This window comes from Anas platyrhynchos, chromosome 25 (assembly GCF_047663525.1).
Source record: "Anas platyrhynchos isolate ZD024472 breed Pekin duck chromosome 25, IASCAAS_PekinDuck_T2T, whole genome shotgun sequence".
NCBI lineage: Eukaryota > Metazoa > Chordata > Aves > Anseriformes > Anatidae > Anas > Anas platyrhynchos.
In genome coordinates, this window is record NC_092611.1 from 1517678 (window position 1) to 1795570 (window position 277893).

Consider the following 277893-nt stretch of genomic DNA (forward strand, 5'->3'; position numbering starts at 1 on the left):
TTCCTTTGGTGACACTTTTGGATGGTCTAAAGGGACTCGCAACGCGTTTTCTGGGGCCCGGTTTTTCAGTCGTCTTCGATGCCGGCTAGGGTTATGTATAGGGATGCTCGGAAACAGCGAACCCGGAGGGTCCAGTTGCATGTGGGGCTGCGTAAAGGCTCCCCTGGGGAGTTCTCTGGAACCCAAAGTCTTCCTTTGGGGGCACTTTTGGATGGGTGAAAAGGGCTCGTAACGCATTTCCTGGGGCCTGATTTTTCAGTCGTCATCGATGCCGGTAGGGCTATGTTTAGGGATGTTCGGAAACAGCGAACCCGGAGGGTCCAGTTGCATGTGGGGCTGCGTAAAGGCTCCCCTGGGGAGTTCACTTGTACCCAAAGTCTTCCTTTGGGGGCACGTTTGGATGGGCGAAATGGGCTCGGAACGCTTTTCCTGGGGCCTGATTTTTCAGTCCTCTTCGATGCCTCCTAGGCCTATGTTTAAGGATGCTCGGAAAAAGCGAACCCGGAGGGTCCAGTTGCATGTGGGGCTGCGTAAAGGCTAACCTGGGGAGTTCTCTTGTACCCAAAGTCTTCCTTTGGGGGCACTTTTGGTTGGGCAAAAATGGCTCGTAACGCATTTCCTGGGGCCTGATTTTTCAGTCATCTTCGATGCCGGCAAGGGCTATGTTTAGAGATGCTCGGAAACAGCGAACCCGGAGGGTCCAGTTGCATGTGGGGCTGCGTAAAGGCTCCCCTGGGGAGTTCACTTGTACCCAAATCATTCCTTTGGTGACACTTTTGGATGGTCCAAAGGGGCTTGCAACGTGTTTCCTGGGGCCTGATTTTTCAGTCGTCTTCGATGCCGGCTAGGGCTACGTTTAGGGATGCTCGAAAACAGCGAACCCGGAGGGTCCAGTTGCATGTGGGGCTGCGTAAAGGCTCCCCTGGGGAGTTCTCTTGTACCCAAAGTCTTCCTTTGGTGACACTTATGGAAGGGCGAAAAGGGGCTCACAACTCATTTCCTGGGGCCGGATTTTTCACTCGTCTATGATGACTGCTAGGGCTACTTTTAGGGTTGCTCGGAAACAGCGAACCCGGAGGGTCCAGTTGCATGTGGGGCTGCGTAAAGGCTCCCCTGGGGAGTTCACTTGTACCCAAAGCCTTCCTTTGGTGACACTTTGGGATGGGCAATGTGGCTTGCAACGCGTTTTCTGGGTTCCGTGTTTTCAGTCTTCTCCCATGCCGCCTAGGGATATATTTAGGGTTGCTCGGAAACAGCGAACCCGAAGGGTCCAGTTGCATGTGGGGCTGCGTAAAGGCTCCCCTGGGGAGTTCACTTGTACCCAAAGCCTTCCTTTGGGAGCACTTTTGGATGGGCGAAAAGGGCTCGCAACGCATTTCCTGGGGCCTGATTTTTCAGTCGTCTTCGATGCCGGCTAGGGCTATGTTTAGGGATGCTCGGAAACAGCGAACCCGGAGGGTCCAGTTGCATGTGGGGCTGCATAAAGGCTCCCCTGTGGAGTTCTCTTGTACCCAAAGTCTTCCTATGGGGGCACTTTTGAATGGGCGAAAAGGTTTCGGAACGCATTTCCTGGGGCCTGATTTTTCAGTCGTCTTCGATGCCGGCAAGGGCTATGTTAGGAATGCTCGGAAACAGCGAACCCGAAGGGGCCAGTTGCATGTGGGGCTGAGTAAAGGCTCCCCTGGGGAGTTCACTTGTACCCAAAGTCTTCCTTTGGTGACACTTTGGGATGGTCCAAATGGGCTGGAAACGCATTTCCTGGGGCCGGATTTTTCACTTCTCTACGATGACTGCTAGGGCTACGTTTAGGGTTGCTCGGAAACAGCGAACCCGGAGGGTCCAGTTGCATGTGGGGCTGCGTAAAGGCTCCCCTGGGGAGTTCTCTTGTACCCAAAGCCTTCCTTTGGTGACACTTTGGGATGGTCCAAAGGGGCTTGAAACGCGTTTTCTAGGGCCCGTGTTTTCAGTCTTCACCCATGCCGGCTAGTGATATATTTCGGTTTGCTCTGAAAAATCGAACCCGGAGGGTCCATTTGCATGTGGGTCTGCGTAAAGGCTCCCCTGGGGAGTTCTCTTGTACCCAAAGCCTTCCTTTGGGGGCACTTTTGGATGGGCGAAAAGGGCTCGTAACGCATTTCCTGGGGCCTGATTTTTCAGTCGTCTTCGATGCCGGCTAGTGTTATATTTAGGGATGCTCGGAAACAGCGAACCCAGAGGGTCCAGTTGCATGTGGGGCTGCGTAAAGGCTCCCCTGGGGAGTTCACTTGTACCCAAAGCCTTCCTTTGGTGACACTTTTGGATGGTCCAAAGGGGCTGGCAATGCATTTCCTGGGGCCTGATTTTTCAATCGTCTTTGATGCCGGCAAGTGCTATGTTTAGGGATGCTCGAAAACAGCGAACCCCGAGGGTCTAGTTGCATGTGGGGCTGCGTAAAGGCTCCCCTCGGAACTTCAGATGTACCCAAGGCCTTCCTTTGGTGACACTTTTGGATGGTCCAAAGGGGCTGGCAATGCATTTCCTGGGGCCTGATTTTTCAGTCGTCTTCGTTGCCGGCTAGGGCTACGTTTAGGGTTGCTCGGGAACAGCGAACCCAGAGGGTCCAGTTGCATGTGGGGCTGCGTAAAGGCTCCCATGGGGAGTTCTCTTGTACCCAAAGTCTTCCTTTGCAGGCACTTTTGGATGGGCGAAAAGGGCTCGGAACGCATTTCCTGGGGCCTGATTTTTCACTCGTCCTCGATGTCGGCTAGGGCTATGTTTAGGGATGCTCGGAAACAGCGAACCCGGAGGGTCCAGTTGCCTGTGGATCTGCGTAATGGCTCCCCTGGGGAGTTCACTTGTACCCAAAGCCTTCCTTTGGTGACACATTTGGATGTTCCAAAGGGGCTTGCAACGCGTTTTCTGGGACCCGGGTTTTCAGTCTTCTCCCATGCCGGCTAGTGATATATTTAGGGTTGCTCGGAAACATGGAACCCGGAGGGTCCAGTTGCATGTGGGGCTGCGTAAAGGCTCCCCTGGGGAGTTCTATTGTACCCAAAGTCTTCCTTTGGGGGCACTTTTGGATGGGCGAAAAGGGCTCGGAACTCATTTCCTGGGGCCTGATTTTTCACTCGTCTTCGAAGCCGGCAAGGGCTATGTTTAGGGATGCTCGGATACAGCAAACCCGGAGGGTCCAGTTGCATGTGGGGCTGCGTAAAGGCTCCCCTGGGGAGTTCACTTGTACCCAAAGCCTTCCTTTGGGGGCACTTTTGGATGGTCCAAAGGGGCTTGCAACGCGTTTTCTGGGACCCGGGTTTTCAGTCTTCTCCCATTCCGGCTAGGGATATATTTAGGTTTGCTCTGAAAAATCGAACCCGGAGGGTCCAGTTGCATGTGGGGCTGCGTAAAGGCTCCCCTGGGGTGTTCACTTGTACCCAAAGCCTTCCTTTGGGGGCACTTTTGGATGGTCCAAAGGGGATCGCAACGCATTTCCTGGGGCCGTATTTTTCACACGTCTACGATGACTGCTAGGGATACTTTTAGGGTTGCTCGGAAACAGCGAACCCAGAGGGTCCAGTTGCATGTGGGGCTGCGTAAAGGCTCCCCTGGGGAGTTCTCTTGTACCCAAAGCCTTCCTTTGCAGGCACTTTTGGATGGGCGAAAAGGGCTCGCAACGCATTTCCTGGGGCCTGATTTTTCAGTCGTCTTCGATGCCGGCTCGGGTTATGTTTAGGGTTGCTCGGAAACAGCGAACCCGGAGGGTCCAGTTGCATGTGGGGCTGCGTAAAGGCTCCCCTGGGGAGTTCAATTGTACCCAAAGCCTTCCTTTGGGGGCACTTTTGGATGGTCCAAAGGGGCTCGTAACGCATTTCCTGGGGCCTGATTTTTCAGTCGTCTTTGATGCCTGCTAGGGATATGTTTAGGGATGCTCGGAAACAGCGAACCCGGATGGTCCAGTTGCATGTGGGGCTGCGTAAAGGCTCCCCTGGGGAGTTCACTTGTACCCAAAGCCTTCTTTTGGTGACACTTTTGGATGGTCCAAAGGGGCTTGCAACGATTTTTCTGGGGACCGTGTTTTCAGTCCTCTCCCATGCCGGCTAGGGATATATTTAGGGTTGCTCTGAAAAATCGAAACCGGAGGGTCCAGTTGCATGTGGGGCTGCGTAAAGGCTCCCCTGGGGAGTTCACTTGTATCCAAAGCCTTCCTTTGGGGGCACATTTGGATGGTCCAAAGGGGCTCGCAACGCATTTCCTGGGGCCTGATTTTTAGTCGTCTCCGATGACGGCTAGGGCTATGTTTAGGGATGCTCAGGAACAGCGAACCCGGAGGGTCCAGTTGCATGTGGGGCTGCGTAAAGGCTCCCCTGGGGAGTTCTCTTGTACCCAAAGCCTTCCTTTGGGGGCACTTTTGGATGGGCGAAAAGGGCTCGGAACGCATTTCCTGGGGCTGATTTTTCAGTCGTCATCGATGCCGGTACGGCTATGTTTAGGGATGCTCGTAAACAGCGAACCCGGAGGGTGCAGTTGCATGTGGGGCTGAGTAAAGGCTCCCCTGGGGAGTTCACTTGTACCCAAAGCCTTCCTTTGCTGTCACTTTTGGATTGGCGAAAAGGGCTCGCAACGCATTTCCTGGGGCCTGATTTTTCACTCATCTCCGATGACTGCTAGGGCTACGTTTAGGTTTGCTAAGGAACAGAGAACCAGAAGGTTCCAGTTGCATGTGGGGCTGCGTAAAGGCTCCCCTGGGGAGTTCTCTTGTACCCAAAGCCTTCCTTTGGGGGCACTTTTGGATGGGCGAAAAGGGCTTGCAACGCGTTTCCTGGGGCGTGATTTTTCAGTCGTCTTCAATGCCGGTAAGGGCTATGTTTAGGGATGCTCGGAAACAGCGAACCTGGAAGGTCCAGTTGCATGTGGGGCTGCGTAAAGGCTCCCCTGGGGAGTGCACTTGTACCCAAAGCCTTCCTTTGGTTACGCTTTTGGATGGTCCAAAGGGGCTTGCAACGCGTTTTCTGGTTCCTGATTTTTCAGTCGTCTTCGATGCCGGCTAGGGCTATGTTTAGGGATGCTCGAAAACAGCGAACCCGGAGGGTCCAGTTGCATGTGGGGCTGCGTAAAGGCTCCCCTGGGGAGTTCACTTGTACCCAAAGCCTTCCTTTGGTGACACTTTTGGATGGTCCAAAGGGGCTCGCAACGCATTTCCTGGGGCCAGATTTTTAACTCGTCTACCATGACTGCTTGGCTACGTTTAGGGTTGCTCGGAAACAGCGAACCCAGAGGGTCCAGTTGCATGTGGGGCTGCGTAAAGGCTCCCCTGGGGATTTCTCTTGTACCCAAAGCCTTCCTTTGGGGGCACTTTTGGATGGGCGAAAAGGGGCTCGGAACGCATTTCCTGGGGCCTGATTTTTCAGTCGTCTTTGATGACGGCTAGGGCTATGTTTAGGGATGCTCGGAAACAGCGAACCCGGAGGGTCCAGTTGCATGTGGGGCTGTGAAAAGGCTCCCCTGGGGAGTTCACTTGTACCCAAAGCCTTCTTTTGAGGACACTTTTGGATGGGCCAAAAGGGCTCGGAACGCATTTCCTGGGTACCTGATTTTTCAGTCGTCTTCGATGCCGGCTAGGGCTATGTTTAGGGATGCTCGGAAACAGCGAACCCGGAGGGTCCAGTTGCATGTGGGGCTGCGTAAAGGCTCCCCTGGGGAGTTCAATTGTACCCAAAGCCTTCCTTTGGTGACACATTTGGATGTTCCAAAGGGGCTTGCAACGCGTTTTCTGGGCCCCGTGTTTTCAGTCTTCTCCCATGCCGGCTAGGGATATATTTAGGGTTGCTCGGAAACAGTGAACCCGAAGGGTCCAGTTGCATGTGGGGCTGCGTAAAGGCTCCCCTGGGGAGTTCTCTTGTACCCAAAGTCTTCCTTTGGGGGCACTTTTGGATGGGCGAATGGGCTTGAAACGCGTTTCCTGGGGCCTGATTTTTCAGTCGTCTTCGATGCCGGCTAGGGTTATGTTTAGGGATGCTCGGAAACAGCGAACCCGGAGGGTCCAGTTGCATGTGGGGCTGCGTAAAGGCTCCCTTGGGAACTTCAGATGTACCCAAGGCCTTCCTTTGGTGACACTTTTGGATGTTCCAAAGGGGCTTGCAACGCGTTTTTTGGGACCCGGGTTTTCAGTCTTCTCCCATGCCGGCTAGTGATATATTTAGGGTTGCTCGGAAACAGCGAACCCGGAGGGTCCAGTTGCATGTGGGGCTGCGTAAAGGCTCCCCTGGGGAGTTCTCTTGTACCCAAAGCCTTCCTTTGCAGGCACTTTTGGATGGGCGAAAAGGGCTCGCAACGCATTTCCTGGGGCCTGATTTTTCAGTCGTCATCGATGCCGGCTAGGGATATGTTTAGGGATGCTCGGAAACAGCGAACCTGGATGGTCCAGTTGTATGTGGGGCTGCGTAAAGGCTGCCCTGGGGAGTTCACTTGTACCCAAAGCCTTCCTTTGGTGACACTTTTGGATGGTCCAAAGGGGCTTGCAATGATTTCTCTGGGGACCGGGTTTTCAGTCCTCTCCCATGCCGGCTAGGGATATATTTAGGGTTGCTCTGAAAAATCGAAACCGGAGGGTCCAGTTGCATGTGGGGCTGCGTAAAGGCTCCCCTGGGGAGTTCACTTGTATCCAAAGCCTTCCTTTGGGGGCACTTTTGGATGGACCAAAGGGGCTTGGAACGCATTTCCTGTGGCCTGATTTTAAGTCGTCTCCGATGACGGCTAGGGCTATGTTTAGGGATGCTCAGGAACAGCGAACCCGGAGGGTCCAGTTGCATGTGGGGCTGCGTAAAGGCTCCCCTGGGGAGTTCTCTTGTACCCAAAGCCTTCCTTTGGGGGCACTTTTGGATGGGCGAAAAGGGCTCGGAACGCATTTCCTGGGGCTGATTTTTCACTCGTCATCGATGCCGGTACGGCTATGTTTAGGGATGCTCGTAAACAGCGAACCCGGAGGGTCCAGTTGCATGTGGGGCTGCGTAAAGGCTCCCCTGGGGAGTTCACTTGTACCCAAAGCCTTCCTTTGGGGGCACTTTTGTATGGGCGAAAAGGGCTCGCAACGCATTTCCTGGGGCCTGATTTTTCACTCATCTCCGATGACGGCTATGGCTATGTTTAGGGATGCTAAGGAACAGCGAACCCAGAGGGTCCAGTTGCATGTGGGGCTGCGTAAAGGCTCCCCTGGGGAGTTCTCTTGTACCCAAAGCCTTCCTCTGTGGGCACTTTTGGATGGGCGAAAAGGGCTTGCAACGCGTTTCCTGGGGCGTGATTTTTCAGTCGTCTTCAATGCCGGCAAGGGCTATGTTTAGGGATGCTCGGAAACAGCGAACCCGGAGGGTCCAGTTGCATGTGGGGCTGCGTAAATGCTCCCCTGGGGAGTTCACTTGTACCCAAAGCCTTCCTTTGGTTACGCTTTTGGATGGTCCAAAGGGGCTTGCAACGCGTTTCCTGGGGCCTGATTTTTCAGTCGTCTTCGATGCCGGCTAGGGCTATGTTTAGGGATGCTCGAAAACAGCGAACCCGGAGGGTCCAGTTGCATGTGGGGCTGCGAAAAGGCTCCCGTGGAAACTTCAGATGTACCCAAGGCCTTCCTTTGGTGACACTTTTGGATGGTCCAAAGGGGCTCGCAACGCATTTCCTGGGGCCGGATTTTTCACTCGTCTACGATGACTGCTTGGCTACGTTTAGGGTTGCTCGGAAACAGCGAACCCAGAGGGTCCAGTTGCATGTGGGGCTGCGTAAAGGCTCCCCTGGGGAGTTCTCTTGTACCCAAAGCCTTCCTTTGGGGGCACTTTTGGATGTTCCAAAGGGGCTTGCAACGCGTTTTCTGGGACCCGGGTTTTCAGTCTTCTCCCATGCCGGCTAGTGATATATATAGTGTTGCTCGGAAACAGTGAACCCGAAGGGTCCAGTTGCATGTGGGGCTGCGTAAAGGCTCCCCTGGGGAGTTCTCTTGTACCCAAAGTCTTCCTTTGGGGGCAATTTAGGATGGGCGAAAGGGCTTGAAACGCGTTTCCTGGGGCCTGATTTTTCAGTCGTCTTTGATGCCGGCAAGGGCTATGTTTAGGGATGCTCGGAAACAGCGAACCCGGAGGGTCCAGTTGCATGTGGGGCTGCGTAAAGGCTCTCCTGGGGAGTTCACTTGTACCCAAAGCCTTCCTTTGGTGACACTTTTGGATGGTCCAAAGGGGCTTGCAACGCGTTTCCTGGGGCCTGATTTTTCAGTCGTCTTCGATGCCGGCTAGGGCTATGTTTAGGGATGCTCGGAAACAGCGAACCCGGAGGGTCCAGTTGCATGTGGGGCTGCGTAAAGGCTCCCCTGGGAACTTCAGATGTACCCAAGGCCTTCCTTTGGTGACACTTTTGGATGGTCCAAAGGGGCTCGCAACGCATTTTCTGGGGCCGGATTTTTCACTCGTCTACGATGACTGCTTGGATACGTTTAGGGTTGCTCGGAAACAGCGAACCCGGAGGGTCCAGTTGCATGTGGGGCTGCGTAAAGGCTCCCCTGGGGAGTTCTCTTGTACCCAAAGTCTTCCTTTGAGGGCACTTTTGGATGGGCCAACTGGGCTCGGAACGCATTTCCTGGGGCCTGATTTTTCAGTCGTCTTCGATGCCGGCTAGGGCTATGTTTAGGGATGCTCGGAAACAGCGAACCCGGAGGGTCCAGTTGCATGTGGGGCTGCGTAAAGGCTCCCCTGGGGAGTTCTCTTGTACCCAAAGCCTTCCTTTGGGGGCACTTTTGGATGTTCCAAAGGGGCTTGCAACGCGTTTTCTGGGACCCGGGTTTTCAGTCTTCTCCCATGCCGGCTAGTGATATATATAGTGTTGCTCGGAAACAGTGAACCCGAAGGGTCCAGTTGCATGTGGGGCTGCGTAAAGGCTCCCCTGGGGAGTTCTCTTGTACCCAAAGTCTTCCTTTGGGGGCAATTTAGGATGGGCGAAAGGGCTTGAAACGCGTTTCCTGGGGCCTGATTTTTCAGTCGTCTTTGATGCCGGCAAGGGCTATGTTTAGGGATGCTCGGAAACAGCGAACCCGGAGGGTCCAGTTGCATGTGGGGCTGCGTAAAGGCTCTCCTGGGGAGTTCACTTGTACCCAAAGCCTTCCTTTGGTGACACTTTTGGATGGTCCAAAGGGGCTTGCAACGCGTTTCCTGGGGCCTGATTTTTCAGTCGTCTTCGATGCCGGCTAGGGCTATGTTTAGGGATGCTCCAAATCAGCGAACCCGGAGGGTCCAGTTGCATGTGGGGCTGCGTAAAGGCTCCCCTGGGAACTTCAGATGTACCCAAGGCCTTCCTTTGGGGACACTTTTGGATGGGCGAATGGGGCTCGGAATGTGTTTTCTGGGGCCCGAGTTTTCAGTCGTCTCCAATGCCGGCTAGGGATATATTTAGGCTTGCGTAGAAAGAGTGAACGCGGAGGGTCCAGTTGCATGTGGGGCTTCGTAAAGGCTCCCCTGGGGAGTTCACTTGTACCCAAAGCCTTCCTTTGGTGACACTTTTGGATGGTCCAAAGGGGCTTGCAATGCGTTTTCTGAGGCCCGCTTTTACAGCCTTCTCCCATTGCGCCGAGTGCTATATTTAGTCTTGTTGTGAAAGAGTGAACCTGGAGGGTCCAGTTGCATGTGGGGCTGCGTAAAGGCTCCCATGGGGAGTTCACTTGTACCCAAAGCCTTCCTTTGGGGGCACTTCTGGATGGGCGAAAAGGGCTCGTAACGCATTTCCTGGGGCCTGATTTTTCAGTCTTCTCCCTTTGCGGCTAGGGCTATATTAAGGCTTGCTGTGAAAGAGCGAATAAGGAGGGTCCAGTTGCATGTGGGGCTGCAAAAAGGCTCGCCTGGTATGTTTAGATGTACCCATAGCCTTCCTTTGGGGGCAATTTTGAATGGGTGAAATGGGCTCGGAATGCGCTTTCTGAGGCCTGAGTTTTCACTCGTCTCCAATACCGGGTAGGGCTATATATAGTGTTGCTCAGAAACAGCGAACCCGGAGGGTCCAGTTGCCTGTGGATCTGCGTAAAGGCTCCACTGGGGAGTTCACTTGTACCCAAAGCCTTCCTTTGGTGACACATTTGGATGTTCCAAAGGGGCTTGCAACGCGTTTTTTGGGACCCGGGTTTTCAGTCTTCTCCCATGCCGGCTAGTGATATATTTAGGGTTGCTCGGAAACAGGGAACCCGGAGGGTCCAGTTGCATGTGGGGCTGCGTAAAGGCTCCCCTGGGGAGTTCTCTTGTACCCAAAGCCTTCCTTTGGGAGCACTTTTGGATGGGCGAAAACGGCTCGTAACGCATTTCCTGGGGCCTGATTTTTCAGTCGTCATCGATGCCTGCTAGGGCTATATTTAGGGATGCTCGGAAACAGCGAACCCGGAGGGTCCAGTTGCATGTGGGGCTGCGTAAAGGCTCCCCTGGGGAGTTCACTTGTACCCAAAGCCTTCCTTTGGGGGCACTTTTGGATGGGCGAAAAGGGCTCGCAACGCATTTCCTAGGGCCAGATTTTTCAGTCGTCTTCGATGCCGGCAAGGGATATGTTTAGGGATGCTCGAAAACAGCGAACCCGGATGGTCCAGTTGCATGTGGGGCTGCGTAAAGGCTCCCCTGGGGAGTTCTATTGTACCCAAAGTCTTCCTTTCAGGGCACTTTTGGATGGGCGAAAAGGGCTCGCAACCCATTTCCTGGGGCCTGATTTTTCACTCGTCTTCGATGCCGGCAAGGGCTATGTTTAGGGATGCTCGGATATAGCAAACCCGGAGGGTCCAGTTGCATGTGGGGCTGCGTAAAGGCTCCCCTGGGGAGTTCACTTGTACCCAAAGCCTTCCTTTGGTGACACTTTTGGATGGTCCAAAGGGGCTTGCAACGCGTTTTCTGGGACCCGGGTTTTCAGTCTTCTCCCATTCCGGCTAGGGATATATTTAGGTTTGCTCTGAAAAATCGAACCCGGAGGGTCCAGTTGCATGTGGGGCTGCGTAAAGGCTCCCCTGGGGAGTTCTATTGTACCCAAAGTCTTCCTTTCAGGGCACTTTTGGATGGGCGAAAAGGGCTTGCAACCCATTTGCTGGGGCCTGATTTTTCACTCGTCTTCGATGCCGGCAAGGGCTATGTTTAGGGATGCTCGGATATAGCAAACCCGGAGGGTCCAGTTGCATGTGGGGCTGCGTAAAGGCTCCCCTGGGGAGTTCACTTGTACCCAAAGCCTTCCTTTGGTGACACTTTTGGATGGTCCAAAGGGGCTTGCAACGCGTTTTCTGGGACCCGGGTTTTCAGTCTTCTCCCATTCCGGCTAGGGATATATTTAGGTTTGCTCTGAAAAATCGAACCCGGAGGGTCCAGTTGCATGTGGGGCTGCGTAAAGGCTCCCCTGGGGAGTTCACTTGTACCCAAAGCCTTCCTTTGGTGACACTTTTGGATGGTCCAAAGGGGATCGCAACGCATTTCCTGGGGCCGTATTTTTCACTCGTCTACCATGACTGCTAGGGATACTTTTAGGGTTGCTCGGAAACAGCGAACCCGGAGGGTCCAGTTGCATGTGGGGCTGCGTAAAGGCTCCCCTGGGGAGTTCTCTTGTACCCAAAGCCTTCCTTTGGGGGCACTTTTGGATGGGCGAAAAGGGCTCGCAACGCATTTCCTAGGGCTGATTTTTCAGTCATCTTCGATGCCGGCTAGGGCTACGTTTACGGATGCTCGGAAACAGCGAACCCGGAGGGTCCAGTTGCATGTGGGGCTGCGTAAAGGCTCCCCTGGGGAGTTCACTTGTACCCAAAGCCTTCCTTTGGTGACACTTTTGGATGGTCCAAATGTTCTTGCAACGCATTTCCTGGGGCCTGATTTTTCACTCATCTCCGATGACGGCTAGGGCTATGTTTAGGGATGCTAAGGAACAGAGAACCAGGAGGGTCCAGTTGCATGTGGGGCTGCGTAAAGGCTCCCCTGGGGAGTTCTCTTGTACCGAAAGCCTTCCTCTGTGGGCACTTTTGGATGGGCGAAAAGGGCTTGCAACGCGTTTCCTGGGGCGTGATTTTTCAGTCGTCTTCAATGCCGGCAAGGGCTATGTTTAGGGATGCTCGGAAACAGCGAACCCGGAGGGTCCAGTTGCATGTGGGGCTGCGTAAATGCTTCCCTGGGGAGTTCACTTGTACCTAAAGCCTTCCTTTGGTTACGCTTTTGGATGGTCCAAAGGGGCTTGGAACGCGTTTCCTGGGGCCTGATTTTTCAGTCGTCTTCGATGCCGGCTAGGGCTATGTTTAGGGATGCTCGAAAACAGCGAACCCGGAGGGTCCAGTTGCATGTGGGGCTGCGAAAAGGCTCCCGTGGAAACTTCAGATGTACCCAAGGCCTTCCTTTGGTGACACTTTTGGATGGTCCAAAGGGGCTCGCAACGCATTTCCTGGGGCCGGATTTTTCACTCGTCTACGATGACTGCTTGGCTACGTTTAGGGTTGCTCGGAAACAGCGAACCCAGAGGGTCTAGTTGCATGTGGGGCTGCGAAAAGGCTCCCCTGGGGAGTTCTCTTGTACCCAAAGTCTTCCTTTGAGGGCACGTTTGGATGGGCCAACTGGGCTCGGAACGCATTTCCTGGGGCCTGATTTTTCAGTCGTCTTCGATGCCGGCTAGGGCTATGTTTAGGGATGCTCGGAAACAGCGAACCCGGAGGGTCCAGTTGCATATGGGGCTGCGTAAAGGCTCCCCTGGGGAGTTCTCTTGTACCCAAAGCCTTCCTTTGGGGGCACTTTTGGATGTTCCAAAGGGGCTTGCAACGCGTTTTCTGGGACCCGGGTTTTCAGTCTTCTCCCATGCCGGCTAGTGATATATATAGTGTTGCTCGGAAACAGTGAACCCGAAGGGTCCAGTTGCATGTGGGGCTACGAAAAGGCTCCCCTGGGGAGTTCACTTGTACCGAAAGCCTTCCTCTGGGGGCACTTTTGTATGGGCGAAAGGGGCTCGGAAAGCGTTTTCTGGAGCACGAGTTTTCAGTTCTCTGCAATGCCAACTAGTGATATATATAATGTTGCTTGGAAGCAGCGAACCCGCAGGGTCCAGTTGCATGTGGGGCTGCATAAAGGCTCCCCTGGGGAGTTCACTTCTACTCAAAGTCTTCCTCTGGAGGCACTTTTGGATGGGCGAAAGGGGCTCGGAAAGCGTTTTCTGGGGCCCGAGTTTTCAGTCTTCTGCCATGCTGGCTAGTGTTATATTTAGGGTTGCTCTTAAACAGCGAACCCGGAGGGTCCAGTTGCATGTGGGGCTGCGTAAAGGCTCAACTGGGGAGTTCACTTGTACCCAAAGACTTCCTTTGGGGACACTTCTGGATGGGCGAATGGGGCTCGGAATGTGTTTTCTGGGGCCCGAGTTTTCAGTCGTCTCCAATGCCGGCTAGGGATATATTTAGGCTTGCGTAGAAAGAGTGAACGCGGAGGGTCCAGTTGCATGTGGGGCAGCAAAAACGCTCCACTGGGGAGTTCACTTGTACCCAAATCCTTCCTTTGGGGGTACTTTTCGATGGTCCAAGGGGAATTGCAATGCGTTTTCTGAGGCCCGCTTTTACAGCCTTCTCCCATTGCGCCGAGTGCTATATTTAGTCTTGTTGTGAAAGAGTGAACCTGGAGGGTCCAGTTGCATGTGGGGCTGCATAAAGGCTCCCCTGGGGAGTTCAGTTGTACCGAAAGCCTTCCTTTGGGGGCACTTTTGGATTGTCGAAAAAGACTCGCAATGCGTTTTCTGAGGCCCGCTTTTTCAGTCTTCTCCCTTTGCGGCTAGGGCTATATTGAGGCTTGCTGTGAAAGAGCGAATAAGGAGGGTCCAGTTGCATGTGGGGCTGCAAAAAGGCTCGCCTGGTATGTTTAGATGTACCCATAGCCTTCCTTTGGGGGCAATTTTGAATGGGTGAAATGGGCTCGGAATGCGCTTTCTGAGGCCTGAGTTTTCACTCGTCTCCAATACCGGGTAGGGCTATATATAGTGTTGCTCAGAAACAGAGAACCCGGAGGGTCCAGTTGCATGTGGGGCTGCATAAAGGCTCCCCTGGGGAGTTCACTTGTACCCAAAGGCTTCCTTTGGTGGCACTATTGGGTGGGCGAATGGGGCTTGTAACGCGTTTTTTGGGGCCCGAGTTTTTAGTCGTCTGCCATGCAGTCCAGGGTTATATTTAGGGTTGCTGTGAAAGAGCGAATACGGAGCATCCAGTTGCATGTGGGGCTGCAAAAAGGCTCCCCTGGGGAGTTCACTTCTACTCAAAGCCTTCCTCTGGGGGCACTTTTGGATGGGCGAAAGGGGCTCGGAAAGCGTTTTCTGGGGCCCGAGTTTTCAGTCTTCTGCCATGCTGGCTAGTGTTATATTTAGGGTTGCTCTTAAACAGCGAACCCGGAGGGTCCAGTTGCATGTGGGGCTGCGTAAAGGCTCCCCTGGGGAGTTCACTTGTACCCAAAGCCTTCCTTTGGGGACACTTCTGGATGGGCGAATGGGGCTTGTAACTCGTTTTCTGGGGCCTGAGTTTTCAGTCGTCTCCCATGCCGGGTAGGGCTATACTTAGTGTTGCTCAGAAACAGAGATCCCGGAGGGTCCAGTTGCATGTGGGGCTGCGTAAAGGCTCCCCTGGGGAGTTCACTTGTACCCAAAGCCTTCCTTTGGGGTCACTTTTGGATGGTCCAAGGGGAATCGCATTGCGTTTTTTGAGGCCCGCTTTTTCAGTCTTTTCCCATTGAGCCGAGGGCTATATTTAGGCTTGCAGTGAAAGAGTGAACCCGGAGGGTCCAGTTGCATGTGGGGCTGCATAAAGGCTCCCCTGGGGAGTTCACTTGTACCCAAAGCCTTCCTTTGGGGGCACTTTTGGATGGGCGAATGGGGCTTGTAAAGCGTTTTCTGGGACCCGAGTTTTCAATCATCTGCTAGGCGGGCCAGGGCTATATTTAGTCTTGCTGTGAAAGAGCGAATACGGAGGATCCAGTTGTATGTGGGGCTGCGTAAAGGCTCCCCTGGGGAGTTCACTTGTACCGAAAGCCTTCCTCTGGGGGCACTTTTGGATGGGCGAAAGGGGCTCGGAATGCGTTTTCTGGAGCACGAATTTTCAGTTCTCTCCAATGCCAACTAGTGCTATATATAGTGTTGCTCGGAAGCACTGAACCCGCAGGGTCCAGTTGCATGTGGGGCTGCGTAAAGGCTCCCCTGGGGAGTTCACTTGTAACTAAACCTTCCTTTGGGGGCACTTTTGGATGGTCCAAGGGGAATCGCAATGCGTTTTCTGAGGCCCGCTTTTTCAGTCTTCTCCCATTGTGCCGAGTGCTATATTTAGGCTTGCGGTGAAAGAGTGAACCCGGAGGGTCCAGTTTCATGTGGGGCTGCATAAAGGCTCCCCTGGGGAGTTCAGATGTACCGAAAGCCTTCCTTTGGGTACACTTTTGGATGGTCGAAAAAGGCTCGCAATGTGTTTTCTGGGGCCCACTTTTTCAGTCTTCTCCCTTTGCGGCTAGGGCTATATTTAGGCTTGCGTAGAAAGACTGAACGCGGAGTGTCCAGTAGAATGTGGGGCTGCAAAAAGGCTCCCCTGGGGAGTTCACTTGTACCCAAAGCCTTCCTTTGGGGGCACTTTTCGATGGTCCAAGGGGAATCCCAATGCGTTTTCTGAGGCCCGCTTTTTCAGCCTTCTCCCATTGCACCGAGGGCTATAATTAGGCTTGCGGTGAAAGAGTGAACCCGGAGGGTCCAGTTGCATGTAGGCCTGCGTAAAGGCTCCCCTGGGGAGTTCACTTGTACTCAAAGCCTTCCTCTGGGGGCACTTTTGGATGGGCGAAAGGGGCTCGGAATGTGTTTTCTGGGGCCCGAGTTTTCAGTCGTCTCCAATGCCGGCTAGGGATATATTTAGGCTTGCGTAGAAAGAGTGAACGCGGAGGGTCCAGTTGCATGTGGGGCAGCAAAAACGCTCCACTGGGGAGTTCACTTGTACCCAAATCCTTCCTTTGGGGGCACTTTTCTATGGTCCAAGGGGAATTGCAATGCGTTTTCTGAGGCCCGCTTTTACAGCCTTCTCCCTTTGCGCCGAGGGATATATTTAGGCTTGTTGTGAAAGAGTGAACCTGGAGGGTCCAGTTGCATGTGGGGCTGCATAAAGGCTCCCCTGGGGAGTTCAGTTGTACCGAAAGCCTTCCTTTGGGGGCACTTTTGGATTGTCGAAAAAGACTCGCAGTGCGTTTTCTGAGGCCCGCTTTTTCAGTCTTCTCCATTTGCGGCTAGGGCTATATTAAGGCTTGCTGTGAAAGAGCGAACTCGGAGGGTCCAGTTGCATGTGGGGCTGCAAAAAGGCTCGCCTGGTATGTTTAGATGTACCCATAGCCTTCCTTTGGGGGCACTTTTGAATGGGTGAAATGGGCTCTGAATGCGCTTTCTGAGGCCTGAGTTTTCACTCGTCTCCCATACCGGGTAGGGCTATATATAGTGTTGCTCAGAAACAGAGAACCCTGAGGGTCCAGTTGCATGTGGGGCTGCATAAAGGCTCCCCTGAGGAGTTCACTTCTACTCAAAGCCTTCCTCTGGTGGCACTTTTGGATGGGCGAATGGTCTTGTAAAGCGTTTTCTGGGGCCCGATTTTTCCGTCTGCCATGCTGGCTAGTGTTATATTTAGGGTTGCTGTGAAATAGCGAATACGGAGCGTCCAGTTGCATGTGGGGCTGCATAAATGCTCCCCTGGAGAGTTCACTTGTACTCAAAGCCTTCCTTTGGGGACAATTTTCGATGGGCGAATGGGGTTTGTAACGCGTTTTCTGGGGCCCGAGTATTCAGTCGTCTCCCATGCCGCCTAGGGCTATGTTTAGTGTTTCTCGGAAAGAGCGTACCAGGAGGGTCCAGTTGCACGTGGGGCTGTGTAAAGGCTCCCCTGGGGAGTTCAGTTGTATCCAAAGCCTTCCTTTGGGGGAACTTTTGGATGGGCGAAAGGGGAATCGCAATGCGTTTTCTGAGGCCCGCTTTTTCAGCCTTCTCCCATTGCACCGAGGGCTATATTTAGGCTTGCGGTGAAAAAACGAATACAAAGGGTCCAGTTGCATGTGGGGCTGCATAAAGGCTCCCCTGGGGAGTTCACTTGTACCCAAAGCCTTCCTTTGGGGTCACTTTTGAATGGTCCAAGGGGAATCGCAATGCGGTTTTTGAGGCCCGCTTTTTCAGTCTTCTCCCATTGAGCCGAGGGCTATATTTAGGTTTGCGGTGAAAGAGTGAACCCGGTGGGTCCAGTTGCATGTGGGGCTGCATAAAGGCTCCCCTGGGGAGTTCAGTTGTACCCAAAGCCTTCCTTTGGGGGCACTTTTGGATGGGCGAATGGGGCTTGTAAAGCGTTTTCTGGGACCCGAGTTTTCAATCATCTGCTAGGCTGGCCAGGGCTATATTTAGTCTTGGGGTGAAAGAGTGAAACCGGAGGGTCCAGTTGCATGTGGGGCTGCATAAAGGCTCCCCTGGGGAGTTCAGTTGTACCCAAAGCCTTCCTTTGGGGGCACTTCTGGATGGGTGAATGGGGCTTGAAACGCATTTTCTGGAGCCCGAGTTTTCAGTCTTCTGCCATGGTAGCTAGGGTTATATTTAGGGTTGCTCGTAAACAGTGAACAAGGAGGGTCCAGTTGCATGTGGGGCTGCGTAAAGGCTCCCCTAGGGCGTTCACTTGTACCCAAAGCCTTCCTTTGGGGACACTTTTGGATGGTCCAAGGGGAATCCCAATGCGTTTTCTGAGGCCCGCTTTTTCAGTCTTCTCCCATTGTGCCGAGGGCTATATTTAGGCTTGCGGTGAAAGAGTGAACCCGGAGGGTCCAGTTTCATGTGGGGCTGCATAAAGGCTCCCCTGAGGAGTTCAGATGTACCCAAAGCCTTCCTTTGGGTACACTTTTGGATGGTCGAAAGAGGCTCGCAATGCGTTTTCTGGGGCCCACTTTTTCAGTCTTCTCCCTTTGCGGCTAGGGCTATATTTAGGCTTGCGTAGAAAGACTGAACGCGGAGTGTCCAGTAGAATGTGGGGCTGCAAAAAGGCTCCCCTAGGGCGTTCACTTGTACCCAAAGCCTTCCTTTGGGGGCACTTTTGGATGGTCCAAGGGGAATCCCAATGCGTTTTCTGAGGCCCGCTTTTTCAGCCTTCTCCCATTGCACCGAGGGCTATATTTAGGCTTGCGGTGAAAGAGCGAATAAGGAGGGTCCACTTGCATGTGGGGCTGCATAAAGGCTCCCCTGGGGAGTTCAGTTGTACCCAAAGCCTTCCTTTGGGGGCACTTCTGGATGGGTGAATGGGGCTTGAAACGCTTTTTCTGGAGCCCGATTTTTCAGTCATCTCCGATGCCGGCTAGGGATATATTTAGGCTTGCTGTGAAAGAGCGAATTAGGAGGGTGCAATTGCATGTGGGGCTGCAATAAGGCTGCCCTGGTATGTTTAGATGTACCCATAGCGTTCCTTTGGGGGCACTTTTGAATGGGTGAACTGGGCTCGGAATGCGCTTTCTGGGGCCTGAGTTTTCAGTCGTCTACTAGGCGGGCCAGGGTTATATTTAGGGTTGCTCGGAAAGAGCGAACCCTGAGGGTCCAGTTGCATGTGGGGCTGTGTAAAGGCTCCCCTGGGGAGTTCACTTGTACCCAAAGCCTTCCGTTGGGGTCACTTTTGGATGGTCCAAGGGGAATCGCAATGCGTTTTCTGAGGCCCGCTTTTTCAGTGTTCTCCCATTGCGACGAGGGCTATATTTAGGCTTGCGGTCAAAGAGCGTACCAGGAGGGTCCAGTTGCATGTGGGGCTGCATAACGGCTCCCCTGGGGAGTTCAGTTGTACCCAAAGCCTTCCTTTCGGGGCACTTTTGGATTGTCGAAAGAGACTCGCAATGCGTTTTCTAAGTCCCGCTTTTTCAGTCTTCTCCCTTTGCGGCTAGGGCTCTTTTTAGGCTTGCGGTGAAAGAGTGAACGCGGAGGGTCCAGTTGCATGTGGGGCTGCAAAAAGGCTCCCCTGAGGAGTTCAGTTGTACCCAAATCCTTCCATTGGGGGCACTTTTGGATTGCCGAATGGGGCTTGTAACGCGTTTTCTGGGGCCTGAGTTTTCAGTCGTCTCCCATGCCAGGTAGGGCTATACTTAGTGTTGCTCAGAAACAGAGAACCCGGAGGGTCCAGTTGCATGTGGGGCTGCGTAAAGGCTCCCCTGGGGAGTTCACATGTACCCAAAGCATTCCTTTGGGGGAACTTTTGGATGGTCTAAGGGGAATCGCAATGCATTTTCTGTGGCCAGATTTTTCAGTCTTCTCCCATTGCGCCGAGAGCTATAATTAGGCTTGCGGTTAAAGAGTGAACCCGGAGGGTCCAGTTGCATGTGGGGCTGCGTAAAGGCTCCCCTGGGGAGTTCACATGTACCCAAAGCCTTCCTTTGGGGGAACATTTGGATGGGCGAAAGGGGAATCGCAATGCGTTTTCTTACGCCCGCTTTTTTAGTCTTCTCCCATTACGCCGAGGGCTATATTTAGGCTTGCGGTCAAAGAGTGAACCCGGAGGGTCCAGGTTCATGTGGGGCTACAAAAACTCTCCCCTGGGGAGTTCACTTGTACCCAAAGCCTTTCTCTGGGGGCATTTTTTTATGGTCCAAGGGGAATCCAAATGCGTTTTCTGAGGCCCGCTTTTTCAGCCTTCTCCCATTGCGCCGAAGGATATATATAGGCTGGCGGTGAAAGAGTGAACCTGGAGGGTCCAGTTGCATGTGGGGCTGCATAAAGGCTCCCCTGGGGAGTTCACTTGTACTCAAAGTCTTCCTCTGGGGGCACTTTTGAATGGGCGAAAGGGGCTCGGATAGCGTTTTCTGGGGCCCGAGTTTTCAGTCTTCTGCCATGTTGGCTAGTGTTATATTTAGGGTTGCTCTTAAACAGCGAACCCTGAGGGTCCAGTTGCATGTGGGGCTGCGCAAAGGCTCCCCTGGGGGGGAGTTCACTTGTACCCAAAGCCTTCCTTTGGGGACACTTTTGGATGGGCGAATGGGGCTTGTAACACGTTTTCTGGGGCCTGAGTTTTCAGTCGTCTCCCATGCCGGGTAGGGCTATACTTAGTGTTGCTCAGAAACAGAGATCCCGGAGGGTCCAGTTGCATGTGGGGCTGCGTAAAGGCTCCCCTGGGGAGTTCACTTGTACCCAAAGCCTTCCGTTGGGGTCACTTTTGGATGGTCCAAGGGGAATCGCATTGCGTTTTTTGAGGCCCGCTTTTTCAGTCTTCTCCCATTGCGCCGAGGGCTATATTTAGGCTTGCAGTGAAAGAGTGAACCCGGAGGGTCCAGTTGCATGTGGGGCTGCATAAAGGCTCCCCTGGGGAGTTCACTTGTACCCAAAGCCTTCCTTTGTGGGCACTTTTGGATGGGCGAATGGGGCTTGTAAACCGTTTTCTGGGACCCGAGTTTTCAATCATCTGCTAGGCGGACCAGGGATATATTTAGGGTTGCTGTGAAAGAGCGAATACGGAGGATCCAGTTGTATGTGGGGCTGCGTAAAGGCTCCCCTGGGGAGTTCACTTGTACCGAAAGCCTTCCTCTGGGGGCACTTTTGGATGGGCGAATGGGGCTCGGAATGCGTTTTCTGGAGCACGAGTTTTCAGTTCTCTCCAATGCCAACTAGTGCTATATATAGTGTTGCTCGGAAGCACTGAACCCGCAGGGTCCAGTTCAATGTGGGGCTGCATAAAGGCTCCCCTGGGGAGTTCACTTGTAACTAAACCTTCCTTTGGGGGCACTTTTGGATGGTCCAAGGGGAATCGCAATGCGTTTTCTGAGGCCCGCTTTTTCAGTCTTCTCCCATTGTGCCGAGTGCTATATTTAGGCTTGCGGTGAAAGAGTGAACCCGGAGGGTCCAGTTTCATGTGGGGCTGCATAAAGGCTCCCCTGAGGAGTTCAGATGTACCCAAAGCCTTCCTCTGGGTACACTTTTGGATGGTCGAAAGAGGCTCGCAATGCGTTTTCTGGGGCCCACTTTTTCAGTCTTCTCCCTTTGCGGCTAGGGCTATATTTAGGCTTGCGTAGAAAGACTGAACGCGGAGTGTCCAGTAGAATGTGGGGCTGCGTAAAGGCTCCCCTGGGGCGTTCACTTGTACCCAAAGCCTTCCTTTGGGGGCACTTCTGGATGGGTGAATGGGGCTTGAAACGCTTTTTCTGGAGCCCGATTTTTCAGTCATCTCCGATGCCGGCTAGGGATATATTTAGGCTTGCTGTGAAAGAGCGAATAAGGAGGGTGCAATTGCATGTGGGGCTGCAAAAAGGCTGCCCTGGTATGTTTAGATGTACCCATAGCCTTCCTTTGGGGGCACTTTTGAATGGGTGAACTGGGCTCGGAATGCGCTTTCTGGGGCCTGAGTTTTCAGTCGTCTACTAGGCGGGCCAGGGATATATTTAGGGTTGCTCGGAAAGAGCGAACCCTGAGGGTCCAGTTGCACGTGGGGCTGTGTAAAGGCTCCCCTGGGGAGTTCAGTTGTATCCAAAGCCTTCCTTTGGGGGAACTTTTGGATGGGCGAAAGGGGAATCGCAATGCGTTTTCTGAGGCCCGCTTTTTCACTGTTCTCCCATTGCGCCGAGGGCTATATTTAGGCTTGCTGTGAAAGAGTGAACCCGGAGGGTCCAGTTGCATGTGGGGCTGCATAAAGGCTCCCCTGGGGAGTTCACTTGTACCCAAAGCCTTCCTTTGGGGGCACTTTTGGATGGTCCAAGGGGAATCGCAATGCGTTTTCTGAGGCCCGCTTTTTCACACTTCTCTCATTGCACCGAGGGCTATATTTAGCCTTGCGGTGAAAAAACGAATACAAAGGGTCCAGTTGCATGTGGGGCTGCATAAAGGCTCCCCTGGGGAGTTCACTTGTACCCAAAGCCTTCCTTTGGGGTCACTTTTGAATGGTCCAAGGGGAATCGCAATGCGGTTTTTGAGGCCTGCTTTTTCAGTCTTCTCCCATTACGCCGAGGCCTATATTTAGGCTTGCGGTCAAAGAGTGAACACGGAGGGTCCAGTTTCATGTGGGGCTACGAAAAGGCTCCCCTGGGGAGTTCACTTGTACGGAAAGCCTTCCTCTGGGGGCACTTTTGTATGGGCGAAAGGGGCTCGGAAAGAGTTTTCTGGAGCACGAGTTTTCAGTTCTCTGCAATGCCAACTAGTGATATATATAATGTTGCTCGGAAGCAGCGAACCCGCAGGGTCCAGTTGCATGTGGGGCTGCATAAAGGCTCCCCTGGGGAGTTCACTTGTAACTAAACCTTCCTTTGGGGGCACTTTTGGATGGTCCAAGTGGGCTTGAAACGCTTTTTGTGTGGCCCGAGTTTTCAGTCTTCTGCCATGGTGGCTAGGGGTATATTTAGGGTTGCTCGTAAACAGTGAACAAGGAGGGTCCAGTTGCATGTGGGGCTGCATAAAGACTCCCCTGGGGAGTTCACTTGTACCCAAAGCCTTCCTTTGGGGGCACTTCTGGATGGGCGAAAGGGGCTTGAAACGCTTTTTCTGTGGCCCGAGTTTTCAGTCTTCTGCCATGCTGGCAAGGGTTATATTTAGGGTTGCTGTAAAGAGAGAACCCGGTGGGTCCAGTTGCATGTGGGGCTGCATAAAGGCTCCCCTGGGGAGTTCAGTTGTACCCAAAGCCTTCCTTTGGGGGCACTTTTGGATGGGCGAATGGGGCTTGTAAAGCGTTTTCTGGGACCCGAGTTTTCAATCATCTGCTAGGCGGGCCAGGGCTATATTTAGTCTTGCTGTGAAAGAGCGAATACGGAGGATCCAGTTGTATGTGGGGCTGCGTAAAGGCTCCCCTGGGGAGTTCACTTGTACCCAAAGCCTTCCTTTGGGGGAACTTTTGAATGGGCGAAAGGGGAATCGCAATGCGTTTTCTGACGCCTGCTTTTTCAGTCTTCTCCCATTACGCCGAGGCCTATATTTAGGCTTGCGGTCAAAGAGTGAACCCGGAGGGTCCAGTTTCATGTGGGGCTACGAAAAGGCTCCCCTGGGGAGTTCACTTGTACCGAAAGCCTTCCTCTGGGGGCACTTTTGTATGGGCGAAAGGGGCTCGGAAAGCGTTTTCTGGAGCACGAGTTTTCAGTTCTCTGCAATGCCAACTAGTGATATATATAATGTTGCTCGGAAGCAGCGAACCCGCAGGGTCCAGTTGCATGTGGGGCTGCATAAAGGCTCCCCTGGGGAGTTCACTTGTAACTAAACCTTCCTTTGGGGGCACTTTTGGATGGTCCAAGTGGGCTTGAAACTCTTTTTGTGTGGCCCGAGTTTTCAGTCTTCTGCCATGGTGGCTAGGGGTATATTTAGGGTTGCTCGTAAACAGTGAACAAGGAGGGTCCAGTTGCATGTGGGGCTGCATAAAGACTCCCCTGGGGAGTTCACTTGTACCCAAAGCCTTCCTTTGGGGGCACTTCTGGATGGGCGAAAGGGGCTTGAAACGCTTTTTCTGTGGCCCGAGTTTTCAGTCTTCTGCCATGCTGGCAAGGGTTATATTTAGGGTTGCTGTAAAGAGAGAACCCGGTGGGTCCAGTTGCATGTGGGGCTGCATAAAGGCTCCCCTGGGGAGTTCAGTTGTACCCAAAGCCTTCCTTTGGGGGCACTTTTGGATGGGCGAATGGGGCTTGTAAAGCGTTTTCTGGGACCCGAGTTTTCAATCATCTGCTAGGCGGGCCAGGGCTATATTTAGTCTTGCTGTGAAAGAGCGAATACGGAGGATCCAGTTGTATGTGGGGCTGCGTAAAGGCTCCCCTGGGGAGTTCACTTGTACCCAAAGCCTTCCTTTGGGGGAACTTTTGAATGGGCGAAAGGGGAATCGCAATGCGTTTTCTGACGCCTGCTTTTTCAGTCTTCTCCCATTACGCCGAGGCCTATATTTAGGCTTGCGGTCAAAGAGTGAACCCGGAGGGTCCAGTTTCATGTGGGGCTACGAAAAGGCTCCCCTGGGGAGTTCACTTGTACCGAAAGCCTTCCTCTGGGGGCACTTTTGTATGGGCGAAAGGGGCTCGGAAAGCGTTTTCTGGAGCACGAGTTTTCAGTTCTCTGCAATGCCAACTAGTGATATGTATAATGTTGCTCGGAAGCAGCGAACCCGCAGGGTCCAGTTGCATGTGGGGCTGCATAAAGGCTCCCCTGGGGAGTTCACTTGTAACTAAACCTTCCTTTGGGGGCACTTTTGGATGGTCCAAGTGGGCTTGAAACTCTTTTTGTGTGGCCCGAGTTTTCAGTCTTCTGCCATGGTGGCTAGGGGTATATTTAGGGTTGCTCGTAAACAGTGAACAAGGAGGGTCCAGTTGCATGTGGGGCTGCATAAAGACTCCCCTGGGGAGTTCACTTGTACCCAAAGCCTTCCTTTGGGGGCACTTCTGGATGGGCGAAAGGGGCTTGAAACGCTTTTTCTGTGGCCCGAGTTTTCAGTCTTCTGCCATGCTGGCAAGGGTTATATTTAGGGTTGCTGTAAAGAGAGAACACGGAGGGTCCAGTTGCATGTGGGGCTGCGTAAAGGCTCCCCTGGTTAGTTCAGATGTACCCAAAGCCTTCCTTTGGGGGCACTTTTGGATGGGCGAATGGGGCTCGTAACACATTTTCTGTGGCCCGAGCTTTCAGTCGACTGCCAGGCGTGCTAGGGCTATATTTAGGCTTGCGGTGAAAGAGTGAACCCGGAGGGTCCAGTTGCATGTGGGGCCGCATAAGGGCTCCCCTGGGGAGTTCAGTTGTACCCAAAGCCTTCCTTTGGGGGCACTTCTGGATGGGTGAATGGGGCTTGAAACGCATTTTCTGGAGCCCGAGTTTTCAGTCTTCTGCCATGGTGGCTAGGGTTATATTTGGGTTGCTCGTAAACAGTGAACAAGGAGGGTCCAGTTGCATGTGGGGCTGCGTAAAGGCTCCCCTGGGGAGTTCAGTTGTACCCAAAGCCTTCCTCTGGGGGCACTTCTGGATGGTCCAAGGGGAATCGCAATGCGTTTTCTGAGGCCCGCTTTTTCAGTCTTCTCCCATTGCGCCGAGGGGTATATTTAGGCTTGCGGTGAAAGAGTGAACCCGGAGGGTCCAGTTGCATGTGGGGCTGCATAAAGGCTCCCCTGGGGAGTTCACTTGTACCCAAAGCCTTCCTTTGGGGGCACTTCTGGATGGGTGAATGGGGCTTGAAACGCATTTTCTGGAGCCCGAGTTTTCAGTCTTCTTCCATGGTGCCTAGGGGTATATTTAGGGTTGCTCGTAAACAGTGAACAAGGAGGGTCCAGTTGCATGTGGGGCTGCATAAAGGCTCCCCTGGGGAGTTCAGATGTACCCAAAGCCTTCCTTTGGGGGCACTTTTGGATGGGCGAATGGGGCTCGTAACACATTTTCTGTGGCCCGAGCTTTCAGTCGACTGCCAGGCGTGCTAGGGCTATATTTAGGCTTGCGGTGAAAGAGTGAAACCGGAGGGTCCAGTTGCATGTGGGGCTGCATAAAGGCTCCCCTGGGGAGTTCAGTTGTACCCAAAGCCTTCCTTTGGGGGCACTTCTGGATGGGTGAATGGGGCTTGAAACGCATTTTCTGGAGCCCGAGTTTTCAGTCTTCTGCCATGGTGGCTAGGGCTATATTTAGGGTTGCTGTGAAAGAGTGAACCCGGAGGGTCCAGTTGCATGTGGGGCTGCATAAAGGCTCCCCTGGGGAGTTCAGTTGTACCCAAAGCCTTCCTCTGGGGGCGCTTGTGGATGGGCGAATTAGGCTTTTAACGCATTTCCTGGTTCCCGAGTTTTCAGTCGACTGCCATGCGGGCCAGGGCTATATTTAGGGTTGCTGTGAAAGAGCGAATACGGAGGGTCCAGTTGCATGTGGGGCTGCGTTAAGGCTCCCCTGGGGAGTTGAGCTGTACCCAAAGCCTTCCTCTGGGGGCACTTTTGGATGGGCGAATTAGGCTTTTAACGCATTTCCTGGTTCCCGAGTTTTCAGTCGTCTGCCATGCGGGCCAGGGCTATATTTAGGGTTGCTGTGAAAGAGTGAATATAAAGGGTCCAGTTGCATGTGGGGCTGCGTTAAGGCTCCCCTGGGGAGTCCAGTTGTACCCAAAGCCTTCCTCTGGGGGCACTTTTGGATGGTCCAAGGGGAATCGCAATGCGTTTTTGAGGCCCGCTTTTTCAGTCTTCTCCCATTGCGCCGAGGGCTATATTTAGGCTTGCGGTGAAAGAGTGAACCCGGAGGGTCCAGTTGCATGTGGGGCTGCATAAAGGCTCTACTGGGGAGTTCAGTTGTACCCAAAGCCTTCCTTTGGGGGCACTTCTGGATGGGTGAATGGGGCTTGAAACGCATTTTCTGGAGCCCGAGTTTTCAGTCTTCTGCCATGGTGGCTAGGGGTATATTTAGGGTTACTCGTAAACAGTGAACAAGGAGGGTCCAGTTGCATGTGGGGCTGCATAAAGGCTCCCCTGGGGAGTTCACTTGTACCCAAAGCCTTCCTTTGGGGGCACTTCAGGATGGGCGAAAGGGGCTTGAAACGCTTTTTCTGTGGCCCGAGTTTTCGGTTTTCTGCCATGCTGGCTACTGTTATATATAGGGTTGCTTGTAATCAGCGAACACGGGGGGTCCAGTTGCATATGGGCCTGCATAAAGGCTCCCCTGGGGAGTTCAGTTGTACCCAAAGCCTTCATTTGGGGTCACTTTTGGATAAGCGAATTAGGCTCGTAACAAATTTTCTGTGGCCCGAGCTTTCAGTTGACTGCCAGGCGTGCTAGGGCTATATTTAGGCTTGCGGTGAAAGAGTGAACCCGGAGGGTCCAGTTGCATGTGGGGCTGCGTTAAGGCTCCCCTGGGGAGTTCACTTGTACCCAAAGCCTTCCTCTGGGGGCACTTTTGGATGGTCGAATGGGGCTTGTAGCACGTTTTCTGGGGCCCGATTTTTCAGTCGTCTGCCATGCGGGCCAGGGTTATATTTAGGGTTGCTGTGAAAGAGCGAATACGGAGGGTCCAGTTGCATGTGGGGCTGCATAAAGGCTCCCCTGGGGAGTTCACTTGTACCCAAAGCCTGCCTTTGGGGGCACCTCTGGATGGGCGAAAGGGGCTTGAAACGCTTTTTCTGTGGCCCGAGTTTTCAGTCTTCTGCCATGCTGGCTAGGGATATATTTAGGGTTGCTGTAAAGAGCGAACACGGAGGGTCCAGTTGCATGTGGGGCTGCGTAAAGGCTCCCCTGGGGAGTTCAGATGTACCCAAAGCCTTCCTTTGGGGGCACTTCTGGATGGGTAAATGGGGCTTGAAACGCATTTTCTGGAGCCCGAGTTTTCAGTCTTCTGCCATGGTGGCTAGGGGTATATTTAGGGTTGCTGTGAAAGAGCGAATACGGAGGGTCCAGTTGCATGTGGGGCTGCATAAAGGCTCCCTTGGGGAGATCAGTTGTACCCAAAACCTTCCTCTGGGGGCACTTTTGGATGGGCGAATTAGGCTTTTAACGCATTTTCTGGGGCCCGAGTTTTCAGTCGACTGCCAGGCGGGCCAGGGCTATATTTAGGGTTGCTGTGAAAGAGTGAACCCAAAGGGTCCAGTTGCATGTGGGGCTGCATAAAGGCTCCCCTGGGGAGTTCACTTGTACCCAAAGCCTTCCTCTGGGGGCACTTTTGGATGGGCGAATTAGGCTTTTAACGCATTTTCTGTGGCCCGTGTTTTCAGTCGACTGCCAGGCAGGCCAGGGCTATATTTAGGGTTGCTGTTAAAGAGTGAACCCGGAGCGTCCAGTTGCATGTGGGGCTGCATAAAGGCTCCCCTGGGGAGTTCAGTTGTACCCAAAGCCTTCCTTTGGGGGCACTTCTGGATGGGTGAATGGGGCTTGAAACGCATTTTCTGTGGCCCGAGTTTTCAGTTTTCTTCCATGATGGCTAGGGTTATATTTAGGGTTGCTTGTAAACAGCGAACACGGGGGGTCCAGTTGCATGTGGGGCTGCATAAAGTCTCCCCTGGGGAGTTCAGTTGTACCCAAAGCCTTCCTTTGAAGGCACTTTTGGATGGTCCAATGGGGCTTGTAGCACGTTTTCTGGGGCCCGAATTTTCAGTCGTCTGCCCTGCGGGCCAGGGTTATATTTAGGGTTGCTGTGAAAGAGCGAATACGGAGGGTCCAGTTGCATATGGGGCTGCATAAAGGCTCCCTTGGGGAGATCAGTTGTACCCAAAACCTTCCTCTGGGGGCACTTTTGGATGGGCGAATTAGGCTTTTAACGCATTTTCTGGGGCCCGAGTTTTCAGTCGACTGCCAGGCGGGCCAGGGCTATATTTAGGGTTGCTGTGAAAGAGTGAACCCAAAGGGTCCAGTTGCATGTGGGGCTGCATAAAGGCTCCCCTGGGGAGTTCACTTGTACCCAAAGCCTTCCTCTGGGGGCACTTTTGGATGGGCGAATTAGGCTTTTAACGCATTTTCTGTGGCCCGTGTTTTCAGTCGACTGCCAGGCAGGCCAGGGCTATATTTAGGGTTGCTGTTAAAGAGTGAACCCGGAGCGTCCAGTTGCATGTGGGGCTGCATAAAGGCTCCCCTGGGGAGTTCAGTTGTACCCAAAGCCTTCCTTTGGGGGCACTTCTGGATGGGTGAATGGGGCTTGAAACGCTTTTTCTGTGGCCCGAGTTTTCAGTTTTCTTCCATGATGGCTAGGGTTATATTTAGGGTTGCTTGTAAACAGCGAACACGGGGGGTCCAGTTGCATGTGGGGCTGCATAAAGTCTCCCCTGGGGAGTTCAGTTGTACCCAAAGCCTTCCTTTGAAGGCACTTTTGGATGGTCCAATGGGGCTTGTAGCACGTTTTCTGGGGCCCGAATTTTCAGTCGTCTGCCCTGCGGGCCAGGGTTATATTTAGGGTTGCTGTGAAAGAGCGAATACGGAGGGTCCAGTTGCATGTGGGGCTGCATAAAGGCTCCCCTGGGGAGTTCACTTGTACCCAAAGCCTTCCTTTGGGGGCACTTCTGGATGGGCGAAAGGGGCTTGAAACGCTTTTTCTGTGGCCCGAGTTTTCAGTCTTCTGCCATGCTGGCTAGGGTTATATTTAGGGTTGCTGTGAAAGAGCGAATACGGAGGGTCCAGTTGCATGTGGGGCTGCGTAAAGGCTCCTCTGGGGAGTTCAGATGTACCCAAAGCTTTCCTTTGGGGGCACTTTTGGATGGGCGAATGGGGCTCGTAACACATTTTCTGTGGCCCGAGCTTTCCGTCGACTGCCAGGCGTGCTAGGGCTATATTTAGGCTTGCGGTGAAAGAGTGAACCCGGAGGGTCCAGTTGCATGTGGGGCTGCATAAAGGCTCCCCTGGGGAGTTCACTTGTACCCAAAGCCTTCCTTTGGGGGCACTTCTGGATGGGTGAATGGGGCTTGAAACGCATTTTCTGGAGCCCGAGTTTTCAGTCTTCTGCCATGGTGGCTAGGGGTATATTTAGGGTTGCTCGTAAACAGTGAACAAGGAGGGTCCAGCTGCATGTGGTGCTGCATAAAGGCTCCCCTGGGGACTTCAGTTGTACCCAAAGCCTTCCTTTGGGGGCACTTTTGGATGGGCGAATTAGGCTCTTAACAGTTTTTCTGTGGCCCGAGTTTTCAGTTTTCTGCCATGCTGGCTTGTTATATATTTAGGGTTGCTTGTAATCAGCAAACACGGGGGGTCCAGTTGCGTATGGGCCTGCATAAAGGCTCCCCTGGGTAGTTCAGATGTACCCAAAGCCTTCCTTTGGGGGCACTTTTGGATGGGCGAATGGGGCTCGTAACACATTTTCTGTGGCCCGAGCTTTCAGTCGACTGCCAGGCGTGCTAGGGCTATATTTAGGCTTGCGGTGAAAGAGTGAACCCGGAGGGTCCAGTTGCATGTGGGGCTGCATAAAGGCTCCCCTGGGGAGTTCAGTTGTACCCAAAGCCTTCCTCTGGGGGCACTTTTGGATGGGCGAATTATTCTTTTAACGCATTTTCTGGGGCCCGTGTTTTCAGTCGACTGCCAGGCGGGCCAGGGCTATATTTAGGGTTGCTGTGAAAGAGCGAATACGGAGGGTCCAGTTGCATGTGGGGCTGCATAAAGGCTCCCCTGGGGAGTTCAGTTGTACCCAAAGCCTTCCTCTGGGGGCACTTTTGGATGGGCGAATTAGGCTTTTAACGCATTTTCTGGGGCCTGTGTTTTCAGTCGACTGCCAGGCGGGCCAGGGCTATATTTAGGGTTGCTGTGAAAGAGTGAACCCGGAGCGTCCAGTTGCATGTGGGGCTGCATAAAGGCTCCCCTGGGGAGTTCAGTTGTACCCAAAGCCTTCCTTTGGGGGCACTTCTGGATGGGTGAATGGGGCTTGAAACGCTTTTTCTGTGGCCCGAGTTTTCAGTTTTCTTCCATGCTGGCTAGGGTTATATTTAGGGTTGCTTGTAAACAGCGAACGCGGGGGGTCCAGTTGCGTATGGGCCTGCATAAAGGCTCCACTGGGGAGTTCAGTTGTACCCAAAGCCTTCCTTTGAAGGCACTTTTCGATGGTCCAATGGGGCTTGTAGCACGTTTTCTGGGGCCCGAATTTTCAGTCGTCTGCCCTGCGGGCCAGGGTTATATTTAGGGTTGCTGTGAAAGAGCGAATACGGAGGGTCCAGTTGCATGTGGGGCTGCATAAAGGCTCCCCTGGGGAGTTCACTTGTTGTCGCGTTAAAGGGGTGTAGCTGATTAACCGTCACGGGCCCGTTTGGATTCAGAGTACTGAACCAGTCGGACATTCACCAAAACTGGGGGTCCGTTCGGACAATCACCAAAAACGTAATAACCGCCTGGGGGTCCACTCAGACATTCACCAAAAACGTATTAACCACCTGGGGGTCCGTTCAGACATTCACCAACAATGCATTAACCGTCTGGGGGTCTGGTTAGATTCAGAACACTGAATTATCACGGATAATCACCCTCACCCAAGTCGCATTAATGAAAGCTATCACAATGCAATCAAGTATGGTTTATTACAGCAACAGATAATCAGGTTCTTTTGGATTGCCGGCGATAGTGACTATCTGCAAAAGCAAGCTAGTATGCATGAAATACACGGGTGTTATAGGTGTTACAGATGTGACAGGTGTTATAGGTGTTACAGATGTTATAGGTGTTATAGGTGTTACAGATGTTACAGGTGTTATAGGTGTTATGGGTGCACAGCCTAGAAATAAACGCGTTGAAAGGATCAAAGACTCTATATAGAGATTTATAAGCAAATATTCAGATCTCACCCAAAGGCGTCCCAATGGGGGGGGAAGAGAGGCTCAGCCCGTCGACTGATCCCAGGAGTCAGGAGGTCCTAAGGATGCTATATGTCCTCGGGATGGTATCTCCCCTGACGATGGTATCTTCCCTAACATCCCCTCTCTCTTGGGCCAATTTATATTATTTTCTATCTTTTAGGTGGAGCTTGAGTGGCTCTAGTCAAGCATATGGACTGTGCACTTAGTCACATGGTCTGAACTTGGGTAGACCTGTGCGGTGTCAAGAGTTGGACTTGATGATCCTTAAGGGTCCCTTCCAACTCAGGATATTCTATGATTCTATGATATCTTAGTTATGATTGGTGTAAAGTTTTCCCGTCTCCGTTTAAAGTAATAGGCTCCGAGAAATTCAGAGCGCATGCTCAGTGAGGGGTGGTCGCACCTTGGAGGCGGGTAGCTTTTGGGATGGAGGTGTGTTTTGGTATTATAATGATATTATAATGAGCAAAAAGAACACTAGGGTACAGCATTTGTCAAAACGTGACAGGTCTTTGGCTTAGGGTGGCAAAAAGTGCTGCTTTGTGCACAAGAACAATCGAGGTCCCACCTGATCACAGAGCCTAGCCGTGGTGTCTCCACTCCACTCCACGCTCCGTGGTGTTCCTTAGAGCTAGCACACCAAGTTTCCCCAGCGCGATAGCATCTAAGGTTGGGAGCCTAGGGAACGCTCAGATAATGCAGTTATGCCCTACCCTGAAAGCCTCTTCAATGCTGTACCTTTTCCTTAAAAACGTGAATGTTAGTTTTATTTTCCTAGTTACTTCAGGCATTTACACCACACTTGTACCCAAAGCCTTCCTTTGGGGGCACTTCTGGATGGGCGATAGGGGCTTGAAACGCGTTTTCTGTGGCCCGAGTTTTCAGTCTTCTGCCATGCTGGCTAGGGTTATATTTAGGGTTGCTGTGAAAGAGCGAATACGAAGGGTCCAGTTGCATGTGGGGCTGCGTAAAGGCTCCCCTGGGGAGTTCAGATGTACCCAAAGCTTTCCTTTGGGGGCACTTTTGGATGGGCGAATGGGGCTCGTAACACATTTTCTGTGGCCCGAGCTTTCAGTCGACTGCCAGGCGTGCTAGGGCTATATTTAGGCTTGCGGTGAAAGAGTGAACCCGGAGGGTCCAGTTGCATGTGGGGCTGCATAAAGGCTCCCCTGGGGAGTTCACTTGTACCCAAAGCCTTCCTTTGGGGGCACTTCTGGATGGGTGAATGGGGCTTGAAACGCATTTTCTGGAGCCCGAGTTTTCAGTCTTCTGCCATGGTGGCTAGGGGTATATTTAGGGTTGCTCGTAAACACTGAACAAGGAGGGTCCAGTTGCATGTGATGCTGCATAAAGGCTCCCCTGGGGAGTTCAGTTGTACCCAAAGCCTTCCTCTGGGGGCACATTTGGATGGGCGAATTAGGCTTTTAACGCGTTTTCTGGGGCCCGAGTTTTCAGTAGACTGCCAGGCGGGCCAGGGCTATATTTAGGGTTGCTGTGAAAGAGCGAATACGGAGGGTCCAGTTGCATGTGGAGCTGCGTTAAGGCTCCCCTGGGGAGTTCAGTTGTACCCAAAGCCTTCCTCTGGGGGAACTTCTGGATGGGTGAATGGGGCTTGAAACGCATTTTCTGGAGCCCGATTTTTCAGTCTTCTGCCGTGGTGGCTAGGGGTATATTTAGGGTTGCTCGTAAACAGTGAACAAGGAGAATCCAATTGCATGTGGGGCTGCATAAAGGCTCCCCTGGGGAGTTCAGTTGTACCCAAAGCCTTCCTTTGGGGGCACTTTTGGATGGTCCAAGGGGAATCGCAATGCGTTTTCTTAGGCCCGCTTTTTCAATCTTCTCCCATTGCGCCGAGGGCTATATTTAGGCTTGCGGTGAAAGAGTGAACCCGGAGGGTCCAGTTGCATGTGGGGCTGCATAAAGGCTCCCCTGGGGAGTTCAGTTGTACCCAAAGCCTTCCTCTGGGGGCACTTTTGGATGGGCGAATTAGGCTTTTAACGCATTTTCTGGGGCCCGTGTTTTCAGTCGACTGCCAGGCGGGCCAGGGTAATATTTAGGGTTGCTGTGAAAGAGTGAACCCGGAGCGTCCAGTTGCATGTGGGGCTGCATAAAGGCTCCCCTGGGGAGTTCACTTGTACCCAAAGCCTTCCTTTGGGGGCACTTCTGGATGGGTGAATGGGGCTTGAAACGCTTTTTCTGTGGCCCAAGTTTTTAGTTTTCTGCCATGCTGGCTAGGGTTGTATTTAGGGTTGCTTGTAAACAGCGAACACGGGGGGTCCAGTTGCGTATGGGCCTGCATAAAGGCTCCACTGGGGAGTTCAGATGTACCCAAAGCCTTCCTTTGGGGGCACTTTTGGATGGGCGAATGGGGCTCGTAACACATTTTCTGTGGCCCGAGCTTTCAGTCGACTGCCAGGCGTGCTAGGGCTATATTTAGGCTTGCGGTGAAAGAGTGAACCCGGAGGGTCCAGTTGCATGTGGGGCTGCATAAAGGCTCCCCTGGGGAGTTCAGTTGTACCCAAAGCCTTCCTTTGGGGGCACTTCTGGATGGGCGAATGGGGCTCGTAACACATTTTCTGTGGCCCGAGCTTTCAGTCGACTGCCAGGCGTGCTAGGGCTATATTTAGGGTTCCTGTGAAAGAGTGAACCCGGAGGGTCCAGTTGCATGTGGGGCTGCATAAAGGCTCCCCTGGGGAGTTCACTTGTACCCAAAGCCTTCCTTTGGGGGCACTTCTGGATGGGTAAATGGGGCTTGTAACGCATTTTCTGGAGCCAGAGTTTTCAGTCTTCTGCCATGGTGGCTAGGGGTATATTTAGGGTTGCTCGTAAACAGTGAACCCGGAGGGTCCAGTTGCATGTGGGGCTGCATAAAGGCTCCCCTGGGGAGTTCAGTTGTACCCAAAGCCTTCCTCTGGGGGCACTTCTGGATGGGTGAATGGGGCTTGAAACGCATTTTCTGGAGCCCGAGTTTTCAGTCTTCTGCCATGGTGGCTAGGGGTATATTTAGGGTTGCTCGTAAACAGTGAACAAGGAGTATCCAATTGCATGTGGGGCTGCATAAAGGCTCCCCTGGGGAGTTCAGATGTACCCAAAGCTTTCCTTTGGGGGCACTTTTCGATGGGCGAATGGGGCTCGTAACAGATTTTCTGTTGCCCGAGCTTTCAGTCGACTGCCAGGCGTGCTAGGGCTATATTTAGGCTTGCGGTGAAAGAGTGAACCCGGAGGGTCCAGTTGCATGTGGGGCTGCATAAAGGCTCCCCTGGGGAGTTCAGTTGTACCCAAAGCCTTCCTTTGGGGGCACTTTTGGATGGTCCAAGGGGAATCGCAATGCGTTTTCTTAGGCCCGCTTTTTCAATCTTCTCCCATTGCGCCGAGGGCTATATTTAGGCTTGCGGTGAAAGAGTGAACCCGGAGGGTCCAGTTGCATGTGGGGCTGCATAAAGGCTCCCCTGGGGAGTTCAGTTGTACCCAAAGCCTTCCTCTGGGGGCACTTTTGGATGGGCGAATTAGGCTTTTAACGCATTTTCTGGGGCCCGTGTTTTCAGTCGACTGCCAGGCGGGCCAGGGTAATATTTAGGGTTGCTGTGAAAGAGTGAACCCGGAGCGTCCAGTTGCATGTGGGGCTGCATAAAGGCTCCCCTGGGGAGTTCACTTGTACCCAAAGCCTTCCTTTGGGGGCACTTCTGGATGGGCGAAAGGGGCTTGAAACGCTTTTTCTGTGGCCCGAGTTTTCAGTCTTCTGCCATGCTGGCTAGGGTTATATTTAGGGTTGCTGTGAAAGAGCGAACACGGAGGGTCCAGTTGCATGTGGGGCTGCGTAAAGGCTCCCCTGGGGAGTTCAGATGTACCCAAAGCTTTCCTTTGGGGGCACTTTTGGATGTGCGAATGGGGCTCGTAACACATTTTCTGTTGCCCGAGCTTTCAGTCGACTACCAGGCGTGCTAGGGCTATATTTAGGCTTGCGGTGAAAGAGTGAACCCGGAGGGTCCAGTTGCATGTGGGGCTGCATAAAGGCTCCCCTGGGGAGTTCACTTGTACCCAAAGCCTTCCTTTGGGGGCACTTTTGGATGGTCCAAGGGGAATTGCAATGCGTTTTCTTAGGCCCGCTTTTTCAATCTTCTCCCATTGCGCCGAGGGCTATATTTAGGCTTGCGGTGAAAGAGTGAACCCGGAGGGTCCAGTTGCATGTGGGGCTGCATAAAGGCTCCCCTGGGGAGTTCAGTTGTACCCAAAGCCTTCCTTTGGGGGCACTTCTGGATGGGTAAATGGGGCTTGAAACGCATTTTCTGGAGCCCGAGTTTTCAGTCTTCTGCCATGGTGGCTAGGGGTATATTTAGGGTTGCTGTGAAAGAGCGAATACAGAGGGTCCAGTTGCATGTGGGGCTGCATAAAGGCTCCCCTGGGGAGTTCACTTGTACGCAAAGCCTTCCTTTGGGGGCACTTCTGGATGGGCGAAAAGGGCTTGAAACGCTTTTTCTGTGGCCCGAGTTTTCAGTCTTCTGCCATGCTGGCTAGTGTTATATTTACGGTTGCTGTAAAGAGCGAACACGGAGGGTCCAGTTGCATGTGGAGCTGCGTAAAGGCTCCCCTGGGAAGTTCAGATGTACCCAAAGCCTTCCTTTGGGGGCACTTTTGGATGGGCGAATGGGGCTCGTAACACATTTTCTGTGGCCCGAGCTTTCAGTCGACTGCCAGGCGTGCTAGGGCTATATTTAGGGTTGCGGTGAAAGAGTGAACCCGGAGGGTCCAGTTGCATGTGGGGCTGCATAAAGGCTCCCCTGGGGAGTTCACTTGTACCCAAAGCCTTCCTTTGGGGGCACTTCTGGATGGGTAAATGGGGCTTGTAACGCATTTTCTGGAGCCAGAGTTTTCAGTCTTCTGCCATGGTGGCTAGGGGTCTATTTAGGGTTCCTGTGAAAGAGTGAACCCGGAGGGTCCAGTTGCATGTGGGGCTGCATAAAGGCTCCCCTGGGGAGTTCAGTTGTACCCAAAGCCTTCCTCTGGGGGCACTTCTGGATGGGTGAATGGGGCTTGAAACGCATTTTCTGGAGCCCGAGTTTTCAGTCTTCTGCCATGGTGGCTAGGGGTATATTTAGAGTTGCTCGTAAACAGTGAACAAGGAGTATCCAATTGCATGTGGGGCTGCATAAAGGCTCCCCTGGGGAGTTCAGATGTACCCAAAGCTTTCCTTTGGGGGCACTTTTCGATGGGCGAATGGGGCTCGTAACAGATTTTCTGTTGCCCGAGCTTTCAGTCGACTGCCAGGCGTGCTAGGGCTATATTTAGGCTTGCGGTGAAAGAGTGAACCCGGAGGGTCCAGTTGCATGTGGGGCTGCATAAAGGCTCCCCTGGGGAGTTCAGTTGTACCCAAAGCCTTCCTTTGGGGGCACTTTTGGATGGTCCAAGGGGAATCGCAATGCGTTTTCTTAGGCCCGCTTTTTCAATCTTCTCCCATTGCGCCGAGGGCTATATTTAGGCTTGCGGTGAAAGAGTGAACCCGGAGGGTCCAGTTGCATGTGGGGCTGCATAAAGGCTCCCCTGGGGAGTTCAGTTGTACCCAAAGCCTTCCTCTGGGGGCACTTTTGGATGGGCGAATTAGGCTTTTAACGCATTTTCTGGGGCCCGTGTTTTCAGTCGACTGCCAGGCGGGCCAGGGCTATATTTAGGGTTGCTGTGAAAGAGTGAACCCGGAGCGTCCAGTTGCATGTGGGGCTGCATAAAGGCTCCCCTGCGGAGTTCAGTTGTACCCAAAGCCTTCCTTTGGGGGCACTTCTGGATGGGTGAATGGGGCTTGAAACGCTTTTTCTGTAGCCCGAGTTTTCAGTTTTCTGCCATGCTGGCTAGGGTTGTATTTAGGGTTGCTTGTAAACAGCGAACACGGGGGGTCCAGTTGCGTATGGGCCTGCATAAAGGCTCCCCTGGGGAGTTTAGTTCTACCCAAAGCCTTCCTTTGAAGGCACTTTTGGATGGTCCAATGGGGCTTGTAGCACGTTTTCTGGGGCCCGAATTTTCAGTCGTCTGCCATGCGGGCCAGGGTTATATTTAGGGTTGCTGTGAAAGAGCGAATACGGAGGGTCCAGTTGCATGTGGGGCTGCATAAAGGCTCCCCTGGGGAGTTCACTTGTACCCAAAGCCTTCCTTTGGGGGCACTTCTGGATGGGCGAAAGGGGCTTGAAACGCTTTTTCTGTGGCCCGAGTTTTCAGTCTTCTGCCATGCTGGCTAGGGTTATATTTAGGGTTGCTGTGAAAGAGCGAACACGGAGGGTCCAGTTGCATGTGGGGCTGCGTAAAGGCTCCCCTGGGGAGTTCAGATGTACCCAAAGCTTTCCTTTGGGGGCACTTTTGGATGGGAGAATGGGTCTCGTAACACATTTTCTGTGGCCCGAGCTTTCAGTCGACTGCCAGGCGTGCTAGGGATATATTTAGGCTTGCGGTGAAAGAGTGAACCCGGAGGGTCCAGTTGCATGTGGGGCTGCATAAAGGCTCCCCTGGGGAGTTCACTTGTACCCAAAGCCTTCCTTTGGGGGCACTTCTGGATGGGCGATAGGGGCTTGAAACGCATTTTCTGGAGCCCGAGTTTTCAGTCTTCTGCCATGGTGGCTAGGGGTATATTTAGGGTTGCTGTGAAAGAGCGAATACGGAGGGTCCAGTTGTATGTGGGGCTGCATAAAGGCTCCCCTGGGGAGTTCACTTGTACGCAAAGCCTTCCTTTGGGGGCACTTCTGGATGGGCGAAAGGGGCTTGAAACGCTTTTTCTGTGGCCCGAGTTTTCAGTCTTCTGCCATGCTGGCTAGGGTTATATTTAGGGTTGCTCGTAAACAGTGAACAAGGAGTATCCAATTGCATGTGGGGCTGCATAAAGGCTCCCCTGGGGAGTTCAGATGTACTCAAAGCTTTCCTTTGGGGGCACTTTTGGATGGGCGAATGGGGCTCGTAACACATTTTCTGTTGCCCGAGCTTTCAGTCGACTGCCAGGCGTGCTAGGGCTATATTTAGGCTTGCGGTGAAAGAGTGAACCCGGAGGGTCCAGTTGCATGTGGGGCTGCATAAAGGCTCCCCTGGGGAGTTCAGTTGTACCCAAAGCCTTCCTTTGGGGGCACTTATGGATGGTCCAAGGGGAATCGCAATGCGTTTTCTTAGGCCCGCTTTTTCAATCTTCTCCCATTGCGCCGAGGGTTATATTTAGGCTTGCGGTGAAAGAGTGAACCCGGAGGGTCCAGTTGCATGTGGGGCTGCATAAAGGCTCCCCTGGGGAGTTCAGTTGTACCCAAAGCCTTCCTCTGGGGGCACTTTTGGATGGGCGAATTAGGCTTTTAACGCATGTTCTGGGGCCCGTGTTTTCAGTCGACTGCCAGGCGGGCCAGGGCTATATTTAGGGTTGCTGTGAAAGAGTGAACCCGGAGCGTCCAGTTGCATGTGGGGCTGCATAAAGGCTCCCCTGCGGAGTTCAGTTGTACCCAAAGCCTTCCTTTGGGGGCACTTCTGGATGGGTGAATGGGGCTTGAAACGCTTTTTCTGTGGCCCGAGTTTTCAGTTTTCTGCCATGCTGGCTAGGGTTATATTTAGGGTTGCTTGTAAACAGCGAACACGGGGGGTCCAGTTGCGTATGGGCCTGCATAAAGGCTCCCCTGGGGAGTTCAGTTGTACCCAAAGCCTTCCTTTGAAGTCACTTTTGGATGGTCCAATGGGGCTTGTAGCACGTTTTCTGGGGCCCGAATTTTCAGTCGTCTGCCATGCGGGCCAGGGTTATATTTAGGGTTGCTGTGAAAGAGCGAATACGGAGGGTCCAGTTGCATGTGGGGCTGCATAAAGGCTCCCCTGGGGAGTTCACTTGTACCCAAAGCCTTCCTTTGGGGGCACTTCTGGATGGGCGAAAGGGGCTTGAAACGCTTTTTCTGTGGCCCGAGTTTTCAGTCTTCTGCCATGCTGGCTAGGGTTATATTTAGGGTTGCTGTGAAAGAGCGAACACGGAGGGTCCAGTTGCATGTGGGGCTGCGTAAAGGCTCCCCTGGGGAGTTCAGATGTACCCAAAGCTTTCCTTTCGGGGCACTTTTGGATGGGCGAATGGGGCTCGTAACACATTTTCTGTGGCCCGAGCTTTCAGTCGACTGCCAGGCGTGCTAGGGCTATATTTAGGCTTGCGGTGAAAGAGTGAACCCGGAGGGTCCAGTTGCATGTGGGGCTGCATAAAGGCTCCCCTGGGGAGTTCAGTTGTACCCAAAGCCTTCCTTTGGGGGCACTTTTGGATGGTCCAAGGGGAATCGCAATGCGTTTTCTTAGGCCCGCTTTTTCAATCTTCTCCCATTGCGCCGAGGGCTATATTTAGGCTTGCGGTGAAAGAGTGAACCCGGAGGGTCCAGTTGCATGTGGGGCTGCATAAAGGCTCCCCTGGGGAGTTCACTTGTACCCAAAGCCTTCCTTTGGGGGCACTTCTGGATGGGCGAAAGGGGCTTGAAACGCTTTTTCTGGAGCCCGAGTTTTCAGTCTTCTGCCATGCTGGTTAGGGTTATATTTAGGGTTGCTGTAAAGAGCGAACACGGAGGGTCCAGTTGCATGTGGGGCTGCGTAAAGGCTCCCCTGGGGAGTTCACTTGTACCCAAAGCCTTCCTTTGGGGGCACTTTTGGATGGGCGAATGGGGCTCGTAACACATTTTCTGTGGCCCGAGCTTTCAGTCGACTGCCAGGCGTGCTAGGGCTATATTTAGGCTTGCGGTGAAAGAGTGAACCCGGAGGGTCCAGTTGCATGTGGGGCTGCATAAAGGCTCCCCTGGGGAGTTCACTTGTACCCAAAGCCTTCCTTTGGGGGCACTTCTGGATGGGTGAATGGGGCTTGTAACGCATTTTATGGAGCCCGAGTTTTCAGTCTTCTGCCATGGTGGCTAGGGGTATATTTAGGGTTGCTGTGAAAGAGCGAATACGGAGGGTCCAGTTGTATGTGGGGCTGCATAAAGGCTCCCCTGGGGAGTTCACTTGTACGCAAAGCCTTCCTTTGGGGGCACTTCTGGATGGGCGAAAGGGGCTTGAAACGCTTTTTCTGTGGCCCGAGTTTTCAGTCTTCTGCCATGCTGGCTAGGGTTATATTTAGGGTTGCTGTAAAGAGCGAACACGGAGGGTCCAGTTACATGTGGGGCTGCGTAAAGGCTCCCCTGGGGAGTTCACTTGTACCCAAAGCCTTCCTCTGGGGGCACTTCTGGATGGGTGAATGGGGCTTGAAACGCATTTTCTGGAGCCCGAGTTTTCAGTCTTCTGCCATGGTGGATAGGGGTATATTTAGGGTTGCTCGTAAACAGTGAACAAGGAGTATCCAATTGCATGTGGGGCTGCATAAAGGCTCCCCTGGGGAGTTCAGATGTACTCAAAGCTTTCCTTTGGGGGCACTTTTGGATGGGCGAATGGGGCTCGTAACACATTTTCTGTTGCCCGAGCTTTCAGTCGACTGCCAGGCGTGCTAGGGCTATATTTAGGCTTGCGGTGAAAGAGTGAACCCGGAGGGTCCAGTTGCATGTGGGGCTGCATAAAGGCTCCCCTGGGGAGTTCAGTTGTACCCAAAGCCTTCCTTTGGGGGCACTTATGGATGGTCCAAGGGGAATCGCAATGCGTTTTCTTAGGCCCGCTTTTTCAATCTTCTCCCATTGTGCCGAGGGCTATATTTAGGCTTGCGGTGAAAGAGTGAACCCGGAGGGTCCAGTTGCATGTGGGGCTGCATAAAGGCTCCCCTGGGGAGTTCAGTTGTACCCAAAGCCTTCCTCTGGGGGCACTTTTGGATTGGCGAATTAGGCTTTTAACGCATGTTCTGGGGCCCGTGTTTTCAGTCGACTGCCAGGCGGGCCAGGGCTATATTTAGGGTTGCTGTGAAAGAGTGAACCCGGAGCGTCCAGTTGCATGTGGGGCTGCATAAAGGCTCCCCTGCGGAGTTCAGTTGTACCCAAAGCCTTCCTTTGGGGGCACTTCTGGATGGGTGAATGGGGCTTGAAACGCTTTTTCTGTGGCCCGAGTTTTCAGTTTTCTGCCATGCTGGCTAGGGTTATATTTAGGGTTGCTTGTAAACAGCGAACACGGGGGGTCCAGTTGCGTATGGGCCTGCATAAAGGCTCCCCTGGGGAGTTCAGTTGTACCCAAAGCCTTCCTTTGAAGTCACTTTTGGATGGTCCAATGGGGCTTGTAGCACGTTTTCTGGGGCCCGAATTTTCAGTCGTCTGCCATGCGGGCCAGGGTTATATTTAGGGTTGCTGTGAAAGAGCGAATACGAAGGGTCCAGTTGCATGTGGGGCTGCATAAAGGCTCCCCTGGGGAGTTCACTTGTACCCAAAGCCTTCCTTTGGGGGCACTTCTGGATGGGCGAAAGGGGCTTGAAACGCTTTTTCTGTGGCCCGAGTTTTCAGTCTTCTGCCATGCTGGCTAGGGTTATATTTAGGGTTGCTGTGAAAGAGCGAACACGGAGGGTCCAGTTGCATGTGGGACTGCGTAAAGGCTCCCCTGGGGAGTTCAGATGTACCCAAAGCTTTCCTTTCGGGGCACTTTTGGATGGGCGAATGGGGCTCGTAACACATTTTCTGTGGCCCGAGCTTTCAGTCGACTGCCAGGCGTGCTAGGGCTATATTTAGGCTTGCGGTGAAAGAGTGAACCCGGAGGGTCCAGTTGCATGTGGGGCTGCATAAAGGCTCCCCTGGGGAGTCCAGTTGTACCCAAAGCCTTCCTTTGGGGGCACTTTTGGATGGTCCAAGGGGAATCGCAATGCGTTTTCTTAGGCCCGCTTTTTCAATCTTCTCCCATTGCGCCGAGGGCTATATTTAGGCTTGCGGTGAAAGAGTGAACCCGGAGGGTCCAGTTGCATGTGGGGCTGCATAAAGGCTCCCCTGGGGAGTTCACTTGTACCCAAAGCCTTCCTTTGGGGGCACTTCTGGATGGGTAAATGGGGCTTGAAACGCGTTTTCTGGAGCCCGAATTTTCAGTCTTCTGCCATGGTGGCTAGGGGTATATTTAGGGTTGCTGTGAAAGAGCGAATACGGAGGGTCCAGTTGCATGTGGGGCTGCATAAAGGCTCCCCTGGGGAGTTCACTTGTACGCAAGCCTTCCTTTGGGGGCACTTCTGGATGGGCGAAAGGGGCTTGAAACGCTTTTTCTGGAGCCCGAGTTTTCAGTCTTCTGCCATGCTGGCTAGGGTTATATTTAGGGTTGCTGTAAAGAGCGAACACGGAGGGTCCAGTTGCATGTGGGGCTGCGTAAAGGCTCCCCTGGGGAGTTCACTTGTACCCAAAGCCTTCCTTTGGGGGCAGTTTTGGATGGGCGAATGGGGCTCGTAACACATTTTCTGTGGCCCGAGCTTTCAGTCGACTGCCAGGCGTGCTAGGGCTATATTTAGGCTTGCGGTGAAAGAGTGAACCCGGAGGGTCCAGTTGCATGTGGGGCTGCATAAAGGCTCCCCTGGGGAGTTCACTTGTACCCAAAGCCTTCCTTTGGGGGCACTTCTGGATGGGTGAATGGGGCTTGTAACTCATTTTATGGAGCCCGAGTTTTCAGTCTTCTTCCAAGGTGGCTAGGGGTATATTTAGGGTTGCTCGTAAACAGTGAACAAGGAGGGTCCAGTTGCATGTGGGGCTGCATAAAGGCTCCCCTGGGGAGTTCACTTGTACCCAAAGCCTTCCTCTGGGGGCACTTTTGGATGGGCGAATTAGGCTTTTAACAGTTTTTCTTAGGCCCGAGTTTTCAGCCGACTGCCAGGCGGGCCAGGGCTATATTTAGGGTTGCTGTGAAAGAGTGAACCCGGAGCGTCCAGTTGCATGTGGGGCTGCATAAAGGCTCCCCTGCGGAGTTCAGTTGTACCCAAAGCCTTCCTTTGGGGGCACTTCTGGATGGGTGAATGGGGCTTGAAACGCTTTTTCTGTGGCCCGAGTTTTCAGTTTTCTGCCATGCTGGCTAGGGTTATATTTAGGGTTGCTTGTAAACAGCGAACACGGGGGGTCCAGTTGCGTATGGGCCTGCATAAAGGCTCCCCTGGGGAGTTCAGTTGTACCCAAAGCCTTCCTTTGAAGTCACTTTTGGATGGTCCAATTGGGCTTGTAGCACGTTTTCTGGGGCCCGAATTTTCAGTCGTCTGCCATGCGGGCCAGGGTTATATTTAGGGTTGCTGTGAAAGAGCGAATACGGAGGGTCCAGTTGCATGTGGGGCTGCATAAAGGCTCCCCTGGGGAGTTCACTTGTACCCAAAGCCTTCCTTTGGGGGCACTTCTGGATGGGCGAAAGGGGCTTGAAACGCTTTTTCTGTGGCCCGAGTTTTCAGTCTTCTGCCATGCTGGCTAGGGTTATATTTAGGGTTGCTGTGAAAGAGCGAACACGGAGGGTCCAGTTGCATGTGGGGCTGCGTAAAGGCTCCCCTGGGGAGTTCAGATGTACCCAAAGCTTTCCTTTCGGGGCACTTTTGGATGGGCGAATGGGGCTCGTAACACATTTTCTGTGGCCCGAGCTTTCAGTCGACTGCCAGGCGTGCTAGGGTTATATTTAGGCTTGCGGTGAAAGAGTGAACCCGGAGGGTCCAGTTGCATGTGGGGCTGCATAAAGGCTCCCCTGGGGAGTTCAGTTGTACCCAAAGCCTTCCTTTGGGGGCACTTTTGGATGGTCCAAGGGGAATCGCAATGCGTTTTCTTAGGCCCGCTTTTTCAATATTCTCCCATTGCGCCGAGGGATATATTTAGGCTTGCGGTGAAAGAGTGAACCCGGAGGGTCCAGTTGCATGTGGGGCTGCATAAAGGCTCCCCTGGGGAGTTCACTTGTACCCAAAGCCTTCCTTTGGGGGCACTTCTGGATGGGTGAATGGGGCTTGTAACGCATTTTATGGAGCCCGAGTTTTCAGTCTTCTGCCATGGTGGCTAGGGGTATATTTAGGGTTGCTCGTAAACAGTGAACAAGGAGGGTCCAGTTGCATGTGGGGCTGCATAAAGGCTCCCCTGGGGAGTTCACTTGTACCCAAAGCCTTCCTCTGGGGGCACTTTTGGATGGGCGAATTAGGCTTTTAACAGTTTTTCTTAGGCCCGAGTTTTCAGCCGACTGCCAGGCGGGCCAGGGCTATATTTAGGGTTGCTGTGAAAGAGAGAATACGGAGGGTCCAGTTGCATGTGGGGCTGCATAAAGGCTCCCCTGGGGAGTTCTGTTGTACTGAAAGCCTTCCTTTGGGGGCACTTCTGGATGGGTGAATGGGGCTTGAATGTCATTTTCTGGAGCCCGAGTTTTCAGTCTTCTGCCATGGTGGCTAGGGGTATATTTAGGGTTGCTCGTAAACAGTGAACAAGGAGGGTACAGTTGCATGTGGGGCTGCATAAAGGCTCCCCTGGGGAGTTCAGTTGTACCCAAAGCCTTCCTCTGGGGGCACTTTTGGATGGGCGAATTAGGCTTTTAACAGTTTTTCTGGGGCCCAAGTTTTCAGTTGACTGCCAGGAGGGCCAGGGCTATATTTAGGCTTGCTGTGAAAGAGTGAACCCGAAGGGTCCAGTTGCATGTGGGGCTGCATAAAGGCTCCCCTGGGGAGTTCACTTGTACCCAAAGCCTTCCTTTGGAGGCACTTTTGAATGGGCGAATGGGGCTCGGAACACATTTTCTATGGCCTGAGCTCTCAGTCGATTGCCAGGCGTGCTAGGGCTATATTTAGGCTTGCGGTGAAAGAGTGAACCCGGAGGGTCCAGTTGCATGTGGGGCTGCATAAAGGCTCCCCTGGGAAGTTCAGTTGTACCCAAAGCCTTCCTCTGGGGGCACCTTTGGATGGGCGATTAGGCTTTTAATGCATTTTCTGGGGCCCGAGTTTTCAGTCGACTGCCAGGCGGGCCACGGCTATATATAGGGTTGCTGTGAAAGAGCGAATACGGAGGGTCCAGTTGCATGTGGGGCTGCGTTAAGGCTCCCCTGGGGAGTCCAGTTGTACCCAAAGCCTTCCTTTGGGGGCACTTTTGGATGGTCCAAGGGGAATCGCAATGCGTTTTCTGGGGCCCGCTTTTTCAGTCTTCTCCCATTGCGCCGAGGGATATATTTAGGGTTGCTGTGAAAGAGTGAACCCGGAAGGTCCAGTTGCATGTGAGGCTGCATAAAGGCTCCCCTGGGGAGTTCAGTTGTACTCAAAACCTTCCTTTGGGGGCACTTCTGGATGGGTGAATGGGGCTTGAAACGCATTTTCTGGAGCCGGAGTTTTCAGTCTTCTGCCATGGTGGCTAGGGGTATATTTAGAGTTGCTCGTAAACAGTGAACAAGGAGGGTCCAGTTGCATGTGGGGCTGCATAAAGGCTCCCCTGGGGAGTTCAGTTGTACCCAAAGCCTTCCTTTGAAGTCACTTTTGGATGGTCCAATGGGGCTTGTAGCACGTTTTCTGGGGCCCGAATTTTCAGTCGTCTGCCATGCGGGCCAGGGTTATATTTAGGGTTGCTGTGAAAGAGCGAATACGGAGGGTCCAGTTGCATGTGGGGCTGCATAAAGGCTCCCCTGGGGAGTTCAGTTGTACCCAAAGCCTTCCTTTGGGGGCACTTCTGGATGGGCGAAAGGGGCTTGAAACGCTTTTTCTGTGGCCCGAGTTTTCAGTCTTCTGCCATGCTGGCTAGGGTTATATTTAGGGTTGCTGTGAAAGAGCGAACACGGAGGGTCCAGTTGCATGTGGGGCTGCGTAAAGGCTCCCCTGGGGAGTTCAGATGTACCCAAAGCTTTCCTTTCGGGGCACTTTTGGATGGGCGAATGGGTCTCGTAACACATTTTCTGTGGCCCGAGCTTTCAGTCGACTGCCAGGCGGGCCAGGGCTATATTTAGGGTTGCTGTGAAAGAGCGAATACGGAGGGTCCAGTTGCATGTGGGGCTGCATAAAGGCTCCCCTGGGGAGTTCACTTGTACCCAAAGCCTTCCTCTGGGGGCACTTTTGGATGGGCGAATTAGGCTTTTAACGCATTTTCTGGGGCCCGAGTTTTCAGTCGACTGCCAGGCGGGCCAGGGCTATATTTAGGGTTGCTGTGAAAGAGTGAACCCGGAGGGTCCAGTTGCATGTGGGGCTGCATAAAGGCTCCCCTGGGGAGTTCACTTGTACCCAAAGCCTTCCTTTGGGGGCACTTCTGGATGGGTGAATGGGGCTTGAAACGCTTTTTCTGTGGCCCGAGTTTTCAGTCTTCTGCCATGCTGGTTAGGGATATATATAGGGTTGCTGTGAAAGAGTGAACCCGGAGGATCCAGTTGCATGTGGGGCTGCATAAAGGCTCCCCTGGGGAGTTCACTTGTACACAAAGCCTTCCTTTGGGGGCACTTCTGGATGGGTGAATGGGGCTTGAAACGCTTTTTCTGTGGCCCGAGTTTTCAGTTTTCTGCCATGCTGGCTAGGGTTATATTTAGGGTTGCTTGTAAACAGCGAACACGGGGGGTCCAGTTGCGTATGGGCCTGCATAAAGGCTCCCCTGGGGAGTTCACTTGTACCCAAAGCCTTCCTTTGGGGGCACTTCTGGATGGTCGAATGGGGCTTGTAGCACGTTTTCTGGGGCCCGATTTTTCAGTCGTCTGCCATGCGGGCCAGGGTTATATTTAGGGTTGCTTTGAAAGAGCGAATACGGAGGGTCCAGTTGCATGTGGGGCTGCATAAAGGCTCCCCTGGGGAGTTCAGTTGTACCCAAAGCCTTCCTTTGGGGGCACTTCTGGATGGGCGAAAAGGGCTTGAAACGCTTTTTCTCTGGCCCGAGTTTTCAGTCTTCTGCCATGCTGGTTAGGGTTATATTTAGGGTTGCTGTAAAGAGCGAACACGGAGGGTCCAGTTGCATGTGGGGCTGCGTAAAGGCTCCCCTGGGGAGGTCAGATGTACCCAAAACCTTCCTTTGGAGGCACTTTTGGGTGGTCGAATGGGGCTCGTAACACATTTTCTGTGGCCCGAGCTTTCAGTCGACTGCCAGGAGTGCTAGCGATATATTTAGGCTTGCGGTGAAAGAGTGAACCCGAAGGGTCCAGTTGTATGTGGGGCTGCATAAAGGCTCCCCTGGGGAGTTCAGTTGTACCCAAAGCCTTCCTTTGGGGGCACTTCTGGATGGGTGAATGGGGCTTGAAACGGTTTTTCTGTGGCCCGAGTTTTCAGTTTTCTGCCATGCTGGCTAGTGTTATATTTAGGGTTGCTTGTAAACAGCGAACACGGGGGGTCCAGTTGCGTATGGGCCTGCATAAAGGCTCCCCTGGGGAGTTCACTTGTGCCCAAAGCCTTCCTTTGGGGGCACTTTTGGATGGTCCAATGGGGCTTGTAGCACGTTTTCTGGGGCCCGATTTTTCAGTCGTCTGATATGAGGGCCAGGGTTATATTTAGGGTTGCTTTGAAAGAGTGAATACGGAGGGTCCAGTTGCATGTGGGGCTGGATAAAGGCTCCCCTGGGGAGTTCACTTGTACCCAAAGCCTTCCTTTGGAGGCACTATTGGATGGCCGAATGGGGCTCGTAACACATTTTCTGTGGCTCGGTCTTTCAGTCGACTGCCAGGCGTGCTAGGGCTATATTTAGGCTTGCGGTGAAAGAGTGAACCCGGAGGGTCCAGTTGCATGTGGGGCTGCATAAAGGCTCCCCTGGGGAGTTCACTTGTACACAAAGCCTTCCTTTGGGGGCACTTCTGGATGGGTGAATGGGGCTTGAAACGCTTTTTCTGTGGCCCGAGTTTTCAGTTTTCTGCCATGGTGGCTAGGGGTATATTTAGGGTTGCTTGTAAACAGCGAACACGGGGGGTCCAGTTGCGTATGGGCCTGCATAAAGGCTCCCCTGGGGAGTTCACTTGTACCCAAAGCCTTCCTTTGGGGGCACTTTTGGATAGTCCAATGGGGCTTGTAGCACGTTTTCTGGGGCCCGATTTTTCAGTCGTCTGCCATTCGGGCCAGGGTTATATTTAGGGTTGCTTTGAAAGAGTGAATACGGAGGGTCCAGTTGCATGTGGGGCTGGATAAAGGCTCCCCTGGGGAGTTCACTTGTACCCAAAGCCTTCCTTTGGGGGCACTTCTGGATGGGCGAATGGGGCTCGTAACACATTTTCTGTGGCCCGAGCTTTCAGTCGACTGCCAGGCGTGCTAGGGCTATATTTAGGCTTGCGGTGAAAGAGTGAACCCGGAGGGTCCAGTTGCATGTGGGGCTGCATAAAGGCTCCCCTGGGGAGTTCAGTTGTACCCAAAGCCTTCCTTTGGGGGCACTTTTGGATAGTCCAATGGGGCTTGTAGCACGTTTTCTGGGGCCCGATTTTTCAGTCGTCTGCCATTCGGGCCAGGGTTATATTTAGGGTTGCTTTGAAAGAGCGAACACGGAGGGTCCAGTTGCATGTGGGGCTGCGTAAAGGCTCCCCTGGGGAGTTCACTTGTACCCAAAGCCTTCCTTTGGAGGCACTTTTGGGTGGGCGAATGGGGCTCGTAACACATTTTCTGTGGCCCGAGCTTTCAGTCGACTGCCAGGCGTGCTAGGGCTATATTTAGGCTTGCGGTGAAAGAGTGAACCCGGAGGGTCCAGTTGCATGTGGGGCTGCATAAAGGCTCCCCTGGGGAGTTCAGATGTACCCAAAGCCTTCCTTTGGGGGAACTTCTGGATGGGTGAATGGGGCTTGAAACGCATTTTCTGGAGCCCGAGTTTTCAGCCTTCTGCCATGGTGGCTAAGGGGTATATTTAGGGTTGCTAGTAAACAGTGAACAAGGAGGGTCCAGTTGCATGTGGGGCTGCGTAAAGGCTCCCCTGGGGAGTTCACTTATACCCAAAGCCTTCCTCTGGGGGCACTTTTGGAGGGGCGACTTAGGCTTTTATTCCATTTTCTGTGGCCTGAGTTTTCAGTCGACTGCCAGGCGGGCCATGGGTATATTTAGGGTTGCTCGTAAACAGTGAACAAGGAGGGTCCAGTTGCATGTGGGGCTGCGTAAAGGCTCCCCTGGGAAGTTCAGTTGTACCCAAAGCCTTCCTCTGGGGGCACTTTTGGAGGGGCGAATTAGGCTTTAATTGCATTTTCTGTGGCCTGAGTTTTCAGTCGACTGCCAGGCGGGCCATGGGTATATTTAGGGTTGCTCGTAAACAGTGAACAAGGAGGGTCCAGTTGCATGTGGGGCTGCGTTAAGGCTCCCCTGGGGAGTCCAGTTGTACCCAAAGCCTTCCTTTGGGAGCACTTTTGGATGGTCCAAGGGGAATCGCAATGTGTTTTCTGATGCCCGCTTTTTCAGTCTTCTCCCATTGCGCCGAGGGCTATATTTAGGCTTGCGGTGAAAGAGTGAATCCGAAGGGTCCAGTTGCATGTGGGGCTGCATAAAGGCTCCCCTGGAGAGTTCACTTGTACCCAAAGCCTTCCTTTGGGGGCACTTCTGGATGGGTGAATGGGGCTTGAAACGCATTTTCTGTAGCCCGAGTTTTCAGTCTTCTGCCATGCTGGCTAGGGGTATATTTAGGGTTGCTCGTAAACAGTGAACAAGGAGGGTCCAGTTGCATGTGGGGCTGCGTAAAGGCTCCCCTGGGGAGTTCAGATGTACCCAAAGCCTTCCTTTGGGGGCACTTTTGGATGGGCGAATGGGGCTCGTAACACATTTTGTGTGGTCCGAGCTTTCAGTCGACTGCCAGGCGTGCTAGGACTATATTTAGGCTTGCTGTGAAAGAGTGAACCCGGAGGGTCCAGTTGCATGTGGGGCTGCATAAAGGCTCCCCTGGGGAGTTCACTTGTACCCAAAGCCTTCCTTTGGGGGCACTTCTGGATGGGTGAATGGGGCTTGAAACACATTTTCTGGAGCCCGAGTTTTCAGTCGTCTGCCATGCTGGCTAGGGTTATATTTAGGGTTGCTGTAAAGAGCGAACACGGAGGGTCCAGTTGCATGTGGGGCTGCGTAAAGGCTCCCCTGGGGAGTTCACTTGTACACAAAGCCTTCCTTTGGAGGCACTTTTGGGTGGGCGAATGGGGCTCGTAACACATTTTCTGTGGCCCGAGCTTTCAGTCGACTGCCAGGCGTGCTAGGGCTATATTTAGGCTTGCGGTGAAAGAGTGAACCCGGAGGGTCCAGTTGCATGTGGGGCTGCATAAAGGCTCCCCTGGGGAGTTCAGATGTACCCAAAGCCTTCCTTTGGGGGAACTTCTGGATGGGTGAATGGGGCTTGAAACGCATTTTCTGGAGCCCGAGTTTTCAGTCTTCTGCCATGGTGGCTAGAGGTATATTTAGGGTTGCTAGTAAACAGTGAACAAGGAGGGTCCAGTTGCATGTGGGGCTGCGTAAAGGCTCCCCTGGGGAGTTCACTTGTACCCAAAGCCTTCCTCTGGGGGCACTTTTGGAGGGGCGAATTAGGCTTTTATTCCATTTTCTGTGGCCTGAGTTTTCAGTCGACTGCAAGGCGGGACATGGGTATATTTAGGGTTGCTCGTAAACAGTGAACAAGGAGGGTCCAGTTGCATGTGGGGTTGCGTAAAGGCTCCCCTGGGGAGTTCACTTGTACCCATAGCCTTCCTCTGGGGGCACTTTTGGAGGGGCTAATTAGGCTTTTATTGCATTTTCTGTGGCCTGAGTTTTCAGTCGACTGCCAGGCGGGCCATGGGTATATTTAGGGTTGCTCGTAAACAGTGAACAAGGAGGGTCCAGTTGCATGTGGGGCTGCGTAAAGGCTCCCCTGGGGAGTTCAGATGTACCCAAAGCCTTCCTCTGGGCGCACTTTTGGATGTGCGAAAATGGCTCGTAACACATTTTCTGTGGCCCGAGTTTTCAGTCGACTGCCAGGGTGGCCAGGGATATATTCAGGGTTGCTGTGAAAGAGCGAATACGGAGGGTCCAGTTGCATGTGGGGCTGCGTTAAGGCTCCCCTGGGGAGTCCAGTTGTACCCAAAGCCTTCCTTTGGGGGCACTTCTGGATGGGCGAAAGGGGCTTGAAACGCTTTTTCTGTGGCCCGAGTTTTCAGTCTTCTGCCATGCTGGCTAGGGTTATATTTAGGGTTGCTGTAAAGAGCGAACACGGAGGGTCCGGTTGCATGTAGGGCTGCATAAAGGCTCCCCTGGGGAGTTCAAATGTACCCAAAGCGTTCCTTTGGGGGCACTTTTGGATGGGCAAATGGGGCTCGTAACACATTTTCTGTGGCCCGAGCTTTCAGTCGACTGCCAGGCGTGCTAGGGCTATATTTAGGCTTGCGGTGAAAGAGTGAACCCGGAGGGTCCAGTTGCATGTGGGGCTGCATAAAGGCTCCCCTGGGGAGTTCACTTGTACCCAAAGCCTTCCTCTGGGGGCACTTCTGGATGGCGAAAGGGGCTTGAAACGCATTTTCTGGAGCCCGAGTTTTCAGTCTTCTGCCATGCTGGCTAGGGTTATATTTAGGGTTGCTGTAAAGAGCGAACACGGAGGGTCCAGTTGCATGTAGGGCTGCATAAAGGCTCCCCTGGTGAGTTCACTTGTACCCAAACCTTCCTTTGGGGGCACTTCTGGATGGGCGAAAGGGGCTTGAAACTCTTTTTCTGTGGCCCGAGTTTTCAGTCTTCCTCCATGCTGGCTAGGGCTATATTTACGCTTGCGGTGAAAGAGTGAACCCGGAGGGTCCAGTTGCATGTGGGGCTGCATAAAGGTTCCCTGGGGAGTTCAGATGTACCCAAAGCCTTCCTTTGGGGGCACTTCTGGATGGGCGAAAGGGGCTTGAAACGCTTTTTCTGTGGCCCGAGTTTTCAGTCTTCTGCCATGCTGGCTAGGGTTATATTTAGGGTTGCTGTAAAGAGCGAACACGGAGGGTCCGGTTGCATGTAGGGCTGCATAAAGGCTCCCCTGGGGAGTTCAGATGTACCCAAAGCCTCCCTTTGGGGGCACTTTTGGATGTGCGAATGGGTCTCGTAACACATTTTCTGTGGCCCGAGCTTTCAGTCGACTGCCAGGCGTGCTAGAGCTATATTTAGGCTTGCGGTGAAAGAGTGAACCCGGAGGGTCCAGTTGCATGTGGGGCTGCATAAAGGCTCCCCTGGGAAGTTCACTTGTACCCAAAGCCTTCCTTTGGGGGCACTTCTGGATGGGCGAAAGGGGCTTGAAACGCTTTTTCTGTGGCCCGAGTTTTCAGTCTTCTGCCATGCTGGCTAGGGTTATATTTAGGGTTGCTGTAAAGAGCGAACACGGAGGGTCCGGTTGCATGTAGGGCTGCATAAAGGCTCCCCTGGGGAGTTCAGATGTACCCAAAGCATTCCTTTGGGGGCACTTTTGGATGGGCAAATGGGGCTCGTAACACATTTTCTGTGGCCCGAGCTTTCAGTCGACTGCCAGGCGTGCTAGGGCTATATTTAGGCTTGCGGTGAAAGAGCGAACCCGGAGGGTCCAGTTGCATGTGGGGCTGCATAAAGGCTCCCCTGGGGAGTTCACTTGTACCCAAAGCCTTCCTCTGGGGGCACTTCTGGATGGCGAAAGGGGCTTGAAACGCTTTTTCTGTAGCCCGAGTTTTCAGTCTTCTGCCATGCTGGCTAGGGTTATATTTAGGGTTGCTGTAAAGAGCGAACACGGAGGGTCCAGTTGCATGTAGGTTTGAATAAAGGCTCCCCTGGGGAGTTCAGATGTACCCAAAGCCTCCCTTTGGGGGCACTTTTGGATGTGCGAATGGGGCTCGTAACACATTTTCTGTGGCCCGAGCTTTCAGTTGACTGCCAGGGGTGATAGGGCTATATTTAGGCTTGCGGTGAAAGAGTGAACCCGGAGGGTCCAGTTGCATGTGGGGCTGCATAAAGGCTCCCCTGGGGAGTTCAGTTGTACCCAAAGCCTTCCTTTGGGGGCACTTTTGGATGGTCGAATGGGGCTTGTAGCACGTTTTCTGTAGCCCGAGTTTTCAGTCTTCTGCCATGCTGGCTAGGGTTATATTTAGGGTTGCTGTAAAGAGCGAACACGGAGGGTCCAGTTGCATGTAGGGCTGCGTAAAGGCTCCCCTGGGGAGTTCAGATGTACCCAAAGCCTTCCTTTGGGGGCACTTTGGATGTGCGAAAATGGCTCGTAACACATTTTCTGTGGCCCGAGCTTTCAGTCGACTGCCAGGCGTGCTAGGGCTATATTTACGCTTGCGGTGAAAGAGTGAACCCGGAGGGTCCAGTTGCATGTGGGGCTGCATAAAGGTTCCCTGGGGAGTTCAGATGTACCCAAAGCCTTCCTTTGGGGGCACTTCTGGATGGGCGAAAGGGGCTTGAAACGCTTTTTCTGTGGCCCGAGTTTTCAGTCTTCTGCCATGCTGGCTAGGGTTATATTTAGGGTTGCTGTAAAGAGCGAACACGGAGGGTCCGGTTGCATGTAGGGCTGCATAAAGGCTCCCCTGGGGAGTTCAGATGTACCCAAAGCCTCCCTTTGGGGGCACTTTTGGATGTGCGAATGGGTCTCGTAACACATTTTCTGTGGCCCGAGCTTTCAGTCGACTGCCAGGCGTGCTAGAGCTATATTTAGGCTTGCGGTGAAAGAGTGAACCCGGAGGGTCCAGTTGCATGTGGGGCTGCATAAAGGCTCCCCTGGGGAGTTCACTTGTACCCAAAGCCTTCCTTTGGGGGCACTTCTGGATGGGCGAAAGGGGCTTGAAACGCTTTTTCTGTGGCCCGAGTTTTCAGTCTTCTGCCATGCTGGCTAGGGTTATATTTAGGGTTGCTGTAAAGAGCGAACACGGAGGGTCCGGTTGCATGTAGGGCTGCATAAAGGCTCCCCTGGGGAGTTCAGATGTACCCAAAGCATTCCTTTGGGGGCACTTTTGGATGGGCAAATGGGGCTCGTAACACATTTTCTGTGGCCCGAGCTTTCAGTCGACTGCCAGGCGTGCTAGGGCTATATTTAGGCTTGCGGTGAAAGAGCGAACCCGGAGGGTCCAGTTGCATGTGGGGCTGCATAAAGGCTCCCCTGGGGAGTTCACTTGTACCCAAAGCCTTCCTCTGGGGGCACTTCTGGATGGCGAAAGGGGCTTGAAACGCTTTTTCTGTAGCCCGAGTTTTCAGTCTTCTGCCATGCTGGCTAGGGTTATATTTAGGGTTGCTGTAAAGAGCGAACACGGAGGGTCCAGTTGCATGTAGGTTTGAATAAAGGCTCCCCTGGGGAGTTCAGATGTACCCAAAGCCTCCCTTTGGGGGCACTTTTGGATGTGCGAATGGGGCTCGTAACACATTTTCTGTGGCCCGAGCTTTCAGTTGACTGCCAGGGGTGATAGGGCTATATTTAGGCTTGCGGTGAAAGAGTGAACCCGGAGGGTCCAGTTGCATGTGGGGCTGCATAAAGGCTCCCCTGGGGAGTTCAGTTGTACCCAAAGCCTTCCTTTGGGGGCACTTTTGGATGGTCGAATGGGGCTTGTAGCACGTTTTCTGTGGCCCGAGTTTTCAGTCTTCTGCCATGCTGGCTAGGGTTATATTTAGGGTTGCTGTAAAGAGCGAACACGGAGGGTCCAGTTGCATGTAGGGCTGCATAAAGGCTCCCGTGGGGAGTTCAGATGTACCCAAAGCCTCCCTTTGGTGGCACTTTTGGATGTGTGAATGGGGCTCGTAACACATTTTCTGTGGCCCGTGCTTTCAGTCGACTGCCAGGCGTGCTAGGGCTATATTTAGGCTTGCGGTGAAAGAGTGAACCCGGAGGGTCCAGTTGCATGTGGGGCTGCATAAAGGCTCCCCTAGGGAGTTCAGATGTACCCAAAGCCTTCCTTTGGGGGCACTTCTGTATGAGCGAAAGGGGCTTGAAACGCTTTTTCTGTGGCCCGAGTTTTCAGTCTTCTGCCATGCTGGCTGGGATTATATTTAGGGTTGTTGTAAAGAGCGAAGACGGAGGGTCCAGTTGCATGTGGTGCTGCGTAAAGGGTCCCCTGGGGAGTTCAGATGTACCCAAAGCCTTCCTCTGGGGGCACTTTTGGATGGGCGAATTAGGCTTTTAATGCATTTTCTGGGGCCCGAATTTTCAGTCGACTGCCAGGCGAGCCAGGGCTATATTTAGGGTTGCTGTGAAAGAGCGAATACGGAGGGTCCAGTTGCATGTGGGGCTGCGTTAAGGGTCCCCTGGGGAGTCCAGTTGTACCCAAAGATTTCCTTTGGGGGCACTTTTGGATGGTCCAAGTGGAATCGCAATGCGTTTTCTGAGGCCCGCTTTTTCAGTCTTCTCTCATTGCGCCGAGGGCTATATTTAGGGTTGCTGTGAAAGAGCGAATACGGAGGGTCCAGTTGCATGTGGGGCTGCGTTAAGGCTCCCCTGGGGAGTTCAGTTGTACCCAAAGCCTTCCTCTGGGGGCATGTTTGGATGGGCGAATTAGGCTTTTAATGCATTTTCTGGGGTCCGAGTTTTCAGACGTCTGCCATGCGGGCCAGGGATATATTTAGGGTTGCTGTGAAAGAGCGAATACGGAGGGTCCAGTTGCATGTGGGGCTGCATAAAGGCTCCCCTGGGGAGTTCACTTGTACCCAAAGTCTTCCTTTGGGGGCAATTCTGGATGGGCGAAAGGGGCTTGAAACGCTTTTTCTGTGGCCCGAGTTTTCAGTCTTCTGCCATGCTGGCTAGGGTTATATTTAGGGTTGCTGTAAAGAGCGAACACGGAGGGTCCAGTTGCATGTGGGGCTGCGTAAAGGCTCCCCTGGGGAGTTCAGATGTACCCAAAGCCTTCCTTTGGGGGCACTTCTGGATGGGCGAATGGGGCTCGTAACACATTTTCTGTGGCCCGAGCTTTCAGTCGACTGCCAGGCGTGCTAGGGCTATATTTAGGCTTGCTGTGAAAGAGTGAACCCGGAGGGTCCAGTTGCATGTGGGGCTGCATAAAGGCTCCCCTGGGGAGTTCACTTGTACCCAAAGCCTTCCTTTGGGGGCACTTCTGGATGGGTGAATGGGGCTTGAAACGCTTTTTCTGTGGCCCGAGTTTTCAGTCTTCTGCCATGCTGGCTAGGGTTATATTTAGGGTTGCTGTAAAGAGCGAACACGGAGGGTCCAGTTGCATGTAGGTTTGAATAAAGGCTCCCCTGGGGAGTTCAGATGTACCCAAAGCCTCCCTTTGGGGGCACTTTTGGATGTGCGAATGGGGCTCGTAACACATTTTCTGTGGCCCGAGCTTTCAGTTGACTGCCAGGGGTGATAGGGCTATATTTAGGCTTGCGGTGAAAGAGTGAACCCGGAGGGTCCAGTTGCATGTGGGGCTGCATAAAGGCTCCCCTGGGGAGTTCAGTTGTACCCAAAGCCTTCCTTTGGGGGCACTTTTGGATGGTCGAATGGGGCTTGTAGCACGTTTTCTGTGGCCCGAGTTTTCAGTCTTCTGCCATGCTGGCTAGGGTTATATTTAGGGTTGCTGTAAAGAGCGAACACGGAGGGTCCAGTTGCATGTAGGGCTGCATAAAGGCTCCCGTGGGGAGTTCAGATGTACCCAAAGCCTCCCTTTGGTGGCACTTTTGGATGTGTGAATGGGGCTCGTAACACATTTTCTGTGGCCCGTGCTTTCAGTCGACTGCCAGGCGTGCTAGGGCTATATTTAGGCTTGCGGTGAAAGAGTGAACCCGGAGGGTCCAGTTGCATGTGGGGCTGCATAAAGGCTCCCCTAGGGAGTTCAGATGTACCCAAAGCCTTCCTTTGGGGGCACTTCTGTATGAGCGAAAGGGGCTTGAAACGCTTTTTCTGTGGCCCGAGTTTTCAGTCTTCTGCCATGCTGGCTGGGATTATATTTAGGGTTGTTGTAAAGAGCGAAGACGGAGGGTCCAGTTGCATGTGGTGCTGCGTAAAGGGTCCCCTGGGGAGTTCAGATGTACCCAAAGCCTTCCTCTGGGGGCACTTTTGGATGGGCGAATTAGGCTTTTAATGCATTTTCTGGGGCCCGAATTTTCAGTCGACTGCCAGGCGAGCCAGGGCTATATTTAGGGTTGCTGTGAAAGAGCGAATACGGAGGGTCCAGTTGCATGTGGGGCTGCGTTAAGGGTCCCCTGGGGAGTCCAGTTGTACCCAAAGATTTCCTTTGGGGGCACTTTTGGATGGTCCAAGTGGAATCGCAATGCGTTTTCTGAGGCCCGCTTTTTCAGTCTTCTCTCATTGCGCCGAGGGCTATATTTAGGGTTGCTGTGAAAGAGCGAATACGGAGGGTCCAGTTGCATGTGGGGCTGCGTTAAGGCTCCCCTGGGGAGTTCAGTTGTACCCAAAGCCTTCCTCTGGGGGCATGTTTGGATGGGCGAATTAGGCTTTTAATGCATTTTCTGGGGTCCGAGTTTTCAGACGTCTGCCATGCGGGCCAGGGATATATTTAGGGTTGCTGTGAAAGAGCGAATACGGAGGGTCCAGTTGCATGTGGGGCTGCATAAAGGCTCCCCTGGGGAGTTCACTTGTACCCAAAGTCTTCCTTTGGGGGCAATTCTGGATTAGCGAAAGGGGCTTGAAACGCTTTTTCTGTGGCCCGAGTTTTCAGTCTTCTGCCATGCTGGCTAGGGTTATATTTAGGGTTGCTGTAAAGAGCGAACACGGAGGGTCCAGTTGCATGTGGGGCTGCGTAAAGGCTCCCCTGGGGAGTTCAGATGTACCCAAAGCCTTCCTTTGGGGGCACTTCTGGATGGGCGAATGGGGCTCGTAACACATTTTCTGTGGCCCGAGCTTTCAGTCGACTGCCAGGCGTGCTAGGGCTATATTTAGGCTTGCTGTGAAAGAGTGAACCCGGAGGGTCCAGTTGCATGTGGGGCTGCATAAAGGCTCCCCTGGGGAGTTCACTTGTACCCAAAGCCTTCCTTTGGGGGCACTTCTGGATGGGTGAATGGGGCTTGAAACGCTTTTTCTGTGGCCCGAGTTTTCAGTCTTCTGCCATGCTGACTAGGGTTATATTTAGGGTTGCTGTAAAGAGCGAACACGGAGGGTCCAGTTGCATGTAGGGCTGCGTAAAGGCTCCCCTGGGGAGTTCAGATGTACCCAAAGCCTCCCTTTGGGGGCACATTTGGATGGGCGAATGGGGCTCGTAACACATTTTGTGTGGCCCGAGCTTTCAGTCGACTGCCAGGCGTGCTAGGGCTATACTTAGGCTTGCGGTGAAAGAGTGAACCTGGAGGGTACAGTTGAATGTGGGGCTGCATAAAGGCTCCCCTGGGGAGTTCAGATGTACCCAAAGCCTTCCTTTGGGGGCACTTCTGGATGGGCGAAAGGGGCTTGAAACGCTTTTTCTGTGGCCCGAGTTTTCAGTCTTCTGCCATGCTGGCTAGGGTTATATTTAGGGTTGCTGTAAAGAGCGAACACGGAGGGTCCGGTTGCATGTTGGGCTGCATAAAGGCTCCCCTGGGGAGTTCAGATGTACCCAAAGCATTCCTTTGGGGGCACTTTTGGATGGGCGAATGGGGCTCGTAACACATTTTCTGTGGCCCGAGCTTTCAGTCGACTGCCAGGCGTGCTAGGGCTATATTTAGGCTTGCGGTGAAAGAGTGAACCCGGAGGGTCCAGTTGCATGTGGGGCTGCGTAAAGGCTCCCCTGGGGAGTTCACTTGTACCCAAAGCCTTCCTCTGGGGGCACTTCTGGATGGCGAAAGGGGCTTGAAACGCTTTTTCTGTGGCCCGAGTTTTCAGTCTTCTGCCATGCTGGCTAGGGTTATATTTAGGGTTGCTGTAAAGAGCGAACACGGAGGGTCCAGTTGCATGTGGTGCTGCGTAAAGGGTCCCCTGGGGAGTTCAGATGTACCCAAAGCCTTCCTTTGGGGGCACTTTTGGATGGGCGAATGGGGCTCGTAACACATTTTCTGTGGCCCGAGCTTTCAGTCGACTGCCAGGCGTGCTAGGGCTATATTTACGCTTGCGGTGAGAGAGTAAACCCGGAGGGTCCTGTTGCATGTGGGGCTGCATAAAGGCTCCCCTGGGGAGTTCACTTGTACCCAAAGCCTTCCTTTGGGGGCACTTTTGGATGGTCCAATGGGGCTTGTAGCACGTTTTCTGTGGCCCGAGTTTTCAGTCTTCTGCCATGCTGGCTAGGGTTATATTTAGGGTTGCTGTAAAGAGCGAACACGGAGGGTCCAGTTGCATGTAGGGCTGCATAAAGGCTCCCCTGGGGAGTTCAGATGTACCCAAAGCCTCCCTTTGGGGGCACTTTTGGATGTGTGAATGGGGCTCGTAACACATTTTCTGTGGCCCGAGCTTTCAGTCGACTGCCAGGGGTGATAGGGCTATATTTAGGCTTGCCGTGAAAGAGTGAACCTGGAGGGTACAGTTGAATGTGGGGCTGCATAAAGGCTCCCCTGGGGAGTTCAGATGTACCCAAAGCCTTCCTTTGGGGGCACTTCTGGATGGGCGAAAGGGGCTTGAAACGCTTTTTCTGTGGCCCGAGTTTTCAGTCTTCTGCCATGCTGGCTAGGGTTATATTTAGGGTTGCTGTAAAGAGCGAACACGGAGGGTCCGGTTGCATGTTGGGCTGCATAAAGGCTCCCCTGGGGAGTTCAGATGTACCCAAAGCATTCCTTTGGGGGCACTTTTGGATGGGCGAATGGGGCTCGTAACACATTTTGTGTGGCCCGAGCTTTCAGTCGACTGCCAGGCGTGCTAGGGCTATATTTAGGCTTGCGGTGAAAGAGTGAACCCGGAGGGTCCAGTTGCATGTGGGGCTGCGTAAAGGCTCCCCTGGGGAGTTCACTTGTACCCAAAGCCTTCCTCTGGGGGCACTTCTGGATGGCGAAAGGGGCTTGAAACGCTTTTTCTGTGGCCCGAGTTTTCAGTCTTCTGCCATGCTGGCTAGGGTTATATTTAGGGTTGCTGTAAAGAGCGAACACGGAGGGTCCAGTTGCATGTGGGGCTGCGTAAAGGCTCCCCTGGGGAGTTCAGATGTACCCAAAGCCTTCCTTTGGGGGCACTTTTGGATGGGCGAATGGGGCTCGTAACACATTTTCTGTGGCCCGAGCTTTCAGTCGACTGCCAGGCGTGCTAGGGCTATATTTACGCTTGCGGTGAGAGAGTAAACCCGGAGGGTCCTGTTGCATGTGGGGCTGCATAAAGGCTCCCCTGGGGAGTTCACTTGTACCCAAAGCCTTCCTTTGGGGGCACTTTTGGATGGTCCAATGGGGCTTGTAGCACGTTTTCTGTGGCCCGAGTTTTCAGTCTTCTGCCATGCTGGCTAGGGTTATATTTAGGGTTGCTGTAAAGAGCGAACACGGAGGGTCCAGTTGCATGTAGGGCTGCATAAAGGCTCCCCTGGGGAGTTCAGATGTACCCAAAGCCTCCCTTTGGGGGCACTTTTGGATGTGTGAATAGGGCTCGTAACACATTTTCTGTGGCCCGAGCTTTCAGTCGACTGCCAGGCGTGCTAGGGCTATATTTAGGCTTGCGGTGAAAGAGTGAACCCGGAGGGTCCAGTTGCATGTGGGGCTGCATAAAGGCTCCCCTGGGGAGTTCAGATGTACCCAAAGCCTTCCTTTGGGGGCACTTCTGGATGAGCGAAAGGGGCTTGAAACGCTTTTTCTGTGGCCCGAGTTTTCAGTCTTCTGCCATGCTGGCTGGGATTATATTTAGGGTTGTTTTAAAGAGCGAACACGGAGGGTCCAGTTGCATGTGGTGCTGCGTAAAGGCTCCCCTGGGGAGTTCAGATGTACCCAAAGCCTTCCTCTGGGGGCACTTTTGGATGGGCGAATTAGGCTTTTAATGCATTTTCTGGGGCCCGAATTTTCAGTCGACTGCCAGGCGGGCCAGGGCTATATTTAGGGTTGCTGTGAAAGAGCGAATACGGAGGGTCCAGTTGCATGTGGGGCTGCGTTAAGGCTCCCCTGGGGAGTCCAGTTGTACCCAAAGATTTCCTTTGGGGGCACTTTTGGATGGTCCAAGTGGAATCGCAATGCGTTTTCTGAGGCCCGTTTTTTCAGTCTTCTCTCATTGCGCCGAGGGCTATATTTAGGGTTGCTGTGAAAGAGCGAATACGGAGGGTCCAGTTGCATGTGGGGCTGCGTTAAGGCTCCCCTGGGGAGTTCAGTTGTACCCAAAGCCTTCCTCTGGGGGCACTTTTGGATGGGCGAATTAGGCTTTTAATGCATTTTCTGGGGTCCGAGTTTTCAGACGTCTGCCATGCGGGCCAGGGATATATTTAGGGTTGCTGTGAAAGAGCGAATACGGAGGGTCCAGTTGCATTTGGGGCTGTATAAAGGCTCCCCTGGGGAGTTCACTTGTACCCAAAGCCTTCCTCTGGGGGCAATTCTGGATTAGCGAAAGGGGCTTGAAACGCTTTTTCTGTGGCCCGAGTTTTCAGTCTTCTGCCATGCAGTCTAGGGTTATATTTAGGGTTGCTGTAAAGAGCGAACAGAGAGGGTCCAGTTGCATGTGGGGCTGCGTAAAGGCTCCCCTGGGGAGTTCAGTTGTACCCAAAGCCTTCCTTTGGGGGCACTTCTGGAATGGCGAAAGGGGATTGAAACGCTTTTTCTGTGGCCCCAGATTTCAGTCTTCTGCCATGCTGGCTAGGGTTATATTTAGGGTTGCTGTAAAGAGCGAACACGGAGGGTCCGGTTGCATGTAGGGCTGCATAAAGGCTCCCCTGGGGAGTTCAGATGTACCCAAAGCATTCCTTTGGGGGCACTTTTGGATGGGCGAATGGGGCTCGTAACACATTTTCTGTGGCCCGAGCTTTCAGTCGACTGCCAGGCGTGCTAGGGCTATATTTACGCTTGCGGTGAGAGAGTAAACCCGGAGGGTCCTGTTGCATGTGGGGCTGCATAAAGGCTCCCCTGGGGAGTTCACTTGTACCCAAAGCCTTCCTTTGGGGGCACTTCTGGATGGGCGAATGGGGCTTGAAACGCTTTTTCTGTGGCCCGAGTTTTCAGTCTTCTGCCATGCTGGCTAGGGTTATATTTAGGGTTGCTGTAAAGAGCGAACACGGAGGGTCCAGTTGCATGTAGGGCTGCATAAAGGCTCCCCTGGGGAGTTCAGATGTACCCAAAGCCTCCCTTTGGGGGCACTTTTGGATGTGTGAATGGGGCTCGTAACACATTTTCTGTGGCCCGAGCTTTCAGTTGACTGCCAGGCGTGCTAGGGCTATATTTAGGCTTGCGGTGAAAGAGTGAACCCGGAGGGTCCAGTTGCATGTGGGGCTGCATAAAGGCTCCCCTGGGGAGTTCAGATGTACTCAAAGCCTTCCTTTGGGGGCACTTCTGGATGGGCGAAAGGGGCTTGAAACGCTTTTTCTGTGGCCCGAGTTTTCAGTCTTCTGCCATGCTGGCTAGGGCTATATTTGGGGTTGCTGTGAAAGAGCGAACACGGAGGGTCCAGTTGCATGTAGGTCTGAATAAAGGCTCCCCTGGGGAGTTCAGATGTACCCAAAGCCTCCCTTTGGGGGCACTTTTGGATGTGCGAATGGGGCTCGTAACACATTTTCTGTGGCCCGAGCTTTCAGTCGACTGCCAGGGGTGATAGGGCTATATTTAGGCTTGCGGTGAAAGAGTGAACCCGGAGGGTCCAGTTGCATGTGGGGCTGCATAAAGGCTCCCCTGGGGAGTCCAGTTGTACCCAAAGCCTTCCTTTGGGGGCACTTCTGGATGGGCGAATGGGGCTTGAAACGCTTTTTCTGTGGCCCGAGTTTTCAGTCTTCTGCCATGCTGGCTAGGGTTATATTTAGTGTTGCTGTAAAGAGCGAACACGGAGGGTCCAGTTGCATGTAGGGCTGCATAAAGGCTCCCCTGGGGAGTTCAGATGTACCCAAAGCCTCCCTTTGGGGGCACTTTTGGATGTGTGATTGGGGCTCGTAACACATTTTCTGTGGCCCGAGCTTTCAGTCGACTGCCAGGCGTGCTAGGGCTATATTTAGGCTTGCGGTGAAAGAGTGAACCCGGAGGGTCCAGTTGCATGTGGGGCTGCATAAAGGCTCCCCTGGGGAGTTCAGATGTACCCAAAGCCTTCCTTTGGGGGCACTTCTGGATGAGCGAAAGGGGCTTGAAACGCTTTTTCTGTAGCCCAAGTTTTCAGTCTTCTGCCATGCTGGCTGGGATTATATTTAGGGTTGCTGTAAAGAGCGAACACGGAGGGTCCAGTTGCATGTGGTGCTGCGTAAAGGCTCCCCTGGGGAGTTCAGATGTACCCAAAGCCTTCCTCTGGGGGCACATTTGGATGGACGAATTAGGCTTTTAATGCATTTTCTGGGGCCCGAATTTTCAGTCGACTGCCAGGCGGGCCAGGGCTATATTTAGGGTTGCTGTAAAGAGCGAACACGGAGGGTCCGGTTGCATGTAGGGCTGCATAAAGGCTCCCCTGGGGAGTTCAGATGTACCCAAAGCCTTCCTTTGGGGGCACTTTTGGATGGGCGAATGGGGCTCGTAACACATTTTCTGTGGCCCGAGCTTTCATTCGACTGCCAGGCGTGCTAGAGATATATTTAGGGTTGCTGTGAAAGAGTAAACCCGGAGGGTCCAGTTGCATGTGGGGCTGCGTTAAGGCTCCCCTGGGGAGTCCAGTTGTACCCAAAGCCTTCCTTTGGGGGCACTTTGGGATGGTCCAAGGGGAGTCGCAATGCGTTTTCTGAGGCCTGCTTTTTCAGTCTTCTCCCATTGCGCCGAGGGGTATATTTAGGCTTGCGGTGAAAGAGTGATCCCGGAGGGTCCAGTTGGATGTGGGGCTGCATAAAGTCTCCCCTGGGGAGTTCACTTTTACCCAAAGCCTTCCTTTGGGGGCACTTCTGGATGGGTGAATGGGGCTTGAAACGCATTTTCTGGAGCCCGAGTTTTCAGTCTTCTGCCATGTTGGCTAGGGGTATATTTAGGGTTGCTCGTAAAGAGTGAACAAGTAGGGTCCAGTTGCATGTGGGGCTGCGTAAAGGCTCCCCTGGGGAGTTCAGTTGTACCCAAAGCCTTCCTCTGGGGGCACTTTTGGATGGGCGAATTAGGCTTTTAACGCATTTTCTGGGTCCCGAGTTTTCAGTCGACTACCAGGCGGGCCAGGGCTATATTTAGGGTTGCTGTGAAAGAGCGAATACGGAGGGTCCAGTTGCATGTGGGGCTGCGTTAAGGCTCCCCTGGGGAGTTCAGATGTACCCAAAGCCTTCCTTTGGGGGCACTTTGGGATGGGCGAATGGGGCTCGTATCACATTTTCTGTGGCCCGAGCTTTCAGTCGACTGCCAGGCGTGCTAGGGCTATATTTAGGCTTGCGGTGAAAGAGTGAACCCGGAGGGTCCAGTTGCATGTGGGGCTGCATAAAGGCTCCCCTGGGGAGTCCAGTTGTACCCAAAGCCTTCCTTTGGGGGCACTTTGGGATGGTCCAAGGGGAGTCGCAATGCGTTTTCTGAGGCCTGCTTTTTCAGTCTTCTCCCATTGCGCCGAGGGGTATATTTAGGCTTGCGGTGAAAGAGTGATCCCGGAGGGTCCAGTTGGATGTGGGGCTGCATAAAGTCTCCCCTGGGGAGTTCACTTTTACCCAAAGCCTTCCTTTGGGGGCACTTCTGGATGGGTGAATGGGGCTTGAAACGCATTTTCTGGAGCCCGAGTTTTCAGTCTTCTGCCATGTTGGCTAGGGGTATATTTAGGGTTGCTCGTAAAGAGTGAACAAGTAGGGTCCAGTTGCATGTGGGGCTGCGTAAAGGCTCCCCTGGGGAGTTCAGTTGTACCCAAAGCCTTCCTCTGGGGGCACTTTTGGATGGGCGAATTAGGCTTTTAACGCATTTTCTGGGGCCCGAGTTTTCAGTCGACTGCCAGGCGGGCCAGGGCTATATTTAGGGTTGCTGTGAAAGAGCGAATACGGAGGGTCCAGTTGCATGTGGGGCTGCGTTAAGGCTCCCCTGGGGAGTTCAGTTGTACCCAAAGCCTTCCTTCCGGGGCACTTTTGGATGGTCCAAGGGGAATCACAATGCGTTTTCTGAGGCCCGCTTTTTCAGTCTTCTCCCATTGCGCTGAGGGCAATATTTAGGCTTGCGGTGAAAGAGTGAACCCGGAGGGTCCAGTTGCATGTGGGGCTGCATAAAGGCTCCCCTGGGGAGTTCACTTGTACCCAAAGCCTTCCTTTGGGGGCACTTCTGGATGGGTGAATGGGGCTTGAAACGCATTTTCTGGAGCCCGAGTTTTCAGTCTTCTGCCATGGTGGCTAGGGGTATATTTAGGGTTGCTCGTATACAGTGAACAAGGAGGGTCCAGTTGCATGTGGGGCTGCGTAAAGGCTCCCCTGGGGAGTTCAGTTGTACCCAAAGCCTTCCTCTGGGGGCACTTTTGGATGGGCTAATTAGGCTTTTAATGCATTTTCTGGGGCCCGAGTTTTCAGTCGACTGCCATGCGGGCCAGGGCTATATTTAGGGTTGCTGTGAAAGAGCAAACACGGAGGGTCAAGTTGCATGTGGGGCTGCATAAAGGCTCCCCTGGGGAGTTCAGATGTACCCAAAGCCTTCCTTTGGGGGCACTTTGGGATGGGCGAATGGGGCTCGTATCATATTTTCTGTGGCCCGAGCTTTCAGTCGACTGCCAGGCGTGCTAGGGCTATATTTAGGCTTGCGGTGAAAGAGTGAACCCGGAGGGTCCAGTTGCATGTGGGGCTGCATAAAGGCTCCCCTGGGGAGTTCACTTGTACCCAAAGCCTTCCTTTGGGGGCACTTCTGGATGGGTGAATGGGGCTTGAAACGCATTTTCTGGAGCCCGAGTTTTCAGTCTTCTGCCATGGTGGTTAGGGGTATATTTAGGGTTGCTCGTAAACAGTGAACAAGGAAGGTCCAGTTGCATGTGGGGCTGCGTAAAGGCTCCCCTGGGGAGTTCAGTTGTACCCAAAGCCTTCCTTTGGGGGCACTTCTGGATGGGCGAATTAGGCTTTTAATGCATTTTCTGGGGCCCGAGTTTTCAGTCGACTGCCAGACGGGCCAGGGCTATATTTAGGGTTGCTGTGAAAGAGCGAATACGGAGGGTCCAGTTGCATGTGGGGCTGCATAAAGGCTCCCCTGGGGAGGTCAGTTGTACCCAAAGCCTTCCTTTGGGGGCACTTCTGGATGGGTGAATGGGGCTTGAAACGCATTTTCTGGAGCCCGAGTTTTCAGTCTTCTGCCATGGTGGCTAGGGGTATATTTAGGGTTGCTCGTAAACAGTGAACAAGGAGGGTCCAGTTGCATGTGGGGCTGCGTAAAGGCTCCCCTGGGGAGTCCAGTTGTACCCAAAGACTTCCTTTGGGGGCACTTTTGGATGGTCCAAGGGGAATCGCAGTGCGTTTCCTGAGGCCCGCTTTTTCAGTCTTCTCCCATTGCGCCGAGGGATATATTTAGGCTTGCGGTGAAAGAGTGAACCCGGAGGGTCCAGTTGCATGTGGGGCTGCATAAAGGCTCCCCTGGGGAGTTCACTTGTACCCAAAGCCTTCCTTTGGGGGCACTTCTGGATGGGTGAATGGGGCTTGAAACGCTTTTTCTGTGGCCCGAGTTTTCAGTTTTCTGCCATGCTGGCTAGTGTTATATTTAGGGTTGCTTGTAAACAGTGAACACGGAGGGTCCAGTTGCGTATAGGCCTGCATAAAGGCTCCCCTGGGGAGTTCAGTTGTACCCAAAGCCTTCCTTTGGGGGCACATTTGGATGGGTGAATGCGGCTTGTAGCAAGTTTTCTGGGGCCCGATTTTTCAGTCGTCTGCCATGCGGGCCAGGGATATATTTAGGGTTGCTCTGAAAGATCGAATACGGAGGGTCCAGTTGCATGTGGTGCTGCGTAAAGGCTCCCCTGGGGAGTTCAGATGTACCCAAAGCCTTCCTCTGGGGGCACTTTTGGATGGGCGAATTCGGATTTTAATGCATTTTCTGGGGCCCGAATTTTCAGTCGACTGCCAGGCGGGCCAGGGCTATATTTAGGGTTGCTGTGAAAGAGCGAATACGGAGGGTCCAGTTGCATGTGGGGCTGCGTTAAGGGTCCCCTGGGGAGTCCAGTTGTACCCAAAGATTTCCTTTGGGGGCACTTTTGGATGGTCCAAGTGGAATCGCAATGCATTTTCTGTGGCCCGATTTTTCAGTCTTCTCCCATTGCGCCGAGGGATATATTTAGGCTTGCGGTGAAAGAGTGAACCCGGAGGGTCCAGTTGCATGTGGGGCTGCATAAAGGCTCCCCTGGGGAGTTCACTTGTACCCAAAGCCTTCCTTTGGGGGCACTCCTGGATGGGTGAATGGGGCTTGAAACGCTTTTTCTGTGGCCCGAGTTTTCAGTATTCTGCCATGCTGGCTAGTGTTATATTAAGGGTTGCTCGGAAACAGCGAACCCGGAGGGTCCAGTTGCATGTGGGGCTGCGTAAAGGCTCCCCTGGGGAGTTCACTTGTACCCAAACCCTTCCTCTGGGGGCACTTTTAAATAGGCGAAAGGGGCTTGTAATGCGTTTTCTGGGGCCCGAGCTTTCAGTCGACTGCCAGGCGTGCTAGGGATATATTTAGGCTTGCGGTGAAAGAGGGAACCCGGAGGGTCCAGTTGCATGTGGGGCTGCATAAAGGCTCCCCTGGGGAGTTCACTTGTACCCAAAGCCTTCCTTTGGGGGCACTTCTGGATGGGCGAATTAGTCTTTTAACAGATTTTCTGGGGCCCGAGTTTTCAGTCGACTGCCAGGCGGGCCAGGGCTATATTTAGGGTTGCTGTGAAAGAGCGAATACGGAGGGTCCAGTTGCATGTGGTGCTGCGTTAAGGCTCCCCTGGGGAGTTCACTTGTACCCAAAGCCTTCCTCGGGGGGCACTTTTGAATGGGCGAATTAGGCTTTTAACGCATTTTCTGGGGCCCGACTTTTCAGTCGACTGCCATGCGGGCTAGGGCTATATTTAGGGTTGCTGTGAAAGAGTGAACCCGGAGGGTCCAGTTGCATGTGGGGCTGCATAAAGGCTCCCCTGGGGAGTTCAGTTGTACCCAAAGCCTTCCTTTGAGGGCACTTCTGGATGGGTGAATGGGGCTTGAAACGCTTTTTCTGTGGCCCGAGTTTTCAGTTTTCTGCACAGCTGGCTAGTGTTATATTTAGGGTTGTTGTAAAGAGCGAACACGGAGGGTCCAGTTGCATGTGGTGCTGCGTAAAGGCTCCCCTGGGGAGTTCAGATGTACCCAAAGCCTTCCTCTGGGTGCACTTTTGAATGGGCGAAAGGGGCTTGAAACGCTTTTTCTGTGGCCCGAGTTTTCAGTCTTCTGCCATGCTGGCTAGTGTTATATTTAGGGTTGCTGTAAAGAACCAACACGGACGGTCCAGTTGCATGTGGGGCTGCATAAAGGCTCCCCTGGGGAGTTGAGATGTACCCAAAGCCTTCCTTCGGGGGCACTTTTGGATGTGCGAATGGGGCTCGTAACACATTTTCTGTGGCCCGAGCTTTCAGTCGACTACCAGGCGGGCCAGGGCTATATTTAGGGTTGCTGTGAAAGAGTGAACCCGGAGGGTCCAGTTGCATGCGGGGCTTCGTTAAGGTCCCCTGGGGAGTCCAGTTGTACCCAAAGATTTCCTTTGGGGGCACTTTGGGATGGTCCAAGGGGAATCGCAATGCGTTTTCTGGGGCCCGCTTTTTCAGTCTTCTCCCATTGCGCCGAGGGCTATATTTAGGTTTGCGGAAAAAGAGTGAACCCGGAGGGTCCAGTTGCATGTGGGGCTGCATAAAGGCTCCCCTGGGGAGTTCACTTGTACCCAAAGTCTTCCTTTGGGGGCACTTCTGGATGGGCGAAAGGGGCTTGAAACGCTTTTTCTGTGGCCCGAGTTTTCAGTCTTCTGCCATGCTGGCTAGGGTTATATTTAGGGTTGCTGTAAAGAGCCAACACGGACGGTCCAGTTGCATGTGGGGCTGCATAAAGGCTCCCCTGGGGAGTTCAGATGTACCCAAAGCCTTCCTTTGGGGGCACTTTTAGATGTGCGAATGGGGCTCGTAACACATTTTCTGTGGCCCGAGCTTTCAGTCGACTGCCAGGCGGGCCAGGGCTATATTTAGGGTTGCTGTGAAAGAGTGAACCCGGAGGGTCCAGTTGCATGCGGGGCTTCGTTAAGGTCCCCTGGGGAGTCCAGTTGTACCCAAAGATTTCCTTTGGGGGCACTTTGGGATGGTCCAAGGGGAATCGCAATGCGTTTTCTGGGGCCCGCTTTTTCAGTATTCTCCCATTGCGCCGAGGGCTATATTTAGGTTTGCGGAGAAAGAGTGAACCCGGAGGGTCCAGTTGCATGTGGGGCTGCATAAAGGCTCCCCTGGGGAGTTCACTTGTACCCAAAGCCTTCCTTTGGGGGCACTTTTGGATGGTCGAATGGGGCTTGTAGCACGTTTTCTGGGGCCCGATTTTTCAGTCGTCTGCCATGCGGGCCAGGGTTATATTTAGGGTTGCTTTGAAAGAGCGAATACGTAGGGTCCAGTTGCATGTGGGGCTGCATAAAGGCTCCCCTGGGGAGTTCAGTTGTACCCAAAGCCTTCCTTTGGGGGCACTTCTGGATGGGCGAAAGGGGCTTGAAACTCTTTTTCTGTGGCCCGAGTTTTCAGTCTTCTGCCATGCTGGTTAGGGTTATATTTAGGGTTGCTGTAAAGAGCGAACACGGAGGGTCCAGTTGCATGTGGGGCTGCGTAAAGGCTCCCCTGGGGAGTTCACTTGTACCCAAAGCCTTCCTTTGGAGGCACTTTTGGGTGGGCAAATGGGGCTCGCAACACATTTTCTGTGGCCCGAGCTTTCAGTCGACTGCCAGGCGTGCTAGGGCTATATTTAGGCTTGCGGTGAAAGAGTGAACCCGGAGGGTCCAGTTGCATGTGGGGCTGCGTAAAGGCTCCCCTGGGGAGTTCACTTGTACCCAAAGCCTTCCTTTGGGGGCACTTCTTGGTGTGTGAATGCGGCTTGAAATTCTTTTTCTGTGGCCCGAGTTTTCAGTTTTCTGCCATGCTGGCTAGTGTTATATATAGGGTTGCTTGTAAACAGCGAACACGGGGGGTCCAGTTGCGTATGGGGCTGCATAAAGGCTCCCCTGGGGAGTTCAGATGTACCCAAAGCCTTCCTTTGGGGACACTTTTGGATGGTCGAATGGGGCTTGTAGCACGTTTTCTGGGGCCCGATTTTTCAGTCGTCTGCCATGCGGGCCAGGGTTATATTTAGGGTTGCTGTGAAAGACCGAATACGGAGGGTCCAGTTGCATGTGGGGCTGCGTAAAGGCTCCCCTGGGGAGTTCACTTGTACCCAAAGCCTTCCTTTGGGGGCACTTCTGGATGGGCGAAAGGGGCTTGAAACGCTTTTTCTATGGCTCGAGTTTTCAGTATTCTGCCATGGTGGCTAGGGTTATATTTAGGGTTGCTGTAAAGAGCGAATACGGAGGGTCCAGTTGCATGTGGGGCTGCGTAAAGGCTCCCCTGGGGAGTTCAGTTGTACCCAAAGCCTTCCTCTGGGGGCACTTTTGGATGGGCGAATTAGGCTTTTAATGCATTTTCTGGGGCCCGAGTTTTCAGTCGACTGCCAGACGGGCCAGGGCTATATTTAGGGTTGCTGTGAAAGAGCGAATACGGAGGGTCCAGTTGCATGTGGGGCTGCGTTAGGGCTCCCCTGGGGAGTCCAGTTGTACGCAAAGCCTTCCTTTGGGAGCACTTTTGGATGGTCTAAGGGGAATCGCAATGCGTTTTCTGAGGCCAGCTTTTTCAGTCTTCTCCCATTGCGCCGAGGGCTATATTTAGGCTTGCGGTAAAACAGTGAACCCGGAGGGTCCAGTTGCATGTGGGGCTGCATAAAGGCTCCCCTGGGGAGTTCAGTTGTACCCAAAGCCTTCCTTTGGGGGCACTTTTGGATGGTCAAATGGGGCTTGTAGCACGTTTTCTGGGGCCCGATTTTTCAGTCGTCTGCCATGCGGGCAAGGGTTATATTTAGGGTTGCTTTGAAAGAGCGAACACGGAGGGTCCAGTTGCATGTGGGGCTGCGTAAAGGCTCCCCTGGGGAGGTCAGATGTACCCAAAGCCTTCCTTTGGGGGCACTTTTGGATGGACGAATTAGGATTTTAACAGTTTTTCTGGGGCCCGAGTTTTCAGTCGACTGCCAGGCGGGCCAGGAATAAATTTAGGGTTGCTGTGAAAGAGCGAATACGGAGGGTCCAGTTGCATGTGGGGCTGCATAAAGGCTCCCCTGGGGAGTTCAGTTGTACCCAAAGCCTTCCTTTGGGGGCACTTTTGGATTGTCGAATGGGGCTTGTAGCACGTTTTCTGGGGCCCGAGTTTTCAGTCGACTGCCAGGCGGGCCAGGGCTATATTTAGGGTTGCTGTGAAAGAGTGAACCCGGAGGGTCCAGTTGCATGTGGGGCTGCATAAAGGCTCCACTGGGGAGTTCAGTTGTACCCAAAACCTTCCTTTGGGGGCACTTTTGGATGGTCGAATGGGGCTTGTGACATGTTTTCTGGGGCCCGAGTTTTCAGTCGTCTGCCATGCTGGCTAGGGTTATATTTAGGGTTGCTGTAAAGAGCGAACACGGAGGGTCCAGTTGCATGTGGGGCTGCGTAAAGGCTCCCCTGGGGAGTTCACTTGTACCCAAAGCCTTCCTCTGGGGGCACTTTTGGAGGGGCGAATTAGGCTTTTATTCCATTTTCTGTGGCCTGAGTTTTCAGTCGACTGCCAGGCGGGCCATGGGTATATTTAGGGTTCTTCGTAAACAGTGAACAAGGAGGGTCCAGTTGCATGTGGGGCTGCGTAAAGGCTCCCCTGGGGAGTTCAGTTGTACCCAAAGCCTTCCTCTGGGGGCACTTTTGGAGGGGCGAATTAGGCTTTTATTGCATTTTCTGTGGCCTGAGTTTTCAGTCGACTGCCAGGCGGGCCATGGGTATATTTAGGGTTGCTCGTAAACAGTGAACAAGGAGAGTCCAGTTGCATGTGGGGCTGCGTTAAGGCTCCCCTGGGGAGTCGAGTTGTACCCAAAGACTTCCTTTGGGAGCACTTTTGGATGGTCCAAGGGGAATCGCAATGCGTTTTCTGAGGCCCGATTTTTCAGTCTTCTCCCATTGCGCCGAGGGCTATATTTAGGCTTGCGGTGAAAGAGTGAACCCGGAGGGTCCAGTTGCATGTGGGGCTGCATAAAGGCTCCCCTGGGGAGTTCACTTGTACCCAAAGCCTTCCTTTGGGGGCACTTCTGGATGGGTGAATGGGGCTTGAAACGCATTTTCTGGAGCCCGAGTATTCAGTCTTCTGCCATGGTGGCTAGGGGTATATTTAGGGTTGCTCGTAAACAGTGAACAAGGAGGGTCCAGTTGCATGTGGGGCTGCGTAAAGGCTCCCCTGGGGAGTTCAGTTGTACGCAAAGCCTTCCTTTGGGGGCACTTTTGGATGGTCGAATGGGGCTTGTAGCACGTTTTCTGGGGCCCGATTTTTCAGTCGTCTGCCATGCGGGCCAGGGTTATATTTAGGGTTGCTTTGAAAGAGCGAACACGGAGGGTCCAGTTGCATGTGGGGCTGCGTAAAGGCTCCCCTGGGGAGGTCAGATGTACCCAAAGCCTTCCTCTGGGGGCACTTTTCGATGGACGAATTAGGCTTTTAACAGTTTTTCTGGGGCCCGAGTTTTCAGTCGACTGCCAGGCGGGCCAGGAATAAATTTAGGGTTGCTGTGAAAGAGCGAATACGGAGGGTCCAGTTGCATGTGGGGCTGCATAAAGGCTCCCCTGGGGAGTTCAGTTGTACGCAAAGCCTTCCTTTGGGGGCACTTTTGGATTGTCGAATGGGGCTTGTAGCACGTTTTCTGGGGCCCGAGTTTTCAGTCGACTGCCAGGCGGGCCAGGGTTATATTTAGGGTTGCTGTGAAAGAGTGAACCCGGAGGGTCCAGTTGCATGTGGGGCTGCATAAAGGCTCCACTGGGGAGTTCAGTTGTACCCAAAGCCTTCCTCTGGGGGCACTTTTGGAGGGGCGAATTAGGCTGTTTTCCATTTTCTGTGGCCTGAGTTTTCAGTCGACTGCCAGGAGGGCCATGGGTATATTTAGGGTTCTTCGTAAACAGTGAACAAGGAGGGTCCAGTTGCATGTGGGGCTGCGTAAAGTCTCCCCTGGGGAGTTCACTTGTACCCAAAGCCTTCCTCTGGGGGCAATTCTGGATTAGGGAAACGGGCTTGAAAAGCTTTTTCTGTGGCCCGAGTTTTCAGTCTTCTGCCATGCTGGCTAGGGTTATATTTAGGGTTGCTGTAAAGAGCGAACACGGAGGGTCCAGTTGCATGTAGGGCTGCATAAAGGCTCCCCTGGGGAGTTCACTTGTACCCAAAGCCTTCCTTTGGGGGTACTTCTGGATGGGCGAAAGGGGCTTGAAACGCTTTTTCTGTGGCCCGAGTTTTCAGTCTTCCTCCATGCTGGCTAGGGTTATATTTAGGGTTGCTGTAAAGAGCGAACACGGAGGGTCCAGTTACATGTAGGGCTGCATAAAGGCTCCCCTGGGGAGTTCAGATGTACCCAAAGCCTTCCTTTGGGGGCACTTTTAGATGGGCGAATGGGGCTCGTAACACATTTTCTGTGGCCCTAGCTTTCTGTCGACTACCAGGCGTGCTAGGGCTATAATTAGGCTTGCGGTGAAAGAGCGAATACGGAGGGTCCAGTTGCATGTGGGGCTGCATAAAGGCTCCCCTGGGGAGTTCACTTGTACCCAAAGCCTTCCTCTGGGCGCACTTCTGGATGGCGAAAGGGGCTTGAAACGCTTTTTCTGTAGCCCGAGTTTTCAGTCTTCCGCCATGCTGGCTAGGGTTATACTTAGGGTTGCTGTAAAGAGCGAACACGGAGGGTCCAGTTGCATGTGGTGCTGCGTAAAGGCTCGCCTGGGGAGTTCAGATGTACCCAAAGCCTTCCTTTGGGGGCACTTTTGGATGGGCGAATGGGGCTCGTAACACATTTTCTGTGGCCCGAGCTTTCAGTCGACTGCCAGGCGTGCTAAGGCTATATTTAGGCTTGCTGTGAAAGAGTGAACCCGGAGGGTCCAGTTGCATGTGGGGCTGCATAAAGGCTCCCCTGGGGAGTTCACTTGTACCCAAAGCCTTCCTTTGGGGGCACTTCTGGATGGGCGAAAGGGGCTTGAAACGCATTTTCTGTAGCCCGAGTTTTCAGTCTTCTGCCATGCTGGCTAGGGTTATATTTAGGGTTGCTGTAAAGAGCGAACACGGAGGGTCCAGTTGCATGTAGGTTTGAATAAAGGCTCCCCTGGGGAGTTCAGATGTACCCAAAGCCTCCCTTTGGGGGCACTTTTGGATGTGCGAATGGGGCTCGTAACACATTTTCTGTGGCCCGAGCTTTCAGTCGACTGCCAGGGGTGATAGGGCTATATTTAGGCTTGCGGTGAAAGAGTGAACCCGGAGGGTCCAGTTGCATGTGGGGCTGCATAAAGGCTCCCCTGGGGAGTTCACTTGTACCCAAAGCCTTCCTTTGGGGGCACTTTTGGATGGTCGAATGGGGCTTGTAGCACGTTTTCTGTGGCCCGAGTTTTCAGTCTTCTGCCATGCTGGCTAGGGTTATATTTAGGGTTGCTGTAAAGAGCGAACACGGAGGGTCCAGTTGCATGTAGGGCTGCATAAAGGCTCCCCTGGGGAGTTCAGATGTACCCAAAGCCTCCCTTTGGGGGCACTTTTGGATGTGTGAATGGGGCTCGTAACACATTTTCTGTGGCCCGAGCTTTCAGTCGACTGCCAGGCGTGCTAGGGCTATATTTAGGCTTGCGGTGAAAGAGTGAACAAGGAGGGTCCAGTTGCATGTGGGGCTGCATAAAGGCTCCCCTGGGGAGTTCACTTGTACCCAAAGCCTTCCTTTGGGGGCACTTTTGGATGGGCGAAAGGGGCTTGAAACGCTTTTTCTGTGGCCCGAGTTTTCAGTCTTCTGCCATGCTGGCTGGGATTATATTTAGGGTTGTTGTAAAGAGCGAAGACGGAGGGTCCAGTTGCATGTGGTGCTGCGTAAAGGGTCCCCTGGGGAGTTCAGATGTACCCAAAGCCTTCCTCTGGGGGCACTTTTGGATGGGCGAATTAGGCTTTTAATGCATTTTCTGGGGCCCGAATTTTCAGTCGACTGCCAGGCGAGCCAGGGCTATATTTAGGGTTGCTGTGAAAGAGCGAATACGGAGGGTCCAGTTGCATGTGGGGCTGCGTTAAGGCTCCCCTGGGGAGTCCAGTTGTACCCAAAGATTTCCTTTGGGGGCACTTTTGGATGGTCCAAGTGGAATCGCAATGCGTTTTCTGAGGCCCGCTTTTTCAGTCTTCTCTCATTGCGCCGAGGGCTATATTTAGGGTTGCTGTGAAAGAGCGAATACGGAGGGTCCAGTTGCATGTGGGGCTGCGTTAAGGCTCCCCTGGGGAGTTCACTTGTACCCAAAGCCTTCCTCTGGGGGCATGTTTGGATGGGCGAATTAGGCTTTTAATGCATTTTCTGGGGTCCGAGTTTTCAGACGTCTGCCATGCGGGCCAGGGATATATTTAGGGTTGCTGTGAAAGAGCGAATACGGAGGGTCCAGTTGCATGTGGGGCTGCGTAAAGGCTCCCCTGGGGAGTTCAGATGTACCCAAAGCCTTCCTTTGGGGGCACTTCTGGATGGGCGAATGGGGCTCGTAACACATTTTCTGTGGCCCGAGCTTTCAGTCGACTGCCAGGCGTGCTAGGGCTATATTTAGGCTTGCTGTGAAAGAGTGAACCCGGAGGGTCCAGTTGCATGTGGGGCTGCATAAAGGCTCCCCTGGGGAGTTCACTTGTACCCAAAGCCTTCCTTTGGGGGCACTTCTGGATGGGCGAAAGGGGCTTGAAACGCTTTTTCTGTGGCCCGAGTTTTCAGTCTTCTGCCATGCTGGCTAGGGTTATATTTAGGGTTGCTGTAAAGAGCGAACACGGAGGGTCCGGTTGCATGTAGGGCTGCATAAAGGCTCCCCTGGGGAGTTCAGATGTACCCAAAGCATTCCTTTGGGGGCACTTTTGGATGGGCGAATGGGGCTCGTAACACATTTTCTGTGGCCCGAGCTTTCAGTCGACTGCCAGGCGTGCTAGGGCTATATTTAGGCTTGCGGTGAAAGAGCGAACCCGGAGGGTCCAGTTGCATGTGGGGCTGCATAAAGGCTCCCCTGGGGAGTTCACTTGTACCCAAAGCCTTCCTCTGGGGGCACTTCTGGATGGCGAAAGGGGCTTGAAACGCTTTTTCTGTAGCCCGAGTTTTCAGTCTTCTGCCATGCTGGCTAGGGTTATATTTAGGGTTGCTGTAAAGAGCGAACACGGAGGGTCCAGTTGCATGTAGGTTTGAATAAAGGCTCCCCTGGGGAGTTCAGATGTACCCAAAGCCTCCCTTTGGGGGCACTTTTGGATGTGCGAATGGGGCTCGTAACACATTTTCTGTGGCCCGAGCTTTCAGTCGACTGCCAGGGGTGATAGGGCTATATTTAGGCTTGCGGTGAAAGAGTGAACCCGGAGGGTCCAGTTGCATGTGGGGCTGCATAAAGGCTCCCCTGGGGAGTTCACTTGTACCCAAAGCCTTCCTTTGGGGGCACTTTTGGATGGTCGAATGGGGCTTGTAGCACGTTTTCTGTGGCCCGAGTTTTCAGTTTTCTGCCATGCTGGCTAGGGTTATATTTAGGGTTGCTGTAAAGAGCGAACACGGAGGGTCCAGTTGCATGTAGGGCTGCATAAAGGCTCCCCTGGGGAGTTCAGATGTACCCAAAGCCTCCCTTTGGGGGCACTTTTGGATGTGTGAATGGGGCTCGTAACACATTTTCTGTGGCCCGAATTTTCAGTCGACTGCCAGGCGAGCCAGGGTTATATTTAGGGTTGCTGTGAAAGAGCGAATACGGAGGGTCCAGTTGCATGTGGGGCTGCGTTAAGGGTCCCCTGGGGAGTCCAGTTGTACCCAAAGATTTCCTTTGGGGGCACTTTTGGATGGTCCAAGTGGAATCGCAATGCGTTTTCTGAGGCCCGCTTTTTCAGTCTTCTCTCATTGCGCCGAGGGCTATATTTAGGGTTGCTGTGAAAGAGCGAATACGGAGGGTCCAGTTGCATGTGGGGCTGCGTTAAGGCTCCCCTGGGGAGTTCAGTTGTACCCAAAGCCTTCCTCTGGGGGCATGTTTGGATGGGCGAATTAGGCTTTTAATGCATTTTCTGGGGTCCGAGTTTTCAGACGTCTGCCATGCGGGCCAGGGATATATTTAGGGTTGCTGTGAAAGAGCGAATACGGAGGGTCCAGTTGCATGTGGGGCTGCGTAAAGGCTCCCCTGGGGAGTTCAGATGTACCCAAAGCCTTCCTTTGGGGGCACTTCTGGATGGGCGAATGGGGCTCGTAACACATTTTCTGTGGCCCGAGCTTTCAGTCGACTGCCAGGCGTGCTAGGGCTATATTTAGGCTTGCTGTGAAAGAGTGAACCCGGAGGGTCCAGTTGCATGTGGGGCTGCATAAAGGCTCCCCTGGGGAGTTCACTTGTACCCAAAGCCTTCCTTTGGGGGCACTTCTGGATGGGTGAATGGGGCTTGAAACGCTTTTTCTGTGGCCCGAGTTTTCAGTCTTCTGCCATGCTGGCTAGGGTTATATTTAGGGTTGCTGTAAAGAGCGAACACGGAGGGTCCAGTTGCATGTAGGGCTGCGTAAAGGCTTCCCTGGGGAGTTCAGATGTACCCAAAGCCTCCCTTTGGGGGCACATTTGGATGTGCGAAAATGGCTCGTAACACATTTTCTGTGGCCCGAGCTTTCAGTCGACTGCCAGGCGTGCTAGGGCTATACTTAGGCTTGCGGTGAAAGAGTGAACCTGGAGGGTACAGTTGAATGTGGGGCTGCATAAAGGCTCCCCTGGGGAGTTCAGATGTACCCAAAGCCTTCCTTTGGGGGCACTTCTGGATGGGCGAAAGGGGCTTGAAACGCTTTTTCTGTGGCCCGAGTTTTCAGTCTTCTGCCATGCTGGCTAGGGTTATATTTAGGGTTGCTGTAAAGAGCGAACACGGAGGGTCCGGTTGCATGTTGGGCTGCATAAAGGCTCCCCTGGGGAGTTCAGATGTACCCAAAGCATTCCTTTGGGGGCACTTTTGGATGGGCGAATGGGGCTCGTAACACATTTTCTGTGGCCCGAGCTTTCAGTCGACTGCCAGGCGTGCTAGGGCTATATTTAGGCTTGCGGTGAAAGAGTGAACCCGGAGGGTCCAGTTGCATGTGGGGCTGCATAAAGGCTCCCCTGGGGAGTTCACTTGTACCCAAAGCCTTCCTTTGGGGGCACTTCTGGATGAGCGAAAGGGGCTTGAAACGCTTTTTCTGTGGCCCGAGTTTTCAGTCTTCTGCCATGCTGGCTGGGATTATATTTAGGGTTGCTGTAAAGAGCGAACACGGAGGGTCCAGTTGCATGTGGGGCTGCGTAAAGGCTCCCCTGGGGAGTTCAGATGTACCCAAAGCCTTCCTCTGGGGGCACATTTGGATGGGCGAATTAGGCTTTTAATGCATTTTCTGGGGCCCGAATTTTCAGTCGACTGCCAGGCGGGCCAGGGCTATATTTAGGGTTGCTGTGAAAGAGCGAATACGGAGGGTCCAGTTGCATGTGGGGCTGCGTTAAGGGTCCCCTGGGGAGTCCAGTTGTACCCAAAGATTTCCTTTGGGGGCACTTTTGGATGGTCCAAGTGGAATCGCAATGCGTTTTCTGAGGCCCGTTTTTTCAGACTTCTCTCATTGCGCCGAGGGCTATATTTAGGGTTGCTGTGAAAGAGCGAATACGGAGGGTCCAGTTGCATGTGGGGCTGCGTTAAGGCTCCCCTGGGGAGTTCAGTTGTACCCAAAGCCTTCCTCTGGGGGCACTTTTGGATGGGCGAATTAGGCTTTTAATGCATTTTCTGGGGCCCGAATTTTCAGTCGACTGCCAGGCGGGCCAGGGCTATATTTAGGGTTGCTGTGAAAGAGCGAATACGGAGGGTCCAGTTGCATGTGGGGCTGCGTTAAGGGTACCCTGGGGAGTCCAGTTGTACCCAAAGATTTCCTTTGGGGGCACTTTTGGATGGTCCAAGTAGAATCGCAATGCGTTTTCTGAGGCCCGCTTTTTCAGTCTTCTCTCATTGCGCCGAGGGCTATATTTAGGGTTGCTGTGAAAGAGCGAATACGGAGGGTCCAGTTGCATGTGGGGCTGCGTTAAGGCTCCCCTGGGGAGTTCAGTTGTACCCAAAGCCTTCCTCTGGGGGCACTTTTGGATGGGCGAATTAGGCTTTTAATGCATTTTCTGGGGTCCGAGTTTTCAGACGTCTGCCATGCGGGCCAGGGATATATTTAGGGTTGCTGTGAAAGAGCGAATACGGAGGGTCCAGTTGCATGTGGGGCTGCATAAAGGCTCCCCTGGGGAGTTCACTTGTACCCAAAGCCTTCCTCTGGGCGCACTTCTGGATGGCGAAAAGGGCTTGAAACGCATTTTCTGGAGCCCGAGTTTTCAGTCTTCTGCCATGCTGGCTAGGGTTATATTTAGGGTTGCTGTAAAGAGCGAACACGGAGGGTCCAGTTGCATGTGGGGCTGCGTAAAGGCTCCCCTGGGGAGTTCAGATGTACCCAAAGCCTTCCTTTGGGGGCACTTTTGGATGGGCGAATGGGGCTCGTAACACATTTTCTGTGGCCCGAGCTTTCAGTCGACTGCCAGGTGTGCTAGAGCTATATTTATGGTTGCTGTGAAAGAGTAAACCCGGAGGGTCCAGTTGCATGTGGGGCTGCATAAAGGCTCCCCTGGGGAGTTCACTTGTACCCAAAGCCTTCCTTTGGGGGCACTTCTGGATGGGTGAATGGGGCTTGAAACGCTTTTTCTGTGGCCCGAGTTTTCAGTCTTCTGCCATGCTGGCTAGGGTTATATTTAGGGTTGCTGTAAAGAGCGAACACGGAGGGTCCAGTTGCATGTAGGGCTGCATAAAGGCTCCCCTGGGGAGTTCAGATGTACCCAAAGCCTCCCTTTGGGGGCACTTTTGGATGTGCGAAAATGGCTCGTAACACATTTTCTGTGGCCCGAGCTTTCAGTCGACTGCCAGGCGTGCTAGGGCTATATTTAGGATTGCGGTGAAAGAGTGAACCCGGAGGGTCCAGTTGCATGTGGGGCTGCATAAAGGCTCCCCTGGGGAGTTCAGATGTACCCAAAGCCTTCCTTTGGGGGCACTTCTGGATGGGCGAAAGGGGCTTGAAACGCTTTTTCTGTGGCCCGAGTTTTCAGTCTTCTGCCATGCTGGCTAGGGTTATATTTAGGGTTGCTGTAAAGAGCGAACACGGAGGGTCCGGTTGCATGTAGGGCTGCATAAAGGCTCCCCTGGGGAGTTCAGATGTACCCAAAGCATTCCTTTGGGGGCACTTTTGGATGGGCGAATGGGGCTCGTAACACATTTTCTGTGGCCCGAGCTTACAGTCGACTGCCAGGCGTGCTAGGGCTATATTTAGGCTTGCGGTGAAAGAGTGAACCCGGAGGGTCCAGTTGCATGTGGGGCTGCATAAAGGCTCCCCTGGGGAGTTCACTTGTACTCAAAGCCTTCCTCTGGGGGCACTTCTGGATGGGGAAAGGGGCTTGAAACGCTTTTTCTGTAGCCCGAGTTTTCAGTCTTCTGCCATGCTGGCTAGGGTTATATTTAGGGTTGTTGTAAAGAGCGAACACGGAGGGTCCAGTTGCATGTGGTGCTGCGTAAAGGCTCGCCTGGGGAGTTCAGATGTACCCAAAGCCTTCCTCTGGGGGCACTTCTGGATGGGAGAATTAGACTTTTAATGCATTTTCTGGGGCCCGAATTTTCAGTCTACTGCCAGGCGGGCCAGGGCTATATTTAGGCTTGCGGTGAAAGAGTGAACCCGGAGGGTCCAGTTGCATGTGGGGCTGCGTTAAGGCTCCCCTGGGGAGTCCAGTTGTACCCAAAGCCTTCCTTTGGGGGCACTTTGGGATGGTCCAAGGGGAGTCGCAATGCGTTTTCTGAGGCCTGCTTTTTCAGTCTTCTCCCATTGCGCCGAGGGGTATATTTAGGCTTGCGGTGAAAGAGTGATCCCGGAGGGTCCAGTTGGATGTGGGGCTGCATAAAGTCTCCCCTGGGGAGTTCACTTTTACCCAAAGCCTTCCTTTGGGGGCACTTCTGGATGGGTGAATGGGGCTTGAAACGCATTTTCTGGAGCCCGAGTTTTCAGTCTTCTGCCATGTTGGCTAGGGGTATATTTAGGGTTGCTCGTAAAGAGTGAACAAGGAGGGTCCAGTTGCATGTTGGGCTGCATAAAGGCTCCCCTGGGGAGTTCAGTTGTACCCAAAGCCTTCCTCTGGGGGCACTTTTGGATGGGCGAATTAGGCTTTTAACGCATTTTCTGGGGCCCGAGTTTTCAGTCGACTGCCAGGCGGGCCAGGGCTATATTTAGGGTTGCTGTGAAAGAGCGAATATGGAGGGTCCAGTTGCATGTGGGGCTGCGTTAAGGCTCCCCTGGGGAGTTCAGTTGTACCCAAAGCCTTCCTTCCGGGGCACTTTTGGATGGTCCAAGGGGAATCACAATGCGTTTTCTGAGGCCCGCTTTTTCAGTCTTCTCCCATTGCGCCGAGGGCAATATTTAGGCTTGCGGTGAAAGAGTGAACCCGGAGGGTCCAGTTGCATGTGGGGCTGCATAAAGGCTCCCCTGGGGAGTTCACTTGTACCCAAAGCCTTCCTTTGGGGGCACTTCTGGATGGGTGAATGGGGCTTGAAACGCATTTTCTGGAGCCCGAGTTTTCAGTCTTCTGCCATGGTGGCTAGGGGTATATTTAGGGTTGCTCGTATACAGTGAACAAGGAGGGTCCAGTTGCATGTGGGGCTGCGTTAAGGGTACCCTGGGGAGTCCAGTTGTACCCAAAGATTTCCTTTGGGGGCACTTTTGGATGGTCCAAGTGGAATCGCAATGCGTTTTCTGAGGCCCGCTTTTTCAGTCTTCTCTCATTGCGCCGAGGGCTATATTTAGGGTTGCTGTGAAAGAGCGAATACGGAGGGTCCAGTTGCATGTGGGACTGCGTTAAGGCTCCCCTGGGGAGTTCAGTTGTACCCAAAGCCTTCCTCTGGGGGCACTTTTGGATGGGCGAATGGGGCTCGTAACACATTTTCTGTGGCCCGAGCTTTCAGTCGACTGCCAGGCGTGCTAGAGCTATATTTAGGGTTGCTGTGAAAGAGTGAACCCGGAGGGTCCAGTTGCATGTGGGGCTGCATAAAGGCTCCCCTGGGGAGTTCACTTGTACCCAAAGCCTTCCTTTGGGGGCACTTCTGGATGGGTGAATGGGGCTTGAAACGCTTTTTCTGTGGCCCGAGTTTTCAGTCTTCTGCCATGCTGGCTAGGGTTATATTTAGGGTTGCTGTAAAGAGCGAACACGGAGGGTCCGGTTGCATGTAGGGCTGCATAAAGGCTCCCCTGGGGAGGTCAGATGTACCCAAAGCATTCCTTTGGGGGCACTTTTGGATGGGCGAATGGGGCTCGTAACACATTTTCTGTGGCCCGAGCTTACAGTCGACTGCCAGGCGTGCTAGGGCTATATTTAGGCTTGCGGTGAAAGAGCGAACCCGGAGGGTCCAGTTGCATGTGGGGCTGCGTAAAGGCTCCCCTGGGGAGTTCAGTTGTACCCAAAGCCTTCCTCTGGGGGCACTTTTGGATGGGCTAATTAGGCTTTTAATGCATTTTCAGGGGCCCGAGTTTTCAGTCGACTGCCAGGCGGGCCAGGGCTATATTTAGGGTTGCTGTGAAAGAGCGAACACGGAGGGTCCAGTTGCATGTGGGGCTGCATAAAGGCTCCCCTGGGGAGTTCAGATGTACCCAAAGCCTTCCTTTGGGGGCACTTTGGGATGGTCCAAGGGGAATCGCGGTGCGTTTCCTGAGGCCCGCTTTTTCAGTCTTCTCCCATTGCGCCGAGGGATATATTTAGGCTTGCGGTGAAAGAGTGAACCCGGAGGGTCCAGTTGCATGTGGGGCTGCATAAAGGCTCCCCTGGGGAGTTCACTTGTACCCAAAGCCTTCCTTTGGGGGCACTTCTGGATGGGTGAATGGGGCTTGAAACGCTTTTTCTGTGGCCCGAGTTTTCAGTTTTCTGCCATGCTGGCTAGTGTTATATTTAGGGTTGCTTGTAAACAGTGAACACGGAGGGTCCAGTTGCGTATGGGCCTGCATAAAGGCTCCCCTGGGGAGTTCACTTGTACCCAAAGCCTTCCTTTGGGGGCACATTTGGATGGGTGAATGGGGCTTGTAGCAAGTTTTCTGGGGCCCGATTTTTCAGTCGTCTGCCATGCGAGCCAGAGATATATTTAGGGTTGCTCTGAAAGATCGAATACGGAGGGTCCAGTTGCATGTGGTGCTGCGTAAAGGCTCCCCTGGGGAGTTCAGATGTACCCAAAGCCTTCCTCTGGGGGCACTTTTGGATGGGCGAATTCGGATTTTAATGCATTTTCTGGGGCCCGAATTTTCAGTCGACTGCCAGGCGGGCCAGGGCTATATTTAGGGTTGCTGTGAAAGAGTGAACCCGGAGGGTCCAGTTGCATGTGGGGCTGCGTTAAGGGTCCCCTGGGGAGTCCAGTTGTACCCAAAGATTTCCTTTGGGGGCACTTTTGGATGGTCCAAGTGGAATCGCAATGCATTTTCTGGGGCCCGATTTTTCAGTCTTCTCCCATTGCGCCGAGGGCAATATTTAGGCTTGCGGTGAAAGAGTGAACCCGGAGGGTCCAGTTGCATGTGGGGCTGCATAAAGGCTCCCCTGGGGAGTTCACTTGTACCCAAAGCCTTCCTTTGGGGGCACTTCTGGATGGGTGAATGCGGCTTGAAACGCTTTTTCTGTGGCCCGAGTTTTCAGTCGACTGCCAGGCGTGCCAGGGCTATATTGAGGGTTGCTGTGAAAGAGCGAATACGGAGGGTCCAGTTGCATGTGGTGCTGCGTTAAGGATCCCCTGGGGAGTTCAGTTGTACCCAAAGCCTTCCTCGGGGGGCACTTTTGAATGGGCGAATTAGGCTTTTAACGCATTTTCTGGGGCCCGAGTTTTCAGTCGACTGCCATGCGGGCTAGGGCTATATTTAGGGTTGCGGTGAAAGAGTGAACCCGGAGGGTCCAGTTGCATGTGGGGCTGCATAAAGGCTCCCCTGGGGAGTTCAGTTGTACCCAAAGCCTTCCTTTGAGGGCACTTCTGGATGGGTGAATGGGGCTTGAAACGCTTTTTCTGTGGCCCGAGTTTTCAGTTTTCTGCACAGCTGGCTAGTGTTATATTTAGGGTTGTTGTAAAGAGCGAACACGGAGGGTCCAGTTGCATGTGGTGCTGCATAAAGGCTCCCCTGGGGAGTTCAGTTGTACCCAAAGCCTTCCTCTGGGGGCACTTTTGGATGGGCGAATTAGGATTTAATGCATTTTCTGGGGCCCGAGTTTTCAGTCGACTGCCAGGGTGGCCAGGGATATATTCAGGGTTGCTGTGAAAGAGCGAATACGGAGGGTCCAGTTGCATGTGGGGCTGCGTTAAGGCTCCCCTGGGGAGTCCAGTTGTACCCAAAGCCTTCCTTTGGGGGCACTTCTGGATGGGCGAAAGGGGCTTGAAACGCTTTTTCTGTGGCCCGAGTTTTCAGTCTTCTGCCATGCTGGCTAGGGTTATATTTAGGGTTGCTGTAAAGAGCGAACACAGAGGGTCCAGTTGCATGTGGGGCTGCGTAAAGGCTCCCCTGGGGAGTTCAGTTGTACCCAAAGCCTTCCTCTGGGGGCACTTTTGGAGGGGCGAATTAGGCTTTTAATGCATTTTCAGGGGCCCGAGTTTTCAGTCGACTGCCAGGCGGGCCAGGGCTATATTTAGGGTTGCTGTGAAAGAGCGAATACGGAGGGTCCAGTTGCATGTGGGGCTGCGTTAAGGCTCCCCTGGGGAGTCCAGTTGTACCCAAAGCCTTCCTTTGGGGGCACTTTCGGATGGTCCAAGGGGAATCGCAATGCGTTTTCTGAGGCCCACTTTTTCAGTCTTCTCCCATTGCGCCGAGGGCTATATTTAGGCTTGCGGTGAAAGAGCGAATACGTAGGGTCCAGATGTATGTGGGGCTGCATAAAGGCTCCCCTGGGGAGTTCACTTGTACACAAAGCCTTCCTTTGGGGGCACTTTTGGATGGTCGAATGGGGCTTGTAGCACGTTTTCTGGGTCCCGAGTTTATAGTCGTCTGCCATGCGGGCCAGGGCTATATTTAGGGTTGCTGTGAAAGAGCGAATACGGAGGGTCCAGTTGCATGTGGGGCTGCATAAAGGCTTCCCTGGGGAGTTCACTTGTACCCAAAGCCTTCCTTTGGGGGCACTTCTGGATGGGCGAAAGGGGCTTGAAACGCTTTTTCTGTCGCCCGAGTTTTCAGTCTTCTGCCATGCTGGCTAGGGTTATATTTAGGGTTCCTGTAAAGAGCGAATACGGAGGGTCCAGTTGCATGTAGGGCTACATAAAGGCTCCCCTGGGGAGTTCACTTGTACCCAAAGTCTTCCTTTGGGGGCACTTCTGGATGGGCGAAAGGGGCTTGAAACGCTTTTTCTGTGGCCCGAGTTTTCAGTCTTCTGCCATGCTGGCTAGTGTTGTATTTAGGGTTGCTGTAAAGAACCAACACGGACGGTCCAGTTGCATGTGGGGCTGCATAAAGGCTCCCCTGGGGAGTTGAGATGTACCCAAAGCCTTCCTTCGGGGGCACTTTTGGATGTGCGAATGGGGCTCGTAACACATTTTCTGTGGCCCGAGCTTTCAGTCGACTACCAGGCGGGCCAGGGCTATATTTAGGGTTGCTGTGAAAGAGTGAACCCGGAGGGTCCAGTTGCATGCGGGGCTTCGTTAAGGTCCCCTGGGGAGTCCAGTTGTACCCAAAGCCTTCCTTTGGGGGCACTTTGGGATGGTCCAAGGGGAATCGCAATGCGTTTTCTGGGGCCCGCTTTTTCAGTCTTCTCCCATTGCGCCGAGGGCTATATTTAGGTTTGCGGAGAAAGAGTGAACCCGGAGGGTCCAGTTGCATGTGGGGCTGCATAAAGGCTCCCCTGGGGAGTTCACTTGTACCCAAAGTCTTCCTTTGGGAGCACTTCTTGATGGGCGAAAGGGGCTTGAAACGCTTTTTCTGTGGCCCGAGTTTTCAGTGTTCTGCCATGCTGGCTAGGGTTATATTTAGGGTTGCTTGTAAACAGCGAACACGGGGGGTCCAGTTCCCCATGGGCCTGCATAAAGGCTCCCCTGGGGAGTTCACTTGTACCCAAAGCCTTCCTTTGGGGGCACATTTGGATAGTCAAATGGGGCTTGTAGCACGTTTTCTGGGGCCCGATTTTTCAGTCGTCTTCCATGCGGGACAGGGTTATATTTAGGGTTGCTGTAAAGAGCGAACACAGAGGGTCTAGTTGCATGTGGGGCTGCGTAAAGGCTCCCCTGGGGAGTTCAGATGTACCCAAAGCCTTCCTTTGGGGGCACTTTTGGATGGGCGAATGGGGCTCGTAACACATTTTCTGTGGCCTGAGCTTTCAGTCGACTGCCAGGCGTGCTAGGGCTATATTTAGGCTTGCGGTGAAAGAGTGAACCCGGAGGGTCCAGTTGCATGTGGGGCTGCATAAAGGCTCCCTTGGGGAGTTCACTTGTACCCAAAGCCTTCCTTTGGGGGCACTTCTGGATGGGTGAATGGGGCTTGAAACGCATTTTCTGGAGCCCGAGTTTTCAGTCTTCTGCCATGGTGGCTAGGGATATATTTAGGGTTGCTCGTAAACAGTGAACAAGGAGGGTCCAGTTGCATGTGGGGCTGCATAAAGGCTCCCCTGGGGAGTTCAGTTGTACCCAAAGCCTTCCTCGGGGGGCACTTTTGGATGGGCGAATTAGGCTTTTAACAGTTTTTCTGGGGCCCGAGTTTTCAGTCGACTGCCAGGCGGGCCAGGGATATATTTAGGGTTGGTGTGAAAGAGTGAACCCGGAGGGTCCAGTTGCATGTGGGGCTGCATAAAGGCTCCCCTGGGGAGTTCACTTGTACCCAAAGCCTTCCTTTGGGGGCACTTCTGGATGGGCGAAAGGGGTTTGAAACGCTTTTTGTGTGGCCCGAGTTTTCAGTCTTCTGCCATGCTGGCTAGGGATATATTTAGGGTTGTTGTGAAAGAGTGAACCCGGAGGGTCCAGTTGCATGTGGGGCTGCATAAAGGCTCCCCTGGGGAGTTCAGTTGTACCCAAAGCCTACCTCGGGGGGCACTTTTGGATGGGCGAATTAGGCTTTTAATGCATTTTAAGGGGCCCGAGTTTTCAGTCGACTGCCAGGCGGGCCAGGGCTATATTTAGGGTTGCTGTGAAAGAGCGAATACGGAGGGTCCAGTTGTATGTGGGGCTGCATAAAGGCTCCCCTGGGGAGTTCAGTTGTACCCAAAGCCTTCCTTTGGGGGCACTTATGGATGGGTGAATGGGGCTTGAAACGCATTTTCTGGAGCCCGAATTTTCAGTCTTCTGCCATGGTGGCTAGGGGTATATTTAGGGTTGCTCGTAAACAGTGAACAAGGAGGGTCCAGCTGCATGTGGGGCTGCATAAAGGCTCCCCTGGGGAGTTCACTTGTACCCAAAGCCTTCCTTTGGGGGCACTTCTGGATGGGTGAATGGGGCTTGAAATGCATTTTCTGTGGCCCGAGTTTTCAGTCTTCTGCCATGCTGGCTAGTATTATATTTAGGGCTGCTGTAAAGAGCCAACACGGGGGGTCCAGTTGCATGTGGGGCTGCATAAAGGCTCCCCTGGAGAGTTCAGTTGTACCCAAAGCCTTCCTCTGGGGGCACTTTTGGATGGGCGAATTAGGCTTTTAACAGTTTTTCTGGGGCCCGAGTTTTCAGTCGACTGCCAGGCGGGCCAGGGATATATTTAGGGTTGGTGTGAAAGAGCGAATACGGAGGGTCCAGTTGCATGTGGGGCTGCATAAAGGCTCCCCTGGGGAGTTCACTTATACCCAAAGCCTTCCTTTGGGGGCACTTCTGGATGGGCGAAAGGGGTTTGAAACGCTTTTTCTGTGGCCCGAGTTTTCAGTCTTCTGCCATGCTGGCTAGGGTTATATTTAGGGTTGCTGTAAAGAGCGAACACGGAGGGTCCAGTTGCATGTGGGGCTGCATAAAGTCTCCCCTGGGGAGTTCACTTGTACCCAAAGTCTTCCTTTGGGGGCACTTCTGGATGGGCGAAAGGGGCTTGAAACGCTTTTTCTGTGGCCCGAGTTTTCAGTCTTCTGCCATGCTGGCTAGGGTTATATTTAGGGTTGCTGTAAAGAGCCAACACGGAGGGTCCAGTTGCATGTGGGGCTGCATAAAGGCTCCCCTGGGGAGTTCAGATGTACCCAAAGCCTTCCTTTGGGGGCACTTTTGGATGGGCGAATGGGGCTCGTAACACATTTTCTGTGGCCCGAGCTTTCAGTCGACTGCCAGGCGGGCCAGGGCTATATTTAGGGTTGCGGTGAAAGAGTGAACCCGGAGGGTCCAGTTGCATGTGGGGCTGCATAAAGGCTCCCCTGGGGAGTTCAGTTGTACCCAAAGCCTTCCTTTGGGGGCACTTCTGGATGGGTGAATGGGGCTTGAAACGCATTTTCTGGAGCCAGAGTTTTCAGTCTTCTGCCATGGTGGCTAGGGGTATATTTAGGGTTGCTTGTAAACAGTGAACAAGGAGAGTCCAGTTGCATGTGGGGCTGCGTAAAGGCTCCCCTGGGGAGTTCAGTTGTACCCAAAGCCTTCCTCTGGGGGCAGTTTTGGATGGGCGAATTAGGCTTTTAACAGTTTTTCTGTGGCCCGAGTTTCAGTCGACTGCCATGCGGGCCAGGGCTATATTTAGGGTTGCTTGTAAACAGCGAACACGGGGGGTCCAGTTGCGTATGGGCCTGCATAAAGGCTCCCCTGGGGAGTTCACTTGTACCCAAAGCCTTTCTTTTGGGGGCACTTCTGGATGGGCGAAAGGGGCTTGAAACGCTTTTTCTGTGGCCCGAGTTTTCAGTCTTCTCCCATGGTGGCTAGGTTTTTATTTAGGGTTGCTGTAAAGAGCGAACACAGAGGGTCCAGTTGCATGTGGGGCTGCGTAAAGGCTCCCCTGGGGAGTTCAGATGTACCCAAAGCCTTCTTCTGGGGGCACTTTTGGATGGGCGAATTAGGCTTTTATTGCATTTTCAGGGGCCCGAGTTTTCAGTCGACTGTCATGTGGGCCAGGGTTATATTTAGTGTTGCTGTGAAAGAGCGAATACGGAGGGTCCAGTTGCATGTGGGGCTGCGTTAAGGCTCGCCTGGGGAGTCCAGTTGTACCCAAAGCCTTCCTTTGGGGGCACTTTGGGATGGTCCAAGGGGAATCGCAATGCGTTTTCTGAGGCCCACATTTTCAGTCTTCTCCCATTGCGCCGAGGGCTATATTTAGGCTTGCGGTGAAAGAGCGAATACGGAGGGTCCAGTTGTATGTGGGGCTGCATAAAGGCTCCCCTGGGGAGTTTACTTGTACCCAAAGCCTTCCTTTGGGGGCACTTTTGGATGGGCGAATGGGGCTCGTAACACATTTTCTGTGGCCCGAGCTTTCAGTCGACTGCCAGGCGTGCTAGGGCTATATTTAGGCTTGCGGTGAAAGAGCGAACACGGAGGGTCCAGTTGCATGTAGGGCTGCATAAAGGCTCCCCTGGGGAGTTCACTTGTACCCAAACCTTCCTTTGGGGGCAATTCTGGATGGGCGAAAGGGGCTTGAAACTCTTTTTCTGTGGCCCGAGTTTTCAGTCTTCCTCCATGCTGGCTAGGGTTATATTTAGGGTTGCTGTAAAGAGCGAACACGGAGGGTCCAGTTGCATGTAGGGCTGCATAAAGGCTCCCCTGGGGAGTTCAGATGTACCCAAAGCCTTCCTTTGGGGGCACTTTAGGATGGGCGAATGGGGCTCGTAACACATTTTCTGTAGCCCTAGCTTTCAGTCGACTACCAGGCGTGCTAGTGCTATATTTAGGCTTGCGGTGAAAGAGCGAATACGGAGGGTCCAGTTGCATGTGGGGCTGCATAAAGGCTCCCCTGGGGAGTTCACTTGTACCCAAAGCCTTCCTCTGGGTGCACTTCTGGATGGCGAAAGAGGCTTGAAACGCTTTTTCTGTGGCCCGAGTTTTCAGTCTTCTGCCATGCTGGCTAGGGTTATATTTAGGGTTGCTGTAAAGAGCGAACACGGAGGGTCCAGTTGCATGTAGGGCTGCATAAAGGCTCCCCTGGGGAGTTCAGATTTACCCAAAGCCTTCCTTTGGGGGCACTTTGGATGTGCGAAAATGGCTCGTAACACATTTTCTGTGGCCCGAGCTTTCAGTCGACTGCCAGGCGTGCTAGGGCTATATTTAGGCTTGCGGTGAAAGAGTGAACCCGGAGGGTCCAGTTGCATGTGGGGCTGCATAAAGGCTCCCCTGGGGAGTTCAGATGTACACAAAGCCTTCCTTTGGGGGCACTTCTGGATGGGCGAAAGGGGCTTGAAACGCTTTTTCTGTGGCCCTAGTTTTCAGTCTTCTGCCATGCTGGCTAGGGTTATATTTAGGGTTGCTGTAAAGAGCGAACACGGAGGGTCCGGTTGCATGTAGGGCTGCATAAAGGCTCCCCTGGGGAGTTCAGATGTACCCAAAGCCTCCCTTTGGGGGCACTTTTGGATGTGCGAATGGGTCTCGTAACACATTTTCTGTGGCCCGAGCTTTCAGTCGACTGCCAGGCGTGCTAGGGCTATATTTAGGCTTGCGGTGAAAGAGTGAACCCGGAGGGTCCAGTTGCATGTGGGGCTGCATAAAGGCTCCCCTGGGGAGTTCACTTGTACCCAAAGCCTTCCTTTGGGGGCACTTCTGGATGGGCGAAAGGGGCTTGAAACGCTTTTTCTGTGGCCCGAGTTTTCAGTCTTCTGCCATGCTGGCTAGGGTTATATTTAGGGTTGCTGTAAAGAGCGAACACGGAGGGTCCGGTTGCATGTAGGGCTGCATAAAGGCTCCCCTGGGGAGTTCAGATGTACCCAAAGCATTCCTTTGGGGGCACTTTTGGATGGGCGAATGGGGCTCGTAACACATTTTCTGTGGCCCGAGCTTTCAGTCGACTGCCAGGCGTGCTAGGGCTATATTTAGGCTTGCGGTGAAAGAGCGAACCCGGAGGGTCCAGTTGCATGTGGGGCTGCATAAAGGCTCCCCTGGGGAGTTCACTTGTACCCAAAGCCTTCCTCTGGGGGCACTTCTGGATGGCGAAAGGGGCTTGAAACGCTTTTTCTGTAGCCCGAGTTTTCAGTCTTCTGCCATGCTGGCTAGGGTTATATTTAGGGTTGCTGTAAAGAGCGAACACGGAGGGTCCAGTTCCATGTAGGTTTGAATAAAGGCTCCCCTGGGGAGTTCAGATGTACCCAAAGCCTCCCTTTGGGGGCACTTTTGGATGTGCGAATGGGTCTCGTAACACATTTTCTGTGGCCCGAGCTTTCAGTCGACTGCCAGGGGTGATAGGGCTATATTTAGGCTTGCGGTGAAAGAGTGAACCCGGAGGGTCCAGTTGCATGTGGGGCTGCATAAAGGCTCCCCTGGGGAGTTCAGTTGTACCCAAAGCCTTCCTTTGGGGGCACTTTTGGATGGTCGAATGGGGCTTGTAGCACGTTTTCTGTGGCCCGAGTTTTCAGTCTTCTGCCATGCTGGCTAGGGTTATATTTAGGGTTGCTGTAAAGAGCGAACACGGAGGGTCCAGTTGCATGTAGGGCTGCATAAAGGCTCCCCTGGGGAGTTCAGATGTACCCAAAGCCTCCCTTTGGGGGCACTTTTGGATGTGTGAATGGGGCTCGTAACACATTTTCTGTGGCCCGAGCTTTCAGTCGACTGCCAGGCGTGCTAGGGCTGTATTTAGGGTTGCGGTGAAAGAGTGAACCCGGAGGGTCCAGTTGCATGTGGGGCTGCATAAAGGCTCCCCTGGGGAGTTCAGATGTACCCAAAGCCTTCCTCTGGGTGCACTTCTGGATGGCGAAAGAGGCTTGAAACGCTTTTTCTGTGGCCCGAGTTTTCAGTGTTCTGCCATGCTGGCTAGGGTTATATTTAGGGTTGCTGTAAAGAGCGAACACGGAGGGTCCAGTTGCATGTAGGGCTGCATAAAGGCTCCCCTGGGGAGTTCAGATTTACCCAAAGCCTTCCTTTGGGGGCACTTTGGATGTGCGAAAATGGCTCGTAACACATTTTCTGTGGCCCGAGCTTTCAGTCGACTGCCAGGCGTGCTAGGGCTATATTTAGGCTTGCGGTGAAAGAGTGAACCCGGAGGGTCCAGTTGCATGTGGGGCTGCATAAAGGCTCCCCTGGGGAGTTCAGATGTACACAAAGCCTTCCTTTGGGGGCACTTCTGGATGGGCGAAAGGGGCTTGAAACGCTTTTTCTGTGGCCCGAGTTTTCAGTCTTCTGCCATGCTGGCTAGGGTTATATTTAGGGTTGCTGTAAAGAGCGAACACGGAGGGTCCGGTTGCATGTAGGGCTGCATAAAGGCTCCCCTGGGGAGTTCAGATGTACCCAAAGCCTCCCTTTGGGGGCACTTTTGGATGTGCGAATGGGTCTCGTAACACATTTTCTGTGGCCCGAGCTTTCAGTCGACTGCCAGGCGTGCTAGGGCTATATTTAGGCTTGCGGTGAAAGAGTGAACCCGGAGGGTCCAGTTGCATGTGGGGCTGCATAAAGGCTCCCCTGGGGAGTTCAGTTGTACCCAAAGCCTTCCTTTGGGGGCACTTCTGGATGGGCGAAAGGGGCTTGAAACGCTTTTTCTGTGGCCCGAGTTTTCAGTCTTCTGCCATGCTGGCTAGGGTTATATTTAGGGTTGCTGTAAAGAGCGAACACGGAGGGTCCAGTTGCATGTAGGGCTGCATAAAGGCTCCCCTGGGGAGTTCAGATGTACCCAAAGCATTCCTTTGGGGGCACTTTTGGATGGGCGAATGGGGCTCGTAACACATTTTCTGTGGCCCGAGCTTTCAGTCGACTGCCAGGCGTGCTAGGGCTATATTTAGGCTTGCGGTGAAAGAGCGAACCCGGAGGGTCCAGTTGCATGTGGGGCTGCATAAAGGCTCCCCTGGGGAGTTCACTTGTACCCAAAGCCTTCCTCTGGGGGCACTTCTGGATGGCGAAAGGGGCTTGAAACGCTTTTTCTGTAGCCCGAGTTTTCAGTCTTCTGCCATGCTGGCTAGGGTTATATTTAGGGTTGCTGTAAAGAGCGAACACGGAGGGTCCAGTTGCATGTAGGTTAGAATAAAGGCTCCCCTGGGGAGTTCAGATGTACCCAAAGCCTCCCTTTGGGGGCACTTTTGGATGTGCGAATGGGGCTCGTAACACATTTTCTGTGGCCCGAGCTTTCAGTCGACTGCCAGGGGTGATAGGGCTATATTTAGGCTTGCGGTGAAAGAGTGAACCCGGAGGGTCCAGTTGCATGTGGGGCTGCATAAAGGCTCCCCTGGGGAGTTCACTTGTACCCAAAGCCTTCCTTTGGGGGCACTTTTGGATGGTCGAATGGGGCTTGTAGCACGTTTTCTGTGGCCCGAGTTTTCAGTCTTCTGCCATGCTGGCTAGGGTTATATTTAGGGTTGCTGTAAAGAGCGAACACGGAGGGTCCAGTTGCATGTAGGGCTGCATAAAGGCTCCCCTGGGGAGTTCAGATGTACCCAAAGCCTCCCTTTGGTGGCACTTTTGGATGTGTGAATGGAGCTCGTAACACATTTTCTGTGGCCCGAGCTTTCAGTCGACTGCCAGGCGTGCTAGGGCTATATTTAGGCTTGTGGTGAAAGAGTGAACCCGGAGGGTCCAGTTGCATGTGGGGCTGCATAAAGGCTCCCCTAGGGAGTTCAGATGTACCCAAAGCCTTCCTTTGGGGGCACTTCTGGATGAGCGAAAGGGGCTTGAAACACTTTTTCTGTGGCCCGAGTTTTCAGTCTTCTGCCATGCTGGCTGGGATTATATTTAGGGTTGTTGTAAAGAGCGAAGACGGAGGGTCCAGTTGCATGTGGTGCTGCGTAAAGGGTCCCCTGGGGAGTTCAGATGTACCCAAAGCCTTCCTCTGGGGGCACTTTTGGATGGGCGAATTAGGCTTTTAATGCATTTTCTGGGGCCCGAATTTTCAGTCGACTGCCAGGCGAGCCAGGGCTATATTTAGGGTTGCTGTGAAAGAGCGAATACGGAGGGTCCAGTTGCATGTGGGGCTGCGTTAAGGGTCCCCTGGGGAGTCCAGTTGTACCCAAAGATTTCCTTTGGGGGCACTTTTGGATGGTCCAAGTGGAATCGCAATGCGTTTTCTGAGGCCCGCTTTTTCAGTCTTCTCTCATTGCGCCGAGGGCTATATTTAGGGTTGCTGTGAAAGAGCGAATACGGAGGGTCCAGTTGCATGTGGGGCTGCGTTAAGGCTCCCCTGGGGAGTTCAGTTGTACCCAAAGCCTTCCTCTGGGGGCATGTTTGGATGGGCGAATTAGGCTTTTAATGCATTTTCTGGGGTCCGAGTTTTCAGACGTCTGCCATGCGGGCCAGGGATATATTTAGGGTTGCTGTGAAAGAGCGAATACGGAGGGTCCAGTTGCATGTGGGGCTGCATAAAGGCTCCCCTGGGGAGTTCAATTGTACCCAAATTCTTCCTTTGGGGGCAATTCTGGATTAGCGAAAGGGGCTTGAAACGCTTTTTCTGTGGCCCGAGTTTTCAGTCTTCTGCCATGCTGGCTAGGGTTATATTTAGGGTTGCTGTAAAGAGCGAACACGGAGGGTCCAGTTGCATGTGGGGCTGCGTAAAGGCTCCCCTGGGGTGTTCAGATGTACCCAAAGCCTTCCTTTGGGGGCACTTCTGGATGGGCGAATGGGGCTCGTAACACATTTTCTGTGGCCCGAGCTTTCAGTCGACTGCCAGGCGTGCTAGGGCTATATTTAGGCTTGCTGTGAAAGAGTGAACCCGGAGGGTCCAGTTGCATGTGGGGCTGCATAAAGGCTCCCCTGGGGAGTTCACTTGTACCCAAAGCCTTCCTTTGGGGGCACTTCTGGATGGGTGAATGGGGCTTGAAACGCTTTTTCTGTGGCCCGAGTTTTCAGTCTTCTGCCATGCTGGCTAGGGTTATATTTAGGGTTGCTGTAAAGAGCGAACACGGAGGGTCCAGTTGCATGTAGGGCTGCGTAAAGGCTTCCCTGGGGAGTTCAGATGTACCCAAAGCCTCCCTTTGGGGGCACATTTGGATGTGCGAAAATGGCTCGTAACACATTTTCTGTGGCCCGAGCTTTCAGTTGACTGCCAGGCGTGCTAGGGCTATACTTAGGCTTGCGGTGAAAGAGTGAACCTGGAGGGTACAGTTGAATGTGGGGCTGCATAAAGGCTCCCCTGGGGAGTTCAGATGTACCCAAAGCCTTCCTTTGGGGGCACTTCTGGATGGGCGAAAGGGGCTTGAAACGCTTTTTCTGTGGCCCGAGTTTTCAGTCTTCTGCCATGCTGGCTAGGGTTATATTTAGGGTTGCTGTAAAGAGCGAACACGGAGGGTCCGGTTGCATGTTGGGCTGCATAAAGGCTCCCCTGGGGAGTTCAGATGTACCCAAAGCATTCCTTTGGGGGCACTTTTGGATGGGCGAATGGGGCTCGTAACACATTTTCTGTGGCCCGAGCTTTCAGTCGACTGCCAGGCGTGCTAGGGCTATATTTAGGCTGGCGGTGAAAGAGTGAACCCGGAGGGTCCAGTTGCATGTGGGGCTGCATAAAGGCTCCCCTGGGGAGTTCACTTGTACCCAAAGCCTTCCTCTGGGGGCACTTCTGGATGGGCGAAAGGGGCTTGAAATGCTTTTTCTCTAGCCCGAGTTTTCAGTCTTCTGCCATGCTGGCTAGGGTTATATTTAGGGTTGCTGTAAAGAGCGAACACGGAGGGTCCAGTTGCATGTGGGGCTGCGTAAAGGGTCCCCTGGGGAGTTCAGATGTACCCAAAGCCTTCCTTTGGGGGCACTTTTGGATGGGCGAATGGGGCTCGTAACACATTTTCTGTGGCCCGAGCTTTCAGTCGACTGCCAGGCGTGCTAGAGCTATATTTACGGTTGCGGTGAGAGAGTAAACCCGGAGGGTCCTGTTGCATGTGGGGCTGCATAAAGGCTCCCCTGGGGAGTTCACTTGTACCCAAAGCCTTCCTTTGGGGGCAATTCTGGATTAGCGAAAGGGGCTTGAAACGATTTTTCTGTGGCCCGAGTTTTCAGTCTTCTGCCATGCTGGCTAGGGTTATATTTAGGGTTGCTGTAAAGAGCGAACACGGACGGTCCAGTTGCATGTAGGGCTGCATAAAGGCTCCCCTGGGGAGTTCAGATGTACCCAAAGCCTCCCTTTGGGGGCACTTTTGGATGTGTGAATGGGGCTCGTAACACATTTTCTGTGGCCCGAGCTTTCAGTCGACTGCCAGGCGTGCTAGGCCTATATTTAGGCTTGCGGTGAAAGAGTGAACCCGGAGGGTCCAGTTGCATGTGGGGCTGCATAAACGCTCCCCTGGGGAGTTCAGATGTACTCAAAGCCTTCCTTTGGGGGCACTTCTGGATGGGCGAAAGGGGCTTGAAACGCTTTTTCTGTGGCCCGAGTTTTCAGTCTTCTGCCATGCTGGCTAGGGCTATATTTGGGGTTGCTGTGAAAGAGCGAACACGGAGGGTCCAGTTGCATGTAGGTCTGAATAAAGGCTCCCCTGGGGAGTTCAGATGTACCCAAAGCCTCCCTTTGGGGGCACTTTTGGATGTGCGAATGGGGCTCGTAACACATTTTCTGTGGCCCGAGCTTTCAGTCGACTGCCAGGCGTGCTAGGGCTATATTTAGGCTTGCGGTGAAAGAGTGAACCCGGAGGGTCCAGTTCCATGTGGGGCTGCATAAAGGCTCCCCTGGGGAGGTAACTTGTACCCAAAGCCTTCCTTTGGGGGCACTTCTGGATGGGCGAATGGGGCTTGAAACGCTTTTTCTGTGGCCCGAGTTTTCAGTCTTCTGCCATGCTGGCTAGGGTTATATTTAGGGTTGCTGTAAAGAGCGAACACGGAGGGTCCAGTTGCATGTAGGGCTGCATAAAGGCTCCCCTGGGGAGTTCAGATGTACCCAAAGCCTCCCTTTGGGGGCACTTTTGGATGTGTGATTGGGGCTCGTAACACATTTTCTGTGGCCCGAGCTTTCAGTGGACTGCCAGGCGTGCTAGGGCTATATTTAGACTTGCGGTGAAAGAGTGAACCCGGAGGGTCCAGTTGCATGTGGGGCTGCATAAAGGCTCCCCTGGGGAGTTCAGATGTACCCAAAGCCTTCCTTTGGGGGCACTTCTGGATGAGCGAAAGGGGCTTGAAACGCTTTTTCTGTGGCCCGAGTTTTCAGTCTTCTGCCATGCTGGCTGGGATTATATTTAGGGTTGCTGTAAAGAGCGAACACGGAGGGTCCAGTTGCATGTGGTGCTGCGTAAAGGCTCCCCTGGGGAGTTCAGATGTACCCAAAGCCTTCCTCTGGGGGCACTTTTGGATGGGCGAATTAGGCTTTTAATGCATTTTCTGGGGCCCGAATTTTCAGTCGACTGCCAGGCGGGCCAGGGCTATATTTAGGGTTGCTGTGAAAGAGCGAATACGGAGGGTCCAGTTGCATGTGGGGCTGCGTTAAGGGTCCCCTGGGGAGTCCAGTTGTACCCAAAGATTTCCTTTGGGGGCACTTTTGGATGGTCCAAGTGGAATCGCAATGCGTTTTCTGAGGCCCGCTTTTTCAGTCTTCTCTCATTGCGCCGAGGGCTATATTTAGGGTTGCTGTGAAAGAGCGAATACGGAGGGTCCAGTTGCATGTGGGGCTGCGTTAAGGCTCTCCTGGGAAGTTCAGTTGTACCCAAAGCCTTCCTCTGGGGGCACTTATGGATGGGCGAATTAGGCTTTTAATGCATTTTCTGGGGTCCGAGTTTTCAGACGTCTGCCATGCGGGCCAGGGATATATTTAGGGTTGCAGTGAAAGAGCGAATACGGAGGGTCCAGTTGCATGTGGGGCTGCATAAAGGCTCCCCTGGGGAGTTCACTTGTACCCAAAGCCTTCCTTTGGGGGCAATTCTGGATTAGCGAAAGGGGCTTGAAACGCTTTTTCTGTGGCCCGAGTTTTCAGTCTTCTGCCATGCAGGCTAGGGTTATATTTAGGGTTGCTGTAAAGAGCGAACACGGAGGGTCCAGTTGCATGTGGGGCTGCGTAAAGGGTCCCCTGGGGAGTTCACTTGTACCCAAAGCCTTCCTTTGGGGGCACTTCTGGAATGGCGAAAGGGGATTGAAACGCTTTTTCTGTGGCCCCAGTTTTCAGTCTTCCTCCATGCTGGCTAGGGTTATATTTAGGGTTGCTGTAAAGAGCGAACTCGGAGGGTCCGGTTGCATGTAGGGCTGCATAAAGGCTCCCCTGGGGAGTTCACTTGTACCCAAAGCATTCCTTTAGGGGCACTTTTGGATGGGCGAATGGGGCTCGTAACACATTTTCTGTGGCCCGAGCTTTCAGTCGACTGCCAGGCGTGCTAGGGCTATGTTTACGCTTGCGGTGAGAGAGTAAACCCGGAGGGTCCTGTTGCATGTGGGGCTGCATAAAGGCTCCCCTGGGGAGTTCACTTGTACCCAAAGCCTTCCTTTGGGGGCACTTCTGGATGGGTGAATGGGGCTTGAAACGCATTTTCTGGAGCCCGAGTTTTCAGTCTTCTGCCATGTTGGCTAGGGGTATATTTAGGGTTGCTCGTAAACAGTGAACAAGGAGGGTCCAGTTGCATGTGGGGCTGCGTAAAGGCTCCCCTGGGGAGTTCAGTTGTACCCAAAGCCTTCCTCTGGGGGCACTTTTGGATGGGCGAATTAGGCTTTTAACGCATTTTCTGGGGCCCGAGTTTTCAGTCGACTGCCAGGCGGGCCAGGGCTATATTTAGGGTTGCTGTGAAAGAGTGAATACGGAGGGTCCAGTTTCATGTGGGGCTGCGTTAAGGCTCCCCTGGGGAGTTCAGTTGTACCCAAAGCCTTCCTTCCGGGGCACTTTTGGATGGTCCAAGGGGAATCACAATGCGTTTTCTGAGGCCCGCTTTTTCAGTCTTCTCCCATTGCGCCGAGGGCAATATTTAGGCTTGCGGTGAAAGAGTGAACCCGGAGGGTCCAGTTGCATGTGGGGCTGCATAAAGGCTCCCCTGGGGAGTTCAGTTGTACCCAAAGCCTTCCTTTGGGGGCACTTCTGGATGGGTGAATGGGGCTTGAAACGCATTTTCTGGAGCCCGTGTTTTCAGTCTTCTGCCATGGTGGCTAGGGGTATATTTAGGGTTGCTCGTATACAGTGAACAAGGAGGGTCCAGTTGCATGTGGGGCTGCGTAAAGGCTCCCCTGGGGAGTTCAGTTGTACCCAAAGCCTTCCTCTGGGGGCACTTTTGGATGGGCTAATTAGGCTTTTAATGCATTTTCAGGGGCCCGAGTTTTCAGTCGACTGCCAGGCGGGCCAGGGCTATATTTAGGGTTGCTGTGAAAGAGCGAACACGGAGGGTCCAGTTGCATGTGGGGCTGCATAAAGGCTCCCCTGGGGAGTTCAGATGTACCCAAAGCCTTCCTTTGGGGGCACTTCTGGATGGGCGAATGGGGCTCGTATCACATTTTCTGTGGCCCGAGCTTTCAGTCGACTGCCAGGCGTGCTAGTGCTATATTTAGGCTTGCGGTGGAAGAGTGAACCCGGAGGGTCCAGTTGCATGTGGGGCTGCATAAAGGCTCCCCTGGGGAGTTCACTTGTACCCAAAGCCTTCCTTTGGGGGCACTTCTGGATGGGTGAATGGGGCTTGAAACGCATTTTCTGGAGCCCGAGTTTTCAGTCTTCTGCCATGGTGGCTAGGGGTATATTTAGGGTTGCTCGTAAACAGTGAACAAGGAGGGTCCAGTTGCATGTGGGGCTGCGTAAAGGCTCCCCTGGGGAGTCCAGTTGTACCCAAAGACTTCCTTTGGGGGCACTTTTGGATGGTCCAAGGGGAATCGCGGTGCGTTTCCTGAGGCCCGCTTTTTCAGTCTTCTCCCATTGCGCCGAGGGATATATTTAGGCTTGCGGTGAAAGAGTGAACCCGGAGGGTCCAGTTGCATGTGGGGCTGCATAAAGGCTCCCCTGGGGAGTTCACTTGTACCCAAAGCCTTCCTTTGGGGGCACTTCTGGATGGGTGAATGGGGCTTGAAACGCTTTTTCTGTGGCCCGAGTTTTCAGTTTTCTGCCATGCTGGCTAGTGTCATATTTAGGGTTGCTTGTAAACAGTGAACACGGAGGGTCCAGTTGCGTATGGGCCTGCATAAAGGCTCCCCTGGGGAGTTCACTTGTACCCAAAGCCTTCCTTTGGGGGCACATTTGGATGGGTGAATGGGGCTTGTAGCAAGTTTTCTGGGGCCCGATTTTTCAGTCGTCTGCCATGCGGGCCAGGGATATATTTAGGGTTGCTCTGAAAGATCGAATACGGAGGGTCCAGTTGCATGTGGTGCTGCGTAAAGGCTCCCCTGGGGAGTTCAGATGTACCCAAAGCCTTCCTCTGGGGGCACTTTTGGATGGGCGAATTCGGATTTTAATGCATTTTCTGGGGCCCGAATTTTCAGTCGACTGCCAGGCGGGCCAGGGCTATATTTAGGGTTGCTGTGAAAGAGTGAACCCGGAGGGTCCAGTTGCATGTGGGGCTGCGTTAAGGGTCCCCTGGGGAGTCCAGTTGTACCCAAAGATTTCCTTTGGGGGCACTTTTGGATGGTCCAAGTGGAATCGCAATGCATTTTCTGGGGCCCGATTTTTCAGTCTTCTCCCATTGCGCCGAGGGATATATTTAGGCTTGCGGTGAAAGAGTGAACCCGGAGGGTCCAGTTGCATGTGGGGCTGCATAAAGGCTCCCCTGGGGAGTTCAGTTGTACCCAAAGCCTTCCTTTGGGGGCACTTTTGGATGGGCGAATTAGTCTTTTAACAGATTTTCTGGGGCCCGAGTTTTCAGTCGACTGCCAGGCGTGCCAGGGCTATATTTAGGGTTGCTGTGAAAGAGCGAATACGGAGGGTCCAGTTGCATGTGGGGCTGCATAAAGGCTCCCCTGGGGAGTTCACTTGTACCCAAAGCCTTCCTCGGGGGGCACTTTTGGATGGGCGAATTAGGCTTTTAACGCATTTTCTGGGGCCCGAGTTTTCAGTCGACTGCCATGCGGGCTAGGGCTATATTTAGGGTTGCTGTGAAAGAGTGAACCCGGAGGGTCCAGTTGCATGTGGGGCTGCATAAAGACTCCCCTGGGGAGTTCAGTTGTACCCAAAGCCTTCCTTTGAGGGCACTTCTGGATGGGTGAATGGGGCTTGAAACGCTTTTTCTGTGGCCCGAGTTTTCAGTTTTCTGCACAGCTGGCTAGTGTTATATTTAGGGTTGCTGTAAAGAGCGAACACAGAGGGTCCAGTTGCATGTGAGGCTGCGTAAAGGCTCCCCTGGGGAGTTCAGTTGTACCCAAAGCCTTCCTCTGGGGGCACTTTTGGAGGGGCGAATTAGGCTTTTAATGCATTTTCAGGGGCCCGAGTTTTCAGTCGACTGCCAGGCGGGCCAGGGCTATATTTAGGGTTGCTGTGAAAGAGCGAATACGGAGGGTCCAGTTGCATGTGGGGCTGCGTTAAGGCTCCCCTGGGGAGTCCAGTTGTACCCAAAGCCTTCCTTTGGGGGCACTTTCGGATGGTCCAAGGGGAATCGCAATGCGTTTTCTGAGGCCCACTTTTTCAGTCTTCTCCCATTGCGCCGAGGGCTATATTTAGGCTTGCGGTGAAAGAGCGAATAAGTAGGGTCCAGTTGTATGTGGGGCTGCATAAAGGCTCCCCTGGGGAGTTCAGTTGTACCCAAAGCCTTCTTTTGGGGGCACTTTTGGATGGTCGAATGGGGCTTGTAGCACGTTTTCTGGGTCCCGAGTTTATAGTCTTCTGCCATGCGGGCCAGGGCTATATTTAGGGTTGCTGTGAAAGAGCGAATACGGAGGGTCCAGTTGCATGTGGGGCTGCATAAAGGCTTCCCTGGGGAGTTCACTTGTACCCAAAGCCTTCCTTTGGGGGCACTTCTGGATGGGCGAAAGGGGCTTGAAACGCTTTTTCTGTCACCCGAGTTTTCAGTCTTCTGCCATGCTGGCTAGGGTTATATTTAGGGTTGCTGTAAAGAGCGAATACGGAGGGTCCAGTTGCATGTAGGGCTACATAAAGGCTCCCCTGGGGAGTTCACTTGTACCCAAAGCCTTCCTTTGGGGGCACTTCTGGATGGGCGAAAGGGGCTTGAAACGCTTTTTCTGTGGCCCGAGTTTTCAGTCTTCTGCCATGCTGGCTAGTGTTATATTTAGGGTTGCTGTAAAGAACCAACACGGACGGTCCAGTTGCATGTGGGGCTGCATAAAGGCTCCCCTGGGGAGTTCACTTGTACCCAAAGCCTTCCTTCGGGGGCACTTTTGGATGTGCGAATGGGGCTTGTAGCACATTTTCTGTGGCCCGAGCTTTCAGTCGACTACCAGGCGGGCCAGGGCTATATTTGGGGTTGCTGTGAAAGAGTGAACCCGGAGGGTCCAGTTGCATGCGGGGCTTCGTTAAGGTCCCCTGGGGAGTCCAGTTGTACCCAAAGCCTTCCTTTGGGGGCACTTTGGGATGGTCCAAGGGGAATCGCAATGCGTTTTCTGGGGCCCGCTTTTTCAGTCTTCTCCCATTGCGCCGAGGGCTATATTTAGGTTTGCGGAGAAAGAGTGAACCCGGAGGGTCCAGTTGCATGTGGGGCTGCATAAAGGCTCCCCTGGGGAGTTCACTTGTACCCAAAGTCTTCCTTTGGGGGCACTTCTGGATGGGCGAAAGGGGCTTGAAACGCTTTTTCTTTGGCCCGAGTTTTCAGTCTTCTGCCATGCTGGCTAGGGTTATATTTAGGGTTGCTGTAAAGAGCCAACACGGACGGTCCAGTTGCATGTGGGGCTGCATAAAGGCTCCCCTGGGGAGTTCAGATGTACCCAAAGCCTTCCTTTGGGGGCACTTTTGGATGGGCGAATGGGGCTCGTAACACATTTTCTGTGGCCCGAGCTTTCAGTCGACTGCCAGGCGGGCCAGGGCTATATTTAGGGTTGCTGTGAAAGAGTGAACCCGGAGGGTCCAGTTGCATGCGGGGCTTCGTTAAGGTCCCCTGGGGAGTCCAGTTGTACCCAAAGATTTCCTTTGGGGGCACTTTGGGATGGTCCAAGGGGAATCGCAATGCGTTTTCTGGGGCCCGCTTTTTCAGTCTTCTCCCATTGCACCGAGGGCTATATTTAGGTTTGCGTAGAAAGAGTGAACCCGGAGGGTCCAGTTGCATGTGGGGCTGCATAAAGGCTCCCCTGGGGAGTTCACTTGTACCCAAAGCCTTCCTTTGGGGGCACTTCTGGATGGGCGAAAGGGGCTTGAAACGCTTTTTCTGGAGCCCGAGTTTTCAGTGTTCTGCCATGCTGGCTAGGGTTATATTTAGGGTTGCTTGTAAACAGCGAACACGGGGGGTCCAGTTCCCCATGGGCCTGCATAAAGGCTCCCCTGGGGAGTTCACTTGTACCCAAAGCCTTCCTTTGGGGGCACATTTGGATAGTCAAATGGGGCTTGTAGCACGTTTTCTGGGGCCCGATTTTTCAGTCGTCTTCCATGCGGGACAGGGTTATATTTAGGGTTGCTGTAAAGAGCGAACACAGAGGGTCTAGTTGCATGTGGGGCTGCGTAAAGGCTCCCCTGGGGAGTTCACTTGTACCCAAAGCCTTCCTTTGGGGGCACTTCTGGATGGGCGAAAGGGGTTTGAAACGCTTTTTCTGTGGCCCGAGTTTTCAGTCTTCTGCCATGCTGCCTAGGGTTATATTTAGGCTTGCGGTGAAAGAGTGAACCCGGAGGGTCCAGTTGCATGTGGGGCTGCATAAAGGCTCCCCTGGGGAGTTCACTTGTACCCAAAGTCTTCCTTTGGGGGCACTTCTGGATGGGCGAAAGGGGCTTGAAACTCTTTTTCTGTGGCCCGAGTTTTCAGTCTTCTGCCATGCTGGCTAGGGTTATATTTAGGGTTGCTGTAAAGAGCCAACACGGAGGGTCCAGTTGCATGTGGGGCTGCATAAAGGCTCCCCTGGGGAGTTCAGATGTACCCAAAGCCTTCCTTTGGGGGCACTTTTGGATGGGCGAATGGGGCTCGTAACACATTTTCTGTGGCCCGAGCTTTCAGTCGACTGCCACGCGGGCCAGGGCTATATTTAGTGTTGCTGTGAAAGAGCGAATACGGAGGGTCCAGTTGCATGTGGGGCTGCATAAAGGCTCCCCTGGGGAGTTCAGTTGTACCCAAAGCCTTCCTTTGGGGGCACTTCTGGATGGGTGAATGGGGCTTGAAACGCATTTTCTGGAGCCAGAGTTTTCAGTCTTCTGCCATGGTGGCTAGGGGTATATTTAGGGTTGCTTGTAAACAGTGAACAAGGAGGGTCCAGTTGCATGTGGGGCTGCGTAAAGGCTCCCCTGGGGAGTTCAGTTGTACCCAAAGCCTTCCTCTGGGGGCAGTTTTGGATGGGCGAATTAGGCTTTTAACAGTTTTTCTGTGGCCCGAGTTTCAGTCGACTGCCATGCGGGCCAGGGCTATATTTAGGGTTGCTTGTAAACAGCGAACACGGTGGGTCCAGTTGCGTATGGGCCTGCATAAAGGCTCCCCTGGGGAGTTCACTTGTACCCAAAGCCTTTCTTTTGGGGGCACTTCTGGATGGGCGAAAGGGGCTTGCAACGCTTTTTCTGTGGCCCGAGTTTTCAGTCTTCTGCCATGGTGGCTAGGGTTTTATTTAGGGTTGCTGTAAAGAGCGAACACAGAGGGTCCAGTTGCATGTGGGGCTGCGTAAAGGCTCCCATGGGGAGTTCAGATGTACCCAAAGCTTTCTTCTGGGGGCACTTTTGGATGGGCGAATTAGGCTTTTAATGCATTTTCAGGGGCCCGAGTTTTCAGTCGACTGTCATGTGGGCCAGGGTTATATTTAGGGTTGCTGTGAAAGAGCGAATACGGAGGGTCCAGTTGCATGTGGGGCTGCGTTAAGGCTCGCCTGGGGAGTCCAGTTGTACCCAAAGCCTTCCTTTGGGGGCACTTTGGGATGGTCCAAGGGGAATCGCAATGCGTTTTCTGAGGCCCACATTTTCAGTCTTCTCCCATTGCGCCGAGGGTTATATTTAGGCTTGCGGTGAAAGAGCGAATACGGAGGGTCCAGTTGTATGTGGGGCTGCATAAAGGCTCCCCTGGGGAGTTTACTTGTACCCAAAGCCTTCCTTTGGGGGCACTTTTGTATGGTCGAATGGGGCTTGTAGCACGTTTTCTGGTGCCCGAGTTTACAGTCGTCTGCCATGTGGGAGAGGGTTATATTAAGGCTTGCGGTGATATAGTGAACCCGGAGGGTCCAGTTGCATGTGGGGCTGCGTAAAGGCTCCCCTGGAAAGTTCAGATGTACCCAAAGCCTTCCTTTGGGGGCACTTTTGGATGTGCGAATGGGGCTCGTAACACATTTTATGTGACCCGAGCTTTCAGTCGACTGCCAGGCGTGCTACGGTTATATTTAGGGTTGTTGTGAAAGAGTGAACCCGGAGGGTCCAGTTGCATGTGGGGCTGCATAAAGGCTCCCCTGGGGAGTTCAGTTGTACCCAAAGCCTTCCTTTGGGGGCACTTCTGGATGGGTGAATGGGGCTTGAAACGCATTTTCTGGAGCCCGAGTTTTCAGTCTTCTGACATGGTGGCTAGGGGTATATTTAGGGTTGCTCGTAAACAGTGAACAAGGAGGGTCCAGTTGCATGTGGGGCTGCATAAAGGCTCCCCTGGGGAGTTCACTTGTACCCAAAGCCTTCCTTTGGGGGCACTTCTGGATGGGCGAAAGGGGCTTGAAACGCTTTTTCTGTGGCCCGAGTTTTCAGTCTTCTGCCATGCTGGCTAGGGTTATATTTAGGGTTGCTGTAAAGAGCGAACCCGGAGGGTCCAGTTGCATGTGGGGCTGCATAAAGGCTCCCCTGGGGAGTTCAGATATACACAAAGCCTTCCTTTGGGGGCACTTTTGGATGTGCGAATGGGGCTCGTAACACATTTTCTGTGGCCCGAGCTTTCAGTCGACTGCCAGGCGTGCTAGGGCTATATTTAGGCTTGCGGTGAAAGAGTGAACCCAAAGGGTCCAGTTGCATTTGGGCTGCATAAAGGCTCCCCTGGGGAGTTCAGTTGTACCCAAAGCCTTCCTTTGGGGGCACTTCTGGATGGGCGAAAGGGGCTTGAAACGCATTTTCTGGGGCCCGAGTTTTCAGTCTTCTGCCATGCTGGCTAGGGTAATATTTAGGGTTGCTGTAAAGAGCGAACACGGAGAGTCCAGTTGCATGTGGGGCTGCATAAAGGCTCCCCTGGGGAGTTAAGATGTACCCAAAGCCTTCCTCTGGGGGCACTTTTGGATGGGCGAATTAGGCTTTTAATGCATTTTCAGGGGCCCGAGTTTTCAGTCGACTGCCAGGCGGGCCAGGGCTATATTTAGGGTTGCTGTAAAGAGTGAATACGGAGGGTCCAGTTGCATGTGGGGCTGCGTTAAGGCTCCCCTGGGGAGTCCAGTTGTTCCCAAAGCCTTCCTCTTGGGGCACTTTCGGATGGTCCAAGGGGAATCGCAATGCGTTTTCTGAGGCCCGCTTTTTCAGTCTTCTCCCATTGTGCCGAGGGCTATATTTAGGCTTGCGGTGAAAGAGTGAACCCGGAGGGTCCAGTTGCGTATGGGCCTGCATAAAGGCTCCCCTAGGGAGTTCACTTGTACCCAAAGCCTTCCTTTGGGGGCACTTTTGGATGGTCGAATGGGGCTTGTAGCACGTTTTCTGGGGCCCGAGTTTACAGTCGTCTGCCATGCGGGCCAGGGTTATATTTAGGCTTGCGGTGAAAGAGTGAACCCGGAGGGTCCAGTTGCATGTGGGGCTGCATAAAGGCTCCCCTGGGGAGTTCACTTGTACCCAAAGCCTTCCTTTGGGGGCACTTCTGGATGGGCGAAAGGGGCTTGAAACGCTTTTTCTGGAGCCCGAGTTTTCAGTCTTCTGCCATGCTGGCTAGGGTTATATTTAGGGTTGCTGTAAAGAGCGAACACGGAGGGTCCACTTGCATGTGGGGCTGCGTAAAGGCTCCCCTGGGGAGTTCAGATGTACCCAAAACCTTCCTTTCGGGGCACTTTTGGATGGGCGAATGGGGCTCGTAACACATTTTCTGTGGCCCAAGCTTTCAGTCGACTGCCAGGCGTGCTAGGGCTATATTTAGGCTTGCGGTGAAAGAGTGAACCCGGAGGGTCCAGTTGCATGTGGTGCTGCGTAAAGGCTCCCCTGGGGAGTTCACTTGTACCAAAAGCCTTCTTTTGGGGGCACTTCTGGATGGGCGAAAGGGCTTGAAACGCTTTTTCTGTGGCCCGAGTTTTCAGTCTTCTGTTATGCTGGCTAGGGTTATATTTAGGGTTGCTGTAAAGAGCGAACACGGAGGGTCCAGTTGCATGTGGGGCTGCATAAAGGCTCCCCTGGGGAGTTCAGATGTACCCAAAGCCTTCCTTTGGGGGCACTTTTGGATGGGCGAATGGGGCTCGTAAATCATTTTCTGTGGCTCAAACTTTCAGTCGACTGCCAGGCGTGCTAGGGGTGTATTTAGTCTTGCGGTGAAAGAGTGAACCCGGAGGGTCCAGTTGCATGTGGGGCTGCATAAAGGCTCCCCTGGGGAGTTCAGTTGTACCCAAAGCCTTCCTTTGGGGGCACTTCTGGATGGGTGAATGGGGCTTGAAACGCGTTTTCTGGAGCCCGAGTTTTCAGTCTTCTGACATGCTGGATAGGGTTATATTTAGGGTTGCTGTAAAGAGCGAACACGGAGGGTCCACTTGCATGTGGGGCTGCGTAAAGGCTCCCCTGGGGAGTTCACTTGTACCCAAAGCCTTCCTTTGGGGGCACTTTTGGATGGGCGAAATAGGCTTTTAACGCATTTTCTGTGGCCCGAGTTTTCAGTCGACAGCCAGGCGGGCCAGGGCTATATTTAGGCTTGCGGTGAAAGAGTGAACCCGGAGGGTCCAGTTGCATGTGGGGCTGCGTTAAGGCTCCCCTGGGGAGTTCAGATGTACCCATAGCCTTCCTTTGGGGGCACTTTGGGATGGGCGAATGAGGCTCGTAACAGATTTTTTGTGGCTCGAACTTTCAGTCGACTGCCAGGCGGGCGAGGGTTATATTTAGGCTTGCGTTGAAAGAGTGAACCCGGAGGGTCCAGTTGCATGTGGGGCTGCATAAAGGCTCCCCTGGGGAGTTCACTTGTACCCAAAGCGTTCCTTTGGGGGCACTTCTGGATTGGCGAAAGGGCTTGAAACGCTTTTTCTGTTGCCCGAGTTTTAAGTCTACTGCCATGCTGGCTAGGGTTATATTTAGCGTTGCTGTAAAGAGCGAACACGGAGGGTCCAGTTGCATGTGGGGCTGCGTAAAGGCTCCCCTGGGGAGTTCAGATGTACCCAAAGCCTTCCTTTGGGGGCACTTTTGAATGGGCGAATGGGGCTCGTAACACATTTTCTGTGGCTCGAGCATTCAGTCGACTGCCAGGCGTGCTACGGCTATATTTAGGGTTGTTGTGAAAGAGTGAACCCGGAGGGTCCAGTTGCATGTGGGGCTGCATAAAGGCTCCCCTGGGGAGTTCACTTGTACCCAAAGCCTTCCTTTGGGGGCACTTCTGGATGGGTGAATGGGGCTTGAAACGCTTTTTCTGTGGCCTGAGTTTTCAGTCGACTGCCAGGCGGGCCAGGGCTATATTTAGGGTTGCTGTGAAAGAGCGAATACGGAGGGTCCAGTTGCATGTGGGGCTGCATAAGGCTCCCCTGGGGAGTCCAGTTGTACCCAAAGTCTTCCATTGGGGGCACTTCTGGATGGGCGAAAGGGGCTTGAAACGCTTTTTCTGTGACCCGAGTTTTCAGATTTCTGCCAGGCTGGCTGGGGTTATATTTAGGGTTGCTGTAAAGAGCCAACACGGAGGGTCCAGTTGCATGTGGGGTTGCATAAAGGCTCCCCTGGGGAGTTCAGATGTGCCCAAAGCCTTCCTTTGGGGGCACTTTTGGATGTGCGAATGGGGCTCGTAACACATTTTCTGTGGCCCGAGCTTTCAGTCGACTGCCAGGCGTGCTAGGGCTATATTTAGGCTTGCGGTGAAAGAGTGAACCCGGAGGGTCCAGTTGCATGTGGGGCTGCGTAGAGGCTCCCCTGGGGAGTTCACTTGTACCCAAAGCCTTCCTTTGGGGGCACTTCTGGATGGGCGAAAGGGCTTGAAAGTCTTTTTCTGTGGCCCGAGTTTTCAGTCTTCTGCCATGCTGGCTAGGGTTATATTTAGGGTTGCTGTAAAGAGCGAATACAGAGGGTCCAGTTGCATGTGGGGCTCCGTAAAGGCTCCCCTGGGGAGTTCAGTTGTACCCAAAGCCTTCCTCTGGGGGCACTTTTGGATGGGCGATTTAGGCTTTTCACGCATTTTCTGGTGCCCGAGTTTTCAGTCGACTGCCAGGCGGGCCAGGGCTATATTTAGGGTTGCTGTGAAAGAGTGAACCCGGAGGGTCCAGTTGCATGTTGTGCTGCATAAAGGCTCCCCTGGGGAGTTCAGTTGTACCCCAAGCCTTCCTTTGGGGGCACTTCTGGATAGGCGAAAGGGGCTTTAAACGCATTTTCTGGGGCCCGAGTTTTCAGTCTTCTGCCATGCTATCTAGGGTTATATTTAGGGTTGGTTGTAAACAGCAAACACGGGGGGTCCAGTTGCGTATGGGCCTGCATAAAGGCTCCCCTGGGGTGTTCAGATGTACCCAAAGCCTTCCTTTGGGGGCACTTTTGGATGGGCGAATTGGGCTTGTAGCACGTTTTCTGGGGCCCGAGTTTTCAGTCGTCTGCCATGCGGGCCAGGCCTATATTTAGGGTTGCTGTGAAAGAGCGAATACGGAGGGTCCAGTTGCATGTGGGGCTGCATAAAGGCTCCCCTGGGGAGTTCACTTGTACACAAAGCCTTCCTTTGGGGGCACTTCTGGATGGGTGAATGGGGATTGAAACGCATTTTCTGGAGCCCGAGTTGTCAGTCTTCTGCCATGGTGGCTAGGGTTATATTTAGGGATGCTCGTAAGCAGTGAACAAGGAGGGTCCAGTTGCATGTGGGGCTGCATAAAGGCTGCCCTGGGGAGTTCAGTTGTACCCAAAGCCTTCCTCTGGGGGCACTTTTGGATGGGCGAATTAGGCATTTAACGCATTTTCTGGGGCCCGAGTTTTCAGTCGACTGCCAGGCGGGCCAGGGCTATATTTAGGGTTGCTGTGAAAGAGCGAACACGGAGGGTCCAGTTGCATGTGGGGCTGCGTTAAGGCTCCCCTGGGGAGTTCAGTTGTACCCAAAGCCTTCCTTTGGGGGCACTTCTGGATGGCGAAAGGGGCTTGAAACGCTTTTTCTGTGGCCCGAGTTTTCAGTCTTCTGCCATGCTGGCTAGGGTTATATTTAGGGTTGCTGTAAAGAGCGAACACGGAGGGTCCGGTTGCATGTGGGGCTGCGTAAAGGCTCCCCTGGGGAGTTCAGATGTACCCAAAGCCTTCCTTTGGGGGCACTTTTGGATGGGCGAATGGGGCTCGTAACACATTTTCTGTGGCCCGAGCTTTCAGTCGACTGCCAGGCGGGCCAGGGTTATATTTAGGGTTGCTTGTAAACAGCGAACACGGGGGGTCCAGTTGCGTATGGGCCTGCATAAAGGCTCCCCTGGGGAGTTCACTTGTACCCAAAGCCTTCCTTTGGGGGCACTTTTGGATGGGCGAATGGGTCTTGTAGCACCTTTTCTGGGGCCCGAATTTTCAGTCGTCTGCCATGCGGGCCAGGGTTATATTTAGGGTTTCTGTGAAAGAGCGAATACGGAGGGTCCAGTTGCATGTGGGGCTGCATAAAGGCTCCCCTGGGGAGTTCACTTGTACCAAAAGCCTTCCTTTGGGGGCACTTCTGAATGGGCGAAAGGGGCTTGAAACGCTTTTTCTGTGGCCCGAGTTTTCAGTCTTCTGCCATGCTGGCTAGGGTTATATTTAGGGTTGCTGTAAAGAGCGAACACGGAGGGTCCAGTTGCATGTAGGGCTGCGTAAAGGCTCCCCTGGGGAGTTCAGATGTACCCAAAGCCTTCCTCTGGGGGCGCTTATGGATGGGCGAATTAGGCCTTTAACGCATTTTCTGGGGCCCGAGTTTTCAGTCGACTGCCAGGAGGGCCAGGGCTATATTTAAGGGTTGCTGTGAAAGAGCGAATACGGAGTGTCCAGTCGCATGTGGGGCTGCGTTAAGGCTCCCCTGGGGAGTTCAGTTGTATCCAAAGCCTTCCTCTGGGGACACTTTTGTATATTCGAATTCAGCTTGTAGCACGTTTTCTGGGGCCCGAGCTTTCAGTCTTCTGCCAAGCGGGCCGGGGTTATATTTAGGGTTGCTCTAAAAGATCGAATACGGAGGGTCCAGTTGCATGTGGGGCTGCATAAAGGCTCCCCTGGGGAGTTCACTTGTACACAAAGCCTTCCTTTGGGGGCACTTTTGGATGGTGCAAGGGGAATCGCAATGCGTTTTCTGAGGCCCGCTTTTTCAGTCTTCTCCCATTGCGCCGAGGGCTATATTTAGGCTTGGGGTGAAAGAGTGAACCAGGAGGGTCCAGTTTCATGTGGGGCTGCATAAAGGCTCCCCTGGGGAGTTCAGTTGTACCCAAAGCCTTCCTTTGGAGGCACTTTTGGATGGGCGAATGAAGCTCGTAACACATTTTCTGTGGCCCGAGCTTTCAGTCGACTGCCAGGCGTGCTAGGGCTATATTTAGGCTTCCGGTGAAACATTGAACCCGGAGGGTCCAGTTGCATGTGGGGCTGCATAAAGGCTCCCCTGGGGAGTTCAGTTGTACCCAAAGCCTTCCTTTGGGGGCACTTTGGTATGGTCGAATGGGGCATGTATCACGTTTTCTGGGCCCCGATTTTTCAGTCGTCTGCCATGCGGGCAGGGTTATATTTAGGGTTGCTGTGAAAGAGCAAACACGGAGGGTCCAGTTGCATGTGGGGCTGTGTAAAGGCTCCCCTGGGGAGTTCAGATGTACCCAAAGCCTTCCTTTGGAGGCACTTTTGAATGGGCGAATGGGGCTCGTAACACATTTTCTGTGGTCCGAGCTCTCAGTCGACTGCCAGGCGTGCTAGGGCTATATTAGGCTTGCGGTGAAAGAGTGAACCCGGAGGGTCCAGTTGCATGTGGGGCTGCATAAAGGCTCCCCTGGGGAGTTCAGTTTTACCCAAAGCCATCCTTTGGGGGCACTTCTGGATGGGTGAATGGGGCTTGAAACGCATTTTCTGTGGCCCGAGTTTTCAGTCTTCTGCCATGGTGGCTAGGGGTATATTTAGGGTTGCTCGTAAACAGTGAACAAGGAGGGTCCAGTTGCATGTGGGGCTGCATAAAGGCTCCCCTGGGGAGTTCACTTGTACCCAAAGCCTTCCTCTGGGGGCACTTTTGGATGGGCGAATTAGGCTTTTAACTGTTTTTCTGTGGCCCGAGTTTTCAGTCGACTGCCAGGCGGGCCAGGGCTATATTTAGGGTTGCTGTGAAAGAGCGAACACGGAGGGTCCAGTTGCATGTGGGGCTGTGTTAAGGCTCCCCTGGGGAGTCCAGTTGTACCCAAAGCCTTCCTTTGGGGGCACTTTTGGATGGTGCAAGGGGAATCGCAATGCGTTTTCTGAGGCCCGCTTTTTCAGTCTTCTCCCATTGCGCCGAGGGCTATATTTAGGCTTGGGGTGAAAGAGTGAACCAGGAGGGTCCAGTTTCATGTGGGGCTGCATAAAGGCTCCCCTGGGGAGTTCAGTTGTACCCAAAGCCTTCCTTTGGGGGCACTTCTGGATGGGCGAAAGGGCTTGAAACGATTTTTCTGTGGCCCGAGTTTTCAGTCTTCTGCCATGCTGGCTAGGGTTATATTTAGGGTTGCTGTAAAGAGCGAACACGGAGGGTCCAGTTGCATGTGGGGCTGCGTAAAGGCTCCCCTGGGGAGTTCAGATGTACCCAAAGCCTTCCTCTGGGGTCACTTTTGGATGGGCGAATTAGGCTTTTAACGCATTTTCTGGGGCCCGAGTTTTCAGTTGACTGCCAGGCGGGCCAGGGCTATATTTAGGGTTGCTGTGAAAGAGCAAATACGGAGGGTCCAGTTGCATGTGGGGCTGCATAAATGCTCCCCTTGGGACTTCAGCTGTACCCAAAGCCTTCCTTTGGGGGCACTTCTGGATGGGTGAATGGGGCTTGAAACGCATTTTCTGGAGCCCGAGTTTTCAGTCTTCTGCCATGGTGGCTAGGGGTATATTTAGGGTTGCTCGTAAACAGTGAACAAGGAGGGTCCAGTTGCATGTGGGGCTGCATAAAGGCTCCCCTGGGGAGTTCACTTGTACCCAAAGCCTTCCCTTGGAGGCACTTTTGGATGGGCGAATGGGGCTTGAAACGCTTTTTCTGTGGCCCGAGTTTTCAGTCTTCTGCCATGCTGGTTAGGGTTATATTTAGGGTTGCTGAAAAGAGCGAACACGGAGGGTCCAGTTGCATGTGGGGCTGCGTTAAGGCTCCACTGGGGAGTCCAGTTGTACCCAAAGCCTTCCTTTGGGGGCACTTTTGGATGGTGCAAGAGGAATCGCAATGCGTTTTCTGAGGCCCGCTTTTTCAGTCTTCTCCCATTGCGCCGAGGGCTATATTTAGGCTTGCGGTGAAAGAGTGAACCCGGAGGGTCCAGTTGCATGTGGGGCTGCATAAAGGCTCCCCTGGGGAGTTCACTTGTACCCAAAGCCTTCCTTTGGGGGCACTTCTGGATGGGCGATAGGGCTTGAAACGCTTTTTCTGTGGCCCGAGTTTTCAGTCTTCTGCCATGCTGGCTAGGGTTATATTTAGGGTTGCTGTAAAGAGCGAACACGGAGGGTCCAGTTGCATGTGGGGCTGCGTAAAGGCTCCCCTGGGGAGTTCAGTTTTACCCAAAGCCTTCCTCTGGGGTCACTTTTGTATGGGCGAAATAGGCTTTTAACGCATTTTCTGGGGCCCGAGTTTTCAGTTGACTGCCAGGCGGGCCAGGGTTATATTTAGGGTTGCTGTGAAAGAGCAAATACGGAGGGTCCAGTTGCATGTGGGGCTGCATAAATGCACCCCTGGGGACTTCAGCTGTACCAAAAGCCTTCCTTTGGGGGCACTTCTGGATGGGTGAATGGGGCTTGAAACGCATTTTCTGGAGCCCGAGTTTTCAGTCTTCTGCCATGGTGGCTAGGGGTATATTTAGAGTTGCTCATAAACAGTGAACAAGGAGGGTCCAGTTGCATGTGGGGCTGCATAAAGGCTCCCCTGGGGAGTTCACTTGTACCCAAAGCCTTCCTTTGGGGGCACTTTTGGATGGGCGAATGGGGCATGTAATACGTTTTCTGGGGCCCGATTTTTCAGTCGTCTGCCATGCGGGCAGGGTTATATTTAGGGTTGCTGTGAAAGAGCAAATACGGAGGGTCCAGTTGCATGTGGGGCTGCGTAAAGGCTCCCCTGGGGAGTTCACTTGTACCCAAAGCCTTCCTTTGGAGGCACTTTTGGATGGGCGAATGAAGCTCGTAACACATTTTCTGTGGCCCGAGCTTTCAGTCGACTGCCAGGCGTGCTAGGGCTATATTTAGGCTTCCGGTGAAACATTGAACCCGGAGGGTCCAGTTGCATGTGGGGCTGCATAAAGGCTCCCCTGGGGAGTTCAGTTGTACCCAAAGCCTTCCTTTGGGGGCACTTTGGGATGGTCGAATGGGGCATGTATCACGTTTTCTGGGCCCCGATTTTTCAGTCGTCTGCCATGCGGACAGGGTTATATTTAGGGTTGCTGTGAAAGAGCAAATACGGAGGGTCCAGTTGCATGTGGGGCTGCGTAAAGGCTCCCCTGGGGAGTTCACTTGTACCCAAAGCCTTCCTTTGGAGGCACTTTTGGATGGGCGAATGAAGCTCGTAACACATTTTCTGTGGCCCGAGCTTTCAGTCGACTGCCAGGCGTGCTAGGGCTATATTTAGGCTTGCGGTGAAAGAGTGAACCCGGAGGGTCCAGTTGCATGTGGGGCTGCGTTAAGGCTCCCCTGGGGAGTTCAGTTTTACCCAAAGTCTTCCTTTGGGGGCACTTCTGGATGGGTGAATGGGGCTTGAAACGCTTTTTCTGTGGCCCGAGTTTTCAGTCTTCTGCCATGCTGGCTAGTGTAATATTTAGGGTTGCTTCTAAACAGCGAACACGGGGGGTCCAGTTACATGTGGGGCTGCATAAAGGGTCCCCTGGGGAGTTCACTTGTACCCAAAGCCTTCCTCTGGGGGCACTTTTGGATGGGCGAATTAGGCTTTTAACAGTTTTTCTGGGGCCCGAGTTTTCAGTCGACTGCCAGGCGGGCCAGGGCTATATTTAGGGTTGCTGTGAAAGGGTGAACCCGGAGGGTCCAGTTGCATGTGGGGCTGCATAAAGGCTCCCCTGGGGAGTTCAGTTGTACCCAATGCCTTCCACTGGGGGCACTTTTGAATGGGCGAATTAGGCTTTTAACGCATTTCGTGGGGCCCGAGTTTTCAGTCGACTGCCAGGCTGGCCAGAGATATATTTAGGGTTGCTTTGAAAGAGTGAACCCGGAGGGTCCAGTTGCATGTGGGGCTGCATAAAGGCTCCCCTGGGGAGTTCACTTGTACCCAAAGCCTTCTTTTGGCGGCACCTCTGGATGGGCGAATTAGGCTTTTAACAGTTTTTCTGGGGCCCGAGTTTTCAGTCTTCTGCCATACTGGCTAGGGTTATATTTAGGGTTGCTTGTAAACAGCGAACACGGGGGGTCCAGTTGCATATGGGCCTGCAAAAAGGCTCCCCTGGGGAGTTCAGATGTACCCAAAGCCTTCCTCTGGGGGCACTTTTGGATGGGCGAATTAGGCTTTTAACGCATTTTCTGGGTCCCGAGTTTTCAGTCGACTGCCAGGCAAGCCAGGGCTATATTTAGGGTTGCTGTGAAAGAGTGAACCCGGAGGGTCCAGTTGCATGTGGGGCTGCATAAAGGCTCCCCTGGGGAGTTCACTTGTACCCAAAGCATTCCTCTGGGGGCACGTTTGGATCGGCGAATTAGGCTTTTAACGCATTTTCTGGGGCCCGAGTTTTCAGTCGACTGCCAGGCGGGCCAGGGCTATATTTAGGGTTGCTGTGAAACATTGAACCCGGAGGGTCCAGTTGCATGTGGGGCTGCATAAAGGCTTTCCTGGGGAGTTCAGTTGTACCCAAAGCCTTCCTTTGGGGGCACTTTTGGATGGTCGAATGGGGCATGTATCACGTTTTCTGGGGCCCGATTTTTCAGTCGTCTGCCATGCGGGCAGGGTTATATTTAGGGTTGCTGTGAAAGAGCAAATACGGAGGGTCCAGTTGCATGTGGGGCTGCGTAAAGGCTCCCCTGGGGAGTTCACTTGTACCCAAAGCCTTCCTTTGGAGGCACTTTTGGATGGGCGAATGAAGCTCGTAACACATTTTCTGTGGCCCGAGCTTTCAGTCGACTGCCAGGCGTGCTAGGGCTATATTTAGGCTTGCGGTGAAAGAGTGAACCCGGAGGGTCCAGTTGCATGTGGGGCTGCGTTAAGGCTCCCCTGGGGAGTTCAGTTTTACCCAAAGCCTTCCTTTGGGGGCACTTCTGGATGGGTGAATGGGGCTTTAAACGCTTTTTCTGTGGCCCGAGTTTTCAGTCTTCTGCCATGCTGGCTAGTGTAATATTTAGGGTTGCTTGTAAACAGCGAACACGGGGGGTCCAGTTACATGTGGGGCTGCATAAAGGCTCCCCTGGGGAGTTCACTTGTACCCAAAGCCTTCCTCTGGGGGCACTTTTGGATGGGCGAATTAGGCTTTTAACAGTTTTTCTGGGGCCCGAGTTTTCAGTCGACTGCCAGGCGGGCCAGGGCTATATTTAGGGTTGCTGTGAAAGGGTGAACCCGGAGGGTCCAGTTGCATGTGGGGCTGCATAAAGGCTCCCCTGGGGAGTTCAGTTGTACCCAATGCCTTCCACTGGGGGCACTTTTGAATGGGCGAATTAGGCTTTTAACGCATTTCGTGGGGCCCGAGTTTTCAGTCGACTGCCAGGCTGGCCTGAGATATATTTTGGGGTTGCTTTGAAAGAGTGAACCCGGAGGGTCCAGTTGCATGTGGGGCTGCATAAAGGCTCCCCTGGGGGGTTCACTTGTACCCAAAGCCTTCTTTTGGCGGCACATCTGGATGGGCGAATTAGGCTTTTAACAGTTTTTCTGGGGCCCGAGTTTTCAGTCTTCTGCCATACTGGCTAGGGTTATTTTTAGGGTTGCTTGTAAACAGCGAACACGGGGGGTCCAGTTGCATATGGGCCTGCATAAAGGCTCCCCTGGGGAGTTCAGATGTACCCAAAGCCTTCCTCTGGGGGCACTTTTGGATGGGCGAATTAGGCTTTTAACGCATTTTCTGGGGCCCGAGTTTTCAGTCGACTGCCAGGCAAGCCAGGGCTATATTTAGGGTTGCTGTGAAAGAGTGAACCCGGAGGGTCCAGTTGCATGTGGGGCTGCATAAAGGCTCCCCTGGGGAGTTCAGTTGTACCCAAAGCCTTCCTCTGGGGGCACTTTTGGATGGGCGAATTAGGCTTTTAACGCATTTTCTGGCGCCCGAGTTTTCAGTCGACTGCCAGGCGGGCCAGGGCTATATTTAGGGTTGCTGTGAAAGAGTGAACCCGGAGGGTCCAGTTGCATGTTGGGCTGCATAAAGGCTCCCCTGGGGAGTTCAGTTGTACCCAAAGCCTTCCTTTGGGGGCACTTCTGGATGGGTGAATGGGGCTTGAAACGCTTTTTCTGTGGCCCGAGTTTTCAGTTTTCTTCCATGCTGGATAGGGTTATATTTAGGGTTGCTGTAAAGAGCGAACACAGAGGGTCCAGTTGCATGTGGGGCTGCGTAAAGGCTCACCTGGGGAGTTCACTTGTACGCAAAGCCTTCCTTTGGGTGCACTTCTGGATGGGTGAATGGGTCTTGAAATGCTTTTTCTGGAGCCCGAGTTTTCAGTCTTCTGCCATGGTGGCTAGGGGTATATTTAGGGTTGCTCGTAAACAGTGAACAAGGAGGGTCCAGTTGCATGTGGGGCTGCATAAAGGCTCCCCTGGGGAGTTCACTTGTACCCAAAGCCTTCCTCTGGGGGCACTTTTGGATGGGCGAATTAGGCTTTTAACAGTTTTTCTGGGGCCCAAGTTTTCAGTCGACTGCCAGGCGGGCCAGGGCTATATTTAGGGTTCCTGTGAAAGAGCGAATACGGAGGGTCCAGTTGCATGTGGGGCTGCATAAAGGCTCCCCTGAGGAGTTCAGTTGTACCCAAAGCCTTCCTCTGGGGGCACTTTTGGATGGGCGAATTAGGCTTTTAACGCATTTTCTGGGGCCCGAGTTTTCAGTCGACTGCCAGGCGGGCCAGGGCTATATTTAGGGTTGCTGTGAAAGAGTGAACCCGGAGGGTCCAGTTGCATGTTGGGCTGCATAAAGGCTCCCCTGGGGAGTTCAGTTGTACCCAAAGCCTTCCTTTGGGGGCACTTCTGGATGGGTGAATGGGGCTTGAAACGCTTTTTCTGTGGCCCGAGTTTTCAGTTTTCTGCCATGCTGGATACGGTTATATTTAGGGTTGCTTGTAAACAGCGAACACGGGGGGTCCAGTTGCGTATGGGCCTGCATAAAGGCTCCCCTGGGGAGTTCACTTGTACCCAAAGCCTTCCTTTGGGGGCACTTTTGGATGGGCGAATGGGCTTGTAGCACGTTTTCTGTGGCCAGAGTTTTCAGTCTTCTGCCATGCTGGCTAGGGTTATATTTAGGGTTGCTGTAAAGAGCGAACACGGAAAGTCCAGTTGCATGTGGGGCTGCGTAAAGGCTCCCCTGGGAAGTTCAGTTGTACCCAAAGCCTTCCTCTGGGGGCACTTTTGGATGGGCGAATTAGGCTTTTAACACATTTTCTGTGGCCCGAGCTTTCACTCGACTGCAATGCGTACTAGGGCTATATTTAGGCTTGTGGTGAAAGAGTGAACCCGGAGGGTCCAGTTGCATGTGGGGCTGCATAAAGGCTCCCCTGGGGAGTTCAGTTGTACCCAAAGCCTTCCTTTGGGGGCACTTCTGGATGGGTGAATGGGGCTTGAAAGGCATTTTCTGGAGCCCGAGTTTTCAGTCTTCTGCCATGGTGGATAGGGGTATATTTAGGGTTGCTGTAAAGAGCGAACACGGAGGGTCCAGTTGCATGTGGGGCTGCATAAAGGCTCCCCTGGGGAGTTCACTTGTACCCAAAGCCTTCCTCTGGGGGCACATTTGGATGGGCGAATTAGGCTTTTAACGCATTTTCTGGGGCCCGAGTTTTCAGTCGACTGCCAGGCGGGCCAGGGCTATATTTAGGGTTGCTGTAAAGAGTGAATACGGAGGGTCCAGTTGCATGTGGGGCTGCGTTAAGGCTCCCCTGGGGAGTCCAGTTGTTCCCAAAGCCTTCCTCTTGGGGCACTTTCGGATGGTCCAAGGGGAATCGCAATGCGTTTTCTGAGGCCCGCTTTTTCAGTCTTCTCCCATTGTGCCGAGGGCTATATTTAGGCTTGCGGTGAAAGAGTGAACCCGGAGGGTCCAGTTGCGTATGGGCCTGCATAAAGGCTCCCCTAGGGAGTTCACTTGTACCCAAAGCCTTCCTTTGGGGGCACTTTTGGATGGGCGAAATAGGCTTTTAACGCATTTTCTGTGGCCCGAGTTTTCAGTCGACAGCCAGGCGGGCCAGGGCTATATTTAGGCTTGCGGTGAAAGAGTGAACCCGGAGGGTCCAGTTGCATGTGGGGCTGCGTTAAGGCTCCCCTGGGGAGTTCAGATGTACCCATAGCCTTCCTTTGGGGGCACTTTGGGATGGGCGAATGAGGCTCGTAACAGATTTTTGTGGCTCGAACTTTCAGTCGACTGCCAGGCGGGCGAGGGTTATATTTAGGCTTGCGTTGAAAGAGTGAACCCGGAGGGTCCAGTTGCATGTGGGGCTGCATAAAGGCTCCCCTGGGGAGTTCACTTGTACCCAAAGCGTTCCTTTGGGGGCACTTCTGGATTGGCGAAAGGGCTTGAAACGCTTTTTCTGTTGCCCGAGTTTTAAGTCTACTGCCATGCTGGCTAGGGTTATATTTAGCGTTGCTGTAAAGAGCGAACACGGAGGGTCCAGTTGCATGTGGGGCTGCGTAAAGGCTCCCCTGGGGAGTTCAGATGTACCCAAAGCCTTCCTTTGGGGGCACTTTTGAATGGGCGAATGGGGCTCGTAACACATTTTCTGTGGCTCGAGCATTCAGTCGACTGCCAGGCGTGCTACGGCTATATTTAGGGTTGTTGTGAAAGAGTGAACCCGGAGGGTCCAGTTGCATGTGGGGCTGCATAAAGGCTCCCCTGGGGAGTTCACTTGTACCCAAAGCCTTCCTTTGGGGGCACTTCTGGATGGGTGAATGGGGCTTGAAACGCTTTTTCTGTGGCCCGAGTTTTCAGTCTTCTGCCATGGTGGCTAGGGGTATGTTTAGGGTTGCTCGTAAACAGTGAACAAGGAGGGTCCAGTTGCATGTGGGGCTGCGTTAAGGCTCCCCTGGGGAGTTCACTTGTACCCAAAGCCTTCCTCTTGGGGCAATTTTGGATGGGCGAATTAGGCTTTTAACAGTTTTTCTGTGGCCTGAGTTTTCAGTCGACTGCCAGGCGGGCCAGGGCTATATTTAGGGTTGCTGTGAAAGAGCGAATACGGAGGGTCCAGTTGCATGTGGGGCTGCATAAGGCTCCCCTGGGGAGTCCAGTTGTACCCAAAGTCTTCCATTGGGGGCACTTCTGGATGGGCGAAAGGGGCTTGAAACGCTTTTTCTGTGACCCGAGTTTTCAGATTTCTGCCAGGCTGGCTGGGGTTATATTTAGGGTTGCTGTAAAGAGCCAACACGGAGGGTCCAGTTGCATGTGGGGTTGCATAAAGGCTCCCCTGGGGAGTTCAGATGTGCCCAAAGCCTTCCTTTGGGGGCACTTTTGGATGTGCGAATGGGGCTCGTAACACATTTTCTGTGGCCCGAGCTTTCAGTCGACTGCCAGGCGTGCTAGGGCTATATTTAGGCTTGCGGTGAAAGAGTGAACCCGGAGGGTCCAGTTGCATGTGGGGCTGCGTAGAGGCTCCCCTGGGGAGTTCACTTGTACCCAAAGCCTTCCTTTGGGGGCACTTCTGGATGGGCGAAAGGGCTTGAAAATCTTTTTCTGTGGCCCGAGTTTTCAGTCTTCTGCCATGCTGGCTAGGGTTATATTTAGGGTTGCTGTAAAGAGCGAATACAGAGGGTCCAGTTGCATGTGGGGCTCCGTAAAGGCTCCCCTGGGGAGTTCACTTGTACCCAAAGCCTTCCTCTCGGGGCACTTTTGGATGGGCGAATTAGGTTTTTAATGCATTTTCAGGGTCCCGAATTTTCAGTCTACTGACAGGCGGGCCAGGGCTATATTTAGGGTTGCTGTGAAAGAGCGAATACGGAGGGTCCAGTTGCATGTGGGGCTGCATAAAGGCTCCCCTGGGGAGTCCAGTTGTACCCAAAGCCTTCCTTTGGGGGCACTTTTGGATGGTGCAAGGGGAATCGCAATGCGTTTTCTGAGGCCCGCTTTTTCAGTCTTCTCCCATTGCGCCGAGGTCTATATTTAGGCTTGCGGTGAAAGAGTGAACCCGGAGGGTCCAGTTGCATGTGGGGCTGCGTTAAGGCTCCCCTGGGGAGTTCAGATGTACCCATAGCCTTCCTTTGGGGGAACTTTGGTATGGGCGAATGGGGCTCGTAACGCATTTTCTGTGGCTCGAACTTTCAGTCGACTGCCAGGCGTGCTAGGGGTTTATTTAGGCTTGCGGTGAAATAGTGAACCCGGAGGGTCCAGTTGCATGTGGGGCTGCATAAAGGCTCCCCTGGGGAGTTCAGATGTACCCAAAGCCTTCCTTTGGGGGCACTTTTGGATGGGCGAATGGGGCTAGTAACACATTTTCTGTGGCTCAAACTTTCAGTCGACTGCCAGGCGTGCTAGGGCTATATTTAGGCTTGCGGTGAAAGAGTGAACCCGGAGGGTCCAGTTGCATGTGGGGCTGCGTAAAGGCTCCCCTGGGGAGTTCAGTTGTACCCAAAGCCTTCCTCTGGGGGCACTTTTGAATGGGTGAATTAGGCTTTTAACGCATTTTCTGGGGCCCGAGTTTTCAGTCGACTGCCAGGCCGGCTAGGGCTATATTTAGGGTTGCTGTGAAAGAGTGAACCCGGAGGGTCCAGTTGCATGTGGGGCTGCATAAAGGCTCCCCTGGGGAGTTCACTTGTACCCAAGCCTTCCTTTGGGGGCACTTCTGGATGGGCGAAAGGGGCTTGAAACGCTTTTTCTGTGGCCCGAGTTTTCAGTCTTCTGCCATGCTGGCCAGGGTTATATTTAGGGTTGCTGTAAAGAGCGAACACGGAGGGTCCAGTTGCATGTGGGGCTGCATAAAGGCTCCCCCGAGGAGTTCAGATGTACCCAAAGCCTTCCTTTGGGGGCACTTTTGGATAGGCGAATGGGGCTCGTAACACATTTTCTGTGGCCCGAGCTTTCAGTCTTCTTCCACGGTGGCTAGGGATATATTTAGGGTTGCTCGTAAACAGTGAACAAGGAGGGTCCAGTTTCATGTGGGGCTACGTAAAGGCTCTCCTGGGGAGTTCAGTTGTACCCAAAGCCTTCCTCTGGGGTCACTTTTGGATGGGCGAATGGGGCTTTTAACGCATTTTCTGGGGCCCGAGTTTTCAGTCGACTGCCAGGCGGGCCAGGGTATATTTAGGGTTGCTGTAAAGAGCGAATACGGAGGGTCCAGTTGCATGTGGGGCTCCGTAAAGGCTCCCCTGGGGAGTTCAGTTGTACCCAAAGCCTTCCTCTGGGGGCACTTTTGGATGGGCGAATTAGGCTTTTAACGCATTTTCTGGGGCCCGAGTTTTCAGTCGACTGCCAGGCGGGCCAGGGATATATATAGGGTTGCTGTGAAAGAGTGAACCCGGAGGGTCCAGTTGCATGTGGGGCTGCATAAAGGCTCCCCTGGGGAGTTCAGTTGTACCCAAAGCCTTCCTCTGGGGGCACTTCTGGATGGGCGAATTAGGCTTTTAACTGTTTTTCTGTGGCCCGAGTTTTCAGTTGAATGCCAGGGGGGCCAGGGATATATTTAGGGTTGCTGTGAAAGAGCGAATACGGAGGGTCCAGTTGCATGTGGGGGTGCGTTAAGGCTCCCCTGGGGAGTCCAGTTGTACCCAAAGCCTTCCTTTGGGGGCACTTCTGGATGGGTGAATGGGGCTTGAAACGCATTTTCTGGAGCCCGAGTTTTCAGTCGACTGCCAGGCGTGCTAGGGCTATATTTAGGGTTGCGGTGAAAGAGTGAACCCGGAGGGTCCAGTTGCATGTGGGGCTGCATAAAGGCTCCCTTGGGGAGTTCACTTGTACCCAAAGCCTTCCTTTGCTGGCACATCTGGATGGGTCAATGGGGCTTGAAACGCATTTTCTGGAGCCCGAGGTTTCAGTCTTCTGCCATGGTGGCTAGGGGTATATTTAGGGTTGCTCGTAAACAGTGAACAAGGAGGGTCCAGTTGCATGTGGGGCTGCATAAAGGCTCCCCTGGGGAGTTCAGTTGTACGCAAAGCCTTCCTTTGGGGGCACTTTTGGATGGTCGAATGGGGCTTGTAGCACGTTTTCTGTGGCCCGAGTTTTCAGTCGACTGCCAGGCGTGCTAGGGCTATATTTAGGGTTGCGGTGAAAGAGTGAACCCGGAGGGTCCAGTTGCATGTGGGGCTGCGTAAAGGCTCACCTGGGGAGTTCACTTGTACCCAAAGCCTTCCTTTGGGGGCACTTCTGGATGGGCGAAAGGGGTTTGAAACGCTTTTTCTGTAGCCCGAGTTTTCAGTCTTCTGCCATGGTGGGTAGGGGTATATTTAGGGTTGCTGTAAAGAGCCAACACGGAGGGTCCAGTTGCATGTGGGGCTGCGTAAAGGCTCCCCTGGGGAGTTCACTTGTACCCAAAGCCTTCCTCTGGGAGCACTTTTGGATGGGCGAATTAGGCTTTTAACAGTTTTTCTGGGGCCCGAGATTTCAGTCGACTGCCAGGCAGGCCAGCGCTATATTTAGGGTTGCTGTGAAAGAGTGAATACGGAGGGTCCAGTTGCATGTGGGGCTGCGTAAAGGCTCCCCTGGGGAGTCCAGTTGTACCCAAAGCCTTCCTTTGGGGGCACTTTTGGATGGTCCAAGGGGAATCGCAATGCGTTTTCTGAGGCCCGCATTTTCAGTCTTCTCCCATTGCGCCGAGGTCTATATTTAGGCTTGCGGTGAAAGAGTGAACCCGGAGGGTCCAGTTGCATGTGGGGCTGCATAAAGGCTCCACTCGGGAGTTCAGTTGTACCCAAAGCCTTCCTTTGGGGGCACTTCTGGATTGGCGAAAGTGGCTTGAAACGCTTTTTATGTGGCCCGAGTATTCAGTCTTCTGCCATGCTGGCTAGGGTTATATTTAGGGTTGCTGTAAAGAGCGAATACGGAGGGTCCAGTTGCATGTGGGGCTGCGTAAAGGCTCCCCTGGGGAGTTCAGTTGTACCCAAAGCCTTCCTTTGGGGGCACTTTTGGATGGGCGAATGGGGCTCGTAACACATTTTCTGTGGCTCGAACTTTCAGTCGACTGCCAGGCGTGCTAGGGGTTTATTTAGGCTTGCGGTGAAATAGTGAACCCGGAGGGTCCAGTTGCATGTGGGGCTGCATAAAGGCTCCCCTGGGGAGTTCACTTTTACCCAAAGCCTTCCTTTGGGTGCACTTCTGGATGGCCGAAAAGGCTTGAAACGCTTTTTCTGTGGCCCGAGTTTTCAGTCTTCTGCCATGCTGGCTAGGGTTATATTTAGGGTTGCTGTAAAGAGCGAACACGGAGGGTCCAGTTGCATGTGGGGCTGCGTAAAGGCTCCCCTGGGGAGTTCAGATGTACCCAAAGCCTTCCTTTGGGGGCACTTTTGGATGGGCGAATGGGGCTAGTAACACATTTTCTGTGGCTCAAACTTTCAGTCGACTGCCAGGCGTGCTAGGGCTATATTTAGGCTTGCGGTGAAAGAGTGAACCCGGAGGGTCCAGTTGCATGTGGGGCTGCGTAAAAGCTCCCCTGGGGAGTTCAGTTGTACCCAAAGCCTTCCTCTGGGGGCACTTTTGAATGGGTGAATTAGGCTTTTAACGCATTTTCTGGGGCCCGAGTTTTCAGTCGACTGCCAGGCGGGCCAGGGTATATTTAGGGTTGCTGTAAAGAGCGAATACGGAGGGTCCACTTGCATGTGGGGCTGCATAGAGGCTCTCCTGGGGAGTTCACTTGTACCCAAAGCCTTCCTCTGGGGGCACTTTTGGATGGGCGAATTAGGCTTTTAACGCATTTTCTGGGGCCCGAGTTTTCAGTCGACTGCCAGGCCGGCCAGGGATATATATAGGGTTGCTGTGAAAGAGTGAACCCGGAGGGTCCAGTTGCATGTGGGGCTGCATAAAGGCTCCTCTGGGGAGTTCAGTTGTACCCAAAGCCTTCCTCTGGGGGCACTTCTGGATGGGCGAATTAGGCTTTTAACTGTTTTTCTGTGGCCCGAGTTTTCAGTTGAATGCCAGGCGGGCCAGGGATATATTTAGGGTTGCTGTGAAAGAGCGAATACGGAGGGTCCAGTTGCATGTGGGGCTGCGTTAAGGCTCCCCTGGGGAGTTCAGTTTTACCCAAAGCCTTCCTTTGGGGGCACTTCTGGATTGGCGAAAGTGGCTTGAAACGCTTTTTATGTGGCCCGAGTATTCAGTCTTCTGCCATGCTGGCTAGGGTTGTATTTAGGGTTGCTGTAAAGAGCGAATACGGAGGGTCCAGTTGCATGTGGGGCTGCGTAAAGGCTCCCCTGGGGAGTTCAGTTGTACCCAAAGCCTTCCTTTGGGGGCACTTTTGGATGGGCGAATGGGGCTCGTAACACATTTTCTGTGGCTCGAACTTTCAGTCGACTGCCAGGCGTGCTAGGGGTTTATTTAGGCTTGCGGTGAAATAGTGAACCCGGAGGGTCCAGTTGCATGTGGGGCTGCATAAAGGCTCCCCTGGGGAGTTCACTTTTACCCAAAGCCTTCCTTTGGGTGCACTTCTGGATGGCCGAAAAGGCTTGAAACGCTTTTTCTGTGGCCCGAGTTTTCAGTCTTCTGCCATGCTGGCTAGGGTTATATTTAGGGTTGCTGTAAAGAGCGAACACGGAGGGTCCAGTTGCATGTGGGGCTGCGTAAAGGCTCCCCTGGGGAGTTCAGATGTACCCAAAGCCTTCCTTTGGGGGCACTTTTGGATGGGCGAATGGGGCTAGTAACACATTTTCTGTGGCTCAAACTTTCAGTCGACTGCCAGGCGTGCTAGGGCTATATTTAGGCTTGCGGTGAAAGAGTGAACCCGGAGGGTCCAGTTACATGTGGGGCTGCGTAAAAGCTCCCCTGGGGAGTTCAGTTGTACCCAAAGCCTTCCTCTGGGGGCACTTTTGAATGGGTGAATTAGGTTTTAACGCATTTTCTGGGGCCCGAGTTTTCAGTCGACTGCCAGGCGGGCCAGGGTATATTTAGGGTTGCTGTAAAGAGCGAATACGGAGGGTCCACTTGCATGTGGGGCTGCATAGAGGCTCTCCTGGGGAGTTCACTTGTACCCAAAGCCTTCCTCTGGGGGCACTTTTGGATGGGCGAATCAGTCTTTTAACGCATTTTCTGGGGCCCGAGTTTTCAGTCGACTGCCAGGCGGGCCAGGGATATATATAGGGTTGCTGTGAAAGAGTGAACCCGGAGGGTCCAGTTGCATGTGGGGCTGCATAAAGGCTCCCCTGGGGAGTTCAGTTGTACCCAAAGCCTTCCTCTGGGGGCACTTCTGGATGGGCGAATTAGGCTTTTAACTGTTTTTCTGTGGCCCGAGTTTTCAGTTGAATGCCAGGCGGGCCAGGGATATATTTAGGGTTGCTGTGAAAGAGCGAATACGGAGGGTCCAGTTGCATGTGGGGCTGCGTTAAGGCTCCCCTGGGGAGTCCAGTTGTACCCAAAGCCTTCCTTTGGGGGCACTTCTGGATGGGTGAATGGGGCTTGAAACGCATTTTCTGGAGCCCGAGTTTTCAGTCTTCTGCCATGGTGGATAGGGGTATATTTAGGTTTGCTGTAAAGAGCGAACACGGAGGGTCCAGTTGCATGTGGGGCTGCGTAAAGGCTCCCCTGGGGAGTTCAGATGTACCCAAAGCCTTCCTTTGGGGGCACTTTTGGATGGGCGAATGGGGCTCGTAACACATTTTCTGTGGCCCGAGCTTTCATTAGACTGCCAGGCATGCTACGGCTATATTTAGGCTTGCGGTGAAAGAGTGAACCCGGAGGGTCCAGTTGCATGTGGGGCTGCATAAAGGCTCCCCTGGGGAGTTCACTTTTACCCAAAGACTTCCTTTTCGGGCACTTCTGGATGGGTGAATGGGGCGTGAAATGCATTTTCTGCAGCCCGAGTTTTCAGTCTTCTGCCATGGTGGCTAGGGGTATATTATGGTTGCTCGTAAACCGTGAACAAGGAGGGTCCAGTTGCATGTGGGGCTGCGTAAACGCTCCCCTGGGGAGTTCAGATGTACCCAAAGCCTTCCTTTGGGGGCACTTTTGAATGGGCGAATTAGGCTTTTAACGCATTTTCAGGGTCCCAAGTTTTCAGTCGACTGCCAGGCGGGCCAGTGTTATATTTAGGGTTGCTGTGAAAGAGTGAACCCGGAGGGTCCAATTGCATGTGGGGCTGCATAAAGGCTGCCCTGGGGAGTTCACTTGTACCCAAAGCCTTCCTTTGGGGGCACTTCTGGATAGGCGAAAGTGGCTTGAAACCCTTTTTCTGTGGCCACAGTTTTCAGTCTTCTGCCATGTTGGCTAGGGGTTTATTTAGGCTAGCTGTAAAGAGCGAACACGGAAGGTCCAGTTGCATGTGGGGCTGCGTAAAGGCTCCCCTGGGGAGTTCAGATGTACCCAAAGCCTTCCTTTGGGGGCACTTTTGGATGGGCAAATTAGGCTTTTAACGCATTTTCTGGGGACCGAGTTTTCAGTCGACTGCCAGGCGGGCCAGGGCTATATTTAGGGTTGCTGTGAAAGTGCGAATACGGAGTGTCCAGTTGCATGTGGGGCTGCGTTAAGGCTCCCCTGGGGAGTTCACTTGTACCCAAAGCCTTCCTCTGGGGGCACTTCTGGATGGGTGAATGGGGCTTGAAACGGTTTTTCTGTGGCCCGAGTTTTCAGTTTTCTGCCATGCTGGCTAGTGTTATATTTAGGGTTGCTTGTAAACAGTGAACACGGGGGGTCCAGTTGCGTATGGGCCTGCATAAAGGCTCCCCTGCGGAGTTCAGTTGTACCCAAAGCCTTCCTTTGAGGGCTCTTTTGGATGGGCGAATGGGGCTTGTAGCACGTTTTCTGTGGCCCGATTTTTCAGTCGTCTGCCATGCGGGTCAGGTATATATTAAGGGTTGCTGTGAAAGAGCGAATACGGAGGGTCCAGTTGCATGTGGGGCTGCATAAAGGCTCCCCTGGGGAGTTCAGTTGTACCCAAAGCCTTCCTTTGGGGGCACTTCTGGATGGGCGAAAGGAGCTTTAAACGCTTTTTCTGAGGCCCGAGTTTTCAGTCTTCTGCCATGCTGGCTAGGGTTATATTTAGGGTTGCTGTAAAGAGCGAACACGGAGGGTCCACTTGCATGTAGGGCTGCGTAAAGGCTCCCCTGGGGAGTTCAGATGTACCCAAAGCCTTCCTTTGGGGACACTTTTGGATGGGCGAATGGGGCTCGTAACACATTTTCTGTGGCCCGAGCTTTCAGTCGACTGCCAGGCGTGCTAGGGCTATATTTAGGCTTGCGGTGAAAGAGTGAACCCGGAGGGTCCAGTTGCATGTGGGGCTGCATAAAGGCTCCCCTGGGGAGTTCAGTTGTACCCAAAGCCTTCCTCTGGGGGCACTTTTGGATGGGCGATTTAGGCTTTTCACGCATTTTCTGGTGCCCGAGTTTTCAGTCGACTGCCAGGCGGGCCAGGGCTATATTTAGGGTTGCTGTGAAAGAGTGAACCCGGAGGGTCCAGTTGCATGTTGTGCTGCATAAAGGCTCCCCTGGGGAGTTCAGTTGTACCCCAAGCCTTCCTTTGGGGGCACTTCTGGATAGGCGAAAGGGGCTTTAAACGCATTTTCTGGGGCCCGAGTTTTCAGTCTTCTGCCATGCTATCTAGGGTTATATTTAGGGTTGGTTGTAAACAGCGAACACGGGGGGTCCAGTTGCGTATGGGCCTGCATAAAGGCTCCCCTGGGGTGTTCAGATGTACCCAAAGCCTTCCTTTGGGGGCACTTTTGGATGGGCGAATTGGGCTTGTAGCACGTTTTCTGGGGCCCGAGTTTTCAGTCGTCTGCCATGCGGGCCAGGCCTATATTTAGGGTTGCTGTGAAAGAGCGAATACGGAGGGTCCAGTTGCATGTGGGGCTGCATAAAGGCTCCCCTGGGGAGTTCACTTGTACACAAAGCCTTCCTTTGGGGGCACTTCTGGATGGGTGAATGGGGATTGAAACGCATTTTCTGGAGCCCGAGTTGTCAGTCTTCTGCCATGGTGGCTAGGGGTATATTTAGGGATGCTCGTAAGCAGTGAACAAGGAGGGTCCAGTTGCATGTGGGGCTGCATAAAGGCTGCCCTGGGGAGTTCACTTGTACCCAAAGCCTTCCTCTGGGGGCACTTTTGGATGGGCGAATTAGGCATTTAACGCATTTTCTGGGGCCCGAGTTTTCAGTCGACTGCCAGGCGGGCCAGGGCTATATTTAGGGTTGCTGTGAAAGAGCGAACACGGAGGGTCCAGTTGCATGTGGGGCTGCGTTAAGGCTCCCCTGGGGAGTTCAGTTGTACCCAAAGCCTTCCTTTGGGGGCACTTCTGGATGGCGAAAGGGGCTTGAAACGCTTTTTCTGTGGCCCGAGTTTTCAGTCTTCTGCCATGCTGGCTAGGGTTATATTTAGGGTTGCTGTAAAGAGCGAACACGGAAAGTCCAGTTGCATGTGGGGCTGCGTAAAGGCTCCCCTGGGGAGTTCAGATGTACCCAAAGCCTTCCTTTGGGGGCACTTTTGGATGGGCGAATGGGGCTCGTAACACATTTTCTGTGGCCCGAGCTTTCAGTCGACTGCCAGGCGGGCCAGGGTTATATTTAGGGTTGCTTGTAAACAGCGAACACGGGGGGTCCAGTTGCGTATGGGCCTGCATAAAGGCTCCCCTGGGGAGTTCACTTGTACCCAAAGCCTTCCTTTGGGGGCACTTTTGGATGGGCGAATGGGTCTTGTAGCACCTTTTCTGGGGCCCGAATTTTCAGTCGTCTGCCATGCGGGCCAGGGTTATATTTAGGGTTGCTGTGAAAGAGCGAATACGGAGGGTCCAGTTGCATGTGGGGCTGCATAAAGGCTCCCCTGGGGAGTTCACTTGTACCAAAAGCCTTCCTTTGGGGGCACTTCTGAATGGGCGAAAGGGGCTTGAAACGCTTTTTCTGTGGCCCGAGTTTTCAGTCTTCTGCCATGCTGGCTAGGGTTATATTTAGGGTTGCTGTAAAGAGCGAACACGGAGGGTCCAGTTGCATGTAGGGCTGCGTAAAGGCTCCCCTGGGGAGTTCAGATGTACCCAAAGCCTTCCTCTGGGGGCGCTTTTGGATGGGCGAATTAGGCCTTTAACGCATTTTCTGGGGCCCGAGTTTTCAGTCGACTGCCAGGAGGGCCAGGGCTATATTTAAGGGTTGCTGTGAAAGAGCGAATACGGAGTGTCCAGTCGCATGTGGGGCTGCGTTAAGGCTCCCCTGGGGAGTTCAGTTGTATCCAAAGCCTTCCTCTGGGGACACTTTTGTATATTCGAATTCAGCTTGTAGCACGTTTTCTGGGGCCCGAGCTTTCAGTCTTCTGCCAAGCGGGCCGGGGTTATATTTAGGGTTGCTCTAAAAGATCGAATACGGAGGGTCCAGTTGCATGTGGGGCTGCATAAAGGCTCCCCTGGGGAGTTCAGTTGTACCCAAAGCCTTCCTTTGGGGGCACTTATGGATGGGTGAATGGGGCTTGAAACGCTTTTTCTGTGGTCCGAGTTTTCAGTCTTCTGCCATGGTGGCTAGGGGTATATTTAGGGTTGCTGTAAAGAGCGAACACGGAGGGTCCAGTTGCATGTGGGGCTGCATAAAGGCTCCCCTGGGGAGTTCAGTTGTACTCAAAGCCTTCCTCTGGGGGCACTTTTGGATGGGCGAATTAGGCTTTTAACAGTTTTTCTGTGGCCCGAGTTTTCAGTCGACTGCCAGGCGGGCCAGGGCTATATTTAGGGTTGCTGTGAAAGAGCGAATACGGAGGGTCCAGTTGCATGTGGGGCTGCGTTAAGGCTCCCCTGGGGAGTTCAGTTGTACCCAAAGGCTTCCTTTGCTGGCACTTCTGGATGGGTGAATGGGGCTTGAAACTCTTTTTCTGTGGCCCGAGTTTTCAGTCTTCTGCCATGCTGGCTAGGGTTATATTTAGGGTTGCTTGTAAACAGCGAACACGGGGGGTCCAATTGCGTATGGGCCTGCATAAAGGCTCCCCTGGGGAGTTCACTTGTACCCAAAGCCTTCCTTTGGGGGCTCTTCTGGATGCGTGAATGGGGCTTGAAACGCATTTTCTGGAGCCCGAGGTTTCAGTCTTCTGCCATGGTGGCTAGGGGTATATTTTGGGTTGCTCGTAAAGAGTGAACAAGGAGGGTCCAGTTGCATGTGGGGCTGCATAAAGGCTCCCCTAGGGAGTTCACTTGTACCCAAAGCCTTTCATTGGGGGCACGTTTGGATGGGCGAATTAGGCTTTTAACATTTTTCTGGGGCCCGAGTTTTCAGTCGACTTCCAGGCGGGTGAGGGCTATATTTAGGGTTGCTGTGAAAGAGCGAATACGGAGTGTCCAGTTGCATGTGGGGCTGCATAAAGGCTCCCCTGGGGAGTTCACTTGTACCCAAAGCCTTCCTCTGGAGGCACTTTTGGATGGGCGAATTAGGCTTTTAACGCATTTTCTGGGGCCCGAGTTTTCAGTCGTCTGCCATGCGGGCCAGGGTTATATTTAGGGTTCCTGTGAAATAGCAAATACGGAAGGTCCAGTTGCATGTGGGGCTGCATAAAGGCTCCCCTGGGGAGTTCAGATGTACCCAAAGCCTTCCTTTGGGGGCACTTTTGGATGGTGCAAGGGGAATCGCAATGCGTTTTCTGAGGCCCGCTTTTTCAGTCTTCTCCCATTGCGCCGAGGGCTATATTTAGGCTTGGGGTGAAAGAGTGAACCAGGAGGGTCCAGTTTCATGTGGGGCTGCATAAAGGCTCCCCTGGGGAGTTCAGTTGTACCCAAAGCCTTCCTTTGGAGGCACTTTTGGATGGGCGAATGAAGCTCGTAACACATTTTCTGTGGCCCGAGCTTTCAGTCGACTGCCAGGCGTGCTAGGGCTATATTTAGGCTTCCGGTGAAACATTGAACCCGGAGGGTCCAGTTGCATGTGGGGCTGCATAAAGGCTCCCCTGGGGAGTTCAGTTGTACCCAAAGCCTTCCTTTGGGGGCACTTTGGGATGGTCGAATGGGGCATGTATCACGTTTTCTGGGCCCCGATTTTTCAGTCGTCTGCCATGCGGGCAGGGTTATATTTAGGGTTGCTGTGAAAGAGCAAACACGGAGGGTCCAGTTGCATGTGGGGCTGTGTAAAGGCTCCCCTGGGGAGTTCAGATGTACCCAAAGCCTTCCTTTGGAGGCACTTTTGAATGGGCGAATGGAGCTCGTAACACATTTTCTGTGGTCCGAGCTCTCAGTCGACTGCCAGGCGTGCTAGGGCTATATTAGGCTTGCGGTGAAAGAGTGAACCCGGAGGGTCCAGTTGCATGTGGGGCTGCATAAAGGCTCCCCTGGGGAGTTCAGTTTTACCCAAAGCCTTCCTTTGGGGGCACTTCTGGATGGGTGAATGGGGCTTGAAACGCATTTTCTGTGGCCCGAGTTTTCAGTCTTCTGCCATGGTGGCTAGGGGTATATTTAGGGTTGCTCGTAAACAGTGAACAAGGAGGGTCCAGTTGCATGTGGGGCTGCATAAAGGCTCCCCTGGGGAGTTCACTTGTACCCAAAGCCTTCCTCTGGGGGCACTTTTGGATGGGCGAATTAGGCTTTTAACTGTTTTTCTGTGGCCCGAGTTTTCAGTCGACTGCCAGGCGGGCCAGGGCTATATTTAGGGTTGCTGTGAAAGAGCGAATACGGAGGGTCCAGTTGCATGTGGGGCTGTGTTAAGGCTCCCCTGGGGAGTCCAGTTGTACCCAAAGCCTTCCTTTGGGGGCACTTTTGGATGGTGCAAGGGGAATCGCAATGCGTTTTCTGAGGCCCGCTTTTTCAGTCTTCTCCCATTGCGCCGAGGGATATATTTAGGCTTGGGGTGAAAGAGTGAACCAGGAGGGTCCAGTTTCATGTGGGGCTGCATAAAGGCTCCCCTGGGGAGTTCAGTTGTACCCAAAGCCTTCCTTTGGGGGCACTTCTGGATGGGCGAAAGGGCTTGAAACGATTTTTCTGTGGCCCGAGTTTTCAGTCTTCTGCCATGCTGGCTAGGGTTATATTTAGGGTTGCTGTAAAGAGCGAACACGGAGGGTCCAGTTGCATGTGGGGCTGCGTAAAGGCTCCCCTGGGGAGTTCAGATGTACCCAAAGCCTTCCTCTGGGGTCACTTTTGGATGGGCGAATTAGGCTTTTAACGCATTTTCTGGGGCCCGAGTTTTCAGTTGACTGCCAGGCGGGCCAGGGCTATATTTAGGGTTGCTGTGAAAGAGCAAATACGGAGGGTCCAGTTGCATGTGGGGCTGCATAAATGCTCCCCTTGGGACTTCAGCTGTACCCAAAGCCTTCCTTTGGGGGCACTTCTGGATGGGTGAATGGGGCTTGAAACGCATTTTCTGGAGCCCGAGTTTTCAGTCTTCTGCCATGGTGGCTAGGGGTATATTTAGGGTTGCTCGTAAACAGTGAACAAGGAGGGTCCAGTTGCATGTGGGGCTGCATAAAGGCTCCCCTGGGGAGTTCACTTGTACCCAAAGCCTTCCCTTGGAGGCACTTTTGGATGGGCGAATGGGGCTTGAAACGCTTTTTCTGTGGCCCGAGTTTTCAGTCTTCTGCCATGCTGGTTAGGGTTATATTTAGGGTTGCTGAAAAGAGCGAACACGGAGGGTCCAGTTGCATGTGGGGCTGCGTTAAGGCTCCACTGGGGAGTCCAGTTGTACCCAAAGCCTTCCTTTGGGGGCACTTTTGGATGGTGCAAGAGGAATCGCAATGCGTTTTCTGAGGCCCGCTTTTTCAGTCTTCTCCCATTGCGCCGAGGGCTATATTTAGGCTTGCGGTGAAAGAGTGAACCCGGAGGGTCCAGTTGCATGTGGGGCTGCATAAAGGCTCCCCTGGGGAGTTCACTTGTACCCAAAGCCTTCCTTTGGGGGCACTTCTGGATGGGCGATAGGGCTTGAAACGATTTTTCTGTGGCCCGAGTTTTCAGTCTTCTGCCATGCTGGCTTGGGTTATATTTAGGGTTGCTGTAAAGAGCGAACACGGAGGGTCCAGTTGCATGTGGGGCTGCGTAAAGGCTCCCCTGGGGAGTTCAGTTGTACCCAAAGCCTTCCTCTGGGGTCACTTTTGGATGGGCGAAATAGGCTTTTAACGCATTTTCTGGGGCCCGAGTTTTCAGTTGACTGCCAGGCGGGCCAGGGATATATTTAGGGTTGATGTGAAAGAGCAAATACGGAGGGTCCAGTTGCATGTGGGGCTGCATAAATGCACCCCTGGGGACTTCAGCTGTACCAAAAGCCTTCCTTTGGGGGCACTTCTGGATGGGTGAATGGGGCTTGAAACGCATTTTCTGGAGCCCGAGTTTTCAGTCTTCTGCCATGGTGGCTAGGGGTATATTTAGAGTTGCTCATAAACAGTGAACAAGGAGGGTCCAGTTGCATGTGGGGCTGCATAAAGGCTCCCCTGGGGAGTTCACTTGTACCCAAAGCCTTCCTTTGGGGGCACTTTTGGATGGTCGAATGGGGCATGTAATACGTTTTCTGGGGCCCGATTTTTCAGTCGTCTGCCATGCGGGCAGGGTTATATTTAGGGTTGCTGTGAAAGAGCAAATACGGAGGGTCCAGTTGCATGTGGGGCTGCGTAAAGGCTCCCCTGGGGAGTTCACTTGTACCCAAAGCCTTCCTTTGGAGGCACTTTTGGATGGGCGAATGAAGCTCGTAACACATTTTCTGTGGCCCGAGCTTTCAGTCGACTGCCAGGCGTGCTAGGGCTATATTTAGGCTTCCGGTGAAACATTGAACCCGGAGGGTCCAGTTGCATGTGGGGCTGCATAAAGGCTCCCCTGGGGAGTTCAGTTGTACCCAAAGCCTTCCTTTGGGGGCACTTTGGGATGGTCGAATGGGGCATGTATCACGTTTTCTGGGCCCCGATTTTTCAGTCGTCTGCCATGCGGGCAGGGTTATATTTAGGGTTGCTGTGAAAGAGCAAATACGGAGGGTCCAGTTGCATGTGGGGCTGCGTAAAGGCTCCCCTGGGGAGTTCACTTGTACCCAAAGCCTTCCTTTGGAGGCACTTTTGGATGGGCGAATGAAGCTCGTAACACATTTTCTGTGGCCCGAGCTTTCAGTCGACTGCCAGGCGTGCTAGGGCTATATTTAGGCTTGCGGTGAAAGAGTGAACCCGGAGGGTCCAGTTGCATGTGGGGCTGCGTTAAGGCTCCCCTGGGGAGTTCAGTTTTACCCAAAGTCTTCCTTTGGGGGCACTTCTGGATGGGTGAATGGGGCTTGAAACGCTTTTTCTGTGGCCCGAGTTTTCAGTCTTCTGCCATGCTGGCTAGTGTAATATTTAGGGTTGCTTGTAAACAGCGAACACGGGGGGTCCAGTTACATGTGGGGCTGCATAAAGGCTCCCCTGGGGAGTTCACTTGTACCCAAAGCCTTCCTCTGGGGGCACTTTTGGATGGGCGAATTAGGCTTTTAACAGTTTTTCTGGGGCCCGAGTTTTCAGTCGACTGCCAGGCGGGCCAGGGCTATATTTAGGGTTGCTGTGAAAGGGTGAACCCGGAGGGTCCAGTTGCATGTGGGGCTGCATAAAGGCTCCCCTGGGGAGTTCAGTTGTACCCAATGCCTTCCACTGGGGGCACTTTTGAATGGGCGAATTAGGCTTTTAACGCATTTCGTGGGGCCCGAGTTTTCAGTCGACTGCCAGGCTGGCCAGAGATATATTTAGGGTTGCTTTGAAAGAGTGAACCCGGAGGGTCCAGTTGCATGTGGGGCTGCATAAAGGCTCCCCTGGGGAGTTCACTTGTACCCAAAGCCTTCTTTTGGCGGCACCTCTGGATGGGCGAATTAGGCTTTTAACAGTTTTTCTGGGGCCCGAGTTTTCAGTCTTCTGCCATACTGGCTAGGGTTATATTTAGGGTTGCTTGTAAACAGCGAACACGGGGGGTCCAGTTGCATATGGGCCTGCAAAAAGGCTCCCCTGGGGAGTTCAGATGTACCCAAAGCCTTCCTCTGGGGGCACTTTTGGATGGGCGAATTAGGCTTTTAACGCATTTTCTGGGTCCCGAGTTTTCAGTCGACTGCCAGGCAAGCCAGGGCTATATTTAGGGTTGCTGTGAAAGAGTGAACCCGGAGGGTCCAGTTGCATGTGGGGCTGCATAAAGGCTCCCCTGGGGAGTTCAGTTGTACCCAAAGCATTCCTCTGGGGGCACTTTTGGATGGGCGAATTAGGCTTTTAACGCATTTTCTGGGGCCCGAGTTTTCAGTCGACTGCCAGGCGGGCCAGGGCTATATTTAGGGTTGCTGTGAAACATTGAACCCGGAGGGTCCAGTTGCATGTGGGGCTGCATAAAGGCTTTCCTGGGGAGTTCAGTTGTACCCAAAGCCTTCCTTTGGGGGCACTTTTGGATGGTCGAATGGGGCATGTATCACGTTTTCTGGGGCCCGATTTTTCAGTCGTCTGCCATGCGGGCAGGGTTATATTTAGGGTTGCTGTGAAAGAGCAAATACGGAGGGTCCAGTTGCATGTGGGGCTGCGTAAAGGCTCCCCTGGGGAGTTCACTTGTACCCAAAGCCTTCCTTTGGAGGCACTTTTGGATGGGCGAATGAAGCTCGTAACACATTTTCTGTGGCCCGAGCTTTCAGTCGACTGCCAGGCGTGCTAGGGCTATATTTAGGCTTGCGGTGAAAGAGTGAACCCGGAGGGTCCAGTTGCATGTGGGGCTGCGTTAAGGCTCCCCTGGGGAGTTCAGTTTTACCCAAAGCCTTCCTTTGGGGGCACTTCTGGATGGGTGAATGGGGCTTGAAACGCTTTTTCTGTGGCCCGAGTTTTCAGTCTTCTGCCATGCTGGCTAGTGTAATATTTAGGGTTGCTTGTAAACAGCGAACACGGGGGGTCCAGTTACATGTGGGGCTGCATAAAGGCTCCCCTGGGGAGTTCACTTGTACCCAAAGCCTTCCTCTGGGGGCACTTTTGGATGGGCGAATTAGGCTTTTAACAGTTTTTCTCGGGCCCGAGTTTTCAGTCGACTGCCAGGCGGGCCAGGGCTATATTTAGGGTTGCTGTGAAAGGGTGAACCCGGAGGGTCCAGTTGCATGTGGGGCTGCATAAAGGCTCCCCTGGGGAGTTCAGTTGTACCCAATGCCTTCCACTGGGGGCACTTTTGAATGGGCGAATTAGGCTTTTAACGCATTTCGTGGGGCCCGAGTTTTCAGTCGACTGCCAGGCTGGCCTGAGATATATTTTGGGGTTGCTTTGAAAGAGTGAACCCGGAGGGTCCAGTTGCATGTGGGGCTGCATAAAGGCTCCCCTGGGGGGTTCACTTGTACCCAAAGCCTTCTTTTGGCGGCACCTCTGGATGGGCGAATTAGGCTTTTAACAGTTTTTCTGGGGCCCGAGTTTTCAGTCTTCTGCCATACTGGCTAGGGTTATTTTTAGGGTTGCTTGTAAACAGCGAACACGGGGGGTCCAGTTGCATATGGGCCTGCATAAAGGCTCCCCTGGGGAGTTCAGATGTACCCAAAGCCTTCCTCTGGGGGCACTTTTGGATGGGCGAATTAGGCTTTTAACGCATTTTCTGGGGCCCGAGTTTTCAGTCGACTGCCAGGCAAGCCAGGGCTATATTTAGGGTTGCTGTGAAAGAGTGAACCCGGAGGGTCCAGTTGCATGTGGGGCTGCATAAAGGCTCCCCTGGGGAGTTCACTTGTACCCAAAGCCTTCCTCTGGGGGCACTTTTGGATGGGCGAATTAGGCTTTTAACGCATTTTCTGGCGCCCGAGTTTTCAGTCGACTGCCAGGCGGGCCAGGGCTATATTTAGGGTTGCTGTGAAAGAGTGAACCCGGAGGGTCCAGTTGCATGTTGGGCTGCATAAAGGCTCCCCTGGGGAGTTCAGTTGTACCCAAAGCCTTCCTTTGGGGGCACTTCTGGATGGGTGAATGGGGCTTGAAACGCTTTTTCTGTGGCCCGAGTTTTCAGTTTTCTTCCATGCTGGATAGGGTTATATTTAGGGTTGCTGTAAAGAGCGAACACAGAGGGTCCAGTTGCATGTGGGGCTGCGTAAAGGCTCACCTGGGGAGTTCACTTGTACGCAAAGCCTTCCTTTGGGTGCACTTCTGGATGGGTGAATGGGTCTTGAAATGCTTTTTCTGGAGCCCGAGTTTTCAGTCTTCTGCCATGGTGGCTAGGGGTATATTTAGGGTTGCTCGTAAACAGTGAACAAGGAGGGTCCAGTTGCATGTGGGGCTGCATAAAGGCTCCCCTGGGGAGTTCACTTGTACCCAAAGCCTTCCTCTGGGGGCACTTTTGGATGGGCGAATTAGGCTTTTAACAGTTTTTCTGGGGCCCAAGTTTTCAGTCGACTGCCAGGCGGGCCAGGGCTATATTTAGGGTTCCTGTGAAAGAGCGAATACGGAGGGTCCAGTTGCATGTGGGGCTGCATAAAGGCTCCCCTGAGGAGTTCAGTTGTACCCAAAGCCTTCCTCTGGGGGCACTTTTGGATGGGCGAATTAGGCTTTTAACGCATTTTCTGGGGCCCGAGTTTTCAGTCGACTGCCAGGCGGGCCAGGGCTATATTTAGGGTTGCTGTGAAAGAGTGAACCCGGAGGGTCCAGTTGCATGTTGGGCTGCATAAAGGCTCCCCTGGGGAGTTCAGTTGTACCCAAAGCCTTCCTTTGGGGGCACTTCTGGATGGGTGAATGGGGCTTGAAACGCTTTTTCTGTGGCCCGAGTTTTCAGTTTTCTGCCATGCTGGATACGGTTATATTTAGGGTTGCTTGTAAACAGCGAACACGGGGGGTCCAGTTGCGTATGGGCCTGCATAAAGGCTCCCCTGGGGAGTTCACTTGTACCCAAAGCCTTCCTTTGGGGGCACTTTTGGATGGGCGAATGGGCTTGTAGCACGTTTTCTGTGGCCAGAGTTTTCAGTCTTCTGCCATGCTGGCTAGGGTTATATTTAGGGTTGCTGTAAAGAGCGAACACGGAAAGTCCAGTTGCATGTGGGGCTGCGTAAAGGCTCCCCTGGGAAGTTCAGTTGTACCCAAAGCCTTCCTCTGGGGGCACTTTTGGATGGGCGAATTAGGCTTTTAACACATTTTCTGTGGCCCGAGCTTTCACTCGACTGCAATGCGTGCTAGGGCTATATTTAGGCTTGTGGTGAAAGAGTGAACCCGGAGGGTCCAGTTGCATGTGGGGCTGCATAAAGGCTCCCCTGGGGAGTTCAGTTGTACCCAAAGCCTTCCTTTGGGGGCACTTCTGGATGGGTGAATGGGGCTTGAAAGGCATTTTCTGGAGCCCGAGTTTTCAGTCTTCTGCCATGGTGGATAGGGGTATATTTAGGGTTGCTGTAAAGAGCGAACACGGAGGGTCCAGTTGCATGTGGGGCTGCATAAAGGCTCCCCTGGGGAGTTCACTTGTACCCAAAGCCTTCCTCTGGGGGCACTTTTGGATGGGCGAATTAGGCTTTTAACGCATTTTCTGGGGCCCGAGTTTTCAGTCGACTGCCAGGCGGGCCAGGGCTATATTTAGGGTTGCTGTGAAAGAGTGAACCCGGAGGGTCCAGTTGCATGTGGGGCTGCATAAAGGCTCCCCTGGGGAGTTCAGTGGTACACAATGCCTTCCTCTGGGGGCACTTTTGAATGGGCGAATTAGGCTTTTAACGCATTTCCTGGGGCTCGAGTTTTCAATCGACTGCCAGGCGGGCTAGAGATATATTTAGGGTTGCTTTGAAAGAGTGAACCCAGATGGTCCAGTTGCATGTGGGGCTGCGTTAAGGCTCCCCTGGGGAGTTCACTTGTACCCAAAGCCTTCCTTTGGGGGCACCTCTGGATGGGCGAATTAGGCTTTTAACAGTTTTTCTGGGGCCCGAGTTTTCAGTTTTCTGACATGCTGGTTAGGGTTATATTTAGGGTTGCTGAAAAGAGCGAACACGGAGGGTCCAGTTGCATGTGGGGCTGCGTTAAGGCTCCACTGGGGAGTCCAGTTGTACCCAAAGCCTTCCTTTGGGGGCACTTTTGGATGGTGCAAGAGGAATCGCAATGCGTTTTCTGAGGCCCGCTTTTTCAGTCTTCTCCCATTGCGCCGAGGGCTATATTTAGGCTTGCGGTGAAAGAGTGAACCCGGAGGGTCCAGTTGCATGTGGGGCTGCATAAAGGCTCCCCTGGGGAGTTCAGTTTTACCCAAAGCCTTCCTTTGGGGGCACTTCTGGATGGGTGAATGGGGCTTGAAACGCTTTTTCTGTGGCCCGAGTTTTCAGTCTTCTGCCATGCTGGCTAGTGTAATATTTAGGGTTGCTTGTAAACAGCGAACACGGGGGGTCCAGTTACATGTGGGGCTGCATAAAGGCTCCCCTGGGGAGTTCACTTGTACCCAAAGCCTTCCTCTGGGGGCACTTTTGGATGGGCGAATTAGGCTTTTAACAGTTTTTCTGGGGCCCGAGTTTTCAGTCGACTGCCAGGCGGGCCAGGGCTATATTTAGGTTTGCTGTGAAAGGGTGAACCCGGAGGGTCCAGTTGCATGTGGGGCTGCATAAAGGCTCCCCTGGGGAGTTCAGTTGTACCCAATGCCTTCCACTGGGGGCACTTTTGAATGGGCGAATTAGGCTTTTAACGCATTTCGTGGGGCCCGAGTTTTCAGTCGACTGCCAGGCTGGCCAGAGGTATATTTAGGGTTGCTTTGAAAGAGTGAACCCGGAGGGTCCAGTTGCATGTGGGGCTGCATAAAGGCTCCCCTGGGGGGTTCACTTGTACCCAAAGCCTTCTTTTGGCGGCACCTCTGGATGGGCGAATTAGGCTTTTAACAGTTTTTCTGGGGCCCGAGTTTTCAGTCTTCTGCCATACTGGCTAGGGTTATTTTTAGGGTTGCTTGTAAAGAGCGAACACGGAAAGTCCAGTTGCATATGGGCCTGCATAAAGGCTCCCCTGGGGAGTTCAGATGTACCCAAAGCCTTCCTCTGGGGGCACTTTTGGATGGGCGAATTAGGCTTTTAACGCATTTTCTGGGGCCCGAGTTTTCAGTCGACTGCCAGGCAAGCCAGGGCTATATTTAGGGTTGCTGTGAAAGAGTGAACCCGGAGGGTCCAGTTGCATGTGGGGCTGCATAAAGGCTCCCCTGGGGAGTTCAGTTGTACCCAAAGCCTTCCTCTGGGGGCACTTTTGGATGGGCGAATTAGGCTTTTAACGCATTTTCTGGGGCCCGAGTTTTCAGTCGACTGCCAGGCAAGCCAGGGATATATTTAGGGTTGCTGTGAAAGAGTGAACCCGGAGGGTCCAGTTGCATGTTGGGCTGCATAAAGGCTCCCCTGGGGAGTTCAGTTGTACCCAAAGCCTTCCTTTGGGGGCACTTCTGGATGGGTGAATGGGGCTTGAAACGCTTTTTCTGTGGCCCGAGTTTTCAGTTTTCTTCCATGCTGGATAGGGTTATATTTAGGGTTGCTGTAAAGAGCGAACACAGAGGATCCAGTTGCATGTGGGGCTGCGTAAAGGCTCACCTGGGGAGTTCACTTGTATGCAAAGCCTTCCTTTGGGGGCACTTCTGGATGGGTGAATGGGGCTTGAAACGCTTTTTCTGGAGCCCGAGTTTTCAGTCTTCTGCCATGGTGGCTAGGGGTATATTTAGGGTTGCTCGTAAACAGTGAACAAGGAGGGTCCAGTTGCATGTGGGGCTGCATAAAGGCTCCCCTGGGGAGTTCACTTGTACCCAAAGCCTTCCTCTGGGGGCACTTTTGGATGGGCGAATTAGGCTTTTAACAGTTTTTCTGGGGCCCAAGTTTTCAGTCGACTGCCAGGCGGGCCAGGGCTATATTTAGGGTTGCTGTGAAAGAGCGAATACGGAGGGTCCAGTTGCATGTGGGGCTGCATAAAGGCTCCCCTGAGGAGTTCAGTTGTACCCAAAGCCTTCCTCTGGGGGCACTTTTGGATGGGCGAATTAGGCTTTTAACGCATTTTCTGGGGCCCGAGTTTTCAGTCGACTGCCAGGCAAGCCAGGGATATATTTAGGGTTGCTGTGAAAGAGTGAACCCGGAGGGTCCAGTTGCATGTGGGGCTGCGTAAAGGCTCCCCTGGGGAGTTCAGTTGTACCCAAAGCCTTCCTCTGGGGGCACTTTTGGATGGGCGAATTAGGCTTTTAACGCATTTTCTGGGGCCCGAGTTTTCAGTCGACTGCCAGGCGGGCCAGGGTTATATTTAGGGTTGCTGTGAAAGAGTGAACCCGGAGGGTCCAGTTGCATGTTGGGCTGCATAAAGGCTCCCCTGGGGAGTTCAGTTGTACCCAAAGCCTTCCTTTGGGGGCACTTCTGGATGGGTGAATGGGGCTTGAAACGCTTTTTCTGTGGCCCGAGTTTTCAGTTTTCTGCCATGCTGGATACGGTTATATTTAGGGTTGCTTGTAAACAGCGAACACGGGGGGTCCAGTTGCGTATGGGCCTGCATAAAGGCTCCCCTGGGGAGTTCACTTGTACCCAAAGCCTTCCTTTGGGGGCACTTTTGGATGGGCGAATGGGCTTGTAGCACGTTTTCTGTGGCCAGAGTTTTCAGTCTTCTGCCATGCTGGCTAGGGTTATATTTAGGGTTGCTGTAAAGAGCGAACACGGAAAGTCCAGTTGCATGTGGGGCTGCGTAAAGGCTCCCCTGGGAAGTTCAGTTGTACCCAAAGCCTTCCTCTGGGGGCACTTTTGGATGGGCGAATTAGGCTTTTAACACATTTTCTGTGGCCCGAGCTTTCACTCGACTGCAATGCGTGCTAGGGCTATATTTAGGCTTGTGGTGAAAGAGTGAACCCGGAGGGTCCAGTTGCATGTGGGGCTGCATAAAGGCTCCCCTGGGGAGTTCAGTTGTACCCAAAGCCTTCCTTTGGGGACACTTCTGGATGGGTGAATGGGGCTTGAAAGGCATTTTCTGGAGCCCGAGTTTTCAGTCTTCTGCCATGGTGGCTATGGGTATATTTAGGGTTGCTGTAAAGAGCGAACACGGAGGGTCCAGTTGCATGTGGGGCTGCATAAAGGCTCCCCTGGGGAGTTCAGTTGTACCCAAAGCCTTCCTCTGCAGGCACTTTTGGATGGGCGAATTAGGCTTTTAACGCATTTCCTGGGGCTCGAGTTTTCAATCGACTGCCAGGCGGGCTAGAGATATATTTAGGGTTGCTTTGAAAGAGTGAACCCAGATGGTCCAGTTGCATGTGGGGCTGCATAAAGGCTCCCCTGGGGAGTTCACTTGTACCCAAAGCCTTCCTTTGGGGGCACCTCTGGATGGGTGAATTAGGCTTTTAACAGTTTTTCTGGGGCCCGAGTTTTCAGTTTTCTGACATGCTGGCTAGGGTTATATTTAGGGTTGCTTGTAAACAGCGAACACGGGGGGTCCAGTTGTGTATGGGCCTGCATAAAGGCTCCCCTGGGGAGTTCAGATGTACCCATAGCCTTCCTTTGCGGGCACTTCTGGATGGTCGAATGGGGCTTGTAGCACGTTTTCTGTGGCCCGAGTTTTCAGTCTTCTGCCATGCTGGCTAGGGTTATATTTAGGGTTGCTGTAAAGAGCGAACACGGAGGGTCCAGTTGCATGTGGGGCCGCATAAAGGCTCCCCTGGGGAGTTCACTTGTACCCAAAGCCTTCCTTTGGGGGCACTTCTGCATGGCTGAATGGGGCTTGAAACACATTTTCTGGAGCCCGAGATTTCAGTCTTCTGCTATGGTGACTAGGGGTATATTTAGGGTTGCTCGTAAACAGTGAACAAGGAGGGTCCAGTTGCATGTTGGGCTGCATAAAGGCTCCCCTGGGGAGTTCAGTTGTACCCAAAGCCTTCCTCTGCGGGCACTTTTGGATGGGCGAATTAGACTTTTAACGCATTTTCTGGTGCCCGAGTTTTCAGTCGACTGCCAGGCGGGCCAGGGATATATTTAGGGTTGCTATGAAAGAGTGAACCCGGATGGTCCAGTTGCATGTGGGGCTGCATAAAGGCTCCCCTGGGGAGTTCACTTGTACCCAAAGCCTTCCTTTGGGGGCACCTCTGGATGGGCGAATTAGGCTTTTAACAGATTTTCTGGCGCCCGAGTTTTCAGTTTTCTGACATGCTGGCTAGGGTTATATTTAGGGTTGCTTGTAAACAGCGAACACGGGGGGTCCAGTTGCGTATGGGCCTGCATAAAGGCTCCCCTGGGGAGTTCAGATGTACCCATAGCCTTCCTTTGCGGGCACTTTTGGATGGGCGAATGGGGCTCGTAACACATTTTCTGTGGCCCGAGCTTTCAGTCGACTGCCAGGCGTGCTAGGGCTATATTTAGGCTTGCGGTGAAAGACTGAACCCGGAGGGTCCAGTTGCATGTGGGGCTGCATAAAGGCTCACCTGGGGAGTTCAGCTGTACCCAAAGCCTTCCTTTGGGGGCACTTCTGGATGGGTGAATGGTGCTTGAAACGCATTTTCTGGAGCCCGAGTTTTTAGTCGACTGCCAGGCGGGCCAGGGCTATATTTAAAGTTGCTTGTAAACAGAGAACACGGGGGGTCCAGTTGCGTATGGGACTGCATAAAGGCTCCCCTGGGGAGTTCACTTGTACCCAAAGCCTTCCTTTGGGGGCACTTTTGGATGGTCGAATGGCGCTTGTAGCACGTTTTCTGTGGCCAGAGTTTTCAGTCTTCTGCCATGCTGGCTAGGGTTATATTTAGGGTTGCTGTAAAGAGCGAACACAGAGGGTCCAGTTGCATATGGGGCTGCGTAAAGGCTCCCCTGGGGAGTTCACTTGTACCCAAAGCCTTCCTTTGGAGGCACTTGTGGATGGGCGAATGGGGCTCGTAACACATTTTCTGTGGCCCAAGCTTTCAGTCGACTGCCAGGCGTGCTAGGGCTATATTTAGGCTTGCGGAGAAAGAGTGAACCCGGAGGGTCCAGTTGCATGTGGGGCTGCATAAAGGCTCCCCTGGGGAGTTCAGTTGTACCCAAAGCCTTCCTTTGGGGGCACTTCTGGATGGGTGAATGGGGCTTGAAACGCATTTTCTGGAGCCCGAGTTTTCAGTCTTCTGCCATGGTGACTAGGGGTATATTTAGGGTTGCTCGTAAACAGTGAACAAGGAGGGTCCAGTTGCATGTGGGGCTGCGTAAAGGCTCCCCTGGGGAGTTCAGTTGTACCCAAAGCCTTCCTCTGGGGGCACTTTTGGATGGGCAAATTAGGCTTTTAACGCATTTTCTGGGGCCCGAGTTTTCAGTCGACTGCCAGGCGGGCCAGGGCTATATTTAGGGTTGCTGTGAAAGAGCGAATACGGAGGGTCCAGTTGCATGTGGGGCTGCATAAAGGCGCCCCTGGGGAGTTCAGTTGTACCCAAAGCCTTCCTCTGGGGGCACTTTTGGATGGGCGAATGGGGCTTTAAACAGTTTTTCTTGGGCCCGAGTTTTCAGTCGACTGCCACGTGGGCCAGGGCTATATTTAGGGTTGCAGTAAAGAGCGAACACGGAGGGTCCAGTTGCATGTGGGGCTGCATAAAGGCTCCCCTGGGGAGTTCAGTTGTACCCAAAGCCTTCCTCTGGGGGCACTTTTGGATGGGCGAATTAGGCTTTTAACGCATTTTCTGGGGCCCGAGTTTTCAGTCGACTGCCAGGCGGGTCAGGGTTATATTTAGGGTTGCTATGAAAGAGTGAACCCGGAGGGTTCAGTTGCATGTGGGGCTGCATAAAGGCTCCCCTGGGGAGTTCAGTTGTACCCAAAGCCTTCCTTTGGGGGCACTTCTGGATGGGTGAATGGGGCTTGAAACGCTTTTTCTCTGGCCCGAGTTTTCAGTTTTCTGCCATGCTGGCTAGGGTTATATTTAGGGTTGCTTGTAAACAGCGAACACGGGGGGTCCAGTTGCGTATGGGCCTGCATAAAGGCTCCCCTGGGGAGTTCACTTGTACCCAAAGCCTTCCTTTGGGGGCACTTTTGGATGGTCGAATGGCGCTTGTAGCATGTTTTCTGTGGCCCGAGTTTTCAGTCTTCTGCCATGCTGGCTAGGGTTATATTTAGGGTTGCTGTAAAGAGCAAACACAGAGGGTCCAGTTGCATGTGGGGCTGCGTAAAGGCTCCCCTGGGGAGTTCACTTGTACCCAAAGCCTTCCTTTGGAGGCACTATTGGATGGGCGAATGGGGCTCGTAACACATTTTCTGAGGCCCGAGCTTTCAGTCGACTGCCAGGCGGGCCAGGGCTATATTTAGGCTTGCGGTGAAAGAGTGAACCCGGAGGGTCCAGTTGCATGTGGGGCTGCATAAAGGCTCACCTGGGGAGATCAGCTTTACCCCAAGCCTTCTTTTGGGGGCACTTCTGGATGGGTGAATGGGGCTTGAAACGCATTTTCTGGAGCCCGAGTTTTCAGTCTTCTGCCATGGTGGCTAGGGGTATATTTAGGGTTGCTCGTAAACAGTGAACAAGGAGGGTCCAGTTGCATGTGGGGCTGCGTAAAGGCTCCACTGGGGAGTTCACTTGTACCCAAAGCCTTCCTCTGGGGGCAATTTTGGATGGGCGAATTAGGCTTTTAACTGTTTTTCTGGGGCCCGAGTTTTCAGTCGACTGCCATGCGGGCCAGGGCTATATTTAGGGTTGCTTAGAAAGAGCGAATACGGAGTGTCCAGTTGCATGTGGGGCTGCATAAAGGCTCCCCTGGGGAGTTCAGTTGTACCCAAAGCCTTCCTCTGGGGGCACTTTTGGATGGGCGAATGGGGCTTTTAACGCATTTTCTGGAGCCCGAGTTTTCAGTCGACTGCCAGGCGGGCCAGGGCTATATTTAAAGTTGCTTGTAAACAGCGAACACGGGGGGTCCAGTTGCGTATGGGCCTGCATAAAGGCTCCCCTGGGGAGTTCACTTGTACCCAAAGCCTTCCTTTGGGGGCACTTTTGGATGGTCGAATGGCGCTTGTAGCACGTTTTCTGTGGCCCGAGTTTTCAGTCTTCTGCCATGGTGACTAGGGGTATATTTAGGGTTGCTGTAAAGAGCGAACACGGAGGGTCCAGTTGCATGTGGGGCTGCATAAAGGCTCCCCTGGGGAGTTCAGTTGTACCCAAAGCCTTCCTCTGGGGGCACCTTTGGATGGGCGAATGGGGCTTGAAACGCATTTTCTGGGGCCCGAGTTTTCAGTCGACTGCCATGCGGGCCAGGGACATATTGAGGGTTGCTGTGAAAGAGCGAATACGGAGGGTCCAGTTGCATGTGGGTCTGCGTTAAGGCTCCACTGGGGAGTCCAGTTGTACCCAAAGCCTTCCTTTGGGGGCACTTTTGGATGGTGCAAGGGGAATCGCAATGCGATTTCTGAGGCCCGCTTTTTCAGTCTTCACCCATTGCGCCGAGGGCTATATTTAGGCTTGCGGTGAAAGAGTGAACCCGGAGGGTCCAGTTGCATGTGGGGCTGCATAAAGGCTCCCCTGGGGAGTTCAGTTGTACCCAAAGCCTTCTTTTGGGGGCACTTCTGGATGGGTGAATGGGGCTTGAAACCATTTTCTGGAGCCCGAGTTTTCAGTCTTCTGCCATGGTGGCTAGGGGTATATTTAGGGTTGCTCGTAAACAGTAAAAAAGGAGGGTCCAGTTGCAAGTGGGGCTGCGTAAAGGCTCCCCTGGGGAGTTCAGATGTACCCAAAGCCTTCCTCTGGGGGCAGTTTTGGATGGGCGAATTAGGCTTTTAACGCATTTTCTGGGGCCCGAGTTTTCAGTCGACGGCCAGGCGGGCCAGGGCTATATTTAGTTTTGCTGTGAAAGAGTGAACCCGGAGGGTCCAGTTGCATGTGGGGCTGCATAAAGGCTCCCCTGGGGAGTTCAGTTGTACCCAAAGCCTTCCTCTGGGGGCACTTCTGGATGGGCAAAAGGGGCTTGAAACGCTTTTTCTGTGGCCCGAGTTTTCAGTCTTCTGCCATGGTGGCTAGGGGTATATTTAGGGTTGCTGTAAAGAGCGAACACGGAGGGTCCAGTTGCATGTGGGTCTGCGTTAAGGCTCCCCTGGGGAGTTCAGTTGTACCCAAAGCCTTCCTTTGGGGGCAATTTTGGATGGTCCAAGGGGAATCGCAATGCGATTTCTGAGGCCCGCTTTTTCAGTCTTCGCCCATTGTGCCGAGGGCTATATTTAGGCTTGCGGTGAAAGAGTGAACCCGGAGGGTCCAGTTGCATGTGGGGCTGCATAAAGGCTCCCCTGGGGAGTTCACTTGTACCCAAAGCCTTCCTTTGGGGGCACTTCTGGATGGGTGAATGGGGCTTGAAACCATTTTCTGGAGCCCGAGTTTTCAGTCTTCTGCCATGGTGGCTAGGGTTATATTTAGGGTTGCTCGTAAACAGTAAACAAGGAGGGTCCAGTTGCATGTGGGGCTGCGTAAAGGCTCCTCTGGGGAGTTCAGTTGTACCCAAAGCCTTCCTCTGGGGGCACTTTTGGATGGGCGAATTAGGCTTTTAACGCATTTTCTGGGGCCCGAGTTTTCAGTCGACTGCCAGGCGGGCCAGGGCTATATTTAGTGTTGCTGTGAAAGAGCGAATACGGAGGGTCCAGTTGCATGTGGGGCTGCATAAAGGCTCCCCTGGGGAGTTCAGTTGTACCCAAAGCCTTCCTCTGGGGGCACTTTTGGATGGGCGAATGGGGCTTTTAACGCATTTTCTGGGGCCCGAGTTTTCAGTCGACTGCCAGGCGGGCCAGGGCTATATTTAGGGTTGCTGTGAAAGAGTGAACCCGGAGGGTCCAGTTGCATGTGGCGCTGCATAAAGGCTCCCCTGGGGAGTTCACTTGTACCCAAAGCCTTCCTTTGGGGGCACTTCTGGATGGGCGAAAGGGGCTTGAAACGCTTTTTCTCTGGCCCGAGTTTTCAGTCTTCTGCCATGGTGGCTAGGGGTATATTTAGGGTTGCTGTAAAGAGCGAACACGGAGGGTCCAGTTGCATGTGGGGCTGCGTAAAGGCTCCCCTGGGGAGTTCAGTTGTACCCAAAGCCTTCCTCTGGGGGCACTTTTGGATGGGCGAATTAGGCTTTTAACAGTTTTTCTGGGGACCGAGTTTTCAGTCTTCTGCCATGCTGGCTAGGGTTATATTTAGGGTTGCTGTGAAAGAGCGAATACGGAGTGTCCAGTTGCATGTGGGGCTGCGTTAAGGCTCCCCTGGGGAGTCCAGTTGTACCCAAAGCCTTCCTTTGGGGGCACTTTTGGATGGTGCAAGGGGAATCGCAATGCGTTTTCTGAGGCCCGCTTTTTCAGTCTTCTACCATTGCGCCGAGGGCTATATTTAGGCTTGCGGTGAAAGAGTGAACCCGGAGTGTCCAGTTGCATGTGGTGCTGCATAAAGGCTCCCCCGGGGAGTTCAGTTGTACCCAAAGCCTTCTTTTGAGGGCACTTCTGGATGGGTGAATGGGGCTTGAAACCATTTTCTGGAGCCCGAGTTTTCAGTCTTCTGCCATGGTGGCTAGGGGTATATTTAGGGTTGCTCGTAAACAGTGAACAAGGAGGCTCCAGTTGCATGTGGGGCTGCATAAAGGCTCCCCTGGGGAGTTCAGTTGTACCCAAAGCCTTCCTTTGGGGGCACTTTTGAATGGGCGAAATAGGCTTTTAACAGTTTTTCTGGGGCCCGAGTTTTCAGTCGACTGCCAGGCGGGCCAGGGCTATATTTAGGGTTGCTGTGAAAGAGCGAATACGGAGGGTCCAGTTGCATGTGGGGCTGCATAAAGGCTCCCCTGGGGAGTTCAGCTGTACCAAAAGCCTTCCTTTGGGGGCACTTCTGGATGGGTGAATGGGGCTTGAAACGCATTTTCTGGAGCCCGAGTTTTCAGTCTTCTGCCATGGTGGCTAGGGGTATATTTAGAGTTGCTCATAAACAGTGAACAAGGAGGGTCCAGTTGCATGTGGGGCTGCATAAAGGCTCCCCTGGGGAGTTCACTTGTACCCAAAGCCTTCCTTTGGGGGCACTTTTGGATGGTCGAATGGGGCATGTAATACGTTTTCTGGGGCCCGATTTTTCAGTCGTCTGCCATGCGGGCAGGGTTATATTTAGGGTTGCTGTGAAAGAGCAAATACGGAGGGTCCAGTTGCATGTGGGGCTGCGTAAAGGCTCCCCTGGGGAGTTCACTTGTACCCAAAGCCTTCCTTTGGAGGCACTTTTGGATGGGCGAATGAAGCTCGTAACACATTTTCTGTGGCCCGAGCTTTCAGTCGACTGCCAGGCGTGCTAGGGCTATATTTAGGCTTCCGGTGAAACATTGAACCCGGAGGGTCCAGTTGCATGTGGGGCTGCATAAAGGCTCCCCTGGGGAGTTCAGTTGTACCCAAAGCCTTCCTTTGGGGGCACTTTGGGATGGTCGAATGGGGCATGTATCACGTTTTCTGGGCCCCGATTTTTCAGTCGTCTGCCATGCGGGCAGGGTTATATTTAGGGTTGCTGTGAAAGAGCAAATACGGAGGGTCCAGTTGCATGTGGGGCTGCGTAAAGGCTCCCCTGGGGAGTTCACTTGTACCCAAAGCCTTCCTTTGGAGGCACTTTTGGATGGGCGAATGAAGCTCGTAACACATTTTCTGTGGCCCGAGCTTTCAGTCGACTGCCAGGCGTGCTAGGGCTATATTTAGGCTTGCGGTGAAAGAGTGAACCCGGAGGGTCCAGTTGCATGTGGGGCTGCGTTAAGGCTCCCCTGGGGAGTTCAGTTTTACCCAAAGTCTTCCTTTGGGGGCACTTCTGGATGGGTGAATGGGGCTTGAAACGCTTTTTCTGTGGCCCGAGTTTTCAGTCTTCTGCCATGCTGGCTAGTGTAATATTTAGGGTTGCTTGTAAACAGCGAACACGGGGGGTCCAGTTACATGTGGGGCTGCATAAAGGCTCCCCTGGGGAGTTCACTTGTACCCAAAGCCTTCCTCTGGGGGCACTTTTGGATGGGCGAATTAGGCTTTTAACAGTTTTTCTGGGGCCCGAGTTTTCAGTCGACTGCCAGGCGGGCCAGGGCTATATTTAGGGTTGCTGTGAAAGGGTGAACCCGGAGGGTCCAGTTGCATGTGGGGCTGCATAAAGGCTCCCCTGGGGAGTTCAGTTGTACCCAATGCCTTCCACTGGGGGCACTTTTGAATGGGCGAATTAGGCTTTTAACGCATTTCGTGGGGCCCGAGTTTTCAGTCGACTGCCAGGCTGGCCAGAGATATATTTAGGGTTGCTTTGAAAGAGTGAACCCGGAGGGTCCAGTTGCATGTGGGGCTGCATAAAGGCTCCCCTGGGGAGTTCACTTGTACCCAAAGCCTTCTTTTGGCGGCACCTCTGGATGGGCGAATTAGGCTTTTAACAGTTTTTCTGGGGCCCGAGTTTTCAGTCTTCTGCCATACTGGCTAGGGTTATATTTAGGGTTGCTTGTAAACAGCGAACACGGGGGGTCCAGTTGCATATGGGCCTGCAAAAAGGCTCCCCTGGGGAGTTCAGATGTACCCAAAGCCTTCCTCTGGGGGCACTTTTGGATGGGCGAATTAGGCTTTTAACGCATTTTCTGGGTCCCGAGTTTTCAGTCGACTGCCAGGCGGGCCAGGGCTATATTTAGGGTTGCTGTGAAAGAGTGAACCCGGAGGGTCCAGTTGCATGTGGGGCTGCATAAAGGCTCCCCTGGGGAGTTCACTTGTACCCAAAGCATTCCTCTGGGGGCACTTTTGGATCGGCGAATTAGGCTTTTAACGCATTTTCTGGGGCCCGAGTTTTCAGTCGACTGCCAGGCGGGCCAGGGCTATATTTAGGGTTGCTGTGAAACATTGAACCCGGAGGGTCCAGTTGCATGTGGGGCTGCATAAAGGCTTTCCTGGGGAGTTCAGTTGTACCCAAAGCCTTCCTTTGGGGGCACTTTTGGATGGTCGAATGGGGCATGTATCACGTTTTCTGGGCCCCGATTTTTCAGTCGTCTGCCATGCGGGCAGGGTTATATTTAGGGTTGCTGTGAAAGAGCAAATACGGAGGGTCCAGTTGCATGTGGGGCTGCGTAAAGGCTCCCCTGGGGAGTTCACTTGTACCCAAAGCCTTCCTTTGGAGGCACTTTTGGATGGGCGAATGAAGCTCGTAACACATTTTCTGTGGCCCGAGCTTTCAGTCGACTGCCAGGCGTGCTAGGGCTATATATAGGCTTGCGGTGAAAGAGTGAACCCGGAGGGTCCAGTTGCATGTGGGGCTGCGTTAAGGCTCCCCTGGGGAGTTCAGTTTTACCCAAAGCCTTCCTTTGGGGGCACTTCTGGATGGGTGAATGGGGCTTGAAACGCTTTTTCTGTGGCCCGAGTTTTCAGTCTTCTGCCATGCTGGCTAGTGTAATATTTAGGGTTGCTTGTAAACAGCGAACACGGGGGGTCCAGTTACATGTGGGGCTGCATAAAGGGTCCCCTGGGGAGTTCACTTGTACCCAAAGCCTTCCTCTGGGGGCACTTTTGGATGGGCGAATTAGGCTTTTAACAGTTTTTCTGGGGCCCGAGTTTTCAGTCGACTGCCAGGCGGGCCAGGGCTATATTTAGGGTTGCTGTGAAAGGGTGAACCCGGAGGGTCCAGTTGCATGTGGGGCTGCATAAAGGCTCCCCTGGGGAGTTCAGTTGTACCCAATGCCTTCCACTGGGGGCACTTTTGGATGGGCGAATTAGGCTTTTAACGCATTTCGTGGGGCCCGAGTTTTCAGTCGACTGCCAGGCTGGCCTGAGATATATTTTGGGGTTGCTTTGAAAGAGTGAACCCGGAGGGTCCAGTTGCATGTGGGGCTGCATAAAGGCTCCCCTGGGGGGTTCACTTGTACCCAAAGCCTTCTTTTGGCGGCACCTCTGGATGGGCGAATTAGGCTTTTAAAAGTTTTTCTGGGGCCCGAGTTTTCAGTCTTCTGCCATACTGGCTAGGGTTATTTTTAGGGTTGCTTGTAAACAGCGAAAACGGGGGGTCCAGTTACATGTGGGGCTGCATAAAGGCTCCCCTGGGGAGTTCACTTGTACCCAAAGCCTTCCTCTGGGGGCACTTTTGGATGGGCGAATTAGGCTTTTAACGCATTTTCTGGGGCCCGAGTTTTCAGTCGACTGCCAGGCAAGCCAGGGCTATATTTAGGGTTGCTGTGAAAGAGTGAACCCGGAGGGTCCAGTTGCATGTGGGGCTGCATAAAGGCTCCCCTGGGGAGTTCAGTTGTACCCAAAGCCTTCCTCTGGGGGCACTTTTGGATGGGCGAATTAGGCTTTTAACGCATTTTCTGGGGCCCGAGTTTTCAGTCGACTGCCAGGCGGGCCAGGGCTATATTTAGGGTTGCTGTGAAAGAGTGAACCCGGAGGGTCCAGTTGCATGTGGGGCTGCATAAAGGCTCCCCTGGGGAGTTCAGTTGTACCCAAAGCCTTCCTTTGGGGGCACTTCTGGATGGGTGAATGGGGCTTGAAACGCTTTTTCTGTGGCCCGAGTTTTCAGTTTTCTTCCATGCTGGATAGGGTTATATTTAGGGTTGCTGTAAAGAGCGAACACAGAGGGTCCAGTTGCATGTGGGGCTGCGTAAAGGCTCACCTGGGGAGTTCACTTGTACGCAAAGCCTTCCTTTGGGTGCACTTCTGGATGGGTGAATGGGTCTTGAAATGCTTTTTCTGGAGCCCGAGTTTTCAGTCTTCTGCCATGGTGGCTAGGGGTATATTTAGGGTTGCTCGTAAACAGTGAACAAGGAGGGTCCAGTTGCATGTGGGGCTGCATAAAGGCTCCCCTGGGGAGTTCAGTTGTACCCAAAGCCTTCCTTTGGGGGCACTTCTGGATGGGTGAATGGGGCTTGAAACGCTTTTTCTGTGGCCCGAGTTTTCAGTTTTCTGCCATGCTGGATACGGTTATATTTAGGGTTGCTTGTAAACAGCGAACACGGGGGGTCCAGTTGCGTATGGGCCTGCATAAAGGCTCCCCTGGGGAGTTCACTTGTACCCAAAGCCTTCCTTTGGGGGCACTTTTGGATGGGCGAATGGGCTTGTAGCACGTTTTCTGTGGCCAGAGTTTTCAGTCTTCTGCCATGCTGGCTAGGGTTATATTTAGGGTTGCTGTAAAGAGCGAACACGGAAAGTCCAGTTGCATGTGGGGCTGCGTAAAGGCTCCCCTGGGAAGTTCAGTTGTACCCAAAGCCTTCCTCTGGGGGCACTTTTGGATGGGCGAATTAGGCTTTTAACACATTTTCTGTGGCCCGAGCTTTCACTCGACTGCAATGCGTGCTAGGGCTATATTTAGGCTTGTGGTGAAAGAGTGAACCCGGAGGGTCCAGTTGCATGTGGGGCTGCATAAAGGCTCCCCTGGGGAGTTCAGTTGTACCCAAAGCCTTCCTTTGGGGGCACTTCTGGATGGGTGAATGGGGCTTGAAAGGCATTTTCTGGAGCCCGAGTTTTCAGTCTTCTGCCATGGTGGATAGGGGTATATTTAGGGTTGCTGTAAAGAGCGAACACGGAGGGTCCAGTTGCATGTGGGGCTGCATAAAGGCTCCCCTGGGGAGTTCACTTGTACCCAAAGCCTTCCTCTGGGGGCACTTTTGGATGGGCGAATTAGGCTTTTAACGCATTTTCTGGGGCCCGAGTTTTCAGTCGACTGCCAGGCGGGCCAGGGCTATATTTAGGGTTGCTGTGAAAGAGTGAACCCGGAGGGTCCAGTTGCATGTGGGGCTGCATAAAGGCTCCCCTGGGGAGTTCAGTGGTACACAATGCCTTCCTCTGGGGGCACTTTTGAATGGGCGAATTAGGCTTTTAACGCATTTCCTGGGGCTCGAGTTTTCAATCGACTGCCAGGCGGGCTAGAGATATATTTAGGGTTGCTTTGAAAGAGTGAACCCAGATGGTCCAGTTGCATGTGGGGCTGCGTTAAGGCTCCCCTGGGGAGTTCACTTGTACCCAAAGCCTTCCTTTGGGGGCACCTCTGGATGGGCGAATTAGGCTTTTAACAGTTTTTCTGGGGCCCGAGTTTTCAGTTTTCTGCCATGCTGGCTAGGGTTATATTTAGGGTTGCTCGTAAACAGTGAACAAGGAGGGTCCAGTTGCATGTGGGGCTGCATAAAGGCTCCCCTGGGGAGTTCACTTGTACCCAAAGCCTTCCCTTGGAGGCACTTTTGGATGGGCGAATGGGGCTTGAAACGCTTTTTCTGTGGCCCGAGTTTTCAGTCTTCTGCCATGCTGGTTAGGGTTATATTTAGGGTTGCTGAAAAGAGCGAACACGGAGGGTCCAGTTGCATGTGGGGCTGCGTTAAGGCTCCACTGGGGAGTCCAGTTGTACCCAAAGCCTTCCTTTGGGGGCACTTTTGGATGGTGCAAGAGGAATCGCAATGCGTTTTCTGAGGCCCGCTTTTTCAGTCTTCTCCCATTGCGCCGAGGGCTATATTTAGGCTTGCGGTGAAAGAGTGAACCCGGAGGGTCCAGTTGCATGTGGGGCTGCATAAAGGCTCCCCTGGGGAGTTCAGTTTTACCCAAAGCCTTCCTTTGGGGGCACTTCTGGATGGGTGAATGGGGCTTGAAACGCTTTTTCTGTGGCCCGAGTTTTCAGTCTTCTGCCATGCTGGCTAGTGTAATATTTAGGGTTGCTTGTAAACAGCGAACACGGGGGGTCCAGTTACATGTGGGGCTGCATAAAGGCTCCCCTGGGGAGTTCACTTGTACCCAAAGCCTTCCTCTGGGGGCACTTTTGGATGGGCGAATTAGGCTTTTAACAGTTTTTCTGGGGCCCGAGTTTTCAGTCGACTGCCAGGCGGGCCAGGGCTATATTTAGGTTTGCTGTGAAAGGGTGAACCCGGAGGGTCCACTTGCATGTGGGGCTGCATAAAGGCTCCCCTGGGGAGTTCAGTTGTACCCAATGCCTTCCACTGGGGGCACTTTTGAATGGGCGAATTAGGCTTATAACGCATTTCGTGGGGCCCGAGTTTTCAGTCGACTGCCAGGCTGGCCAGAGGTATATTTAGGGTTGCTTTGAAAGAGTGAACCCGGAGGGTCCAGTTGCATGTTGGGCTGCATAAAGGCTCCCCTGGGGAGTTCAGTTGTACCCAAAGCCTTCCTTTGGGGGCACTTCTGGATGGGTGAATGGGGCTTGAAACGCTTTTTCTGTGGCCCGAGTTTTCAGTTTTCTTCCATGCTGGATAGGGTTATATTTAGGGTTGCTGTAAAGAGCGAACACAGAGGATCCAGTTGCATGTGGGGCTGCGTAAAGGCTCACCTGGGGAGTTCACTTGTACGCAAAGCCTTCCTTTGGGGGCACTTCTGGATGGGTGAATGGGGCTTGAAACGCTTTTTCTGGAGCCCGAGTTTTCAGTCTTCTGCCATGGTGGCTAGGGGTATATTTAGGGTTGCTCGTAAACAGTGAACAAGGAGGGTCCAGTTCCATGTGGGGCTGCATAAAGGCTCCCCTGGGGAGTTCACTTGTACCCAAAGCCTTCCTCTGGGGGCACTTTTGGATGGGCGAATTAGGCTTTTAACAGTTTTTCTGGGGCCCAAGTTTTCAGTCGACTGCCAGGCGGGCCAGGGCTATATTTAGGGTTGCTGTGAAAGAGCGAATACGGAGGGTCCAGTTGCATGTGGGGCTGCATAAAGGCTCCCCTGAGGAGTTCAGTTGTACCCAAAGCCTTCCTCTGGGGGCACTTTTGGATGGGCGAATTAGGCTTTTAACGCATTTTCTGGGGCCCGAGTTTTCAGTCGACTGCCAGGCAAGCCAGGGATATATTTAGGGTTGCTGTGAAAGAGTGAACCCGGAGGGTCCAGTTGCATGTGGGGCTGCGTAAAGGCTCCCCTGGGGAGTTCAGTTGTACCCAAAGCCTTCCTCTGGGGGCACTTTTGGATGGGCGAATTAGGCTTTTAACGCATTTTCTGGGGCCCGAGTTTTCAGTCGACTGCCAGGCGGGCCAGGGTTATATTTAGGGTTGCTGTGAAAGAGTGAACCCGGAGGGTCCAGTTGCATGTTGGGCTGCATAAAGGCTCCCCTGGGGAGTTCAGTTGTACCCAAAGCCTTCCTTTGGGGGCACTTCTGGATGGGTGAATGGGGCTTGAAACGCATTTTCTGTGGCCCGAGTTTTCAGTTTTCTGCCATGCTGGATACGGTTATATTTAGGGTTGCTTGTAAACAGCGAACACGGGGGGTCCAGTTGCGTATGGGCCTGCATAAAGGCTCCCCTGGGGAGTTCACTTGTACCCAAAGCCTTCCTTTGGGGGCACTTTTGGATGGGCGAATGGGCTTGTAGCACGTTTTCTGTGGCCAGAGTTTTCAGTCTTCTGCCATGCTGGCTAGGGTTATATTTAGGGTTGCTGTAAAGAGCGAACACGGAAAGTCCAGTTGCATGTGGGGCTGCGTAAAGGCTCCCCTGGGAAGTTCAGTTGTACCCAAAGCCTTCCTCTGGGGGCACTTTTGGATGGGCGAATTAGGCTTTTAACACATTTTCTGTGGCCCGAGCTTTCACTCGACTGCAATGCGTGCTAGGGCTATATTTAGGCTTGTGGTAAAAGAGTGAACCCGGAGGGTCCAGTTGCATGTGGGGCTGCATAAAGGCTCCCCTGGGGAGTTCAGTTGTACCCAAAGCCTTCCTTTGGGGACACTTCTGGATGGGTGAATGGGGCTTGAAAGGCATTTTCTGGAGCCCGAGTTTTCAGTCTTCTGCCATGGTGGCTAGGGGTATATTTAGGGTTGCTGTAAAGAGCGAACACGGAGGGTCCAGTTGCATGTGGGGCTGCATAAAGGCTCCCCTGGGGAGTTCAGTTGTACCCAAAGCCTTCCTCTGCGGGCACTTTTGGATGGGCGAATTAGGCTTTTAACGCATTTCCTGGGGCTCGAGTTTTCAATCGACTGCCAGGCGGGCTAGAGATATATTTAGGGTTGCTTTGAAAGAGTGAACCCAGATGGTCCAGTTGCATGTGGGGCTGCATAAAGGCTCCCCTGGGGAGTTCACTTGTACCCAAAGCCTTCCTTTGGGGGCACCTCTGGATGGGCGAATTAGGCTTTTAACAGTTTTTCTGGGGCCCGAGTTTTCAGTTTTCTGACATGCTGGCTAGGGTTATATTTAGGGTTGCTTGTAAACAGCGAACACGGGGGGTCCAGTTGTGTATGGGCCTGCATAAAGGCTCCCCTGGGGAGTTCAGATGTACCCATAGCCTTCCTTTGCGGGCACTTCTGGATGGTTGAATGGGGCTTGTAGCACGTTTTCTGTGGCCCGAGTTTTCAGTCTTCTGCCATGCTGGCTAGGGTTATATTTAGGGTTGCTGTAAAGAGCGAACACGGAGGGTCCAGTTGCATGTGGGGCCGCATAAAGGCTCCCCTGGGGAGTTCACTTGTACCCAAAGCCTTCCTTTGGGGGCACTTCTGCATGGCTGAATGGGGCTTGAAACACATTTTCTGGAGCCCGAGATTTCAGTCTTCTGCTATGGTGACTAGGGGTATATTTAGGGTTGCTCGTAAACAGTGAACAAGGAGGGTCCAGTTGCATGTTGGGCTGCATAAAGGCTCCCCTGGGGAGTTCAGTTGTACCCAAAGCCTTCCTCTGCGGGCACTTTTGGATGGGCGAATTAGACTTTTAACGCATTTTCTGGTGCCCGAGTTTTCAGTCGACTGCCAGGCGGGCCAGGGATATATTTAGGGTTGCTATGAAAGAGTGAACCCGGATGGTCCAGTTGCATGTGGGGCTGCATAAAGGCTCCCCTGGGGAGTTCACTTGTACCCAAAGCCTTCCTTTGGGGGCACCTCTGGATGGGCGAATTAGGCTTTTAACAGATTTTCTGGGGCCCGAGTTTTCAGTTTTCTGACATGCTGGCTAGGGTTATATTTAGGGTTGCTTGTAAACAGCGAACACGGGGGGTCCAGTTGCGTATGGGCCTGCATAAAGGCTCCCCTGGGGAGTTCAGATGTACCCATAGCCTTCCTTTGCGGGCACTTTTGGATGGGCGAATGGGGCTCGTAACACATTTTCTGTGGCCCGAGCTTTCAGTCGACTGCCAGGCGTGCTAGGGCTATATTTAGGCTTGCGGTGAAAAACTGAACCCGGAGGGTCCAGTTGCATGTGGGGCTGCATAAAGGCTCACCTGGGGAGTTCAGCTGTACCCAAAGCCTTCCTTTGGGGGCACTTCTGGATGGGTGAATGGTGCTTGAAACGCATTTTCTGGAGCCCGAGATTTTAGTCGACTGCCAGGCGGGCCAGGGCTATATTTAAAGTTGCTTGTAAACAGAGAACACGGGGGGTCCAGTTGCGTATGGGACTGCATAAAGGCTCCCCTGGGGAGTTCACTTGTACCCAAAGCCTTCCTTTGGGGGCACTTTTGGATGGTCGAATGGCGCTTGTAGCACGTTTTCTGTGGCCAGAGTTTTCAGTCTTCTGCCATGCTGGCTAGGGTTATATTTAGGGTTGCTGTAAAGAGCGAACACAGAGGGTCCAGTTGCATATGGGGCTGCGTAAAGGCTCCCCTGGGGAGTTCACTTGTACCCAAAGCCTTCCTTTGGAGGCACTTTTGGATGGGCGAATGGGGCTCGTAACACATTTTCTGTGGCCCAAGCTTTCAGTCGACTGCCAGGCGTGCTAGGGCTATATTTAGGCTTGCGGAGAAAGAGTGAACCCGGAGGGTCCAGTTGCATGTGGGGCTGCATAAAGGCTCCCCTGGGGAGTTCACTTGTACCCAAAGCCTTCCTTTGGGGGCACTTCTGGATGGGTGAATGGGGCTTGAAACGCATTTTCTGGAGCCCGAGTTTTCAGTCTTCTGCCATGGTGACTAGGGGTATATTTAGGGTTGCTCGTAAACAGTGAACAAGGAGGGTCCAGTTGCATGTGGGGCTGCGTAAAGGCTCCCCTGGGGAGTTCAGTTGTACCCAAAGCCTTCCTCTGGGGGCACTTTTGGATGGGCAAATTAGGCTTTTAACGCATTTTCTGGGGCCCGAGTTTTCAGTCGACTGCCAGGCGGGCCAGGGCTATATTTAGGGTTGCTGTGAAAGAGCGAATACGGAGGGTCCAGTTGCATGTGGGGCTGCATAAAGGCGCCCCTGGGGAGTTCAGTTGTACCCAAAGCCTTCCTCTGGGGGCACTTTTGGATGGGCGAATGGGGCTTTAAACAGTTTTTCTTGGGCCCGAGTTTTCAGTCGACTGCCACGTGGGCCAGGGCTATATTTAGGGTTGCAGTAAAGAGCGAACACGGAGGGTCCAGTTGCATGTGGGGCTGCATAAAGGCTCCCCTGGGGAGTTCAGTTGTACCCAAAGCCTTCCTCTGGGGGCACTTTTGGATGGGCGAATTAGGCTTTTAACGCATTTTCTGGGGCCCGAGTTTTCAGTCGACTGCCAGGCGGGTCAGGGCTATATTTAGGGTTGCTATGAAAGAGTGAACCCGGAGGGTTCAGTTGCATGTGGGGCTGCATAAAGGCTCCCCTGGGGAGTTCAGTTGTACCCAAAGCCTTCCTTTGGGGGCACTTCTGGATGGGTGAATGGGGCTTGAAACGCTTTTTCTCTGGCCCGAGTTTTCAGTTTTCTGCCATGCTGGCTAGGGTTATATTTAGGGTTGCTTGTAAACAGCGAACACGGGGGGTCCAGTTGCGTATGGGCCTGCATAAAGGCTCCCCTGGGGAGTTCACTTGTACCCAAAGCCTTCCTTTGGGGGCACTTTTGGATGGTCGAATGGCGCTTGTAGCATGTTTTCTGTGGCCCGAGTTTTCAGTCTTCTGCCATGCTGGCTAGGGTTATATTTAGGGTTGCTGTAAAGAGCAAACACAGAGGGTCCAGTTGCATGTGGGGCTGCGTAAAGGCTCCCCTGGGGAGTTCACTTGTACCCAAAGCCTTCCTTTGGAGGCACTATTGGATGGGCGAATGGGGCTCGTAACACATTTTCTGAGGCCCGAGCTTTCAGTCGACTGCCAGGCGGGCCAGGGCTATATTTAGGCTTGCGGTGAAAGAGTGAACCCGGAGGGTCCAGTTGCATGTGGGGCTGCATAAAGGCTCACCTGGGGAGATCAGCTTTACCCCAAGCCTTCTTTTGGGGGCACTTCTGGATGGGTGAATGGGGCTTGAAACGCATTTTCTGGAGCCCGAGTTTTCAGTCTTCTGCCATGGTGGCTAGGGGTATATTTAGGGTTGCTCGTAAACAGTGAACAAGGAGGGTCCAGTTGCATGTGGGGCTGCGTAAAGGCTCCACTGGGGAGTTCACTTGTACCCAAAGCCTTCCTCTGGGGGCAATTTTAGATGGGCGAATTAGGCTTTTAACTGTTTTTCTGGGGCCCGAGTTTTCAGTCGACTGCCATGCGGGCCAGGGCTGTATTTAGGGTTGCTTAGAAAGAGCGAATACGGAGTGTCCAGTTGCATGTGGGGCTGCATAAAGGCTCCCCTGGGGAGTTCAGTTGTACCCAAAGCCTTCCTCTGGGGGCACTTTTGGATGGGCGAATGGGGCTTTTAACGCATTTTCTGGAGCCCGAGTTTTCAGTCGACTGCCAGGCGGGCCAGGGCTATATTTAAAGTTGCTTGTAAACAGCGAACACGGGGGGTCCAGTTGCGTATGGGCCTGCATAAAGGCTCCCCTGGGGAGTTCACTTGTACCCAAAGCCTTCCTTTGGGGGCACTTTTGGATGGTCGAATGGCGCTTGTAGCACGTTTTCTGTGGCCCGAGTTTTCAGTCTTCTGTCATGGTGACTAGGGGTATATTTAGGGTTGCTGTAAAGAGCGAACACGGAGGGTCCAGTTGCATGTGGGGCTGCATAAAGGCTCCCCTGGGGAGTTCAGTTGTACCCAAAGCCTTCCTCTGCGGGCACTTTTGGATGGGCGAATGGGGCTTGAAACGCATTTTCTGGGGCCCGAGTTTTCAGTCGACTGCCATGTGGGCCAGGGACATATTGAGGGTTGCTGTGAAAGAGCGAATACGGAGGGTCCAGTTGCATGTGGGTCTGCGTTAAGGCTCCACTGGGGAGTCCAGTTGTACCCAAAGCCTTCCTTTGGGGGCACTTTTGGATGGTGCAAGGGGAATCGCAATGCGATTTCTGAGGCCCGCTTTTTCAGTCTTCACCCATTGCGCCGAGGGCTATATTTAGGCTTGCGGTGAAAGAGTGAACCCGGAGGGTCCAGTTGCATGTGGGGCTGCATAAAGGCTCCCCTGGGGAGTTCAGTTGTACCCAAAGCCTTCTTTTGGGGGCACTTCTGGATGGGTGAATGGGGCTTGAAACCATTTTCTGGAGCCCGAGTTTTCAGTCTTCTGCCATGGTGGCTAGGGGTATATTTAGGGTTGCTCGTAAACAGTAAAAAAGGAGGGTCCAGTTGCAAGTGGGGCTGCGTAAAGGCTCCCCTGGGGAGTTCACTTGTACCCAAAGCCTTTCTCTGGGGGCAGTTTTGGATGGGCGAATTAGGCTTTTAACGCATTTTCTGGGGCCCGAGTTTTCAGTCGACGGCCAGGCGGGCCAGGGCTATATTTAGTTTTGCTGTGAAAGAGCGAATACGGAGGGTCCAGTTGCATGTGGGGCTGCATAAAGGCTCCCCTGGGGAGTTCACTTGTACCCAAAGCCTTCCTCTGGGGGCACTTCTGGATGGGCAAAAGGGGCTTGAAACGCTTTTTCTGTGGCCCGAGTTTTCAGTCTTCTGCCATGGTGGCTAGGGGTATATTTAGGGTTGCTGTAAAGAGCGAACACGGAGGGTCCAGTTGCATGTGGGTCTGCGTTAAGGCTCCCCTGGGGAGTTCAGTTGTACCCAAAGCCTTCCTTTGGGGGCAATTTTGGATGGTCCAAGGGGAATCGCAATGCGATTTCTGAGGCCCGCTTTTTCAGTCTTCGCCCATTGTGCCGAGGGCTATATTTAGGCTTGCGGTGAAAGAGTGAACCCGGAGGGTCCAGTTGCATGTGGGGCTGCATAAAGGCTCCCCTGGGGAGTTCACTTGTACCCAAAGCCTTCCTCTGGGGGCACTTTTGGATGGGCGAATGGGGCTTTTAACGCATTTTCTGGGGCCCGAGTTTTCAGTCGACTGCCAGGCGGGCCAGGGCTATATTTAGGGTTGCTGTGAAAGAGCGAATACGGAGGGTCCAGTTGCATGTGGGGCTGCATAAAGGCTCCCCTGGGGAGTTCAGTTGTACCCAAAGCCTTCCTCTGGGGGCACTTTTGGATGGGCGAATGGGGCTTTTAACGCATTTTCTGGGGCCCGAGTTTTCAGTCGACTGCCAGGCGGGCCAGGGCTATATTTAGGGTTGCTGTGAAAGAGTGAACCCGGAGGGTCCAGTTGCATGTGGCGCTGCATAAAGGCTCCCCTGGGGAGTTCACTTGTACCCAAAGCCTTCCTTTGGGGGCACTTCTGGATGGGCGAAAGGGGCTTGAAACGCTTTTTCTCTGGCCCGAGTTTTCAGTCTTCTGCCATGGTGGCTAGGGGTATATTTAGGGTTGCTGTAAAGAGCGAACACGGAGGGTCCAGTTGCATGTGGGGCTGCGTAAAGGCTCCCCTGGGGAGTTCAGTTGTACCCAAAGCCTTCCTCTGGGGGCACTTTTGGATGGGCGAATTAGGCTTTTAACAGTTTTTCTGGGGACCGAGTTTTCAGTCTTCTGCCATGCTGGCTAGGGTTATATTTAGGGTTGCTGTGAAAGAGCGAATACGGAGTGTCCAGTTGCATGTGGGGCTGTGTTAAGGCTCCCCTGGGGAGTCCAGTTGTACCCAAAGCCTTCCTTTGGGGGCACTTTTGGATGGTGCAAGGGGAATCGCAATGCGTTTTCTGAGGCCCGCTTTTTCAGTCTTCTACCATTGCGCCGAGGGCTATATTTAGGCTTGCGGTGAAAGAGTGAACCCGGAGTGTCCAGTTGCATGTGGTGCTGCATAAAGGCTCCCCCGGGGAGTTCAGTTGTACCCAAAGCCTTCTTTTGAGGGCACTTCTGGATGGGTGAATGGGGCTTGAAACCATTTTCTGGAGCCCGAGTTTTCAGTCTTCTGCCATGATGGCTAGGGGTATATTTAGGGTTGCTCGTAAACAGTGAACAAGGAGGCTCCAGTTGCATGTGGGGCTGCATAAAGGCTCCCCTGGGGAGTTCAGTTGTACCCAAAGCCTTCCTTTGGGGGCACTTTTGAATGGGCGAAATAGGCTTTTAACAGTTTTTCTGGGGCCCGAGTTTTCAGTCGACTGCCAGGCGGGCCAGGGCTATATTTAGGGTTGCTGTGAAAGAGCGAATACGGAGGGTCCAGTTGCATGTGGGGCTGCATAAAGGCTCCCCTGGGGAGTTCAGTTGTACCCAAAGCCTTCCTCTGGGGGCACTTTTGGATGGGCGAATTAGGCTTTTAACGCATTTTGTGGGGCCCGAGTTTTCAGTCGACTGCCAGGCGGGCCAGGGCTATATTTAGGGTTGCTGTGAAAGAGTGAACCCGGAGGGTCCAGTTGCATGTGGGGCTGCATAAAGGCTCCCCTGGGGAGTTCACTTGTACCCAAAGCCTTCCTTTGGGGGCACTTCTGGATGGGTAAATGGGGCTTGAAACGCATTTTCTGGAGCCCGAGTTTTCAGTCTTCTGCCATGGTGGCTAGGGGTATATTTAGGGTTGCCTGTAAACATCGAACCCGGGGGGTCCAGTTGCGTATGGGCCTGCATAAAGGCTCCCCTGGGGAGTTCAGTTGTACCCAAAGCCTTCCTTTGGGGGCACTTCTGGATTGGTAAATGGGGCTTGAAACGCATTTTCTGGAGCCCGAGTTTTCAGTCTTCTGCCATGGTGGCTAGGGGTATATTTAGGGTTGCTCGTAAACAGTGAACAAGGAGGGTCCAGTTGCATGTGGGGCTGCATAAAGGCTCCCCTGGGGAGTTCAGTTGTACCCAAAGCCTTCCTTTGGGGGCACTTCTGGATGGGCGAAATAGGCTTTTAACAGTTTTTCTGGAGCCCGAGTTTTCAGTCGACTGCCAGGCGGGCCAGGGTTATATTTAGGATTCCTGTGAAAGAGCGAATACGGAGGGTCCAGTTGCATGTGGGGCTGCATAAAGGCTCCCCTGGGGAGTTCACTTGTACCCAAAGCCTTCCTCTGGGGGCACTTTTGGATGGGCGAATTAGGCTTTTAACGCATTTTCTGTGGCCCGAGCTTTCAGTTGACTGCCAGGCTGGCCAGGGCTATATATTGGGTTGCTGTGAAAGAGTGAACCCGGAGGGTCCAGTTGCGTATGGGCCTGCATAAAGACTCCCCTGGGGAGTTCACTTGTTCCAAAAGCCTTCCTTTGGGGGCACTTTTGGATGATTTAATGGGGCTTGTAGCACGTTTTCTGTGGCCCGAGTTTTCAGTCGTCTGCCATGCTGGCAAGGGTTATATTTAGGGTTGCTGTAAAGAGCGAACACGGAGGGTCCAGTTGCATGTGGGGCTGCGTAAAGGCTCCCCTGGGGAGTTCAGATGTACCCAAAGCCTTCCTTTGGAGGCACTTTTGGATGGGCGAATGGGGCTCGTAACACATTTTCTGTGGCCCGAGCTTTCAGTCGACTGCCAAGCTTGCTCGGGATATATTTAGGCTTGCGGTGAAAGAGTGAACCCGGAGGGTCCAGTTGCATGTGGGGCTGCATAAAGGCTCCCCTGGGGAGTTCACTTGTACCCAAAGCCTTCATTTGGGGGCACTTCTGGATGGGTAAATGGGGCTTGAACCGCTTTTTCTGGAGCCCGAGTTTTCAGTCTTCTGCCATGGTGGGTAGAGGTATATTTAGGGTTGCTCGTAAACAGTGAACAAGGAGGGTCCAGTTGCATGTGGGGCTGCATAAAGGCTCCCCTGGGGAGTTCACTTGTACCCAAAGCCTTCCTTTGGGGGCACTTCTGGATGGGTGAATGGGGCTTGAAACGCATTTTCTGGAGCCCGAGTTTTCAGTCTTCTGCCATGGTGGCTAGGGGTATATTTAGGGTTGCTCGTAAACAGTAAACAAGGAGGGTCCAGTTGCATGTGGGGCTGCGTAAAGGCTCCCCTGCGGTGTTCAGTTGTACCCAAAGCCTTCCTTTGGGGGCACTTCTGGATGGGCGAAAGGGGCTTGAAACGCTTTTTCTGTGGCCCGAGTTTTCATTCTTCTGCCATGGTGGCTAGGGTTATATTTAGGGTTGCTGTAAAGAGCGAACATGGAGAGTCCAGTTGCATGTGGGGCTGCATAAAGGCTCCCCTGGGGAGTTCACTTGTACCCAAAGCCTTCCTCTGGGGGCACTTTTGGATGGGCGAATTAGGCTTTTAACGCATTTTCTGGGGCCCGAGTTTTCAGTCGACTGCCAGGCGTGCTAGAGCTATATTTAGGGTTGCTGTGAAAGAGTGAACCCGGAGGGTCCAGTTGCATGTGGGGCTGCATAAAGGCTCCCCTGGGGAGTTCACTTGTACCCAAAGCCTTCCTTTGGGGGCACTTCTGGATGGGTGAATGGGGCTTGAAACGCTTTTTCTGGAGCCCGAGTTTTCAGTCTTCTGCCATGGTGGCTAGGGGTATATTTAGGGTTGCTCGTAAACAGTGAACAAGGAGGGTCCAGTTGCATGTTGGGCTGCATAAAGGCTCCCCTGGGGAGTTCAGTTGTACACAAAGCCTTCCTCTAAGGGCACTTTTGGATAGACGAATTAGGCTTTTAAGAGTTTTTCTGGGGCCCGAGTTTTCAGTCGACTGCCAGGCGGGCCAGGGTTATATATAGGGTTGCTGTGAAAGAGAGAATACGGAGGGTCCAGTTGCATGTGGGGCTGCATAAAGGCTCCCCTGGGGAGTTCACTTGTACCCAAAGCCTTCCTCTGGGGGCACTTCTGGATGGGCGAAAGGGGCTTGAAACGCTTTTTCTGTGGCCCGAGTTTTCAGTCTTCTGCCATGCTGGCAAGGGTTATATTTAGGGTTGCTGTAAACAGCGAACACGGAGGGTCCAGTTGCATGTGGGGCTGCGTAAAGGCTCCCCTGGGGAGTTCAGATGTACCCAAAGCCTTCCTTTGGGGGCACTTTTGGATGGGCGAATGGGGCTCGTAACACATTTTCTGTGGCCCGAGCTTTCAGTCGACTGCCAGGCGTGCTAGGGCTATATTTAGGCTTGCGATGAAAGAGTGAACCCGAAGGGTCCAGTTGCATGTGGGGCTGCATAAAGGCTCCCCTGGGGAGTTCAGTTGTACCCAAAGCCTTCCTTTGGGGGCACTTCTGGATGGGTGAATGGGGCTTGAAACGCATTTTCTGGAGCCCGAGTTTTCAGTCTTCTGCCATGGTGGCTAGGGTTATATTTAGGGTTGCTCGTAAACAGTGAACAAGGAGGGTCCAGTTGCATGTGGGGCTGCGTAAAGGCTCCCCTGGGGAGTTCAGTTGTACCCAAAGCCTTCCTTTGGGGGCACATTTGGATGGTCGAATGGGGCTTGTAGCACTTTTTTGGGGCCCGATTTTTCAGTCGTCTGACATGCGGGCTAGGGATATATTTAGGGTTGCTGTAAAGAGCGAACACGGAGGGTCCAGTTGCATGTGGGGCTGCATAAAGGCTCCCCTGGGGAGTTCAGTTGTACCCAAAGCCTTCCTCTGGGGGCACCTTTGGATGGGCGAATTAGGCTTTTAATGCATTTTCTGGGGCCCGAGTTTTCAGTCGACTGCCAGGTGGGCCAGGGCTATATTTAGGGTTGCTGTGAAAGAGCGAATACGGAGGGTCCAGTTGCATGTGGGGCTGCGTTAAGGCTCCCCTGGGGAGTCCAGTTGTACCCAAAGCCTTCCTTTGGGAGCACTTTTGGATGGTCCAAGGGGAATCGCAATGCGTTTTCTGAGGCCCGCATTTTCAGTCTTCTCACATTGCGCCGAGGGCTATATTTAGGCTTGCGGTGAAAGAGTGAACCCGGAGGGTCCAGTTGCATGTGGTGCTGCATAAACGCTCCCCTGGGGAGTTCAGTTTTACCCAAAGCCTTCCTTTGGGGGCACTTCTGGATGGGTGAATGGGGCTTGAAACGCATTTTCTGGAGCCCGAGTTTTCAGTCTTCTGCCATGGTGGCTAGGGGTATATTTAGGGTTGCTCGTAAACAGTGAAAAAGGAGGGTCCAGTTGCATGTGGGGCTGCATAAAGGCTCCCCTGGGGAGTTCACTTGTACCCAAAGCCTTCCTTTGGGGGCACTTCTGGATGGGCGAAAGGGGCTTGAAACGCTTTTTTTGTGGCCCGAATTTTCAGTCTTCTGCAATGCTGGCTAGGGTTATATTTAGGGTTGCTGTAAAGAGCGAACACGGAGGGTCCACTTGCATGTGGGGCTGCGTAAAGGCTCCCCTGGGGAGTTCAGATGTACCCAAAGCCTTCCTTCGGGGGCACTTTTGGATGGGCGAATGGGGCTCATAACACATTTTCTGTGGCCCGATTTTTCAGTCGACTGCCAGGCGTGCTAGGGCTATATTTAGGCTTGCGGTGAAAGAGTGAACCCAGAGGGTCCAGTTGCATGGGGGGCTGCATAAAGGCTCCCCTGGGGAGTTCAGTTGTACCCAAAGCCTTCCTTTGGGGGCACTTCTGGATGGGCGAAAGGGGCTTGAAACGCTTTTTCTGTGGCCCGAGTTTTCAGTCTTCTGAAAGCTGGCTAGGATTATATTTAGGGTTGCTGTAAAGAGCGAACACGGAGGGTCCAGTTGCATGTGGCGCTGCATAAAGGCTCCCCTGGGGAGTTCAGTTGTACCCAAAGCCTTCCTTTGGGGGCACTTTTGGATGGTCGAATGGGGCTTGTAGCACGTTTTCTGGGGCCCGAGTTTTCAGTCGACTGCCAGGCGGGCCAGGGCTATATTTAGGGTTGCTGTAAAAGAGCGAATACGAAGGGTCCAGTTGCATGTGGGGCTGCATAAAGGCTCCCCTGGGGAGTTCACTTGTACCCAAAGCCTTCCTTTGGGGGCACTTCTGGATGGGCGAAAGGGGCTTGAAACGCTTTTTCTGTGGCCCGAGTTTTCAGTCTTCTGCCATGCTGGCTAGTGTTATATTTAGGGTTGCTTGTAAACAGCGAATACGGGGGGTCCAATTGCGTATGGCCCTGCATAAAGGCTCCCCTGGGGAGTCCAGTTGTACCCAAAGCCTTCCTCTGGGGGCACTTTTGGATGGGCGAATTAGGCTTTTAATGCATGTTCTGGGGCCTGAGTTTTCAGTCGACTGCCAGGCGGGCCAGGGCTATATTTAGGGTTGCTGTAAAGAGCGAACACGGAGGGTCCAGTTGCATGTGGGGCTGCATAAAGGCTCCCCTGGGGAGTTCAGATGTACCCAAACCCTTCCTTTGGGGGCAGTTTTGGATGGGCGAATGGAGCTCGTAACACATTTTCTGTGGCCCCAGCTTTCAGTCGACTGCCAGGCGTGCTAGGGCTATATTTAGGCTTGCGGTGAAAGAGTGAACCCGGAGGGTCCAGTTGCATGTGGGGCTGCATAGAGGCTCCCCTGGGGAGTTCACTTGTACCCAAAGCCTTCCTTTGGGGGCACTTCTGGATGGGTGAATGGGGCTTGAAACGCATTTTCTGGAGCCCGAGTTTTCAGTCTTCTGCCATGGTGGCTAGGGGTATATTTAGGGTTGCTCGTAAACAGTGAACAAGGAGGCTCCAGTTGCATGTGGGGCTGCGTAAAGGCTCCCCTGGGGAGTTCAGTTGTACCCAAAGCCTTCCTCTGGGGGCACTTTTGGATGGGCGAATTAGGCTTTTAACAGTTTTTCTGGGTCCCGAGTTTTCAGTCGACTGCCAGGCGTGCCAGGGATATATTTAGGGTTGCTGTGAAAGAGCGAATACCGAGGGTCCAGTTGCATGTGGGGCTGCGTTAAGGCTCCCCTGGGGAGTTCACTTGTACCCAAAGCCTTCCTTTGGGGGCACTTCTGGATGGGTGAATGGGTCTTGAAACGCTTTTTATGTGGCATGAGTTTTCAGTTTTCTGCCATGCTGGCTAGGTTTATATTTAGGGTTGCTGTGAAAGAGCGAATACGGAGGGTCCAGTTGCATGTGGGGCTGCGTAAAGGCTCACCTGGGGAGTTCAGTTGTACCCAAAGCCTTCCTTTGGGGGCACTTTTGGATGGTTGAATGGGGCTTGTAGCACGTTTTCTGGGGCCCGATTTTAGAGTCGTCTGCCATGCGGGCCAGGGTTATATTTAGGGTTGCTGTGAAAGAGCGAATACCGAGGGTCCAGTTGCATGTGGGGCTGCATAAAGGCTCCCCTGGGAAGTTCACTTTTACCCAAAGCCTTCCTTTGGGGGCACTTCTGGATGGGCGAAAGGGGCTTGAAACGCTTTTTCTGTGGCCCGAGTTTTCAGTCTTCTGCCATGCTGGCTAGGGTTATATTTAGGGTTGCTGTAAAGAGCGAACACGGAGGGTCCAGTTGCATGTGGGGCTGCGTAAAGGCTCCCCTGGGGAGTTCAGATGTACCCAAAGCCTTCCTTTGGGGGCACTTTTGGATGGGCGAATGGGGCTCGTAACAGTTTTCTGCGGCCCGAGCTTTCAGTCGACTGCCAGGCGTGCTAGATCTATATTTAGGGTTGCTGTGAAAGAGTGAACCCGGAGGGTCCAGTTGCATGTGGGGCTGCATAAAGGCTCCCCTGGGGAGTTCACTTGTACCCAAAGCCTTCCTTTGGGGGCACTTCTGGATGGGCGAATGGGGCTTGAAACGCATTTTCTGGAGCCCGATTTTTCAGTCTTCTGCCATGGTGGCTAGGGGTATATTTAGGGTTGCTCGAAAACAGTGAACAAGGAGGGTCCAGTTGCATGTGGGGCTGCGTAAAGGCTCCCCTGGGGAGTTCACTTTTACCCAAAGCCTTCCTTTGGGGGCACTTTTGGATGGGCGAATTAGGCTTTTAACGCATTTTCTGGGGCCCGAGTTTTCACTCGTCTGTCATGCTGGCTAGAGCTATATTTAGGCTTGCGGTGAAAGAGTGAACCCGGAGGGTCCAGTTGCATGTGGGGCTGCATAGAGGCTCCCCTGGGGAGTTCAGATGTACCCAAAGCCTTCCTTTGGAGGCACTTTTGGATGGGCGAATGGGGCTCATAACACATTTTCTGTGGCCCGAGCTTTCAGTCGACTGCCAGGCGTGCTAGGGATATATTTAGGCTTGCGGTGAAAGAGTGAACCCGGAGGGTCCAGTTGCATGTGGGGCTGCATAAAGGCTCCCCTGGGGAGTTCACTTGTACCCAAAGCCTTCCTTTGGGGGCACTTCTGGATGGGTGAATGGGGCTTGAAACGCTTTTTCTGTGGCCCGAGTTTTCAGTTTTCTGCCATGCTGGCTAGTGTTATATTTAGGGTTGCTTGTAAACAGCGAACACGGGGGGTCCAATTGCGTATGGCCCTGCATAAAGGCTCCCCTGGGGAGTCCAGTTGTACCCAAAGCCTTCCTCTGGGGGCACTTTTGGATGGGCGAATTAGGCTTTTAATGCATGTTCTGGGGCCTGAGTTTTCAGTCGACTGCCAGGCGGGCCAGGGCTATATTTAGGGTTGCTGTAAAGAGCGAATACGGAGGGTCCAGTTGCATGTGGGGCTGCGTAAAGGCTCCCCTGGGGAGTTCAGATGTACCCAAAGCCTTCCTTTGGGGGCACTTTTGGATGGGCGAATGGAGCTCGTAACACATTTTCTGTGGCCCGAGCTTTCAGTCGACTGCCAGGCGTGCTAGGGCTATATTTAGGCTTGCGGTGAAAGAGTGAACCCGGAGGGTCCAGTTGCATGTGGGGCTGCATAGAGGGTCCCCTGGGGAGTTCACTTGTACCCAAAGCCTTCCTTTGGGGGCACTTCTGGATGCGTGAATGGGGCTTGAAACGCATTTTCTGGAGCCCGAGTTTTCAGTCTTCTGCCATGGTGGCTAGGGGTATATTTAGGGTTGCTCGTAAACAGTGAACAAGGAGGGTCCAGTTGCATGTGGGGCTGCGTAAAGGCTCCCCTGGGGAGTTCAGTTGTACCCAAAGCCTTCCTTTGGGGGCACTTGTGGATGGGCGAATTAGGCTTTTAACAGTTTTTCTGGGTCCCGAGTTTTCAGTCGACTGCCAGGCGTGCCAGGGCTATATTTAGGGTTGCTGTGAAAGAGCGAATACGGAGGGTCCAGTTGCATGTGGGGCTGCGTTAAGGCTCCACTGGGGAGTTCACTTGTACCCAAAGCCTTCCTTTGGGGGCACTTCTGGATGCGTGAATGGGGCTTGAAACGCTTTTTATGTGGCATGAGTTTTCAGTTTTCTGCCATGCTGGCTAGTGTTATATTTAGGGTTGCTGTGAAAGAGCGAATACGGAGGGTCCAGTTGCATGTGGGGCTGCGTAAAGGCTCACCTGGGGAGTTCAGTTGTACCCAAAGCCTTCCTTTGGGGGCACTTTTGGATGGTTGAATGGGGCTTGTAGCACGTTTTCTGGGGCCCGATTTTTCAGTCGTCTGCCATGCGGGCCAGGGTTATATTTAGGGTTGCTGTGAAAGAGCGAATACAAGGGTCCAGTTGCATGTGGGGCTGCATAAAGTCTCCCCTGGGGAGTTCAGTTGTACCCAAAGCCTTCCTTTGGGGGCACTTCTGGATGGGTGAATGGGGCTTGAAACGCATTTTCTGGAGCCCGAGTTTTCAGTCTTCTGTCATCGTGGCTAGGGGTATATTTAGGGTTGCTCGTAAAGAGTGAACAAGGAGGGTCCAGTTGCATGTGGGGCTGCGTAAAGGCTCCCCTGGGGAGTTCAGTTGTACCCAAAGCCTTCCTCTGCGGGCACTTTTGGATGGGCGAATTAGGCTTTTAACTGTTTTTCTGGGGCCCGAGTTTTCAGTCGACTGCCAGGCGGGCCAGGGATATATTTAGGCTTGCTGTGAAAGAGCGAATACGGAGGGTCCAGTTGCATGTGGGGCTGCATAAAGGCTCCCCTGGGGAGTTCAGATGTACCCAAAGCCTTCCTCTGGGGGCACTTTTGGATGGGCGAATGGGGCTCGTAACACATTTTCTGTGGCCAGAGCTTTCAGTCGACTGCCAGGCGGGCCAGGGCTATATTTAGGGTTGCTGTAAAAGAGCGAACACGGAGGGTCCAGTTGCATGTGGGCCTGCGTTAAGGCTCCCCTGGGGAGTTCACTTGTACCCAAAGCCTTCCTCTGGGGGCACTTCTGGATGGCGAAAGGGGCTTGAAACGCTTTTTCTGTGGCCCGAGTTTTCAGTCTTCTGCCATGCTGGCTAGGGTTATATTTAGGGTTGCTGTGAAAGAGTGAACCCGGAAAGTCCAGTTGCATGTGGGGCTGCGTAAAGGCTCCCCTGGGGAGTTCAGATGTACCCAAAGCCTTCCTTTGGGGGCACTTTTGGATGGGCGAATGGGGCTCGTAACACATTTTCTGTGGCCCGAGCTTTCAGTCGACTGCCAGGCGTGCTACAGATATATTTAGGGTTGCTGTGAAAGAGTGAACCCGGAGGGTCCAGTTGCATGTGGGGCGGCATAAAGGCTCCCCTGGGGAGTTCAGTTGTACCCAAAGCCTTCCTTTGGGGGCACTTCTGGATGGGTGAATGGGGCTTGAAACGCATTTTCTGGGGCCCGAGTTTTCAGTCTTCTGCCATGCTGGCTAGCGTTATATTTAGGGTTGCTGTAAAGAGCAAACACGGAGGGTCCAGTTGCATGTAGGGCTGCATAAAGGCTCCCCTGGGGAGTTCAGATGTACCCAAAGCCTTCCTCTGGGGTCACTTTTAGATAGGCTAATTAGGCTTTTAATGCATTTTCTGGGGCACGAGTTTTCAGTCGACTGCCAGGCGTGCCAGGGATATATTTAGGGTTGCTGTGAAAGAGCGAATACGGAGGGTCCAGTTGCATGTGGGGCTGCGTTAAGGCTCCCCTGGGGAGTCCAGTTGTACCCAAAGCCTTCCTTTGGGGGCACTTCTGGATGCGTGAATGGGGCTTGAAACGCATTTTCTGGAGCCCGAGTTTTCAGTCTTCTGCCATGGTGGCTAGGGGTATATTTAGGGTTGCTCGAAAACAGTGAACAAGGAGGGTCCAGTTGCATGTGGGGCTGCGTAAAGGCTCCCCTGGGGAGTTCAGTTGTACCCAAAGCCTTCCTTTAGGGGCACTTTTGGATGGGCGAATTAGGCTTTTAACAGTTTTTCTGGGTCCCGAGTTTTCAGTCGACTGCCAGGCGGGCCAGGGCTATATTTAGGGTTGCTGTGAAAGAGCGAATACGGAGGGTCCAGTTGCATGTGGGGCTGCGTTAAGGCTCCCCTGGGGAGTTCAGTTGTACCCAAAGCCTTCCTTTGGGGGCACTTCTGGATGGGTGAATGGGGCTTGAAACGCATTTTCTGGAGCCCGAGTTTTCAGTCTTCTGTCATGGTGGCTAGGGGTATATTTAGGGTTGCTCGTAAAGAGTGAACAAGGAGGGTCCAGTTGCATGTGGGGCTGCGTAAAGGCTCCCCTGGGGAGTTCAGTTGTACCCAAAGCCTTCCTCTGCGGGCACTTTTGGATGGGCGAATTAGGCTTTTAACTGTTTTTCTGGGGCCCGAGTTTTCAGTCGACTGCCAGGCGGGCCAGGGCTATATTTAGGCTTGCTGTGAAAGAGCGAATACGGAGGGTCCAGTTGCATGTGGGGCTACATAAAGGCTCCCCTGGGGAGTTCAGATGTACCCAAAGCCTTCCTCTGGGGGCACTTTTGGATGGGCGAATGGGGATCGTAACACATTTTCTGTGGCCCAAGCTTTCAGTCGACTGCCAGGCGGGCCAGGGCTATATTTAGGGTTGCTGTGAAAGAGCGAACACGGAGGGTCCAGTTGCATGTGGGGCTGCGTTAAGGCTCCCCTGGGGAGTTCAGTTGTACCCAAAGCCTTCCTTTGGGGGCACTTCTGGATGGCGAAAGGGGCTTGAAACGCTTTTTCTGTGGCCCGAGTTTTCAGTCTTCTGCCATGCTGGCTAGGGTTATATTTAGGGTTGCTGTAAAGAGCGAACACGGAAAGTCCAGTTGCATGTGGGGCTGCGTAAAGGCTCCCCTGGGGAGTTCAGATGTACCCAAAGCCTTCCTTTGGGGGCACTTTTGGATGGGCGAATGGGGCTCGTAACACATTTTCTGTGGCCCGAGCTTTCAGTCGACTGCCAGGCGTGCTACAGATATATTTAGGGTTGCTGTGAAAGAGTGAACCCGGAGGGTCCAGTTGCATGTGGGGCGGCATAAAGGCTCCCCTGGGGAGTTCAGTTGTACCCAAAGCCTTCCTTTGGGGGCACTTCTGGATGGGTGAATGGGGCTTGAAACGCATTTTCTGGGGCCCGAGTTTTCAGTCTTCTGCCATGCTGGCTAGCGTTATATTTAGGGTTGCTGTAAAGAGCAAACACGGAGGGTCCAGTTGCATGTAGGGCTGCATAAAGGCTCCCCTGGGGAGTTCAGATGTACCCAAAGCCTTCCTCTGGGGGCACTTTTGGATGGGCTAATTAGGCTTTTAATGCATTTTCTGGGGCCCGAGTTTTCAGTCGACTGCCAGGTGGGCCAGGGATATATTTAGGGTTGCTGTGAAAGAGCGAATACGGAGGGTCCAGTTGCATGTGGGGCTGCGTTAAGGCTCCCCTGGGGAGTCCAGTTGTACCCAAAGCCTTCCTTTAGGGGCACTTTTGGATGGTCCAAGGGGAATCGCAATGCGTTTTCTGAGGCCCGCTTTTTCAGTCTTCTCCCATTGCGCCGAGGGCAATATTTAGCCTTGCGGTGAAAGAGTGAACCCGGAGGGTCCAGTTGCATGTGGGGCTGCATAAAGGCTCCCCTGGGGAGTTCAGTTGTACCCAAAACCATCCTTTGGGGGCACTTCTGGATGGGTGAATGGGGCTTGAAACGCATTTTCTGGAGCCCGAGTTTTCAGTCTTCTGCCATGGTGGCTAGGGGTATATTTAGGGTTGCTCGTAAACAGTGAACAAGGAGGGTCCAGTTGCATGTGGGGCTGCATAAAGGCTCCCCTGGGGAGTTCACTTGTACCCAAAGCCTTCCTTTGGGGGCAGTTTTGGATGGGCGAATGGGGCTCGTAACACATTTTCTGTGGCCCGAGTTTTCAGTCGACTGCCAGGCGGGCCAGGGATATATTTAGGCTTGCTGTGAAAGAGCGAATACGGAGGGTCCAGTTGCATGTGGGGCTGCATAAAGGCTCCCCTGGGGAGTTCAGATGTACCCAAAGCCTTCCTTTGGGGGCACTTTTGGATGGGCAAATGGGGCTCGTAACACATTTTCTGTGGCCAGAGCTTTCAGTCGACTGCCAGGCGGGCCAGGGCTATATTTAGGGTTGCTGTGAAAGAGCGAACACGGAGGGTCCAGTTGCATGTGGGCCTGCGTTAAGGCTCCCCTGGGGAGTTCACTTGTACCCAAAGCCTTCCTCTGGGGGCACTTCTGGATGGCGAAAGGGGCTTGAAACGCTTTTTCTGTGGCCCGAGTTTTCAGTCTTCTGCCATGCTGGCTAGGGTTATATTTAGGGTTGCTGTGAAAGAGTGAACCCGGAAAGTCCAGTTGCATGTGGGGCTGCGTAAAGGCTCCCCTGGGGAGTTCAGATGTACCCAAAGCCTTCCTTTGGGGGCACTTTTGGATGGGCGAATGGGGCTCGTAACACATTTTCTGTGGCCCGAGCTTTCAGTCGACTGCCAGGCGTGCTACAGATATATTTAGGGTTGCTGTGAAAGAGTGAACCCGGAGGGTCCAGTTGCATGTGGGGCGGCATAAAGGCTCCCCTGGGGAGTTCAGTTGTACCCAAAGCCTTCCTTTGGGGGCACTTCTGGATGGGTGAATGGGGCTTGAAACGCATTTTCTGGGGCCCGAGTTTTCAGTCTTCTGCCATGCTGGCTAGCGTTATATTTAGGGTTGCTGTAAAGAGCAAACACGGAGGGTCCAGTTGCATGTAGGGCTGCATAAAGGCTCCCCTGGGGAGTTCAGATGTACCCAAAGCCTTCCTCTGGGGTCACTTTTAGATAGGCTAATTAGGCTTTTAATGCATTTTCTGGGGCACGAGTTTTCAGTCGACTGCCAGGCGTGCCAGGGATATATTTAGGGTTGCTGTGAAAGAGCGAATACGGAGGGTCCAGTTGCATGTGGGGCTGCGTTAAGGCTCCCCTGGGGAGTCCAGTTGTACCCAAAGCCTTCCTTTGGGGGCACTTCTGGATGCGTGAATGGGGCTTGAAACGCATTTTCTGGAGCCCGAGTTTTCAGTCTTCTGCCATGGTGGCTAGGGGTATATTTAGGGTTGCTCGAAAACAGTGAACAAGGAGGGTCCAGTTGCATGTGGGGCTGCGTAAAGGCTCCCCTGGGGAGTTCAGTTGTACCCAAAGCCTTCCTCTGGGGGCACTTTTGGATGGGCGAATTAGGCTTTTAACAGTTTTTCTGGGTCCCGAGTTTTCAGTCGACTGCCAGGCGGGCCAGGGCTATATTTAGGGTTGCTGTGAAAGAGCGAATACGGAGGGTCCAGTTGCATGTGGGGCTGCGTTAAGGCTCCCCTGGGGAGTTCAGTTGTACCCAAAGCCTTCCTTTGGGGGCACTTCTGGATGGGTGAATGGGGCTTGAAACGCATTTTCTGGAGCCCGAGTTTTCAGTCTTCTGTCATGGTGGCTAGGGGTATATTTAGGGTTGCTCGTAAAGAGTGAACAAGGAGGGTCCAGTTGCATGTGGGGCTGCGTAAAGGCTCCCCTGGGGAGTTCAGTTGTACCCAAAGCCTTCCTCTGCGGGCACTTTTGGATGGGCGAATTAGGCTTTTAACTGTTTTTCTGGGGCCCGAGTTTTCAGTCGACGGCCAGGAGGGCCAGGGCTATATTTAGGCTTGCTGTGAAAGAGCGAACACGGAGGGTCCAGTTGCATGTGGGGCTGCGTTAAGGCTCCCCTGGGGAGTTCAGTTGTACCCAAAGCCTTCCTTTGGGGGCACTTCTGGATGGCTAAAGGGGCTTGAAACGCTTTTTCTGTGGCCCGAGTTTTCAGTCTTCTGCCATGCTGGCTAGGGTTATATTTAGGGTTGCTGTAAAGAGCGAACACGGAAAGTCCAGTTGCATGTGGGGCTGCGTAAAGGCTCCCCTGGGGAGTTCAGATGTACCCAAAGCCTTCCTTTGGGGGCACTTTTGGATGGGCGAATGGGGCTCGTAACACATTTTCTGTGGCCCGACCTTTCAGTCGACTGCCAGGCGTGCTACAGATATATTTAGGGTTGCTGTGAAAGAGTGAACCCGGAGGGTACAGTTGCATGTGGGGCGGCATAAAGGCTCCCCTGGGGAGTTCAGTTGTACCCAAAGCCTTCCTTTGGGGGCACTTCTGGATGGGTGAATGGGGCTTGAAACGCATTTTCTGGGGCCCGAGTTTTCAGTCTTCTGCCATGCTGGCTAGCGTTATATTTAGGGTTGCTGTAAAGAGCAAACACGGAGGGTCCAGTTGCATGTAGGGCTGCATAAAGGCTCCCCTGGGGAGTTCAGATGTACCCAAAGCCTTCCTCTGGGGTCACTTTTAGATGGGCTAATTAGGCTTTTAATGCATTTTCTGGGGCCCGAGTTTTCAGTCGACTGCCAGGTGGGCCAGGGATATATTTAGGGTTGCTGTGAAAGAGCGAATACGGAGGGTCCAGTTGCATGTGGGGCTGCGTTAAGGCTCCCCTGGGGAGTCCAGTTGTACCCAAAGCCTTCCTTTAGGGGCACTTTTGGATGGTCCAAGGGGAATCGCAATGCGTTTTCTGAGGCCCGCTTTTTCAGTCTTCTCCCATTGCGCCGAGGGCAATATTTAGCCTTGCGGTGAAAGAGTGAACCCGGAGGGTCCAGTTGCATGTGGGGCTGCATAAAGGCTCCCCTGGGGAGTTCAGTTGTACCCAAAACCATCCTTTGGGGGCACTTCTGGATGGGTGAATGGGGCTTGAAACGCATTTTCTGGAGCCCGAGTTTTCAGTCTTCTGCCATGGTGGCTAGGGGTATATTTAGGGTTGCTCGTAAACAGTGAACAAGGAGGGTCCAGTTGCATGTGGGGCTGCGTAAAGGCTCCCCTGGGGAGTTCACTTGTACCCAAAGCCTTCCTTTGGGGGCAGTTTTGGATGGGCGAATGGGGCTCGTAACACATTTTCTGTGGCCCGAGCTTTCAATCGACTGCCAGGCGGGCCAGGGCTATATTTAGGGTTGCTGTGAAAGAGTGAACCCGGAGGGTCCAGTTGCATGTGGGCCTGCGTTAAGGCTCCCCTGGGGAGTTCAGTTGTACCCAAAGCCTTCTTTTGGGGGCACTTCTGGATGGGCGAATGGGTCTTGAAACGCATTTTCTGGAGCCCGATTATTCAGTCTTCTGCCATGGTGGCTAGGGGTATATTTAGGGTTGCTCGTAAACAGTGAACACGGAGGGTCCAGTTGCATGTGGGGCTGCGTAAAGGCTCCCCTGGGGAGTTCAGATGTACCCAAAGCCTTCCTTTGGAGGCACTTTTGGATGGGCGAATGGGGCTCATAACACATTTTCTGTGGCCCGAGCTTTCAGTCGACTGCCAGGCGTGCTAGGGCTATATTTAGGCTTGCGGTGAAAGAGTGAACCCGGAGGGTCCAGTTGCATGTGGGGCTGCGTTAAGGCTCCCCTGGGGAGTTCAGTTGTACCCAAAGCCTTCCTTTGGGGGCACTTCTGGATGGGTGAATGGGGCTTGAAACGCTTTTTCTGTGGCCCGAGTTTTCAGTTTTCTGCCATGCTGGCTAGTGTTATATTTAGGGTTGCTTGTAAACAGCGAACACGGGGGGTCCAATTGCGTATGGGCCTGCATAAAGGCTCCCCTGGGGAGTCCAGTTGTACCCAAAGCCTTCCTCTGGGGGCACTTTTGGATGGGCGAATTAGGCTTTTAATGCATGTTCTGGGGCCTGAGTTTTCAGTCGATTGCAAGGCGGGCCAGGGCTATATTTAGGGTTGCTGTAAAGAGCGAACACGGAGGGTCCAGTTGCATGTGGGGCTGCGTAAAGGCTCCCCTGGGGAGTTCAGATGTACCCAAAGCCTTCCTTTAGGGGCACTTCTGGATGGGCGAATGGAGCTCGTAACACATTTTCTGTGGCCCGAGCTTTCAGTCGACTGCCAGGCGTGCTAGGGCTATATTTAGGCTTGCGGTGAAAGAGTGAACCCGGAGGGTCCAGTTGCATGTGGGGCTGCATAGAGGGTCCCCTGGGGAGTTCACTTGTACCCAAAGCCTTCCTTTGGGGGCACTTCTGGATGGGTGAATGGGGCTTGAAACGCATTTTCTGGAGCCCGAGTTTTCAGTCTTCTGCCATGGTGACTAGGGGTATATTTAGGGTTGCTCGTAAACAGTGAACAAGGAGGGTCCAGTTGCATGTGGGGCTGCATAAAGGCTCCCCTGGGGAGTTCAGTTGTACCCAAAGCCTTCCTTTGGGGGCACATTTGGATGGGCGAATTAGGCTTTTAACGCATTTTCTGGGGCCCGAGTTTTCAGTCGACTGCCAGGCGGGCCAGGGCTATATTTAGGGTTTCTGTGAAAGAGCGAATACGGAGGGTCCAGTGGCATGTGGGTCTGCGTTAAGGCTCCCCTGGGGAGTCCAGTTGTACCCAAAGCCTTCCTCTGGGGGCACTTTTGGATGGGCGAATGGGGCTTTTAACGCATTTTCTGGGGCCCGAGTTTTCAGTCGACTGCCAGGAGGGCCAGGGCTATATTTAGGCTTGCTGTGAAAGAGTGAACCCGGAGGGTCCAGTTGCATGTGGGGCTGCATAAAGGCTCCCCTGGGGAGTTCACTTGTACCAAAAGCCTTCCTTTGGGGGCACTTCTGGATGGGCGAAAGGGGCTTGAAACGCTTTTTCTGTGGCCCGAGTTTTCAGTCTTCTGCCATGCTGGCTAGGGTTATATTTAGGGTTGCTGTAAAGAGCGAACACGGAGGGTCCAGTTGCATGTGGGGCTGCATAAAGGCTCCCCTGGGGAGTTCACTTGTACCCAAAGCCTTCCTTTGGGGGCACTTTAGGATGGTCCAAGGGGAATCGCAATGCGTTTTCTGAGGCCCGCTTTTTCAGTTATCTCCCATTGCGCCGAGGGCTATATTTAGGCTTGCGGTGAAAGAGTGAACCCGGAGGGTCCAGTTGAATGTGGGGCTGCATAAAGGCTCCCCTGGGGAGTTCAGTTGTACCCAAAGCCTTCCTCTGGGGGCACTTTTGGATGGGCGAATTAGGCTTTTAACGCATTTTCTGGGGCCCGAGTTTTCAGTCGACTGCCAGGCGGGCCAGGGTTATATTTAGGGTTGCTGTGAAAGAGTGAACCCAGAGGGTCCAGTTGCATGTTGGGCTGCATAAAGGCTCCCCTGGGGAGTTCACTTGTACCCAAAGCCTTCCTTTGGGGGCACTTCTGGATGGGTGAATGGGGCTTGAAACGCTTTTTCTGTGGCCCGAGTTTTCAGTTTTCTGCCATGCTGGATACGGTTATATTTAGGGTTGCTTGTAAACAGCGAACACGGGGGGTCCAGTTGCGTATGGGCCTGCATAAAGGCTCCCCTGGGGAGTTCACTTGTACCCAAAGCCTTCCTTTGGGGGCACTTTTGGATGGGCGAATGGGCTTGTAGCACGTTTTCTGTGGCCAGAGTTTTCAGTCTTCTGCCATGCTGGCTAGGGTTATATTTAGGGTTGCTGTAAAGAGCGAACACAGAGGGTCCAGTTGCATGTGGGGCTGCGTAAAGGCTCCCCTGGGGAGTTCACTTGTACGCAAAGCCTTCCTTTGGGGGCACTTCTAGATGGGCGAAAGGGGCTTGAAATGCTTTTTCTGTGGCCCGAGCTTTCAGTCGACTGCAATGCGTACTAGGGCTATATTTAGGCTTGTGGTGAAAGAGTGAACCCGGAGGGTCCAGTTGCATGTGGGGCTGCATAAAGGCTCCCCTGGGGAGTTCAGCTGTACCCAAAGCCTTCCTTTGGGGGCACTTCTGGATGGGTGAATGGGGCTTGAAAGGCATTTTCTGGAGCCCGAGTTTTCAGTCTTCTGCCATGGTGGCTAGGGGTATATTTAGGGTTGCTGTAAAGAGCGAACACGGAGGGTCCAGTTGCATGTGGGGCTGCATAAAGGCTCCCCTGGGGAGTTCAGTTGTACCCAAAGCCTTCCTCTGGGGGCACTTTTGGATGGGCGAATTAGGCTTTTAACGCATTTTCTGGGGCCCGAGTTTTCAGTCGACTGCCAGGCGGGCCAGGGCTATATTTAGGGTTGCTGTGAAAGAGTGAACCCGGAGGGTCCAGTTGCATGTGGGGCTGCATAAAGGCTCCCCTGGCGAGTTCAGTGGTACACAATGCCTTCCTCTGGGGGCACTTTTGAATGGGCGAATTAGGCTTTTAACGCATTTCCTGGGGCTCGAGTTTTCAATCGACTGCCAGGCGGGCTAGAGATATATTTAGGGTTGCTTTGAAAGAGTGAACCCGGATGGTCCAGTTGCATGTGGGGCTGCATAAAGGCTCCCCTGGGGAGTTCACTTGTACCCAAAGCCTTCCTTTGGGGGCACCTCTGGATGGGCGAATTAGGCTTTTAACAGTTTTTCTGGGGCCCGAGTTTTCAGTCTTCTGACATGCTGGCTAGGGTTATATTTAGGGTTGCTTGTAAACAGCGAACACGGGGGGTCCAGTTGCGTATGGGCCTGCATAAAGGCTCCCCTGGGGAGTTCAGATGTACCCATAGCCTTCCTTTGCGGGCACTTTTGGATGGTCGAATGGGGCTTGTAGCACGTTTTCTGTGGCCCGAGTTTTCAGTCTTCTGCCATGCTGGCTAGGGTTATATTTAGGGTTGCTGTAAAGAGCGAACACGGAGTGTCCATTTGCATGTGGGGCTGCATAAAGGCTCCCCTGGGGAGTTCACTTGTACCCAAAGCCTTCCTTTGGGGGCACTTCTGCATGGCTGAATGGGGCTTGAAACACATTTGAAAAGGAGGCTCAGGGGTGACCTTATCACTCTGTATAAGTATATTAAAGGAGGCTCTAGCGAGATGGGGGTTGGCCAGTTCTCCCATGTGCCTGGTGACAGGACGAGGGGGAATGGGCTAAAGTTGCGCCAGGGGAGTTTTAGGTTAGATGTTAGGAAGAATTTCTTTACTGAAAGGGTTGTTAGACATTGGAACAGGCTGCCCAGGGAGGTGGTGGAGTCACCATCCCTGGAAGTCTTCAAAAGACGTTTAGATGTAGAACTTAGGGATATGGTTTAGTGGGGACTGTTAGTGTTAGGTCAGAGGTTGGACTCGATGATCTTGAGGTCTCCTCCAACCTAGAGATTCTGTGATTCTGTGATTTTCTGGAGCCCGAGATTTCAGTCTTCTGCCATGGTGACTAGGGGTATATTTAGGGTTGCTCGTAAACAGTCAACAAGGAGGGTCCAGTTGCATGTGGGGCTGCATAAAGGCTCCCCTGGGGAGTTCACTTGTACCCAAAGCCTTCCTTTGGGGGCACTTTTGGATGGTCGAATGGCGCTTGTAGCACGTTTTCTGTGGCCCGAGTTTTCAGTCTTCTGCCATGCTGGCTAGGGTTATATTTAGGGTTGCTGTAAAGAGCGAACAGAGAGGGTCCAGTTGCATGTGGGGCTGCGTAAAGGCTCCCCTGGGGAGTTCACTTGTACCCAAAGCCTTCCTTTGGAGGCACTTTTGGATGGGCGAATGGGGCTCGTAACACATTTTCTGAGGCCCGAGCTTTCAGTCGACTGCCAGGCTTGCTAGGGCTATATTTAGGCTTGCGGTGAAAGAGGGAACCCAAAGGGTCCAGTTGGATGTGGGGCTGCATAAAGGCTCACCTGGGGAGATCAGCTGTACCCCAAGCCTTCCTTTGGGGGCACTTCTGGATGGGTGAATGGGGCTTGAAACGCATTTTCTGGAGCCCGAGTTTTCAGTCTTCTGCCATGGTGGCTAGGGGTATATTTAGGGTTGCTCGTAAGCAGTGAAAAAGGAGGGTCCAGTTGCATGTGGGGCTGCGTAAAGGCTCCCCTGGGGAGTTCAGTTGTACCCAAAGCCTTCCTCTGCGGGCACTTTTGGATGGGAGAATGGGGCTTTTAACGCATTTTCTGGGGCACGAGTTTTCAGTCGACTGCCATGCGGGCCAGGGCTATATTTAGGGTTGCTGTGAAAGAGCGAATACGGAGGGTCCAGTTGCATGTGGGTCTGCGTTATGGCTCCACTGGGGAGTCCAGTTGTACCCAAAGCCTTCCTTTGGGGGCACTTTTGGATGGTGCAAGGGGAATCGCAATGCGATTTCTGAGGCCCGCTTTTTCAGTCTTCACCCATTGCGCCGAGGGATATATTTAGGCTTGCGGTGAAAGAGTGAACCCGGAGGGTCCAGTTGCATGTGGGGCTGCATAAAGGCTCCCCTGGGGAGTTCACTTGTACCCAAAGACTTCCTCTGGGGGCAGTTTTGGATGGGCGAATTAGGCTTTTAACTGTTTTTCTGGGGCCAGAGTTTTCAGTCGACGGCCAGGCGGGCCAGGGATATATTTAGGTTTGCTGTGAAAGAGCGAATACGGAGGGTCCAGTTGCATGTGGGGCTGCATAAAGGCTCCCCTGGGGAGTTCACTTGTACCCAAAGCCTTCCTTTGGGGACACTTCTGGATGGGCGAATGGGGCTTGAAAGGCTTTTTCTGTGGCCCGAGTTTTCAGTCTTCTGCCATGGTGGCTAGGGGTATATTTAGGGTTGCTGTAAAGAGCGAACACGGAGGGTCCAGTTGCATGTGGGTCTGCGTTAAGGCTCCCCTGGGGAGTCCAGTTGTACCCAAAGCCTTCCTTTGGGGGCACTTTTGGATGGTGGAAGGGGAATCGCAATGCGATTTCTGAGGCCCGATTTTTCAGTCTTCGCCCATTGCGCCGAGGGCTATATTTAGGCTTGCGGTGAAAGAGTGAACCCGGAGGGTCCAGTTGCATGTGGGGCTGCATAAAGGCTCCCCTGGGGAGTTCACTTGTACCCAAAGCCTTCCTTTGGGGGCACTTCTGCATGGCTGAATGGGGCTTGAAACCATTTTCTGGAGCCCGAGTTTTCAGTCTTCTGCCATGGTGGCTAGGGGTATATTTAGGGTTGCTCGTAAACAGTGAACAAGGAGGGTCCAGTTGCATGTGGGGCTGCATAAAGGCTCCCCTGGGGAGTTCAGTTGTACCCAAAGCCTTCCTTTGGGGGCACTTTTGGATGGGCGAAATAGGCTTTTAACAGTTTTTCTGGGTCCCGAGTTTTCAGTCGACTGCCAGGCGGGCCAGGGCTATATTTAGGGTTGCTGTGAAAGAGCGAATACGGAGGGTCCAGTTGCATGTGGGGCTGCATAAAGGCTCCCCTGGGGAGTTCAGTTGTACCCAAAGCCTTCCTCTGGGGGCACTTTTGAATGGGCGAATTAGGCTTTTAACGCATTTTCTGTGGCCCGAGCTTTCAGTCGACTGCCAAGCTTGCTCGGGATATATTTAGGCTTGCGGTGAAAGAGTGAACCCGGAGGGTCCAGTTGCATGTGGGGCTGCATAAAGGCTCCCCTGGGGAGTTCAGTTGTACCCAAAGCCTTCCTTTGGGGGCACTTCTGGATGGGTGAATGGGGCTTGAAACGCTTTTTCTGTGGCCCGAGTTTTCAGTTTTCTGCCATGCTGGCTAGTGTTATATTTAGGGTTGCTTGTAAAGAGCGAACACGGGGGGTCCAGTTGCGTATGGGCCTGCATAAAGGCTCCCCTGGGGAGTTCACTTGTACCCAAAGCCTTCCTTTGGGGGCACTTCTGGATGGGTAAATGGGGCTTGAACCGCTTTTTCTGGAGCCCGAGTTTTCAGTCTTCTGCCATGGTGGCTAGGGGTATATTTAGGGTTGCTCGTAAACAGTAAACAAGGAGGGTCCAGTTCCATGTGGGGCTGCATAAAGGCTCCCCTGGGGAGTTCACTTGTACCCAAAGCCTTCCTTTGGGGGCACTTCTGGATGGGCGAAAGGGGCTTGAAACGCTTTTTCTGTGGCCCAAGTTTTCAGTCTTCTGCCATGCTGGCTTGGGTTATATTTAGGTTTGCTCGTAAACAGTGAACAAGGAGGGTCCAGTTGCATGTGGGGCTACGTAAAGGCTCCCCTGGGGAGTTCAGTTGTACCCATTTCCTTCCTCTGGGGGCACTTTTGGATGGGCGAATTAGGCTTTTAACGCATTTTCTAGGGCCCGAGTTTTAAGTCGACTGCCAGGCAGGCCAGGGCTATATTTAGGGTTGCTGTGAAAGAGTGAACCCGGAGGGTCCAGTTGCATGTGGGGCTGCATAAAGGCTCCCCTGGGGAGTTCACTTGTACCCAAAGCCTTCCTTTGGGGGCACTTCTGGATGGGCGAAAGGGGCTTGAAATGCATTTTCTATGGCCCGAGTTTTCAGTCTTCTGCCAAGCTGGCTAGGGTTATATTTATAGTTGCTGTGAAAGAGCGAACACGGAGGGTCCAGTTGCATGTGGGGCTGCGTAAAGGCTCCCCTGGGGAGTTCAGATGTACCCAAAGCCTTCCTTTGGGGGCACTTTTGGATGGGCGAATGGGGCTCGTAACACATTTTCGGTGGCTCGACCTTTCAGTCGACTGCCAGGCGTGCTAGGGCTATATTTAGGCTTGCGGTGAAAGAGTGGACCCGGAGGGTCCAGTTGCATGTGGGGCTGCATAAAGGCTCCCCTGGGGAGTTCACTTGTACCCAAAGCCTTCCTTTGGGGGCACTTCTAGATGGGTGAATGGGGCTTGAAACGCTTTTTCTGTGGCCCGAGTTTTCAGTCTTCTGCCATGGTGGCTAGGGATATATTTAGGGCTGCTTGTAAACAGCGAACACGGGGGGTCCAGTTGCGTATGGGTCTGCATAAAGGCTACCCTGGGGAGTTCACTTGTACCCAAAGCCTTCCTTTGGGGGCACTTTTGGATGGTCGAATGGGGCTTGTAGCACGTTTTCTGGGGCCCGAGTTTTCAGTCGTCTGCCATGCTGGCTAGGGATATATTTAGGGTTGCTGTAAAGAGCGAACACGGAGGGTCCAGTTGCATGTGGGGCTGCATAAAGGCTCCCCTGGGGAGTTCAGATGTACCCAAAGCCTTCTTTTGGGGGCACTTTTGGATGGGCGAATGGGGCTCGTAACACATGTTCTATGGCCCGAGATTTCAGTCGACTGCCAGGCGGGCCAGGGCTATATTTTGGCTTGCTGTGAAAGAGCGAATACGGAGGGTCCAGTTGCATGTGGGACTGCGTTAAGGCTCCCCTGGGGAGTCCAGTTGTACCCAAAGCCTTCCTTTGGGGGCACTTTTGCATGGTCCAAGGGGAATCGCAATGCCTTTTCTGAGGCCCGCTTTTTAAGTCTTCTCCCATTGCGCGAAGGCCTATATTTAGGCTTGCGGTGAAAGAGTGAACCCGGAGGGTCCAGTTGCATGTGGGGCTGCATAAAGGCTCACCTGGGGAGTTCACTTGTACCCAAAGCCTTCCTTTGGGGGCACTTCTGGATGGGTGAATGGGGCTTGAAACGCATTTTCTGGAGCCCGAGTTTTCAGTCTTCTGCCATGCTGGCTAGGAGTATATTTAGGGTTGCTCGTAAACAGTGAACAAGGAGGGTCCAGTTGCATGTGGGGCTGCATAAAGGCTCCCCTGGGGAGTTCAGTTGTACCCAAAGCCTTCCTTTGCGGGCACTTCTGGATGGGCGAAAGGGGCTTGAAATGCATTTTCTGGGGCCCGAGTTTTCAGTCTTCTGCCAAGCTGGCTACGCTTATATTTAGGGTTGCTGTGAAAGAGCGAACACAGAGGGTCCAGTTGCATGTGGGGCTACGTAAAGGCTCCCCTGGGGAGTTCAGATGTACCCAAAGCCTTCCTTTGGGGGCACTTTTGGATGGGCGAATGGGGCTCGTAACACATGTTCTATGGCCCGAGATTTCAGTCGACTGCCAGGCGGGCCAGGGCTATATTTAGGGTTGCTGTGAAAGAGCGAATACGGAGGGTCCAGTTGCATGTGGGGCTGCGTTAAGGCTCCCCTGGGGAGTCCAGTTGTACCCAAAGCCTTCCTTTGGGGGCACTTTTGCATGGTCCAAGGGGAATCGCAATGCCTTTTCTGAGGCCCGCTTTTTAAGTCTTCTCCCATTGCGCGAAGGCCTATATTTAGGCTTGCGGTGAAAGAGTGAACCCGGAGGGTCCAGTTGCATGTGGGGCTGCATAAAGGCTCCCCTGGGGAGTTCACTTGTACCCAAAGCCTTCCTTTGGGGGCACTTCTGGATGGGTGAATGGGGCTTGAAACGCATTTTCTGGAGCCCGAGTTTTCAGTCTTCTGCCATGCTGGCTAGGAGTATATTTAGGGTTGCTCGTAAACAGTGAACAAGGAGGGTCCAGTTGCATGTGGGGCTGCATAAAGGCTCCCCTGGGGAGTTCACTTGTACCCAAAGCCTTCCTTTGCGGGCACTTCTGGATGGGCGAAAGGGGCTTGAAATGCATTTTCTGTGGCCCGAGTTTTCAGTCTTCTGCCAAGCTGGCTAGGGTTATATTTATAGTTGCTGTGAAAGAGCGAACACGGAGGGTCCAGTTGCATGTGGGGCTGCGTAAAGGCTCCCCTGGGGAGTTCAGATGTACCCAAAGCCTTCCTTTGGGGGCACTTTTGGATGGGCGAATGGGGCTCGTAACACATTTTCGGTGGCTCGACCTTTCAGTCGACTGCCAGGCGTGCTAGGGCTATATTTAGGCTTGTGGTGAAAGAGTGGACCCGGAGGGTCCAGTTGCATGTGGGGCTGCATAAAGGCTCCCCTGGGGAGTTCACTTGTACCCAAAGCCTTCCTTTGGGGGCTCTTCTAGATGGGTGAATGGGGCTTGAAACGCTTTTTCTGTGGCCCGAGTTTTCAGTCTTCTGCCATGGTGGCTAGGGATATATTTAGGGTTGCTTTTAAACAGCGAACACGGGGGGTCCAGTTGCGTATGGGTCTGCATAAAGGCTACCCTGGGGAGTTCACTTGTACCCAAAGCCTTCCTTTGGGGGCACTTTTGGATGGTCGAATGGGGCTTGTAGCACGTTTTCTGGGGCCCGAGTTTTCAGTCGTCTGCCATGCTGGCTAGGGATATATTTAGGGTTGCTGTAAAGAGCGAACACGGAGGGTCCAGTTGCATGTGGGGCTGCATAAAGGCTCCCCTGGGGAGTTCAGATGTACCCAAAGCCTTCTTTTGGGGGCACTTTTGGATGGGCGAATGGGGCTCGTAACACATGTTCTATGGCCCGAGATTTCAGTCGACTGCCAGGCGGGCCAGGGCTATATTTTGGCTTGCTGTGAAAGAGCGAATACGGAGGGTCCAGTTGCATGTGGGGCTGCATAGAGGCTCCCCTGGGGAGTTCACTTGTACCCAAAGCCTTCCTTTGGGGGCACTTCTGGATGGGCGAAAGGGGCTTGAAACGCTTTTTCTGTGGCCCGAGTTTTCAGTCGTCTCCCATGCTGGCTAGGGTTATATTTAGGGTTGCTGTAAAGAGTGAACCCGGAGGGTCCAGTTGCATGTGGGGCTGCGTAAAGGCTCCCCTGGGGAGTTCAGTTGTACCCAAAGCCTTCCTCTGGGGGCACTTTTGGATGGGCGAATTAGGCTTTTAATGGATTTTCTGTGGCCCGAGTTTTCAGTCGACTGCCAGGCGGGCCAGGGCTATATTTAGGGTTGCTGTGAAAGAGCGAATACGGAGGGTCCAGTTGCATGTGGGGCTGCATAAAGGCTCCCCTGGGGAGTTCACTTGTACCCAAAGCCTTCCTTTGGGGGCACTTCTGGATGGTTGAATGGGGCTTGAAACGCATTTTCTGGAGCCCGAGTTTTCAGTCTTCTTCCATGGTGGCTAAGGGTATATTTAGGGTTCCTCGTAAACAGTGAACAAGGAGGGTCCAGTTGCGTATGGGCCTGCATAAAGGCTCCCCTGGGGAGTTTAGTTGTAACCAAAGCCTTCCTCTGGGGGCATTTTAGGAAGGTCGAATGGGGCTAGTAGCACGTTTTCTGGGGCCCGATTTTTCAGTCGTCTGCCAGGCGGGCAAGGGCTATAATGAGGGTTGCTGTGAAAGAGCGAATACGGAGGGTCCAGTTGCATGTGGGGCTGCATAAAGGCTCCCCTGGGGAGTTCAGTAGTACCCAAAGCCTTCCTCTGGGGGCACTTTTGGATGGGCGAATTAGGCTTTTAGTGCATTTTCTGTGGCCCGAGTTTTCAGTCGACTGTTTGGCGGGCCAGGGCTATATTTAGGGTTGCTGTGAAAGAGTGAACCCGGAGGGTCCAGTTGCATGTGGGGCTGCATAAAGGTTCCCCTGGGGAGTTCAGTTGTACCCAAAGCCTTCCTTTGGGGGCACTTGGGTTCTGTCTTGGGCGAATCGGGGAAGGAGATCCCACGACACAGTGGTCCGGCTACGAGCTGCATGCGTAGCAGCCGTGTCGTGAAACAGGAGGCTGTCATCCTCTGGCTCGAGGGCTGGTTGTCCCCTAGACGAAAGCTTCTGTCCTGTCCGGAGCGGCGGCCGTACTTCCCGAACAGCCACGCTCCGGTCCTGGGCGAAGTGTGCGCTAGCTGCACTAGGACCCAGTCGAACCTCTGTCGGCTCTGCTATTTCGATCGCAGGAAACGTGTGTCCCTCTACGGGCTGCGTGGGTCCGGCTACCCGAGCCCCTAGGCTCCGGTCCTGCGCGACGTGTGTTCTAGCCGCGCCGGGGTCCGGGTCCCGCCTTGGGCGGCTCGACGAAAGTGATCGCAAGACACGGGTAACCGGCCACAAGCGCTCTGGCTGCCAGCCGTGTCGAGAAGTGGAGGCTTTCGTTCACCAGCTAGGAGTTACGCCGTCCCTGGGACCGGGGATTCAGACAGTCCAGAGCGGCAGGCGTCCGGATGTGGACCCTGGGCTTCGGTCCTAGGCCACGTGTGTGCTAGCCGCACCGGGGTCCGGGTCCCGCCTTGGGTGGCTCGCCGAAAGTGATCGCAAGATACGGGTGACCAGACACAAGCGGTGTGCCTGCCAGCCTTGCCGCGAAGAAGGAGGCTGTGTTCCGTTCTCTCGGCAACTATTCGTCCCGGAGTGGCCGCCGTCTTTCCCGAACTCCAAGACTCCGGTCCTGGGAGACGTGTATGCTAGCCGCGCAAGGGTAAGAATCCCGTTTCGGGAGGACTGGGGACAACGATCCCATGACACGGTTGTCCGGCCACGAGCGGCATGGGAGCCAGACTTGTCGCGAAGCGTGCGGCTGTCCACCGCCGGCTCGTGGGCTGGCAGTCGCGGGGCCAAGGGGTTCTGTCCTCTACGGAGCGGCAGCCGTCCGTCCCGAACAACCACGCTCCTATCCTGGGCGACGTGTGTGCTAGCCGCACTGCGGTCCGGGTTCTGTCTTGGGCGAATCGGGGAAGGAGATCCCACGACACAGTGGTCCGGCCACGAGCTGCATGCGTAGCAGCCGTGTCGTGAAACAAGAGGCTGTCATCCTCTGTCTCGGGGGCTGGTTGTCCCCGAGACGAAAGCTTCTGTCCTGTCCGGAGCGGCGGCCGTCCTTCCCGATCAGCGACGTTCCGGTCCCGGGCGATGTGTGTGCTAGCCGCACTAGGACCCGGTCGAACCTCTGTCGGCTCCGCTATTTCGATCGCAGGAAACGTGTGTCCCTCTACGGGCTGCGTGGGTCCGGCTTCCCGAGCCCCTAGGCTCCGGTCCTGCGCGACGTGTGTGCTAGGCGCACCGGGGTCCGGGTCCCGTCTCGGGCGGACTGGGGACAACGATCCCAAGACACGGTTGTCCGGCTAGGAGCGGCATGGGAGTCAGACTTGCCGCGAAGCGTCAGGCTTTCGTTCACCGGCTAGGAGTTACGCCGTCCCTGGGACCAGGGATTCAGACATTCCAGAGCGTCAGGCGTCCGGATGTGGACCCTGGGCTTCGGTCCTGGGCGACGTGTGTGCTAGCCGCACTGGGGTCCGGGTGGGACCTCGGTCGCCTCCGCTCTTTCGATCGCAGGACACGAGTGTCCCTCCACGTGGGTCCGGCGTGGGTCCGGCTTCCCGAGCCCTTTGACTCCATCCTGGGTGTCGTGTTTGTTCGCCGCACCGGGGTCCGGATCACATTTCGGGCGCCTGGGGGAAGGAGATCCTACGACACGGTTGTCCGGCCACAAGCGCTGTGGCTGCCAGCCGTGTCGAGAAGTGGAGGCTGTCGTTCAGCGGCTCGGAGTTACGCAGTGCCGGGGACCGGGGATTCAGACAATCCAGAGCGGCAGGCGTCCGGATGTGGACCCTGGGCTTCGGTCCTGGGCGACGTGTATGCTAGCCGCGCCGGGGTCCGGGTCCCGCCTTGGGCGACTGGACTAAAGTGATCGCAAGACACGGTTGTGCGGCCACAAGCGCTGTGGCTGCCAGCCGTGTCGAGAAGTGGAGGCTGTCGTTCAGCGGCTCGGAGTTACGCAGTGAGGGGACCGGGGATTCAGACAGTCCAGAGCGGCAGGCGTCCGGATGTGGACCCTGGGCTTCGGTCCTGGGCGACGTGTGTGCTAGCCGCACCTGGGTCCGGGTCCCGCCTTAGGCGGCTCGACGAAAGTGATCGCAAGACACGGTTGTGCGGCCACAAGCTGCGTGCGTAGCAGCCGTGTCGTGAAACAAGAGGCTGTCATGATCTGTCTCGGGGGCTGGTTTTCCCCGAGACGAAAGCTTCTGTCCTGTCCGGAGCGGCGGCCGTCCTTCCCGAACAGCCACGCTCCGGTCCCGGGCGATGTGTGTGCTAGCCGCACTAGGACCCGTTCGAACCTCTGTCGGCTCCGCTATTTCGATCGCAGGAAACGTGTGTCCCTCTACGGGCTGCGTGGGTCCGGCTTCCCGAGCCCCTAGGCTCCGGTCCTGCGCGACGTGTGTTCTAGCCGCACCGGGATCCGTGTCCCGCCTAGGGCAGCTCGACTAAAATGATCGCAAGATACGGGTGACCCGCCACAAGTGGTGTGCCTGCCAGCCTTGCCGCGAAGCGTGTGGCTGTCCTCCGCCGGCTCGTGGGCTGGCAGTCGCGGGGACATGGGGTTCTGTCCTCTACGGAGCGGCAGCCGTCCGTCCCGAACAGCCACGCTCCGGTCCCGGGCGATGTGTGTGCTAGCCGCACTAGGACCCGGTCGAACCTCTGTCGGCTCCGCTATTTCGATCGCAGGAAACGTGTGTCCCTCTACGGGCTGCGTGGGTCCGGCTTCCCGAGCCCCTAGGCTCCGGTCCTGCGCGACGTGTGTGCTAGCCGCGCCGGGGTCCGTGTCCCGCCTTGGGCAGCTCGACTAAAATGATCGCAAGATACGAGTGACCCGCCACAAGCGGTGTGCCTGCCAGCCTTGCCGCGAAGCGTGTGGCTGTCCTCCGCCGGCTCGTGGGCTGGCAGTCGCGGGGCCAAGGGGTTCTGTCCTCTACGGAGCGGCAGCCGTCCGTCCCGAACAACCACGCTCCTATCCTGGGCGACGTGTGTGCTAGCCGCACTGCGGTCCGGGTTCTGTCTTGGGCGAATCGGGGAAGGAGATCCCACGACACAGTGGTCCGGCCACGAGCTGCATGCGTAGCAGCCGTGTCGTGAAACAAGAGGCTGTCATCCTCTGGCTCGGGGGCTGGTTTTCCCCGAGACGAAAGCTTCTGTCCTGTCCGGAGCGGCGGCCGTCCTTCCCGAACAGCCACGCTCCGGTCCCGGGCGATGTGTGTGCTAGCCGCACTAGGACCCGGTCGAACCTCTGTCGGCTCCGCTATTTCGATCGCAGGAAACGTGTGTCCCTCTACGGGCTGCGTGGGTCCGGCTACCCGAGCCCCTAGGCTCCGGTCCTGCGCGATGTGTGTTCTAGCCGCGCCGGGGTCCGGGTCCCGCCTTGGGCGGCTCGACGAAAGTGATCGCAAGACACGGGTAACCGGCCACAAGCGGTGTGGGTGCCAGCCTTGCCGCGAAGAAGGAGGCTATGTTCCGTTCTCTCGGCAACTATTCGTCCCGGAGTGGCCGCCGTCTTTCCTGAACGCCAAGACTCCGGTCCTGGGAGACGTGTATGCTAGCCGCGCAAGGGTAAGAATCCCGTTTCGGGCGGATTGCGGACAACGATCCCATGACACGGTTGTCCGGCCACGAGCGGCATGGGAGCCAGACTTGCCGCGAAGCGTGCGGCTGTCCACTGCCGGCTCGTGGGCTGGCAGTCGCGGGGCCAAGGGGTTCTGTCCTCTACGGAGCGGCAGCCGTCCGTCCCGAACAACCACGCTCCTATCCTGGGCGACGTGTGTGCTAGCCGCACTGGGGTCCGGGTGGGACCTCGGTCGGCTCAGCTCTTTCGATCGCAGGACACGAGTGTCCCTCCACGGGCAGCGTGGGTCCGGCTTCCCGAGCCCTTTGACTCCATCCTGGGTGTCGTGTTTGCTCGCCGCACCGGGGTCCGGATCCCATTTCGGGCGCCTCGGGGAAGGAGATCCTACGACACGGTTGTCCGGCCACAAGCGCTGTGGCTGCCAGCCGTGTCGAGAAGTGGAGGCTGTCGTTCAGCGGCTCGGAGTTACGCAGTGCCGGGGACCGGGGATTCAGTCCAGAGCGGCAGGCGTCCGGATGTGGACCCTGGGCTTCGGTCCTGGGCGACGTGTGTGCTAGCCGCACTGGGTTCCGGGTTCTGTCTTGGGCGAATCGGGGAAGGAGATCCCACGACACAGTGGTCCGGCCACGAGCTGCATGCGTAGCAGCCGTGTCGTGAAACAAGAGGCTGTCATCCTCTGGCTCGGGGGCTGGTTTTCCCCGAGACGAAAGCTTCTGTCCTGTCCGGAGCGGCGGCCGTCCTTCCCGAACAGCCACGCTCCGGTCCCGGGCGATGTGTGTGCTAGCCGCACTAGGACCCGTTCGAACCTCTGTCGGCTCTGCTATTTCGATCGCAGGAAACGTGTGTCCCTCTACGGGCTGCGTGGGTCCGGCTTCCCGAGCCCCTAGGCTCCGGTCCTGCGCGCCGTGTGTTCTAGCCGCGCCGGGGTCCGTGTCCCGCCTTGGGCAGCTCGACTAAAATGATCGCAAGATACGGGTGACCCGCCACAAGCGGTGTGGGTGCCAGCCTTGCCGCGAAGCGTGTGGCTGTCCTCCGCCGGCTCGTGGGCTGGCAGTCGCGGGGACATGGGGTTCTGTCCTCTACGGAGCGGCAGCCGTCCGTCCCGAACAGCCACGCTCCGGTCCCGGGCGATGTGTGTGCTAGCCGCACTAGGACCCGGTCGAACCTCTGTCGGCTCCGCTATTTCGATCGCAGGAAACGTGTGTCCCTCTACGGGCTGCGTGGGTCCGGCTTCCCGAGCCCCTAGGCTCCGGTCCTGCGCGACGTGTGTGCTAGCCGCGCCGGGGTCCGTGTCCCGCCTTGGGCAGCTCGACTAAAATGATCGCAAGATACGAGTGACCCGCCACAAGCGGTGTGCCTGCCAGCCTTGCCGCGAAGCGTGTGGCTGTCCTCCGCCGGCTCGTGGGCTGGCAGTCGCGGGGCCAAGGGGTTCTGTCCTCTACGGAGCGGCAGCCGTCCGTCCCGAACAACCACGCTCCTATCCTGGGCGACGTTTGTGCTAGCCGCACTGCGGTCCGGGTTCTGTCTTGGGCGAATCGGGGAAGGAGATCCCACGACACAGTGGTCCGGCCACGAGCTGCATGCGTAGCAGCCGTGTCGTGAAACAAGAGGCTGTCATCCTCTGGCTCGGGGGCTGGTTTTCCCCGAGACGAAAGCTTCTGTCCTGTCCGGAGCGGCGGCCGTCCTTCCCGAACAGCCACGCTCCGGTCCCGGGCGATGTGTGTGCTAGCCGCACTAGGACCCGGTCGAACCTCTGTCGGCTCCGCTATTTCGATCGCAGGAAACGTGTGTCCCTCTACGGGCTGCGTGGGTCCGGCTACCCGAGCCCCTAGGCTCCGGTCCTGCGCGACGTGTGTTCTAGCCGCGCCGGGGTCCGGGTCCCGCCTTGGGCGGCTCGACGAAAGTGATCGCAAGACACGGGTAACCGGCCACAAGCGGTGTGGGTGCCAGCCTTGCCGCGAAGAAGGAGGCTGTGTTCCGTTCTCTCGGCAACTATTCGTCCCGGAGTGGCCGCCGTCTTTCCCGAACGCCAAGACTCCGGTCCTGGGAGACGTGTATGCTAGCCGCGCAAGGGTAAGAATCCCGTTTCGGGCGGATTGGGGACAACGATCCCATGACACGGTTGTCCGGCCACGAGCGGCATGGGAGCCAGACTTGCCGCGAAGCGTGCGGCTGTCCACTGCCGGCTCGTGGGCTGGCAGTCGCGGGGCCAACGGGTTCTGTCCTCTCCGGAGCGGCAGCCGTCCGTCCCGAACAACCACGCTCCTATCCTGGGCGACGTGTGTGCTAGCCGCACTGGGGTCCGGGTGGGACCTCGGTCGGCTCAGCTCTTTCGATCGCAGGACACGAGTGTCCCTCCACGGGCAGCGTGGGTCCGGCTTCCCGAGCCCTTTGACTCCATCCTGGGTGTCGTGTTTGCTCGCCGCACCGGGGTCCGGATCCCATTTCGGGCGCCTCGGGGAAGGAGATCCTACGACACGGTTGTCCGGCCACAAGCGCTGTGGCTGCCAGCCGTGTCGAGAAGTGGAGGCTGTCGTTCAGCGGCTCGGAGTTACGCAGTGCCGGGGACCGGGGATTCAGACAGTCCAGAGCGGCAGGCGTCCGGATGTGGACCCTGGGCTTCGGTCCTGGGCGACGTGTGTGCTAGCCGCACTGGGGTCCGGGTTCTGTCTTGGGCGAATCGGGGAAGGAGATCCCACGACACAGTGGTCCGGCCACGAGCTGCATGCGTAGCAGCCGTGTCGTGAAACAAGAGGCTGTCATCCTCTGGCTCGGGGGCTGTCTGTCCCCGAGACGAAAGCTTCTGTCCTGTCCGGAGCGGCGGCCGTCCTTCCCGAACAGCCACGCTCCGGTCCCGGGCGATGTGTGTGCTAGCCGCACTAGGACCCGGTCGAACCTCTGTCGGCTCTGCTATTTCGATCGCAGGAAACGTGTGTCCCTCTACGGGCTGCGTGGGTCCGGCTACCCGAGCCCCTAGGCTCCGGTCCTGCGCGACGTGTGTTCTAGCCGCGCCGGGGTCCGGGTCCCGCCTTGGGCGGCTCGACGAAAGTGATCGCAAGACACGGGTAACCGGCCACAAGCGGTGTGGGTGCCAGCCTTGCCGCGAAGAAGGAGGCTGTGTTCCGTTCTCTCGGCAACTATTCGTCCCGGAGTGGCCGCCGTCTTTCCCGAACGCCAAGACTCCGGTCCTGGGAGACGTGTATGCTAGCCGCGCAAGGGTAAGAATCCCGTTTCGGGCGGATTGGGGACAACGATCCCATGACACGGTTGTCCGGCCACGAGCGGCATGGGAGCCAGCCTTGCCGCGAAGCGTGTGGCTGTCCTCCGCCGGCTCGTGGGCTGGCAGTCGGGGGGACATGGGGTTCTGTCCTCTCCGGAGCGGCAGCCGTCCGTCCCGAACAACCACGCTCCTATCCTGGGCGACGTGTGTGCTAGCCGCACTGGGGTCCGGGTGGGACCTCGGTCGGCTCAGCTCTTTCGATCGCAGGACACGAGTGTCCCTCCACGGGCAGCGTGGGTCCGGCTTCCCGAGCCCTTTGACTCCATCCTGGGTGTCGTGTTTGCTCGCCGCACCGGGGTCCGGATCCCATTTCGGGCGCCTCGGGGAAGGAGATCCTACGACACGGTTGTCCGGCCACAAGCGCTGTGGCTGCCAGCCGTGTCGAGAAGTGGAGGCTGTCGTTCAGCGGCTCGGAGTTACGCAGTGCCGGGGACCGGGGATTCAGTCCAGAGCGGCAGGCGTCCGGATGTGGACCCTGGGCTTCGGTCCTGGGCGACGTGTGTGCTAGCCGCACTGGGTTCCGGGTTCTGTCTTGGGCGAATGGGGGAAGGAGATCCCACGACACAGTGGTCCGGCCACGAGCTGCATGCGTAGCAGCCGTGTCGTGAAACAAGAGGCTGTCATCCTCTGGCTCGGGGGCTGGTTTTCCCCGAGACGAAAGCTTCTGTCCTGTCCGGAGCGGCGGCCGTCCTTCCCGAACAGCCACGCTCCGGTCCCGGGCGATGTGTGTGCTAGCCGCACTAGGACCCGGTCGAACCTCTGTCGGCTCTGCTATTTCGATCGCAGGAAACGTGTGTCCCTCTACGGGCTGCGTGGGTCCGGCTACCCGAGCCCCTAGGCTCCGGTCCTGCGCGACGTGTGTTCTAGCCGCGCCGGGGTCCGGGTCCCGCCTTGGGCGGCTCGACGAAAGTGATCGCAAGACACGGGTAACCGGCCACAAGCGGTGTGGGTGCCAGCCTTGCCGCGAAGAAGGAGGCTGTGTTCCGTTCTCTCGGCAACTATTCGTCCCGGAGAGGCCGCCGTCTTTCCCGAACGCCAAGACTCCGGTCCTGGGAGACGTGTATGCTAGCCGCGCAAGGGTAAGAATCCCGTTTCGGGCGGATTGGGGACAACGATCCCATGACACGGTTGTCCGGCCACGAGCGGCATGGGAGCCAGACTTGCCGCGAAGCGTGCGGCTGTCCACTGCCGGCTCGTGGGCTGGCAGTCGCGGGGCCAACGGGTTCTGTCCTCTCCGGAGCGGCAGCCGTCCGTCCCGAACAACCACGCTCCTATCCTGGGCGACGTGTGTGCTAGCCGCACTGGGGTCCGGGTGGGACCTCGGTCGGCTCAGCTCTTTCGATCGCAGGACACGAGTGTCCCTCCACGGGCAGCGTGGGTCCGGCTTCCCGAGCCCTTTGACTCCATCCTGGGTGTCGTGTTTGCTCGCCGCACCGGGGTCCGGATCCCATTTCGGGCGCCTCGGGGAAGGAGATCCTACGACACGGTTGTCCGGCCACAAGCGCTGTGGCTGCCAGCCGTGTCGAGAAGTGGAGGCTGTCGTTCAGCGGCTCGGAGTTACGCAGTGCCGGGGACCGGGGATTCAGACAGTCCAGAGCGGCAGGCGTCCGGATGTGGACCCTGGGCTTCGGTCCTGGGCGACGTGTGTGCTAGCCGCACTGGGGTCCGGGTTCTGTCTTGGGCGAATCGGGGAAGGAGATCCCACGACACAGTGGTCCGGCCACGAGCTGCATGCGTAGCAGCCGTGTCGTGAAACAAGAGGCTGTCATCCTCTGGCTCGGGGGCTGGTTTTCCCCGAGACGAAAGCTTCTGTCCTGTCCGGAGCGGCGGCCGTCCTTCCCGAACAGCCACGCTCCGGTCCCGGGCGATGTGTGTGCTAGCCGCACTAGGACCCGGTCGAACCTCTGTCGGCTCTGCTATTTCGATCGCAGGAAACGTGTGTCCCTCTACGGGCTGCGTGGGTCCGGCTACCCGAGCCCCTAGGCTCCGGTCCTGCGCGACGTGTGTTCTAGCCGCGCCGGGGTCCGGGTCCCGCCTTGGGCGGCTCGACGAAAGTGATCGCAAGACACGGGTAACCGGCCACAAGCGGTGTGGGTGCCAGCCTTGCCGCGAAGAAGGAGGCTATGTTCCGTTCTCTCGGCAACTATTCGTCCCGGAGTGGCCGCCGTCTTTCCCGAACGCCAAGACTCCGGTCCTGGGAGACGTGTATGCTAGCCGCGCAAGGGTAAGAATCCCGTTTCGGGCGGATTGGGGACAACGATCCCATGACACGGTTGTCCGGCCACGAGCGGCATGGGAGCCAGCCTTGCCGCGAAGCGTGTGGCTGTCCTCCGCCGGCTCGTGGGCTGGCAGTCGGGGGGACATGGGGTTCTGTCCTCTCCGGAGCGGCAGCCGTCCGTCCCGAACAACCACGCTCCTATCCTGGGCGACGTGTGTGCTAGCCGCACTGGGGTCCGGGTGGGACCTCGGTCGCCTCCGCTCTTTCGATCGCAGGACACGAGTGTCCCTCCACGGGCAGCGTGGGTCCGGCTTCCAGAGCCCTTTGACTCCATCCTGGGTGTCGTGTTTGCTCGCCGCACCGGGGTCCGGATCCCATTTCGGGCGCCTCGGGGAAGGAGATCCTACGACACGGTTGTCCGGCCACAAGCGCTGTGGCTGCCAGCCGTGTCGAGAAGTGGAGGCTGTCGTTCAGCGGCTCGGAGTTACGCAGTGCCGGGGACCGGGGATTCAGTCCAGAGCGGCAGGCGTCCGGATGTGGACCCTGGGCTTCGGTCCTGGGCGACGTGTGTGCTAGCCGCACTGGGTTCCGGGTTCTGTCTTGGGCGAATGGGGGAAGGAGATCCCACGACACAGTGGTCCGGCCACGAGCTGCATGCGTAGCAGCCGTGTCGTGAAACAAGAAGCTGTCATCCTCTGGCTCGGGGGCTGGTTTTCCCCGAGACGAAAGCTTCTGTCCTGTCCGGAGCGGCGGCCGTCCTTCCCGAACAGCCACGCTCCGGTCCCGGGCGATGTGTGTGCTAGCCGCACTAGGACCCGGTCGAACCTCTGTCGGCTCCGCTATTTCGATCGCAGGAAACGTGTGTCCCTCTACGGGCTGCGTGGGTCCGGCTTCCCGAGCCCCAAGGCTCCGGTCCTGCGCGACGTGTGTGCTAGCCGCGCCGGGGTCCGTGTCCCGCCTTGGGCAGCTCGACTAAAATGATCGCAAGATACGGGTGACCCGCCACAAGCGGTGTGCCTGCCAGCCTTGCCGCGAAGCGTGTGGCTGTCCTCCGCCGGCTCGTGGGCTGGCAGTCGCGGGGACATGGGGTTCTGTCCTCTACGGAGCGGCAGCCGTCCGTCCCGAACAACCACGCTCCTATCCTGCGCGACGTGTGTGCTAGCCGCACTGCGGTCCGGGTTCTGTCTTGGGCGGCTCGGGGAAGGAGATCCCACGACACAGTGGTCCGGCCACGAGCTGCATGCGTAGCAGCCGTTTCGTGAAACAAGAGGCTGTCATCCTCTGGCTCGGGGGCTGGTTTTCCCCGAGACGAAAGCTTCTGTCCTGTCCGGAGCGGCGGCCGTCCTTCCCGAACAGCCACGCTCCGGTCCCGGGCGATGTGTGTGCTAGCCGCACTAGGACCCGGTCGAACCTCTGTCGGCTCTGCTATTTCGATCGCAGGAAACGTGTGTCCCTCTACGGGCTGCGTGGGTCCGGCTACCCGAGCCCCTAGGCTCCGGTCCTGCGCGACGTGTGTTCTAGCCGCGCCGGGGTCCGGGTCCCGCCTTGGGCGGCTCGACGAAAGTGATCGCAAGACACGGGTAACCGGCCACAAGCGGTGTGGGTGCCAGCCTTGCCGCGAAGAAGGAGGCTGTGTTCCGTTCTCTCGGCAACTATTCGTCCCGGAGAGGCCGCCGTCTTTCCCGAACGCCAAGACTCCGGTCCTGGGAGACGTGTATGCTAGCCGCGCAAGGGTAAGAATCCCGTTTCGGGCGGATTGCGGACAACGATCCCATGACACGGTTGTCCGGCCACGAGCGGCATGGGAGCCAGACTTGCCGCGAAGCGTGCGGCTGTCCACTGCCGGCTCGTGGGCTGGCAGTCGCGGGGCCAACGGGTTCTGTCCTCTCCGGAGCGGCAGCCGTCCGTCCCGAACAACCACGCTCCTATCCTGGGCGACGTGTGTGCTAGCCGCACTGGGGTCCGGGTGGGACCTCGGTCGGCTCAGCTCTTTCGATCGCAGGACACGAGTGTCCCTCCACGGGCAGCGTGGGTCCGGCTTCCCGAGCCCTTTGACTCCATCCTGGGTGTCGTGTTTGCTCGCCGCACCGGGGTCCGGATCCCATTTCGGGCGCCTCGGGGAAGGAGATCCTACGACACGGTTGTCCGGCCACAAGCGCTGTGGCTGCCAGCCGTGTCGAGAAGTGGAGGCTGTCGTTCAGCGGCTCGGAGTTACGCAGTGCCGGGGACCGGGGATTCAGTCCAGAGCGGCAGGCGTCCGGATGTGGACCCTGGGCTTCGGTCCTGGGCGACGTGTGTGCTAGCCGCACTGGGTTCCGGGTTCTGTCTTGGGCGAATCGGGGAAGGAGATCCCACGACACAGTGGTCCGGCCACGAGCTGCATGCGTAGCAGCCGTGTCGTGAAACAAGAGGCTGTCATCCTCTGGCTCGGGGGCTGGTTTTCCCCGAGACGAAAGCTTCTGTCCTGTCCGGAGCGGCGGCCGTCCTTCCCGAACAGCCACGCTCCGGTCCCGGGCGATGTGTGTGCTAGCCGCACTAGGACCCGGTCGAACCTCTGTCGGCTCCGCTATTTCGATCGCAGGAAACGTGTGTCCCTCTACGGGCTGCGTGGGTCCGGCTTCCCGAGCCCCAAGGCTCCGGTCCTGCGCGACGTGTGTGCTAGCCGCGCCGGGGTCCGTGTCCCGCCTTGGGCAGCTCGACTAAAATGATCGCAAGATACGGGTGACCCGCCACAAGCGGTGTGCCTGCCAGCCTTGCCGCGAAGCGTGTGGCTGTCCTCCGCCGGCTCGTGGGCTGGCAGTCGCGGGGACATGGGGTTCTGTCCTCTACGGAGCGGCAGCCGTCCGTCCCGAACAACCACGCTCCTATCCTGCGCGACGTGTGTGCTAGCCGCACTGCGGTCCGGGTTCTGTCTTGGGCGGCTCGGGGAAGGAGATCCCACGACACAGTGGTCCGGCCACGAGCTGCATGCGTAGCAGCCGTTTCGTGAAACAAGAGGCTGTCATCCTCTGGCTCGGGGGCTGGTTTTCCCCGAGACGAAAGCTTCTGTCCTGTCCGGAGCGGCGGCCGTCCTTCCCGAACAGCCACGCTCCGGTCCCGGGCGATGTGTGTGCTAGCCGCACTAGGACCCGGTCGAACCTCTGTCGGCTCTGCTATTTCGATCGCAGGAAACGTGTGTCCCTCTACGGGCTGCGTGGGTCCGGCTACCCGAGCCCCTAGGCTCCGGTCCTGCGCGACGTGTGTTCTAGCCGCGCCGGGGTCCGGGTCCCGCCTTGGGCGGCTCGACGAAAGTGATCGCAAGACACGGGTAACCGGCCACAAGCGGTGTGGGTGCCAGCCTTGCCGCGAAGAAGGAGGCTGTGTTCCGTTCTCTCGGCAACTATTCGTCCCGGAGAGGCCGCCGTCTTTCCCGAACGCCAAGACTCCGGTCCTGGGAGACGTGTATGCTAGCCGCGCAAGGGTAAGAATCCCGTTTCGGGCGGATTGCGGACAACGATCCCATGACACGGTTGTCCGGCCACGAGCGGCATGGGAGCCAGACTTGCCGCGAAGCGTGCGGCTGTCCACTGCCGGCTCGTGGGCTGGCAGTCGCGGGGCCAACGGGTTCTGTCCTCTCCGGAGCGGCAGCCGTCCGTCCCGAACAACCACGCTCCTATCCTGGGCGACGTGTGTGCTAGCCGCACTGGGGTCCGGGTGGGACCTCGGTCGGCTCAGCTCTTTCGATCGCAGGACACGAGTGTCCCTCCACGGGCAGCGTGGGTCCGGCTTCCCGAGCCCTTTGACTCCATCCTGGGTGTCGTGTTTGCTCGCCGCACCGGGGTCCGGATCCCATTTCGGGCGCCTCGGGGAAGGAGATCCTACGACACGGTTGTCCGGCCACAAGCGCTGTGGCTGCCAGCCGTGTCGAGAAGTGGAGGCTGTCGTTCAGCGGCTCGGAGTTACGCAGTGCCGGGGACCGGGGATTCAGACAGTCCAGAGCGGCAGGCGTCCGGATGTGGACCCTGGGCTTCGGTCCTGGGCGACGTGTGTGCTAGCCGCACTGGGTTCCGGGTTCTGTCTTGGGCGAATCGGGGAAGGAGATCCCACGACACAGTGGTCCGGCCACGAGCTGCATGCGTAGCAGCCGTGTCGTGAAACAAGAGGCTGTCATCCTCTGGCTCGGGGGCTGGTTTTCCCCGAGACGAAAGCTTCTGTCCTGTCCGGAGCGGCGGCCGTCCTTCCCGAACAGCCACGCTCCGGTCCCGGGCGATGTGTGTGCTAGCCGCACTAGGACCCGGTCGAACCTCTGTCGGCTCTGCTATTTCGATCGCAGGAAACGTGTGTCCCTCTACGGGCTGCGTGGGTCCGGCTACCCGAGCCCCTAGGCTCCGGTCCTGCGCGACGTGTGTTCTAGCCGCGCCGGGGTCCGGGTCCCGCCTTGGGCGGCTCGACGAAAGTGATCGCAAGACACGGGTAACCGGCCACAAGCGGTGTGGGTGCCAGCCTTGCCGCGAAGAAGGAGGCTATGTTCCGTTCTCTCGGCAACTATTCGTCCCGGAGTGGCCGCCGTCTTTCCCGAACGCCAAGACTCCGGTCCTGGGAGACGTGTATGCTAGCCGCGCAAGGGTAAGAATCCCGTTTCGGGCGGATTGGGGACAACGATCCCATGACACGGTTGTCCGGCCACGAGCGGCATGGGAGCCAGCCTTGCCGCGAAGCGTGTGGCTGTCCTCCGCCGGCTCGTGGGCTGGCAGTCGGGGGGACATGGGGTTCTGTCCTCTACGGAGCGGCAGCCGTCCGTCCCGAACAACCACGCTCCTATCCTGGGCGACGTGTGTGCTAGCCGCACTGGGGTCCGGGTGGGACCTCGGTCGGCTCAGCTCTTTCGATCGCAGGACACGAGTGTCCCTCCACGGGCAGCGTGGGTCCGGCTTCCCGAGCCCTTTGACTCCATCCTGGGTGTCGTGTTTGCTCGCCGCACCGGGGTCCGGATCCCATTTCGGGCGCCTCGGGGAAGGAGATCCTACGACACGGTTGTCCGGCCACAAGCGCTGTGGCTGCCAGCCGTGTCGAGAAGTGGAGGCTGTCGTTCAGCGGCTCGGAGTTACGCAGTGCCGGGGACCGGGGATTCAGTCCAGAGCGGCAGGCGTCCGGATGTGGACCCTGGGCTTCGGTCCTGGGCGACGTGTGTGCTAGCCGCACTGGGGTCCGGGTTCTGTCTTGGGCGAATCGGGGAAGGAGATCCCACGACACAGTGGTCCGGCCACGAGCTGCATGCGTAGCAGCCGTGTCGTGAAACAAGAGGCTGTCATCCTCTGGCTCGGGGGCTGGTTTTCCCCGAGACGAAAGCTTCTGTCCTGTCCGGAGCGGCGGCCGTCCTTCCCGAACAGCCACGCTCCGGTCCCGGGCGATGTGTGTGCTAGCCGCACTAGGACCCGGTCGAACCTCTGTCGGCTCCGCTATTTCGATCGCAGGAAACGTGTGTCCCTCTACGGGCTGCGTGGGTCCGGCTTCCCGAGCCCCTAGGCTCCGGTCCTGCGCGACGTGTGTGCTAGCCGCGCCGGGGTCCGTGTCCCGCCTTGGGCAGCTCGACTAAAATGATCGCAAGATACGGGTGACCCGCCACAAGCGGTGTGCCTGCCAGCCTTGCCGCGAAGCGTGCGGCTGTCCTCCGCAGGCTCCTGGGCTGGTAGTCGCGGGGACATGGGGTTCTGTCCTCTACGGAGCGGCGGCCGTCCTTCCCGAACAGCCACGCTCCGGTCCCGGGCGATGTGTGTGCTAGCCGCACTAGGACCCGGTCGAACCTCTGTCGGCTCCGCTATTTCGATCGCAGGAAACGTGTGTCCCTCTACGGGCTGCGTGGGTCCGGCTTCCCGAGCCCCAAGGCTCCGGTCCTGCGCGACGTGTGTGCTAGCCGCGCCGGGGTCCGTGTCCCGCCTTGGGCAGCTCGACTAAAATGATCGCAAGATACGGGTGACCCGCCACAAGCGGTGTGCCTGCCAGCCTTGCCGCGAAGCGTGTGGCTGTCCTCCGCCGGCTCGTGGGCTGGCAGTCGCGGGGACATGGGGTTCTGTCCTCTACGGAGCGGCAGCCGTCCGTCCCGAACAACCACGCTCCTATCCTGCGCGACGTGTGTGCTAGCCGCACTGCGGTCCGGGTTCTGTCTTGGGCGGCTCGGGGAAGGAGATCCCACGACACAGTGGTCCGGCCACGAGCTGCATGCGTAGCAGCCGTGTCGTGAAACAAGAGGCTGTCATCCTCTGGCTCGGGGGCTGGTTTTCCCCGAGACGAAAGCTTCTGTGCTGTCCGGAGCGGCGGCCGTCCTTCCCGAACAGCCACGCTCCGGTCCCGGGCGATGTGTGTGCTAGCCGCACTAGGACCCGGTCGAACCTCTGTCGGCTCTGCTATTTCGATCGCAGGAAACGTGTGTCCCTCTACGGGCTGCGTGGGTCCGGCTACCCGAGCCCCTAGGCTCCGGTCCTGCGCGACGTGTGTTCTAGCCGCGCCGGGGTCCGGGTCCCGCCTTGGGCGGCTCGACGAAAGTGATCGCAAGACACGGGTAACCGGCCACAAGCGGTGTGGGTGCCAGCCTTGCCGCGAAGAAGGAGGCTGTGTTCCGTTCTCTCGGCAACTATTCGTCCCGGAGTGGCCGCCGTCTTTCCCGAACGCCAAGACTCCGGTCCTGGGAGACGTGTATGCTAGCCGCGCAAGGGTAAGAATCCCGTTTCGGGCGGATTGCGGACAACGATCCCATGACACGGTTGTCCGGCCACGAGCGGCATGGGAGCCAGACTTGCCGCGAAGCGTGCGGCTGTCCACTGCCGGCTCGTGGGCTGGCAGTCGCGGGGCCAACGGGTTCTGTCCTCTCCGGAGCGGCAGCCGTCCGTCCCGAACAACCACGCTCCTATCCTGGGCGACGTGTGTGCTAGCCGCACTGGGGTCCGGGTGGGACCTCGGTCGGCTCAGCTCTTTCGATCGCAGGACACGAGTGTCCCTCCACGGGCAGCGTGGGTCCGGCTTCCCGAGCCCTTTGACTCCATCCTGGGTGTCGTGTTTGCTCGCCGCACCGGGGTCCGGATCCCATTTCGGGCGCCTCGGGGAAGGAGATCCTACGACACGGTTGTCCGGCCACAAGCGCTGTGGCTGCCAGCCGTGTCGAGAAGTGGAGGCTGTCGTTCAGCGGCTCGGAGTTACGCAGTGCCGGGGACCGGGGATTCAGACAGTCCAGAGCGGCAGGCGTCCGGATGTGGACCCTGGGCTTCGGTCCTGGGCGACGTGTGTGCTAGCCGCACTGGGGTCCGGGTTCTGTCTTGGGCGAATCGGGGAAGGAGATCCCACGACACAGTGGTCCGGCCACGAGCTGCATGCGTAGCAGCCGTGTCGTGAAACAAGAGGCTGTCATCCTCTGGCTCGGGGGCTGGCTGTCCCCGAGACGAAAGCTTCTGTCCTGTCCGGAGCGGCGGCCGTCCTTCCCGAACAGCCACGCTCCGGTCCCGGGCGATGTGTGTGCTAGCCGCACTAGGACCCGGTCGAACCTCTGTCGGCTCTGCTATTTCGATCGCAGGAAACGTGTGTCCCTCTACGGGCTGCGTGGGTCCGGCTACCCGAGCCCCTAGGCTCCGGTCCTGCGCGACGTGTGTTCTAGCCGCGCCGGGGTCCGGGTCCCGCCTTGGGCGGCTCGACGAAAGTGATCGCAAGACACGGGTAACCGGCCACAAGCGGTGTGGGTGCCAGCCTTGCCGCGAAGAAGGAGGCTATGTTCCGTTCTCTCGGCAACTATTCGTCCCGGAGTGGCCGCCGTCTTTCCCGAACGCCAAGACTCCGGTCCTGGGAGACGTGTATGCTAGCCGCGCAAGGGTAAGAATCCCGTTTCGGGCGGATTGGGGACAACGATCCCATGACACGGTTGTCCGGCCACGAGCGGCATGGGAGCCAGCCTTGCCGCGAAGCGTGTGGCTGTCCTCCGCCGGCTCGTGGGCTGGCAGTCGCGGGGCCAACGGGTTCTGTCCTCTCCGGAGCGGCAGCCGTCCGTCCCGAACAACCACGCTCCTATCCTGGGCGACGTGTGTGCTAGCCGCACTGGGGTCCGGGTGGGACCTCGGTCGGCTCAGCTCTTTCGATCGCAGGACACGAGTGTCCCTCCACGGGCAGCGTGGGTCCGGCTTCCCGAGCCCTTTGACTCCATCCTGGGTGTCGTGTTTGCTCGCCGCACCGGGGTCCGGATCCCATTTCGGGCGCCTCGGGGAAGGAGATCCTACGACACGGTTGTCCGGCCACAAGCGCTGTGGCTGCCAGCCGTGTCGAGAAGTGGAGGCTGTCGTTCAGCGGCTCGGAGTTACGCAGTGCCGGGGACCGGGGATTCAGACAGTCCAGAGCGGCAGGCGTCCGGATGTGGACCCTGGGCTTCGGTCCTGGGCGACGTGTGTGCTAGCCGCACTGGGGTCCGGGTTCTGTCTTGGGCGAATCGGGGAAGGAGATCCCACGACACAGTGGTCCGGCCACGAGCTGCATGCGTAGCAGCCGTGTCGTGAAACAAGAGGCTGTCATCCTCTGGCTCGGGGGCTGGTTTTCCCCGAGACGAAAGCTTCTGTCCTGTCCGGAGCGGCGGCCGTCCTTCCCGAACAGCCACGCTCCGGTCCCGGGCGATGTGTGTGCTAGCCGCACTAGGACCCGGTCGAACCTCTGTCGGCTCCGCTATTTCGATCGCAGGAAACGTGTGTCCCTCTACGGGCTGCGTGGGTCCGGCTTCCCGAGCCCCAAGGCTCCGGTCCTGCGCGACGTGTGTGCTAGCCGCGCCGGGGTCCGTGTCCCGCCTTGGGCAGCTCGACTAAAATGATCGCAAGATACGGGTGACCCGCCACAAGCGGTGTGCCTGCCAGCCTTGCCGCGAAGCGTGTGGCTGTCCTCCGCCGGCTCGTGGGCTGGCAGTCGCGGGGACATGGGGTTCTGTCCTCTACGGAGCGGCAGCCGTCCGTCCCGAACAACCACGCTCCTATCCTGCGCGACGTGTGTGCTAGCCGCACTGCGGTCCGGGTTCTGTCTTGGGCGGCTCGGGGAAGGAGATCCCACGACACAGTGGTCCGGCCACGAGCTGCATGCGTAGCAGCCGTGTCGTGAAACAAGAGGCTGTCATCCTCTGGCTCGGGGGCTGGTTTTCCCCGAGACGAAAGCTTCTGTGCTGTCCGGAGCGGCGGCCGTCCTTCCCGAACAGCCACGCTCCGGTCCCGGGCGATGTGTGTGCTAGCCGCACTAGGACCCGGTCGAACCTCTGTCGGCTCTGCTATTTCGATCGCAGGAAACGTGTGTCCCTCTACGGGCTGCGTGGGTCCGGCTACCCGAGCCCCTAGGCTCCGGTCCTGCGCGACGTGTGTTCTAGCCGCGCCGGGGTCCGGGTCCCGCCTTGGGCGGCTCGACGAAAGTGATCGCAAGACACGGGTAACCGGCCACAAGCGGTGTGGGTGCCAGCCTTGCCGCGAAGAAGGAGGCTGTGTTCCGTTCTCTCGGCAACTATTCGTCCCGGAGTGGCCGCCGTCTTTCCCGAACGCCAAGACTCCGGTCCTGGGAGACGTGTATGCTAGCCGCGCAAGGGTAAGAATCCCGTTTCGGGCGGATTGCGGACAACGATCCCATGACACGGTTGTCCGGCCACGAGCGGCATGGGAGCCAGACTTGCCGCGAAGCGTGCGGCTGTCCACTGCCGGCTCGTGGGCTGGCAGTCGCGGGGCCAACGGGTTCTGTCCTCTCCGGAGCGGCAGCCGTCCGTCCCGAACAACCACGCTCCTATCCTGGGCGACGTGTGTGCTAGCCGCACTGGGGTCCGGGTGGGACCTCGGTCGGCTCAGCTCTTTCGATCGCAGGACACGAGTGTCCCTCCACGGGCAGCGTGGGTCCGGCTTCCCGAGCCCTTTGACTCCATCCTGGGTGTCGTGTTTGCTCGCCGCACCGGGGTCCGGATCCCATTTCGGGCGCCTCGGGGAAGGAGATCCTACGACACGGTTGTCCGGCCACAAGCGCTGTGGCTGCCAGCCGTGTCGAGAAGTGGAGGCTGTCGTTCAGCGGCTCGGAGTTACGCAGTGCCGGGGACCGGGGATTCAGACAGTCCAGAGCGGCAGGCGTCCGGATGTGGACCCTGGGCTTCGGTCCTGGGCGACGTGTGTGCTAGCCGCACTGGGGTCCGGGTTCTGTCTTGGGCGAATCGGGGAAGGAGATCCCACGACACAGTGGTCCGGCCACGAGCTGCATGCGTAGCAGCCGTGTCGTGAAACAAGAGGCTGTCATCCTCTGGCTCGGGGGCTGGCTGTCCCCGAGACGAAAGCTTCTGTCCTGTCCGGAGCGGCGGCCGTCCTTCCCGAACAGCCACGCTCCGGTCCCGGGCGATGTGTGTGCTAGCCGCACTAGGACCCGGTCGAACCTCTGTCGGCTCTGCTATTTCGATCGCAGGAAACGTGTGTCCCTCTACGGGCTGCGTGGGTCCGGCTACCCGAGCCCCTAGGCTCCGGTCCTGCGCGACGTGTGTTCTAGCCGCGCCGGGGTCCGGGTCCCGCCTTGGGCGGCTCGACGAAAGTGATCGCAAGACACGGGTAACCGGCCACAAGCGGTGTGGGTGCCAGCCTTGCCGCGAAGAAGGAGGCTATGTTCCGTTCTCTCGGCAACTATTCGTCCCGGAGTGGCCGCCGTCTTTCCCGAACGCCAAGACTCCGGTCCTGGGAGACGTGTATGCTAGCCGCGCAAGGGTAAGAATCCCGTTTCGGGCGGATTGGGGACAACGATCCCATGACACGGTTGTCCGGCCACGAGCGGCATGGGAGCCAGCCTTGCCGCGAAGCGTGTGGCTGTCCTCCGCCGGCTCGTGGGCTGGCAGTCGCGGGGCCAACGGGTTCTGTCCTCTCCGGAGCGGCAGCCGTCCGTCCCGAACAACCACGCTCCTATCCTGGGCGACGTGTGTGCTAGCCGCACTGGGGTCCGGGTGGGACCTCGGTCGGCTCAGCTCTTTCGATCGCAGGACACGAGTGTCCCTCCACGGGCAGCGTGGGTCCGGCTTCCCGAGCCCTTTGACTCCATCCTGGGTGTCGTGTTTGCTCGCCGCACCGGGGTCCGGATCCCATTTCGGGCGCCTCGGGGAAGGAGATCCTACGACACGGTTGTCCGGCCACAAGCGCTGTGGCTGCCAGCCGTGTCGAGAAGTGGAGGCTGTCGTTCAGCGGCTCGGAGTTACGCAGTGCCGGGGACCGGGGATTCAGACAGTCCAGAGCGGCAGGCGTCCGGATGTGGACCCTGGGCTTCGGTCCTGGGCGACGTGTGTGCTAGCCGCACTGGGGTCCGGGTTCTGTCTTGGGCGAATCGGGGAAGGAGATCCCACGACACAGTGGTCCGGCCACGAGCTGCATGCGTAGCAGCCGTGTCGTGAAACAAGAGGCTGTCATCCTCTGGCTCGGGGGCTGGTTTTCCCCGAGACGAAAGCTTCTGTCCTGTCCGGAGCGGCGGCCGTCCTTCCCGAACAGCCACGCTCCGGTCCCGGGCGATGTGTGTGCTAGCCGCACTAGGACCCGGTCGAACCTCTGTCGGCTCCGCTATTTCGATCGCAGGAAACGTGTGTCCCTCTACGGGCTGCGTGGGTCCGGCTTCCCGAGCCCCAAGGCTCCGGTCCTGCGCGACGTGTGTGCTAGCCGCGCCGGGGTCCGTGTCCCGCCTTGGGCAGCTCGACTAAAATGATCGCAAGATACGGGTGACCCGCCACAAGCGGTGTGCCTGCCAGCCTTGCCGCGAAGCGTGTGGCTGTCCTCCGCCGGCTCGTGGGCTGGCAGTCGCGGGGACATGGGGTTCTGTCCTCTACGGAGCGGCAGCCGTCCGTCCCGAACAACCACGCTCCTATCCTGCGCGACGTGTGTGCTAGCCGCACTGCGGTCCGGGTTCTGTCTTGGGCGGCTCGGGGAAGGAGATCCCACGACACAGTGGTCCGGCCACGAGCTGCATGCGTAGCAGCCGTGTCGTGAAACAAGAGGCTGTCATCCTCTGGCTCGGGGGCTGGTTTTCCCCGAGACGAAAGCTTCTGTGCTGTCCGGAGCGGCGGCCGTCCTTCCCGAACAGCCACGCTCCGGTCCCGGGCGATGTGTGTGCTAGCCGCACTAGGACCCGGTCGAACCTCTGTCGGCTCTGCTATTTCGATCGCAGGAAACGTGTGTCCCTCTACGGGCTGCGTGGGTCCGGCTACCCGAGCCCCTAGGCTCCGGTCCTGCGCGACGTGTGTTCTAGCCGCGCCGGGGTCCGGGTCCCGCCTTGGGCGGCTCGACGAAAGTGATCGCAAGACACGGGTAACCGGCCACAAGCGGTGTGGGTGCCAGCCTTGCCGCGAAGAAGGAGGCTGTGTTCCGTTCTCTCGGCAACTATTCGTCCCGGAGTGGCCGCCGTCTTTCCCGAACGCCAAGACTCCGGTCCTGGGAGACGTGTATGCTAGCCGCGCAAGGGTAAGAATCCCGTTTCGGGCGGATTGCGGACAACGATCCCATGACACGGTTGTCCGGCCACGAGCGGCATGGGAGCCAGACTTGCCGCGAAGCGTGCGGCTGTCCACTGCCGGCTCGTGGGCTGGCAGTCGCGGGGCCAACGGGTTCTGTCCTCTCCGGAGCGGCAGCCGTCCGTCCCGAACAACCACGCTCCTATCCTGGGCGACGTGTGTGCTAGCCGCACTGGGGTCCGGGTGGGACCTCGGTCGGCTCAGCTCTTTCGATCGCAGGACACGAGTGTCCCTCCACGGGCAGCGTGGGTCCGGCTTCCCGAGCCCTTTGACTCCATCCTGGGTGTCGTGTTTGCTCGCCGCACCGGGGTCCGGATCCCATTTCGGGCGCCTCGGGGAAGGAGATCCTACGACACGGTTGTCCGGCCACAAGCGCTGTGGCTGCCAGCCGTGTCGAGAAGTGGAGGCTGTCGTTCAGCGGCTCGGAGTTACGCAGTGCCGGGGACCGGGGATTCAGACAGTCCAGAGCGGCAGGCGTCCGGATGTGGACCCTGGGCTTCGGTCCTGGGCGACGTGTGTGCTAGCCGCACTGGGGTCCGGGTTCTGTCTTGGGCGAATCGGGGAAGGAGATCCCACGACACAGTGGTCCGGCCACGAGCTGCATGCGTAGCAGCCGTGTCGTGAAACAAGAGGCTGTCATCCTCTGGCTCGGGGGCTGGCTGTCCCCGAGACGAAAGCTTCTGTCCTGTCCGGAGCGGCGGCCGTCCTTCCCGAACAGCCACGCTCCGGTCCCGGGCGATGTGTGTGCTAGCCGCACTAGGACCCGGTCGAACCTCTGTCGGCTCTGCTATTTCGATCGCAGGAAACGTGTGTCCCTCTACGGGCTGCGTGGGTCCGGCTACCCGAGCCCCTAGGCTCCGGTCCTGCGCGACGTGTGTTCTAGCCGCGCCGGGGTCCGGGTCCCGCCTTGGGCGGCTCGACGAAAGTGATCGCAAGACACGGGTAACCGGCCACAAGCGGTGTGGGTGCCAGCCTTGCCGCGAAGAAGGAGGCTATGTTCCGTTCTCTCGGCAACTATTCGTCCCGGAGTGGCCGCCGTCTTTCCCGAACGCCAAGACTCCGGTCCTGGGAGACGTGTATGCTAGCCGCGCAAGGGTAAGAATCCCGTTTCGGGCGGATTGGGGACAACGATCCCATGACACGGTTGTCCGGCCACGAGCGGCATGGGAGCCAGCCTTGCCGCGAAGCGTGTGGCTGTCCTCCGCCGGCTCGTGGGCTGGCAGTCGCGGGGCCAACGGGTTCTGTCCTCTCCGGAGCGGCAGCCGTCCGTCCCGAACAACCACGCTCCTATCCTGGGCGACGTGTGTGCTAGCCGCACTGGGGTCCGGGTGGGACCTCGGTCGGCTCAGCTCTTTCGATCGCAGGACACGAGTGTCCCTCCACGGGCAGCGTGGGTCCGGCTTCCCGAGCCCTTTGACTCCATCCTGGGTGTCGTGTTTGCTCGCCGCACCGGGGTCCGGATCCCATTTCGGGCGCCTCGGGGAAGGAGATCCTACGACACGGTTGTCCGGCCACAAGCGCTGTGGCTGCCAGCCGTGTCGAGAAGTGGAGGCTGTCGTTCAGCGGCTCGGAGTTACGCAGTGCCGGGGACCGGGGATTCAGACAGTCCAGAGCGGCAGGCGTCCGGATGTGGACCCTGGGCTTCGGTCCTGGGCGACGTGTGTGCTAGCCGCACTGGGGTCCGGGTTCTGTCTTGGGCGAATCGGGGAAGGAGATCCCACGACACAGTGGTCCGGCCACGAGCTGCATGCGTAGCAGCCGTGTCGTGAAACAAGAGGCTGTCATCCTCTGGCTCGGGGGCTGGTTTTCCCCGAGACGAAAGCTTCTGTCCTGTCCGGAGCGGCGGCCGTCCTTCCCGAACAGCCACGCTCCGGTCCCGGGCGATGTGTGTGCTAGCCGCACTAGGACCCGGTCGAACCTCTGTCGGCTCCGCTATTTCGATCGCAGGAAACGTGTGTCCCTCTACGGGCTGCGTGGGTCCGGCTTCCCGAGCCCCAAGGCTCCGGTCCTGCGCGACGTGTGTGCTAGCCGCGCCGGGGTCCGTGTCCCGCCTTGGGCAGCTCGACTAAAATGATCGCAAGATACGGGTGACCCGCCACAAGCGGTGTGCCTGCCAGCCTTGCCGCGAAGCGTGTGGCTGTCCTCCGCCGGCTCGTGGGCTGGCAGTCGCGGGGACATGGGGTTCTGTCCTCTACGGAGCGGCAGCCGTCCGTCCCGAACAACCACGCTCCTATCCTGCGCGACGTGTGTGCTAGCCGCACTGCGGTCCGGGTTCTGTCTTGGGCGGCTCGGGGAAGGAGATCCCACGACACAGTGGTCCGGCCACGAGCTGCATGCGTAGCAGCCGTGTCGTGAAACAAGAGGCTGTCATCCTCTGGCTCGGGGGCTGGTTTTCCCCGAGACGAAAGCTTCTGTGCTGTCCGGAGCGGCGGCCGTCCTTCCCGAACAGCCACGCTCCGGTCCCGGGCGATGTGTGTGCTAGCCGCACTAGGACCCGGTCGAACCTCTGTCGGCTCTGCTATTTCGATCGCAGGAAACGTGTGTCCCTCTACGGGCTGCGTGGGTCCGGCTACCCGAGCCCCTAGGCTCCGGTCCTGCGCGACGTGTGTTCTAGCCGCGCCGGGGTCCGGGTCCCGCCTTGGGCGGCTCGACGAAAGTGATCGCAAGACACGGGTAACCGGCCACAAGCGGTGTGGGTGCCAGCCTTGCCGCGAAGAAGGAGGCTGTGTTCCGTTCTCTCGGCAACTATTCGTCCCGGAGTGGCCGCCGTCTTTCCCGAACGCCAAGACTCCGGTCCTGGGAGACGTGTATGCTAGCCGCGCAAGGGTAAGAATCCCGTTTCGGGCGGATTGCGGACAACGATCCCATGACACGGTTGTCCGGCCACGAGCGGCATGGGAGCCAGACTTGCCGCGAAGCGTGCGGCTGTCCACTGCCGGCTCGTGGGCTGGCAGTCGCGGGGCCAACGGGTTCTGTCCTCTCCGGAGCGGCAGCCGTCCGTCCCGAACAACCACGCTCCTATCCTGGGCGACGTGTGTGCTAGCCGCACTGGGGTCCGGGTGGGACCTCGGTCGGCTCAGCTCTTTCGATCGCAGGACACGAGTGTCCCTCCACGGGCAGCGTGGGTCCGGCTTCCCGAGCCCTTTGACTCCATCCTGGGTGTCGTGTTTGCTCGCCGCACCGGGGTCCGGATCCCATTTCGGGCGCCTCGGGGAAGGAGATCCTACGACACGGTTGTCCGGCCACAAGCGCTGTGGCTGCCAGCCGTGTCGAGAAGTGGAGGCTGTCGTTCAGCGGCTCGGAGTTACGCAGTGCCGGGGACCGGGGATTCAGACAGTCCAGAGCGGCAGGCGTCCGGATGTGGACCCTGGGCTTCGGTCCTGGGCGACGTGTGTGCTAGCCGCACTGGGGTCCGGGTTCTGTCTTGGGCGAATCGGGGAAGGAGATCCCACGACACAGTGGTCCGGCCACGAGCTGCATGCGTAGAAGCCGTGTCGTGAAACAAGAGGCTGTCATCCTCTGGCTCGGGGGCTGTCTGTCCCCGAGACGAAAGCTTCTGTCCTGTCCGGAGCGGCGGCCGTCCTTCCCGAACAGCCACGCTCCGGTCCCGGGCGATGTGTGTGCTAGCCGCACTAGGACCCGGTCGAACCTCTGTCGGCTCTGCTATTTCGATCGCAGGAAACGTGTGTCCCTCTACGGGCTGCGTGGGTCCGGCTACCCGAGCCCCTAGGCTCCGGTCCTGCGCGACGTGTGTTCTAGCCGCGCCGGGGTCCGGGTCCCGCCTTGGGCGGCTCGACGAAAGTGATCGCAAGACACGGGTAACCGGCCACAAGCGGTGTGGGTGCCAGCCTTGCCGCGAAGAAGGAGGCTATGTTCCGTTCTCTCGGCAACTATTCGTCCCGGAGTGGCCGCCGTCTTTCCCGAACGCCAAGACTCCGGTCCTGGGAGACGTGTATGCTAGCCGCGCAAGGGTAAGAATCCCGTTTCGGGCGGATTGGGGACAACGATCCCATGACACGGTTGTCCGGCCACGAGCGGCATGGGAGCCAGCCTTGCCGCGAAGCGTGTGGCTGTCCTCCGCCGGCTCGTGGGCTGGCAGTCGGGGGGACATGGGGTTCTGTCCTCTCCGGAGCGGCAGCCGTCCGTCCCGAACAACCACGCTCCTATCCTGGGCGACGTGTGTGCTAGCCGCACTGGGGTCCGGGTGGGACCTCGGTCGGCTCAGCTCTTTCGATCGCAGGACACGAGTGTCCCTCCACGGGCAGCGTGGGTCCGGCTTCCCGAGCCCTTTGACTCCATCCTGGGTGTCGTGTTTGCTCGCCGCACCGGGGTCCGGATCCCATTTCGGGCGCCTCGGGGAAGGAGATCCTACGACACGGTTGTCCGGCCACAAGCGCTGTGGCTGCCAGCCGTGTCGAGAAGTGGAGGCTGTCGTTCAGCGGCTCGGAGTTACGCAGTGCCGGGGACCGGGGATTCAGACAGTCCAGAGCGGCAGGCGTCCGGATGTGGACCCTGGGCTTCGGTCCTGGGCGACGTGTGTGCTAGCCGCACTGGGGTCCGGGTTCTGTCTTGGGCGAATCGGGGAAGGAGATCCCACGACACAGTGGTCCGGCCACGAGCTGCATGCGTAGCAGCCGTGTCGTGAAACAAGAGGCTGTCATCCTCTGGCTCGGGGGCTGGTTTTCCCCGAGACGAAAGCTTCTGTCCTGTCCGGAGCGGCGGCCGTCCTTCCCGAACAGCCACGCTCCGGTCCCGGGCGATGTGTGTGCTAGCCGCACTAGGACCCGGTCGAACCTCTGTCGGCTCTGCTATTTCGATCGCAGGAAACGTGTGTCCCTCTACGGGCTGCGTGGGTCCGGCTTCCCGAGCCCCAAGGCTCCGGTCCTGCGCGACGTGTGTGCTAGCCGCGCCGGGGTCCGTGTCCCGCCTTGGGCAGCTCGACTAAAATGATCGCAAGATACGGGTGACCCGCCACAAGCGGTGTGCCTGCCAGCCTTGCCGCGAAGCGTGTGGCTGTCCTCCGCCGGCTCGTGGGCTGGCAGTCGCGGGGACATGGGGTTCTGTCCTCTACGGAGCGGCAGCCGTCCGTCCCGAACAACCACGCTCCTATCCTGCGCGACGTGTGTGCTAGCCGCACTGCGGTCCGGGTTCTGTCTTGGGCGGCTCGGGGAAGGAGATCCCACGACACAGTGGTCCGGCCACGAGCTGCATGCGTAGCAGCCGTGTCGTGAAACAAGAGGCTGTCATCCTCTGGCTCGGGGGCTGGTTTTCCCCGAGACGAAAGCTTCTGTGCTGTCCGGAGCGGCGGCCGTCCTTCCCGAACAGCCACGCTCCGGTCCCGGGCGATGTGTGTGCTAGCCGCACTAGGACCCGGTCGAACCTCTGTCGGCTCTGCTATTTCGATCGCAGGAAACGTGTGTCCCTCTACGGGCTGCGTGGGTCCGGCTACCCGAGCCCCTAGGCTCCGGTCCTGCGCGACGTGTGTTCTAGCCGCGCCGGGGTCCGGGTCCCGCCTTGGGCGGCTCGACGAAAGTGATCGCAAGACACGGGTAACCGGCCACAAGCGGTGTGGGTGCCAGCCTTGCCGCGAAGAAGGAGGCTATGTTCCGTTCTCTCGGCAACTATTCGTCCCGGAGTGGCCGCCGTCTTTCCCGAACGCCAAGACTCCGGTCCTGGGAGACGTGTATGCTAGCCGCGCAAGGGTAAGAATCCCGTTTCGGGCGGATTGGGGACAACGATCCCATGACACGGTTGTCCGGCCACGAGCGGCATGGGAGCCAGCCTTGCCGCGAAGCGTGTGGCTGTCCTCCGCCGGCTCGTGGGCTGGCAGTCGGGGGGACATGGGGTTCTGTCCTCTCCGGAGCGGCAGCCGTCCGTCCCGAACAACCACGCTCCTATCCTGGGCGACGTGTGTGCTAGCCGCACTGGGGTCCGGGTGGGACCTCGGTCGGCTCAGCTCTTTCGATCGCAGGACACGAGTGTCCCTCCACGGGCAGCGTGGGTCCGGCTTCCCGAGCCCTTTGACTCCATCCTGGGTGTCGTGTTTGCTCGCCGCACCGGGGTCCGGATCCCATTTCGGGCGCCTCGGGGAAGGAGATCCTACGACACGGTTGTCCGGCCACAAGCGCTGTGGCTGCCAGCCGTGTCGAGAAGTGGAGGCTGTCGTTCAGCGGCTCGGAGTTACGCAGTGCCGGGGACCGGGGATTCAGACAGTCCAGAGCGGCAGGCGTCCGGATGTGGACCCTGGGCTTCGGTCCTGGGCGACGTGTGTGCTAGCCGCACTGGGGTCCGGGTTCTGTCTTGGGCGAATCGGGGAAGGAGATCCCACGACACAGTGGTCCGGCCACGAGCTGCATGCGTAGCAGCCGTGTCGTGAAACAAGAGGCTGTCATCCTCTGGCTCGGGGGCTGGCTGTCCCCGAGACGAAAGCTTCTGTCCTGTCCGGAGCGGCGGCCGTCCTTCCCGAACAGCCACGCTCCGGTCCCGGGCGATGTGTGTGCTAGCCGCACTAGGACCCGGTCGAACCTCTGTCGGCTCCGCTATTTCGATCGCAGGAAACGTGTGTCCCTCTACGGGCTGCGTGGGTCCGGCTACCCGAGCCCCTAGGCTCCGGTCCTGCGCGACGTGTGTTCTAGCCGCGCCGGGGTCCGGGTCCCGCCTTGGGCGGCTCGACGAAAGTGATCGCAAGACACGGGTAACCGGCCACAAGCGGTGTGGGTGCCAGCCTTGCCGCGAAGAAGGAGGCTATGTTCCGTTCTCTCGGCAACTATTCGTCCCGGAGTGGCCGCCGTCTTTCCCGAACGCCAAGACTCCGGTCCTGGGAGACGTGTATGCTAGCCGCGCAAGGGTAAGAATCCCGTTTCGGGCGGATTGGGGACAACGATCCCATGACACGGTTGTCCGGCCACGAGCGGCATGGGAGCCAGCCTTGCCGCGAAGCGTGTGGCTGTCCTCCGCCGGCTCGTGGGCTGGCAGTCGGGGGGACATGGGGTTCTGTCCTCTCCGGAGCGGCAGCCGTCCGTCCCGAACAACCACGCTCCTATCCTGGGCGACGTGTGTGCTAGCCGCACTGGGGTCCGGGTGGGACCTCGGTCGGCTCAGCTCTTTCGATCGCAGGACACGAGTGTCCCTCCACGGGCAGCGTGGGTCCGGCTTCCCGAGCCCTTTGACTCCATTCTGGGTGTCGTGTTTGCTCGCCGCACCGGGGTCCGGATCCCATTTCGGGCGCCTCGGGGAAGGAGATCCTACGACACGGTTGTCCGGCCACAAGCGCTGTGGCTGCCAGCCGTGTCGAGAAGTGGAGGCTGTCGTTCAGCGGCTCGGAGTTACGCAGTGCCGGGGACCGGGGATTCAGACAGTCCAGAGCGGCAGGCGTCCGGATGTGGACCCTGGGCTTCGGTCCTGGGCGACGTGTGTGCTAGCCGCACTGGGGTCCGGGTTCTGTCTTGGGCGAATCGGGGAAGGAGATCCCACGACACAGTGGTCCGGCCACGAGCTGCATGCGTAGCAGCCGTGTCGTGAAACAAGAGGCTGTCATCCTCTGGCTCGGGGGCTGGTTTTCCCCGAGACGAAAGCTTCTGTCCTGTCCGGAGCGGCGGCCGTCCTTCCCGAACAGCCACGCTCCGGTCCCGGGCGATGTGTGTGCTAGCCGCACTAGGACCCGGTCGAACCTCTGTCGGCTCTGCTATTTCGATCGCAGGAAACGTGTGTCCCTCTACGGGCTGCGTGGGTCCGGCTTCCCGAGCCCCAAGGCTCCGGTCCTGCGCGACGTGTGTGCTAGCCGCGCCGGGGTCCGTGTCCCGCCTTGGGCAGCTCGACTAAAATGATCGCAAGATACGGGTGACCCGCCACAAGCGGTGTGCCTGCCAGCCTTGCCGCGAAGCGTGTGGCTGTCCTCCGCCGGCTCGTGGGCTGGCAGTCGCGGGGACATGGGGTTCTGTCCTCTACGGAGCGGCAGCCGTCCGTCCCGAACAACCACGCTCCTATCCTGCGCGACGTGTGTGCTAGCCGCACTGCGGTCCGGGTTCTGTCTTGGGCGGCTCGGGGAAGGAGATCCCACGACACAGTGGTCCGGCCACGAGCTGCATGCGTAGCAGCCGTGTCGTGAAACAAGAGGCTGTCATCCTCTGGCTCGGGGGCTGGTTTTCCCCGAGACGAAAGCTTCTGTCCTGTCCGGAGCGGCGGCCGTCCTTCCCGAACAGCCACGCTCCGGTCCCGGGCGATGTGTGTGCTAGCCGCACTAGGACCCGGTCGAACCTCTGTCGGCTCTGCTATTTCGATCGCAGGAAACGTGTGTCCCTCTACGGGCTGCGTGGGTCCGGCTACCCGAGCCCCTAGGCTCCGGTCCTGCGCGACGTGTGTTCTAGCCGCGCCGGGGTCCGGGTCCCGCCTTGGGCGGCTCGACGAAAGTGATCGCAAGACACGGGTAACCGGCCACAAGCGGTGTGGGTGCCAGCCTTGCCGCGAAGAAGGAGGCTATGTTCCGTTCTCTCGGCAACTATTCGTCCCGGAGTGGCCGCCGTCTTTCCCGAACGCCAAGACTCCGGTCCTGGGAGACGTGTATGCTAGCCGCGCAAGGGTAAGAATCCCGTTTCGGGCGGATTGGGGACAACGATCCCATGACACGGTTGTCCGGCCACGAGCGGCATGGGAGCCAGCCTTGCCGCGAAGCGTGTGGCTGTCCTCCGCCGGCTCGTGGGCTGGCAGTCGGGGGGACATGGGGTTCTGTCCTCTACGGAGCGGCAGCCGTCCGTCCCGAACAACCACGCTCCTATCCTGGGCGACGTGTGTGCTAGCCGCACTGGGGTCCGGGTGGGACCTCGGTCGGCTCAGCTCTTTCGATCGCAGGACACGAGTGTCCCTCCACGGGCAGCGTGGGTCCGGCTTCCCGAGCCCTTTGACTCCATCCTGGGTGTCGTGTTTGCTCGCCGCACCGGGGTCCGGATCCCATTTCGGGCGCCTCGGGGAAGGAGATCCTACGACACGGTTGTCCGGCCACAAGCGCTGTGGCTGCCAGCCGTGTCGAGAAGTGGAGGCTGTCGTTCAGCGGCTCGGAGTTACGCAGTGCCGGGGACCGGGGATTCAGACAGTCCAGAGCGGCAGGCGTCCGGATGTGGACCCTGGGCTTCGGTCCTGGGCGACGTGTGTGCTAGCCGCACTGGGGTCCGGGTTCTGTCTTGGGCGAATCGGGGAAGGAGATCCCACGACACAGTGGTCCGGCCACGAGCTGCATGCGTAGAAGCCGTGTCGTGAAACAAGAGGCTGTCATCCTCTGGCTCGGGGGCTGTCTGTCCCCGAGACGAAAGCTTCTGTCCTGTCCGGAGCGGCGGCCGTCCTTCCCGAACAGCCACGCTCCGGTCCCGGGCGATGTGTGTGCTAGCCGCACTAGGACCCGGTCGAACCTCTGTCGGCTCCGCTATTTCGATCGCAGGAAACGTGTGTCCCTCTACGGGCTGCGTGGGTCCGGCTACCCGAGCCCCTAGGCTCCGGTCCTGCGCGACGTGTGTTCTAGCCGCGCCGGGGTCCGGGTCCCGCCTTGGGCGGCTCGACGAAAGTGATCGCAAGACACGGGTAACCGGCCACAAGCGGTGTGGGTGCCAGCCTTGCCGCGAAGAAGGAGGCTATGTTCCGTTCTCTCGGCAACTATTCGTCCCGGAGTGGCCGCCGTCTTTCCCGAACGCCAAGACTCCGGTCCTGGGAGACGTGTATGCTAGCCGCGCAAGGGTAAGAATCCCGTTTCGGGCGGATTGGGGACAACGATCCCATGACACGGTTGTCCGGCCACGAGCGGCATGGGAGCCAGCCTTGCCGCGAAGCGTGTGGCTGTCCTCCGCCGGCTCGTGGGCTGGCAGTCGGGGGGACATGGGGTTCTGTCCTCTCCGGAGCGGCAGCCGTCCGTCCCGAACAACCACGCTCCTATCCTGGGCGACGTGTGTGCTAGCCGCACTGGGGTCCGGGTGGGACCTCGGTCGGCTCAGCTCTTTCGATCGCAGGACACGAGTGTCCCTCCACGGGCAGCGTGGGTCCGGCTTCCCGAGCCCTTTGACTCCATCCTGGGTGTCGTGTTTGCTCGCCGCACCGGGGTCCGGATCCCATTTCGGGCGCCTCGGGGAAGGAGATCCTACGACACGGTTGTCCGGCCACAAGCGCTGTGGCTGCCAGCCGTGTCGAGAAGTGGAGGCTGTCGTTCAGCGGCTCGGAGTTACGCAGTGCCGGGGACCGGGGATTCAGACAGTCCAGAGCGGCAGGCGTCCGGATGTGGACCCTGGGCTTCGGTCCTGGGCGACGTGTGTGCTAGCCGCACTGCGGTCCGGGTTCTGTCTTGGGCGAATCGGGGAAGGAGATCCCACGACACAGTGGTCCGGCCACGAGCTGCATGCGTAGCAGCCGTGTCGTGAAACAAGAGGCTGTCATCCTCTGGCTCGGGGGCTGGTTTTCCCCGAGACGAAAGCTTCTGTCCTGTCCGGAGCGGCGGCCGTCCTTCCCGAACAGCCACGCTCCGGTCCCGGGCGATGTGTGTGCTAGCCGCACTAGGACCCGGTCGAACCTCTGTCGGCTCCGCTATTTCGATCGCAGGAAACGTGTGTCCCTCTACGGGCTGCGTGGGTCCGGCTTCCCGAGCCCCAAGGCTCCGGTCCTGCGCGACGTGTGTGCTAGCCGCGCCGGGGTCCGTGTCCCGCCTTGGGCAGCTCGACTAAAATGATCGCAAGATACGGGTGACCCGCCACAAGCGGTGTGCCTGCCAGCCTTGCCGCGAAGCGTGTGGCTGTCCTCCGCCGGCTCGTGGGCTGGCAGTCGCGGGGACATGGGGTTCTGTCCTCTACGGAGCGGCAGCCGTCCGTCCCGAACAACCACGCTCCTATCCTGCGCGACGTGTGTGCTAGCCGCACTGCGGTCCGGGTTCTGTCTTGGGCGGCTCGGGGAAGGAGATCCCACGACACAGTGGTCCGGCCACGAGCTGCATGCGTAGCAGCCGTGTCGTGAAACAAGAGGCTGTCATCCTCTGGCTCGGGGGCTGGTTTTCCCCGAGACGAAAGCTTCTGTCCTGTCCGGAGCGGCGGCCGTCCTTCCCGAACAGCCACGCTCCGGTCCCGGGCGATGTGTGTGCTAGCCGCACTAGGACCCGGTCGAACCTCTGTCGGCTCTGCTATTTCGATCGCAGGAAACGTGTGTCCCTCTACGGGCTGCGTGGGTCCGGCTACCCGAGCCCCTAGGCTCCGGTCCTGCGCGACGTGTGTTCTAGCCGCGCCGGGGTCCGGGTCCCGCCTTGGGCGGCTCGACGAAAGTGATCGCAAGACACGGGTAACCGGCCACAAGCGGTGTGGGTGCCAGCCTTGCCGCGAAGAAGGAGGCTATGTTCCGTTCTCTCGGCAACTATTCGTCCCGGAGTGGCCGCCGTCTTTCCCGAACGCCAAGACTCCGGTCCTGGGAGACGTGTATGCTAGCCGCGCAAGGGTAAGAATCCCGTTTCGGGCGGATTGGGGACAACGATCCCATGACACGGTTGTCCGGCCACGAGCGGCATGGGAGCCAGCCTTGCCGCGAAGCGTGTGGCTGTCCTCCGCCGGCTCGTGGGCTGGCAGTCGGGGGGACATGGGGTTCTGTCCTCTCCGGAGCGGCAGCCGTCCGTCCCGAACAACCACGCTCCTATCCTGGGCGACGTGTGTGCTAGCCGCACTGGGGTCCGGGTGGGACCTCGGTCGGCTCAGCTCTTTCGATCGCAGGACACGAGTGTCCCTCCACGGGCAGCGTGGGTCCGGCTTCCCGAGCCCTTTGACTCCATCCTGGGTGTCGTGTTTGCTCGCCGCACCGGGGTCCGGATCCCATTTCGGGCGCCTCGGGGAAGGAGATCCTACGACACGGTTGTCCGGCCACAAGCGCTGTGGCTGCCAGCCGTGTCGAGAAGTGGAGGCTGTCGTTCAGCGGCTCGGAGTTACGCAGTGCCGGGGACCGGGGATTCAGACAGTCCAGAGCGGCAGGCGTCCGGATGTGGACCCTGGGCTTCGGTCCTGGGCGACGTGTGTGCTAGCCGCACTGGGGTCCGGGTTCTGTCTTGGGCGAATCGGGGAAGGAGATCCCACGACACAGTGGTCCGGCCACGAGCTGCATGCGTAGAAGCCGTGTCGTGAAACAAGAGGCTGTCATCCTCTGGCTCGGGGGCTGTCTGTCCCCGAGACGAAAGCTTCTGTCCTGTCCGGAGCGGCGGCCGTCCTTCCCGAACAGCCACGCTCCGGTCCCGGGCGATGTGTGTGCTAGCCGCACTAGGACCCGGTCGAACCTCTGTCGGCTCTGCTATTTCGATCGCAGGAAACGTGTGTCCCTCTACGGGCTGCGTGGGTCCGGCTACCCGAGCCCCTAGGCTCCGGTCCTGCGCGACGTGTGTTCTAGCCGCGCCGGGGTCCGGGTCCCGCCTTGGGCGGCTCGACGAAAGTGATCGCAAGACACGGGTAACCGGCCACAAGCGGTGTGGGTGCCAGCCTTGCCGCGAAGAAGGAGGCTATGTTCCGTTCTCTCGGCAACTATTCGTCCCGGAGTGGCCGCCGTCTTTCCCGAACGCCAAGACTCCGGTCCTGGGAGACGTGTATGCTAGCCGCGCAAGGGTAAGAATCCCGTTTCGGGCGGATTGGGGACAACGATCCCATGACACGGTTGTCCGGCCACGAGCGGCATGGGAGCCAGCCTTGCCGCGAAGCGTGTGGCTGTCCTCCGCCGGCTCGTGGGCTGGCAGTCGGGGGGACATGGGGTTCTGTCCTCTACGGAGCGGCAGCCGTCCGTCCCGAACAACCACGCTCCTATCCTGGGCGACGTGTGTGCTAGCCGCACTGGGGTCCGGGTGGGACCTCGGTCGGCTCAGCTCTTTCGATCGCAGGACACGAGTGTCCCTCCACGGGCAGCGTGGGTCCGGCTTCCCGAGCCCTTTGACTCCATTCTGGGTGTCGTGTTTGCTCGCCGCACCGGGGTCCGGATCCCATTTCGGGCGCCTCGGGGAAGGAGATCCTACGACACGGTTGTCCGGCCACAAGCGCTGTGGCTGCCAGCCGTGTCGAGAAGTGGAGGCTGTCGTTCAGCGGCTCGGAGTTACGCAGTGCCGGGGACCGGGGATTCAGACAGTCCAGAGCGGCAGGCGTCCGGATGTGGACCCTGGGCTTCGGTCCTGGGCGACGTGTGTGCTAGCCGCACTGGGGTCCGGGTTCTGTCTTGGGCGAATCGGGGAAGGAGATCCCACGACACAGTGGTCCGGCCACGAGCTGCATGCGTAGCAGCCGTGTCGTGAAACAAGAGGCTGTCATCCTCTGGCTCGGGGGCTGGTTTTCCCCGAGACGAAAGCTTCTGTCCTGTCCGGAGCGGCGGCCGTCCTTCCCGAACAGCCACACTCCGGTCCCGGGCGATGTGTGTGCTAGCCGCACTAGGACCCGGTCGAACCTCTGTCGGCTCCGCTATTTCGATCGCAGGAAACGTGTGTCCCTCTACGGGCTGCGTGGGTCCGGCTTCCCGAGCCCCAAGGCTCCGGTCCTGCGCGACGTGTGTGCTAGCCGCGCCGGGGTCCGTGTCCCGCCTTGGGCAGCTCGACTAAAATGATCGCAAGATACGGGTGACCCGCCACAAGCGGTGTGCCTGCCAGCCTTGCCGCGAAGCGTGTGGCTGTCCTCCGCCGGCTCGTGGGCTGGCAGTCGCGGGGCCAAGGGGTTCTGTCCTCTACGGAGCGGCAGCCGTCCGTCCCGAACAACCACGCTCCTATCCTGGGCGACGTGTGTGCTAGCCGCACTGGGGTCCGGGTGGGACCTCGGTCGGCTCAGCTCTTTCGATCGCAGGACACGAGTGTCCCTCCACGGGCAGCGTGGGTCCGGCTTCCCGAGCCCTTTGACTCCATTCTGGGTGTCGTGTTTGCTCGCCGCACCGGGGTCCGGATCCCATTTCGGGCGCCTCGGGGAAGGAGATCCTACGACACGGTTGTCCGGCCACAAGCGCTGTGGCTGCCAGCCGTGTCGAGAAGTGGAGGCTGTCGTTCAGCGGCTCGGAGTTACGCAGTGCCGGGGACCGGGGATTCAGACAGTCCAGAGCGGCAGGCGTCCGGATGTGGACCCTGGGCTTCGGTCCTGGGCCACGTGTGTGCTAGCCGCACCGGGGTCCGGGTCCCGCCTTGGGCGGCTCGACGAAAGTGATCGCAAGATAGGAATGAACGGCCACAAGCGGTGTGGCTGCCAGCGTTGCCGCGAAACAGGAGGCTGTGTTCCGTTCTCTCGGCAACTACCCGTCCCGGAGCGGCAGCCGTCCGTCTCGACCACCCTCGCTCCTTTCCTGGGCGACGTGTGTGCTAGCCGCACTAGGACCTAGTTGCATGTGGGGCTGCATAAAGGCTCCCCTGGGGAGTTCACTTGTACACAAAGCCTTCCTTTGGGGGCACTTCTGGATGGGTGAATGGGGCTTGAAACGCTTTTTCTGTGGCCCGAGTTTTCAGTATTCTGCCATGGTGGCTAGTGGTATATTTAGGGTTGCTCGTAAACAGTGAACAAGGAGGGTCCAGTTGCATGTGGGGCTGCGTAAAGGCTCCCCTGGGGAGTTCAGTTGTACCCAAAGCCTTCCTTTGGGGGCACTTCTGGATGGGTGAATGGGACTTGAAACGCATTTTCTGGAGCCCAAGTTTTCAGTCTTCTGCCATGGTGGCTAGGTGTATATTTAGGGTTGCTCGTAAACAGTGAACAAGGAGGGTCCAGTTGCATGTGGGGCTGCATAAAGGAACCCTGGGGAGTTCAGTTGTACCCAAAGCCTTCCTCTGGGGGCACTTTTGGATGGGCGAATTAGGCTTTTAACGCATTTTCTGGGGCTTGAGTTTTCAGTCGACTGCCAGGCGGGCCAGGGCTATATTTAGGCTTGCGGTGAAAGAGTGAACCCGGAGGGTCCAGTTGCATGTGGGGCTGCATAAAGGCTCCCCTGGGGAGTTCACTTGTACCCAAAGCCTTCCTTTGGGGGCACTTTTGCATGGTCCAAGGGGAATCGCAATGCATTTTCTGAGGCCCGCTTTTTCAGTCTTCTCCCATTGCGCCGAGGGCTATATTTAGGCTTGCGGTGAAAGAGGGAACCCGGAGGGTCCAGTTGCATGTGGGGCTGCATAAAGGCTCCCCTGGGGAGTTCAGTTGTACCCAAAGCCTTCCTTTGGGGGCACTTTTGGATGGGCGAAAGGGGCTTGTAGCACGTTTTCTGGGGCCCGAGTTTTCAGTCGTCTGCCATGCTGGCTTGGGTTATATTTAGGGTTGCTGTAAAGAGCGAACACGGAGGCTCCAGTTGCATGTGGGGCTGCGTTAAGGCTCCCCTGGGGAGTTCACTTGTACCCAAAGCCTTCCTTTGGGGGCACTTTTGGATGGTCCAAGGGGAATCGCAATGCATTTTCTGAGGCCCGCTTTTTCAGTCTTCTCCCATTGCGCCTATGGCTATATTTAGGCTTGCGGTGAAAGAGTGAACCCGGAGGGTCCAGTTGCATGTGGGGCTGCATAAAGGCTCCCCTGGGGAGTTCACTTGTACCCAAAGCCTTCCTTTGGGGGCACTTCTGGATTGGTGAATAGGGCTTTAAACGCATTTTCTGGAGCCCGAGTTTTCAGTCTTCTGCCATGGTGGCTAGGTGTATATTTAGGATTGCTCGTAAACAGTGAACAAGGAGGGTCCAGTTGCATGTGGGGCTGCGTTAAGGCTCCCCTGGGGAGTTCAGTTGTACCCAAAGCCTTCCTCTGGGGGCACTTTTGGATGGGCGAATTAGGCTTTTAACAGTTTTTCTGGGGCCCGAGTTTTCAGTCGACTGCCAGGCGGGCCAGGGCTATATTTAGGGTTGCTGTGAAAGAGTGAATACGGAGGGTCCAGTTGCAGGTGGGGCTGCGTAAAGGCTCCCCTGGGGAGTTCACTTGTACCCAAAGCCTTCCTTTGGGGGCACTTTTGGATGGTCCAAGGGGAATCGCAATGCGTTTTCTGAGGCCCGAGCTTTCAGTCTTCTCCCATTGCGCCGAGGTCTATATTTAGGCTTGCGGTGCTAGAGGGAACCCGGAGGGTCCAGTTGCATGTGGGGCTGCATAAAGGCTCCCCTGGGGAGTTCACTTGTACCCAAAGCCTTCCTTTGGGGGCACTTCTGGATGGGTGAATGGGGCTTGAAACGCTTTTTCTGTGGCCCGAGTTTTCAGTTTTCTGCCATGCTGGCTAGTGTTATATTTAGGGTTGCTTGTAAACAGGGAACACGGGGTTCCAGTTGCGTATGGGCCTGCATAAAGGCTCCCCTGGGGAGTTCACTTGTACCCAAAGCCTTCCTTTGGGGGCACTTTTGGATGGTCGAATGGGGCTTGTAGCACGTTTTCTGGGGCTCGAGTTTTCAGTCGTCTGCCATGCTGGCTTGGGTTATATTTAGGGTTGCTGTAAAGAGCGAACTCGGAGGGTCCAGTTGCATGTGGGGCTGCATAAAGGCTCCCCTGGGGAGTTCACTTGTACCCAAAGCCTTCATTTGGAGGCACTTTTGGATGGGCGAATTAGGCTTTTAATGCATTTTCTGGGGCTCGAGTTTTCAGTCGACTGCCAGGCGGGCCAGGGTTATATTTAGTGTTGCTGTGAAAGAGCGAATACGGAGGGTCCAGTTGCATGTGGGGCTGCGTTAAGGCTCCCCTGGGGAGTTCACTTGTACCCAAAGCCTTCCTTTGGGGGCACTTTTGGATGGTCCAAGGGGAATCGCAATGCGTTTTCTGAGGCCCGCTTTTTCAGTCTTCTCCCATTGTGCCGAGGGCTATATTTAGGCTTGCGGTGAAAGAGGGAACCCGGAGGGTCCAGTTGCATGTGGGGCTGCATAAAGGCTCCCCTGGGGAGTTCAGTTGTACCCAAAGCCTTCCTTTGGGGGCACTTCTGGATGGGTGAATGGGGCTTGAAACGCATTTTCTGGGTCCCGAGTTTTCAGTCTTCTGCCATGGTGGCTAGGGGTATATTTAGGGTTGCTCGTAAACAGTGAACAAGGAGGGTCCAGTTGCATGTGGGGCTGCGTAAAGGCTCCCCTGGGGAGTTCACTTGTACCCAAAGCCTTCCTTTGGGAGCACTTTTGGATGGTCCAAGGGGAATCGCAATGCGTTTTCTGAGGCCCGCTTTTTCAGTCTTCTCCCATTGCGCCGAGGGTTATATTTAGGCTTGCGGTGAAAGAGTGAACCCGGAGGGTCCAGTTGCATGTGGGGCTGCATAAAGGCTCCCCTGGGGAGTTCAGTTGTACCCAAAGCCTTCCTTTGGGGGCACTTCTGGATGGGTGAATGGGGCTTGAAACGCTTTTTCTGTGGCCCGAGTTTTCAGTTTTCTGCCATGCTGGCTAGGGTTATATTTAGGGTTGCTTGTAAACAGCGAACACGGGGGGTCCAGTTGCGTATGGGCCTGCATAAAGGCTCCCCTGGGGAGTTCAGTTGTACCCAAAGCCGTCCGTTTGGGGCACTTCTGGATGGGTGAATGGGGCTTGAAACGCATTTTCTGGAGCCCGAGTTTTCAGTCTTCTGCAATGGTGGCTAGGGGTATATTTAGGGTTGCTCGTAAACAGTGAACAAGGAGGGTCCAGTTGCAGGTGGGGCTGCGTAAAGGCTCCCCTGGGGAGTTCACTTGTACCCAAAGCCTTCCTCTGGGAGCACTTTTGGATGGGCGAATTAGGCTTTTAATGCATTTTCTGGGGCCCGAGTGTTCAGTCGACTGCCATGCGGGCCAGGGCTATATTTAGGGTTGCTGTGAAAGAGCGAATACGGAGGGTCCAGTTGAATGTGGGGCTGCGTTAAGGCTCCCCTGGGGAGTCTAGTTGTACCCAAAGCCTTCCTTTGGGAGCACTTTTGGATGGTCCAAGGGGAATCGCAATGCGTTTTCTGAGGCCCGCTTTTTCAGTCTTCTCCCATTGCGCCGAGGGTTATATTTAGGCTTGCGGTGAAAGAGTGAACCCGGAGGGTCCAGTTGCATGTGGGGCTGCATAAAGGCTCCCCTGGGGAGTTCACTTGTACACAAAGCCTTCCTTTGGGGGCACTTTTGGATGGGCGAATTAGGCTTTTAACAGTTTTTCTGGGGCCCGAGTTTTCAGTCGACTGCCAGGCGGGCCAGGGCTATATTTAGGGTTGCTGTGAAAGAGTGAATACGGAGGGTCCAGTTGCAGGTGGGGCTGCGTAAAGGCTCCCCTGGGGAGTTCACTTGTTCCCAAAGCCTTCCTTTGGGGGCACTTCTGGATGGGTGAAGTGGGCTTGAAACTCTTTTTCTGTGGCCCGAGTTTTCAGTCTTCTGCCATGCTGGTTAGGGTTATATTTAGTTTTGCTGTAAAGAGCGAACACGGAGGGTCCAGTTGCATGTGGGGCTGCGTAAAGGCTCCCCTGGGGAGTTCACTTGTACCCAAAGCCTTCCTTTGGGGGCACTTCTGGATGGGTGAATGGGACTTGAAACGCATTTTCTGGAGCCCAAGTTTTCAGTCTTCTGCCATGGTGGCTAGGTGTATATTTAGGGTTGCTCGTAAACAGTGAACAAGGAGGGTCCAGTTGCATGTGGGGCTGCATAAAGGAACCCTGGGGAGTTCCGTTGTACCCAAAGCCTTCCTCTGGGGGCACTTTTGGATGGGCGAATTAGGCTTTTAACGCATTTTCTGGGGCTTGAGTTTTCAGTCGACTGCCAGGCGGGCCAGGGCTATATTTAGGCTTGCGGTGAAAGAGTGAACCCGGAGGGTCCAGTTGCATGTGGGGCTGCATAAAGGCTCCCCTGGGGAGTTCACTTGTACCCAAAGCCTTCCTTTGGGGGCACTTTTGCATGGTCCAAGGGGAATCGCAATGCATTTTCTGAGGCCCGCTTTTTCAGTCTTCTCCCATTGCGCCGAGGGCTATATTTAGGCTTGCGGTGAAAGAGGGAACCCGGAGGGTCCAGTTGCATGTGGGGCTGCATAAAGGCTCCCCTGGGGAGTTCAGTTGTACCCAAAGCCTTCCTTTGGGGGCACTTCTGGATGGGTGAATGGGGCTTGAAACTCTTTTTCTGTGGCCCGAGTTTTCAGTTTTCTGCCATGCTGGCTAGGGTTATATTTAGGGTTGCTTGTAAACAGCGAACACGGGGTTCCAGTTGCGTATGGGCCTGCATAAAGGCTCCCCTGGGGAGTTCACTTGTACCCAAAGCCTTCCTTTGGGGGCACTTTTGGATGGGCGAAAGGGGCTTGTAGCACGTTTTCTGGGGCCCGAGTTTTCAGTCGTCTGCCATGCTGGCTTGGGTTATATTTAGGGTTGCTGTAAAGAGCGAACACGGAGGCTCCAGTTGCATGTGGGGCTGCGTTAAGGCTCCCCTGGGGAGTTCACTTGTACCCAAAGCCTTCCTTTGGGGGCACTTTTGGATGGTCCAAGGGGAATCGCAATGCATTTTCTGAGGCCCGCTTTTTCAGTCTTCTCCCATTGCGCCTATGGCTATATTTAGGCTTGCGGTGAAAGAGTGAACCCGGAGGGTCCAGTTGCATGTGGGGCTGCATAAAGGCTCCCCTGGGGAGTTCACTTGTACCCAAAGCCTTCCTTTGGGGGCACTTCTGGATTGGTGAATAGGGCTTGAAACGCATTTTCTGGAGCCCGAGTTTTCAGTCTTCTGCCATGGTGGCTAGGTGTATATTTAGGATTGCTCGTAAACAGTGAACAAGGAGGGTCCAGTTGCATGTGGGGCTGCGTTAAGGCTCCCCTGGGGAGTTCAGTTGTACCCAAAGCCTTCCTCTGGGGGCACTTTTGGATGGGCGAATTAGGCTTTTAACAGTTTTTCTGGGGCCCGAGTTTTCAGTCGACTGCCAGGCGGGCCAGGGCTATATTTAGGGTTGCTGTGAAAGAGTGAATACGGAGGGTCCAGTTGCAGGTGGGGCTGCGTAAAGGCTCCCCTGGGGAGTTCACTTGTACCCAAAGCCTTCCTTTGGGGGCACTTTTGGATGGTCCAAGGGGAATCGCAATGCGTTTTCTGAGGCCCGAGCTTTCAGTCTTCTCCCATTGCGCCGAGGTCTATATTTAGGCTTGCGGTGCTAGAGGGAACCCGGAGGGTCCAGTTGCATGTGGGGCTGCATAAAGGCTCCCCTGGGGAGTTCACTTGTACCCAAAGCCTTCCTTTGGGGGCACTTCTGGATGGGTGAATGGGGCTTGAAACGCTTTTTCTGTGGCCCGAGTTTTCAGTTTTCTGCCATGCTGGCTAGTGTTATATTTAGGGTTGCTTGTAAACAGCGAACACGGGGTTCCAGTTGCGTATGGGCCTGCATAAAGGCTCCCCTGGGGAGTTCACTTGTACCCAAAGCCTTCCTTTGGGGGCACTTTTGGATGGTCGAATGGGGCTTGTAGCACGTTTTCTGGGGCTCGAGTTTTCAGTCGTCTGCCATGCTGGCTTGGGTTATATTTAGGGTTGCTGTAAAGAGCGAACACGGAGGGTCCAGTTGCATGTGGGGCTGCATAAAGGCTCCCCTGGGGAGTTCACTTGTACCCAAAGCCTTCATTTGGAGGCACTTTTGGATGGGCGAATTAGGCTTTTAATGCATTTTCTGGAGCTCGAGTTTTCAGTCGACTGCCAGGCGGGCCAGGGTTATATTTAGTGTTGCTGTGAAAGAGCGAATACGGAGGGTCCAGTTGCATGTGGGGCTGCGTTAAGGCTCCCCTGGGGAGTTCACTTGTACCCAAAGCCTTCCTTTGGGGGCACTTTTGGATGGTCCAAGGGGAATCGCAATGCGTTTTCTGAGGCCCGCTTTTTCAGTCTTCTCCCATTGTGCCGAGGGCTATATTTAGGCTTGCGGTGAAAGAGGGAACCCGGAGGGTCCAGTTGCATGTGGGGCTGCATAAAGGCTCCCCTGGGGAGTTCAGTTGTACCCAAAGCCTTCCTTTGGGGGCACTTCTGGATGGGTGAATGGGGCTTGAAACGCATTTTCTGGGTCCCGAGTTTTCAGTCTTCTGCCATGGTGGCTAGGGGTATATTTAGGGTTGCTCGTAAACAGTGAACAAGGAGGGTCCAGTTGCATGTGGGGCTGCGTAAAGGCTCCCCTGGGGAGTTCACTTGTACCCAAAGCCTTCCTCTGGGGGCACTTTTGGATGGGCGAATTAGGCTTTTAATGCATTTTCTGGGGCCCGAGTGTTCAGTCGACTGCCATGCGGGCCAGGGCTATATTTAGGGTTGCTGTGAAAGAGCGAATACGGAGGGTCCAGTTGAATGTGGGGCTGCGTTAAGGCTCCCCTGGGGAGTCTAGTTGTACCCAAAGCCTTCCTTTGGGAGCACTTTTGGATGGTCCAAGGGGAATCGCAATGCGTTTTCTGAGGCCCGCTTTTTCAGTCTTCTCCCATTGCGCCGAGGGTTATATTTAGGCTTGCGGTGAAAGAGTGAACCCGGAGGGTCCAGTTGCATGTGGGGCTGCATAAAGGCTCCCCTGGGGAGTTCACTTGTACACAAAGCCTTCCTTTGGGGGCACTTCTGGATGGGTGAATGGGGCTTGAAACGCTTTTTCTGTGGCCCGAGTTTTCAGTTTTCTGCCATGCTGGCTAGGGTTATATTTAGGGTTGCTTGTAAACAGCGAACACGGGGGGTCCAGTTGCGTATGGGCCTGCATAAAGGCTCCCCTGGGGAGTTCAGTTGTACCCAAAGCCGTCCGTTTGGGGCACTTCTGGATGGGTGAATGGGGCTTGAAACGCATTTTCTGGAGCCCGAGTTTTCAGTCTTCTGCAATGGTGGCTAGGGGTATATTTAGGGTTGCTCGTAAACAGTGAACAAGGAGGGTCCAGTTGCAGGTGGGGCTGCGTAAAGGCTCCCCTGGGGAGTTCACTTGTACCCAAAGCCTTCCTTTGGGGGCACTTTTGGATGGTCCAAGGGGAATCGCAATGCGTTTTCTGAGGCCCGAGCTTTCAGTCTTCTCCCATTGCGCCGAGGTCTATATTTAGGCTTGCGGTGCTAGAGGGAACCCGGAGGGTCCAGTTGCATGTGGGGCTGCATAAAGGCTCCCCTGGGGAGTTCAGTTGTACCCAAAGCCTTCCTTTGGGGGCACTTCTGGATGGGTGAATGGGGCTTGAAACGCTTTTTCTGTGGCCCGAGTTTTCAGTTTTCTGCCATGCTGGCTAGTGTTATATTTAGGGTTGCTTGTAAACAGCGAACACGGGGTTCCAGTTGCGTATGGGCCTGCATAAAGGCTCCCCTGGGGAGTTCACTTGTACCCAAAGCCTTCCTTTGGGGGCACTTTTGGATGGTCGAATGGGGCTTGTAGCACGTTTTCTGGGGCTCGAGTTTTCAGTCGTCTGCCATGCTGGCTTGGGTTATATTTAGGGTTGCTGTAAAGAGCGAACACGGAGGGTCCAGTTGCATGTGGGGCTGCGTAAAGGCTCCCCTGGGGAGTTCACTTGTACCCAAAGCCTTCATTTGGCGGCACTTTTGGATGGGCGAATTAGGCTTTTAATGCATTTTCTGGGGCTCGAGTTTTCAGTCGACTGCCAGGCGGGCCAGGGTTATATTTAGGGTTGCTGTGAAAGAGCGAATACGGAGGGTCCAGTTGCATGTGGGGCTGCGTTAAGGCTCCCCTGGGGAGTTCACTTGTACCCAAAGCCTTCCTTTGGGGGCACTTTTGGATGGTCCAAGGGGAATCGCAATGCGTTTTCTGAGGCCCGCTTTTTCAGTCTTCTCCCATTGTGCCGAGGGCTATATTTAGGCTTGCGGTGAAAGAGGGAACCCGGAGGGTCCAGTTGCATGTGGGGCTGCATAAAGGCTCCCCTGGGGAGTTCACTTGTACCCAAAGCCTTCCTTTGGGGGCACTTCTGGATGGGTGAATGGGGCTTGAAACGCATTTTCTGGGTCCCGAGTTTTCAGTCTTCTGCCATGGTGGCTAGGGGTATATTTAGGGTTGCTCGTAAACAGTGAACAAGGAGGGTCCAGTTGCATGTGGGGCTGCGTAAAGGCTCCCCTGGGGAGTTCACTTGTACCCAAAGCCTTCCTCTGGGGGCACTTTTGGATGGGCGAATTAGGCTTTTAATGCATTTTCTGGGGCCTGAGTGTTCAGTCGACTGCCATGCGGGCCAGGGCTATATTTAGGTTTGCTGTGAAAGAGCGAATACGGAGGGTCCAGTTGAATGTGGGGCTGCGTTAAGGCTCCCCTGGGGAGTCTAGTTGTACCCAAAGCCTTCCTTTGGGAGCACTTTTGGATGGTCCAAGGGGAATCGCAATGCGTTTTCTGAGGCCCGCTTTTTCAGTCTTCTCCCATTGCGCCGAGGGTTATATTTAGGCTTGCGGTGAAAGAGTGAACCCGGAGGGTCCAGTTGCATGTGGGGCTGCATAAAGGCTCCCCTGGGGAGTTCACTTGTACACAAAGCCTTCCTTTGGGGGCACTTCTGGATGGGTGAATGGGGCTTGAAACGCTTTTTCTGTGGCCCGAGTTTTCAGTTTTCTGCCATGCTGGCTAGGGTTATATTTAGGGTTGCTTGTAAACAGCGAACACGGGGGGTCCAGTTGCGTATGGGCCTGCATAAAGGCTCCCCTGGGGAGTTCAGTTGTACCCAAAGCCGTCCGTTTGGGGCACTTCTGGATGGTTGAATGGGGCTTGAAACGCATTTTCTGGAGCCCGAGTTTTCAGTCTTCTGCAATGGTGGCTAGGGGTATATTTAGGGTTGCTCGTAAACAGTGAACAAGGAGGGTCCAGTTGCAGGTGGGGCTGCGTAAAGGCTCCCTTGGGGAGTTCAGTTGTACCCAAAGCCTTCCTTTGGGGGCACTTTTGCATGGTCCAAGGGGAATCGCAATGCGCTTTCTGAGGCCCGAGCTTTCAGTCTTCTCCCATTGCGCCGAGGGCTATATTTAGGGTTGCGGTGAAAGAGGGAACCCGGAGGGTCCAGTTGCATGTGGGGCTGCATAAAGGCTCCCCTGGGGAGTTCAGTTGTACCCAAAGCCTTCCTTTGGGGGCACTTCTGAATGGGTGAATTGGGCTTGAAACGCTTTTTCTGTGGCCCGAGTTTTCAGTTTTCTGCCATGCTGGCTAGTGTTATATTTAGGGTTGCTTGTAAACAGCGAACACGGGGTTCCAGTTCCGTATGGGCCTGCATAAAGGCTCCCCTGGGGAGTTCACTTGTACCCAAAGCCTTCCTCTGGGGGCACTTTTGGATGGACGAAAGGGGCTTGTAGCACGTTTTCTGGGGCCCGAGTTTTCAGTCGTCTGCCATGCTGGCTAGGGTTATATTTAGGGTTGCTGTAAAGAGCGAAGACGGAGTGTCCAGTTGCATGTGGGGCTGCGTAAAGGCTCCCCTGGGGAGTTCACTTGTACCCAAAGCCTTCCTCTGGGGGCACTTTTGGATGGGCGAATTAGGCTTTTAATGCATTTTCTGGGGCCCGAGTTTTCAGTCGACTGCCAGGCGGGCCAGGGCTATATTTAGGGTTGCTGTGAAAGAGCGAATACGAAGGGTCCAGTTGCATGTGGGGCTGCGTAAAGGCTCCCCTGGGGAGTTCACTTGTACCCAAAGCCTTCCTTTGGGGGCACTTTTGCATGGTCCAAGGGGAATCGCAACGCGTTTTCTGAGGCCCGCTTTTTCAGTATTCTCCCATTGCGCCGAGGGTTATATTTAGGCTTGCGGTGAAAGAGGGAACCCGGAGGGTCCAGTTGCATGTGGGGCTGCATAAAGGCTCCCCTGGGGAGTTCTGTTGTACCCAAAGCCTTCCTTTGGGGGCACTTCTGGATGGGTGAATGGGGCTTGAAATGCTTTTTCTGTGGCCCGAGTTTTCAGTTTTCTGCCATGCTGGCTAGGGTTATATTTAGGGTTGCTTGTAAACAGCGAACACGGGGTTCCAGTTGCGTATGGGCCTGCATAAAGGCTCCCCTGGGGAGTTCACTTGTACCCAAAGCCTTCCTCTGGGGGCTCTTTTGGATAGACGAAAGGGGCTTGTAGCACGTTTTCTGGGGCCCGAGTTTTCAGTCGTCTGCCATGCTGGCTTGGGTTATATTTACGGTTGCTGTAAAGAGCGAACACGGAGTGTCCAGTTGCATGTGGGGCTGCGTAAAGGCTCCCCTGGGGAGTTCACTTGTACCCAAAGCCTTCCTCTGGGGGCACTTTTGGATGGGCGAATTAGGCTTTTAATGCATTTTCTGGGGCCCGAGTTTTCAGTCGACTGCCAGGCGGGCCAGGGCTATATTTAGGGTTGCTGTGAAAGAGCGAATACGGAGGGTCCAGTTGCATGTGGGGCTGCGTAAAGGCTCCCCTGGGGAGTTCACTTGTACCCAAAGCCTTCCTTTGGGGGCACTTTTGCATGGTCCAAGGGGAATCGCAATGCGTTTTCTGAGGCCCACTTTTTCAGTCTTCTCCCATTGCGCCGAGGGATATATTTAGGCTTGCGGTGAAAGAGGGAACCCGGAGGGTCCAGTTGCATGCGGGGCTGCATAAAGGCTCCCCTGGGGAGTTCAGTTGTACCCAAAGCCTTCCTCTGGGGGCACTTTTGGATGGGCGAATTAGGCTTTTAACGCATTTTCCGGAGCCCGAGTTTTCAGTCTTCTGCCATGGTGGCTAGGGGTATATTTAGGATTGCTCGTAAACAGTGAACAAGGAGGGTCCAGTTGCATGTGGGGCTGCGTAAAGGCTCCCCTGGGGAGTTCAGTTGTACCCAAAGCCTTCCTCTGGGGGCACTTTTGGATGGGCGAATTAGGCTTGAAACGCATTTTCTGGGGCCCGAGTTTTCAGTCGACTGCCAGGCGGGCCAGGGCTATATTTAGGGTTGCTGTGAAAGAGCGAACACGGAGGGTCCAGTTGCATGTGGGGCTGCATAAAGGCTCCCCTGGGGAGTCCAGTTGTACCCAAAGCCTTCCTTTGGGGGCACTTCTGGATGGGTGAATGGGGCTTGAAACTCTTTTTCTGTGGCCCGAGTTTTCAGTTTTCTGCCATGCTGGCTAGGGTTATATTTAGGGTTGCTGTAAAGAGCGAACACGGAGGGTCCAGTTGCATGTGGGGCTGCGTAAAGGCTCCCCTGGGGAGTTCACTTGTACCCAAAGCCTTCCTTTGGGGGCACTTTTGCATGGTCGAATGGGGCTTGTAGCACGTTTTCTGGGGCTCGAGTTTTCAGTCGTCTGCCATGCTGGCTAGGGTTATATTTAGGGTTGCTGTAAAGAGCGAACACGGAGGGTCCAGTTGCATGTGGGGCTGCGTAAAGGCTCCCCTGGGGAGTTCACTTGTACCCAAAGCCTTCCTTTGGAGGCACTTTTGGATGGGCGAATGGGGCTTGTAGCACGTTTTCTGGGGCTCGAGTTTTCAGTCGTCTGCCATGCTGGCTAGGGTTATATTTAGGGTTGCTGTAAAGAGCGAACACGGAGGGTCCAGTTGCGTATGGGCCTGCATAAAGGCTCCCCTGGGGAGTTCACTTGTACCCAAAGCCTTCCTTTGGGGGCACTTTTGGATGGTCGAATGGGGCTTGTAGCACGTTTTCTGGGGCTCGAGTTTTCAGTCGTCTGCCATGCTGGCTAGGGTTATATTTAGGGTTGCTGTAAAGAGCGAACACGGAGGGTCCAGTTGCATGTGGGGCTGCGTAAAGGCTCCCCTGGGGAGTTCACTTGTACCCAAAGCCTTCCTTTGGAGGCACTTTTGGATGGGCGAATGGGGCTTGTAGCACGTTTTCTGTGGCCCGAGTTTTCAGTTTTCTGCCATGCTGGCTAGGGTTATATTTAGGGTTGCTGTAAAGAGCGAACACGGAGGGTCCAGTTGCGTATGGGCCTGCATAAAGGCTCCCCTGGGGAGTTCAGTTGTACCCAAAGCCTTCCTTTGGGGGCACTTTTGGATGGTCGAATGGGGCTTGTAGCACGTTTTCTGGGGCTCGAGTTTTCAGTCGTCTGCCATGCTGGCTAGGGTTATATTTAGGGTTGCTGTAAAGAGCGAACACGGAGGGTCCAGTTGCATGTGGGGCTGCGTAAAGGCTCCCCTGGGGAGTTCACTTGTACCCAAAGCCTTCCTTTGGAGGCACTTTTGGATGGGCGAATTAGGCTTTTAATGCATTTTCTGGGGCCCGAGTTTTCAGTCGACTGCCAGGCGGGCCAGGGCTATATTTAGGGTTGCTGTGAAAGAGCGAATACGGAGGGTCCAGTTGCATGTGGGGCTGCGTAAAGGCTCCCCTGGGGAGTTCACTTGTACCCAAAGCCTTCCTTTGGGGGCACTTTTGCATGGTCCAAGGGGAATCGCAGTGCGTTTTCTGGGGCCCGCTTTTTCAGTCTTCTCCCATTGTGCCGAGGGCTATATTTAGGCTTGCGGTGAAAGAGGGAACCCGGAGGGTCCAGTTGCATGTGGGGCTGCATAAAGGCTCCCCTGGGGAGTTCACTTGTACACAAAGCCTTCCTTTGGGGGCACTTCTGGATGGGTGAATGGGGCTTGAAACGCATTTTCTGGGTCCCGAGTTTTCAGTCTTCTGCCATGGTGGCTAGGGGTATATTTAGGGTTGCTCGTAAAGAGTGAACAAGGAGGGTCCAGTTGCATGTGGGGCTGCGTAAAGGCTCCCCTGGGGAGTTCACTTGTACCCAAAGCCTTCCTCTGGGGGCACTTTTGGATGGGCGAATTAGGCTTTTAATGCATTTTCTGGGGCCCGAGTTTTCAGTCGACTGCCAGGCGGGCCAGGGCTATATTTAGGGTTGCTGTGAAAGAGCGAATACGGAGGGTCCAGTTGAATGTGGGGCTGCGTTAAGGCTCCCCTGGGGAGTCTAGTTGTACCCAAAGCCTTCCTTTGGGAGCACTTTTGGATGGTCCAAGGGGAATCGCAATGCATTTTCTGAGGCCCGCTTTTTCAGTATTCTCCCATTGCGCCGAGGGTTATATTTAGGCTTGCGGTGAAAGAGTGAACCCGGAGGGTCCAGTTGCATGTGGGGCTGCATAAAGTCTCCCCTGGGGAGTTCACTTGTACACAAAGCCTTCCTTTGGGGGCACTTCTGGATGGGTGAATGGGGCTTGAAACGCTTTTTCTGTGGCCCGAGTTTTCAGTTTTCTGCCATGCAGGCTAGTGTTATATTTAGGGTTGCTTGTAAACAGCGAACACGGGGGGTCCAGTTGCGTATGGGCCTGCATAAAGGCTCCCCTGGGGAGTTCACTTGTACACAAAGCCTTCCTTTTGGGGCACTTCTGGATGGGTGAATGGGGCTTGAAACGCATTTTCTGGAGCCCGAGTTTTCAGTCTTCTGCAATGGTGGCTAGGGGTATATTTAGGGTTGCTCGTAAACAGTGAACAAGGAGGGTCCAGTTGCATGTGGGGCTGCGTAAAGGCTCCCCTGGGGAGTTCAGTTGTACCCAAAGCCTTCCTTTGGGGGCACTTTTGCATGTTCCAAGGGGAATCGCAATGCGTTTTCTGAGGCCCGAGCTTTCAGTCTTCTCCCATTGCGCCGAGGTATATATTTAGGCTTGCGGTGAAAGAGGGAACCCGGAGGGTCCAGTTGCATGTGGGGCTGCATAAAGGCTCCCCTGGGGAGTTCACTTGTACACAAAGCCTTCCTTTGGGGGCACTTCTGGATGGGTGAATGGGGCTTGAAACGCTTTTTCTGTGGCCCGAGTTTTCAGTTTTCTGCCATGCTGGCTAGGGTTATATTTAGGGTTGCTTGTAAACAGCGAACACGGGGTTCCAGTTGCGTATGGGCCTGCATAAAGGCTCCCCTGGGGAGTTCACTTGTACCCAAAGCCTTCCTTTGGGGGCACTTTTGGATGGTCGAATGGGGCTTGTAGCACGTTTTCTGGGGCTCGAGTTTTCAGTCGTCTGCCATGCTAGCTTGGGTTATATTTAGGGTTGCTGTAAAGAGCGAACACGGAGGGTCCAGTTGCATGTGGGGCTGCGTAAAGGCTCCCCTGGGGAGTTCACTTGTACCCAAAGCCTTCCTTTGGAGGCACTTTTGGATGGGCGAATTAGGCTTTTAATGCATTTTCTGGGGCCCGAGTTTTCAGTCGACTGCCAGGCGGGCCAGGGCTATATTTAGGGTTGCTGTGAAAGAGCGAATACGGAGGGTCCAGTTGCATGTGGGGCTGCGTTAAGGCTCCCCTGGGGAGTTCAGTTGTACCCAAAGCCTTCCTTTGGGGGCACTTTTGCATGGTCCAAGGGGAATCGCAATGCGTTTTCTGAGGCCCGCTTTTTCAGTCTTCTCCCATTGTGCCGAGGGCTATATTTAGGCTTGCGGTGAAAGAGGGAACCCGGAGGGTCCAGTTGCATGTGGGGCTGCATAAAGGCTCCCCTGGGGAGTTCACTTGTACACAAAGCCTTCCTTTGGGGGCACTTCTGGATGGGTGAATGGGGCTTGAAACGCATTTTCTGGGTCCCGAGTTTTCAGTCTTCTGCCATGGTGGCTAGGGGTATATTTAGGGTTGCTCGTAAAGAGTGAACAAGGAGGGTCCAGTTGCATGTGGGGCTGCATAAAGGCTCCCCTGGGGAGTTCACTTGTACCCAAAGCCTTCCTCTGGGGGCACTTTTGGATGGGCGAATTAGGCTTTTAATGCATTTTCTGGGGCCCGAGTTTTCAGTCGACTGCCAGGCGGGCCAGGGTTATATTTAGGCTTGCGGTGAAAGAGTGAACCCGGAGGGTCCAGTTGCAGGTGGGGCTGCATAAAGGCTCCCCTGGGGAGTTCAGTTGTACCCAAAGCCTTCCTTTGGGGGCACTTCTGAATGGGTGAATTGGGCTTGAAACGCTTTTTCTGTGGCCCGAGTTTTCAGTTTTCTGCCATGCTGGCTAGGGTTATATTTAGGGTTGCTTGTAAACAGGGAACACGGGGTTCCAGTTGCGTATGGGCCTGCATAAAGGCTCCCCTGGGGAGTTCACTTGTACCCAAAGCCTTCCTTTGGGGGCACTTTTGGATGGTCGAATGGGGCTTGTAGCACGTTTTCTGGGGCTCGAGTTTTCAGTCGTCTGCCATGCTGGCTTGGGTTATATTTAGGGTTGCTGTAAAGAGCGAACACGGAGGGTCCAGTTGCATGTGGGGCTGCGTAAAGGCACCCCTGGGGAGTTCACTTGTACCCAAAGCCTTCCTTTGGAGGCACTTTTGGATGAGCGAATTAGGCTTTTAATGCATTTTCTGGGGCCCGAGTTTTCAGTCGACTGCCAGGCGGGCCAGGGCTATATTTAGGGTTGCTGTGAAAGAGCGAATACGGAGGGTCCAGTTGCATGTGGGGCTGCGTTAAGGCTCCCCTGGGGAGTTCAGTTGTACCCAAAGCCTTCCTTTGGGGGCACTTTTGGATGGTCCAAGGGGAATCGCAATGCGTTTTCTGAGGCCCGCTTTTTCAGTCTTCTCCCATTGTGCCGAGGGCTATATTGAGGCTTGCGGTGAAAGAGGGAACCCGGAGGGTCCAGTTGCATGCGGGGCTGCATAAAGGCTCCCCTGGGGAGTTCAGTTGTACCCAAAGCCTTCCTTTGGGGGCACTTCTGGATGGGTGAATGGGGCTTGAAACGCATTTTCTGGAGCCCGAGTTTTCAGTCTTCTGCCATGGTGGCTAGGGGTATATTTAGGGTTGCTCGTAAAGAGTGAACAAGGAGGGTCCAGTTGCATGTGGGGCTGCATAAAGGCTCCCCTGGGGAGTTCACTTGTACCCAAAGCCTTCCTCTGGGGGCACTTTTGGATGGGCGAATTAGGCTTTTAATGCATTTTCTGCGGCCCGAGTTTTCAGTTGACTGCCATGCGGGCCAGGGATATATTTAGGGTTGCTGTGAAAGAGCGAATACGGAGGGTCCAGTTGAATGTGGGGCTGCGTTAAGGCTCCCCTGGGGAGTCTAGTTGTACCCAAAGCCTTCCTTTGGGAGCACTTTTGGATGGTCCAAGGGGAATCGCAATGCATTTTCTGAGGCCCGCTTTTTCAGTCTTCTCCCATTGCGCCGAGGGTTATATTTAGGCTTGCGGTGAAAGAGTGAACCCGGAGGGTCCAGTTGCATGTGGGGCTGCATAAAGTCTCCCCTGGGGAGTTCACTTGTACACAAAGCCTTCCTTTGGGGGCACTTCTGGATGGGTGAATGGGGCTTGAAACGCTTTTTCTGTGGCCCGAGTTTTCAGTTTTCTGCCATGCTGGCTAGTGTTATATTTAGGGTTGCTTGTAAACAGCGAACACGGGGGGTCCAGTTGCGTATGGGCCTGCATAAAGGCTCCCCTGGGGAGTTCACTTGTACACAAAGCCTTCCTTTTGGGGCACTTCTGGATGGGTGAATGGGGCTTGAAACGCATTTTCTGGAGCCCGAGTTTTCAGTCTTCTGCAATGGTGGCTAGGGGTATATTTAGGGTTGCTCGTAAACAGTGAACAAGGAGGGTCCAGTTGCAGGTGGGGCTGCGTAAAGGCTCCCCTGGGGAGTTCAGTTGTACCCAAAGCCTTCCTTTGGGGGCACTTTTGCATGTTCCAAGGGGAATCGCAATGCGTTTTCTGAGGCCCGAGCTTTCAGTCTTCTCCCATTGCGCCGAGGTATATATTTAGGCTTGCGGTGAAAGAGGGAACCCGGAGGGTCCAGTTGCATGTGGGGCTGCATAAAGGCTCCCCTGGGGAGTTCACTTGTACACAAAGCCTTCCTTTGGGGGCACTTCTGGATGGGTGAATGGGGCTTGAAACGCTTTTTCTGTGGCCCGAGTTTTCAGTTTTCTGCCATGCTGGCTAGGGTTATATTTAGGGTTGCTTGTAAACAGCGAACACGGGGTTCCAGTTGCGTATGGGCCTGCATAAAGGCTCCCCTGGGGAGTTCAGTTGTACCCAAAGCCTTCCTTTGGGGGCACTTTTGGATGGTCGAATGGGGCTTGTAGCACGTTTTCTGGGGCTCGAGTTTTCAGTCGTCTGCCATGCTAGCTTGGGTTATATTTAGGGTTGCTGTAAAGAGCGAACACGGAGGGTCCAGTTGCATGTGGGGCTGCGTAAAGGCTCCCCTGGGGAGTTCACTTGTACCCAAAGCCTTCCTTTGGAGGCACTTTTGGATGGGCGAATTAGGCTTTTAATGCATTTTCTGGGGCCCGAGTTTTCAGTCGACTGCCAGGCGGGCCAGGGCTATATTTAGGGTTGCTGTGAAAGAGCGAATACGGAGGGTCCAGTTGCATGTGGGGCTGCGTTAAGGCTCCCCTGGGGAGTTCAGTTGTACCCAAAGCCTTCCTTTGGGGGCACTTTTGCATGGTCCAAGGGGAATCGCAATGCGTTTTCTGAGGCCCGCTTTTTCAGTCTTCTCCCATTGTGCCGAGGGCTATATTTAGGCTTGCGGTGAAAGAGGGAACCCGGAGGGTCCAGTTGCATGTGGGGCTGCATAAAGGCTCCCCTGGGGAGTTCACTTGTACCCAAAGCCTTCCTTTGGGGGCACTTCTGGATGGGTGAATGGGGCTTGAAACGCATTTTCTGGGTCCCGAGTTTTCAGTCTTCTGCCATGGTGGCTAGGGGTATATTTAGGGTTGCTCGTAAAGAGTGAACAAGGAGGGTCCAGTTGCATGTGGGGCTGCGTAAAGGCTCCCCTGGGGAGTTCACTTGTACCCAAAGCCTTCCTCTGGGGGCACTTTTGGATGGGCGAATTAGGCTTTTAATGCATTTTCTGGGGCCCGAGTTTTCAGTCGACTGCCATGCGGGCCAGGGCTATATTTAGGGTTGCTGTGAAAGAGCGAATACGGAGGGTCCAGTTGAATGTGGGGCTGCGTTAAGGCTCCCCTGGGGAGTCTAGTTGTACCCAAAGCCTTCCTTTGGGAGCACTTTTGGATGGTCCAAGGGGAATCGCAATGCATTTTCTGAGGCCCGCTTTTTCAGTCTTCTCCCATTGCGCCGAGGGTTATATTTAGGCTTGCGGTGAAAGAGTGAACCCGGAGGGTCCAGTTGCATGTGGGGCTGCATAAAGTCTCCCCTGGGGAGTTCACTTGTACACAAAGCCTTCCTTTGGGGGCACTTCTGGATGGGTGAATGGGGCTTGAAACGCTTTTTCTGTGGCCCGAGTTTTCAGTTTTCTGCCATGCTGGCTAGTGTTATATTTAGGGTTGCTTGTAAACAGCGAACACGGGGGGTCCAGTTGCGTATGGGCCTGCATAAAGGCTCCCCTGGGGAGTTCAGTTGTACACAAAGCCTTCCTTTTGGGGCACTTCTGGATGGGTGAATGGGGCTTGAAACGCATTTTCTGGAGCCCGAGTTTTCAGTCTTCTGCAATGGTGGCTAGGGGTATATTTAGGGTTGCTCGTAAACAGTGAACAAGGAGGGTCCAGTTGCATGTGGGGCTGCGTAAAGGCTCCCCTGGGGAGTTCAGTTGTACCCAAAGCCTTCCTTTGGGGGCACTTTTGCATGTTCCAAAGGGAATCGCAATGCGTTTTCTGAGGCGCGAGCTTTCAGTCTTCTCCCATTGCGCCGAGGGCTATATTTAGGGTTGCTGTGAAAGAGTGAACCCGGAGGGTCCAGTTGCATGTGGGGCTGCATAAAGGCTCCCCTGGGGAGTTCAGTTGTACCCAAAGCCTTCCTTGGGGCACTTCTGAATGGGTGAATTGGGCTTGAAACGCTTTTTCTGTGGCCCGAGTTTTCAGTTTTCTGCCATGCTGGCTAGGGTTATATTTAGGGTTGCTTGTAAACAGCGAACACGGGGTTCCAGTTGCGTATGGGCCTGTATAAAGGCTCCCCTGGGGAGTTCACTTGTACCCAAAGCCTTCCTCTGGGAGCACTTTTGGATGGACGAAAGGGGCTTGTAGCACGTTTTCTGGGGCCCGAGTTTTCAGTCGACTGCCAGGCGGGCCAGGGTTATATTTAGGCTTGCGGTGAAAGAGTGAACACGGAGGGTCCAGTTGCAGGTGGGGCTGCATAAAGGCTCCCCTGGGGAGTTCACTTGTACCCAAAGCCTTCCTTTGGGGGCACTTCTGGATGGGTGAATGGGGCTTGAAACGCTTTTTCTGTGGCCCGAGTTTTCAGTTTTCTGCCATGCTGGCTAGGGTTATATTTAGGGTTGCTTGTAAACAGCGAACATGGGGGGTCCAGTTGCGTATGGGCCTGCATAAAGGCTCCCCTGGGGAGTTCAGTTGTACCCAAAGCCTTCCTCTGGGGGCACTTTTGGATGGACGAAAGGGGCTTGTAGCATGTTTTCTGGGGCCCGAGTTTTCAGTCGTCTGCCATGCTGGCTTGGGTTATATTTAGGGTTGCTCGTAAACAGTGAACAAGGAGTGTCCAGTTGCATGTGGGGCTGCATAAAGGCTCCCCTGGGGAGTTCACTTGTACCCAAAGCCTTCCTCTGGGGGCACTTTTGGATGGACGAAAGGGGCTTGTAGCACGTTTTCTGGGGCCCGAGTTTTCAGTCGTCTGCCAGGCGGGCCAGGGCTATATTTAGGCTTGCGGTGAAAGAGTGAACCCGGAGGGTCCAGTTGCATGTGGGGCTGCATAAAGGCTCCCTTGGGGAGTTCATTTGTACCCAAAGCCTTCCTCTGGGGGCACATTTGGATGGGCGAATTAGGCTTTTAATGCATTTTCTGGGGCCCGAGTTTTCAGTCGACTGCCAGGCGGGCCAGGGCTATATTTAGGCTTGCGGTGAAAGAGTGAACCTGGAGGGTCCAGTTGCATGTGGGGCTGCATAAACGCTCCCATGGGGAATTCACTTGTACCCAAAGCCTTCCTTTGGGGGCACTTCTGGATGGGTGAATGGGGCTTGAAACGCATTTTCTGGAGCCCGAGTTTTCAGTCTTCTGCCATGGTGGCTAGGGGTATATTTAGGGTTGCTCGTAAACAGTGAACAAGGAGGGTCCAGTTGCATGTGGGGCTGCGTAAAGGCTCCCCTGGGGAGTTCACTTGTACCCAAAGCCTTCCTTTGGGGGCACTTTTGCATGTTCCAAGGGGAATCGCAATGCGTTTTCTGAGGCCCGAGCTTTCAGTCTTCTCCCATTGCGCCGAGGGCTATATTTAGGGTTGCTGTGAAAGAGTGAACCCGGAGGGTCCAGTTGCATGTGGGGCTGCATAAAGGCTCCCCTGGGGAGTTCACTTGTACCCAAAGCCTTCCTTTGGGGGCACTTCTGGATGGGTGAATGGGGCTTGAAACGCTTTTTCTGTGGCCCGAGTTTTCAGTTTTCTGCCATGCTGGCTAGGGTTATATTTAGGGTTACTTGTAAACAGCGAACACGGGGTTCCAGTTGCGTATGGGCCTGCATAAAGGCTCCCCTGGGGAGTTCACTTGTACCCAAAGCCTTCCTCTGGGGGCACTTTTGGATGGACGAAAGGGGCTTGTAGCACGTTTTCTGGGGCCCGAGTTTTCAGTCGTCTGCCATGCTGGCTAGGGTTATATTTAGGGTTGCTGTAAAGAGCGAAGACGGAGTGTCCAGTTGCATGTGGGCCTGCGTAAAGGCTCCCCTGGGGAGTTCACTTGTACCCAAAGCCTTCCTCTGGGGGCACTTTTGGATGGGCGAATTAGGCTTTTAATGCATTTTCTGGGGCCCGAGTTTTCAGTCGACTGCCAGGCGGGCCAGGGCTATATTTAGGGTTGCTGTGAAAGAGCGAATACGGAGGGTCCAGTTGCATGTGGGGCTGCGTAAAGGCTCCCCTGGGGAGTTCACTTGTACCCAAAGCCTTCCTTTGGGGGCACTTTTGCATGGTCCAAGGGGAATCGCAATGCGTTTTCTGAGGCCCGCTTTTTCAGTATTCTCCCATTGCGCCGAGGGTTATATTTAGGCTTGCGGTGAAAGAGGGAACCCGGAGGGTCCAGTTGCATGTGGGGCTGCATAAAGGCTCCCCTGGGGAGTTCACTTGTACCCAAAGCCTTCCTTTGGGGGCACTTCTGGATGGGTGAATGGGGCTTGAAACGCTTTTTCTGTGGCCCGAGTTTTCAGTTTTCTGCCATGCTGGCTAGGGTTATATTTAGGGTTGCTTGTAAACAGCGAACACGGGGTTCCAGTTGCGTATGGGCCTGCATAAAGGCTCCCCTGGGGAGTTCACTTGTACCCAAAGCCTTCCTCTGGGGGCACTTTTGGATGGACGAAAGGGGCTTGTAGCACGTTTTCTGGGGCCCGAGTTTTCAGTCGTCTGCCATGCTGGCTTGGGTTATATTTAGGGATGCTGTAAAGAGCGAACACGGAGTGTCCAGTTGCATGTGGGGCTGCGTAAAGTCTCCCCTGGGGAGTTCACTTGTACCCAAAGCCTTCCTCTGGGGGCACTTTTGGATGGACGAAAGGGGCTTGTAGCACGTTTTCTGGGGCCCGAGTTTTCAGTCGTCTGCCATGCTGGCTAGGGTTATATTTAGGGTTGCTGTAAAGAGCGAACACGGAGTGTCCAGTTGCATGTGGGGCTGCGTAAAGGCTCCCCTGGGGAGTTCACTTGTTCCCAAAGCTTTCCTCTGGGGGCACTTGTGGATGGGCGAATTAGGCTTTTAATGCATTTTCTGTTGCCCGAGTTTTCAGTCGACTGCCAGGCGGGCCAGGGCTATATTTAGGGTTGCTGTGAAAGAGCGAATACGGAGGGTCCAGTTGCATGTGGGGCTGCGTAAAGGCTCCCCTGGGGAGTTCACTTGTACCCAAAGCCTTCCTTTGGGGGCACTTTTGCATGGTCCAAGGGGAATCGCAATGCGTTTTCTGAGGCCCGAGCTTTCAGTCTTCTCCCATTGCGCCGAGGGCTATATTTAGTCTTGCGGTGAAAGAGTGAACCCGGAGGGTCCAGTTGCAAGTGGGGCTGCATAAAGGCTCCCCTGGGGAGTTCAGTTGTACCCAAAGCCTTCCTTTGGGGGCACTTCTGGATGGGTGAATGGGGCTTGAAACGCTTTTTCTGTAGCCCGAGTTTTCAGTTTTCTGCCATGCTGGCTAGGGTTATATTTAGGGTTGCTTGTAAACAGCGAACACGGGGTTCCAGTTGCGTATGGGCCTGCATAAAGGCTCCCCTGGGGAGTTCACTTGTACCCAAAGCCTTCCTCTGGGGGCACTTTTGGATGGACGAAAGGGGCTTGTAGCACGTTTTCTGGGGCCCGAGTTTTCAGTCGTCTGCCATGCTGGCTAGGGTTATATTTAGGGTTGCTGTAAAGAGCGAAGACGGAGTGTCCAGTTGCATGTGGGCCTGCGTAAAGGCTCCCCTGGGGAGTTCACTTGTACCCAAAGCCTTCCTCTGGGGGCACTTTTGGATGGGCGAATTAGGCTTTTAATGCATTTTCTGGGGCCCGAGTTTTCAGTCGACTGCCAGGCGGGCCAGGGCTATATTTAGGGTTGCTGTGAAAGAGCGAATACGGAGGGTCCAGTTGCATGTGGGGCTGCGTAAAGGCTCCCCTGGGGAGTTCACTTGTACCCAAAGCCTTCCTCTGGGGGCACTTTTGGATGGACGAAAGGGGCTTGTAGCACGTTTTCTGGGGCCCGAGTTTTCAGTCGTCTGCCATGCTGGCTAGGGTTATATTTAGGGTTGCTGTAAAGAGCGAACACGGAGTGTCCAGTTGCATGTGGGGCTGCGTAAAGGCTCCCCTGGGGAGTTCACTTGTTCCCAAAGCTTTCCTCTGGGGGCACTTTTGGATGGGCGAATTAGGCTTTTAATGCATTTTCTGGGGCCCGAGTTTTCAGTCGACTGCCAGGCGGGCCAGGGCTATATTTAGGGTTGCTGTGAAAGAGCGAATACGGAGGGTCCAGTTGCATGTGGGGCTGCGTAAAGGCTCCCCTGGGGAGTTCACTTGTACCCAAAGCCTTCCTCTGGGGGCACTTTTGCATGGTCCAAGGGGAATCGCAATGCGTTTTCTGAGGCCCGCTTTTTCAGTCTTCTCCCATTGCGCCGAGGGTTATATTTAGGCTTGCGGTGAAAGAGGGAACCCGGAGGGTCCAGTTGCATGTGGGGCTGCATAAAGGCTCCCCTGGGGAGTTCAGTTGTACCCAAAGCCTTCCTTTGGGGGCACTTCTGGATGGGTGAATGGGGCTTGAAACGCTTTTTCTGTGGCCCGAGTTTTCAGTTTTCTGCCATGCTGGCTAGGGTTATATTTAGGGTTGCTTGTAAACAGCGAACACTGGGGGTCCAGTTGCGTATGGGCCTGCATAAAGGCTCCCCTGGGGAGTTCACTTGTACCCAAAGCCTTCCTCTGGGGGCACTTTTGGATGGACGAAAGGGGCTTGTAGCACGTTTTCTGGGGCCCGAGTTTTCAGTCGTCTGCCATGCTGGCTTGGGTTATATTTAGGGTTGCTGTAAAGAGCGAACACGGAGTGTCCAGTTGCATGTGGGGCTGCATAAAGGCTCCCCTGGGGAGTTCACTTGTACCCAAAGCCTTCCTTTGGAGGCACATTTGGATGGGCGAATTAGGCTTTTAATGCATTTTCTGGGGCCCGAGTTTTCAGTCGACTGCCAGGCGGGCCAGGGCTATATTTAGGGTTGCTGTGAAAGAGCGAATACGGAGGGTCCAGTTGCATGTGGGGCTGCGTTAAGGCTCCCCTGGGGAGTTCACTTGTACCCAAAGCCTTCCTTTGGGGGCACTTTTGCATGGTCCAAGGGGAATCGCAATGCGTTTTCTGAGGCCCGAGCTTTCAGTCTTCTCCCATTGCGCCGAGGGCTATATTTAGTCTTGCGGTGAAAGAGTGAACCCGGAGGGTCCAGTTGCATGTGGGGCTGCATAAAGGCTCCCCTGGGGAGTTCACTTGTACCCAAAGCCTTCCTTTGGGGGCACTTCTGGATGGGTGAATGGGGCTTGAAACGCTTTTTCTGTAGCCCGAGTTTTCAGTTTTCTGCCATGCTGGCTAGGGTTATATTTAGGGTTACTTGTAAACAGCGAACACGGGGTTCCAGTTGCGTATGGGCCTGCATAAAGGCTCCCCTGGGGAGTTCACTTGTACCCAAAGCCTTCCTCTGGGGGCACTTTTGGATGGACGAAAGGGGCTTGTAGCACGTTTTCTGGGGCCCGAGTTTTCAGTCGTCTGCCATGCTGGCTAGGGTTATATTTAGGGTTGCTGTAAAGAGCGAAGACGGAGTGTCCAGTTGCATGTGGGGCTGCGTAAAGGCTCCCCTGGGGAGTTCACTTGTACCCAAAGCCTTCCTCTGGGGGCACTTTTGGATGGGCGAATTAGGCTTTTAATGCATTTTCTGGGGCCCGAGTTTTCAGTCGACTGCCAGGCGGGCCAGGGCTATATTTAGGGTTGCTGTGAAAGAGCGAATACGGAGGGTCCAGTTGCATGTGGGGCTGCGTAAAGGCTCCCCTGGGGAGTTCACTTGTACCCAAAGCCTTCCTTTGGGGGCACTTTTGCATGGTCCAAGGGGAATCGCAATGCGTTTTCTGAGGCCCGCTTTTTCAGTATTCTCCCATTGCGCCGAGGGTTATATTTAGGCTTGCGGTGAAAGAGGGAACCCGGAGGGTCCAGTTGCATGTGGGGCTGCATAAAGGCTCCCCTGGGGAGTTCACTTGTACCCAAAGCCTTCCTTTGGGGGCACTTCTGGATGGGTGAATGGGGCTTGAAACGCTTTTTCTGTGGCCCGAGTTTTCAGTTTTCTGCCATGCTGGCTAGGGTTATATTTAGGGTTGCTTGTAAACAGCGAACACGGGGTTCCAGTTGCGTATGGGCCTGCATAAAGGCTCCCCTGGGGAGTTCACTTGTACCCAAAGCCTTCCTCTGGGGGCACTTTTGGATGGACGAAAGGGGCTTGTAGCACGTTTTCTGGGGCCCGAGTTTTCAGTCGTCTGCCATGCTGGCTTGGGTTATATTTAGGGATGCTGTAAAGAGCGAACACGGAGTGTCCAGTTGCATGTGGGGCTGCGTAAAGGCTCCCCTGGGGAGTTCACTTGTACCCAAAGCCTTCCTCTGGGGGCACTTTTGGATGGACGAAAGGGGCTTGTAGCACGTTTTCTGGGGCCCGAGTTTTCAGTCGTCTGCCATGCTGGCTAGGGTTATATTTAGGGTTGCTGTAAAGAGCGAACACGGAGTGTCCAGTTGCATGTGGGGCTGCGTAAAGGCTCCCCTGGGGAGTTCACTTGTTCCCAAAGCTTTCCTCTGGGGGCACTTTTGGATGGGCGAAATAGGCTTTTAATGCATTTTCTGGGGCCCGAGTTTTCAGTCGACTGCCAGGCGGGCCAGGGCTATATTTAGGGTTGCTGTGAAAGAGCGAATACGGAGGGTCCAGTTGCATGTGGGGCTGCGTAAAGGCTCCCCTGGGGAGTTCACTTGTACCCAAAGCCTTCCTTTGGGGGCACTTTTGCATGGTCCAAGGGGAATCGCAATGCGTTTTCTGAGGCCCGCTTTTTCAGTCTTCTCCCATTGCGCCGAGGGTTATATTTAGGCTTGCGGTGAAAGAGGGAACCCGGAGGGTCCAGTTGCATGTGGGGCTGCATAAAGGCTCCCCTGGGGAGTTCAGTTGTACCCAAAGCCTTCCTTTGGGGGCACTTCTGGATGGGTGAATGGGGCTTGAAACGCTTTTTCTGTGGCCCGAGTTTTCAGTTTTCTGCCATGCTGGCTAGGGTTATATTTAGGGTTGCTTGTAAACAGCGAACACTGGGGGTCCAGTTGCGTATGGGCCTGCATAAAGGCTCCCCTGGGGAGTTCACTTGTACCCAAAGCCTTCCTCTGGGGGCACTTTTGGATGGACGAAAGGGGCTTGTAGCACGTTTTCTGGGGCCCGAGTTTTCAGTCGTCTGCCATGCTGGCTTGGGTTATATTTAGGGATGCTGTAAAGAGCGAACACGGAGTGTCCAGTTGCATGTGGGGCTGCGTAAAGGCTCCCCTGGGGAGTTCACTTGTACCCAAAGCCTTCCTTTGGGGGCACTTTTGGATGGTCGAATGGGGCTTGTAGCACGTTTTCTGGGGCTCGAGTTTTCAGTCGTCTTCCATGCTGGCTTGGGTTATATTTAGGGTTGCTGTAAAGAGCGAACCCGGAGGGTCCAGTTGCATGTGGGGCTGCATAAAGGCTCCCCTGGGGAGTTCAGTTGTACCCAAAGCCTTCCTTTGGAGGCACATTTGGATGGGCGAATTAGGCTTTTAATGCATTTTCTGGGGCCCGAGTTTTCAGTCGACTGCCAGGCGGGCCAGGGCTATATTTAGGGTTGCTGTGAAAGAGCGAATACGGAGGGTCCAGTTGCATGTGGGGCTGCGTTAAGGCTCCCCTGGGGAGTTCACTTGTACCCAAAGCCTTCCTTTGGGGGCACTTTTGCATGGTCCAAGGGGAATCGCAATGCGTTTTCTGAGGCCCGCTTTTTCAGTCTTCTCCCATTGTGCCGAGGGCTATATTTAGGCTTGCGGTGAAAGAAGGAACCCGGAGGGTCCAGTTGCATGTGGGGCTGCATAAAGGCTCCCCTGGGGATTTCACTTGTACCCAAAGCCTTCCTTTGGGGGCACTTCTGGATGGGTGAATGGGGCTTGAAACGCATTTTCTGGAGCCCGAGTTTTCAGTCTTTTGCCATGGTGGCTAGGGGTATATTTAGGGTTGCTCGTAAACAGTGAACAAGGAGGGTCCAGTTGCATGTGGGGCTGCGTAAAGGCTCCCCTGGGGAGTTCAGTTGTACCCAAAGCCTTCCTCTGGGGGCACATTTGGATGGGCGAATTAGGCTTTTAATGCATTTTCTGGGGCCCGAGTTTTCAGTCGACTGCCAGGCGGGCCAGAGCTATATTTAGGCTTGCGGTGAAAGAGTGAACCCGGAGTGTCCAGTTGCATGTGGGGCTGCATAAAGGCTCCCCTGGGGAGTTCAGTTGTACCCAAAGCCTTCCTTTGGGGGCACTTCTGGATGGGTGAATGGGGCTTGAAACGCATTTTCTGGAGCCCGAGTTTTCAGTCTTCTGCCATGGTGGCTAGGGGTATATTTAGGGTTGCTCGTAAACAGTGAACAAGGAGGGTCCAGTTGCATGTGGGGCTGCGTAAAGGCTCCCCTGGGGAGTTCACTTGTACCCAAAGCCTTCCTCTGGGGGCACATTTGGATGGGCGAATTAAGCTTTTAATGCATTTTCTGTGGCCCGAGTTTTCAGTCGACTGCCAGGCGGGCCAGGGCTATATTTAGTTTTGCGGTGAAAGAGCGAATACGGAGGGTCCAGTTGCATGTGGGGCTGCATAAAGGCTCCCCTGGGGAGTTCAGTTGTACCCAAAGCCTTCCTTTGGGGGCACTTCTGGATGGGTGAATGGGGCTTTAAACGCATTTTCTGGAGCCCGAGTTTTCAGTCTTCTGCCATGGTGGCTAGGGGTATATTTAGGGATGCTCGTAAACAGTGAACAAGGAGGGTCCAGTTGCATGTGGGGCTGCGTAAAGGCTCCCCTGGGGAGTTCAGTTGTACCCAAAGCCTTCCTTTGGGGGCACTTTTGCATGGTCCAAGGGGAATCGCAATGCGTTTTCTGAGGCCCGAGCTTTCAGTCTTCTCCCATTGCGCCGAGGGCTATATTTAACCTTGCGGTGAAAGGGTGAACCCGGAGGGTCCAGTTGCATGTGGGGCTGCATAAAGGCTCCCCTGGGGAGTTCACTTGTACCCAAAGCCTTCCTTTGGGGGCACTTCTGGATGGGTGAATGGGGCTTGAAACGCTTTTTCTGTGGCCCGAGTTTTCAGTTTTCTGCCATGCTGGCTAGGGTTATATTTAGGGTTGCTTGTAAACAGCGAACACGGGGTTCCAGTTGCGTATGGGCCTGCATAAAGGCTCCCCTGGGGAGTTCACTTGTACCCAAAGCCTTCCTTTGGGGGCACTTTTGGATGGATGAAAGGGGCTTGTAGCACGTTTTCTGGGGCCCGAGTTTTCAGTCGTCTGCCATGCTGGCTAGGGTTATATTTAGGGTTGCTGTAAAGAGCGAACACGGAGTGTCCAGTTGCATGTGGGGCTGCGTAAAGGCTCCCCTGGGGAGTTCACTTGTACCCAAAGCCTTCCTCTGGGGGCACTTTTGGATGGGCGAATTAGGCTTTTAATGCATTTTCTGGGGCCCGAGTTTTCAGTCGACTGCCAGGCGGGCCAGGGCTATATTTAGGGTTGCTGTGAAAGAGCGAATACGGAGGGTCCAGTTGCATGTGGGGCTGCGTAAAGGCTCCCCTGGGGAGTTCACTTGTACCCAAAGCCTTCCTTTGGGGGCACTTTTGCATGGTCCAAGGGGAATCGCAATGCGTTTTCTGAGGCCCGCTTTTTCAGTATTCTCCCATTGCGCCGAGGGTTATATTTAGGCTTGCGGTGAAAGAGGGAACCCGGAGGGTCCAGTTGCATGTGGGGCTGCATAAAGGCTCCCCTGGGGAGTTCACTTGTACCCAAAGCCTTCCTTTGGGGGCACTTCTGGATGGGTGAATGGGGCTTGAAACGCTTTTTCTGTGGCCCGAGTTTTCAGTTTTCTGCCATGCTGGCTAGGGTTATATTTAGGGTTGCTTGTAAACAGCGAACACGGGGGGTCCAGTTGCGTATGGGCCTGCATAAAGGCTCCCCTGGGGAGTTCACTTGTACCCAAAGCCTTCCTTTGGGGGCACTTTTGGATGGTCGAATGGGGCTTGTAGCACGTTTTCTGGGGCTCGAGTTTTCAGTCGTCTGCCATGCTGGCTTGGGTTATATTTAGGGTTGCTGTAAAGAGCGAACACGGAGGGTCCAGTTGCATGTGGGGCTGCATAAAGGCTCCCCTGGGGAGTTCAGATGTACCCAAAGCCTTCCTTTGGAGGCACATTTGGATGGGCGAATTAGGCTTTTAATGCATTTTCTGGGGCCCGAGTTTTCAGTCGACTGCCAGGCGGGCCAGGGCTATATTTAGGGTTGCTGTGAAAGAGCGAATACGGAGGGTCCAGTTGCATGTGGGGCTGCGTTAAGGCTCCCCTGGGGAGTTCAGTTGTACCCAAAGCCTTCCTTTGGGGGCACTTCTGGATGGCTGAATGGGGCTTGAAACGCATTTTCTGGAGCCCGAGTTTTCAGTCTTCTGCCATGGTGGCTAGGGGTATATTTAGGGTTGCTCGTAAACAGTGAACAAGGAGGGTCCAGTTGCATGTGGGGCTGCGTTAAGGCTCCCCTGGGGAGTTCAGTTGTACCCAAAGCCTTCCTTTGGGGGCACTTTTGCATGGTCCAAGGGGAATCGCAATGCGTTTTCTGAGGCCCGAGCTTTCAGTCTTCTCCCATTGCGCCGAGGGTTATATTTAGGCTTGCGGTGAAAGAGTGAACCCGGAGGGTCCAGTTGCATGTGGGGCTGCATAAAGGCTCCCCTGTGGAGTTCAGTTGTACCCAAAGCCTTCCTTTGGGGGCACTTCTGGATGGGTGAATGGGGCTTGAAACGCTTTTTCTGTGGCCCGAGTTTTCAGTTTTCTGCCATGCTGGCTAGGGTTATATTTAGGGTTGCTTGTAAACAGCGAACACGGGGTTCCAGTTGCGTATGGGCCTGCATAAAGGCTCCCCTGGGGAGTTCAGTTGTACCCAAAGCCTTCCTTTGGGGGCACTTCTGGATGGGTGAATGGGGCTTGAAACGCTTTTTCTGTGGCCCGAGTTTTCATTTTTCTGCCATGCTGGCTTGGGTTATATTTAGGGTTGCTGTAAAGAGCGAACACGGAGGGTGCAGTTGCATGTGGGGCTGCGTAAAGTCTCCCCTGGGGAGTTCACTTGTACCCAAAGCCTTCCTCTGGGGGCACTTTTGGATGGGCGAATTAGGCTTTTAATGCATTTTCTGGGGCCCGAGTTTTCAGTCGACTACCAGGCGGGCCAGGGCTATATTTAGGGTTGCTGTGAAAGAGCGAATACAGAGGGTCCAGTTGCATGTGGGGCTGCGTTAAGGCTCCCCTGGGGAGTCCAGTTGTACCCAAAGCCTTCCTTTGGGAGTACTTTTGGATGGTCCAAGGGGAATCGCAATGCGTTTTCTGAGGCCCGCTTTTTCAGTCTTCTCCCATTGCGCCGAGGGTTATATTTAGGCTTGCTATGAAAGAGTGAACCCGGAGGGTCCAGTTGCATGTGGGGCTGCATAAAGGCTCCCCTGGGGAGTTCAGTTGTACCCAAAGCCTTCCTTTGGGGGCACTTCTGGATGGGTGAATGGGGCTTGAAACGCTTTTTCTGTGGCCCGAGTTTTCAGTTTTCTGCCATGCTGGCTAGTGTTATATTTAGGGTTGCTTGTAAACAGCGAACACGGGGTTCCAGTTGCGTATGGGCCTGCATAAAGGCTCCCCTGGGGAGTTCAGTTGTACCCAAAGCCTTCCTCTGGGGGCACTTTTGGATGGACGAAAGGGGCTTGTAGCACGTTTTCTGGGGCCTGAGTTTTCAGTCGTCTGCCATGCTGGCTTGGGTTATATTTAGGGATGCTGTAAAGAGCGAACACGGAGGGTCCAGTTGCATGTGGGGCTGCGTAAAGGCTCCCCTGGGGAGTTCACTTGTACCCAAAGCCTTCCTCTGGGGGCACTTTTGGATGGGCGAATTAGGCTTTTAATGCATTTTCTGGGGCCCGAGTTTTCAGTCGACTGCCAGGCGGGCCAGGGCTATATTTAGGGTTGCTGTGAAAGAGCGAATACGGAGGGTCCAGTTGCATGTGGGGCTGCGTAAAGGCTCCCCTGGGGAGTTCAGTTGTACCCAAAGCCTTCCTTTGGGGGCACTTTTGCATGGTCCAAGCTGAATCGCAATGCGTTTTCTGAGGCCCGCTTTTTCAGTCTTCTCCCATTGCGCCGAGGGCTATATTTAGGCTTGCGGTGAAAGAGGGAACACGGAGGGTCCAGTTGCATGTGGGGCTGCATAAAGGCTCCCCTGGGGAGTTCAGTTGTACCCAAAGCCTTCCTTTGGGGGCACTTCTGGATGGGTGAATGGGGCTTGAAACGCTTTTTCTGTGGCCCGAGTTTTCAGTTTTCTGCCATGCTGGCTAGGGTTATATTTAGGGTTGCTTGTAAACAGCGAACACGGGGTTCCAGTTGCGTATGGGCCTGCATAAAGGCTCCCCTGGGGAGTTCAGTTGTACCCAAAGCCTTCCTTTGGGGGCACTTCTGGATGGGTGAATGGGGCTTGAAACGCTTTTTCTGTGGCCCGAGTTTTCAGTCTTCTGCCATGCTGGCTTGGGTTATATTTAGGGTTGCTGTAAAGAGCGAACACGGAGTGTCCAGTTGCATGTGGGGCTGCATAAAGGCTCCCCTGGGGAGTTCAGTTGTACCCAAAGCCTTCCTTTGGGGGCACTTCTGGATGGGTGAATGGGGCTTGAAACGCTTTTTCTGTGGCCCGAGTTTTCAGTTTTCTGCCATGCTGGCTAGTGTTATATTTAGGCTTGCTTGTAAACAGCGAACACGGGGGGTCCAGTTGCGTATGGGCCTGCATAAAGGCTCCCCTGGGGAGTTCAGTTGTACCCAAAGCCTTCCTTTGGGGGCACTTCTGGATGGTTGAATGGGGCTTGAAACGCATTTTCTGGAGCCCGAGTTTTCAGTCTTCTGCCATGGTGGCTAGGGGTATATTTAGGGTTGCTCGTAAACAGTGAACAAGGAGGGTCCAGTTGCATGTGGGGCTGCGTAAAGGCTCCCCTGGGGAGTTCAGTTGTACCCAAAGCCTTCCTCTGGGGGCACATTTGGATGGGCGAATTAGGCTTTTAATGCATTTTCTGGGGCCCGAGTTTTCAGTCGACTGCCAGGCGGGCCAGGGCTATATTTAGGGTTGCTGTGAAAGAGCGAATACGGAGGGTCCAGTTGCATGTGGGGCTGCGTAAAGGCTCCCCTGGGGAGTTCACTTGTACCCAAAGCCTTCCTTTGGGGGCACTTTTGGATGGTCCAAGGGGAATCGCAATGCGTTTTCTGAGGCCCGCTTTTTCAGTCTTCTCCCATTGCGCCGAGGGATATATTTAGGCTTGCGGTGAAAGAGGGAACCCGGAGGGTCCAGTTGCATGTGGGGCTGCATAAAGGCTCCCCTGGGGAGTTCAGTTGTACCCAAAGCCTTCCTTTGGGGGCACTTCTGGATGGGTGAATGGGGCTTGAAACGCTTTTTCTGTGGCCCGAGTTTTCAGTTTTCTGCCATGCTGGCTAGGGTTATATTTAGGGTTGCTTGTAAACAGCGAACACGGGGTTCCAGTAGCGTATGGGCCTGCATAAAGGCTCCCCTGGGGAGTTCAGTTGTACCCAAAGCCTTCCTTTGGGGGCACTTCTGGATGGGTGAATGGGGCTTGAAACGCTTTTTCTGTGGCCCGAGTTTTCATTTTTCTGCCATGCTGGCTTGGGTTATATTTAGGGTTGCTGTAAAGAGCGAACACGGAGGGTGCAGTTGCATGTGGGGCTGCGTAAAGTCTCCCCTGGGGAGTTCACTTGTACCCAAAGCCTTCCTCTGGGGGCACTTTTGGATGGGCGAATTAGGCTTTTAATGCATTTTCTGGGGCCCGAGTTTTCAGTCGACTACCAGGCGGGCCAGGGCTATATTTAGGGTTGCTGTGAAAGAGCGAATACAGAGGGTCCAGTTGCATGTGGGGCTGCGTTAAGGCTCCCCTGGGGAGTCCAGTTGTACCCAAAGCCTTCCTTTGGGAGTACTTTTGGATGGTCCAAGGGGAATCGCAATGCGTTTTCTGAGGCCCGCTTTTTCAGTCTTCTCCCATTGCGCCGAGGGTTATATTTAGGCTTGCTATGAAAGAGTGAACCCGGAGGGTCCAGTTGCATGTGGGGCTGCATAAAGGCTCCCCTGGGGAGTTCAGTTGTACCCAAAGCCTTCCTTTGGGGGCACTTCTGGATGGGTGAATGGGGCTTGAAACGCTTTTTCTGTGGCCCGAGTTTTCAGTTTTCTGCCATGCTGGCTAGTGTTATATTTAGGGTTGCTTGTAAACAGCGAACACGGGGTTCCAGTTGCGTATGGGCCTGCATAAAGGCTCCCCTGGGGAGTTCACTTGTACCCAAAGCCTTCCTCTGGGGGCACTTTTGGATGGACGAAAGGGGCTTGTAGCACGTTTTCTGGGGCTCGAGTTTTCAGTCGTCTGCCATGCTGGCTTGGGTTTTATTTAGGGTTGCTGTAAAGAGCGAACACGGAGTGTCCAGTTGCATGTGGGGCTGCGTAAAGTCTCCCGTGGGGAGTTCAGTTGTACCCAAAGCCTTCCTCTGGGGGCACTTTTCGATGGGCGAATTAGGCTTTTAACGCATTTTCTGGGGCCCGAGTTTTCAGTCGACTGCCAGGCGGGCCAGGGCTATATTTAGGCTTGCGGTGAAAGAGTGAACCCGGAGGGTCCAGTTGCATGTGGGGCTGCATAAAGGCTCCCCTGGGGAGTTCAGTTGTACCCAAAGCCTTCCTTTGGGGGCACTTCTGGATGGCTGAATGGGGCTTGAAACGCATTTTCTGGAGCCCGAGTTTTCAGTCTTCTGCCATGGTGGCTAGGGGTATATTTAGGGTTGCTCGTAAACAGTGAACAAGGAGGGTCCAGTTGCATGTGGGGCTGCGTAAAGGCTCCCCTGGGGAGTTCAGTTGTACCCAAAGCCTTCCTTTGGGGGCACTTTTGCATGGTCCAAGGGGAATCGCAATGCGTTTTCTGAGGCCCGAGCTTTCAGTCTTCTCCCATTGCGCCGAGGGTTATATTTAGTCTTGCGGTGAAAGAGGGAACCCGGAGGGTCCAGTTGCATGTGGGGCTGCATAAAGGCTCCCCTGGGGAGTTCAGTTGTACCCAAAGCCTTCCTTTGGGGGCACTTCTGGATGGGTGAATGGGGCTTGAAACGCTTTTTCTGTGGCCCGAGTTTTCAGTTTTCTGCCATGCTGGCTAGGGTTATATTTAGGGTTGCTTGTAAACAGCGAACACGGGGGGTCCAGTTGCGTATGGGCCTGCATAAAGGCTCCCCTGGGGAGTTCACTTGTACCCAAAGCCTTCCTCTGGGGGCACTTTTGGATGGACGAAAGGGGCTTGTATCAGGTTTTCTGGGGCCCGAGTTTTCAGTCGTCTGCCATGCTGGCTTGGGTTATATTTAGGGTTGCTGTAAAGAGCGAACACGGAGTGTCCAGTTGCATGTGGGTCTGCATAAAGGCTCCCCTGGGGAGTTCACTTGTACCCAAAGCCTTCCTTTGGGGGCACTTTTGGATGGGCGAATTAGGCTTTTAATGCATTTTCTGGGGCCCGAGTTTTCACTCGTCTGCCATGCTGGCTTGGGTTATATTTAGGGATGCTGTAAAGAGCGAACACGGAGTGTCCAGTTGCATGTGGGGCTGCGTAAAGGCTCCCCTGGGGAGTTCAGTTGTACCCAAAGCCTTCCTTTGGGGGCACTTTTGGATGGTCCAAGGGGAATCGCAATGCGTTTTCTGAGGCCCGCTTTTTCAGTCTTCTCCCATTGCGCCGAGGGATATATTTAGGCTTGCTGTGAAAGAGGGAACCCGGAGGGTCCAGTTGCATGTGGGGCTGCATAAAGGCTCCCCTGGGGAGTTCAGTTGTACCCAAAGCCTTCCTTTGGGGGCACTTCTGGATGGGTGAATGGGGCTTGAAACGCTTTTTCTGTGGCCCGAGTTTTCAGTTTTCTGCCATGCTGGCTAGGGTTATATTTACGGTTGCTTGTAAACAGCGAACACGGGGTTCCAGTTGCGTATGGGCCTGCATAAAGGCTCCCCTGGGGAGTTCAGTTGTACCCAAAGCCTTCCTTTGGGGGCACTTCTGGATGGGTGAATGGGGCTTGTAGCACGCATTTTCTGGAGCCCGAGTTTTCAGTCTTCTGCCATGGTGGCTAGGGGTATATTTAGGGTTGCTCGTAAACAGTGAACAAGGAGGGTCCAGTTGCATGTGGGGCTGCGTAAAGGCTCCCCTGGGGAGTTCACTTGTACCCAAAGCCTTCCTTTGGGGGCACTTTTGGATGGGCGAATTAGGCTTTTAATGCATTTTCTGGGGCCCGAGTTTTCAGTCGACTGCCAGGCGGGCCAGGGCTATATTTAGGGTTGCTGTGAAAGAGCGAATACGGAGGGTCCAGTTGCATGTGGGGCTGCGTTAAGGCTCCCCTGGGGAGTCCAGTTGTACCCAAAGCCTTCCTTTGGGAGCACTTTTGGATGGTCCAAGGGGAATCGCAATGCGTTTTCTGAGGCCCGCTTTTTCAGTCTTCTCCCATTGCGCCGAGGGTTATATTTAGGCTTGCGGTGAAAGAGTGAACCCGGAGGGTCCAGTTGCATGTGGGGCTGCATAAAGGCTCCCCTGGGGAGTTCAGTTGTACCCAAAGCCTTCCTTTGGGGGCACTTCTGGATGGGTGAATGGGGCTTGAAACGCATTTTCTGGAGCCCGAGTTTTCAGTCTTCTGCCATGGTGGCTAGGGGTATATTTAGGGTTGCTCGTAAACAGTGATCACGGGGGGTCCAGTTGCATGTGGGGCTGCGTAAAGGCTCACCTGGGGAGTTCAGTTGTACCCAAAGCCTTCCTCTGGGGGCACTTTTGGATGTGCGAATTAGGCTTTTAACGCATTTTCTGGGGCCCGAGTTTTCAGTCGACTGCCAGGCGGGCCAGGGCTATATTTAGGCTTGCGGTGAAAGAGTGAACCCGGAGGGTCCAGTTTCATGTGGGGCTGCATAAAGGCTCCCCTGGGGAGTTCACTTGTACCCAAAGCCTTCCTTTGGGGGCACTTCTAGATGGGTGAATTGGGCTTGAAACGCTTTTTCTGTGGCCCGAGTTTTCAGTTTTCTGCCATGCTGGCTAGTGTTATATTTAGGGTTACTTGTAAACAGCGAACACGGGGTTCCAGTTGCGTATGGGCCTGCATAAAGGCTCCCCTGGGGAGTTCACTTGTACCCAAAGCCTTCCTCTGGGGGCACATTTGGATGGACGAAAGGGGCTTGTAGCACGTTTTCTGGGGCCCAAGTTTTCAGTCGTCTGCCATGCTGGCTTGGGGTATATTTAGGGTTGCTGTGAAAGAGCGAACACGGAGGGTCCAGTTGCATGTGGGGCTGCGTAAAGGCTCCCCTGGGGAGTTCACTTGTACCCAAAGCCTTCCATTGGGGGCACTTTTGCATGGTCCAAGGGGAATCGCAATGCGTTTTCTGAGGCCCGCTTTTTCAGTCTTCTCCCATTGCGCCGAGGGATATATTTAGGCTTGCGGTGAAAGAGGGAACCCGGAGGGTCCAGTTGCATGTGGGGCTGCATAAAGGCTCCCCTGGGGAGTTCAGTTGTACCCAAAGCCTTCCTTTGGGGGCACTTCTGGATGGGTGAATGGGGCTTGAAACGCTTTTTCTGTGGCCCGAGTTTTCAGTTTTCTGCCATGCAGGCTAGTGTTATATTTAGGGTTACTTGTAAACAGCGAATACGGGGTTCCAGTTGCGTATGGGCCTGCGTAAAGGCTCCCCTGGGGAGTTCACTTGTACCCAAAGCCTTCCTCTGGGGGCACTTTCGGATGGGCGAATTAGGCTTTTAATGCATTTTCTGGGGCCTGAGTTTTCAGTCGACTGCCAGAGTTTTCTGCCATTCTGGCTAGGGTTATATTTAGGGTTGCTTGTAAACAGCGAACACGGGGGGTCCAGTTGCGTATGGGCCTGCATAAAGTCTTTGCTGGGGAGTTCAGTTGTACCCAAAGCCTTCCTTTGGGGGCTCTTTTGGATGGTCGAATGGGGCTTGTAGCACGTTTTCTGGGGCCCGATTTTTCAGTCGTCTGCCATGCGAGCCAGGGTTATATTTAGTGTTGCTGTGAAAGAGCGAATACGGAGGGTCCAGTTGCATGTGGGGCTGCGTAAAGGCTCCCCTGGGGAGTTCACTTGTACCCAAAGCCTTTCTCTGGGGGCACTTTTGGATGGGCGTATTAGGGTTTTAGCGCATTTTCTGTGGCCCGAGTTTTCAGTCGACTGCCAGGCAGGCCAGGGCTATATTTAGGGTTGCTGTGAAAGAGCGAATACGGAGGGTCCAGTTGCATGTGGGGCTGCGTTAAGGCTCCCCTGGGGAGTCCAGTTGTACCCAATGCCTTCCTTTGGGGGCACTTTGGGATGGTCCAAGGGGAATCGCAATGCGTTTTCTGAGGCCCGCTTTTTCAGTCTTCTCCCATTGCGCCGAGGGCTATATTTAGGCTTGCGGTGAAAGAGTGAACCCGGAGGGTCCAGTTGCATGTGGGGCTGCATAAAGGCTCCCCTGGGGAGTTCAGTTGTACCCAAAGCCTTCCTTTGGGGGCACTTCTGGATGGCTGAATGGGGCTTGAAACGCATTTTCTGGAGCCCGAGTTTTCATTCTTCTGCCATGCTGGCTAGGGTTATATTTAGGGTTGCTGTAAAGAGCGAACACGGAGGGTCCAGTTGCATGTGGGGCTGCGTAAAGGCTCCCCTGGGGAGTTCACTTGTACCCAAAGCCTTCCTTTGGAGGCACTTTTGAATGGGCGAAGGGGGCTCGTAACACATTTTCTGTGACCCGAGCTCTCAGTCGACTGCCAGGCGTGCTAGGGCTATATTTAGGCTTGCGGTGAAAGAGTGAACCCGGAGGGTCCAGTTGCATGTGGGGCTGCATAAAGGCTCCCCTGGGGAGTTCACTTGTACCCAAAGCCTTCCTCTGGGGGCACTTCTGGATGGGTGAATGGGGCTTGAAACGCTTTTTCTGTGGCCCGAGTTTTCAGTTTTCTGCCATGCTGGCTAGGGGTATATTTAGGGTTGCTTGTAAACAGCGAACACGGGGGGTCCAGTTGCGTATGGGCCTGCATAAAGGCTCCCCTGGGGAGTTCAGATGTACCCAAAGCCTTCCTTTGGGGGCACTTTTGGATGGTCGAATGGGGCTTGTATCACGTTTTCTGGGGCCCGATTTTTCAGTCTTCTGCCATGCGGGCCAGGGTTATATTTTGGGTTGCTGTGAAATTGCGAATACGGATTGTCCAATTGCATGTGGGGCTGCATAAAGGCTCCCCTGGGGAGTTCACTTGTACCCAAAGCCTTTCTCTGGGGGCACTTTTGGATGGGCGTATTATGCTTTTAGTGCATTTTCTGTGGCCCGAGTTTTCAGTCGACTGCCAGGCAGGCCAGGGCTATATTTAGGGTTGCTGTGAAAGAGCGAATACGGAGGGTCCAGTTGCATGTGGGGCTGCGTTAAGGCTCCCCTGGGGAGTCCAGTTGTACCCAATGCCTTCCTTTGGGGGCACTTTGGGATGGTCCAAGGGGAATCGCAATGCGTTTTCTGAATACAGCTTTTTCAGTCTTCTCCCATTGCGCCGAGGGCTATATTTAGGCTTGCGGTGAAAGAGTGAACCCGGAGGGTCCAGTTGCATGTGGGGCTGCATAAAGGCTCCCCTGGGGAGTTCAGTTGTACCCAAAGCCTTCCTTTGGGGGCACTTCTGGATGGGCGAATGGGGCTCGTAACACATTTTCTGTGGCCCGAGTTTTCAGTCTTCTGCCATGCTGGGTAGGGTTATATTTAGGGTTGCTGTAAAGAGCGAACACGGAGGGTCCAGTTGCATGTGGGGCTGCGTAAAGGCTCCCCTGGGGAGTTCACTTGTACCCAAAGCCTTCCTTTGGAGGCAGTTTTGAATGGGCGAATGGGGCTCGTAACACATTTTCTGTGGCCCGATTTTTCAGTCGTCTGCCATGCGAGCCAGGATTATATTTAGGGTTGCTGTGAAAGAGCGAATACGGAGGGTCCAGTTGCATGTGGGGCTGCGTAAAGGCTCCCCTGGGGAGTTCAGTTGTACCCAAAGCCTTCCTTTGGGGACACCTCTGGATGGGTGAATGGGGCTTGAAACGCATTTTCTGGAGCCCGAGTTTTCAGTCTTCTGCCATGGTGGCTAGGGGTATATTTAGGGTTGCTCGTAAACAGTGAACAAGGAGGGTCCAGTTGCATGTGGGGCTGCATAAAGTCTCCCCTGGGGAGTTCAGTTGTACCCAAAGCCTTCCTCTGGGGGCACATTTGGATGGGCGAATTAGGCTTTTAATGCATTTTCTGGGGCCCGAGTTTTCAGTCGACTGCCAGGCGGGCCAGGGCTATATTTAGGGTTGCTGTGAAAGAGCGAATACGGAGGGTCCAGTTGCATGTGGGGCTGCGTTAAGGCTCCCCTGGGGAGTTCAGTTGTACCCAAAGCCTTCCTCTGGGGGCACTTTTGGATGGGCGAATTAGGCTTTTAACGCATTTTCTGGGGCCCGAGTTTTCAGTCGACTGTCAGGCGGGCCACGGCTATATTTAGGGTTGATGTGAAAGAGTGAACCCGAATGGTCCAGTTGCATGTGGGGCTGCATAAAGGCTCCCCTGGGGAGTTCAGTTGTACCCAAAGCCTTCCTTTGGGGGCACTTTTGGATGGTCGAATGGGGCTCGTAACACATTTTCTGGAGCTCGAGTTTTCAGTCTTCTGCCATGCTGGCTAGGGTTATATTTAGGGTTGCTGTAAAGAGTGAACATGGAGGGTCCAGTTGCATGTGGGGCTGCGTAAAGGCTCCCCTGGGGAGTTCACTTGTACCCAAAGCCTTCCTTTGGGGGCACTTCTGGATGGGCGAAAGGGGCTTGAAACGCTTTTTCTGTGGCCCAAGTTTTCAGTCTTCTGCCATGCTGGCTAGGGTTATATTTAGGGTTGCTGTAAAGAGCGAACACGGAGGGTCAAGTTGCATGTGGGGCTGCGTAAAGGCTCCCCTGGGGAGTTCACTTGTACCCAAAGCCTTCCTCTGGGGGCACTTTTGGATGGGCGAATTAGGCTTTTAATGTATTTTCTGGGGCCCGAGTTTTCAGTCGACTGCCAGGTGGGCCAGGGCTATATTTAGCGTTGCTGTGAAAGAGCGAATACGGAGGGTCCAGTTGCATGTGGGGCTGCGTTAAGGCTCCCCTGGGGAGTTCAGTTGTACACAAAGCCTTCCTTTGGGGGCACTTTTGGATGGTCCAAGGGGAATCGCAATGCGTTTTCTGAGGCCCGCTTTTTCAGTCTTTTCCCGTTGCGCCGAGGGATATATTTAGGCTTGCAGTGAAAGAGGGAACCCGGAGGGTCCAGTTGCATGTGGGGCTGCATAAAGGCTCCCCTGGGGAGTTCACTTGTACCCAAAGCCTTCCTTTGGGGGCACTTCTGGATGGGTGAATGGGGCTTGAAACGCTTTTTCTGTGGCCCGAGTTTTCAGTTTTCTGCCATGCTGGCTAGGGTTATATTTAGGGTTGCTTGTAAACAGCGAACACGGGGGGTCCAGTTGCGTATGGGCCTGCATAAAGGCTCCCCTGGGGAGTTCACTTGTACCCAAAGCCTTCCTTTGGGGGCACTTTTGAATGGTCGAAAGGGGCTTGTAGCACGTTTTCTGGGGCCCGATTTTTCAGTCGTCTGCCATGCGAGCCAGGATTATATTTAGGGTTGCTGTGAAAGAGCGAATACGGAGGGTCCAGTTGCATGTGGGGCTGCGTAAAGGCTCCCCTGGGGAGTTCAGTTGTACCCAAAGCCTTCCTTTGGGGACACCTCTGGATGGGTGAATGGGGCTTGAAACGCATTTTCTGGAGCCCGAGTTTTCAGTCTTCTGCCATGGTGGCTAGGGGTATATTTAGGGTTGCTCGTAAACAGTGAACAAGGAGGGTCCAGTTGCATGTGGGGCTGCATAAAGTCTCCCCTGGGGAGTTCAGTTGTACCCAAAGCCTTCCTCTGGGGGCACATTTGGATGGGCGAATTAGGCTTTTAATGCATTTTCTGGGGCCCGAGTTTTCAGTCGACTGCCAGGCGGGCCAGGGCTATATTTAGGGTTGCTGTGAAAGAGCGAATACGGAGGGTCCAGTTGCATGTGGGGCTGCATAAAGGCTCCCCTGGGGAGTTCAGTTGTACCCAAAGCCTTCCTCTGGGGGCACTTTTGGATGGGCGAATTAGGCTTTTAACGCATTTTCTGGGGCCCGAGTTTTCAGTCGACTGTCAGGCGGGCCACGGCTATATTTAGGGTTGATGTGAAAGAGTGAACCCGAATGGTCCAGTTGCATGTGGGGCTGCATAAAGGCTCCCCTGGGGAGTTCAGTTGTACCCAAAGCCTTCCTTTGGGGGCACTTTTGGATGGTCGAATGGGGCTCGTAACACATTTTCTGGAGCTCGAGTTTTCAGTCTTCTGCCATGCTGGCTAGGGTTATATTTAGGGTTGCTGTAAAGAGTGAACATGGAGGGTCCAGTTGCATGTGGGGCTGCGTAAAGGCTCCCCTGGGGAGTTCACTTGTACCCAAAGCCTTCCTTTGGGGGCACTTCTGGATGGGCGAAAGGGGCTTGAAACGCTTTTTCTGTGGCCCAAGTTTTCAGTCTTCTGCCATGCTGGCTAGGGTTATATTTAGGGTTGCTGTAAAGAGCGAACACGGAGGGTCAAGTTGCATGTGGGGCTGCGTAAAGGCTCCCCTGGGGAGTTCACTTGTACCCAAAGCCTTCCTCTGGGGGCACTTTTGGATGGGCGAATTAGGCTTTTAATGTATTTTCTGGGGCCCGAGTTTTCAGTCGACTGCCAGGTGGGCCAGGGCTATATTTAGCGTTGCTGTGAAAGAGCGAATACGGAGGGTCCAGTTGCATGTGGGGCTGCGTTAAGGCTCCCCTGGGGAGTTCAGTTGTACACAAAGCCTTCCTTTGGGGGCACTTTTGGATGGTCCAAGGGGAATCGCAATGCGTTTTCTGAGGCCCGCTTTTTCAGTCTTTTCCCGTTGCGCCGAGGGCTATATTTAGGCTTGCAGTGAAAGAGGGAACCCGGAGGGTCCAGTTGCATGTGGGGCTGCATAAAGGCTCCCCTGGGGAGTTCACTTGTACCCAAAGCCTTCCTTTGGGGGCACTTCTGGATGGGTGAATGGGGCTTGAAACGCTTTTTCTGTGGCCCGAGTTTTCAGTTTTCTGCCATGCTGGCTAGGGTTATATTTAGGGTTGCTTGTAAACAGCGAACACGGGGGGTCCAGTTGCGTATGGGCCTGCATAAAGGCTCCCCTGGGGAGTTCAGTTGTACCCAAAGCCTTCCTTTGGGGGCACTTCTGGATGGGCGAAAGGGGCTTGAAACGCTTTTTCTGTGGCCCGAGATTTCAGTCTTCTGCCATGCTGGCTAGGGTTATATTAAGGGTTGCTGTAAAGAGCGAACACGGAGGGTCCAGTTGCATGTGGGGCTGTGTAAAGGCTCCCCTGGGGAGTTCACTTGTACCCAAAGCCTTCCTCTGGGGGCACTCTTGGATTGGCGAATTAGGCTTTTAACGCATTTTCTGGGGCCCGAGTTTTCAGTCTTCTGCAATGGTGGCTAGGGGTATATTTAGGGTTGCTCGTAAGCAGTGAACAAGGAGGGTCCAGTTGCATGTGGGGCTGCATAAAGGCTCCCCTGGGGAGTTCAGTTGTACCCAAAGCCTTCCTTTGGGGGCACTTCTGGATGGGTGAATGGGGCTTGAAACGCATTTTCTGGAGCCCGAATTTTCAGTCTTCTGCCATGGTGGCTAGGGGTATATTTAGGGTTGCTCGTAAACAGTGAACAAGGAGGGTCCAGTTGCATGTGGGGCTGCGTAAAGGCTCCCCTGGGGAGTTCACTTGTACCCAAAGCCTTCCTCTGGGGGCACTTTTGGATGGGTGAATTAGACTTTTAACGCATTTTCCGGGGCCTGAGTTTTCAGTCGACTGCCAGGCGGGCCAGGGCTATATTTAGGGTTGCTGTGAAAGAGTGAACCCGGGGGGTCCAGTTGCATGTGGGGCTGCATAAAGGCTCCCCTGGGGAGTTCAGTTGTACCCAAAGCCTTCCTCTGGGGGCACTTTTGGATGGGCGAATTAGGCTTTTAACAGTTTTTCTGGGGCCCGAGTTTTCAGTCGACTTCCAGGCGGGCCAGGGATATATTTAGGGTTGCTGTGAAAGAGCGAATATGGAGGGTCCAGTTTCATGTGGGGCTGCATAAAGGCTCCCCTGGGGAGTTCACTTGTACCCAAAGCCTTCCTTTGGGGGCACTTTTGGATGGTCAAATGGGGCTTGTAGCACGTTTTCTGGGGCCCAATTTTTCAGTCGTCTGCCATGCGGGCCAGGGTTATATTTAGGGTTGCTGTGAAAGAGCGAATACGGAGGGTCCAGTTGCATGTGGGGCTGCGTAAAGGCTCCCCTGGGGAGTTCACTTGTACCCAAAGCCTTCCTTTGGAGGCACTTTTGGATGGGCGAATGGGGCTCGTAAAACATTTTCTGTGGCCCGAGCTTTCAGTCGACTGCCAGGCGTGCTAGGGCTATATTTAGGCTTGCGGTGAAAGAGTGAACCCGGAGGGTCCAGTTGCATGTGGGGCTGCATAAAGGCTCACCTGGGGAGTTCAGCTGTACCCAAAGCCTTCCTTTGGGGGCACTTCTGGATGGGTGAATGGGGCTTGAAACACATTTTCTATAGCCCGAGTTTTCAGTCTTCTGCCATGCTGGCTAGGGGTATATTTAGGGTTGCTCGTAAGCAGTGAACAAGGAGGGTCCAGTTGCATGTGGGGCTGCGTAAAGGCTCCCCTGGGGAGTTCAGTTGTACCCAAAGCCTTCCTCTGGGGGCACTTTTGGATGGGCGAATTAGGCTTTTAACAGTTTTTCTGTGGCCCGAGTTTTCAGTCGACTGCCAGGCGGGCCAGGGCTATATTTAGGGTTGCTGTGAAAGAGCGAATACGGAGGGTCCAGTTGCATGTGGGGCTGCGTTAAGGCTCCCCTGGGGAGTCCAGTTGTACCCAAAGCCTTCCTTTGGGAGCACTTTGTGATGGTCCAAGGGGAATCGCAATGCGTTTTCTGAGGCCCGCTTTTTCAGTCTTCTGCCATTGCGCCGAGGGCTATATTTAGGCTTGCGATGAAAGAGAGAACCCGGAGGGTCCAGTTGTATGTGGGGCTGCATAAAGGCTCCCCTGGTAAGTTCACTTGTACCCAAAGCCTTCCTTTGGGGGCACTTCTGGATGGGTGAATGGGGCTTGAAACGCATTTTCTGGAGCCCAAATTTTCAGTCTTCTGCCATGGTGTATAGGGTTATATTTAGGGTTGCTGTAAAGAGCGAACACAGAGGGTCCAGTTGCATGTGGGGCTGCGTTAAGGCTCCCCTGGGGAGTTCACTTGTACCCAAAGCCTTCCTCTGGGGGCACTTTTGGATGGGCGAATTAGGCTTTTAACAGTTTTTCTGGGGCCCGAGTTTTCAGTCGACTGCCAGGCTGGCCAGGGCTATATTTAGGCTTGCGGTGAAAGAGCGAACACGGAGGGTCCAGTTGCATGTGGGGCTGCGTAAAGGCTCCCCTGGGGAGTTCAGATGTACCCAAAGCCTTCCTCTGGGGGCACTTTTCGATGGGCGAATTAGGCTTTTAATGCATTTTCTGGGGCCCGAGTTTTCAGTCGACTGTCAGGCGGGCCAGGGCTATATTTAGGGTTGCTGTGAAAGAGTGAACCCGGAGGGTCCAGTTGCATGTGGGGCTGCATAAAGGCTCCCCTGGGGAGTTCACTTGTACCCAAAGCCTTCCTTTGGGGGCACTTCTGGATGGGTGAATTGGGCTTGAAACGCTTTTTCTGTGGCCCGAGTTTTCAGTTTTCTGCCATGCTGGCTAGCGTTATATTTAGGGTTGCTTGTAAACAGCGAACACGGGGGGTCCAGTTGCGTATGGGCCTGCATAAAGGCTCCCCTGGGGAGTTCACTTGTACCCAAAGCCTTCCTTTGGGGGCACTTTTGGATGGTCGAATGGGGCTTGTAGCACGTTTTCTGGGGCCCGAGTTTTCAGTCGTCTGCCATGCTGGCTAGGGTTATATTTAGGGTTTCTGTAAAGAGCGAACACGGAGGGTCCAGTTGCATGTGGGGCTGCGTAAAGGCTCCCCTGGGGAGTTCAGATGTACCCAAAGCCTTCCTTTGGGGCACTTTTGGATGGTCGAATGGGGCTTGTAGCACGTTTTCTGGGGCCCGATTTTTCAGTCGTCTGCCATGCGGGCCAGGGATATATTTAGGGTTGCTGTGAAAGAGCGAATACGGAGGGTCCAGTTGCATGTGGGGCTGCATAAAGGCTCCCCTGGGGAGTTCACTTGTACCCAAAGCCTTCCCTTGGGGGAACTTCTGGATGGGCGAAAGGGGCTTGAAACGCTTTTTCTGTGGCCCGAGATTTCAGTCTTCTGCAATGGTGGCTAGGGGTATATTTAGGGTTGCTCGTAAACAGTGAACAAGGAGGGTCCAGTTGCATGTGGGGCTGCGTAAAGGCTCCCCTGGGGAGTTCAGTTGTACCCAAAGCCTTCCTCTGGGGACACTTTTGGATGGGCGAATTAGGCTTTTAATGCATTTTCTGGGGCCCGAGTTTTCAGTCGACTGCCAGGCGGGCCAGGGCTATATTTAGGGTTGCTGTGAAAGAGCGAATACGGAGGGTCCAGTTGCATGTGGGGCTGCGTTAAGGCTCCCCTGGGGAGTTCAGTTGTACCGAAAGCCTTCCTTTGGGAGCACTTCGGGATGGTCCAAGGGGAATCGCAATGCGTTTTCTGAGGCCCGCATTTTCAGCCTTCTCCCATTGCGCCGAGGGCTATATTTAGGCTTGCGGTGAAAGAGTGAACCCGGAGGGTCCAGTTGCATGTGGGGATGCATAAAGGCTCCCCTGGGGAGTTCACTTGTACCCAAAGCCTTCCTTTGGGGGCACTTCTGGATGGGTGAATGGGGCTTGAAACGCATTTTCTGGAGCCCGAATTTTCAGTCTTCTGCCATGGTGGCTAGGGGTATATTTAGGGTTGCTCGTAAACAGTGAACAAGGAGGGTCCAGTTGCATGTGGGGCTGCGTAAAGGCTCCCCTGGGGAGTTCACTTGTACCCAAAGCCTTCCTCTGGGGGCACTTTTGGATGGGTGAATTAGACTTTTAACGCATTTTCCGGGGCCTGAGTTTTCAGTCGACTGCCAGGCGGGCCAGGGTTATATTTAGGGTTGCTGTGAAAGAGTGAACCCGGGGGGTCCAGTTGCATGTGGGGCTGCATAAAGGCTCCCCTGGGGAGTTCAGTTGTACCCAAAGCCTTCCTCTGGGGGCACTTTTGGATGGGCGAATTAGGCTTTTAACAGTTTTTCTGGGGCCCGAGTTTTCAGTCGACTTCCAGGCGGACCAGGGCTATATTTAGGGATGCTGTGAAAGAGCGAATATGGAGGGTCCAGTTTCATGTGGGGCTGCATAAAGGCTCCCCTGGGGAGTTCACTTGTACCCAAAGCCTTCCTTTTGGGGCACTTCTGTATTGGTGAATGGGGCTTGAAACGCATTTTCTGGAGACCGAGTTTTCAGTCTTCTGCCATTGCTGCTAGGGGTATATTTAGGGTTGCTTGTAAACAGTGAACAAGGAGGGTCCAGTTGCATGTGGGGCTGCGTAAAGGCTCCCCTGGGGAGTTCACTTGTACCCAAAGCCTTCCTTTGGGGGCACTTTTGGATGGTCGAATGGGGCTTGTAGCACGTTTTCTGGGGCCCAATTTTTCAGTCGTCTGCCATGCGGGCCAGGGTTATATTTAGGATTGCTGTGAAAAGGCGAATACGGAGGGTCCAGTTGCATGTGGGGCTGCGTAAAGGCTCCCCTGGGGAGTTCACTTGTACCCAAAGCCTTCCTTTGGGGGCACTTTTGGATGGTCAAATGGGGCTTGTAGCACGTTTTCTGTGGCCCGATTTTTCAGTCGTCTGCCATGCGGGCCAGGGTTATATTTAGGATTGCTGTGAAAGAGCGTATACGGAGGGTCCAGTTGCATGTGGGGCTGCGTAAAGGCTCCCCTGGGGAGTTCACTTGTACCCAAAGCCTTCCTTTGGAGGCACTTCTGGATGGGCGAATGGGGCTCGTAAAACATTTTCTGTGGCCCGAGCTTTCAGTCGACTGCCAGGCGTGCTAGGGATATATTTAGGCTTGCGGTGAAAGAGTGAACCCGGAGGGTCCAGTTGCATGTGGGGCTGCATAAAGGCTCACCTGGGGAGTTCAGCTGTACCCAAAGCCTTCCTTTGGGGGCACTTCTGGATGGGTGAATGGGGCTTGAAACACATTTTCTATAGCCCGAGTTTTCAGTCTTCTGCCATGCTGGCTAGGGGTATATTTAGGGTTGCTCGTAAGCAGTGAACAAGGAGGGTCCAGTTGCATGTGGGGCTGCGTTAAGGCTCCCCTGGGGAGTCCAGTTGTACCCAAAGCCTTCCTTTGGGAGCACTTTGTGATGGTCCAAGGGGAATCGCAATGCGTTTTCTGAGGCCCGCTTTTTCAGTCTTCTGCCATTGCGCCGAGGGCTATATTTAGGCTTGCGATGAAAGAGAGAACCCGGAGGGTCCAGTTGTATGTGGGGCTGCATAAAGGCTCCCCTGGTAAGTTCACTTGTACCCAAAGCCTTCCTTTGGGGGCACTTCTGGATGGGTGAATGGGGCTTGAAACGCATTTTCTGGAGCCCAAATTTTCAGTCTTCTGCCATGGTGTATAGGGTTATATTTAGGGTTGCTGTAAAGAGCGAACACAGAGGGTCCAGTTGCATGTGGGGCTGCGTTAAGGCTCCCCTGGGGAGTTCACTTGTACCCAAAGCCTTCCTCTGGGGGCACTTTTGGATGGGCGAATTAGGCTTTTAACAGTTTTTCTGGGGCCCGAGTTTTCAGTCGACTGCCAGGCTGGCCAGGGCTATATTTAGGCTTGCGGTGAAAGAGCGAACACGGAGGGTCCAGTTGCATGTGGGGCTGCGTAAAGGCTCCCCTGGGGAGTTCAGATGTACCCAAAGCCTTCCTTTGGGGGCACTTCTGGATGGGTGAATGGGGCTTGAAACCCTTTTTCTGTGGCCCGAGTTTTCAGTCGACTGTCAGGCGGGCCAGGGCTATATTTAGAGTTGCTGTGAAAGAGTGAACCCGGAGGGTCCAGTTGCATGTGGGGCTCCATAAAGGCTCCCCTGGGGAGTTCACTTGTACCCAAAGCCTTCCTTTGGGGGCACTTCTGGATGGGTGAATGGGGCTTGAAACGCTTTTTCTGTGGCCCGAGTTTTCAGTTTTCTGCCATGCTGGCTAGCGTTATATTTAGGGTTGCTTGTAAACAGCGAACACGGGGGGTCCAGTTGCGTATGGGCCTGCATAAAGGCTCCCCTGGGGAGTTCACTTGTACCCAAAGCCTTCCTTTGGGGGCACTTTTGGATGGTCGAATGGGGCTTGTAGCACGTTTTCTGGGGCCCGAGTTTTCAGTCGTCTGCCATGCTGGCTAGGGTTATATTTAGGGTTTCTGTAAAGAGCGAACACGGAGGGTCCAGTTGCATGTGGGGCTGCGTAAAGGCTCCCCTGGGGAGTTCAGATGTACCCAAAGCCTTCCTTTGGGGCACTTTTGGATGGTCGAATGGGGCTTGTAGCACGTTTTCTGGGGCCCGATTTTTCAGTCGTCTGCCATGCGGGCCAGGGATATATTTAGGGTTGCTGTGAAAGAGCGAATACGGAGGGTCCAGTTGCATGTGGGGCTGCATAAAGGCTCCCCTGGGGAGTTCACTTGTACCCAAAGCCTTCCCTTGGGGGAACTTCTGGATGGGCGAAAGGGGCTTGAAACGCTTTTTCTGTGGCCCGAGATTTCAGTCTTCTGCAATGGTGGCTAGGGGTATATTTAGGGTTGCTCGTAAACAGTGAACAAGGAGGGTCCAGTTGCATGTGGGGCTGCGTAAAGGCTCCCCTGGGGAGTTCAGTTGTACCGAAAGCCTTCCTTTGGGAGCACTTCGGGATGGTCCAAGGGGAATCGCAATGCGTTTTCTGAGGCCCGCATTTTCAGCCTTCTCCCATTGCGCCGAGGGCTATATTTAGGCTTGCGGTGAAAGAGTGAACCCGGAGGGTCCAGTTGCATGTGGGGCTGCGTAAAGGCTCCCCTGGGGAGTTCACTTGTACCCAAAGCCTTCCTTTGGGGGCACTTTTGGATGGGTGAATTAGACTTTTAACGCATTTTCCGGGGCCTGAGTTTTCAGTCGACTGCCAGGCGGGCCAGGGCTATATTTAGGGTTGCTGTGAAAGAGTGAACCCGGGGGGTCCAGTTGCATGTGGGGCTGCATAAAGGCTCCCCTGGGGAGCTCAGTTGTACCCAAAGCCTTCCTCTGGGGGCACTTTTGGATGGGCGAATTAGGCTTTTAACAGTTTTTCTGGGGCCCGAGTTTTCAGTCGACTTCCAGGCGGACCAGGGCTATATTTAGGGATGCTGTGAAAGAGCGAATATGGAGGGTCCAGTTTCATGTGGGGCTGCATAAAGGCTCCCCTGGGGAGTTCACTTGTACCCAAAGCCTTCCTTTTGGGGCACTTCTGTATTGGTGAATGGGGCTTGAAACGCATTTTCTGGAGACCGAGTTTTCAGTCTTCTGCCATTGCTGCTAGGGGTATATTTAGGGTTGCTCGTAAACAGTGAACAAGGAGGGTCCAGTTGCATGTGGGGCTGCGTAAAGGCTCCCCTGGGGAGTTCAGTTTTACCCAAAGCCTTCCTCTGGGGGCACTTTTGGATGGGTGAATTAGGCTTTTAACAGTTTTTCTGTGGCCCGAGTTTTCAGTTTTCTGCCATGCTGGCTAGTGTTATATTTAGGGTTGCTTGTATACAGCGAACACGGGGGGTCCAGTTGCGTATGGGCCTGCATAAAGGCTCCCCTGGGGAGTTCACTTGTACCCAAAGCCTTCCTTTGGGGGCACTTTTGGATGGGCGAATGGGGCTCGTAAAACATTTTCTGTGGCCCGAGCTTTCAGTCGACTGCCAGGCGTGCTAGGGCTATATTCAGGCTTGCGGTGAAAGAGTGAACCCGGAGGGTCCAGTTGCATGTGGGGCTGCATAAAGGCTCACCTGGGGAGTTCAGCTGTACCCAAAGCCTTCCTTTGGGGGCACTTCTGGATGGGTGAATGGGGCTTGAAACACATTTTCTATAGCCCGAGTTTTCAGTCTTCTGCCATGCTGGCTAGGGGTATATTTAGGGTTGCTCGTAAACAGTGAACAAGGAGGGTCCAGTTGCATGTGGGGCTGCGTAAAGGCTCCCCTGGGGAGTTCACTTGTACCCAAAGCCTTACTCTGGGGGCACTTTTGGATGGGCGAATTAGGCTTTTAACAGTTTTTCTGTGGCCCGAGTTTTCAGTCGACTGCCAGGCGGGCCAGGGCTATATTTAGGGTTGCTGTGAAAGAGCGAATACGGAGGGTCCAGTTGCATGTGGGGCTGCGTTAAGGCTCCCCTGGGGAGTCCAGTTGTACCCAAAGCCTTCCTTTGGGAGCACTTTTGGATGGTCCAAGGGGAATCGCAATGCGTTTTCTGAGGCCCGCTTTTTCAGTCTTCTGCCATTGCGCCGAGGGCTATATTTAGGCTTGCGATGAAAGAGAGAACCCGGAGGGTCCAGTTGCATGTGGGGCTGCATAAAGGCTCCCCTGGTAAGTTCACTTGTACCCAAAGCCTTCCTTTGGGGGCACTTCTGGATGGGTGAATGGGGCTTGAAACGCATTTTCTGGAGCCCAAATTTTCAGTCTTCTGCCATGGTGTATAGGGTTATATTTAGGGTTGCTGTAAAGAGCGAACACAGAGGGTCCAGTTGCATGTGGGGCTGCGTTAAGGCTCCCCTGGGGAGTTCACTTGTACCCAAAGCCTTCCTCTGGGGGCACTTTTGGATGGGCGAATTAGGCTTTTAACAGTTTTTCTGGGGCCCGAGTTTTCAGTCGACTGCCAGGCTGGCCAGGGCTATATTTAGGCTTGCGGTGAAAGAGCGAACACGGAGGGTCCAGTTGCATGTGGGGCTGCGTAAAGGCTCCCCTGGGGAGTTCACTTGTACCCAAAGCCTTCCCTTGGGGGAACTTCTGGATGGGCGAAAGGGGCTTGAAACGCTTTTTCTGTGGCCCGAGATTTCAGTCTTCTGCAATGGTGGCTAGGGTTATATTTAGGGTTGCTCGTAAACAGTGAACAAGGAGGGTCCAGTTGCATGTGGGGCTGCGTAAAGGCTCCCCTGGGGAGTTCAGTTGTACCCAAAGCCTTCCTCTGGGGACACTTTTGGATGGGCGAATTAGGCTTTTAATGCATTTTCTGGGGCCCGAGTTTTCAGTCGACTGCCAGGCGGGCCAGGGCTATATTTAGGGTTGCTGTGAAAGAGCGAATACGGAGGGTCCAGTTGCATGTGGGGCTGCGTTAAGGCTCCCCTGGGGAGTTCAGTTGTACCCAAAGCCTTCCTTTGGGAGCACTTCGGGATGCTCCAAGGGGATTCGCAATGCGTTTTCTGAGGCCCGCATTTTCAGCCTTCTCCCATTGCGCCGAGGGCTATATTTAGGCTTGCGGTGAAAGAGTGAACCCGGAGGGTCCAGTTGCATGTGGGGATGCATAAAGGCTCCCCTGGGGAGTTCACTTGTACCCAAAGCCTTCCTTTGGGGGCACTTCTGGATGGGTGAATGGGGCTTGAAACGCATTTTCTGGAGCCCGAATTTTCAGTCTTCTGCCATGGTGGCTAGGGGTATATTTAGGGTTGCTCGTAAACAGTGAACAAGGAGGGTCCAGTTGCATGTGGGGCTGCGTAAAGGCTCCCCTGGGGAGTTCACTTGTACCCAAAGCCTTCCTCTGGGGGCACTTTTGGATGGGTGAATTAGACTTTTAA